The sequence below is a fragment of the Mustela putorius genome, unplaced genomic scaffold, assembly GCF_011764305.1.
Source record: "Mustela putorius furo isolate JIRA1106 unplaced genomic scaffold, ASM1176430v1.1 tig00003853_pilon_pilon_pilon, whole genome shotgun sequence".
Classification (NCBI taxonomy): Eukaryota; Metazoa; Chordata; class Mammalia; order Carnivora; family Mustelidae; genus Mustela; species Mustela putorius.
The window spans coordinates 55,594,527-55,882,884 of NW_025422005.1; the positions used below are offsets into that span (position 1 = coordinate 55,594,527).

At 41.8% G+C, this 288,358-nt stretch overlaps 2 protein-coding genes and 1 long non-coding RNA gene across 5 annotated transcripts; all 3 read right to left on the bottom strand.

Annotated features, from left to right (window-relative positions):
- Nucleotides 1–21,860: 21,860 nt before the first annotated feature.
- Nucleotides 21,861–24,292, bottom strand: DIRAS3 (DIRAS family GTPase 3). 2 transcript variants are annotated; one of them, XM_004762989.3, is made up of 2 exons: nucleotides 24,117–24,292; nucleotides 21,861–23,019 (listed from the first exon to the last, which is right to left on the bottom strand). In XM_004762989.3, the coding sequence occupies exon 2, from the start codon at nucleotides 22,956–22,958 to the stop codon at nucleotides 22,281–22,283; it is 678 nt and encodes a 225-aa protein (XP_004763046.1). In that variant the 5' UTR covers nucleotides 22,959–23,019; nucleotides 24,117–24,292; the 3' UTR covers nucleotides 21,861–22,280. The 2 variants fall into 2 exon arrangements, with proteins under 2 accessions (XP_004763046.1, XP_004763044.2); XM_004762987.3 differs by lacking the exon at nucleotides 24,117–24,292 and adding an exon at nucleotides 23,739–24,099.
- A 39,346-nt stretch (nucleotides 24,293–63,638) lies between these two features.
- WLS (Wnt ligand secretion mediator) lies at nucleotides 63,639–165,947 on the bottom strand. Its single transcript, XM_004762990.3, has 12 exons — nucleotides 165,549–165,947; nucleotides 122,081–122,353; nucleotides 97,388–97,512; nucleotides 91,489–91,650; nucleotides 90,347–90,483; nucleotides 87,686–87,854; nucleotides 86,232–86,329; nucleotides 85,845–85,908; nucleotides 83,785–83,928; nucleotides 82,481–82,564; nucleotides 74,861–75,014; nucleotides 63,639–64,595 (listed from the first exon to the last, which is right to left on the bottom strand). Exons 1-12 carry the CDS (start codon nucleotides 165,652–165,654, stop codon nucleotides 64,486–64,488), a joined length of 1,626 nt encoding a protein of 541 aa, XP_004763047.1. The 5' UTR covers nucleotides 165,655–165,947; the 3' UTR covers nucleotides 63,639–64,485.
- Nucleotides 165,948–180,984: 15,037 nt separating this feature from the next.
- LOC106006871 lies at nucleotides 180,985–184,929 on the bottom strand. 2 transcript variants are annotated; one of them, XR_001181191.2, is made up of 3 exons: nucleotides 184,886–184,929; nucleotides 184,618–184,751; nucleotides 180,985–181,221 (listed from the first exon to the last, which is right to left on the bottom strand). It is a non-coding gene; the product is annotated as an uncharacterized LOC106006871 (long non-coding RNA). The 2 variants fall into 2 exon arrangements; XR_006601596.1 differs by having other exon boundaries at nucleotides 184,618–184,912.
- Nucleotides 184,930–288,358: the final 103,429 nt, after the last annotated feature.

The window sequence follows — 288,358 nt, forward strand, 5'->3', positions numbered from 1 at the left end:
TTTAGCTAGCAAAAAAAAGACAGAGCTGGTTTTCAAGTCCACGTCATTCTCCAAATTGTAAATTATAACCAGTGTCTTTCTTTCCTTTGATAGATGATGGGCAAAATGATGCCCCTCCCCCCAATAAAGGTGTCCACAACCTAATCTCCAGAACTTGTGAATATGTCACAAGGTAAAAGAGATTTTGCACATACAGTTTAGGAAAAAAATCTCATGATGGATAGACTCTTTTTAGGATTACATGTATGGGCTTGATGTAACCACAAGAGTCCTCGTCAGAGTCAGATAATGAGATGTGACAATGGGAACAGAGCTTACAGAGAGAATGCCGTGAGCCAAAGAGTGCAGGTAGCCTCTACAGGCAGGCATAATTAAGGAAAGGATTCTCCTTTACAGCCTCCAGAAGAAATGCAGCTGTGCTGACACCTTGATCTTAGCCCTATAGACCCATTTCAAATGTCTGCCTTCTAGGAACATGGAATAAAAAATTTGTATTGTGTTAAAACTCTAAAGTTTCCAGTCATTTGTTCCAGCAGCAAAGGGAAACTAATAAAATGTCTCATTGTACTTCTTACTCTCTGATACCACTTTTTATCTTGTAGGATATAAATATATATAAATACATAAATATTCCAACAAAATTTTAACTCTTTTTTTTACTCCTCTATTCCTCCTATATTCTACCAAATCTTACCTTTTTTTCAGTGTCCATGTTATACTAGGCACTACCCTAGAAACTTTATACTCATTTTATTTTCCTACCACCTTGTTGTACACATAGGTAGTTTTCAATACAAAATGTGTGCTTCCCCTCTATTGTACAGAGAGTTGTTTCTAGAAATTGCTTGCTCGACCAGAGACTACATTTCTTTAAGTTTTCTTATCTGCAGGTGTAGCCTCATAATTCGATTTCACTAATAAAATCTGAGCAGACGTAGCATGGTTAGGAAACACACATCCCTTCTTCACTCTTCCTTTCTCCTCTGCAGAGCCCTGGAAAACTATGTGTTAATAATGAATGAGCCATAAAGTGGAAGAAGGCTTCGTCCCTTTTCATCATTGTAATCTTTTAAGAGCAAGAAATAGACTTCTATTTGTGTAATCTACTGAGACTTGGGGACTTATCTGTTATATGACCTAGTGTGATTTTAACCATACTCCAACCCTGTGAGTTGTATATTATTAACCTCATGCTTAATGGTAGTGAAGCTAGGGCTCACGATGATAAAATAACTTGACCGAGGTAACAAATCTGAAATTGGCAGAGGCAGAATTATGACTCCACAGACCACTGTATTTCCACAATACTACATAGTATCCTATATAAATTGCTGGTCAATTGTCTCTTGAACAAATCCTGTATTTAAAAAAAAAAAAACAAAGTTTCTGAATCACAGATTTCAGACCTAGAAAGCACTTTAAAGGTTATCTCCCCTAAATCTCTTACAGACCTTCAGAGATAAGAGAAAGGAGACCACCAGAGGCCAAGTGACTGGCCCATGTGATGAGACAGCCCATTCAAGAACTTTTTCATTACTCAAACATTCCTGTACGTCAGCTTGTGTTTTAGTTAAAACTGGTTTTCAAACATTTCTAGATAAAATTGCCCCTGACCATTAAGGCAGAGTCTTCTATTTACAATTTAAAAAAAAAAAAAAAAAAAAAGAAGAATTTAACTATATTAAAAACAAACCAGCCAACCTAAGGTTATTAACACACGCACATGCACACACACAACCCTTAATCTGTTCTCTCTCGTTCTGCTGAGACTAAATGATCTTCATGCTATAAAAATTAAAGTGGCAGAGCACCAAACAGATGGAGAGAGAAAAGAACGAGATGAGGATTCCACATCTTGGCAGTCTGCAAATATGTTCTACTACAGTAAACATATTTTTAGCAAACATAATGGCAACCCATATGCTGATCTCTCTCTAGAATTCTCTAGTTCGGCTCATTTGTTCTCTAAGTATAGCCGAACTTCTTTGCAATAAATAGCTATATCCCGCACTTTCTTAGCCTGGGAGTTTAAGAATGCCAGGGAACTGGGTAAAATTATAAACTACAATTACGATTTTGCACTGGATGAAATTTTTGTAGTGACAGCAGAGCACGGGCACTAGGATGGGCTATTCTGAGTTCTACTGACCTGATTTCTTAATTTAATGCTAAGTTAATTCTGAGACAGATTAATTTCCCCCCAAAGCTGTAATTTCTTTAACACTGACAGCTCTGGGACACGAAGATCTGGAAATAAGAATATGCAATGTGCCGTGAGATAACTGGAGATCCACCGCGTTTGTGATTCTCCCTGATAAATTTTTATTTCAACCCAGCATCTTGGCGTCAGCAATTTTCATACCCAAATGGAGCTTGAGGCATAGAACAAAAGGTCTCCTAAGTTTCTATTACCTGGGAATTAGCTTATGGCTGTAGCTGCATATTAAATAGGCTCTTCATTCCTTCACAGTTTTTCTGTTAAATTCATTTTCAAATTAAAAACTACCTTTTATAGGCGCCTGGGTGGCTCAGCGGGTTAAAGCCTCTGCCTTCGGCTCAGGTCACGACCCCGGGGTCCTGGAATCGAGCCCCACATCGGGCTCTCTGCTGGGCTGGGAGCCTGCTTCCCTCTCTCTCTGCCTACTTCTCTGCCTACTTGTGATCTCTCTCTCTGTCCAATAAATAAATAAAATCTAAAAATAAAATAAAAAGTACCTTTAAAAAATTTTCAGTTTTCTTGAGCAACATATAACACAAAATTCACTCACGTAAATTCAAGAATTTTGAGAGAATTTACTGAACTCTGTAACCATAACCAGAGTGGAATTTTAGAACATTTCCACCCCGAAAGGTTCTCTCCTACCCATTTTTGCTCCTGGCTCCCATTCTCGGTCCCAAACAAACAATAACTTACTGTTTCTTATAGATTTACCTTTTCAGGCCATCTTAGATAAACGGCATCTTACCATACATATGTGGTCTTCTGTGCCTGGACCTCCAAGTTCCCTTCAAAGCCACTCAGGTCGACCAACCAAAAGCGGGGCGCACGGCAGCCCCGGGATGGGAGGACGCCAGCGCGTGAAGCCCAGCCACGGCCTGGGCGTCAGGTCCTCGATTGCGGTCAGGGGCCTCCTGTACCAGATCCTTCCGCACAGCCTGGGAAACGAAACACCTAATTTTGATCCTTCCGCCGATTCGCCTACGGAAACCTTGTTAGGACTAACTTCTTTTACAAAGTCAAGTTAAACCATCTGAGCTCCGCCAGGACCACGGCTTTTAGAGGAGCAGAGCACAATAATTTAAAAACAATGTTTATTCTGGGCCCAGTGGACACTCCGCTAAGCATATCAAGGGTATTCTAAGAGGCAGGTGGCAGAGACTAGAAATTTGGGGGGTGCATCCATGCTGTGACTTGCATCAGATTTTCATTCCGTGTCATTCCTGAGTGGTGTTGTATTACCCGTGTGTACCACAGTGTGATTACCCATTCACCAACTGACATCTTGCTTATCCCTTCACCCTTTGATGAAGTTCAGAATTGTCTCCTCATTTGGGGCATTATGAATAGAGCTGCTGCTATAAACATTCATGTGGAAGCCTTTGTGTGAAAATGTTTCATTTCTTTTGGATATATACCTGGGAATGGGATTGCTGGGTCATGTGGTAAATTTATGTTTAACATCTGTTAAAAAATCATCCAACTGTTTTCCAGAGTGGCTCTGTCATTTTGAATTCCCACCGGCAATAAATGCTAGTTTCCCCACATCCTTCCCAGCATTTAGAGTTATTGCCTTTTTTTTTTTTTTAAGCTATTTTAGAATTTTGGTTGGGGTATAGTGATATCTCATTGTGAGTTTTCTTTTTAAGATTCATGTATTTATTTTAGAGAGGGAGAGAGTGTGTGAGCAAGAGCGGGGAGTGGAGGAGCAGAGGGAGAGAATCCCTGGGGCCTCCACATGGGACTCCATCCCAGGACCCATGATGGGACTCCATCATGACCTGAGCTGAAACCAAGAATTGGGTGCCTAGCTGACTGGGCCACTCAGGCACCCCAATCTCATTGTGGTTTTAATTTGTATTTCCCCAATAGTTAATATGCTGAACATCTTTTCATGTGATTATTTGCCATCTGTAAATCTTCTCTGATAAATGTTTGTTCATATCTTTGGTCCACTAATTATTTTTTAAAATGTTGAGTTTTGAGAGTTCTGTATACATGCTTGATAAAAATACTTCATCCAATAGGTGATTTACAAATAATTTTCCTCCAGTCTGTATATGCCTCTTTATCTTTTTATAGAGTTGTTCACAAAGCCTGGGATGGGTTAAAGTGTGTATATAGTGGGAATTCTGCTTTGGGCTGAATGCAGCTGACACTGACTCTGTCTCCAACCTCGCATCTAGAGCCTGCTCTCAGAGCCTGCAGGAGTCCCAAACAAACCAACCACAAGGCTTGAATTCAAGTCCTCCTTTTTTTCCTCTGTGTGGCCCTGGAGCATAACAATTCTCAAATTTGGGACTAATCTACCCTCAAAGACAAACCAATTGCATGGATCCTAAGTTGCCAAGTTTCGTGAAAGAAAACTTAGAGAAAGAGAACATACATAGAGAAGGAGCCTGGGGAAATGGACCCTCTTTATTACTAGCTATGGTTTAGACCTAATCCCTCTCTGAAGCCTTGGTCCCCGATGAGCAGATCTGGGAAAATGTTGAAGACTCTCTTTGCCGTTTTAGCTTTAAGTCTAGACAGAAAATGCCTCGGCAGACAGATGAAGCCTCCCTTTCCCTAAGCCCCTTCATTGGTACCCTTGTGGTGTCTACTTGACCTTCCCAGGGCACAGACACCCCTCACTTAGCCTCGTAGGAGAAGAGCTATTTCCAAAGCCCAATACAGAAGGCAAAAGGGGAAAGGCTAAAGAGACCCCATGGTATTTGAACTCCAGGATTGTTATTGCTGTTGGAATCGTTTTCCTTATCACACCAGAAGCTCTGCCCTAGCCCTATGGCTTTATTTTCCATGGCCTGGATCCAAAATCTGATTTTCACTGTTCCAGAGAGGCGGAGCTGGGACGATGGAGGGGGGAGGCTGCCTTTCCCTTAGCGCTCCCTCACTGTGCTACTGAATCTGGATGCCTGCATTGATGGAGAAATTGAGTTTCATAAATCATCATGCAGTTCACACAGGCACTAACATCAGATAAACTGCCTGCCAGCCCAGCCGTGACAAATCACTGCTTGTTGCTAGGCTGCTCCTTGGAGCCCTGAGAGAAAGATTTCACGGTGCAGTAACAACCAGTTATGTGTCTCACTAGTGGCCAGAGCCGCGACTTTCACCTTTCAGTGCCTTCGCTCATTGCAGTCGCCTTTTTTTAGAGAGATCCCTCGATCCACCACCAGAACCAGCTCTGCCACTATCTGTGATGTCTCTCCTCCCTCAGCAGAAAGATCCTGAATTGCTCCCCTCACCTCGCCCTAACAGCCCTCTTCCCTTATCGTACCTCTAGCATGATTGTTTTTTTTTTTCCTTATTGGGCAATAAACCATGCGCAATGGGGGCCCTGGGGATATTTCTGATCAGGGCAGCAACCCAGTCAGATGTGTGCTTCAGTCAGATGAGCCCGGTGCTCATGGAGCAGGGAAGAGTTGGGGGAAAAACCCGAGGCCGGGACAAACACTGAAAGGTGGTTCTCGCAATGTGAGAAATAATGAGGTTGGAGCCAGCGTGGGGGTAGTCTGAACAGAGATTGTGGACTTTGATCCCAAAGTGTTGGTAGGTTTCACCTGAAAAAAAAATGTGGTTTAGTTCTCTTAATCAGCTGAATAGGGAAGGGATTGCTGTAGACAGATTGAATGAGATCAGGCGGGTCCAGCGCCTGGCACAGAGTAGGCACTCAGTAATTGTTGCCTCCTTTCCTCTCCCCTCCCCACACAGCCACCACAGTTCTGGATGGCCATGATGCTGGGAGAGTCCAGCAGGCGGAAGAGCGTTGTGGAAGCAGACCAGAGCAGAGGACTCATAAGTTACAGATGGAAAAGACTGACGTACATTGAAGCAGATGGAGGAATGGCCTTACTGCTCTTGCAGCCCAGTGGTATAATGGATCAGGTCGTCTGAGATTTCAAAGTTAACCATGGACAACAAGAGGCCAAGTTTCCACACTCACTAAAGAAGGTTGTTAAAACTCATGGAGCAAAGAATCTCTTGAAGACACGAGATTCATGATGCTCTTTTCACAAGGAAGTGGAACTAGAAAATTTATCATAACCAAAGGCGCTAAATGTATGCCATGTTTGGTGCCCTCCCTCCTTAGAACAGGGAGGAGAAGAGACACCAAGGGCAGTAGGGCAGTCAGGTGATCTCCTTAAGCACAACCCTGTTTTCTTTGTCCATGTAGCTTCCAGCCAAGAGAGGCCAGAATAAAGTCACCTTGATCATCAACAACTGTCTATGCTCTCAGAATCTTTGCTTCCTTATCACTTTATTTATTTATAAAGAATTATTTATTTGAGAAAGAGGGAGCATGCATGTGTGAGGGGGGAACAGGCAGGAGAGGGAGAGAAGTAGACTCCCTACTGAGCACAGAGCCTGAAGCAGGGCTTGATCTCACAACCCTGAGATCACAACCTGAACCAAAATCAGGAGTCCAACACTTACCTGACTGAGTCACGCTGGTGCCCCAAACCTTTGCTTTTTAAATTTAAAGCTTAGAAATAATCCTACTGTGATTATTCGCTACACAGGGTATTTGTTAAGTTTAAGTTAAGGGAAGGGGAACTATGATCTGATGTTATGTTATGTGTCCACTCTAAAGTCACCCATTAGTTATAGAAACTTCTTTTTAAAACACTAACTTGAGGGGCGCCTGGGTAGTTCAGTGGGTTAAGCCTTTGCCTTTGACTCAGGTCATAATCTCAGGGTCCTGGGATCGAGCCCCGCATTGGGCTCTCCGCTCAGCAGGAAGCCTGCGTCCTTTCTTTCTGCCTGCCTCTCTGTCTACTTATGATCTCTCTCTCTCTCTCTGTCGAATAAATAAATTTAAAATCTAAAAAAAAAAAAACCAACAACACTAACTTGAACAGTTGATTAAGCCTTATAGCAGCTTCCTGCTGCCCTTACACAAATCTACAACCTTGAGCATGACTTACAGCACTCAGCATGTTCGGGCCCTACTCATTTGCCAGATTCATCTTGTACCAGGCCTTCCTTCACTCTTTGTACTCTGGCTGCATTTGCCTTCTTTATAGTTCACCTGATACCATACTCTTCCAAGCAAGACCTTTGATCATACTGTTCTCCTGCCTCGAGGACTCTCAATCCTTACTATGGTTAAGTCTCATCCTTCTTTTACGGCTCAGCTTAAGTTAATATCAGTTACCAAATCACAGATATTAAGTGTCTACTATGTGCCAGGCACTGTTCTAGATGCTGAGGATCATTGTGAATTGAAAGGCAGAGCCCCTGATCCCATGGATCTCACATCCTAGTAGAGTGAACAAGCAAGATAAGTGCTGGTGGTGTTTATTGAGAACGCAATAAAAGGATCATGGGAAAGGGAACACCAGGCTTTCTTGAGGGTGGCGGTTGCATGGGAGAGGGCCATATGCCCTCTGAGATCACCTCTTAGGAAACGGAGTTGTGTGTGGCAGGGATGAGCTTTATAAACTCAGGAGAAAAAGGAAGGCATTAGTTCTAGGGCACAGTGATGGGACAGAGAAATAAACCATAATTCAGAGAGGAGGATGAGGCAGGCCATCTAGAGCATTATCAACCATGGGGGAGGGGCTCAGATATTAAGTATAAATGGAAGCCACTGGAGCATTTAAATTTACATTTAGATTTTAACAAGATGATGCAGGAGAATGGCTAGTAGAGGTGACAGAGCACACGGGAAAAGAACTTCCAGAGATTTCTCCAGGAGGCAAGATGGCAATAATGATACTTCCAATGGTGGAATTAGAGAGACTGGTGTATATTTTAGACTTGAAGCCTGTAGACCTTGTTCATTGATTGGATGGAGGGGTGAAGAAAACAGAGGAGGCAACACATAGAGTAAGGAAGGAATAACCCCAAGGATAAAATAATATTTCGGTGTCTGCCACACTAAGTTATGTTTTCACTGAAGATTTCCCTGATCCCCAGTTCTGGTTAGAGCTTTAAATTGTTTGCTCCTTGAGCAACACGCAGTTTTCCTTTGTAACACACCCAAAGTTAACCTTTGTCATTATTTGTTCAAAATAATTCCCTCACTAGACCCAAAGGGAAGAACCCACCTGTCTTTAGTCCTTTCTCTCCAGTGCTTTGCACAGTGCCTGGAACATAGTTGTAGTTTATCATATAATGTAATGTAGTGATACTAACAGTACTTAAGAGTAATTTCACTGTGCCAGATACAATTCTGAGCACTTCACATATATGTATCTAATCATTTGATTTTCACAACAATCTCCTGAACTTGATACTATTATCGTGATCATTTGACAGATACATAAACTGAGGCACAAGGAAAGTGAGTAAGTTTTCCTAAGGTCACTGAGCTAGCAAAGGCCAATAAATGCATCAAGTTATTTTACAAGCACTTTATTTTTTTTTATTTTTTTTTAAAGATTTTATTTATTTATTTGAGAGAGAGACAGTGAGAGAGAACATGAGCGAGGAGGTCAGAGGGAGAAGCAGACTCCCCATGGAGCTGGGAGCCCGATGTGGGACTCGATCCCGGGACTCCAGGATCATGACCTGAGCTGAAGGCAGTCGTCCAACCAACTGAGCCACCCAGGCGCCCGTCAAGCACTTTAATTTATACTGCAGTGAGGTATGATGCTTGGGTCCCATTTTCGGCTTGAGGCAAGCCAGCCAGACCTGTTTAAAGGGGTTGATATCAGGAAGCAGAGTCCACAGGATCGGATCTCCAGAGTCTCATTGAGAAGAGCTTTCTTATGGAGCCAGCACAGCACAGTGTTTTGAGAGCGCTCCCTTTGAGGCCAGGGCTGACTTGGTTGGAAAGGTATCTCTGCATCATACTGTGGGTGAGACCTAGGCCAAATTACTAAAACCTCTGTACCTCAGTTTCTTTATCTGTCAACTGTGGCACTATAAACAGTGCCTGTCCTCATCTGGACTGACTGTGATAAAACTCTGAGGAGCACTTAGAATGGCATAACTGTCACAGGAAGGAACTGTAGTTTGCGCAAAGGAAATGCCAAAAAGAGGGTCTTCCAAATTTTACTCCCCACCAAGAGGGCCCTTAGCTTGGATTTTTTTTTTTAAAGATTTTATTTATTTATTTGACAGAGATCACAAGCAGGCAGAGAGGCAGGCAGAGAGAGAGGAGGAAGCAGGCTCCCTGCTGAGCAGAGACACCCCCCCCTCCCATTCGGGGCTGGATCCCAGGACCCTGGGATTATGACCTGAGCCGAAGGCAGAGGCTTAACCCACTGAGCCACCCAGGCGCCCCCTTAGCTTGGATTAATGTGCTCCTCATGCATACTGTGCAGATAAGCAAACTGGGCCCGGCAATGACAATGAACACTCTAAGATAGGACAAAATCACAAGAGTCTCTTGGAGAGAGAGGAGACCTTCTGTATGCTAGAGGTTTAAAAAAAGTTGAGACATAATATCCAGAGCTGGAAAAACCAGGCATCTTTTGTGATTGAAAGAAAAATCTAAAAAGAAAGAAAGAAAGACCTAAAAAAAACTTCCCAATCATTTCTAAGACAATGTTCTAATTTTATGTGATTTGGGGATCAGAAAGAACAGGGATGGTGAAAGTGTTCACTTACTTTCTCATTTTATCCTCCCGCTAGTCAAAGAATCAGCCTGGGAAGTTTTGATTTTTCTTTTCCTTTTATTCCTTCTTCCAGTTCTCTGCTGGAAGTGCTAATGAAAAGTGAGTTGATCAGCTCCCAGCTCATCAGGAGAAGAGAGAGAAAAAGGACAAAAATTCAGGATCTTCAGGCCCCAAATAATCAGGATTGCTTATGCTGAAGCTGATTTAACACAAAGGTATCTGAAAAGTCAGGCCTTTTCCAGTTTCCTTAGTTTTCTCAAAGCTAAAGGCCTTGTGAGGCCATGAGCTTGATGACGTCTGCCCTCATTTCTACTCCCACAACATAAACAATTACTTATTTAATTCCCGGTCCACTACGCAAACCTGGTTTCAAGAAAAAGCTGTCCTGATCTGATACATAGTCCAAGTCAAAATATTTGAAATCCAATTTGATACTGTGGTCTGGCATCACTGACCTAATTCAAGGCTAGATGCTTACAAGCCGACGCAAAATGTGCAATCCACTGGTAGAACTTTTGCCCAGGGCTGGTCGACATGCAAATTGGTGCAGTCTTTCAACAAAGCAATTTAGAAATAGAGATCCAGAACATTAAGAATGATAATACCTCCTTAAGGCTGTAATTTCATTCTTAGGAATTGCACGCGCAGATCCTCAACAACGAGGACTAAGGTTAATGTGTGAAACGGTTCCCTATAGCACTATTTGCACCTACAAAAACAAGACAGGAACCAAAGAAAATATCCAACGATAGAAAATGACTTAAATTACATCATATTTTAATCAACCAAGTATGTGGTTGTTTAAAGAAATGTTTAAAAATCTGTATGTGGTGACGCCATCAGTTAAGCAGCTGCCTTTGGCTCAGGTGATGATCTCAGGGCGAGATGGGGCTTCACACTGGGCTCCCTGCTCAGCAGTGAGTCTGCTTCTCCCTCTCCCTTTACAGCATTTCCCTCTCCCTTTGCTGCTCCCCCTGCCTGTGCTCTCTCACTCACACTGTCTCTTTCTCTCAAATAAAGAAATAAAATCTTTAAAAACAAAAAAAGTTTGTGTGTGTTCACATATATACACACATATATATACATACAACTACATATATACATCTATACACACATATACATACATATATATCCTCATGAAATATGTTTTGCTTAGAAAAGACAGTTTTCATAGGAGATAGGTAATTTTGTGAGTACAAAATAGGTTAATTATTCTTATTTTAAATTAATAAACACACCTTTTAAGTTTTTCAATTTTTTAACTCAATACTGTAAATACCAAAAACTTTAAGGGATCCTCAATAATTTTTAGATTTGTAAAGAGGTCCCAACTCTTAAAAATGTGAGAACTACTGTTCTAGCCCAATGGAAGCACCTAGAGTTTCCCTCTCTCTTTCTCCTTCAAGCTTCTTTTTTTTTTTTTCTTAAAGATTTTATTTATTTATTTGACAGAGAGATCACTAGTAGGCAGAGAGGCAGGCAGAGACAGAGAGAGACAGAGAGGGAGAACCAGACTCCCTGCTGAGCAGAGAGCCTGATATGGGCCTCGCCAGGACCCTGAGATCACGACCTGAGCCGAAGGCAGAGGCTTAACGCACTGAGCCACCCAGGTGCCCCTCAAGCTTCTTTTTAATGACTCCAGCAGGAACACTTTTCCCCTGTCCTCCCCTTGCCTACCTAATACATTTGCATATTTCAGTACCCAGCAAGAGTTTTTCCGCCATGAGATACAGTCATAGATATAATCATAGAGTTTTTCCTGCCATGAGATATAATCAACAGAAAACATTCAAGAACCGAGATCACAGCACAACGTAGTAACACGATTAGGAATTACAGTGATGAATCTTGAGTATTCTGGGATTTGAGTACTTACATTAAATGTAATTAAGCAATATATTTAATTGTGTGCTGTGTACTCTAACTTTTAATAGCGGCTGTGTTGAACAGCAGCTCCCTGCATTTCTCAGTATTTAACAATTGGCTCTAGCACCTCAGAATTAACTGCTGAGCATTTGGAGGTTTCAGATGCTCAGCCCTTCTCCACTAGTAGCGGCTCTAACTCTCCAGGCTGAGGCCCCGGCGTTTGTAGTTTTACCAGGCCCCCGAGGTATCACCAAGCACAGAGAGGGTCATTTGGACATTCTTTCCTTCATTCAAGTACTCAGCCTACACGTACGAAGGTCTGCGTTGTGCCAGACCCTGCTGCAAGGTGCCTGGAAGATAATACCGAATGAAACAACACAAACCCTCTGCTCTCGAGGAGTTGAGATCCCAGGGGAGGAGATAGTACATAGACATGGAAGCAAAGGTTCTACGCTAGGCTTGTAGGCAGCAATACCTCTGTGAAGAAAACAAAACATAGTAAGGCTCAGAAAGTGACGCATAAAAGGCCTGAGCCAACAGCGAGCTCGGTGGGCCGCTGGTGGGTGGAGCATGTGAGAGAGAGGGGAAAGGGGGCGGGATCCAGAGGAGGGCGGGGCTGAGCAGGGAGGGCGCTGGGATTGCGGGGCGTGGCCACGAGGCTCTGCTTCCACCTTGCTCCTGCAAACCCGACCCTTACTGCAGACCCGGGGCTTAGTCTGCTGCCTTCTGAGTGCTTGGCTAATTGCCCCTCTTCTGACCAGACTTCATGCTCCGTTTAGAGCAGGGACGTAAGTCTGTTTTCCAGAGCCTGGCACAGCGTCTCATACATCATACAAACTTCATAAATATTTGTGCTAGAGTGAACGTAATAGCAACAAACCCGGCCTTATCTGGTTCAGCTCAGACCAGCCCAGATCCCTGGGACTGGAAAGCATAAGTGCCAAGAAGGCAGGCTTTGGCATCAGGTGGGTTTGGGTTTGAGTACGAGTCTAGGACACTTAAGTTAGCTAATCACTGTCCTAATCACGGTTTCCTTTCCTGGAGGAGTACTAGTATGCACTTCAGAATCACACGCAGTCCTGTTTTTGGTCCTGTGCTTAATGAAGTGTCCTGTCCATTTAATCCAAAAAGCTCCCCTGTCTCACATGGTCCTCTCATCCTGGGTTATTTTTCTTCATTGCATTTGTTGATGCCTGAGATTATATTAAATAATATCTACGTATTTGTTCTTTGTCCCCTTCCTCCATCCTTCACCTCACTAGAATGTATGTTCTTTGTGGGCAAGAGCTCAGTCTGTTGCACTCACTTCTGTATCTTCAGCACCTAAACAAATTCTTGGATCTAGTAGGCCCCACTAAATATTTGACAGAAGGATATATGGCTGGGGATGGGTGGGTAGATGAGGACGGAGGAAGACCCCAATATACATATTGGTTATTAATAACTTCATGTTATTTTTTTAAATAACTCCCTTCGGATTAGGGGCTCCATTGGTTGGCTCACTTTACTCCAGGATCTAGAACCTTCTTTCCATGGCTTCCTCGAGTTCCTGACCTGTCTTCATGTAGCAGTTCCAAGCCCCTTTGATCATACCGTCCTTTTCTACTATGCTCTGGGAGCAATGGAACAACTACACTTCCAAGCATATATTTAGTTTTTATTTCTGATCTGTACAGGAAAGTCAGTTTCTTATTCTGATTTAAGAATAAAATCCCACCTTCAGATTTGTTTGACTTGTGCTCTTCTTTGGGAAAGTGAACTTGGCAAGTAGAACACAGAGCTCTGCTCTTGATGATGGTGGTTAGGATCAGGACTTTTGGAATTGAGCACATCTGGGCTTGAATTTTAGTTCTGCCTCTTACAAGCTCTGTGACTTGGGAAGGTTTTTAACCTTTCCGAGCCACAACGACCTCTGTGAAATGTGACTTCCTTCATTAACATGTATTTATGCAGCACCTATCAAGTTCCAGGTACCATGCTAGACCTTAGGATACACCAGTAAATAAAAGCCACACATAACCTCATACTCATAATCTTAAACTCTAACCGCTTAGAAAATGATTTAAATATAATAATGAAAAGGGAAATGACAGGGTGTGGTGGGAACTTAAAATGGAGATATAACCCAGTCTTGACAATCAGGGAAGGTTTACCTGAGGCAGTAGAGTTAAACTGAGTTAGGCAAAGAAGAGATGTGAGTGAGTGGGTTGCAAGGAAGAGGAACAGTTTGAAGCCTGTTACTGAGCTATGGTTTAGGGCGAGAGGTGAAGATTCTGTTTTCATTAAGAGTTTTGGTGAGACTCTTGAAATAGCCATGCCATCTTGGGGATCAGGTGACAAAAAGACCCAAAGAGGCTCTCAGAAATTCTTGGTGGGAGTACCGGTGGTGAGTGTGGTATTACCAAAGAGGACAAGAGAAGGATTTTTTGTGTAAAATGTTTGTTCACGAGTTTCAGAGAATCAGAGGAGTAACTCATATCTCCAGGACAGCCATAATCTGGAGCAAAAGCTTCAGCATGCAAGTATTTGATAATGAACGGATCATGCAGAATATGATAATACTTTCATATCATTGAAATGAAAGCAATTTGCAAATATTAACTCATGTAGTATGTATAACAATATGAGAGTCTATTTTCTACTGCTGTGTAGCCAACTATCACAAACATAGCAGCTTAGAATAATACATATTTATAATTTCGCAGTTTCTGTGGGTCAGGAGTCTGGCACAGCATAACTGGATTCTCTACTCCGAGTCTTAACCAGCCTGCCGTCATGGGTCAGCTGGTCGTGTTCTCATTCGGAGAGTCATCCAGGGAAGAATCTATTTCTAAGGTCATTCAGGTTGTCGTCAGAATTCATCTCATATCGGTATCACTGTGGGCCCCAGGTTTTTGCTGGATGCTGGCTGGAGACTGCCCTCAGGTCCTACAAGATGTACAGGCCACACACAGCTTCTGGAGGCTACTCCCAGCTCCTAGCCATATGGGCTTCTCTGACATGACTCCTTACTTCACTGAGCTCACAAAAACTCTAGCCCCAGTCTGTCAAGATACAGTTCTTATCAAGTGTAGCATAATTATAAGAGTGACATTCCATTACATTTGTCATATTCTATTGGTTAGGAGCAAGTCACAGAGCCCTTTCTCTGGCCCCATTCAAGAAGAGGGATTCTACAGAACTATAAACATGATGAGATGGGAATCACTGGGGTTCACTGTAGGCATATGCATATGGACATAATGGAAGAGCTATTATTATCCTCATTTTGCTAATGAGGAAACAAAGATACTTGGTCAAATTCACATGATTAGTAAGCAAGAGAGACTGAGTTCAAATTCAGAAGGCCTCACCCCCAGAGTCCATGCTCTTGACCATGAGGTTCTGCCACAACCCCTAGTTGAAGGTCCAGTCTGGATTCCTCCTTTCATAAAATGTCAGTAATTTTGTTTTTACCATGGATTGTTGCCATCTTCCATCTTCAAACAATAATCCTAATAATCCTCATCTCTGTTACATTTACAGCTTTGAACACACTTCATATAGTCTAGTGATGTGAGGAGGTTACTTGTATGATCATTTCCCAGAAAAAGAAATTGGGATTTAGGAAGGACAAATTGCAACAGTTCTATGAAATAGAAGTGAAGAGCTTCTTCAATGAAGAGCTTCTTCTTCAATGAAGAGCGTCCATACTTTTTTATTCCCCTAGATGATAATGAAGACATCACAATATTTCTGAGTATTAAGGAACTTTCCTTAATACTTCCTTAAGGCTATTCTCTAGCCTGAGGTTTCTAACTGGTAGCTGGCAGGCCTGACAATTACAACCAAACAAAAATTTGTATGAACGATTTCTAATTGGTTGCCAATATTTAAGAATTGTTAGATTCCCAAGAAAAATTAGCAAAATTTTGTAACGCCAGATCTGCCTTTCCCAACAGAAGTGAGTAGAAGAAGCTTCCCTCCAGATTGGGCATAATCTTCCTCTAGGTCACCACATAGACTCCCTACCTGCTGACTGTGGACCTTGAGTCTGAGATCTTCACATTTTACAGACAAGAAAAACCTACAGCCCACAGACATATTTAGAGTCTGCCAGGTAAGCTAAGAATGGCAGAGCCTATACCGAAGTTAGCACCAGAAAGAGGGGCCCGGGTCAGTGGGACAGGAGGCATTTTCACTCAGGTGGGCATTTTCAAGCAACAGTTCCAAGCATGTGACCAGCGGCCTTGTCCCCAAATAGCCCAGCCCCACCACACTACTTAATTCCTATTTCAATTACATTGGGAACAAACATATTTCACAATGTTCAGCTCCAGGTTGCGTATAGAAGAAAACACACTGATAGAGGACCTCAATTATCAGTAATTTCTCTCTGAGTCCCGTTTTCCTCTCTCACTCTGTACTAATGACTACCTTTACAAAGAGGTTCCAGGGGCTTTCAGAGAAACGGGAGTAAACAGGATGTGCATTAATGTAGCAGGATAGTTACCTCCCATATCTGAGCATAGACCTTTCAGAAATAGAATTTTTTTAGATGTGCCTACATACATAATCTCCAGGAGTGCAGGGGCAATGCATGTTGGGTGGAAAGACTTTTGCATTAACCTTGGAGGAAAGGTCTAGGAGAGGTAGAAAGAGAAGGTAGCATCAGCCCACTTCAATGAAGCAGCTGAGGCCTTACTGTGTGTCAGGCTCTGTGCTGGGCTTTCATAGGTATTCCTTGATTTCATTCACACACCTCACAAGGCTGGGAGCAGCCAAAAAGCAAAAGAAGAAAGACACAGGGTTAAGCCCATATTTGTTCATTCTGGGTGACATATTGGGTCTTAGGGTGACCTCAGCATGGGACTTTAGGATACTTATTGAACGAATCCCAGCTTCCTCTGTTCCTTGTCTGTTAAAGGCCGTATGTTAGAAGCATAATACATTCGTAGTTATTTTCTCTCAATTAGACCTGGGGGTTCCTCGATGAAGTTACTTTAAAGTTGAATAAAATTGAAAGAGCACTGGGGTTGGTGTCAGAAAACTTGGTTTCTAGCCCCCACTCTGTTTTTTCCCGCTGGAACTCATGAAGAAATTACTTGAGTTTTTCCCCCCCCAATAATTAGAAACGTAATAGAAATACATGATAATCTAATTCACGCTACATTAAAGGTTACGGAATGAAAGTCATCATTATGGTCCTCAAAGCCAACGCCAATTATCAATTACTTCAATATCTCTCTGGAAAAATTTTCTATTATATATATAATCACACACTCATATACACACTAACCCTCAAATAGGAGAAAATTTAAAATAAATCTTGGAGATACTATGTATTGTCCCATATAAACCTCATTATTTTAATATAGCTGAACCATATTGAAAGTCATTTAGGCAATTTTCAGTCTTTCATTAATACTAGCAAAAGCTAATATTTATCGATTGCTTATAATATGCCGGACACTATTCTAAGTGCTTTATGTGTATTAATTCATTTATATCAATTCACCGTCATCTTGGGTATTATTATCACCCCCATTTGACATTTGAGGAAAACAATGCCTTGAGAACATCAGTGTTTCCTCCACAAACTGTAAGTGGCAGAAGTGAGATTCACACCCAAGTAGAAGGCACAATGCTGTGACATTCATCTTTGTCCACATAGTTTTATGCACATTTGTCAGACTCTCTGGCAAATGAGGACCCTTGAAAAAAGCAGCAGGGCAATCAAGTGCAGTTTTAAATTTTTTAAATTAGTGCATTTTTTTTTAAAAAAAGATTTTATTTATTTATTTGACAGAGAGAGAGATCACAAGTAGGCAGAGGCAGGCTCCCCACTGAGCAGAGAGCCCGATGTGGGGCTCGATCCCAGGACCCTGGGATCATGACCTGAGCCGAAGGTAGAGTTTTAACCCACTGAGCCACCCAGGTGCCCCTAAATTAGTGCATTTTAAGTGCATTTTTCCAAGGCCAATCTGATAGCAGGGTGGAGAGTGCACTCATTTTCATGGCACCAGCCACAGACTGCTGTGTATTTTTATCTTCTTCCCCATCTCCTGTGTTGGATCACGAGCTTCTTGAAGACAGGGACTCTGTACCCCAGGGCTCTTTGTAAATGATTACTAAAAAATAGGGAAGACTTCAGTGGGAGTGGCCTTTGGTATTTGGGCTAGATTCTGAAAGGTGAATAAAATTTTGGTAGGCAGAAAATGGAAGTAAAAACACCTTCCATGAAGAAAGAGCAAAGGAACAACTACTTAATATGCCTGCTGGGGCAGCAAATCATCCAGGCTGGTTGGGAAAAGGGTGTGTGGCTGAAATGTACTCAGAAAGGATACCAGGAAGGATATTTGGAGGGAGGCAGAAAGAGAATTCTAATGCTATTCAGAGTCTGTGAGATCCTTTCCAGGATACATTTATTCATCTGGAGGACAAAATGGATGACTTCCATGAATATACCACCATATCCCCATAATACTAGTGTTGAATAGTGAACTGTATTGGATCTCAGTTTACAAAATGGTATTATTCCCACATCAGGTTTCTTTCCTCCACTTTCCACTTCTTGGTGTCGTGGCTCGCAGGGTTGTCAGTATCTGTAGCCGGGAAAATATCATATCAATGCAGTGGGCATATTTTCAGTTTTCATTTATTTTAATCCTCACCAACTCACTGAATACACATTCTGACATGTTTATTTTTCAAGCTCTGAGCCCATGGGCCTGGGTTTATAAATGTAGCTGATAGATGTACTATTCAAATTAATTTATATGCAAACATACATCTCAGTGGATTTTGTTCCATTTCTGTTAATCTTGAATTTCATGAAGTTACTTAGACATCTGATGACACATATTATTTTATATACATGCTAACATTTTTCTATTTCGATTCTTGATTGTTGATCCTGGCTATGTATAGAAATTAGTTGTGACTAATGATGTACTATATGTTGGCTAACTGAATTTAAAAATTAAAAAAAAAAAAGAAATTAGTTCCAATAGCCACTCTGAATATATATCAGCACTGCCTACTCAGAAGATATGTAGCACATAAAGATGAGCTACAAATATAATTTTAAATATTTAAATTTAAATATTTAAAATATTTAAATATTAAATATAAATTTAAAAGATATTAAATATCATTTTAAAACATAGATTTCTTTTAGAAAGAGTAAGAGAGCGAGAACTCACTAGTGGGGATGCAGGGGGCAGAGACAGTCTTAAGCAGACTCCACGCTGAGCATGGAGGCTGATTTCAGGACCGTGAGATCTTGACCTGAGTCAAAACCAAGACCCGATGCTTAACTGACTCTGCCACCTAGAAACCCCTCTGGTAGTCACATTTAAGGAAGTAGAAAGAGGGGCGCCTGGATGGCTCAGTCAGTAAAACACATGATCCTTAGTCTCAGAGCTGTAAGTTCAAGCCACATTTTGGGTGTGGACATTGCTTAAAAATAAAAAATTAAAAAAAAAACTAGAAAGAAACATCAAATTAATTTAAATAATATATGTCACTTAACCCAACCTATCTAAAATACTATCATTTCAACATGTAATAAATTTAAAAATATATAAGCTTGTCTACATTGCTCCTTCTGTAGTTAAGTCCAGAGTCTATTTTATGCTTGCAATACATCTCAATTTGGACTAGCCAATAGTAAAGTGCAGACATCACATAAGGCCAGAGGCTATGATGTTGGATGGTGCAAAAATAGAAGCTATAGATTCTAGCTCCTTTGAATAAAACTGTTAGTGCAGAGAATGGTTAGAATGGTTTATATCCTCCGTGCTCCCATCCAAGCAGTAATATGTAAATTTTCTCACTTAGGACTTTTTGGGAGAGACGGAAGTGATCATCGTGTCCCAAACTTTTGATTATGGACACAGGCGCAGAGACTCAAGAAGGTGAGGGGGAGAAGTAGACCATTGGCTTGCTCTGTTCCACACCATGTCATCGGCCTTGCTGCTGGTGTTGATGCCAAACACCCGCTGACAGGGCACAGAGAGCAGGAACTCCCTGCTCAGCCCCACGGACATCCATCTTCCAGTGGGGAAAGGGTTGGGGGACCTGCTGCTCTAGGGTAGAGATTGACTCCCTGCACTGTCCTTGTGTCCAGCACCAGGAGGGGACATCAGGAAACTACCATCTGCCTCTGCAGGGCAGGGAGTAATGAGGTGGAAAACCAGATCTCCCCTGTGGGGGCGAGGGGAGAGCAGGGGTTTTGCTCATGTCATTTGATGTTTGGGTACATATCATCAAGAAGGTTTTCTATTATTAAACCAATCTTTTCCTGGTGCTTTGGCTAGGGAAAATATGCCCCATTTTGCTGTTTTTGATCTGTACCTTTTAGCAGCTCTGACCTGGAGGCATTCTGCATCGTCTTGACCTGGACGGACAATAAGAAATCCCGAATCACCATCATGCTGTTCCTCAAATCCCCAGGTTCCTAGGCAGTTCATTGCTTTCCACCTTTAAGTGTTTTCCTTTGTTCCTTTATTATGTTATGTCCAGAGTTATTTTAGTTGTAAGACGTAGTACCTGGGGGGGGGGAATAGAGGGACTACTCTATCTTTTCTGAAACCAGAAATCTCCTAACTGCTAAATATGAGCAAGGCTTTCTAATCCTCATCTTATTCAGCTTCTAAGAAATTTTTGCTATGATAGAGTACATTACATGCTTGTCTTTGAAACTCATTTCTCCAGTGAGCCACTGCACATTGTGAGTTTCCTCATTTGGTCACTTCTAAGTGTCCTTTGCAGTTTCCTCTAGGTCAGTAGCTTTCTAATGTGCTTGTGTTGCTCAGGATTCTGCCCTAAACCTATTTATCTTGCCTCACTTTCTCCCTGCACAGCCTTGCTACCAGCTCTATGCTGAAAACTCACAATCATTGTCTCCAGCCCCTGACCCCAGTCTAATTCCCACTGGAAAGCTCCACTTGGCTATCCTAACAACTGTGTTATCCAAAAATGCAACTTATTATCCTCTTGTACATGTGCAAATAGATCTTCCCCCAAATTTGCCTTGTATTTATGAGCACTTCTCAACAGTGTGCTTTTTCCCTAAGAATCAAGCTATAGGAAACTACTTTTAAAACACAAAAATTGGGGTGCCTGGGTGGGTACCATTGGTTAAGCATCTGACTCTTGGTGTCAGCTCAGGTCATGATTCCAGGACCCTGGGTTCAAACCCAGCATGGGGCTCCATGCTCAGCTTGGAGTCTGCTTGAGATTCTCTCTCTCTCCCTCTCCCCCTTACACTTGTGCTATCTTTCTCTCTAAAATAAAGCATTAAAAATTTTTAAAAACAAAAATTATTCAGTGATATTTGTCCAATAATAAATATTTCATGGCAAAAAAGTCACCAAATCAAGAAACTCCTTCCCCCAATTTAAAAAATCACACTCAAAAAGATATGTATAGGTAGGTATCCCCTTACTCAAAAAAGTATGTTCAAATATAAAATTAATCTTTTTTTAAAAAACTCCCTTAAGGAAGAATTTCTTGAATTTCACATTCCACCATTTCTTCCCTTACTTTCCATCCCCCTCCCCACTCCCCATATCCAGCATTTCTTGAGGGAAGACTTTGAGGCAGCCAAAGGCGAGGCTTGCTTTCCACCATCTCCAAGACAGCAAGAGAGAGAGCACCCTTTTCAGAGATGTCTGGAGTTCTTCCAGATGTCAGCCTAGGAATGGTTATGGATACAGACCAGCTCTGAATCGCAGGGACCCTTTAACTGCACCCCTGCCCGCACTGGCTAATTTCAGGAGGGAATGTGCCTCAAGTTCTTATTAGAAACCTCACCCAGATGTGGTTGAAATTTTAATGCAATGGGTATTTTTGTTGTTAACCAGTGAAAAAGACATTATAAAGCTGATTGCATGCAGGAAAAGCTTTATTTAAGTCACAAAAACTGCTACATGGAATACCCAAACATTTTTAAATGACTTTGAAAACAACTGGCACACATTTAGTAAGCAAGTTCCACTTTCCCCATTTTCTCTACCCCCACCCTCGATGCTCAGCTCTAGAATATCCATTTATTTATCTTGTTTAACATGTCTGTTTGAAATTCATCTGCCAGTTTTGGTGGCAAAACCACATTTTTAAAATATTTATTTATTTGACAGAGAGAGACAGTGAGAGGGGGAACACAAGCATGGGGAGTGGGAGAGGGAGAAGCAGGCTCCCCACTGAGCAGGGAGCCCAACATGGTGCTCCATCCCAAGGTGCTGGGATCATAACCTAGGCCCAAGGCAGACGCTTAAGGACTGAGCCACCCAGGCGTCCCCAAAACACATTTTTTAACAATTAAATACACAATGGCAATTTTTAGGACTTGGAATGTTTGTAAAATAACACACGATAATTAGAGCTCCGAGAAGAGCAGTGGCCTCTTTCAATTCCTTTCAAGCATTTCATTCTCTATTTCAAATATTAATCTCTAACGTCTATACAAGTAATCTTCAAATGCATAGCTCTCCTTTTTTTTTTTTTCCTGTCCTCCTTGGCACCTAGTTGTTACCCAAACCACAGCACAGAAGTCGTTCACACACGTAACACATTACACTGGGACCGCTCCGTGTTTTCCGCACACTTAAGGGAAGAAGTTCGCAATCCTAGGACCCCGGGGCTCACATGACGGTGCACTTGTTAAGCAGCTTCTCCGCGGTCTCGGGCATCAGGGATTTCTTCTGGGGATGGTGAAGGCAGGCGGCAGGCATCTTCTCCTGGTTTGGCAGCGTGTGAAATATCTCCTGCACACTGATATCCATCTCAGCGGAGGTCTCCAAGAAGGCACAATTCCACTCCAACGCGCAGGCGGCACTTACCATAGACTCCCAGCGGCTTTCTTGGCATTTGCTGTCCACCAAAACGATAGGGTATTCATGCAAGGTATTGTCTTTGACTTTGTAGATCAGCTTATAGAAAGGCTTCAGCTCCTCCACGGTTTGCTTCTTGTTGGCGGAGTAAACCAGGAAGACAGCAGGGCCCCTAGCAACGGCGAGGCGCTGCAGACCCGGGTAGCGGGGGCTGCCGGTGGCTTCCGTGCTATACAGCGCCCCGACGCCGTGGTTGGAGCTCAGCACATGGAGGTCGGTATCTGCGATGGTTGGCAGGTACGCATCGGGAAAGTTGACACGCACCCACCTCTGCACGGACACACTCTTGCCCACGCCAGCGGTGCCAAGCACAACGCAGCAGTCTTTGTTCTTGTTTTGGGGCATGAGGGCAGGGATGATAATCAGGGTGGGCAGAGGCCGCAGACGCCGAATTGGCCATTTCTTATAGCCAAAGCAACTATTGCCCATTACAGGAATTGGCGGGGAGAGGAGCGTGCAAGTTATTGTCCTCAACCAGGAGCAAAAGATTCTTAGGGAGAAAGAACAGAAGAGTGAGATGGGAGTTTGAACTTAGAAGGGTGTCCCCGTGTCTCCTTGTCTAGCCGCTCCCTGGGGATACTCTGGAGGGTCTAGGAACACTCCCCAAGCCCATCTCCCTCCCTCCTCTGAAGCAGAACCAGGCTCAGTGCCCATCCCAGGCGCCACAAAAGGCGGTGTGAGCAGGGAGGAGAGGCTGGCTCAGACTTTTTTCCTATGATGCCTTAGGCTTACTGCACCAGCACATCCGTTTTCTTTCACACCACACTACTCCGATCTAAACACAGAATGAGAAGCTGAAACGATGGGCAGCCCGCCAACCCGAGACAAAGTGGGGACTGGAGTCAGGTCCCCTTAACCCTGAGGGAGAAACCCAGCATTCCTTGGTAGCTGAAACCTATGCCCCTTGAGTGGGGAGATGTCTCGGGAAAGGCGGAGGCAGGACGTTTACGGGAGCACGGGCTGCGATACGAAGACTGGGGAAGACCAAAACGGTCTGCGCCAAGATGGACCCCATCACTGTCCTTTCATTGACTGTTGTCCTCATTAGGATACTAAAAATCATGCCCAAGGGTGGAGATTTATCACGTTAATTAGATGCGTTATGCATGAAGAAGGATAATAAGTGCGCAGGTGCTAATAAATTCCTGCTTCTATGTGCTTCGAGTCCCCCTTTTCCCATCTAAGTTTCTCTAAAAAATTCTCCCTGACCTCGCCCCAGCGAGTCAGCCTGAGGATTCTTCTCCTTGCGCCGTCTCCCTTGTGTTGGAGCAGAAGCCCCGGTAAAGCCTAGCCTCGAACCCCGCTGTCCACTTGTCAATTGCTGTTGCTTGGAGACACCCAAACACCCGGTTTAGTAATAATGGAGGTAAGGACAGAGTGTCCAGGGAGCCCACGGGGCCAGGATGCTCTCTGTTCCCGTGCCGTAAGACCGATTACCTACAGGGACTGTCCCCAGGACATCGAGGGACAGATAGCCACCTCCACAAAAACTAGGCCTCCCATTCTCACCCACAGCAGCCCAGATCGGTTTACCCACTACATCTCACTTTGGAGTGCCCCCTAATAAAAGCGGAAGACAGCTTTTACCTTTCTCCAAGGCAGGAACAAGTGCGCTAGCGGGCAAATTCACTGCTCCCTGAGTCAGCCTTAGCGATGGTGGCAACTGAGCGCGCGGCGGGCAAATTCACTGCTTTTGCAGTCTGCATTGGTGGGGGGGTGAGGGGAGGGTGGGCAGTGGCAACAGAAAGACCAATCACAGCCTCGGAAGCCAGTCAGAGGCTACCTGTGAGCTGCCAGAGGGTGGGGGGGGGCGGGGAACTGAGGGACCTGCGGGGATAGGCCTGGAGCGCCAGAGCCTGAGGGGGCAGGCTTGGCGGCTCTATTTGCACCTTCTACAGAGGAAGGACTTGAGGGGAGTGTGCCCAGTGTACCCCACGTGAGAGGAGCTGAACCCCCAGCCAGGGGGCAATGATGGGGAGGTCCTGGGTTCATAGACGCTGGCCATTCAGGTGTGTATGCTTCTAGAATTTGTACTTCTAGTTTGGTGCAGGCAACCTTCACTTCTGTGCCCTTTTGCGACTGTGGCGTTAGCCCTTCCCAAGCCCCGCTGCCTTCTCTTCTCTGCAGAAAGGCCAGTTAGAATTCTCCCCACCACTGGTGCCAGGCACTTCATAGAATCTGATCCACTTTCCTCAGTAAACATTTGTCCACCACAAAACGCGGTGTTTGTCCCTCCGGAAGTCTCAACTAACACAACTGTTAGAGACTTCAGAACCTGCTTCCTGCGAGGATTACCTGTGGTTTAGACGGGTTCTATGGAAGAAGGTTGAGGGATGGTCTCTAAACCCAGCAGCCTTAAGCAGCAGCCACATTCCTCACTACAAATGATACAGCAGGTTTCATCTGATCACCATCACAAAAGCTTTGTAAGCAAATCGAGTAGGAATGTGGGCAGCCTCTAGAAGTAGAGAACCAACAAGAAAATACGGACCTCAGTCCTACAACTGCTAACAGCTGGACTTTGCCCAGCAACCCAAAGGAACTTGAAAGCAGATTGTTCTCTGGAAACTGCACAGAAGACCACAGACCAGTCAACAACTTGATTTCATCCTTGATTAAGCAGAGACCATCCAAACTCCTCACCTTCAAGATTGTAGGTCCTGTGGTTGGGCGTTATTTTATGCCAGGAAGTTTGTAGTCACTTGGTACGCAAAGAAATTTGTAATTTGCTTTCAAATTTGTTTCTTGTTTGCCAAAGAAGGACTGATATAGCAGGTAAAATGACTTGTTCAAGGTTACAGAGCTCATGAATGATGGGTGTAGGCCTAACTTCAGGTCTTATTCTTTCTGGTCCTGTCATTGTATGTCATTAATATGATATGCTATTTCTGGTTCATTAGAAAAAAAAATTTCCATAGCTTTTTAATTTTTACCCAAAAGCACATTCATGTTGGAGAGATCTAGGCAGAAAATTTGACTTAGAATATTTATATTTTTTTTCTCTTCTTTTGAATATACCTTAATATGCCTTTGAGCTATGAGATCTTAGGGATATTACTTTTTTGCAGAATGGGAACTAATACTTATGAAAAACAATTATGGGGAGCATTCAAGGAGCTACTACACAAGACAATCCACAAATCCACAGTCTGAGCATTTTAACAATGGCTTTTGGAATTGTCACGATCTTTTTATTTAATCTTATCTAACCCTGGGATAGAGTCCCACATTGGCTCCCTGCTCAATGGGGAGTCTGCTTCTCCCACTCCTTCTGCTGTTCCCTGTGCTTGTGCTCTCTCTCTCTCTCTCAAATAAATAAATAAAATCTTTTAAAAAGGAAAAAAAAAAAAGACTAAAGGAAGATATGATAGTGGAGAATAACATGAAATTTTAGAAAGTAGAATCTTAGAATAGGTAAAAAACTGGGGTAAATATTATATCCGTGTCATGAGTTTTTACAATCATATTTATGACTGAAACATCTGATACTCAAGGTAATAATATTAAAAATTGGGGAAGGCAAAGGGACCTAAACAGAAGTAAGGTTTCCATACTTCACTTGAAGTGGTAAAATGTTGATACCAGCAGATTGTGATGTCACATATGTATATTGTAATACCTGGAACAACAATTTTTACCCAAAGAGATGTAATCAAATACTCTAAAAGAAAATTAAGATTGAATTCCGAAAAATATAACCCCCAGGAAGGTGGTTACACATTTATAAATCTACGTATATAATAAGGAGAAACAGGAAAAACAAAATGATAAAATGGCATACATCAGCTCAAATATATCAGAATTACCTTTCCATGTAAATGATGTAAATATACAAATTAAAAAAGCATATTGGCAGAGTAGATTAAAACAAGCAAACAAAAAGAAACACCAGCCAGTTACAAGGTGACTGAAGTCAGTTTCATCTCACTTCACATGTAATGACACAGGGAAGTTGAAAGTAAAAAGAGGGGAGTGCCTGTTGGCACTCCAATGGCTCTTCCAGTTAAGTGGCGGTCTTTGGCTCAGATCATGACCCTGCATCGGGCTCCCTGCTCAGTGAAGAGCCTGCTTCTCCCTCTCCCTCTGCTACTCCCCCTGCTTATGTTCTCTCTCACTCTTCTCTCAAATAAATAAAATCTTTTTTAAAAAATTAAAAGATGCTTTTGTATGGTAACTCAGGTTATATGGAAATCAAAATTAAAAACACAATTATTATTTACAAATGCTATGAGGAGAATGAAGTACTGTGTATGCACTTAACAAAACACATGAAGGATCTGAATACTGGAAATTACAAAATGCTAATAAATCAAATTAAATAGAAACATAATATGTTCATATATTAGAAGGTTCAACTTCGTAAAGATGTCAGTTCCCTCCAAACTGATCTATAGGAAATGCAGTTCTTACCAAAATCCCAGTAAGCTTTCTGCAGACACAGACAAACTTATTCTGAAATTTATATGGAATGGCATAGTATCTAGAATAGTTAGCACACTCTTGAAAAAGAGGGATAAAGTAAGAGGAATCACTCCTTGATATTAAGGGTTAAGATGCAGCTGCAGTAATTAAGACAGTATAATATTGGTAGAGAACAGACTAGAGAGCCCAGGAATAGTGGCACACAGATATGTCCAGCTGATTTTTGACAAAGGCACAAAGCAAATTGGTGCTAGATAAATTGGTCATCCACAGACAAAAACACACAAGCAAACAAAACAACTTGAACCTAAATCTCTTACCATACAAAATTGATTGAGGATAATGGAACTTATATATAACATGTAAAATTATAAAATTGTTAGGAAAAAAGGAAATCTTTGAGATATATCTTGATTGTGGTTACACATTTATAAATCTACGTATATAATAATATTCCATATAATTAAATACATACACAGATGAGTACAAGTAAAACAGGAAATCTGAGTAAGAGCAGTGGATTCTATCGATGTTAATATCCTGGTTGTAATACTGACTATAGTTTTGCAAGGTATTACCATTGAGGGAAACTGAGTAAAGTTACTCAGGATCTTTATTATTTCTTCTAACTGCATGTGAATCTTCAATTAGGTCAAAGTGAAAACAACATTAATTTTAAGAAGCACTCATAAAAAACAATAACGTAACTCTCATGGCTGCCAATTAAAGCTCAAAGTCTTTCGTTTCAGATTTCCAACTCCCTATAAACAGACCCCAAATTCTCTTTCAAATCGTACCTCCTGTGAGTCTTCTGTACACACTGGCTTAAAAAACTCCATATTCTTTGAAGTTCCTATGTCTCTTAGCTCATCCCCCAACCCAATCCCCTCCTCTACACACCCCAGTTCTACTCTTCTTCAAGGACCTCCAATTGGTGCTTCCAGCTGGAAGGAATCCCGCCTCCCTGAGATCCCACACACCTTTTCATCTTGTATTAAAGCTTTGTAAGTACTTGTTTCCTATTTTCCACAAAGCAAAGAGTTTTCTCTGACAGAGCAGAGATCCATTTAGCTCTAATTCCCTTACAGGTGCTAGTCAGAGCCAACAGGTAGTGCTCAGAGGCAAGCAGGATGGTACAGGTTAATGTAGATTCTGTCAGGAGGGGTACAAGAGCCAGGCTGACCACTCTCCAGTCTGGTGTTCACGACCTCTTTACAGTTTAGCCTTTAACTCTAACCTCCCTATCCTCCGTTGAGAACAGGGGAATCACAGAGCAAGTGCTGACACATTAACAAGTACCTTTGTCAGTACCTGGCAGAGTAGATACTCAGACAACGTAGTTGGAGTTTGGAAACCTGGTCTCTAGCTTCTGTCAGCTCAAATACTAGTTGAAGGGACTTTGACAATTTGTTTGCCTTTTACATCGTGTCTTCACCTATAAAATGGGGACCAAAGTAGCTGTGTTAGAAGTAAGATTAGTTGACTCTCGTGTGAAAGTTAAGCAAGATGTTGCTTCTAGAATGTGAATAAGCTAAGGTTCACTTGATTGTTTGTGATATGAGATAGGTATTACTCTAACAATTTCACATGGGTGATCTCATTTGTAAAGTGGAGACTATTTTCTCTCCATCTTACAAATGAGGAGACCAGGCATGGAGAGACGAACTAAGTGGTAGAGGCTGGGAAACCTGGCTCCCTTCAAGGCTTTTGCATTTCCCACCATGCTGCCTCTTTAGCAGAGAGAGGTAGTGATGTTTGGGACCCTCACAACTGTAATTTTAGAAGCTTGTTTTCTTTCATTTTCTTCTCAGGCTCCTCCCTTTTTAAGCTCTGTAGAAAACTGATGGCAGTTATGTTTCCCATCCTTCCCAAAAATCTTCACAATTTTGATTTCCAGGATCAAGTTTGCTCCAGAATCCCTTTTTATTCCACACAAGCATTTTCTTCCATTCCTGCCACTTCTGTTCCCAGCCTGACTGCTTTCTCCTACCACTCTGAGGCTACAAATAGCCCCTTGTTTACAGAGATATCATCTACTTCATAAAGGAAAGAGACCACCAGAAAACTCCACCAGCCCCTAGTCCACACATACCCTGGGTGATACTCTCTTTTCTTTACTCAGGGTTAATGCCTTCATCTGAGCTCTGGAGTGACTCTCAACCTGTGGTCCTGTATTAGACTATATTAGAATCAGCTGAGGTTCTTGTTAAAAATACCCAACCCACATCTACAGAATCAGACTCTATAGGTGAGACTGGGGTACAGGGCAGTTTACATTTTAACAGGCCCTTCAGGTAATTCTGATACAGACAAATCTCAGAACTACTCCTTTAGAAACTTAACTTGACCAATGTATTCCTTTATTAACCTTTCAATGTTCATTGTATCAGTAGCCATGATCCTTATTTCTGATATCAATAATTTGTGTCTTCTCTTTTTTTCTGATTAGCTAGGTGAGTGGTTTATTAATTTTATTAATCTTTTCAAAGAGCCAGTTTTTTCATTGATTTTTGTATGTTTCCCAGTTAATTTTGTTGTTTTCCACTCTAATTTTTTAAATTTCCTTTATTCTGCTTGATTTAGTTGGAAATTGCTCTTCTTTCTATAGTTTTCTAGAGTGAAAACTTAAATTATTGCTTTTAGATTTTTCTTTTTCTCTAAAATGGGCATTTTAATCTGTAAATTTCCTCTGTGAGCTCTGCTTTCTCTACATCCAGTAAAAGTGTGTTGTTAAATCTCCAAACATTTGGGAGGGTTTTTTTAAGAAATTATTCTGTTATTCATTTTTAGTTTAATTCCACTGTGGTCTGAGAACATACTTGTATGAGTTCTAGTCTTTTACATTTGTTCAAATTTGTTTTATGGCCCCAAATGTGATTGTGTTGGTAAATGTTCTACTTGAATTTGACCAAAAAAATGTTTATGTTGCTGTTGTTGGATGAAGTATTTCATAAATGTCAATTAGATCTAGTTGATATTGTGCTATTTAGTTCAACTACATTCTTACACATTTTCCGCCTACTGGATCTATCCATTACTGAAGAGATATTTAAGTTTCCAACTATAACAACGGATTTGTCTATTTCTACTTGTGGTTCATTTAGTTTTTGCCTCGTGTCTTTTGATGTTCTGTTATTAGGTACATACCTTTGGAAGACTGGTATGCTTTCTTGGAAAATTGACTTCTTTATCATTATGTAATTTCCCTCTTTATCCCTGATAATTTCACTATTTCTAAAGTCTAATTTGTCTGAGATTAATATAGCTATCCCAGCTTTCTTTTGATTAGTGCTATTTTATCTTCTTCCATCCCCTTAGTTTTAATTTGTTTCTTTACATTTGAAATTTTAAATGAAAATTTTTTTGTAAAAAATATATAGTTGGGTCTTTTTCTTATCTGCTCAGACACTCTTTGTCTTTTAATTAATGTATTTAGATCCTTCATATTTAACATGATTATTGATTTTTTTTTTGTTTTATATCTACCATGTTTGTAACTGCTCTCTACTCACTGTATTTGTTTCTGTTATTTGGTTTTTGTTTCCCCTTCTTTCTGCCTTTTCAGGTTTTAGCTGAACATTTTATATAATTCCATTTTCTCCCCTTTCTAAGCATATCAATTTACAATATGTATTTATAACCAATTTAAATCCACTTTCAGATAACACTGTACCATTTCACATTCAATGCAGGTACCTTATAGTACAGTATCCCCAATTCATAACTCCCATCCCTTACACCATTAATGTCATTCATTTCACTCACTTATGTGCTATCATCACCTAACAAATTGTTACTATTTACTATTACTACTTTGTACAATTATCTATTAGATCAATTAATAAGAAAAATAAAAGATTTTATCTTACCTTCATTTATTCCATCTTTAATGCTCTTTCATTCTTTATTTAAGTCTGAATTCTAGGAAAAGCTTTATAGAGAACATGCTGCCTAGAGAGAACCTTGAATGGAGAAGAAGGCATTGGGGAAAAGATATTTCAGAGAGAAGAATGATATCAAAAGGGCATGGAGCCAGGAAAGTATATATGAATGAAAGAATCATTGAATTGGAATTTATCCTAGAAATCATCTGTGGTTTAATTACCTCATTTCCTAGATGAGTAATTTACCCAAGATTACACAGCTAAAAGTTTGTAGAACTAAGACTCAAACACAGGAAGAATAACTTCAGCACCTCTTCTAACCACAGGAGGAGGTTAAAGATGTTCAAGATGGCCCAGGCCATCAGACACAGCCAGGACAAGGCCTGTCCCTGTCTTTCAGCCACTTCACCTTCATTCTCCCACTGGCGCACATTCTGAAACATAATTAATGTTCAGAAACACTATGGAGATTTTAAAGATGGAGTTAATATAGTCTTCTGAAGTCAAGGAAGGTAAAGTTCCATCGGAATCAGAAATTATATATTCTCAGGAGACAGAGAGGGTTTATAGAGTAGCACTAATTACAGCTTTGAATAAGCTGTCCACAGTCTTCTTAATGAAATAGCTGGAATCCTTCCTTGGAAACTTTCCTAGACAATCATGTCTGTGTAAGTGAATACTTACACTCTAGACCCAAGGGAAGGCACCAACCAACTGAAGCCTCCTTAAGGAAGGGGCGGTTGGGAGGAGAGTGTCAGACACCACAGTGGAATCAGCATAAGTGGGTCTTTCTTTTTTTTTCCTTCATTCCTTCCTCCCTTTCTTCCTCTATTTCTCCCTTTCTCTTCTTCCTTCTCTCTCCCTCCCACCCTCCTCCTTCCTTCCTTCCTTTATTTCTTCCTTTGTTTTCTTTCTTTCTTCTTAAGATGCTCACCCTGGAATATTACGTAGCAATTATAAATGTGTCATATATTCATATAACATTAAGAATGGATGTTTAAAACATAGTGCTTGATGAAAAAAGAAAATGGGATGAGATATATGGCACCTCATCATTTATATAAATTAAAGATATATGCCCACAAAACAGTATTATACATTTTTGTAGGAACACACATACAAGATACATAGTGAACACATAGAAAAGTTGCCTATGGAAGGTAAGGAAAGAGTGATCTATGCAGAATATATATGTAACTGTTACATAGTAACAGTTATTACTGTTACAGTTACATAATAATTGTATTACATAGTAACAGTAATTAAACACACATGATATATAAGGATATAACTTATATATCCTTATTACAAATGTATATAATATATATGATATTACATATATGATATATATATGATATATATATCATATATATGATCATATATAATATATGATATATAATTTATATATTCACATATAAGGCATATGTGTGTGTTACAACCCTGAACAATCATAAGATGCTTGAGGGTAACATCTGTAAATGATTCATTTTAGAAGCCTCATACTTCTTGGTATATAGTAGGTGAACAATGAATATTTCTCAACAGCTTCCTCTTCAGCTTGCCTGAAGTTCTGAACATGATCTGCCAGACAGAGCAAAGACCTTTCTTCCCAACACATCCCTTACCTTCACTCCCAGTTCTTTATTTTCACCACGGTGGTTTATTAAAGTGGCAAAAAAGAGCCACCTAGAGAGGAATAATTATTAAAAAATGAAAATAAATTTTTAAAAAAGAATGAAAATAATTACCCCATTAAAAACAAGAAGCACATTTTATGTCCTTTTCGAGTAACAATTCTGCTTTCCAGTGTATTTCCTTTTGATTGTTTCCATATGCCCAGTGTTTCTACTGAAAAATACTCAGTGGCTAAACAAAAGCGTTTTTTTTGTGTGTGAATCCATAAAGAGAAATCCATTTTCATTGCTTTGTGTCACTACAGCAAGGCTCTGGATGCTATTGTGGGACATAATGGCATATGCTCCTCATTTCACTGTTTGAAAGCAAAATCCTATTTCTGCCAGTAAAATTGAATTCTGCAAGTCTGATTTTTTTTTGAAGTTTTTTAAAAAAAAATTTCTAACAGTTCTAGATTTACCAAATTATTGCAAAGATGGTAAAGAGATATAACCCATATACTCCAAAGCCAGCTTCTCTATTATTAACATCTTACATTAGTATGGTACATTTGTCACAATTAATGAACCAATGCTGATACATAATTATGAATGCAAGTCCATCCTTTATTCAGATTTCTGCTGAGAGGACCTCAGTTTTTCTCTTAAGGCCTTCAACTGATTGCATAAGACTCATCCACATTATGAAGGGTTATCTACTTTCCTCAAAGTCTACTGATTTCACAGTAATCCCTTCTAAAAAGTGTTTTCATAGAATCATCTAGACTTGTGTTTGACCAAACAACTGGGTAACATGGCCTAGCCAAGTTGACACATAATATTAACCAGCACAGAGAGTATAGAGAGTTCCTATCTACCTCATAGACAGTTTCTCCTCATAAATATCTTACATTATTATGGTACATTTGTTACAATAAATGAACCAATACTGGTATGTTATTTTTAACCAAAGTCCATTCTTTATCCAGATGTCTTCATTTTCTTTTCTAGTGACTTTTGTCTCAGGATCCCATCCAGGTTACTTGTATTCAGTCATCATGTCTCCTTACCTTCCTCTTGGTTGTGACAGTTTCTCAGACTTTCCCTGTTTTCAGTGACCTTCAGGGTTTTAAAGATTCCTGATCAGATACTCTGTAGAATGTCCCTCAGTCAGGGCATATCTGATGTTTTTCTCATAATGAGACTGGGGTCATATTTGGAGAGGAAGAGCATAGACAGCTTTCCACACCAGCACTGTGAGGTAAAGTACTGTCATCTCTATGTTGCAGATGAAAACAACAGGCACAGAGAGTGACCTCAAAGAGGACAAGTAGTCTGAAGTCACACATCTCATAAGTGATGAAACCAGGACTGAAATGCATGCCTTCTGGCTCCAGACTCTGCTTGCAGCCACTGTGCTATACCAGCTCTGAAACTGCTGCGCACCTACTGGACCTTGTATTTCCAGATGACTCCCTGAAGCCTTCTTACTCAAACATATGGTCTTCCCGTTGCCTGTGGAACAGCACTCCAGCTCAGGATGCCCTGATCTGACATAGACAGAACTCCACAGTCAGGCTCAGTCTCCTCTCCCCCACCACTTCTTCCCACATTGGATGCCACAGCCAACCTAAACTTTTCACCCTTGCCCTTCCTCACATCTGTGAGCAGCTCTGTGCAGTGTGGGGTGCACGTCTGAAGAGTCAGAGCTGGGTTTGAATTCAGGTTCTGCAACTTATTGTTTCTAGAATAACCTTGAGCAAGTATATAATAACATCAACCTACTAGAATTTTCATGAGGATTCAAGGAAATAATGTATAGGAGTGTTTAACATAGTGCACATCTTATATAAGACACACTTCCATAGTAGGAAAAATGATTGATACGGGAAATTCCAGCATTTCCACTTTCAAAACATCTTGTAAACAGCCACTCATACCCAAAACTGGTCGACAACTCTTCTGCAGACCATGTATTCTGATTTAGGGTGTAGAAAATAGATAACCTATGTAGCCAGTGGAGAGCACAGGGAAGAGCATGCACAGGGGTCTCAAATAGTCAGCAGAATCTTCCAGAGGAAGCTGCATTAAATTCAGCCCTCAAAGCAAAATTGATTCATCCAGGTAGAAATAAGTGGGCAAGTTCCAGACAAATGCTCAAACACAAAAAGCACACAGTATTTTGTGGTGGTGATTTGTGTCTGGTTAATAGGCACCATCCAGGGGATCCGTGGGAGAGAGGTTAGAAAGGTTAGCTAAAGGAAAGATTATAAGGGTCTTGAAATTCAAGCAAGGGAATATGAGATTTCTCCCTGCCTCCTTGCCTTTCTCTTATACAACAACAAAAACAGCAACAGCAAAGACAAAACCCTTCAGAGCAGAACAGCCCAGTTACTAAGCTGTGCTCTCAGATTAAAAATTAAAACCGAAATCTCAGTATCCCACAGGTAGATGGGGGAGCTCGTGGCCACACAGAAGAGTTCTGGCAAGTGTGTTCCCCTTACAACAAAGCTCTCTGAGGGCTGCATTCACTTGGAATGAATCATGGCAACTTGCAGCTTTGTGTTGTTAGAGAAGTTTCCATTCCACTGTTGGCCAGTCAGTGCTCAAAGTGTTCTGCCCTCATGTAGTTTGATTAAGACAAGTGTCACCAGGACCAGAGAAGGTTTAGGTTGAGTATGAACCAGGAGGAACCTCACAGAGTGAACAGGGGTACATGGGAGCAGAAGGAGAGGGAGAGAATCTTAAGCAGGCTCCACACCCAGTACAGAGCCTGATGAGAGGTTCAATCCCACCACCCCAAGACCATGACCTGAGCCCAAATCCAGAGTTGGTTGCTTAACCAATGGAACCATCCAGGCACCCGAAGAAGCCTTCTTCTAAGGTGTTTGGTCTTTGTTCAATTACCCTCTTCAAAAGTTTTAGGCTATATTCGATGCATAGTTTTGTTTTGTTTTTTTAATACCATGAGTTCAACTTAATTCTTTACTAGTAATTATTAATCTTAGATAATTTCCCCCTTTTATTTCATTACTGTTGCTCATAAATTGTCACATCAACTATAACATTATTATAACTGATAGTGTAAACAAAACTCTCTGAGGTTGACCTGATTAGGGCAGTGCTGATTATTGAATTAAATTATTGATATGTATTTCACATAAAAATGAGTGTGCAAATCATAAGCATTTATCTCAATATAATCCATCACCATAGTCAACAGGACATTTCCAGTACCCCAAAAAAGTTGCAGTACATATATAAATGAAATATTACTCAGCCATCAAAAAAAATGAAATCTTGGGACTCCTGGGTGGCTCAGTTGGTTAAGCAGCTGCCTTCGGCTCAGGTCATGATCCCAGCGTCCTGGGATTGAGTCCCGCATCGGGCTCCTTGCTGAGCGGGGAGCCTGCTTCTCCCTCTGCCTCTGCCTCTGCCTGCCTCTCTATCTGCCTGTGCTCGCTCTCTCCCCCTCTCTCTCTCTGATAAATAAATAAAATCTTAAAAAAAAAAATGAAATCTTGCCATTTGCAATAATGTGGATGGAGCTAGAGTGTATTATGCTAAGTGAAAGAAATCAGCCAGAGAAAGACAAATACCATAGGATCTCATTTATATGGGGAATTTAAGAAACAAGACAGATGAACATAGGGGGAAGAAAGAAGGGAGGAAAAACAAACCCTAAGAGCTCTTTAAAGAGGGTTGATGGAGGTAGATGCGAGATAGGCTAGATGGGTGATGGGCATTCAGGAAGGCAGTTGGTATGATGAACACTGGGTATTGTATGTAAGTGATGAACCACTGAATTCTACTCCTGAAACTAATATTACACTGTATGTTAACTGACTAGAATTTAAATACAAATTTAGAAAGCAAAAAACCCCACAGACACAGAATCATAAATACAGAGAACTCGCAGTTGTCAGAAGGGCAGGGGTTGGGGGTGGTGGCGAAACAGATGAAGGGGATTAAAAGGCACAAACTTACTGTTGTAAAATAAATAAGTCACAGGGATGAAAAGTTCAGCACAGGGATTATAGTCGATAATACTGTAATAAAATTGTATGGTGCCAGTGGTAACTATAGTCATCACGGTGAGCATAGAATAATGTACAGAATTGTTGAATCGCTATGTTGTACTCCTGAAACTGACGTTGTACGTCAACTATGCTTCCATAAAAAAAAGAGTATGTATTTCATCCTGGTCATGTGTGTTTAGGCATGACTAGACGAGAGGCATAGTGAAGTTGGCAGATGGCTTGCTCCTACTTAACAATAAGTAAATTTGGATGTAAGAGATGTAAGACAATACTCAAATAACATTGACTGCTGACAGTTTTTCCTTATATTGCACATTTTGAGATAAAAGCTAAATGAGCATGTTTGTGTGCATATACAGGATGAATCATTAGGAACGTGACAGGAACGAATACAGACTGATACAGACGAATTGTACTGTTGACCCAAACACCGGAAACAGTGTCACTGATGATGGAATATTTTACAGGGATAGTCAATTCTTGGTCAAGTTCTGAAAATCATCCCTTGATTTACGTGGGAGTTACATTCCTGGAAAGTTCAGTATGTATTAGAACCGTGTACAACATCCTTTTAAAAATATGTAAAATGAAGGGCGCCTGGGTGGCTCAGTGGGTTAAGGCCTCTGCTTTCGGCTTGGGTCATGATCCCAGAGTTCTGGGATCGAGCCCCGCATCGGGCTCTCTGCTCAGCAGGGAGCCTGCTTTCCTTCCTCTCTCTCTGCCTGCCTCTCTGTCTACCTGTGATCTTTGTCTGTCAAATAAATTTTTAAAATAAATAAATAAATAAATAAAAATATGTAAAATGACAAACTGAGGGTTGCCGGGGGGAGCAGGGTAGGGAGAGGGTGGTGGGGTTATGGACATTGGGGAAGGTATGTGCTATGATGAGTGCTGTGAAGTGTGTAAACCTGGTGATTCACAGACTTGTACCCCCGGGGCTAATAATACATTGTAAGTTAATAAAAAATAAAAATTATAAAAATTTTTAAAAAGCAGGTAAAATGGAGTTAGGTGTTAGGTTCTGGTAACTGTGGAGATTTTTTTTTTTTTTAACCTATGTAAAATTTCAGTGGAGCCTATAAAATTTGTGTGTGGCTGTCTCCCTCCTTGTAGGACATCAGCAGATTTGTCCCTTGTCCAGTAAATCCCAATAGCACTCCCTAAATATGGTGACAACCAGTCACCCCACAGCCAACGAACTTTCCAATACTCCCCCACGGAGCTCTGCCATCTTTGTTGAGAACCTGCCTAGTTCCAGTTAAGATAGAGCTGCCTCGTTCATTCCCACTTTTCCAAATCTTTTGTGAGCACAGAGCTGGTGCTGGGGGATAGAGCAAGCCACTAAGGAGGATTCCACATTGTATCACTGAATCACTCTGTTTTTTGTTTTTTGTTTTTTAAATTTTCTTATCATCTTCCAAGAAGGTTGTTTTGGTAAATTAGGAACAGACATCTCCAGAGGGGGACTATCGGGTGGGATGAAGAGTCAGAGAGACCCAGGCAGGCAGGGTGAAGCTAGATGTGAACCCAGTACCTCAAACACATATTCCCGGGGCTCATACTTTTGCTAAAGGTGAGAAGGAACCTGGTTGTCATGAGGGACATTTGATCAGCTACAGAATTCCATGGTCTCTGAAATAAAAACAAGGTAAGAACATGGGAGTCTGGAGCTGGACTGCGCAGATTCAACTTGGCTTCATTCTTGCTAGCTTTGGGACCTTGAGTAAACCACCATGTGCTTCAATCCCCTTGCCTATAAGCAGGATAATAATAACAGCTGTGACAACAACCTACCGGAGAGGTCTATTAGAGGACTAGGTGTGTTGATGTACTAAGGGGCTTAAAGCAGTACATGGTAGGGCGCCTGGGTGTCTCAGTGGATTAAAGCCTCTTCCTTCAGCTCAGGTCATGATCCCAGGGTCCTGGGATCGAGCCCCACATCAGGCTCTCTGCTCAGCGGCGAGCCTGCTTCTCCCCTCTCTGCCTGCCTCCCTGCTTACTTGTGATCTCTCTCTGTCAAATAAATAAAATAAAATAAAAAGCAGTACATGGCAGCCAATTGTGTATATTATCTAAGCATTTGCCAAACAAATGAGCAAATCTTATTTGCCCAGAGGAAACACAGCTTTTCCTAGCCGTTTCTCTCACTGAATGATGTAGGATTGGATGACCCAGCTTGGGTGCTAAGGGGAAACTTGACCTCATTCATCCATTCCCACCTGCCTGGGCTATGGAGCAGGTAAACTATAGTTGGAGACCCGAAGGCTCATGGCCAAGTTCGCGTAGCTAAGTTAGTGGAGGATCCAGGTCTCTAGCTTGTGGCTGCTGTTCCTTCGAATATATCATGGCTAGAGCTGGCCTGGGGTGTAGAGAATTGACCTGTGATCTCTCTTATCCAGAGTGCCAGAGCTCCCCAATCCAGCCTTCTCCCAACTACCCTCTTCCTCCTCAAACTCCCCTCTCTCCCTAAGCACGGAGAGCAAAGAACAAAATAAATCAAGTGTGAGTGATCCATAAACTCTTAAGGAATAGACAAATTCAAAGTGGACTTCCTTTAAATAAATCTCTAACTTTGGGTAGGAGTAAGGACAGGTGAGGAGCAGGCAAAGGTTTTGGCAGGAATTTAGAAGTTAGCTATCTGGACTGGCTTTCTCCACTTTCTAGCTGAAACTTCACACCAAGTTCCTTAAGAATCTCCATGCCTTATTTGCCTCCTCTGTAACATGGGGTGGCTGTAAAGATTAAATGAGATAATACAAAGTACCCAGCGCCATGCCTGGTACTGAGTCAGGAGCTGATAAATGTTCATCCCCATTGCTGTGATTATTGGGGTTATTGGCGACCTGCCACAAGAGAGAGCTTTCCTTTACTCTCTGAAAAATTGAGGCCATATGTTATTCCACCCCAGAACAGTTTTATTTCCGTGTCTTCCTCCTCCACAAACCCAGTACTAAGTGGAGGGCAAGGGGGATGTCTAGAAAGAAAGAAGCTGAGTGCTAAGTTGCTCCAGGCCCCTGAGAAGCAGAACAAAGAAAAGCATGGACTCGGGATTGAATCCAATCCAACCACTTGCTGTAGCATGTTCTTGAGCGTGTTGCTTTCCTTCTCTGACCCTTAGACAAATATTCATTCAGTGTCCAGAACATAATACATGACAGGGCTTGCCATTATTAATGTTCTAAGTATGTAATAAAAGAAATTTGAAATATCGCGTAAGAAATCTAGAATGGCAGTGAACGAATCTTCCAATGGCGGCAGTTCGGAATGATTGGCAGACAAATGCTTTGCAAAGTACAGGCTTATAAACACACTCTCTCTTTTACCGGGAAAATTATAGAACTCTATTGAGTCATAGCAAGAAATATTAGTTACTTACTAAAATGTTTTTATACCCTTAAAGATTCAGGAACTCAAACTTGACATTGGAAAGATATGAAATGTCTTATTGCAGATTCTGATTTTCAAAGGGACTTGGACCTGTATGTGGGCAGTAGGGAGGGGATGGCAGTAATGCCTTCTTCGTGGCTTCTGGGACCAGCAGTCTCTTGGCTGCAGAGCTGTGGATGGCCAGACATCTGTTCTCGGGGAAGAAAGAAGAGGCAAAGAGGATTCACCATGAGCCAGATGTGTGGATTCCATATTCCACTCTACAGCCCCCTCCCTGTGTTAGGAAACCGTGTTCTTCCCTCCTACATTCTTGCCAGTCTACAAAACAGGAATTTCTGACCTCTTGAGGGCATTAGGAAGAAGCCTGTGTCCATGGCTCTACCTCTCCTTCACTTCCTCCAATGGGAGGCAATGACCTCTCCTCCCAGTGACCTTGCATGAGTCCTGAATGGTGGGCTCTCTTTTCAGGCTGGCTGCACACGGATTGGAGCCCTTTGTCACTGCTGCTGCTTTCCCATGGGAAAAACAGCTGAATCCCAGGCTAGGGTCCAGAGAACCAGGTCTCTTTCACTAGAATTCATGGGTTCAAGGCAGGTTTCCCAACCCCATGCATCTGAGCCATTGCCCCAAGTCTGCCCCCGTGGGGGTCCAGACCCAGAGTAGTGCCATTTGAAGGTCATCTGGTGGCAGGTACAGTTTGATGGCTCCAACATGACCACCAATAAAGCTGCTATACTCATCTTTGTTTGACTGTAAATAGGACAGATTTTAATTGGTCCAGAACCAGAAAAGTCCTACTGTTTACAAGAGCTGTAGGAGCCAGAAAAATGATACAGCTCAAGCCCCTTACTGTGTAGGCAGAAAGCTGAATCCTAATGCCCTCTGGCTGGCCTAGCCTCCCAGACTCCAGCAAGGTGCTGCCACATAATGAAGCGCATTGCCCGAGACTGTTCCATTGTTCCACTGCTTTCAGCACAGCCTGCGCCCTGTGGAGCTGGATGAGTGGCCCTCCATCAGACCTCACTGCGCCTCTGCTCTGTCCAGCAGACCCCTGGCCTCAAACTGTTCTCTGTCTGTTGCTTTCACTCCCTGGGAAATACCCAAGCCTTCCTCACCTTGGCACTGCTCAAACCCTTGTTCTCTGCTGGGAGCATCCCCCCACCACCAGGGTCTCGGGATAAGATCCTGGAAGCTGAATATTGGGCTCCTGCCCCATGCACAGTGCTCTTTGGCCCACACATGGGTGGCTACTCACTACGAGTGATGTATTTGGGCTTCTCTTCATATTGGACTCCACTAAACAGAACAATAATTTTAGCTCATCGTGTGATTCAGAGATGGTTGCTAGGGAAACCAATGGGACTAGGTTTAATTTGTAAATCCTGGAATTGCCCTAAGTTAGCACTCATTTGTGCTTTTGTTTCAGAAGGACTGGGGCTGAGCTGACTTGGAAGCAGGTGAGGAGGAGGAAATAATCATGAGTTGCCTTCCATTGCAATATGGTCACAGTCCTTACAAGGGGTTTTTTCCACTGCTTTGCCAAAAAGGCAAAGGGATTAGAGAGGAAACTACAGGGAATGCCATGGTGGGCTTCTAGCTAGAAAAACAAAATAGTGTGGTCCTTCCTACTCTTCTCAAGAATCAGATGGGCCTGGGGGCAGGAGAGGGAGGGCAGTGCCCTCACGAAAGGGAGAGATTAAAGGACTTGTTGTCGTTTTCAAATGGATTTGGAATGAAACCTTGCCATTTTTGCTATGACCTGGATAGAGCTAGAGGGTGTTATGCTAAGTGAAATAAGTCAGTCAGAGAAAGACAAATACCATATGATTTCACTTAATGTGGAATTTAAGAAACAAGACATGAACATAGGGAGAAAAAAAAAGAAAGAGAGAGGCAAACTAAGAAAGAGACTCTTGGGTATGATGAAGTTCTAGAACCTAGGTGAGGTTCGGTGGGCTGAGGTCTGGAGCCGATGACCAAGAAAGAATTCTTGAGACATCTTTGGTGCAAAATGGTGGTTTATTAAAGCACGGGGACAGGACCCGTGGCCAGGAAGAGAGGCTGCCCCGGGTTGTGAGGGATGGCAGGTTATGTACCCTGCGGTTGGGGGAAGGGGAGGGGAAGGGAGGTTTCAGTGGAACTTTCATATGCTAAAGAGGGCCTATAGGGTGCCAGGATATCGGAGGCCTATCGGAGGCCTTGCCTTTGTGGCTTGATCAATGTTGTCTTTAGGCCAGCCATTAACATCAAGATAGTTGGGAGATTTTTGGTGGGATGTCACAATCCTGCTATCAATCGTCTTTGTTAGTGAAATTTAGGTTTGGAAGAGATTTAACTATATTTACATTCCCCTCTAACTCAGCCTCCTTCAGTTTTGTTTATGGCAGGGAGGGAGACGTTAGGGCTTGAGGAACTGAGATATTTGCCTCTGGAAATTGTGCTATTGATAAGGTAACTTCTTTATAGATCTTCAGGACATTTGTAAACCAAGGGAGACTCCTGCCTTGCAGGATTGTGATCTCTGCAAGCTAACTGTTTATCGTTTGTGGCAGTCAGGGGTGACTGAGGAATGTCACACACATTACTGGGGAGGGGAGCGGGTGGAGAGGGGGTGCAAGGTGCCAGCTTTTGCTTCGTCCTCAGCCAGCTTCCTGCTCCCTCATCAGGTATAGAGAACAAACAAGGTTGCTGGAGGCGAAGGGGGTGGGGGGATGAGTATTAAGGAGGGCACTTGTGATGAGCACTGGATAGTGTATGTAAGGAAGGAATCACTTAAATTCTACACCTGAAACTAATATTACAGTGCACATTAACTAACTGGAATTTAAATAAAAATGTGAAATTTTAAAAATTAAGCATAAGTAAGTAAGTAAAGTTAATTCTGAATCCTAAGATCATAATTCAAAAGAGGCTGCTAACTCCACATTTGAAGAATCAAGCTGGGGCACCTGGGTGGCTCAGTCATTAGTCATCTGCCTTCAGCAGAAGGGGCCCTGGGATCGAGCCCACCTCAAGCTCCCTGCTCGGTGGGGAGCTTGCTTTTCCCTCTTCCTCTGCCCCTGCTAGTGTTCCCTCTCTCACACGCGTGCTCTCTCTCTCTTTCTGTCAAATAAATAAGTAAAAAAAAAAAAAAAACAAACAAACAAAGAAAAAAAAACTTTAAAAAAAAGAAGAAGAAGAATCATCAAATTATTTGGGAATTTTCATCATCAGGAAAAGACCCAGATTGTTCTACATGTAGGGTGTCAGATTTGGAAGAGACACTGGCATCATCTGTGCCAAACCTTTTCTTGATTTGTATCCATACTGGGAGGGTTGCCCACACCGTGCTCTTGGACATTTTCAGTGATGAAGGACTCTCTCCCAAGACAGTCAAATCTGTTTTAAAATAGCTGAGACAGTCCTCGAATCTGCCTTATCTTGAGTTAAAATGGGTTCCCTCCTTGATGCAGTTGGCTGGCTGAGTTCTGAGACTTGTTTACAAGCCTGAGACATCGTCACCCTCTGTCCTGTATGCCCATCACTGAGCAAGCCAGGCTGGCTTTCGGGCCCAGGATGTCCCAGCCAGTTGGACACGTCCACTTCAGGCAGAGGGGAGAAACAGTAGGGAAAAAAAATTCAATGTTCCTTGATACAGTGTGATGCAGTGTTTGATTGAGAACAAAGAGAATCACCTCCATCTCTGAGGATCCTGTGATGTTCACTGCATGTGTGTGATAAAAACCAAAATCAAAGTGCAGACCCTGTTGCCCGGGGGTAAATGTCAAATAAAACCTCTTCTTTCCACGGTATCCGGGTCAATGCAGGAGGACTCAGTGTTACAGATAGGGCCGGGTGTGTGAAGTCTGGGGTGGGGGGGTCACTGTGCCCTCCTTTGGAAACACCACAGTTCCATTAATCTGGCTGGACTTCACATTAGTTTATGGCTGGGGCCTCCTGCTGGTGACTCATGGTGGGCCCTGCGTAACCAGTGCAAACCCCTGAGTTGCTCTCTCATTTCTTGGTGCAACATCACAGGGCTCCCCACCTCGGCTCTATTGGTCTGTGGGGGTCCAGGACCCCTTCTAGCCCCTTGGCTTCTTCTGTTGTCAAGTTCAGCTCAGCTTCAGCATTTTAAAATTCACGATTGCAGGGAGTGCTTACTTCACCGTGGTGAAAACCAAAACCAAAATCAAAGTGCAATCCTATCTCTGGTTCTTTAGCACCTCTCCTGCTTTTTTCCCGCCCCCCCCCCCAAGATTTTAGTATTTATTTGACACAAAGAGAGTGAGCAAGAGAGAGAGACAGCAAGCACAAACGGGGAAAAGCAAGCTGTGGAGAAGCAGGCTCCCCTGCTGAGCAAGGAGCCTGATGTGGGACTCGACCTCAGGACCCTGGGATCATGACCTGAGCTGAAGGCAGATGCTTAACTCACTGAGCCACCCAGCTACCCTGCACCTCTCCTGGTTTTTAAGGCCCCAGGAGGTTACTGCCCATGAAAAATTGATCTTATCTGCATGGTCCATTTTTTTCAACTAGAATTTATCTAAATTAGCATGTTTAATGAAGGTAAATGTCTAACCTGCCCTTAATCAATGGCTCTCCTTTCTCTTTCTAATTTCTTGACAGAAAAGTTGGAGGAAAGGCAGGAGCTGAGGACTTCTCTGCTCTTTCTAGAATCTGTTGAAACATCATAGTTAATTTACCTGGTAATATACTGCCCTCAGGATTTGGAAAAAGACTTCCCACCTGAGCATCCATCCTTTGTTGAGGGCTTGTACACTGTCTAGTACTTCCGTATTTCATTGTTTGTTTTTTTTTTTTTTTTAAGATTTTATTTATTTATTTGACAGGGGGAGAGAGAAAGAGAAAGAGTATAAGCAGGGGAGTGGCAGGCAGAGGGAAAGGAAGAAGCAGGCTCCCCACCAGGCAGAGAGCCCAATGCGGCACTCCATCCCAGAACCCTGGGATCATGACCCAAGCCAGACAGACACGTTATCGACTGAGCCAGCCAGGCACCCCTGCACTTAATTGTTTTAACAAAGATTTCTAAGGTCTAATAGAATGGACACATTTGCTAAATTTTCATTCAGTTCAATTACTCTTGTGGAAAATCTAGTTTATCTGCCACAGAGCAATAACCAAGATTTGCCTCATTGTGGAGAAAGACTCCAAGAAGAACTAAATTGTCATGAGTGGCGACTTTGCAGATTACAAATGAGGAAGTCCAAATCCCAGTGGAAAAGGGATCCTAGTTTTCTCTCTGAATTCTACTCAAGATGTACTAGGAAACTAGCTGCCATGCAAAACTAGAAATCCAGAAAGGACATATTTCTTGGAATGTAGGCATGTGAGTAGCCTCAGCCTTAGAGCAAGGAGTCAGAAATGTTTGACCTAAGGAAACAGGAGTGGGAAGACAAGATTGAGTTATGAGTCTGCATCAATGACCTTAAGCTTAACACTGGTCACTACAGTCAAAGTTTTGTTAAAGGAAACCAAGTGCATGGCTCTGAAATTCTAGAATTCCTTGGTGCGAAGTTGTGTCTGGGAAGAATCCCAGATAAAAAAAACAAATGGTCACTCTCCTAGCAATGCTCTGCATTTAAAACATAGATACATCAATAATATATAGGTTCTTGAGTGGTTTATTAAAAGGCACTTAGAGCCATTCATAAAGAGCAATGGCTAGTGTAAGACAACATGCCCCAAGGGCCAGGAGAAGAGTCAGGAGAGAGTGCTCAGGCAAGATGTTGAAGCTGCACAGGCAGGGCTGGTGGGGGGACCCCAAGGGACCCCTGAAAGTGTGCCGGAAGTTGGCATCCACAGGGTTCCCAAGACTTGGTGTGACCTCTGCATCTTGACTGCACCAAGAGCCAGTGTGAAGGATAAAGACAGCATCTTTATCAGGGCGGGAGGTAAAGCCTCCCCCCCACCCAGTGGCCTCCAGCTCCGGGCTGTGACTTGATTTCTCCCAGGAGCCAAATTATTCCAAACTCTATTCCAGAAACTGGGTCAATCTAGGAAGTCACCAGCAGCTATTCAACAATGCCAGATTTTAGGGCAGAAGAGTTCCGTGTTTCTCAGGCATTAAATGCCTGAGGCCTCTACACACATGTAAACACATGCACGCGCAGGCGTGTGCACACACACACACACACACATGATGACAAACAAACAAGCCTTGCAAATGTCCTGGTATGCTCTGGGAGGGGGAACATTTAACCTTCATGGCAAACCTATAAGCAGGTACTAGTCTATTACCCATGTTTTACACAGGTGGAAATGAGACAAGTGCACAATCTACCCAATCAGAAGCACAGTGCTGAATGTGGCAGAACGGGGACTCAGATCCAGATCCACCTGACTCAAAGCCCAGGCTCCAAGGTGAACCTGAAGCAGAGGAAGGCATGTTCTGCACTTCTCCAGAAAGCCAGCTCTATGACCACCGCTGGCCTCCACACCTGGCTCTCTGGGAGATGAATGGAATTTTTGGTGGAAACAGCACTAAGGCCAAAGTGGTCCTGACAAGCCTCATAGCCTAAGTTCAAAGGAATTTTTTAAAAGATTTTATTTATTTATTTGACAGAGAGAGAAATCACAAGTAGGCAGAGAAGCAGGCAGAGAGAGGGGGGAAGCAGACTCCCTGCTGAGCAGAGAGCCCGATGCGGGGCTTGATCCCAGGACCCTGGGATCATGACCTGAGCCAAAGGCAGAGGTTTAATCCATTGAGCCACCGAGGTGCCCCTCAAAGAGATTTTTTAAAAAATCAATCTTGGAAATGGGTGTAATAATCCTTATATGTACATAACACCTGTCTACTTTCAAGCTGTTTGCCTTCCATCCTCTCACCTGGTCCCACTGATAGTTCTGTGTTATGGGTGAGGTAGGTCTCTTACAGGGGAAGAGTGGCTTCTCAAACCTCACATCCTATATTGGGACAGAGAAAACTCCTGATGGCTGGTTCCCAAATCATTTGAAAGGAGCATGTTCCCAGCTTACTGGAAAAGGAGATGGTCTTTATTTTTTTTATTCACTTATTTGACATTGAGAGAGAGAGAGAGAGAGAGAAGGAACACAAGCAGGGGGAGTGGGAGAGGGAGAAGAGGCTCCCCACTGAGCAGGGGGCCTGACATGGAACTCTATCCTAGGACCCTGGGATCGTGACCTAAGCCCAAGGCAGCCGCTTAACAACTGATCCACCCAGGTGCCCAGGAGCTAGTCTTTAAAGTAAAAACGACCTGGTTTTGAATCCTGGTTTTTGCACTTATTAGCTATGCAGCTTTGGTTAACTTACTTGGCTTCTCAGATTCTCAGATTTTTTGTCTTCTAAAAGGAGTCATTAATGGGGATAGTAACACTTACGTCCCAGGATGGTCTTGAAGACCAGATACGGTCATAGGGGACATTTAAAAATGTCCACCAGCCACATGCGGGGCACCTGGGTGGCTCAGTTGGTTAAATGATCAACTCTTGATGTCGGCTCAGGTCATGATATAATAAATAAATAGTCACATGGAATTAGTGGCTACCATATTGAACAGCTCAGGTCTATAGGCGTCTCTGGAGAAGGTAAAAACAGAAGCCAAAGAACTGAAAAATTAGGGAGAGATTTTCATATCATTGAAAAAATAAGCAAATCCAAGAGGCTGTGAATTCAGAGAAAAGCCAAAGGAATATAAAGAAAGGAAACTGGAATGTTTGAAGTTATTCAGACACCAGTTGGGAGATAGAGATGCTTGTGAAGATCAGATAATTTCAGTCTTGAGCATATATACCAAAACCCTCATGTTAGTAGAATCCAGTAGAATGAAAAGCATTCTGGCACCATAGAAGACTGTTTGTTGGAGTGCTTGCTGCATGACCAGTACAGCCTGATAAAACATACTTTTCATTTGATTTCTGGGCTTGCAGGAAAAGATAGAGGACTCTTCCACTCACAGCCTAGCTAAGCACTAAGTGGTAATTGTAGGTGAAATCACTTCACAGCAGTTAGCCCTGCTGGCAAATGCTGATGTTAAAACCACAGTCAGGGTGGCTCAGTTGGTTAAGCAGCTGCCTTCGGCTCAGGTCATGGTCCCGGTGTCATGGGATCAAGTCCCACAGGGGCTCTTTGCTTGGCGGGGAGCCTGCTTCTACCTCTGCCTCTGCCTGCCATTCTGTCTGCCTGTGCTCGCTCTCTCTCCCTCTCTCTCTGACAAATAAATAAATGAAATCTTAAAAACAAACAAACAAAAACACCACAGTCAAAAGCTAAGTAAGGGGGCAGACATATTAAGCCTGGGATGCTAGCAGGGGGTGAAAGTTTTTAATAGGTGGGTAGCACCCTCTGGCTCTGAGCAAGGGCAAATGCAAACCCTCTCTAGAGGAAATCACCCTCACTTTGGTTTCTTAGGATTTTCACTGATTAAGATCAGGAATACAAATATCAGTTCTCAGGAAAATGTAACCAAACACACAAGAAACCAAACCACTGTAAGGGAGAGGAAGAAGAAACAAAAAACAACCAGTTCGGAGCTTGAAGGACTTTAAGTAGTGGAATAATCACATGTCAATGCGAAGTAACGATTTTTAAATCCTTAAATAGAATGTAAACTCACCGAAATAAGGATCTAATGCCATCAAAAATGAAATGGGAAATTTCAAAGAGAATTAGATATAACTTTTATAAAATAAAATTATTATTATTTAAACAAAACCCAATAAATGGGTTAAACAGAAGAAGAGAGAATTAAGTGAAATGAAAATCAGAGTTGAAGAAATTAAACAGGGTACATCTGAGGGATAAACAGAAGATGGTAAGAAAGATTAATAAATAATGATCATAGGTTCCAGATAAAAATAGTAGATTGCACACATGTATCTAACTTATTCCCTTCCCCAAATCCAATAAAACTACAGTAAAGGGATTTTTAAAAAATGACATAAACACAAGGATGAGCAGAATATGAGAAAAGATAATACCAACAAACTTTTCGAAAATGAAAGGCTGATGAACAAGTGATAATAGACATTAGAACTAAGAAAGCCAAATCCTAAACTGATGGTGAGAAAAACGTTGAGTCAACCTGATTTCCTAGTAAAACAAACACAAGTATAGTTGAAAGAAGTATATAATAGAGAAAGTAGTATAATAAGAAGTAAAGATACAACAGAGAAAAACTACCAAAGCAAAAGTTCTTTGAGAAGACTAAAAAAATAGATTAATCTCTGCTAAGATTGAGAAGAAAAGAGAGAAGATATGAACATATATGAACAAAGGGGCATATCCACAGATAGGCAGAAGTTTTTCAAAGGTGGTAATAGAATACTCTAAAATATTTACACCTATACTTTCAAAGAAATGAAAAAATACTCTTGGAAAAATATTACTTATAAAAGTAACTGAAGAAGAAATAGAAAATCTAAACAGCCTTATAATTATGAAACAAATTGAAACAGTAGCCCAAAATCTTCTGTAAAGAAAATGTTCAGATAGTTTTACTGGCATATGATTATATCGTTTTAAAAAATATTTTATTTGTTTATTTGAGAGAGACAGACAGAGAGAGCGAGCATGAGCAGGGAGAGTGAAAGAGGCAGACTGACTCCCAGCTGAGCAGGAAGCCCAATGTGGGGCTCTATCCCGGGACCCTGGGATCATGACCTGAGTTGAAGGCAGATGCTCAACCAATTGAGCCACACAAGCGCCCCTTATTATATCATTAAACAGAAAAGCAAATGTCCAAGAAGAGCCAAGACATTTTGAAGACAAACAGGACAAAAGAACTTGCTTTTCTGAGCTCTGTTTCTAGAGATCACAGTGCATGAGTTTGAAGCCATGACTGGTTAGGATCCATGTTACCTCCCAAGGTCAGGGACAGGGTCCAGATATAGGCATAGGGATGAGGGATGCAGTCAAACGCTGGGGGTGCAGGGCACTGGTGCTGCCTCCCCACCAGGTCCTCTGCCTAGACCCCCTCCAAGAGTGAGAGAGGAGTTTCCCCTTCTCATTGTAAGCACAACCCTGGCAAGGAGCAGAGAGGGTTCAGCTAGTACTAGTCAGTGGGGTGAACAAAGCGGTGAATTACTACATAGGCTGCCAAAGTTGTGTGGGGGATGTGGGTCCAGCCCAGGGGTAAGTGAGGACACAGCAGGACCCTGTGGGACCTTGGAAGTCAGGGCCAGCCAGGAGCCCCACATATCTGCACTCACATGAACCAGTTCAAGACAAACGGCTACAGACCAAAGCCAGGGGCCTGACTGTTCTGTTTATCTTTTTTTTTTTTTTTTTTAAACATATAGTATATTATTTGTCCCAGGGATACAGGTCTATGAATCATCAGGCTTACACATTCCATAGCACTTACCAAAGCACATACCCTCCCCAATATCCATAACCCTGCAACCCTAACCCTATCCCCTCACCGCCCCCACCCCAGCAACCCTCAGTTTGTTTCCTGAGATTAAGAGTCTCTTATGGTTGGTCTCTCTCCCAATACCATCTTGTTTCATTTTTTTCTTCCCTACCCCCCAGGACCCCATGGCCCCCTGCCCTGCCTCTCACATTCCTCATATCAGAAAGATCATATGCCTGTTTATCTTTTCTTTGTTTAGCTGTTATGGACACTTGGGAACCATGGGTGAACTTGGATCAGTTGGTTCCACTATGTTCTGTGGTCTGAACTCAGAAACCCAGACAGAGAAAGAGTAAGGCTGAGGGAAGGAAGGACCCTCGTGGTGAGCCCGTGGAGCCGCCTGTCCCCAGACCCAGCTTGGGGGGAGACCCAGCCTCCTCTGGGTCTCTGGGGAGACCCAGCCTCCTCTCCCTAGCTCTGAGAGCCTGGACATGTTACTGTGCTCCAGTTCTCTCTTCTGTCAAGAGAGTGGTTGTTCTCATTTGGGGGTGATTCGACCCTTCGACCAAATGAAACAAGCAGAGGAAATTTCTGGTGGTCACAGTGACGGGGGAACAAGAATGCCAGTGGCGCCCTGAATGAGAAGCACTCGTTCTTATCACCCTTCAAGCCATCACATTTCTCTCTGCATATGTGATATTCACTGCCGCCAGCCACCCAGGAAACGGGGGGGGGGGGGGGGTGGGGGGTAGGTTGGGGTGGGCACAGTGTCAATGTGCACATCTCTGCCCAGCCCCTTGGGAAAATTGATTGCTGGTCCTAACTTCAGGATCCTGAGTGCCACAGATGCTCTGTTCTCATCTCTTTCCTGCTTGGAAGCTAAATCATTCTTGAAGTAAGAGGACCATTACAAACAATACAGACCACACTTGCTCCGTGCAGCCAACAGGCGAAGAAAACCGGTTTCCTCCAGTTCTCATTGCGATCTCGGAACAACTGTGCACCTGGGCTCTGTTGCCCTGTGAAAAGCTCAGCAGCGCCCTCCTTGGGACACACCGGGAATGCACTGGAGTGACTGCTCCAGGAAAATGCCTTACCTGGAGGACAAAACAGCTCTCGGCTGTGAGGAGCCAATCAGACCACCGCCAGCCCTGGGGGGTGCCTTAGTTAACAAAGAAGAGGGGGGCGGGTGTCAGTGCTCACCTGCCCCCTTAGCCCGGTGATTCTATGCAATGCTTGAGCTGCACAGTTCTATTTATTGGCCAGACCCTCTCATTCCCTGCCAGTCTGGTGACCCTTCGCTCAGGAACCTCTCTGTGACCGCCTTGTGGTTGCCTGAACCTAACAGCACATGCCTTACAAATTGTACTTCTAAAGTAGTGGATCCAGGTGTCCAGTCCCCGTGACCTGACATTGCAGATTCCAGTTTGCTCTCCCATTCACCACACCCGACTTTCTTCTAAGCATTCTACTTTAGTCTTTACCTCCCAAATAATGCTTCTGAAATTTCACGTTCACACGCTCTCACACCCATTCTCTGTGCTTCCCTGTTACCCAACTATTTGAAAGCTTGGCTCATTTTTGCTTCTCTGGGAAGATTTCTGGGATGGCCGCAGCATAAGAATCATGGAAAATATGCACTGTGTCTCCTTTTGGGCTTGGGCTATACAGCTCATAGGTTGATAGCCCTGCTCTCCAAGAAGATTATGATTTCCTGGAAGGTAAGAACTGAATTGGGTTAAGAACTGAATTTTATGTCCTGCAACTTTGCTGAAATCTTGTATCAGTTCTAGCAGTTTTTTGGTAGTTTCTTTAGGGCTTTCTACATAGAGTATCATGTCATCTTCAAAGAGTGAAACTTTGACTTCTTCTTTGCTGATTTGGATGCCTTTTATTTCCTTTTGTTGTCTGATTGCTGAGGTTAGGATTTCCAGTACCATGTTGGAAAAACAGTGGTAAGAGTTTACATCCCTGTTGTGTTCTTGACCTTAGGGGAAAAGAACTAACTACCCAATGACACAGCAATTGCACTACTAGGTATTTATCCAGTGGACACAAAAATAGTGATTAGAAGGGGAACACACATCCTAATGTTTCTGGCAGCAATGTCTGCAATTGCCAAAATATGGGAAGAGCCCAGATGTCCATCGACAGATGGATGGATCAAGAAAATATGGGATGTGTGTGGTGTGTGTGTGTGTGTGTGTGTACTACTCAGCCATCAAAAAGAATGAAATATTGCCATTTGCAATGGCGTGGATGAAACTAGAGAGTATTATGCTAAGCAAAATAATTCAGTCAGAAAAAGATAAATACCAAATAATTTCACTCATATGTAGAACTTAAGAAACAGAACAGATGAACAGTGGAAGGGAAGGAAAAATAAAATAAGATATAAACAGAGAGGCAAACCCTGAGAGAGTCTTAACTGTAGGGAACTGAGAGTTGCTGAAGGGGAGGTGGGTGAGGGGATGGGGTACGTGGGTGAAGGGCATTGAGGAGGGCATTTGATGGAATGAGCACTGGGTGTTACATGCAACTGAAGAATCACTAAATTCTACCTCTGAAACTAATAATACACTATATGCTAATTAACTTGAATTAAAAAAAAAAAAAGAATTGGGGGAGACTTGGCCCCTATGTTCACCTACTTAAGAAGCTCAATGAGCAGTTACCATGGTAACAAATAGCTTATCTTCCTGTTCACTCTGATCAAAACAGAGAGACAGATAGACTGTTGAAGAGCAAGAAAATTGGCTCCCTGCCTAGACTGGCAATGAGGGCATCAGGAGGAGGATGAGGCCAGATCCGTGAACCTGGTTTAGTAAGTTGCCCGTGAATTTGGCCTGGGATGCTTTGGCACCATCTGAAACAAAGTGCTTCCCTCTGGAGTTTCCAGGGCACCTCTAGCATGCACCCCTCAATGCTGGCACAGGAAGCAAGGAAGCACCTTCCCCGTGAGAGTTGGAGACCATCAGGGTTGAAGCTCTTCTTACAAGAAAAAACAGCCATGTCCTCATGTGGAAGCCTCACACATAAGTTGGCTGAGTCAGATTGACGAGGTTAAGAAAAAGGAGCTTTGGGTTTTCAAAATCTTTGATGAATTTGCAGCCATCATAGACCTTAAGGACTCAAATCTACCACAGCTCAGCAGAGTAGATGTTTCAGAAAATGCCAGGTAAAGGGTATCTTTGCTGAATGCCCCATTGCCATGCAATTATTGCACGGATGTTTACTGACTGCCTCTATGATCTAGGCGCAGTTCTAGATTCTAGACTTGCCGATAGGAATGAAACAGAATTCCCTGCCCTCACAAGCATGCACTCCAGCTCAATGTCCAGCCCACTTTTCACGGGCTCCAAGCCCTGCAGGAAACATTTGCACTGGGACAGGTGTGTCACAGGAGCTCCTGGGGAAGGGAACCCAGCAGATATACCTTTCAGAAGTACTCCTCAGATGTCATTGTTCAAAGTGTTGTCTGCGGGGGCACCTGGGTGGCTCAGTCGGTTAAGCGTCTGCCTTTGGCTCAGGTCATGATTCCAGGGTCCTGGGATGGAGCCCCTCATCAGGCTCCCTGCTCAGGTGATAGCCTGCTTCTCCCTCACCTTCTGCCACTCTCCCTGCTTGTACTCTCACTCACTCTCTCTTTCTGTGTCAAATAAATAAAGTCTTGAAACAATGGCAACAACAACAAAGTGCGGTCTGCAGACCAGCAGCGTCAGACCATCTGGGAGCATGATACGTGAGCAGAATCTCAGGCTCCTCCCAGGCCTTCTGAAGCAGAAACTGCTTTTCAGTACGGCATCTTAATGAGCTCTCCAGGTGAACCACGTGCTGGGGAAGGTTTGGAAATCAAACTATAGAACCCCAAGTCCCCCAAACCATCCCACAAACAGAAGAGAGCCGAACGGCCAAACAAGTTTGAGAAGAGGTGTACCTTGTCCCTCCCTTGCAGACTCAGCAAGCTGGCATGTGAAAGATGAGGATGTCCTCAGAAAAGACACTCGCTTAAAACACCAAAGCTCCTCAGACTTATTTGGTAGCCCGACGATGACTCAACAATGGTAAACATTCGATGGAACTAGTGTCCTGTGAAACGCACCTTGGGGAAAACCGTATGGCCCCCTGGCATGCACAGATTCACTTTGCTTTGTCTAAATAGTTCCAGATGGAATGAGCTGACAGGATGATAACAGGCAGTTTTGCCGAGACACAAATCTGAATCATGTCCACTGCCCAGTTGGGGCACTGAACAAAGGTCTCAGTTCTGGGGGGCAGGCTAGGGGGACGGAGGGGACCCAGAGATTATTCCTTCATATGGCTGAGTTGGTCCCTGCCCATGACTGAGTGAGTCTATGGCAATGCTCTTGGGGAAATAAAGACACCGAATCTCCATGAATACCGGCCACCACCGGAGAGAGAAGCCTTCACTCTGATTTAAATTGCTGGCTCACTTATTATGAGAAAATATACACAGGAAATGCTATATTCTAGAAGAAACATGCCATTTGGAGAAACCTGGGAGCCTAGATAGCATTTCTTGTCACTGAGGAAATTTGGGAAGGTCCAGAGCCATTCATAGTACACAAGTGTCCAGAATCCATGATGATGATCATGGTGACGATGGTGATAGCTAACACTTCCTGGTGGTTCCTTACATGCCAAGCACTGTCGTACTCATGTTTTCTGGACTCAATGCTGGGAGATGAGCAGCGTATGCATTTTATGCATGAGGGAACTGAGCAACAGGGCCAGGTCCTCATTTCAATTCCTTTTATGTGAATCATGACTTCTAAGATCTAAGTGCCAAGTGACTGGTGGAGAGACCCAAGCAGCCAGATGACGAAGTGGTGCCCGAGTCCCCCCATCCTTTCCTCTGGCTCCAGGAGCTGAGAGCCTTACCCAGAGCCCCAGCCCAAGGCAGGTGTGATTCAAATTTGTGCCTCAGCAGAATTGCCAGTTATGCTACAGGCGCATTCCTTCTGGAATAGTGTAAACCAACAAAGTTGAATCACCTTTGGGGAAAAGTCTCTCCTGTTCCGTTTAGAGGAGCCATTTCAGATGGGAGGCAGCACTGAGTTGGGCAGGTACAGACAGGTGTGGCCCCAATTGTGGGCCTGAGGCTGGGAGAGAATCTGCATTGCCCTCATGCTCCTGGGCGATGCTGATGTTGCTCTTCTGTCTTGAAAGACGGCACGGTGCTAGGCTGAAGGTAGAAGGAACCTGGGCTCTAGGCTCAGCACTGACCTCCAGCTGCTGTGTATCTTCTGGCAAGCCTCTTCACCTGGGCCACAGTCCCTTCTCTTTAATACGTGGAAAATGATATTGCCCACCCTCCCCTCCCCCACATAAGCTGCGGAGAGCCTCTCCTCTAGTGTGGGGGACAATGCTTGCCACCTCATGTTTGAACACTGTTCTCAAGAAGTCCTTTCCAGGCGCCCCAGACTCGTAACTGCTCCACACTGGTGATCTGCATCCCGTGAGAATTGGCCTAACCCCCCCGCCCCCCGCCTCAGGGACACACAGATCTGTCACCTCCAAATCACAGCAACAGAACCCTCGAGGTCAGACAAAACCCAGGTAGACATTTTCTCTGCCTCTTGGGAAGACACGTAGGGATCCCTGGGTCCTAGAGGTGAGTCACTCAGTTTATCATGCTTCCCTCATTTGGGGACATAGCATAGAGTGGTGGTAACAGAGTCATCCAGGCAGAGCCTTGTGTTGGCTATGTAACCCCAGGCAAGTGACTTAACCTCTCTGAGCTCAGTGTACTCATCTGTAAGTGCCGTGAGTGTCACTACCTATGCCATGGGGCTGCTGGAAGGGGCTGGCACATCAGTGTTTCTTTAAGGTTTCTCATTGTTGCTATAACCACGGTTATTTGGACATTGGTTACAAGAGAGGATTCTCGGGTATATACCGTAACAGTAAACTCTTAAAAATTGGCTTTTGGGGCACCTGGGTGGCTCAGTGGGTTAAGCCTCTGATTTCGGCTCAGGTCATGATCCCCGGGTCCTGGGATTGAGCCCCGCATCGGCTCTCTGCTGGACAGGGAGCCTGCTTCCTCCTCTCTCTCTGCCTGCCTCTCTGCATACTTGTGATCTCTGTCTGTCAAATGAATAAATAAAATCTTTAAAAAAAAAATTGGCTTTTAAAAATATGTTCTTCTTTCCTTATAAAATTAATATTTTGTCTGACATTAAGAACACTTGGTTTTTGAAATTAACAAATAGAAATCAAGGGCTTCTAAAAATTGTAGACCCCTGTGGCTTCTTTGACCTTCCCATCTGAGGGCCAGTGTCTGAGAGGGAGGAGGATGGGGGATACAGCTGGCAGGGCCCTGTTGTGAGTAGGCACTTGCTAGGCATTAATCTTCCCACACCTACACGGGGTGAGGGACTAGCTCGAGCCGTACGGTGGCAGAAATTGATGAGTGGCTGAGCCCGAGCCAAATGAGCAGAGCCGGTGTTTGCCATTTACTAATTCCCCATCTGTATAATATTGGGGTCAGGAAGGAGAGCATATCTACTAGAACATGACAGTAAACGGAATGTACGCAGTGGTTTAGAACAGGCTCTGGAGCCGGACTGATTTAAACAAGGCTCAGTTACTTCCCAGCTGTGTGACTTCAGGTGGTTTAGTCAACCTCTCTGTACAGCAATTTTCTCATCTGTAAAATGGGTAATAATCATACCTAACTCATAGGACTGATTTCAGGGTTGGGATGCCTGGGGGGCTCAGTGGGTTAAGCATCTGCGTTCAGAGCCAGTCTTGATCCCAGGGTCCTGGAATCAAGTCCTGCATTGGGCTCCTTGTTCAGTTGGGAGCCTGCTTTTCCCTCTGCCTGTCCCTCCCCCTGATTGTGCTCTCTCTCTCTCTGATAAATAAATAAATAAAATCTTTTAAAAAATAATTAAAGGGTTAAAATGAGTTGATAAATATCAGACTGATAAATATCAAATATCAATACTGCCTGTCCCCTACATAGCAAGGACTCTATAAATGTTAGGTATTATCATCATTGTTATCAAATAAATACTACGAAGGTAGGAATCCTTGTCTATTTTGGTCACTAGTCTGTTTTAGAACAGTGTCTGGTACTTAATAGGTGTTCCATAAATAAATCTTGGGTGAGTATTGTTCCAAGCAGATAAGCTGGTTTTTTGTAATGCAGACATTATTTATTTTGGCCAGCAGAGGGCGGCAAATAGCTATGTCCGATGCTAATTCTGGGCAATACTGGTTTACATGTTAATTTCCAAGGCTAATAGGGCTGCCCTTCTGGGTGGCTGGTGGGTTAACAAGTTACCATAGCACCTATATGAGTGGCCCCTACCCACTCACCTCTGTGTCAGTTGCAATGATTGGCAGAAATTCCAACTCACAACAAATTTTGTTTCATCAATTTTTTTCTCAGGGCCCCAATTTATTTTCAATTTCCTCCCCACTCCCTCCCTCTCTTCTTTTTCTTCTTTGTCCTTGTTCTGTTTCTCTCACACACCCTGCTCTGCATCAAGCTAGTACACGGTACACACTCCCAAATCTTATCCGTGCAGCTGCTGCCTGTCTTCCAAACTGTGACTCCTAGGGTGCATATCCTTACGCAGTATTCTTCTTCCCAAAATTTAGTATTACTAAATGTGGCGTAATAAACACTTGATCAAACTAGATCAAGCTAGGTCCAGAAAGGTATTGTAACTTGGCCAGGGACACAGTGCGCTTAGCTGTGAAGTAAGAGTACTGGCCAGGGTCTTCTAAACTATCCACCCCATTAGGTCTCCACTTGCTTGATGAAAGAGGAAAATTTTTAAATTAGAAAAAACACAGGTAACCCACTCCATTACCTTGCACAGCTAGTGCAGCATTTCCATTGGGTCAGCATATGAGGAACGTCAGCCAGGCATCTGGTGGGGAGATTTCCTGTGGTGGCTGCTCCTGGCTGTAGCTCAGTCAGTGTCCCTGAACTGGAGACAGTCTGCTTAACTGGGGGTGAAGGCCCTTGCACTGGGGCTCACCCCTCTGGAAAAGAGTTGCTAGGTACAGGAGCTACCTAACGTAGCTCAGAAGAGCAAGGAGAGGTGTGGGGCTGCTGGGTCAATAACTAATTGCGACCTATTTATACCAGTGCCCCCTCCCCGCAATGCCAGATAGCAATGCCCAGCGAATCTGGATCAGGTGCTCCTTATTACTATAGGACATCATTAGCACACAGCCACCTTTATGATTCTTAGAATCAGGGCTGGTGAGAGATTACCTAGTTCAAGGGACAGCAGGTTGGGGGGGGGTGCATGTGGGAGGGTGGTTTGGGTGCCCTGAGTGTCCCAGAGCAAAGTTACATGCAGAGCCAGGACCAGAATTCACTAAAAAGCACTAATTATCCTGGAGCACCTACACACTTCCCAGATTCCAAGGTCTAACTTTTGTCCCAAAAGAATTTGCTCAGCGGTCGTTGTCATCCTCCGTTTGGCCAGAAGAGGGCAGACACTTGCCATCAATGGAAGTGGAGAGCAGGAAGCTCTTTTGGAGGCTAGAATAACATCTCCCTAATAAGGTCATTCTGCTCTAATGAGAGTTGCAGCTCAAAACAGAAATTCCAGATGCTTCTCCTACAAATATGCTACTCAAAAGACAGGGAAGTTCAGGGACTGAAAATCTCTTCTTTGTTTCAACTTCATCACTTTACCTCTCCCAGACTCATTCTTTATTATGTGAAGTAGGATCTCCACTATGTGACTATCAAGAGGTGATTTTAGGAGGAAAATAGGTAAATTATAAAGTTCCTTATTATAAAACACACACAAAGAAAGAGAGGTCCACAGTAATGGGATGTGTGTGTGTGTGTGTGTGTGTGTGTGTGTAAGAAAGCTGAACAAAGGAGAGATGTCCAAGCTGTGGGAGGGTTTTCTGGTCTTGGAGGAATAGATTTGTACAGCCTCTGGCAATTGAAACCAACCCACTTTGCACTTGGAAAGGCCTTTGCTCCTTGCCTTTATATTTCAAACTGTGCTTATTTTAAAACTGTGTTTTACCTTTTAATCTGTGTGAGAAAAGTGAAATATCACTGGGATACTTGCAAAGTCCTATAATTACGTTGAAAAGTATTGCTGAATGTAAAGGAATGGTGATGCTCATTTTTAAAACTCTGTTTGAGTGGTTACATGGTCACAAGAAGCAAAAAAATAAGATGTGGGTATTTTTAAAAACCTGGTGCCATTTTCTTAGGATGTCGAGTCCCAGGAGAAGTATTCTTTTTACACTCATCTGTGCTCCTGGAGCAACACTGCAGTCTGAGTAACCCATTTTGGAACAGTGAGGAACCAGATTGCAGTTAACAAGAAGCAGTCACAAGGGAAGGGTCTGGAAACCAGGTAGGCAGGAGGGGTTTGGGAACTGAGATACAAACCTGGAGGGGAGCAGGCCTGAGTGGGAGAGGACCTGGGAGGGAATTCCTAAGAACAAGAAGGTCAAAGCCACAAAGGAAGGGCTGGTCTCAATACTGAACAGCATCTCAATAACCGAAGCCAAGAGCATTGCTCCCAACAGGACACTGGATGGTTCAAAGGGTGCCTAGAAGACCCTTCTGATGTCCAGAGAAAAGGCATCACTGAAGATAGTCTTGGAAACCAGTATCTCTACCCAGCCAAAGCAGTCACGTGTCAAAACGCGATGGGTGAGAGCAAGCTTGCAGAGGTCAGGATGGTTCTGGTAGCACCACAGGATGAACAGAGCTGGAAAGACAGGGACAAAGGTCTAGTTCCATGAATGTCAGACTGTACTGGCGACTTCAGCCAAGTCGGGGCCACTAACATATCCTGAAAGGAGCAAGGTTGGCTTGAATGAAAAAAAGGGTCCCAAAGACTGTATGTTTCCATTGCAGACTGAGATTAGGATTAGCCAACGTGTGTTCACTGGCTCACAACCCTCCCCAACTGAATTCCCACACTTTGCTAGGCACTCTGGAGGGAGCTATGTGTATTTTCTTTGGAGGTTCAAGGAAGCCTCAGGCTTCACTGTGGTTGAGACATTCTGTTTCTTCTGTGTTCCTCCTTTAGCCTCCATGATTACCCAATGACGGCAAAGGGCGAACGTGTCTGGGGTGACGGAGCCGCAGGAAGTGTGTGCCTGCTGCACTGTGAGATTACGTGGAAACGGCCATCTAGTGAGGTTCCCCAGTGTGACCGGCCAGCCTCCCACATCCGGATCATTTTGAAGGAGCTGATAAAGCATAGTTTATAGAACTGTCCAGGTGAGAATGAGACCCAAGACCAATCTCCACTCTGAATTTCTTCTGACCTTCTCAAAAGTAACTGCCAGGATGTGACTTCAGGGCTCCGTCAGCTCTGAGAGATGCTGAAGGACTCAGGCATGAGGGCTGTTGCCACGATCTACCTCAGCTCCGAGGAAGGATGAAACAACCTGGAGATCACGCGGGGGACCACTTACATGGTTACTACGGACAATTCCTTCCCAGAAGGGGAAGCTGTAGGAACACCTCGTGAATACCCAATGCAACTGAACCACATAAAACTGATATTGTTCTCTTTGAAATGGAAAGTGCATTTCATTTGCTTGTTGAATACGTTGATTTTTCTTTTTAAAAAAGCAGATAATTGGGAAGCTTTCTACTTCTTTTCTATCATATTCTTCAAAGCTACCTGAACAATTGAGGACAGCTTGTAGAACTGGTGATATACATGGCCAGTAATTTTTTCTCTCTAGATGAATGGTCCTTAATAAAGGCTACTTCTCACCTCTTGGAGAGTCTCTTGAACCTTCCATCGATCAAAAATGGTTGGGTTCAATGTGCACTCTTGAAACTGAGAACTCCAGCACTCATTTCATGTTTGTGGAGATGACAGAACACCCTGAGGGACTGGAGGAAACCTCTGTCCTTTGGACTTTGTTTCTCCTCTAACATCCATCCACTATTTCTCTCTCGTCTCTGGATGAAAGTATCCTTTCACTCATTCAAAACTAACCCATTAACTTGTGTTCTTGATCCCTAATCTCTGAATTTCCTTGGGGCTTATGTTACTTCACCATCATCTTCACCTCAGGGCTGGCATTCACTCTTCAGGTTTACAAACTCAGTCCTGTTCTCCCCTCAGACGACAAAACACAACCCCCCCCCTTTACTCTGGTTCCTACCTCTTCCCTTCCCAATAAGACCACCCATTAATTCTGCTCCAAGTCTGACTTCTGTCCTGTCACTTGAGAAGGCCATAGACTTCAAACCACCCAATCTAACAAATTTTACTCCTTAAATGCTGTCAAATCTCTCAGGCTTTCTAACTCCTTCCCGGGTGAATCTGGGCTCTTTCTTTGACTTTTTTCACAACTTTCATTTTTCTGGGTAATCTAACCTCATTTTCTCTCTCATGAGGCTGTGCCAGTTCACCACTCTTGCCAGCTACCTTCCCCGAAGCTTTGATGCTCTGCCCCAGCTGTACTTCTTATTCTGGATGATAAGGACTGCCAAACCTCCTACCCCCAGTGGTCTGTGTATTTACCTCTCACCTCTAATTGTTACCCTGTCGATTCTTCCAGAAGATGGCTTTGAAAACTCAGCCCAGCAAATCCAAGTTCATTGTCTTGCTCATTGTGGCAGATCTTTCCTGAGTGTTTACCCAACTCAAAATGGATTCTTCAGAAACTGACCCCAATCCACGGGGTGAGCCACTAGCAGCTGTTTGACTCAATTTCCTGAACCCGGTTGATTGGCAAAGGAACAGGTAGCTGCTTGAGGGTGAGCTGCTCACATACTCCCTCCTAGGTTTGAAATGAGACAGAGACGTGGACTGGTATAAATAGGTACAGCTTGAGGGGAAAGGTCCATGAATTCCTGGTGCTGGGGTCACTTAGAGTTGTCCCAGTTGCTAATCTTGCTGCTTAATTCCACTCTTCCATGAGCTACTCTAGGAAAGTTCTAGTGAAGTTCTTCTTTGCTCTAAGGTTGCTAGGCTTGACTTCTACTACTTACAGTCCTTTAAGTAACAGATGCACTGATACATCTCTAGGAACCGCGAATTCTGTCCCGGGCCTTACCATTCCCTCACCCAGCAAGGGCTTGCTTGTGATTTGACGCTGTGCTGGATTTTCATGAGGCTCACATTCAGAACTCTCAAACCATGTCAGTTTTATCTCCAAATAACTCCCATCCTCTCCATGTCCTCTACTGTCTCTTAGTTCTAGCCTTGGAAATCTCTTTGCTGAGCCCATCCGGCCTCTCCTTGATCCAGTGGTCATTCTGATCGTATCGCTTCTCCGCCTAACACCTTAGGTTCTGTCCTACAGCTCTTACCACAGCATTCAACACCCTTTTCATTGTGGCTCAAGGGACACGGGGCTCATCTGCTGTTTCCACTCCTCCCATGTGCCAGCCAGGCCTGAGGACAGGCCTCACTCAAACCTTCTCTGCTCTTTACTTCCCCTATGATTTTTGGACTGTGTTTCCTTTCTGCCCCGCAGCCTTGGTAAAATCTTACTTCTTCAAGGCCAACTTGAAGCCTTTCCTATCTCCTTAGGAGAAACTCTCCCTCCATCCTCTGGGACAGGAGTTCACTAGTCACATTTACATTCGTCCTCGCATCCCGATGGCAAGGCACAGGCTACATGGATTTCCTGGCACCACAGTGGCTGATCAGAAAAGATGTCGAATGTGTCTGATTGCATACATCACGTGTTTACCAGGATAGGAAAAGGCCCGGGAGAAGCGCCCAAGCCAAAGTGTGTGTGTCTTTCCGTCATGGCCGAGTGTGACTTTAGCCAAAATCAGGGACGAGAAAGGATGGAGGCTGCGGAGTGGGTAAATCCCATGGCGTGTGCCCCAGACCGGCAGGCCCGTGTGTGTGAGAAACACTCACAAAATGGTTTCTCGACTCCAGGAAGAGCACGTTTATATGGCGTAGAGCGTAAGAACATTTCCATATACTCTAACTCATTTAATTGGCAGGGCAACCCCGTGCTGTGATGAAAGGTTATGAATGCCAGTCTGTGGGTGAGAGAACAGCTAGGTCAGGAGGTTTCAACAAGGTCATCTTGTGAATGATGACAGGAAACCGTGCCTTGGAACGCCCGATCCGGTATCCTCTCTCTCTGCTGTGCCACGTGGCCTCTCAGATGACAGAGTTAAAATGCAATGAAACAGGCTACTTGGGAAGTGGGAATAAGGGGGTTGGGGTGCAGATGTCCGGCTGTACATCCTCTAACTTTTCTTCCTCACCCTTGGGGCCACACGTGTGAGTGCTTGTTGACAGCCTAGCACAGAAAGTATGACCCTATCTCCAGAAACTGATACCACCCCCCAAACACTCCGATTTGGTGGCAAAATATTTTAACTTTTCATAAAGCTGCTTCCCCAGCTGGTTCTCCCCCACCCCCAGACTCAGCAGGGAAAAGATCCCGCGGGCATGAGCGGTGGTGGAGGCGGAGGATGACGTGTGCGTATCCGTGAGGGCACATACATACAGGTTTATTTAAATGATCAGATCTACACTTTTGGAGGCTGTTGGAAGCATCTTATCAAAAGAAAACACATTTTAAGCAAGAGGTTAAAAAAGCTTTTCAGACCCAAAGGCCATTTAATACAATAAATCCTACTCGGGTAGTTTAGCAAACATTTTTTAAAACCCACATCCAACAGACTGGTTAGTACTGGATATACAGATTTGGTTTCAAAGCTGAAATGCCCCTGGCGTAATAGACCGTCTCATGAAATTCAGTTATTTTATATTATGCCATAAAAAATAGGGACACACATCTATTGACAACTTAAATATTAACTCAATAGGCTAGTTGGTGATATAAATAGAAAAAAAAAACCCCAACAGACAACAAGTGGTCACAGACTAGCTTTGAGAAGACTATGACAGCAGACTATCCTGGCCTGCAAAGATGTTAAAATCTATCTTAGAATCTAAAACAGGAAAGAGAGTCAAATATTCCACTCCATATAGACCCCATCTGGCCCAAACCATCCCCCAAGGAGAACACCCCCAACACATGAGGTTTACTAACCACCTGCTACAGATGTTACTATGTCACTAATTAACAATGATCACAGAAAATGTGTCATATCAGAGGCTTTGTTATCATACACAACGCATTAGTGGCCGCGGGAATTGTCCTCCGAGAGCTACAGTAGGAAGGCAAACTGACGAATGTCTCTGCCGCTGGTCCAGGAAACCACAGCCAGAAGCCTGGAGCTTTCCTCTGCGCCTGAGCTCTCTGGGGCACGCTCCCCGCTCTAGCTAGAGGGGCCCAGATGCGGGACCGTCCCAGCGGGATGCTGTAGCCTCTTACTCCTGGGCCTCCTTGCGGGTCAGCTTGTAGATCTCGGTGGGTCCGTCCACATGAGTGATGGTGGTGGTGAGCTGTAGTTCCTCCCCACTGTGGACACCCAGATCACCTGAAAGAGGTTTTTGGTGTGAGATGTGTGCGAGGAGGAAGAAGCTGGCATTCGCCGCCGTAACAGCAGCCCCAACACCAGCCCTCTTCCACATCCCGAGCTTCCAGAGACCCCCAGGGCACAAACACCTGGGCCAACGTGCACCCCCTTCACTCCGGCTCTGCGGTACTTTGGGAGCATTCCTGTCTCTCAGGGAGGAGATATTAATGATAGATGAGTCAGCATACTGCTTCTATCATGTGTAGTCATTATTAACATTTAATGAGAGCTTACTTTGTACCAGACGCCATTCTCCAGGCTTTATATGTAATCGTAGTTAATCCTCCCAAGAGCCACCCCAGGTGGGCGCTGGGATCCCAGCAGCTTTAGAGATGAGGAAACAGGGAGGGAAGTAAGGACACTGCCCCAGGTGGAGAGGCAGACACACAACAGAGCCGGAGAACTAGGCCAGGGAAGGAAAGTCTGACTCCGAGGCCACCGCAGGCTAAACCAGCACAACACGCCTCCCCAGGGATGGGGAGTGAGGCACGGACACACTGAGGAATTTACAAAGCAGCTACGCCACCCGCCACCCGAGGCAAACAAGACCTGCCTATATTTACTAACAGACTGGGTTTAGAAACGTTTAGGGGTTTTCTCCTCCTGGAAAAAAAAAAAGTCCTAGAAATGTGCTCAAAATTTTCTGCTGCCCCTGGAATTCTGTACACAACACCTGTGGTCTTGGACTCCTCATCAGGGACAGACATATTCCTCTGCTAAAACAGAATGATGTAGTCTTTTCTCCACTAGCAAGAAAAAATATGTTTCTGTAAATTAAAGCCCCCTACCCGCCATGAGGCAAACTAAATGAACATGCAACTGGCAAAGGGAAAATGGGAAACATCAGGACCTAACTGTTCTCAGACTGCGTCTGGTTGGGATGCTCAAGGACTTGCAGATTTGCAGAAAGAGGTGCTGGAGAATGAAAGGTCAGGGTTAGGTCTGTGATTTGTATATGTTCTATGTCTATTTTTATTATATGTTATATTTTATTTTATTACGATATATGCTTTTTATATATTTATAGCTTTATGTTTCCACTGTGTACACATATTTTCTAGGTCTAAAATTTGTCCCAGTTCAAAGCACAGAATTAAATAAATAAGTGCACTTTTCAATTGGGGTTGAAACTTAGAAGAAAGGTTCAGTCCTATGCTTACAGCTAATGTCCTGTCACTAGTCTAAGCACTGCTGGGCCTCAACACATCTGCAGGCCTCAGAACCCAGGAGTCACCCCACACCCTGGTCCCGCAGGCTGCGAAGCTGGTGCTCCTCACATGTGCCACGTGGTATTAGTTTTTCACTTAGACCCATTTCTCAGCAGCTGTGCGGCAGCATCAGTCTTAGTAAATGCTGGTCTGCGGCTTTCTACCTGAGAGACTCCCCTCTTTCAGCAGCTGGGTCATGAGCTGATGCAAAGGACTGCTAATGGTGGGTGTTCAGGGCTATTTGCCCAAGGGTCTGATCCACAGAACTGGGGGCAGAGCAAGTAATAAAGGGGCTCTCAGGCCAGCCTCCAGCACATCCAGCTTTATCTTCCCTTGAGCACAGAGACCAATGGGGTACAGAGCCTGCAGAAGCCTTCCGCAGAGCCCCCAGAGGCCACACTGAATGAACCATTACTTGTACAACAAGCAAGTTTTCCCAGGCCACCAGCTTGCATTCTCAGGGTTGCAACTTCTAGCCCACTCCTCAGTCTAAGCACAATGTGTAGGCCTCAAATTTCTGGGTCAAAGCTAGTTCTGGATTTGCATATCTGGGTGAGCCATCAAAACTTCAAAGCCACAGTCAGGAAGAGGATGTCTGCATGAGTCATTAAAATTCCAAAGACAGTCCTGACCACCCCAATAAAGCCATTAGCACCTCCAAGAGTTTACCTAAAGAATCTCTTTCACTGAGGACTATTTAAAAATAGACACTAGAATGTAATTCTACTCAGGTTTTGAACCCAAGATGCTAGTTCTTTAAGCTTAAAATGCGATTCTCATTAGCATGTCCTAAAAAATGTGTATGATCCTACATACCACTTGAACCAAATTACTTTAATAAGCACACAGAGAGGTCTTTCTCGTGTGCTGACACTGTTCTAAACACTCTACAAATACTAACATATTTAATCCTCATACTAGTGCTTTGACAGAATCGCTACCCTCATCATTTCCATTCTAGTGATGAGAAAACAGATGAGGCACAGAGAGGTTAAGTAACTTGCCCAAGGCCAGGCTGGGAAACTGAGGTGGGATTTAAACCAGACCAATAGGCTCAGGAACCCAGGTTGTCGAACCTTTAGGCTACACTGACTCTTTGTAAACAATCCAGTTCCTACCAGCCAGCAAGACTGCCTGCAGAAGAGGAATCCACATACAATGTGTCCGGTCACAAACATATACATGCATGATCTGGATGAGATGTGCAGCATGTTAACTCTGCTTCCGTGTTTGATGAAAGAGAATTTAACACACACAATATCAGCGTCTGGGTAGTAAAGAGAGCTGTTACTTATGAGTATTTACCCTGCACTAGGAGCAGGTCAGCAAGCCCTGTATTTCTTTGTAAGACAGGAAGACACTGAGGCTCAAATAGGCAATTAAGTTCTCTGATGTGAACCAGGTTGCTCCCAGCAGAGCTGGGATGAGGACCCAGACCAATGGGCCCCTGGCTGGACAAATCTATGATTCATTCATGTGTGGTTTGATTGTACCTTGAAGGCCAGCTCCCCCCACCCGCATCCCCCTTAGGGAGTGAATGTGGGAATACGGCAGTAACATGGCAGGAGTGGGAATCCCTCCATTTCTTTCCAAATTCCATCAACCCCTACTTCTGCCAAGGTCTTGCTCCATCTGTGACTCTCCCTCACTCTTGGCTCCTGCTACTCAGTACACAAACATGCTCCAAGTCTTTTCTAAGACAAAAGAAAAAAAAGAAAAAGAAAAAAGAAACAAAACAAAACAAAACCAAAAACCAAAAATCCACAACACCCTTTCCAAAAATGCATTATGTTTCTTGTTTAGGGAAGAAGGGAAGAATAAATGGGGAAAAAATTAAGAAAGGTAAAGACAAGAATTCTTCGGTTTGCAGTCAGTCTCTTTCCCTGCTTATGGTGTCAGCTGCTCTCAGCTAATTAACAAGGAGATGAGGGCTTGTTTCTGTCTAACGGTTGTGAAATGGGACTAATCTCTGGCATTGGATTGACTCACCGAGGACTATCAGTGGATCCCTATTTATGATACGGCATCTATAGGTAGGTAGCTGCTTGCTGCTTGATTCTAACTGGCTGGAACACGTCCCGGAGACACGGAAAGCTTTATAAACTATGCTATAATGAGACAGCAATTACCACAGCTCCCTAAGACTGGCCACATTTTAATGATGATCCCTTGTGTATCTGTGGCTACTGGAGTAAAGGAAAGAAAATGTGCTACGGATAACTCCAAGATTGTTTCACAGAATCTGGAGACCAGCAGTCTTAGAACATTATGGGGCTAACTAATTCTGTCTTCACAACCACCAAGGCGAATGAACACCGTGTTACCCAGACCTGGAAGCCAGAAAGCTCCGGCACCACGAGTTCATATTTCTTTAGGTCAGACTCAGTGCACACTGGAGCCAGGATTCCCAACCATCTATGTCTACCTCCAAAGCTGATGTTCTTTTTATAACACCCTTGACTTCATTCTTTCCTGTGGAATTTTCTCTAGTCCCATACTGACCTCCCTTCCTATTCACCTTCAAAACTAAGTTCAAACGGTAACTCTCTGGAATAGAGTCCAGCCTGGTTCGTGGCAGAATTAAAAAATACAAGGAGAGGAGAGTATTTGTAAAGCTAAACTATTTCCATGGACAGGACTACGGTTGACTCTAAGGTTATGTCCCTCCTACACTTTGGGTGTTGAAAATAAATTGGACCATAGGGGGCGCCGGGGTGGCTCAGGCTCTGCCTCGGGCTCAGGTGGTGATCCCAGGGTGGCAGGATGGAGTTCCCTCATTGGGCGCCTTGCTCAGTGGGAAGTCTGCTTCTTCCTCTCGCTTTACCCCTCCCACCCTGCTCCGGCTCTCTCTCTCACACACAAAAATATATATACCAGTTTTTAAAGTGGAGAGCAGGTTCTTAAAAATCTTCAAAAAACTTTTTTCAAAGAATATAAATAACCACTGCAGCTTCTGATAGGTACTAAGTGCTCATTATAGCATCCACAAAGACTCTCCTGGTACACACCAATCCAGGTCCTCCCTGCTCCACTGTGTGTGGGTGGTTTAGCCCAGTACAGCAGCCCTTGTGTTCCCCATGGAACCCTCAGCTGGAAAATAGGTGTGCCTCAGGATGGCTTGGTTTTTGTGACCCCTTCCAGGGGTTGGGGCACAGTGGCCTGGATCCAGCCACTTCTTAGTCACTTTCAGGCATTTAGGTGGTTTATACCAGGCATGGCGTGAGCCATTCCCCACCTACCTCCAAAGTACCTCTAGATACCAAGTACCAGGCAACTGCCAGAGGGTGGACACGATAAAACCTAGGCATTTTGAGTGAAATCTTAATGTTATGGGCTGAATTATATCCTTCCAAAATTCATTTGTTGAACTCCTATTTCCTAGTACCTCAGAATGTGACTATATGTGGAGACAGGGCCTTTAAAGAGGTATGGAATAAACATGAGGTCATAGGGAGGTCCCTAATCCAATAAGACCTATCTATGTCTTTATGTGAAAAGATTAGGGTACAGAGACACACAGACAAAAGACCATGTGAGGACACAGAGAGAAGATGACCATCTACAAGCCAAGAAAAGAACCATCAGAAGAAACCAGTCCTGCCGAAACTTTGATCTTGGACTTCCAATCTTTAGAACTGTGAAAAAATACATAGATTTCTGCTTTAAGTCTTTCATTCTGTGGTATCTGCAATAGCAGGCTTCCCAAACTGATAAATTTAGGAAGCAGAAAGTTCCTCCCAAGAAGGTGATTGAGGGTAGGGTAATAGTCATCCAAAGAGCTGGAAAAAATTATTTACTTTGCCAGGGAAAGGAAAGATCAGGTCACTGTAAGGACAGCAGCCCTGGGAGAGGCACGAGACGGGAAGTGCCCAGCTCCATTCAGCAGAGCAGAGGTGCTCGGCTGGTGATGGCTTGTTACAGGCTTCCCATCTTCATTAGGAAAAGGATATCGAGACCCACTTCAGAGTCTGAGTCCGGCCCTGGTGGTAAGACCACTTCCATCAATGCTCACAGACATCAAGAAGCCAGGCCAGCCATGGGTGGGTCATCTAACACGCAACCAGGGGAAAGGCCTCAATAAAAGGCAGCCACTGTCAAAGCCTCATGACTCAAACCAAACATTTATTGAGGCAACAAAAGCCAAAGCCACCTTTCCTGTGAAACAAGCAGCAGGAGACCTTAGAAGCCTCTGGCAGGAAAACTGACACAGCGTGGTAGCGAGCTACAAGACATAGGACCCGGGGTTGCTGCTGTGGCTTCCAGCAGAATGAGTGTGTCAGACAGAAGACATTCAGTGCGAATAGAAATAGAAAGCAACCAGTTGGCAATTAGAGCGTCTCCTGTACCCTTCGTCACAGTCATCTAGTCAGGAATTCCGTTTCTCAGTTTTTTTTCTAAAACCTTCTGACAAGAATTCTATAGACGAAAGAACACAGAAATGAAAGCTATTATTAAGAATTGTCTGACTTCATAAGCAGCTCCAACTTTTTTTCCACATGAATTGGTGGCTGAGGGCGATTGGACAGTTTGTTGAGTGTGGACAGTATCGATGCTGAGCCCCTGGGAGATGCCGTCTTCGCTCCGACCTAAGGTTAACATCAGCCTGCTGCAATTCGTGTCTGCCTGGGAAGACAACTAGAATGATTCACAAATTGTTCATGGGAACAGGTAAAAAGAACAACTTTAATGAGAAGGTAGCAGGAGCCGGGCAGAAAATGAGGTCTAAAATATCTTTGCTAAATTAAAACAAGTCGGGGCGCCTGCGTGGCTCCATTGGTTGAGAGACTGCCTTCAGCTTGGGTCGTGACCCTGGAGTCCCGGGATTGAGACCCACATCGGGGCCCCCCGCTCAGCGGAGAGTCTGCTTCTCCCTCTGACCTCTCCCCTCTCATACTCATTCTCTCTCTCTCAAATAAATAAATAAAATCTTTTTTAAGAAGTTGTATGTCTGTTTGTATATGTGTGTACACAAACACACAACAATATGTACACACACATACACAAATAAAATTATTATACTTAAAGATATGTGTGTGTGTGTGTGTGTGTGTATATATGTGTGTGTGTGTGTGTGAAATAACTGATGTGAGAACATTTCTGTCACCAACTATGATGAATCAACCAACTAGAAGTTGGAACCCAGAGCTCCATACCTTTGCAGCACCCATCAGCTGCTAAAAACACGAAAGTGTTCCGGCCTAGAGCTGTTCTGCCATGTCCCAAGTTTCAAGAGGCAGCCAAGGAAGCCTTGCCTCTCAGACCGGGCTACTAGCTCCATGAGAGCAGGGACTGTGTCTTGGTCCCTCCTTTGGGCTTCAGGTCACTCCATCTGATCAAACCTGATGCAGTGCTAAGTACTGAGGTACTCAGGGGTTCATTTCTAAGGGTCATTTTCCGATCCACACAGTAAAAGAGAAACACATGTATAAGAAAAAAAAAATGCTCTTTAGAAAGCCAACCTTTCTAGAACCTGCCATCGGCTTTGTTTCTCTCCGTCCATTCCTTGGCCAAAAGGGAGAGGCTAAAGTCTATGCTCTCTGCTTTCCTTTCCTTCCTACCCACTCCCTCCTGATAGTTCTCGGCATCTCCTCTCCACGTCCCAAAAAACCAATCCCTCTCAATGTTCCTTCTCTTTCTTTATCCCCTTTGGCTGCATCAGAAACCACCTGCCAAGTTCCTGGAAAGGAGCTTTTTCCAGAGGTCCATCTCACCAAGGCAAGAAGCACCACACACCTGGGATTCATTCTCCATAGCCAGAGATCTGAATTCTTGGCTCTGGACCTTAAAAGCCAAGGAGCGGGGGAGCCCCAGCCAACTTAAAAATAAAAAATTTCCACGAGAAAGGGAAAGGAGCATGGGAAGGCTGGGGGAGGAGAAGGGATGTCATCCAGAGATCCAGAGAATTTAAAAACACAGTGTAACTCCCGAGGAGTTCATTTTCTAGGTTTCCATAATACTCTGAACTAGCTCTTTCCAAGGAGCTTCAAAATCCTATAACTCCTGGGAGACACTGTGTGGGCTGGTGGTGGACGGAAGAGATGAGAAGTGAAGTAGGGCAGAGAAGGAACATGATTTGAGAACCCGACGTGGAAAAGCCCCTTCCAAAGGCACGAGGTCACAGCACCACGCGGGAATGGAAGGACACAACAACAAGCTGCCCGGGGGCTCTCGGGCTGCTGTGAAATCACAGCTGATCATGTTACCATCACAGAACTGTTAAGTTGTGTGGCTCGTGTTTATGATCGGAACAGGGTCCCAAAAGAGCCTGCCCATTTAACTGCTTGAAAATTTGTTTTTTCAACAAAGGCCCTATTGGCATTTTAGGCTGGACAATTCCCTACTCCAGGGGACTATTTTGCTCTTGGCAGGATACTTAGCATCCTTAGAATCTGTCCCCTAGATGCTAGTGGCACCCTGACAATCCCAAAACAAATAAACACAAATACTTTTGGCAAGGGATTTGGGGGATAGGACCTCCTGGTGAGAGCTAGCTTTTGAGCCTTCAGTGAAGCTACAGGTCAAGCCGCCTTCAGCCTCTCCCTGCCCCCAGCCCAAATCCGTGGGGAGGGCTATTCTCAATTGCAAAGTTTCTTTAAGCCTCAGAGGGTGGCTGTTGTGCAGAGTAAGAAGTCCCAATGGGAGCTGCCTAATACCTGGCTTGCAAATCAAGCATTTGGCCCAACAGGGTGACAGGCAGTCAGCCTACCTCTAAGGGGCTGGCCACAGCTCTGGCTTCCACGTGCCTAAAAGTGCTAGGATGGGCAAATTATAACCAGTGTTGGGAAATCCCTTACCTGGGACAGAATCACCCCCCTGAGCTGCCACTTTATCCTAAGGGATGCTCCTCTTTGCCAACGGGAAGAAAGAGAACCACAGACCTTCACGGTTCCAAGACTTTAAGAGATCACACAACTGGGAGAAGTGGTGCACAGAGGTTAAGTAGTATGCCAGAGTCACCGAACCCAAACCACCAGAATAGTTTACATAAAGCGCTCTAGTATGTGGTCCGTATTCAGTAACTATTACCCATTAGGAGTATCATTCCAACTTCCCAGGAAGTCCAGTGACTGCTTTATGGGGAATTTCCCTAGAAGGCAGGAATTTCATCTACTGGATTCCTGCTCAATACTCTCAAGTCGAGGTCATGCCCATGTGGTTTCTGTCAAAGTCCAACAGGATGACCATGAAATGAAATGAAGATTCTTGTTCACAAGCCCAGAACCCCTTTCTGCTGGCGTTCTGGAGGTCCACTATTTGAGAGGTTATGTGCCACCATTCCCCGTGCAGAGTGCGACCAGCCAAGGAGCAGGAAGGAAGACAGGCCTGAAGAACACTCTTACACAGAAGGGGCGAGTATGGTCTAGAGACAGATGGTGGCTGAGAAACAGCCCCATCCTCCACGGCCCCCACTTCCAACAGAGACGCCCTTCACTTCCCATACCATCACCGTCATCACCCCCTCCTTTTAACTCAGCTCTCAAGATCAACGGCCCACCTCTAAAATATAAAAACGAATCTAGAACGCTTATTTCTAAAGCATTAATTCAAACAACATTTTCAAAGCACTCTTAAGAACTTGTCCTTGCTCTTAAGGAGTCAGTGTTCCAACAGGAGAGAGAAGACACAGGCAAATTTACCTACTGCATTTATACAGCAAGTGTCATATGAAAAGGATAATCGTGTTTCCCCAGGCCTGTTTCTTAGAACACCATTTAAAAAAAAAAAGCACTGCCTGGAAAAGGGGTCCAGGGCCAAATAATTCAATAATTTTGGGGAATGCTATTACTCCCACCCATTTTAAAGCACCTATAGTAAAAATTAAGTCATTAAAGCATTAAGATGTCCTGCAGTAAAAACCTCATTAATCCAATTAAAAACCCAATGGTTCTCAAATTTGACTACTAAAACCCAGCAATATCCCAGGGCAACAACATTCTATTGAATATAGTTCTCTGGGCTCTAACTGGAGTGTTCTGGAATAGGTTTCAAGAAAGAAGCAGCATTTTGAATGAGCCCAGAAGGTTGGGAGGGTTTTATTAGACCCAAATGGACCCAGGATATGAATCCATTCATTCAACACACACTTGTGTTGAGTACTTCCTATGAGCAAGGCCCAGCCGTGGTCCCATAGCAGACATGCAGACCGAAAGCCCTGGACTTTGCTCCAAGGGAGTGAAGGGCACTGGTTCAGATTTGAGAAGGACCATCTAATACTTGGGGAAGAGCGAGAACATGGCAAGGGTAAAGCAGGTGTGAGAGAGAGAAGGCAAAGTAAGGGTGGGCCCCAACAGTGTAGGACTGAGCTGTCAGAGGGAAAGGAGCTATCAGATATGTTGGTTACCAGGCGACCCCACCCATTCCAAGTTAAGAGCATGGCCTGGAGCAGTGACTGTCATTTCCCTCTGCCACTGCTGGGAGAGACACCCCAGTCAAGCACTTCCCCTCTCTGGGCCTCCGTTTCATCATCTACAAAACAACCAGACTGGCTAGGTTCCCTAAGGTTCCTCATAGCATCAGTAGCATTTAAGGAGAAGAAGGCCATGGGGACGGGTGAATAGCTATTGGTGTGGACGCGTGTCAACAGCCTTGCACAAGATTGGGCAGGAAAAAAACGAAGCCAGCTCCGTCTTCAACTCTCAGAACCCAGTCCCGTTCCACCTGATAGCTTGAGACCATGCTTCTCAGATCAGAAGAATAAATACAGCATAATCTCCGAGAGTCAATTTTGCTCAGAAAATTGAGGGAAGCAATGTTAAGTTTTAAACTAAAACGGGCACCTCTTTCAGACTAGACTGCAATATTCTCCATGTTTGAAGATTTGAAAAAAGGCACAAGGACTTAAAGAAATATCTGCCCCGTGCTGGCTTTTTGTCTTATGGCTCCCCAGTACCCTAGGGGTACTCACTGACATTTAGAGGGCAAGTTTGACCAGGGAACCCAGAGCCTTTCCTAAGAGGATCTTGTAGAAACTGAAGCTGAATTATCCTGAATAAAGCTCTGCTAAAGAGACAAACTCACCATTGGATTGGTCTTCCCCATAGTTCTTATGGGAGGGTGCATATAAGAACATCAAAGCAAAGACATACAGGTTCCACATCCCATAAATGCCTGTGAAAAAGGCACTGTTCACTTGGACTGTGACGCCGCCCCACTTCCAATGGCCTTCCGTCACCTACGGAAAAAGAACAGTAACATTTAATTGGAACCAAGAAGAAACAACACGGAGACAGGAATCAACCCACACAAAAACCGAATGTCTTCTATATATGGTAAAAGTAAAGGGCCTTGTAGGACTCCTGTTTTACATTTTTAGGTTATTTATTTATTTATTTTTGAAAGAAAGAGAGAGAGAGAGTGAGGGAGCCTGAGTGGGAGAAGGGGCAGAGGGAGAAGGAGAAGTAGACTCCCTGCTGAGCAGGGAGCCCAGTGGATTCGGGGCTGGACCCCAGAACCCTGGGATCATGACCTGAGCCAAAGGCAAACATTTAACTGACTGAACTACTCAGGCACCCAGGCCTCTTTTTTTAATCTAAATCATACTAGTATGAATTTACATTCACTGAGGGTTTACTGCGTGTCAGATACAAAGTCAGTGGTTCTCCTGTTGGCTGCGTATCAGAATCACCCAGGGAGTAGCCCTTTCTTAAATAACAGTCCACGGTTATCCCTAATATATGGAAACAGTGTTTGAGTCTCACACTTATGCACAACTCTGACTCTTCCTCTGCGGTCTGTCTTCCCAGCTCGATGTAAACTCCCTGCAGGCAGAGACCACTTCTGACCTGTTTACTGCCATACCTTGGCGCCTGATCCCCACAGGGGCTCAGTGAAGACAGGCTCATTAAATAAGTGAGTAGCCTTAGTGGGGCAGTGCAGGGAAGCAGAAAAGACATGGGCCTGGAGTAAGAGATCAGGATTCAAATGCAGACTTTACCACTTACTCTGTTTCATGTAAGAGAAGATTAAGACTCTGAACTGCAGTTTCTTTTTTTTTAAAGATTTATTTATCAGAGAGAGAGGGGGAGAGAGCGAGCACAGGCAGACAGAATGGCAGGCAGAGGCAGAGGGAGAAGCAGGCTCCCTGCTGAGCAAGGAGCCTGATGTGGGACTTGATCCCAGGACGCTGGGATCATGACATGAGCCGAAGGCAGCTGCTTAACCAACTGAGCCACCCAGGCGTCCCATGAACTGCAATTTCTTTAAGTACAAAGTAGAGGAGCGCCTGGGTGGCGCAGTTGGTTAAGCATCTGCCTTCAGCTCAGGTCATGACACCGGAGTCCTGGAATCGAGTCCCACATCAGGCTCCCAGCTACCCAGGGAGTCTGCTTCTCCCTCTCTCTCAGCCCCTCTCCCTTGCTTGTGCTCTCTCTTTTGCTTACTTGCTCTTTCTCAATTAAATAACTAAGATCTTAAAAACGAAAAAACAAAAACAAAAAAACCCTACAAAACAAACTTGCAGGGTTACTGAGGAGAATTAAGTAAAAATGTTTCTAGAAATTTCCTAAGACAGCAGCGCCTGGGTGGCTCAGTGGGTTAAGCCTTTGGCCCAGGTCGTGATCTCAGGTCATGGGATCAAACCCCACATCAGGCTCTCTGCTCAGCGGGGAGCCTGCTTCCCCCCCCTCTCTCTGTCTGCTTCTCTGTCTACTTGTGATCTCTCTCTCTCTCTCTTTCTGTCAAAAAAAAAAAAAATTTTTTTAAAAAAATTTCCCAAGACAATGAACAAAAATCTATGTCTATAATGTCACTCTATGTAAGTCAATCATGAAGGTAATTATGAATCTTTCACAGCCTTTACAATTCTCCAGGAATGTTTTGAGGCTGCCTTTCTCTATGTTAATGACTTCGTAATTGTTTCGAGGGCTGTCTGATGACATAGGGATTACACTAAGAACTGTCAACAGAACTACTGAGCCTAGTGACTAAAAACTTGTGCCAGTTCTAAGATCAATGAAATGATTCTAACCACTTCTGCTTGCTGCAGGAAATCATAAATGGAGTAGAAGAATACTGGACAAATGTCCCTGTGAGAACTTAATGAGGCTGGGTTATATAAGCCATTTCTAGGAGCCCCCACTCCTAGGAGCTACAGTGTGAGCAGTAAGCTATATCTAAATGTTAATGACTTTGACAAGCAGGTGGATTTCACCTCCTATTCATGAGGCAATGGGTCTATATTCACCTGACACCTTCTTTATACCTCATGACCCACTGGGGCCCCAGGCATAATAAAGTTATAAGAGTAGTTGTTTCCTTTTGAAAGACCTGGAGTGTCCATTAATTAGGTTAACTAACTGTAGACTTACCAATTTTAGTTTGGCCTTGGTGATACATAATTTTTCATTTTTGTGATGCACAAACCACTAATCATGAATGCTTACTTATTTCTGGAAATAATTCACTTGATACAATGTGCTCAGGAATATTTTTGGCAAAGAAGAATTTCATAACCACTTCTGATTTTAGAACAATGTATAAGCATTCAAACTACTTAGAACGAACTTCTCAGAAACGTCTCCAAATGTCACTCTTCTTAAAAGAAGAGAATACTGTAATTTTATAAAAATTACAGTACTTAGGGCATACTTAAGATGATTTTAATGCATATAATGGAAGAGAAGAGGGAGTCTTAAGATAATTCCTGGAAACATATGTGCGTGCTGTCATAACAAAGGAACAGTTCTGTTTGACAGGACAGAGGGGAGGCCAGACTGGGTGAACTACAGGTAATGATGGAGTAAGGCAGCTCTAATTTTATTCTACTCTGTTAAGACAGCAGGCCCCTCAATAGGTCTCTCTCCTGCAAGAGACCCTACTTCCTATGACATAAGCTGGGAATCCTCAGTACCTTTTTGCTCAAAGTGATTCTTGTTGGGACTGGCATGACAGATCTAAGGAAACACCCACTGTACGCCTGGTTCACAAGGGTATTTGACAGATGGATGTTTGTTGAATGAATATGGATAAAAGTACAGGCATGTGTAGGAATGGAAGTAGAAAGGGAGGATAGAAACAGTCGTTGTTAGGAAATATCTGATGGCAAAGTAAAGAGAAACTACTGCATTCCACAGTAAAGTCAATTACCCATTGACTTACTTTTAAGTAAGTCAATGGGTAATAGGTACTATTTCACTTAAATATTACTCTCTAACACAGATATTAGCAAAACTAAGACTTTTTAAAATAACAAGGGTAATGACAGTTAAGATTTATTCAATGCTACTATGTCAGACACTACTGTAAGAATTTTACATGGAGGATATTATTTAGTCTTAATAGCGTCATTAGTTGGCAGGTAGCATTTCCACTCAACACAGGGGAAAACTGTGCCACAGTGAGGTATGTTATCTTGCCAAGATTGCTCAGTCAGAAAGTCGTGACTCTGACTCCGAAGGAAGATATTCTTAACCATTATGTAATAAAAGAGTAGGAATATTATACTTAAAAAAAAAAAAGATTTTATTTACTTATTTGACAGAGAGAGACACAGCGAGAGAGGGACCACAAGCAGGGGGAGTGGGAGAGGGAGAAGCAGGCTTCCTGCAGAACAGGGTGCCTGATGCGGGGCTCAATCCCAGGACCCTGGAATCAGGACCTAGGCCAAAGGCAGACGCTTAATGACTGAGCCGCCCAGGCGCTCCAAGAGTAGCAATATTAACCTAAAGAGTGGTGAGTCCGTTAAGTTAGCATATGGAGCAACTATTGTGGAAGACCAGACTTCCTTTGAAAATTCACTTAATTAACCATAATGCAAATTATTATTCAGTGTATATATATATATACCAGTTTGCAATTTCAAATCCATAGAGTAATACAGACCTAGTAATATAAGATATTCAAAACTGGATCTATATGCAAAATACAACTTTACAGTAGAACCGCTGAAATAAGATGCTCATACCATGAGGGGGACACAGGTGCTAAGATGGCCTGAGAAACTAGCAGATTCATGCCCCCTCTCAGGTTTGCTCTGAGACACCTGCACCTTGTTTAGTGTAAGGTTGCAGAATTACCATTACTATTTAATTTGTAATCCCTAAATGTATTATTTCCTGCTGAGGGCAAAGAGTTGAGTCTGCATAAATGAGCTGTATACAGAGTCACTCGACTGTGGGTGTGTGCCCGTCTCCTCTCAGTCCTGCCTGGAACCTCCTGTGTTCTGAGCATGTTCCCACCGACAGGAACCACACAGTAAGCAGTCTCAACAGAGCAGGCCTTGTGAACCCGAAATCTTATTAATGCCAAAGCACAGAGGTGACAGTCACCCCATTTTAACTTCCAGAGGAAAAAAACAGATAGCTCCAACCAAAAAAGAAAAAAAAAAAGAAAAGAAAAGAAAATCATCTTCCCTCTGCTTAAGTCTTATTTCGAACAGTTCCTGTTTTTCCTGATTTAACATTTGAACAATTTACTTTTGTGTGAAACCACCCAATTATACCCCTGGAGCCAAGTGAAGGTCAAATCCCTTTACACCCAGTAGTCTTGACAACCAACATTCCACTTAACAACAAGATTTCCAAATCCCAGACACAGGCTCTCTTACTGGAAACATTTCCTCTGTGAGTAACAGAATGAAGTGATCACACACACAAAAAAGAGCTGGGGACAGGCTCTCTGGGAGTTGGCTGCATGGGGCCTGACCTGAATGTCAGGCACCTGGGGGTCCCCTTAGTGGAGGTTGGTGACCTTCTCCCCTGCATTGCACTTCTGTTCCCTACTGCCCGCCACCTCTAAACGGAACGCCTCTTTCTTTTCCAGAAGGAAGGGGCTAAAATACCAGACTGTGATGTACCATCTCTCGGTTGCTAGGACTGAGGCCATTAAAATGGCAGGCATTAAAAGACTGCCCCACAGGACCCAGCTACAAAGCCTCAAGGTCACTGCATTCCACAGCTTCCTGTGGGCCCTTCATTCCTGGCCTCAGAGCTTCAATATCCTGGCGAGATCCCCTCGCATTATATTTCATGGGGCTTAAATGCAAGCTCTCTCAGCAAGCCCGAGAGCATAATGGGAGTTTTAATACATTCCTTTTACCTAAGGCTGGGATCTATTTCAAAAAGTTACCCAATAGGTTTTCTTTCAGGTGAGCTCATTGCTGAGACATTCCAAAATGACATTAAAAAATAAATCCTCTGATGACTATATTAGTACAGTACCTGGGACATGGAGAGTTATGCTTGAAAACGTCTTAGATATCTATAAATAAACCTTAAAAAAATAACGCAGCAGGAGGAATGTGAGGAGCTAATGGAATCCAAAAGAGCTCGCTGCTACCCCCTTGGAGTTGAAATCCACCCTGGGCAGACTGTCGCTCCGGCAGATATAAAAAGCCAGCCACAGGCTGGAGCCATGTTAGAAAATACTGGGGCAACGGAATATTAATCTTTTTCTCCAAAGAAAAGCCACAAACTCTGTTCCTTGGAAGACTTGCTTGAAAATGGTGCACTGTATAACACAGACAAGGCTAAATTCGAGCAACATGTGTGGACTGCCTTCAAGATCAGCCCGCTGTCCCTTCCTGACTTCAGGTGGAGGGGACTCTTGGCAGAGCCAGGTGAGTGAGCAGCATGGGGCAGCGGGAGCGTGGTGGCAGCTTTCTGAGGTGGCAGAGACACGTGTTAAGACCCAAAGTGCCCTTTGTTTCTGCCTTCCTAAGAAACTGCCTCGGGATTGCCCTTCATTCCTCAGCCCAGCTGACTAGAAGCTTCTGTTTCTCCAAGGAGTGTGTCCTGCTCTCTCAGATTCACTGAGTGTCCCTGTGTGTTACCGAGGCCCTGGAGGACTGGACACTTGGGTCACGTGAAGGAATCAGCCAAAGGGTAAGTCAGCCCTCAGACACCCTTGTTGGAGCCCCGGCTGGGTGAATAAAAAACTCATTCAGAATCTGAAATATGCTACTGCACTTGGAGTGGCGACTGAAGTTCCCTCGGTTTCATGAACAGTCTGATACAAACACGGCACTGGTGTAGGTCATAGCAGATGTGGTAAGCAGAAATATCGAAGACAGATATGGACTATTTGTTTTATTTGTTTTCCACACCCATTTCAGCCTTCAACAGCAACACTCACACTGCCCAGTGGGCAGAGCCCAACATGGCTCTAGGGGCTCCTAACATGGTCAGAAGCACCCTGGGGTGTCCCTGCAACAAGTTTAAGGGGTCCATGAACTGGAAGGAGAAAAACTGTATCTTCATTTTCACCATTCTCTAACTGAAAGTTACCATTTCTTGCAATTATGAATGTAGAAAACAAAGTCCTGTTAAAATGAACACTAGCATTACCTGTAATTTTGTTACCAACAGAAATCATGACATTTTCATAACAATTACAATTATAGATATATATATCTGTAACATCGGCAACATGGATAATTTCAAATATCTTTGAAATCCAAAGTATCATCTTTTACTCATTTAAAAACATTCAAAGAAGAGGCCCATAGCCTCCAGCAGGTTGCCTTGGGGTCTATGGCACAAAAAAGCACCGGAGTCCCTCCACTAGAAGGAAATGAGCCAGCACAATGAGACAAGTCGGTCCTATGCAACTCCACTTATGCAACTAACATTCTCAGTTTGGGCCACCTATGCAATTAACATTCTCAGCTTGGGCCAAAAACAGGGATGACAGAACAGTTGGAAAAAAAAAAAAAAAGAAAAGAAAAGTCAAAAGGACTGGGTTCTGGTGCCTAACTTACTGAATGGCCTTTGGCACAACATTCACCCTTTTTGTCATTCCCAAGAACACAACTATTCTGGCCCACGATGTGCCAGGCACTCTGCAAAATTACTTTGCAGGCATTACTTCCCAAGGTCCTTCCAGCCACCTGGCCCTTCCAGCCACCTTTTGTCGTGGTACTATTCCATGCATTCTACTGATAAGAAAATTCAACCTTAGAACTGTTAAGGAATCTATCCACCACCCCACCCAGCTGGAAAACAGCACCAATGGGAAAATGTCCCTAAGGCCATTTGGTTTTATAGCTAGCAACTGAGCTAACAACCCCTACCACTGTACTGACCCACAGGATTTTTGTGATGCTCAAGTGAATGGCAGGTAGTTTGTCTGTCAGATTTAAACAAGGTTTTCCACTTTCCAAAGCCAGTTACCAACACTTTAAAATTATTACCACTACTGAGGTTTTCAAGTATAGCAAAGTTTTGAGTTTTAGAAATACCCCGCAGAAAGATAAGATTCTATCAAGGGGACTTCTGAGTTGTAGTTCATGTTTAAGTGGCAAAATAATTATCAGAATGGCTGATGGACTGTAAGAGCATCTACGTTAATGCCAGATAAAGATCGAGTCCAACTAATACTTGCTTGTTGGTGTTCTGCTATAGGGCTTAAAAACTGCATTCCCTTAAGTAAATGAAGTAAGTGCCCTTCAATCTGGCTGCAGGCTTTTAATTTATGTAGCAACTTTCTTCCTCCTACAAGGTTGTACCGAAAGGGAAAATTCCATCCGCCTCTAGCCAGGTGGTTAAGTCCCAGAGTGGAGCAGCCTTAAAAAACATGGCTTGAGGAGCTGCCCAGCATTACAGCCTCTCTGCTCCTTTCTTAGCAGCTCTCTAGAACTTTCTGTGCAGAGTGGAGGCACCCCTCCAGGAACATTCTCACCCTGACCCTTCAGGGGCCACCTACCTGACTCACGATGAAGAAAATGACAGTCATAGCAGCGCAGGCCAAGGTTATCAGCATGAGGAACTTGAACCTGAAAATCAGCCCCTATTGGGAAAGAGAGAAAGAGCAGTTTACCACTCTCCCGGCTAGCACTAATCCTTTTCCCAAGATATAAATCTGTAAAAAAACAATTAAAAAAAATCTATAAAACAAAAGCCCTAAGAGGGACGAGTAAAATAATTTCACATACTAACATTTCTCCTGCAGAGGTGAAGGTGGCTGAAAACCTTACTGGGCCAAATATTTCTTATGTTCTTATCTCTCATGAAACAGTGATACCAGAGCCTGGGGAAATTATATTCACGGCACGTTGTGAGGCTGCTAATTTCCCTGCTAAGCTGGTTATGCTTCTCTGCAAGGGTTCAAAGTCACCAAATCCAAGTTTTCTGCGGTTGTAATAAAATTCTGCTCCAGTGAACAAAAAGAAATGTGCATATTAATCAACATGAAGTGGATTTGGTTGAATTTTCTCATGTGTCACTCTGGCTCTAGAGACAGGCAAAGCTTCAGAGAGTGCTCAAGGTTTCCTGAGTGCAGGATTTAAGAGAACCTGTGTTTCAGGGAGACACACCTCTTATTCCAGGGCTCTTAGCTGCAGATCCACTGCACATAAAAACCCTGAGTTCTGCAGTTTCTGTTTCTTTTCACAAGAGGAAATAGGCCCATGTCTCCAAGGACTCAGGCATGAGTCCAAGGGATCCTTGAAAAATTAAGAATGTGTTGCCTCCATTAGAGATCTGAGGATGTTGAGTGTTTTCCCTTGAACAAGGCACATAACCTTTCAACAGAGATTACTGATTTCTATCTGATCACATGTTGGATATTTTTGGGGAGATGTGCCCTCTTAAAGAGTCTAAAAATCAGATCATCTGGGCTGAAGCCCAGGCTCCGGCAAGGGAACCTTACCTAAAGCCTCACCCCGGCCAAAGCCCTGATTCCACCTTGTCAAATCTCCCATCTGGTATCACCCACATTCCATCCCAAAGCTGAAGAACCTGCTGAACAAGTTCACCCCTTCTGAGGACAGAAAGACAGAGAGACCACAGAAAACTCCAAGACAGACACAAGCCAGCTAGATGCTATCAGGTTTAGACTCTTATTTTGTCCAGAGACCCCGCATGACAGGAGACTCCCTCCATGTGTATCTGCAATAAAGGTGTCTCCTCTCCAGGTGTAGGTAAGTGTGTGGTATGCGTTTACACACCGAGCGGGAGCTCTCGAGTCTCGAGTCACCAGTTCCCACACGAGCCTGAAAGTTTGCTCACCTCGTAGTGGAGCCGCCGGACTTTGCTCATGGCCGGCAGGCTGGACTGCTTCCCGCTGATGTTCTGAAACACCTGAAACACCATGAAGCACAGAAACAGGAAGTAGAGGCAGAGGCAGATACCAGCCACAATGATGAAGGCCATCTGATGGTTTCCAGTAAAGGAAAGGGCAGGCTTGCTGATGACACAAACACCTCCCCTCAGTTCTGCTGGCAACGACACCCACGGTCTCCAAACAGGGGGATAAAATAGTAAAACCTGGCATTCTAATGCCAGCGATAGCAATTTTTGGACACAAAAGTACAAAAGAGCAGAATGTTCCAAGCTGCTTTCTGAGGTGAGTGAGAAGAGGAATGGTGCCTTGCTTATTAGAAATGCAGACTCCAGGGCCCACCAGAGACCTACTGGATCAGATGCCGCCTCTTAACAAGATTCTCAAGAGACTGGTACCAGGAGACATTCGAAAAGCACTCAAATAACAGGTGTTGGTTGCAAGTGACTGGTCAGGTAGAACGCTGCATTAAAATCACCAGAAGTTATAATACAGCCCAGGTTCCATGGCGGATCTATGGAATCCGATTTTCCAAGAGCAAGGAAACCATGTTTGAGAACCAGTGGGCTAGTGCTTGGATTTTTAGAAGGAGCCCGAGACACCCGGTCAGGGGGTTGATGATGTGGGGGTTGGGAGCAGCAGCTCAAGGGAGGCTGGGCATGGGATGGAAGGCCTTCCAGTAAAACCAGGGATGAAGTTCTGCCTGCAATTTTCTGTCACCACAAGAAAAATCTTGTCAAATGGAACAGAGAACAGAAGGACAGATGGCCAAGGTGGGAGATGAGGGTAGAAGCAGCATATACTTTGAAACTGATCCGGGCAACTCTGAGACCTATCTTGAAAGCCCAACTGGAGAAATCACCAAGGTTTGGAGAATGCTGAGCTGGCTTGGGAGGCAGGTGACCTGAATCTAAGTCCCTTCTGCTACAACTCCACCCCAAGTTGCGTATTTTAAGATACTTTAACAACTGTGAACTCGGCGTGTATATTTCATTCAATAACATATTAAATGCAGTTTCTCCTTCCTTCCTAAAGCCGAAAGCACCCTGGAATAAAGGGAATATAGTTTTTGCTACAGGCCCTGAGATTTTATTGGCCTCCCTGGACCTCCAACGTATGTGTACAATGAAATGACTGAAGCAGACTTAACACTGTAAGTACTCCCTGCACTGTGCAGCTCACATTTTTGGGAGGAAGGATGGGCGCTGGGGAGAGCTCAACTCTCTCATCTTCAAGGTAACGATACTACAGAATCAAACTGGCTCACAAAGGTCTTGTGATACTAAGAAGCCCACGTAAACATCATGGCCGGACAAAGCGCATTTACCAGCACATGACCCGATAGCATCCATCAAGAAAGAAGACAACTCCAGCCTCTCTCCCCACGACGGAGAGTCTTTTTCTCCCATAGGACTTAACATATTATTCAGGAAGATAAAATATTTACATCTAGCACCCTAAAGGGGAGAAGTGAAGACTGTGGCTTCTGCTTCATGAAGATAACTCAGACCGAATGTACACCAACCAGCCAAAAACCTTGGCTGCTGCTCTGGAACGAATCACCTTAGTCTCAGAAATGAACAGCCACAGCGTGGTATGCCCGCACACCATAGTCACCATAAGAAGTCTCACACACGGAAGGACCTCAGAGATAGGCTCTCCCCAGCAGCTCAGAGATGACCCTCTGTGGTTCACGCCAGTCATGCTTGAGTCTGCAGTAAACAAGTGTCTAAGAGATCATCTGGACAGGCTATGGTAAGACAAGCAACTGCGATCCCTAGCCCTGGGGATACGCTGTACCTTCCTCTTTCTGCCGGCTCTTACCGGGCTTAAAAGCAAGCATTAATTCCTCTTATTTGCCTTAATTGTGCCATTCTCATTGGTCTGAGGATCAAAGCTCTGGTTGGCACATATGGAGAACATCAGCAGGACTTAGACCATGATCTGGGGGGGAGGACCAGGCAGCTATGGGAAGAAATGAAACCCTGAAGCCACCAAGGAAGGATACGGCCAGCTCGGTTCCAACATCTGTAGTCCAGATACTGTAGAAGGGATTTGTGAGCTGTACCCCTCTGCAAAGAAAAACGAGATGGAAAGACAATTAATACAGAGGCAAAGGGGGATTTTCCTTTTCACACATCCTCTACTTCTCAGCCAGAAGGCGGGGAGTGTGTGGAGATTAAGAAAAGTTCACAGACTCAAAGAGAAACAGTTTGAAGCAAAGGACCAGCACAAATATTTCAGCCCAATCCTTATCCGAGGATGTGACCATGTCCAATGCTTCTGTCCCACAAGCTCCCGGCCACCCTTCCATTTTTTGACCTTTCCTCCCGAGGAGCTCGGGTGGACACGGGGATGCACCTCTCAGCCCAGGATCCCACAGCCACCTGCTCACCTCTCACACATGTCGAATATGAAGAGGCAGAAAGAGCCAACAGCAATTGGTCCGACTTGCTTCCAGTATCCTGCTATGTGATTCCGCTCGTGCTGGTCCTGCAGGAAACCAAAATGAAGAATGAAACTGGGGAGACCAAAGCAATTCTGGAGGTAAGTCAGTCATGGCGACAGTCCTTGCTGACCACCGGATGTATACCACGCATCATGCTAGACTCAAGGCATATGAGTAAGACCAAAATCTCCGTTCCAGAGGACCTCATTTTTTATCAGCCCATCCATAGGGGCTCTCACAGCCACTGGAACAGGATGCTATGGGAACACAAAAGAAAAGGCCTTGTACCCTCAGCAGTGGAAGTTCTCTGCTCTGCAAAATAACTCATTCCAAATTAAATTATGTCTTATCACTTGTGTTTGTTCAGGCGGGTGGATCTCCAGAGGACAAGGTAAAGACTACAAGGCATTAAAATACGTCAAGAGATGGATCAATCTCTCTCATGGTTGGGGAAAATAGATATATGTTCTCCCTCTCTCCATTAAAAGCAAGAGTGGTTCCTCTTGGTAGACACACAAAGATGCTAAGAGACAGAAAATGAAGGAATGTAGAGTGAAAACATGGGGAAAGGCAGAAGACAAATCTTAGCACCCAGGCTAGAGACCAGGTGTGAGAGTCCACACAAATCCCCTGTGGCTGGCTGTGCCACTGCTGGACCCAAGTCCACTGTACTCCTAGCCCTACTGTCAAGGGCTCATTCTCAGTGCATCACCACTGGAGGACCCCTCCCGCCTACCCCAGGTACCCCAGCCATCAGCAAACAACTCTCTCTCCTCTTACTGCTCTCCTAGAAGCGTTTCAAGTTTTCAGAAGCAATGATCAAACTCTAGGAGAGTTTAAAAGCAGTCCACTACTATGAAGCTGACTGCCCAACAGGACCAAGCTCCAGCTGGCATATCACCTGAGCCATGATGTTAGGACCCCACCATTCTTATTGGTATCCATACTACCTTCGATCCCTCTGTCTGGGCAAACTGAGATCAAGGAGGTCAGTGTTTCAGAGTAACAGGGGTTACTAGGCCACCTGGACAAACTGCCCCCTGGAAAAAGCCAGACCCACATTCTCTGGGGGTTACCTTGGTCCTGGGGACAAGCGGAGCTAAAGCCAAAGCAGAAGAAACAGTAATAGTCACTGACATTGCTGTGTTTACTTCCTGTGAAATACTCACATTATTTTGCTTAAATCTTCCAAAAACCCTATAAACTGGGCCTTTAAAATCCACTTTACAGATGAGAAACTGGAGATTCTGGGTCAGAAAGTCACTTGCCAGAGTCCACTTGGCTAGGTAATCAGTGGTGGAGTCAGAATTTGAACCGGCATTCTGACCCTGGAGCTCAGTCCTGCAACCACTGGTTTACCTTGTCTCAGCCCCGGTCTCTCCCCACTCAGGAGCTCTTACCATCATGTGCTCGCCACAGAAGATGATCCAGAAGGACAGCAGCATCGCGTAGAAGATACCCTGTCGGATGTCGCCGAACAGCAGCATCCAGGTCCAGTCAAACCCAATGGAAAACCATTCCACTGGGATATTGATAAAAGTCATGGAAATCCCAAGGGCAAAGATGACTCTGATCATGAGAAAACAGCAAGAAAACCACTTTATTCACCTAGGAGACAGATTTTCAAAAACCAAACCAAATGAAACCAAAACCGAAACCAAAACCCCAACCTAGTTTGGGGGAATTGAGATGCTACCTACTGAGACTGAAGTTGTATGATTAGTTTCTTAGCTCTCATAATGAGTTCCGACACTCAGATGCAAAATGCCTTATCTTGTTGTTGGCCCCACCGCATCATGAAGAAAGGCTATGTAAGCTTTTCTACAGAACTGAAGCTAACCTCCATAGTACCCTGTACTTTATTTTGGTACCTCAGATTAAGAGCTTCCTACAATGTTTTCCTCTCCTTTGCCTTCTTAAACAGAAGACTATTCTGAACATAATTATCCTCTTCTACCTATTCAGGTAATTATTAACCTGATCATTAAAAACACTCATTATTGTGATGATGATATCCTCCACAGCAACTAGGACTTGGATAAGCATGCTTGTTTCCATAAGAAATTACTCAAAACAACAAGAAATACAACTCTGTTTAGCTGCTTGCTTACTTTTCATTTTGCTTTTCCCCTACTGCCCTATTGTCACTGCTCTATCAAATATCATTAATTTTTTCACTGACTTACTCATACTTTGTCATACCTATGACATACAAGTGTTAATTAAGCAAGGATCACATGCCAGGCATTTTGTTAGGGCCATAGATAACTAAGTGAGGTAGTACTCTTCTACTCATGGAGACAGATTAGTGGCTAAGCCAAATGTAGTGTGTCAAGAGATGTGACAGAAGTGTGCACAGGCTGCCCTAGGGACTTCTAACCTTGACAGAGACAGAAATTGAGAGGACTTATGAGTCATGATTGGGGAGGTCGAGGGTACTGCAAGCGGAGGGAAAAGCCTGAATCGTTTGGGGATCTGCACATGGAGGAAATGACAGGACATGAGGAAATGACAGGCCATGACATCAGAGAAGTAAAAAAGGCTGAACTCATAAAGAAACTCACCTACCCCATTAGAGAACTTATCTTGAAAGGACTGAGGATCCAATAAGAAGTTTAAACAGTGGAGTGACATCATTCATTCATTCAACAAATTCATTCATTCAACAAATTATTGGGCTCCTACTATGTGCCAGTCACTATTCTAGATGCTGGGGATATAGCAGTAAAAAAAGTAGGCAAGGATCCTGCTGTAATGATGCTTGCATTCAGAACGGGTGAAAGGAGGAGTCTGGGAGGAAAGCCAACAAATAAACAGAGAATATAATGAAGAAAAATAAAGCAAGGTAAGAGAATGGAGAGAGAAGGGGTATTATTTTATATAAGGGAGATAGGAAGAAGGTTCTAAGGTAAGAGACATTATGGCTGGGCCTGAAGGAAATGAGGAATTGAGCCACAGAAATATCTAGGAAAGAGCATTTCAGATGAAGAGAACAGCAAGTGCAAAGGCCCTGAGGTGGGAGTATACCAGGCACTTTTGAGCACCATCAAGTGGTAGAGAGGATAGGAGATGAAATCAGAAGTGACAAGGGGCCAGATCATCAAGGGCTTTATAGGCCAGGGCAAAGGAAATGAAAAGCCAATGGAGAGCACTTGGAGCAGAAGAGTGACAAGGTCTGATTTACACTTGAACGGGAACACTGGCTGCTGTGATAATAGACTGTAGGAAGAAAAACAGTGGAAGCAAGAAGTTGAGAGGCTCAACTTCTCAAGAAGTTGACAGGCTATTTGCAATTCTCCAGGAAGAAATGAAAAATGATAGGGAGTTAGATTAGTGGGGTAGTGATGGATATGGCAAGATTTCCTAGTGGGTTGGATGAGGAGTCTGAAGAAGAGAGAGAAGTAAAGGATGACTCCTACTTTCTACTCTCTAACCTGAGCAGCTATTTCCTATGATGGGGATGCTGGGTGCTGGGGAGAGGAAAAAGTCTGAAGAGGGAAGAAATAAAATGCTGTCTTTGTATGCGTTACATTTTTGTGCAAGTGAAGATGTCAAACAAACAGCTGGAATTCTTGGGTTCAGGGTTGGGAGAGGCTGAGGTTGAGGCTATGAATTAAGAATCATCAGGTATAGATGATTAAGACCACGTATAGTGTGTTTGTATATTAATGAGAAAAATCCAGCAGAAAGGAAAAATCATTAATGTGGGAAAGAAAGGGCATGATGTATCTACGAGTGTTGTCCTTCTGGAGCTGAGAGGGTTGGCTTAGGAGCAAGACAGTTTGTTCACTGTGACAGAAAGGATTTGCCCCAGACCATGGGAATGAAGAGCAAAGACAGAAGAGTGAGCCAAAAATGTGAGAGTGCTTTAATCCCTAGGATTTAGTAATAATTTGCATGTGAAAGCTGAAGGGGGGGGGGATCCAGGATGGTTCACAGTCTAATCATCAGCCCAAGTAACACACTGACCACTTGAACTAGACCCCAGCAAAACCAGGACCATGACAGGCAGGATCAGGGATGCCAGTGTTCCTTAAGAGTGCTCTGAAATCAGCTCTTACTTTTCTAGAAGCACTGGGGGTCGGGACATCATAGTGATCCTCCTCCAATACCACACCATAATGATGAAGATGCTGGGCGTAAGGAAGGTCTTCATGGCAAACCACACCTTGGTGAAGCCTCCATTTTGATGGATTCCCTAGATAGAGACCAATCATAATTTTGAAGGTGAATATATCTTATTGTAATTTTCTATCAGCAAATGCATTTTGGGGAGAGGCGAAAGCAGATCTTTTCTGCCGAACTTTCAAGATCAGGAGTTTAGCAGTCATAGCATATACTCTCTTCACGTCCTCCCTAGCCCCTCCTCAGGCACTGTAGAAATCTAAATAAAAGGCCAAAAAATGGACTCTATACAACAGGAATCATTAAGAACATGATCAAAGATTCTTCTCTAAGGATTTTTATTGAAAAATTGAGATATTTTAAGATGCTCAAAACGTTGGTGTTGGTAAAATGTGTTAAGGTAAATATAGTGGAATGCTAAGCGGCACTGCAAAGTATATTTATATTAAACTCGCAATATACAATTAAATGAAAAGAAAAACAAGGAACAAAGAAGGCAGTTGAGTAAGGATCTTTTTTCTGGTAAGGATATATGTATCTATCTATATGGAAAAAACAATAAGGAGATATATCAAAACCTCAACAATGACTATTTCTCTAGATATTACAGGTCATTTTTATGTTCTATATGTTTACATGTGCTTCCTAATTTTCTACAATAAATATGTATTTTATATGTGACTTTCTTAAGATTAAAAAAAAAAAAAAACAAAAATCCTCTTGCTCCATGTTCTATCTTTTTGCCTGTTAAATCAAGTGGAAAGAACCTAAAACACCACTGTTCTCCTTAACATTTGTGCTTGAAAGACATGTAAAAAAAATTACTTCTATCTTGGTGCTATTATTATGCCATCATGACCATTATTTAAAAACCTTAAATTGGCATAATAATTGCATTACTTTCCATTTAAGCTGTCAGCCATCATAGGTATGTTTTCCATTTCTCAGGTGAAGCAATTGACACACGGAGACGCCAAGAGTGAGATAGAGTTTCCTTCCAATACACATGCCCACAGACCAATGTTCTGAGCCAGTGTTCTAATGCTCCATGCTGCCAGGATCCATTAGGTTCACTTACCACCAACTGAATATCCTTTATTTCCCCAATCCCGACGTTGATTTTCTTCTTCTCATTCACAGGCAGCCGGATGTTCAGAAGGTAGTACTTATGAGCTACAGACCCGATTTCCATGAAAGGAAGGACATCACATTCATAGTAACGGCCCTCATACTCTGGGGTCTGGAAGAAGAACAGAGAGTTTGTGACAGAATCGCTATTTCCAATAGACTATGTCTGAATTGTCTTACCTTTGGCTCATACCACTAATGCTAAAACGGATACCTTAGAGCTACAGATTATAGGGCACAATGGAGGCATGGTGTCCACCAGCTTCCCCTCACCGCCCCACCCAAAAAAACCCCAAACACATTTGAGGCAGAGCCAGAAATTTTATTTTTTTAAGATTTTATTTATTTATTTGACACACAGAGAGCACAAGCAGGGGGAGCAGCAGGCGGGGGGTGGAGGGAGAAGCTTCCCATGGAGCAGGGAGTCTGGTCTGGGGGTTCAATCCCAGCACCCTGGGATCTTGACCTGACCCAAAGGCAGATGTTTAACCAACTGAGTCACCCAGGTGCCCCTAGAACCAGAAATTTCAGATAAAAAAAAGAAACCCTGGCTATCTCTTAACACCTTTCTCAGTTCTTCAGTCCTCATTAAGTCTCACCTCAGACTAAGGTGTCCTCCCAGGACTGCAAGGGCTTTTTATTTGCAGCACATGCCTGGAGCCCTCAAAGGCAGGCTGTATGGACCGGTTAACTTCCGAAACATTCAGAAGAAAGCCCTTGCTGACGTTCATCACACTCTTAGATAATGGCTAATTATTTTCATGGTTTTGGCCTGAAGGAGAAGCTACAAAAAGGTAGAAAATATCTTCTTTTTATTGATTTGATAGAAAAAGAAGTCAAGGAACACTCAGAATTTGGGGAAGACAGAAGGGATAAAAGGTAATAATGAAATTAATTTATTAGAGATGCCCATGTGGGATTTTCTACCTAAGTGCCCAAGAGGTAAAATGGCAGAAGGGAGCAGAAATTTTAATTAAACCAAATTTAGCCCAGTTTCTAGAACACCTCTTGTACTTCCTGCCAAGGATTGAAAAGCTACCACCCAGAGCATGGTTGTAGGAGTTTAAAGAGTAGGGGTACAGGTTGCTTTTGGAAACTAAATTCTGCTCTGCCTCACCAGGACTCCTGGCTACATGTCTCTGGCAAGGGGTCAGAGTAGGGGAGTAAATATGGGCACATACAGGCATGAGCTTCAGCAGCCTGGGACTTTTTCCTGATAAAAGAGATGAGTGCCTGCCATCAATGTAGGGTTTATACGTCAGCTTCAATATTTGCTGGGTGCGCACCTCTTGATCCAGAGAAGTGAAAGACCTAATTTGCTGTTCCTAAGCTTATGTTCTCAGGAACAACATAATTTTTTTTTATATTTTCAGAATAAAGATTCCAGTTAAGAAATAAGAAGGAAGATAACAAGGAGTCCTCACTTGTGTACGAATGGTCTCTGACCCTTTTGTGATCTTGGGGATTCTTTATTGGACAGTCAGAACTCAGAGTGCAATAAACAGAATTTTGTATAGAGGCAAAGACAAAGTAGAGGTAGAGGAGGCTAACATCTAGATTTTGGGCTTCCATTCTTCCCTTCCTCAATCATAGCAGACATTACTAATCAATCATTATAGTTTTTCATCATCTAAGATTTGAGGGGCTCTTGCAGAACTACTAGTAGACTACATTTGGCTTATGAGATTTTAAAAATTCTTCTGTAGAGGGGCGCCTGGGTGGCTCAGTGGGTTAAGCCGCTGCCTTCGGCTCAGGTCATGATCTCAGGGTCCTGGGATCGAGTCCCGCATCGGGCTCTCTGCTCAGCAGGGAGCCTGCTTCCTCCTCTCTCTCTCTCTGCCTGCCTCTCTGCCTACTTGTGATCTCTGTCAAATAAATAAATAAAATCTTTAAAAATAAATAAATAAAAATTCTTCTGTAGAAAGCTTCCTGCTTCTTTTTTTTTGAATTTTTTAATTTTTTATTTTTTTTTAAGATTTTTAAAAAATTTTTGTTTGTCTTACAGACAGAGATCACAAGTAGGCAGAGAGGCAGGCAGAGAAAGGGGGAAGCAGGCGCCCCGCTGAGCAGACAGCTCGATGTGGTGCTTGATCCCAGAACCCCAAGATCATGACCCGAGCCAAAAGCAGAGGCTTAACCCACTGAGCCACCCAGGCACCCCAAAAGCTTCCTGTTTCTTTCCCAAACTTCAGCTGTGGACTAGACGATTCTTCCTCTGTAGATTCTTTCTCTTTCCTCTGCTCCTTTCATTTACAGTTACAGATCAGGATGAGTACTGTGGCTCTCCAAGAACTACTGACAACACATTAGAGGCTCTTATTTGGCTTCAGGTTAAGCTGCATTAAGAAAGTTGATTACCTCTGTGGTAACAGTATGAAAAAGACTTTCTGATATGTTTCCATTGAGGGTCTTCTTTTATTTCTACAAATTGAGATTTCTGAGAGGGAAGGGAACAAAACTTACTCAGTCTAATGCCACTGACTTGATAGTGTTTCTCACCCAAGTCCCACCGTAGTAGCAGTACTGGTTGGAGACATGGGTCTCTAACTCTGAGGGGAAAGAGGACCCTTGAGCACAGCAGGGAGAAGAGTGATGTTGTCTCAGACATGCCTAATGGCAGGCACAGTGCTGTGGTAAGGAAGGCACTGTACTCCATGCTCAGAGATTGCGATTCTAGCCCAGGTCTGGCCCCCTGCTGGGGGGAATGTCATTCACCTCATTCAGCCTCACTTTTTTTCCTAAGTAAAACAAGGTATCTGGGGTTCCTTCTAATTCCCCCATCCTGGTTCTCTGGGTGTCCTCTACTTCCCTGTCCTTACAGAGAGGGTTACACTACTACTCCATGAGACAAATTTACTGAAGTTGAACAAATCAGACATATCAGATTCTGGGATCATGGCCTGGCCTACCTGTCTTGGAGACAAATTCACTGTATCCTGTTGGGGGCTCTTCCTTATGCACCGAGGTTCTGCCAGCACTTAGGGCATTTAGGAAGAAAGACATTCCCCCCCTCCTTCCTTTCCCCCATCCCCCTCAGCACTCCCCCAACTCCAGCATGAGACTGGCTAATTAGGACAAATTACAGCAGGTGGCAACTTGACTTTTTTTTTTCTTTCGACTTCATAATCCACCAGGGACTAAAAAGCTTTAAAGCAATTTCTCATTTAATCTTCAGACTCAAGACTAAATTTCACTGCAATCAAAAAGCAGAGATTTGATGATTCATCTCCTTCACACTTTTCAAGGTTTAATATCTTTCTTGAAAGGGATCAACACATCCTAAAGATAATTAAGCAGCCATCATTAAGAAGCAGTTGCAGGCTTCTTAATGACCTCCCCCTCACTCTGTTTCTCAACACCCTCCGGTGTCTAAGGAAGGTGAGATAGGACTTTTCCCTTTTCCGAAGATGAAATTCCATATCCCAAGGCTTTATATCCTTTAACTTAGATATCCAACCAGTCTCACCTCTGAAAGATGCATTCAACTTGCAGTGACAGAAAGGTTTTAATTAATTTCCCCCGTTGCATGCAAAGATCTGAAAACGTCAGCTATTCCTCTCCTGCTACCTTCAGTTTCTCTCTACCATTCATTTTTTCCTGCAGATTACCCCCAAATGCCTATCCCAAACAATTCCAGATAGCTTTTGGCAGGGGGTGTGTGCTATAATTGACAGCCAGCAGAGGATCTAAGGCAATGATTGTTAAATTTTATCAAACATGGGCGCATGGGTGGCTCAGTCAGTTGAGCACCCAACTCTTGATTTCAGGTCAGGTCATGATCTCTGGGCTGGAAGATGGAGCCTGCATTGGGCTCCATGCTCACTGGGGAGTCTGTTGGCGGAGAGTCTCTCTCCCTCTGTCCCTCCCCCGGCTCAAGTGCATATGCATGTGCACACTCGCTCTCTCTAAAATAAATAAATAAACTTCAAATTTTATTGAACTTAAGGAGTTGAAATCCTATTAAAACAGATTCCTGGGTGCCTGGGTGGCTCAGTGGGTTAAAGCCTCTGCCTTCGGCTGGGGTCATGATCCCAGGGCCCTGGGATCAAGCTCCGCATGGGGCTCTCTGCTCAGCAGGGAGTCTGCTTTCTCCTCTCTCTCTCTCTGCCTGCCTCTCTGCCTACTTGTGATCTCTGTCTGTCAAATAAATAAATAAAATCTTTAAAAAACAAACAAACAAAACCACAGATTCCTTGGTCCTATGCCTTGAGATTTTGATTCAGAAGGTTTGGGGGTTGACCTGGGGAGTATGCAATTTCTACAAGCTCCCAGGTGATGCTGGCGCTGTTGGTCCTCAGACCACTAGGAAACCTGGGGAAAGGACAGTTAGTAAATAGCAGGTGACCCAGCAGGTCCTATGTATAGGGTGCATGGCTTGCCCACAAGAGTCCAGGTGGCCCACCTGGTTAACATCCCCTTTCATTCTCAAACACAACCCAGAGTGGGTATTAAATGATAAGGTCACCCTGCGGATGTTGATTATCTCACCTAATCCTTATGCAGAATCCCAAGGCAGGTATTATTATTCCATTTTGCAGATATGCAAATGAAGCTGGGACAGATTAACTACATTTACCAAAGGCCACGCATACAATCAGTGATACAGCCCAGAATTGGAGCTAAGTGTGTTTTGCTCCAAATCCATACTTTTACTTAATGTTAACACTGTGAACCTGCCCCTTCCCACCTTACTCCTCTTCGGGGTAGGATGGACAACTGGGGCACGGTACTCCGCAGCTTCAACATGCCACTCCTCCCATCCCACAGGGAATCCTGACTTTGCAGTGAGATGCAAAAGTGAGGCCAGGAGAGAAGAGGAACTGACCTGATCAATGGAGCAGGTACTACAAAGCTGTCCAAATCCTTTAAAAGGAACTGACTTGACAATACCAAGGGACAAATGACATAATCAAGAATGTGCTTCAGTGTACTTCACGTGCAAAAAATGAGACCATTTCTGTACCTGAAGGGACATCAGTCATCACCTTGCTCAGGGTGCTTCATGTCAACACCCCTGAGGGTTGTGGATAGCCAAGTGTAACAGTAACTATGGCTCCATTTCATCCTCACAGATATTTTCACAGGAACGGGAGTCAGAATCTAGGGAAGGCGTGTGTGTGAGGATAATACTTGCCCCCGAAAAGGGCCCCTGGCTCATTGTGACCTGGTCCTTATACCATCGAACCTTACTATCCTCTGAGGGCCACTGAGTCCACCTCTGCATTTTCACTGATGAGAAATCATAAAACTAAAGACCTTTGCCAAAAAGAAAATGTCTCCCTATTTTCAATGCAGGAGAGCAACCTCCCTCTCATGGATGGTTGAACGAATCCTTCTGAAAGAACCAGAGAAAGGAGAGCCTTAAAAATGGGTTGGAAGACCCAGGTCTCAAATGAAATTAGATTTCCTCCCTTAGGGCCTCTTTTTGTGTGTGGTGTTCACGGGGATTTTTAGTCTTTGTACCTGCACATTAACTGGCAACAACGAGATGCCTAAGAAACAGAGGAGAATATACAAGCATTGATCCAATATGATTCTCACACCTTAAAATAACTTAGCAACGTTGTTCAGACACTCTCAGCCCTTAAGCAGAGAACCAAGAGTTTATTTTTATGGAGGAATTTCAGAGAAACAACTATATCACTTCAAACAGATATTCTTCCTTCCTGGGCAAGGACCTAAAATCTCTGCTTTGCTCTTTCCTCTATTAAGACAAAGGATGATGACTAACCTTTGTGGGTCATGCATACTAAGAGTAAGGACTATATCTATGAACTGTAAAATAAATCTTCTCATGTACCTGGAACCCAAATAAAAACCCTATCAACTTAGACATCAAAGCATCCTACCTTGGGGGATGTGAAGGTACATTTCAGTTTCCGGGGCACTCGCTCATGGGCCATTTCAGTCCATTCAGCAAACATATCATCGCGGTAAGCCAGGGAAACATCCATGGAGACTTCTGCATTTTCTCCTGCAAAAGAAAGGATGCACAATTCTGAAACGGCATCTGGGAAGGTATTTTGGGAAGAGCTCAAAAATTCTCATAGGCTCTGCCATGGAAACCAACAAGACAAAAGAAACATATTAGTTCCTAACAAACTCCAAATCCAAGACTCCAAATCCAAGTCTCCAAATCCGAGAACTTAAAAGTCACTGGATAAATGCTGAAGCTGGATGCTTGGTCCCTTCCATTAGCACTCTGCCAAGGAGTCCAAGAGCTTCCATTTAAACACCTCCAGAGATGGGGTCTCACCGTCTCTGAAGCAGCTCAGATGGTCAGACTGTGACTCATGATCAGCACTTATCTTCCTGAGACTTGCAACACTGCTCCTAGGTCTGCCCATAAGAGTTCACGGAATGTGAGATCCTTTTTCCACAAACGTGCCTTATGTACTTGAAACCCATACTTTATCTGCTTGAGTCTTGTTTCCTTTCTGATAACAATTTTCCAACCACCCCTCAGAGACATGATTCAAGTACCTGTCTTCTGAACATACTCTATTCTCAAGACATCCTTCTTAAAATTTCTCCCCAGGAAGCTCTTGAATATGAGACCTGTTACTGCTCAAAAACTCAAGACCCCTCTGCAAATTGTGGGGAAAGTTAATGTATAAGATGAAGGGCTTTTCCAAAGTTAAAGACTTACACACAGATAAGAATCTAATAATTAGCACGTACCCGTGCAACTGAATATTCACATGTACTTCCATATCAGTAAGGACCATAAGTGGGTTTAACTCACCACGGAACTCACTAAGGGATTAGATTAATGAAAATCACATCTGTCCATTTTATCTGTTTTATACTGTGCCGAGCAAGTTCAACAACAGAAGACTCTTAATGGGGCAAAAGAAGCACAGATCACATTTCCAAAATGCCTGGAGAGCTAGCTCTCACTGAGGTTAGGAGATGGGGCTTGATTCTAAGCTCTGGAATCTGAGCATCTAACATATTACACGGGAAAAAGTTAGTAACTGCTGTCTGGAAAAATAGGACTTTCTAACCACTGGCCCAGTGTGACTTGAAGCCAGTTTGACAATGTGAACCCCAAGTTGTCTGAAATCCTGAAAGAGAAAGAAAGAATACAAGAAAGGAGGCACTTGAGGCCACCTGGATTGACATGAAACCGTCAATGAACATCAGTGCCCCGCTACTTTATTGGTAGTATTTAAATCCTCACACACACTGCATTGGCCATTCCTATTTTCCTCCTCTTCCTCCTGACATACCACAGAAAAAACAGTAAAGGAAAACAAAGGATATTAAATCACAAGGGGGAAAAAAATGGTAACAGCATGAGGAGACCAGAGAATGCAACCATCTTTTTAAAAATGAAAAATGGATGAGGTAGGTCTTCCAGACAGCCACAGAAAGGGGCACAGCCTAAACTACTACAGAAGGGATATTCTGGAAAGGTGAACCATTCTGTCCAATAGACATCCAAGGCACTCAAAATCTGAAACCACCCATGTTGCAGAAGACAGAAAACACCAGTGAGGCGTGGTGATGGTGACAGGGTAACTGGGTCGAAGTGTGTACACAAAGTCATTGGATCCTGGTATTGTCTACCTTTTCCCACTTCCACACAGTTTGAGGGGAGACTCTGGACTTGAGTACACCAGACAGTGCAGAGACTCAGCATGGAAAACAGGGAAAATACGAGTCTACACATAAGAAATGGCGGGACACTCAGCTTGACAGAAGCCTTGCTTTGAGTTTGTACGTCCACTTAGGTGGGGCCTAGGCTGCCTACAGCTGCTCCCCACTTGATGGCCTCAGCGGTCAACAGAATGAACCAGCCAGAGTTCTAATATCAGGCACCAAGCTATATCGTTTTCATTTCTAACCATGGCATGAGAAATTGGGACTTTCGGCTATGTTGAAAGAACTCTTCCAGAACCACAGGCCTCAAGAGTACAAATCTGAAAAGCTGTAAAAGAAGTGATCAGTCCTTGGAGCCCCAGAATTCAGAGCAGCACTGGCCTTGGATATGGACAGAAAGGGCCCTTCATCTGGGATCCACATTTTAAAGGGCTCTGCTCTCTGGTTCTCTTACAGCTACCTGCCTTGCAGGAAAAGAAACCCTCACGTGAAAGGGACATGTCCACCCAGAGCCTAATCCCTTACTCCTACTCTAAGAATATGCTCCAAGAACTCAGGACTGATCCCAGAATACCCTACCCAAACAGCCCTCAGCCTATTTTCCATGGCCTTGAAGGGCCGAGGGTCTTCCCCAGATCTGGCTTCCCAAGGTAAACTACACAACCATTTACACACCCGTGGGCTCAGAAGCGGTCAAAGGCCACTGTTAGTGGGATACAGTCAGCGACTGAGCAAGGAGGTGTGGGTGTCCACACACATAGCACTCAAAGCTCCTTTTTGTAGGGGATGGAGCCAGGGGTAGAAAGAAAAGGGGCCCACATTCCTTGGCCAGTCCCATCTTGGCTCAAAATTCCAAGGAGTCCAAGAATCCTAAATTCAAACCTGGCTTTCCAGTTCATTATGAAGGTAAAGTTGTTATGTTCAGATAATAGAACTTGGCTTAATGTTTTTGTTGGCCCGATTTATCACTTTTAAGTATTTAGACATACAACAGCTATGCTTTCACAGGCACCCTTGCCCTGGGCCCCACAAACATTAGGGACGAGCCTCATTCAGAACAGGTGCCTCACAGACAGGGAAGGTCAGGAAGACTCACTTCCTGGCCTGCTCCCAGTTTTAAGAGTTATTCCCATCTGTTGGGAATCCCTAAAGGAAAAACTGTCGTAAAATATGCCACTAAAAGCAAACAAATCTTAAACACTGCTTTCATGTATGATTACTCTGTATTTAGCCCGTATGACTTCCGTGCTTTTATTTAAATTACCTCACTTTATGTTCCCAACAAACTCTATGAAGTGGGCACCGATATTTCCTTTTGATTAGGGAGCGAGCTGAGGTTCTCAGATATTAAGTAATTTGCCTGAGGTCATATTGTTGTTGGTAACAGGAGGAAGACAACTATCTTGAAATCACCTTAAAAGACAACCATCTTTTTTACATATCTCACAGAAGACTGGCCACCTTGTGATGAAAACAGTCCATGAAACTAATCCCGAAAGATGAATATGTATGCTCTGTGTAGACCCCTTCTCCTTCAGGCTTCACACCCATCCTGTGGGAAAGAGGTTAGTAACTGGCAGACCTGGGACTTAAATCTGGGTCTGCATCACCCCAGAACCTCACTCCCTGCTACTTCCTTTGTTGTAGAAAACAGCAAACTTTCAAAAGAAAATTCACAGGGGCACCTGGCTGGCTTGGAAGGTAGAGCATGTGACTCTTGATCTCAGGCTCGAGCCCCACGTTGAATCAAGCACATTGTGTGCAATGGGCCACTCAATTCCAACCCAGCACCTTTCACAACTTCCTACCTGAGAGAGAGAAGCAATGCTCCTCCGAGGCCATGCACGTGGCTTGCTGTGTATCTGGAATTCTCTCATCTGAGCTTTGAGGTGAAGAGCTACACAGCACCATTTCAGAAAACTGACTGGAGAAGCGTGACGTGGTATGGCGTGATGTGGCGTGACAGAGCTGGAAGCCTAGGGCCAGCTGGGTTTATGTCAGGGTCCACCCCTGTATGTGTGATCAGGGACAGGCTGGGTCTGGATGGAGCAGTAAGCTCTGTTGAGCTTAGTTGAGGCAGCAGCTTGTAGCTCTAGCTCACAGCCATCATGAGGTGGTACAGGTCGGTCTCACCAGACCTTCTGCTCTTGTCAATAGAAGACAGAAATGCAGACTGCTTGAAATCTCTCTCGATTTCTAAATGTCAGTAATTAATTCACTAAAAACAGAAGCTAAGCTAAAACAAAAATGAAACAAAGTCTCTGTGCAGTTCAGCTAATAAAGTATCAGATGACCTGAGTCCTCCTGTGGAGGGGACCCTTTTCATAGAGCCTCCACATCACCATTCTTTTTTCTTTCCATTTCACCCTCAAGTAAAGTTCTTCCTAAGCTATCTATTATTGTTCATGAACTGTATCCCATGTTCCACCTAATCCTCACACACCATTACTTCCTGTGCAGTCTGGGGCAGGTAGAGAAGTCATTCCTAAGGTAGAGAAGTCAGGACTCGGAAAGCCCCACCCTAGTAACATCAGAATCGAGCTTCTAGAGCTTCATGAACTGCAGTCCTATGTCTTTTTGCCGTCTTTCACGGTGTACTTAAAAAACAGACACCTCAGGGAGAAGGACAGTTTCAAGTGACCCTCTCACCTCCCCTCACTGGACTTTGTGATATCATCGCATTCCACTTCTCCCCCAACCCCTCACCAGGATGGATGCTTAGGCTCCTTACCCTGCTGGAACAGAACTTGCCTCCTAGGATTCTGTGACTCTTAAGTGACCTCAGGAAAAACTGCTTAGAAGGCTGCAGAAAGCATGAAGGGCTGGCTATTGTTTTTATCATTTTACTAGGAAGTGAAAAGTCTTATGCCTACCTTTAATTCCAAATAGTTACCAGGTTTCAGGAACATGGAACTTCCCACTAGGAACCCCTATCCACCCTGGAACACAAAACTCAGAAACAGGAAAGTGTTGGGCAGAGGAACCCAGCAAAGCTGTGAAGTTAGCCACTGAATCATTTTCCCTTCTGCCTCCAATGGACTTGGAAATAAGGTTCAGTTTAATGAGTATGTTGCAGGTCGTAAAACATTATGACTCCCGGGATACTGTGTGGGCAATACTGCCCTCCCCCCCATACGCCCCCAGAAATAATGACAGTGAAGAATCCTATTTGCACTCCCTGGGAGAATGGTAGGAAGGCCAAAGCCACCTCTGGCACCTGGAGAACCCTCCCTATAAAACAAGGACACCGGCTATACCAGTTCCATGAGGTAAAGTGCTTAAGGTTATCAATATAGGGCATTTATGGATTTGGAACACACGAATTTTCTACACATATCCCAAACCAGCAGCTTTCCTATCGTACAGGCTGTCCAAGCTTTACATTTCTCATATGGCTCTGGAGACCCATTTCAGTTTGGTGGAAAATTCACTCAGAATACTGGGAAAGGAGGTATGGAAAGGCACTGTGGTTCTTCGCACTTATTTTCCTCCTGTTACAAAGGCTTTCCTCCAACATGAGGAAATCTGCACTCCAGGCTTTTCTTCGTGCAGACTTCGACTGCAGAGTGTCACTACAGGTGGAAAGATCCATGCCTTTCCGTATTGGGAAGCAGCAACCAATCCTATCTTTTGGAATCATGGAACCTTTTCAGTTAAACTGCCCTACCCTGCATAAGAAAAGCATTTGCCAGGGACGCCTGGGTGGCTCAGTTGGTTAAGCGGCTCCCTTCGGCTCGGGTTGTGATCCCAGGGTCCTGGGATCGAGTCCCACATCGGGCTCCTTGCTTGGCGGGGAGCCTGCTTCTCCCTCTGCCTCTGCCTGCCACTCTGTCTGCCTGTGCTTGCTCTCGCTTCTCTCTCTATGACAAATAAATAAATAAAATCTTTTAAAAAAAAAAAAAAAAGAAAAGCATTTGTAAGCCAGAAATGGTCAGGGAGACAAACAGGAAGACTCTCGGCACCCCAAGAAATCGAGGGCAGCTACTTCATGTTAAGAATGGACCCTGGTGGGGTGAAGCAATGAAAGATGAGGCCTCACTGAGGAAGTGATCAGGATGCTTCTCACTCACTTTCTGAAACGGGCATCTGCCAGCCAAGATAGGACAGTTTGTAGCCCCAAGAGATCTGTTTTGCAATGCTACCCTTACAACTTTCTGAATGAATGACCTTGAATAAGTCTCAGCTTCCATGTTGGCGAGATGGAAATAATAGGACCTACTTCCCAAGGCTGTTGACAGGACCATTTGGTACATAACCTTCCATCCAGCTTCAGGGTGGTTGGGTTGACCGATAAACTGGAAACCAAGGGGAGAAAGGGGAGGGCAGTTGCATTACGAAGAAATAAAGAATTATGGTCAGAAACTTTCAGGTTCCCTGAAAAACCTTGGTTTTCCTAGGCCCTTGCCCTGGGGGAAAAAAAAAAAATTAAAGAAATTTCAAAACATTCACTTGCATTCCCACATTCCATAGGGGAGCTGCTAGTCACCAAATATTGTTTGGGTAACCTCAGAAGGAGGCCGCACAGACGAGCCTCCTCCCAGCCTCCAGCAGACATATAATCTGGGGTTATTTATGCCAGCCTTCCTACCCCAATCAAAAACTCTCTGACCTGGCTTGTATTTTCTTGATGCTTTCAATTAAGGAAATAACAAAACCAACTCTGTCCTACATCCATGGTTAGGCCTGGCAAAAATGGACTCAGCTAATTACAAATTTGGCCCTGGCTGTTTTCTTAAGATGCCCCACAGGCCTGGGTGTGCACAGTTATAAAAATGAATGAGTACAATTATTTCGCAAAGCAGCCTAACAGTTTAGTTCACATTACCTCTCTCGTTTTTCTTCATCACGTCAAGCGTTTGCATTTGGGAGAATTATTTTCCACGTGTATGAAGACATGTTTCTAAGCATCATCAAAAACAGTCCCTTGCTGTATTGTGGCACACCATCTCCTAGTTGAAGTAGTAAGCCGTCTGAGATATGCAATGGGGGAAATGTTCCTCAAACCGGGCCCTTTGCAAAGTGACACCTTCTTGGAAAATATCCACTTATCCCTGTGGTACCCTATTATATTACTTTTAAAGGCTGTACATTAGAAAAGTAGCTGGGGACATCAACTGTTTTATAAACAAATGGCTCTGAAGTACCATAGGATATAAAAAAGACAGCCACTGGTGGTCACCAAGTTGTAGAGTAGCTCCCGCCTCTTCTCACTTGCCATGCTTGCCCTGAGAGGTCTCACCTGTGGCCGGGATGCCAGTCTCCTTCTGAAGTTTCGATTTCCCTCCTGGGTTTCAGCTCGGCATGCTCACTCCCTACTGGACGTCTCTACCTCGCTGGTTCAGAGAGCCAAACCACCTAAGCTGGCAAACTCTCTACTCATCAGGTCTTATAGATTTATTCCCCCCTCTCCCCTCACTGTTGTCCCCTCTCTTGCTCAAGGCCACTATCATCTCAGGCTTTAAATAACTCAACCAAATGCCCCTCTCCTGTCTGTTCCTCACACTGCAGCCAGGGAGATGATTTCTAAAATACTTTCAATGCCTTTACCTGGTCCTCCTTAAAATATTTAAAAGTTGAGACTCCTTAAATGCTCCCTGCCCCCCCCCCCCCAGTGAAAAGCAAGCAAGCAAACAAGCAACCAGGCTAATATCTGGTCCCTGGTTGGCATCCCAGGTTCATATCTTAGGAGTTCCCCTCTATTCCTGCCACCTAGGTGGTAGGTCACTTTGAGTGTAGCTCAGCACTCTGCCTCCAGCCTTGGAATACGGGTGAGAACTTGGGCTGTGGAGAGACACAGCCTGGAACTGTAGCTTACCTTGGCCACTTTGTGCCTTTTCTACCTAAATGAGGGTAAGGGTAATGTCCATTTCCTATGGTTGTGAGGATTAAATTAGATAAAGTGGGAACTGCTCACCACAGACCCACCATATAGTAAATAGTCAGCAAATGCTGACTGCTTTTTTTTTTTTTTAAAGATTTGGAGTGAGAGCAAGCACAGGCAGAGTGGCAGGCAGAGGCAGAGGGAGAAGCAGGCTCCCTGCCAAGCCAAGGAGCCTGATGTGGGACTCGATCCCAGGATGCTGGGATCATGACCTGAGCGGAAGGCAGCTGCTTAACCGACTGAGCCACCCAGGTGTCCCTGCTGACTGCTATTTTAAGACTGCTACTCAAGGTTACCCATGGTGGCTGCACTCAAGGTCTCTGCTAACACCCCAAATTTTAAAAAGGTGTCCTCTTTGAGAGGATGAATTAGCAAAAGTTTCCTTTTCCTCTGAGCTATAGACAGTACTCTGCATCCCCACTAATACCAGACTCCCGTTCATCTTCTAGAACTCCACAGATTCATTCCCGCCTTCCCTTAGTCACTAAAACTTGATGAAGTACCCCTCCTCTCACTCCCACAGTACCCTGCGCATTCAGCTCTGTAACATTTACCCGACTATGGTACAACAACCTCACTATTTCTCTCCCTACCCACCTCCCACTTAGACCGAGAGGTTCTCGAAAGCCAGGGACTATCTCAGTCTCACTCACAACTATTATCACCCGTGCCTTTGTACGATGGATATTCATGAAGCATCTGCCAAATTAACTTCATCCTTCTTTCTCCAAATCCTTCTACAACCCCAATTTTCTTCTGTTACTCCATCCCTTCTATACCCCTCATGCGTGCTCTATAGTTTGCTCTGCTTGGGTGGCATTCATTCCTTCTCCGATGCCTGCTGTCCTTTCCCCTACCCCCACACATGTACATACATGTGTGCACGTGCACACACATACCCCTCAGACGACATACCTCAAATTTGGCCCAATGGTCCCATCGGGGAACAATGTGCCTATTCCCCAGGACCGGATGGAAGGGGAGATTTTAAGGGATTTGATCCTGAGGGAGGTCCTGTCTCCTTTCCCCCTCTCTATATTATAATATGGGGTTGCACTAATATTCTGCTTGAGAGGGTTTACCGGGGCAAAGGAAACAAGAAGTAATCTCAGGGGCTAAAAATCAAAGAATTCTCTCAGTTTAAGGATTAAGCAAAGCAATAAAGGAGTTGGCGTCTGAGGTATATATCATGCCTGTCCAAGTCTGTAGGGGTAAGAGAATAGATGAGACTACTTGCAAGAGATTCCAGAGAAGAAAAATTGTACAGCATTCATTGAAATATAACATGTCATGTCTTCGGTAATCTACTCAAGCTTCCTTTGCCAGGTTGGAAAGCAAGCCCATGAGGATAAGGACCCAGAACAGCTGGTGTTGCCAAGATGAAATCAATATACCTCTGAAACCTCTGAGGCTTACGGCCCAACCAGTCCAGATCCTTCTTTCTTTCACCTAATATTTTTAATCCGCTCCTAGTCTCCATCAACCATGGGGATAACACAGACATACAAGGCAAAGTTTGCCCTTAATTATTCATGGAAAAGTAGGGAAGGCAGGCAAGAACACAAGTATAATCGCATGTGGTTAGTACAACATTCGAGTACATACGAAGTATACAGTCAGCACAAAGCTGTCAAGAGCGACAGCCAGTGGGGGCGGGGTGGTCAAAGGACACAGCACAGAATACATGATCTTTAGGATCGCCTCATCCATAAGAGATGAGGTTTTAACTGTGACTCACAGGATGAGTAAGAGTTCATTAGGTAAGGAAGAGAAAGAACTGCAGGCAGAGGGAGCTAGATGTATAAAAAGTCACAGAAGCATAAAAAGTGTCCTGGGGGCGCCTGGGTGGCTCAGTGGGTTAAAGCCTCTGCCTTCTGCTCAGGTCATGATGCCAGGGTCCTGGGATCGAGCCCCACATCGGGCTCTCTGCTCAGTGGGGAGCCTGCCTCCCCCCACCACCTGCTCTCTGCCTACTCATGATCTCTGTCTGTCAAATAAATAAATAAAATCTTTAAAAAAAAAAAAAAAGTGTCCTGAAAGCGGAGAAATGGAGAAATCAACTAATTCAATATGGCGGAGAACAGGAGAAATCATGTGTGAACAGGCAGGGCTGGAGAGCAGGAAGGGTGTGATGACAAAGGGAACAAGCTTGCTCTGAGCGCTGTTGCATCTTGTTTAGAGAGACGTTTAAGCAGCGAGACCTGGCAGCTGTGTGAAAGGCAGACTGGAATTTGGCAGGGGCAGTAGGGTAGAGAGATCTAGAGATCACTGAGGCCCACTGCACTTTCCACGTTCTCAGCATGCTTAAGATTACTTACTCTCCTAGAAACTATCATCAGAAGGGCCCTCCCTGTTTTCCAAGTAATTTGAAACTCAACAATGAACCAATCTTTGCCTAACAAAGCAGGGAAATCAGAACCATCCACGCTGGCAAGTGTTAAAACACAGAAAGCAAATATGGCAACGGGCTCTTTCCCATTTGACCAAAATCAACATAAATACAGAGAGAAAACATACTTGACAGCCAAGGGAGAAACACACAGTGAGCTTCTTTGCTTTCTCCCCAGGACGCCATCCATGCACAGAGCATTTAGAATAACTGATTTGATGGTTACAAAAATCTACCTGCCTCCCCCCCCCCCCTCTCCTTCCCCCTTCTCTCTGAAAGCAATTAGAGAAGAGAGCTTCATTCACACTGAATCTAAAAATAGATGATGGCAGAGTTCACGGACTGACAGCTGCATTCTCATACAGTAACCAGGAAAGGAAAGGGATGGCTAATTTAACTTAACAACTTCCAAAACAAACAGTGCAGAAGTAGTCCAGGATAAAGAGAAAACACGAAGGTCAGTTCTTCAAAGAGCTGGAAGAGGAATGGGGTCACTCTGTGGCAGTTTATTAGTCCTCCCCAAATCCTGATGAAATCAGCTAAGTATTTTGCCCAGATCTGCCCAGAGTCCCTCTGACCACAGCACTAACCGATGCAGCTGCTAAAGGAATCCAAGCAAGATCAGGCAGAAGGACCCCGACTTGCCCTCTTAACTTCTTCGTGCATCACATGGACACCCAAAAGCTAAGGAAATCACCTTATTTTCTAGATAAAATAAATGAGTGCATCTTCCCGGCCCCCACCACCATATCGAAATCACACTGCCTAGCCCCGGGCAGGGAACAAAAAAAAGTAACCCAGGAAATAAACCAGGATCCTTAAGAGAGAGAAATCAGGTGTCTAAAAGGAGTGACCATTTCTTTTCCTCTCCCAAGTCCTCAAGTGTTTTAGCTTCTCTCCTCATGCTGTCCTACCCAGGGAGGGGGTTATGGTTGGGCTTCAAAGAAACAAGGGAATGCTTGTGGGTGGGGAGCCCTGGCTCTCAGGGCTAAACATCGGAGCCCCAGCATTCCCGGGCCCCACTGCCTCCATCGCCCTGGTGACTAAGCTGTTTCAACAGCTGTGTTATTGCTGGAGTCAGGCCAGTGTTCCTCACACAGAGGATTTGTTTCTCGAGGCTTCTGTGGGGAATTCAGGATCTGGGGCATTCTTTGCAGCTCAGGTCCTACCCTTGATCAACTGGCAAGGGCCTTCCCTGGACTCCAGCTCCAGACAGCCATGGGACCACATTGGGCTGCCACCCAGCTATCCAAGTGACGGACAGCCTTGTAGCAACACAAAGAACAGCGAGAAGGCAATGTGTCAGAGAGAGAGAGAGAGAGAGAGAGAAAAATCAAAAACCACCCTTGGCTGAACCCCACAAGACCCCCACTGCCCCTCCCTCAATAAAAGGCACCTGCACTAACAGGCTGCTTTTCCTGCTGTTCTCCTCCTGCCATTTCCCTCAGTCTCTCCTTTGAAAAAACTTCTCTTTCCTTTCAGGTGTTGTTGGCAGCCCCTCTGCCTCCACAGGCTTGCCCCTGAGCAGGAAGTCCCAGGAGCTGGGCCCTCAGACCCTGGCTTCCCCATCTCTCATCACATCGCATACACTTATTTATGTTCCCATCACCTGGGAGGTAAGTGGAATCTGCTGACTTGTCCCCTCACTACCCCGATCTCTAGGTTCTTTGCTAAAAAAAAGTAAAGAAGTGGGCACTTCTTTACTAACTGTGCTGAGGGGTGGCCCGTATTTCCTGTGGGTGGGGCCAATTTTCATTTTTGTCCATTCTAGGCTGCACCGAAGGGCCTAATTACGCCACCCAAATCGATCATGCTATCTTTTCTGAAATTTCTTGAAGAGATCCTAGAAATGTCTAGTTTTCTTATAAAGAAAGTATTGTGCTTTTAAAAGAAATAAAAGAATGATCTTTAAAAGCTCCTATTTGTGAGTGCCTACCTTTTCACATACATCTGTGCCAGCCTGACATGGATGATCGGCCTCAGTCTCAACATGAGGAAACTGAGGCCCACGCTCGCCCACACTGCTAGTGCAGGAAAGAGGCAAAACGGGAACCCAGGGGTGCCTGATTCCACAGCTCAAGCTGTTTGCCATTATGTCACACGTTAGGTGGAGTTAGGAGACCAGTTTCTTGTTTTAGGTAAAGCCACTTATTAGCTGTACAATTTGAGTAAGTCATTTTATGTATCCTTTCATTAATTACCGAAGTTGGATCCACTAAAGTCCTTCTAGTTCTAACATTCCACAAATGCAGAAATCTTAACAAAGGACCAGCTGCAGAACTGGCTTATGCACTTGAGGCTTCGTGGCAAAAACAAAGAACAATAAAACAATCCCTGCCCTCAGGGCACTTGTAATGGCCTTAAGTGACAAGGGATAAAAACTTGAATCTGACTAATACACAAGTTAAACCATACCAAATACAAAAATACCAGAGTACTGGGCAGTACTTGAGAAAAACCCTGTCCTAACTGGAAAAAGACAATAGTACATTTCAACAATAGTGTTTCTCTCCCACCCACCTTCACCCCCCAAAATATCTTTGTGCTGCCAGCAGGAAAAGCCAGCTACCAGAAGGGATTCCGTCTCTTTCACGGCAAAGCTTTGTTTCTGACAAGTTTCGTAAAGGAAAAAGTAGGCTAGAACAAGCTTTTTATTTTCAACCCACCTTTTCTTCATTCCCATGAATGAGGAGGGGTTACAAATGAAGGCAGGCAGCCAGGGAGAAAAATAATACGGCTGGTGGTTCCTGACCTCTTGGATTCCTGCCGTCAGAGAAGCCCGAGAGGCAACATTTAATTGTGGAAAAACCAGCCTTGCTCTTCTCTTATCTTTTTCCTCTGTGACTTAAACCCACAATTACTGGCAACCCCTAGATTCCGAGTCACTCAGCTGGTGGTGGCAGCGATGGCTGTGTCTGTAGCTGAAAAGCAAAAGGGGAGTCAGATTTTTACCTGCCTCCGAAGGCAGCCTCGCGCGAACAGCCCTAACCCAGCTTTACGACTTCTCCCATTAAAAAGTTCACAGATGCCCTCCCGTCGGGAATACCACCATGCGAGAAGTCCAAATGGGAAAAAAAGAAATGCAGTTTCCAGCTGCTGTTATAATACAAAGAACAAGCTATGAGTCTCGAATCCTCAATTCCACATTTTATTTCAGCACTAGAGATGTGATTTTCAATTTCTTTTCTTAAGGATCAAACTCCAAATTCCCTTGCCTGGCCATCACTGCAACTCACCAACTGCCCCTTTCGTCTTTCAGCTTCTCTTTTCTCTCCAATACAGAATCCTTCTGCAGCCTAACGAATGGCCTCACTATCCTTCACACACCACCCGTTCTTTCACAGCATTTCAAGGTGGGAAACTAGGGATCTTAGTCCTGACTTTCTCATAGGCAAACCAGGTGACCCTGGAGAAGTCACTTCACTTCTGTAAATTTCAGTCTACAGAGTCTGCAGAGGTTGTGTTCCAGATACAATAGATTCTTCTATTCTCATCTTAAATTATTACCTTATTCCAAAACATTTCAATTTACATGTCAACATGTTTATAGTCAAATGTCATTAAACCATGCCTTGTGGGTGTATTCTCCTCAGGATGCTGAAAATTTTCCATGTCTTCTATTTTAGGGTGTTCTCCAATTGCTTAAGTGCTGATCAGTATGTGACTTGAAGCTCACATGGGGTCTCCCTAGATCATGAAGTTGAAATTCTTACCTTGAGACTCATAAACCTCTGAATCCCACAGATAACTTCGGGGATTCAGTTGAAGAAATACAAATAAAATATGTCTGAATGGGACCTTTGCACATTTCTCTCCCAAGCTCAAGGTCCTTGATCCAAAGTTAAAAACTACTGTCCTTCAGTAATCAAAGGCCTATGGCCAGCAACCATGCAGGTCCTTGTTTTGCACACTCAGCCCTGCTGTCCTTCTTGCTGGTCTTCTATGTTCTCTCCAGAACTCACTCCTCTCTGCTCAAGTCCAAGAATAACGATAACTCACCTTTACTGAGCATGTACCACATACCAAGCACGTAACTATGAAAAAGCCACATACGTATTATTCTAGTTTCATCCTTAAGACAATCATATAAGGACGGCACTACAAATTACCTCTATTTTATACATGAAGAAAATGAAGTACAAGGAATTTCATTAATTTAACCAAAAGTGTCATGAAATTTTTAAGTGTCAGATCAAGAATTTAGCCCAAAACACTCTCATTTCCTTGAACAAAATACAGCTACTCTTAGACATTTCTTTGCCCTCATATATTAGAAAGTCACAAATTCTAACATCTCCTGGAAGATTCCACCCTTCAAGACTCAATTAAAAAATTACCTTTCAGTGAGTTCATCATTTCCCCTTCTTTGTTCATGGAATGCTCTGGGCACTTAACACTGAACACACTGGTGTAATTTTTTCTTTCTCTCTGAACACATTAGTGTAATTTTTTTGTTTATTTCTCTCTGGACTAGACTGTGTGCTCCTAATTAATTATTATGAGTACATCTTGAGTATTTATACAGCCTGGGGCTATGTTAAGTATGGAGACAAAAAGATGAACAAGATACAGTCCCTGCTCTCAAAATGCAGTCTTGCAGGATCGAGAGAAGTAAACAAAGAAGGGCCAGGAGGTTTTTTTGAAACTGTAGTATAAAAGATAAGGACTTAAAGTACAAAAATGCCAGCATATAGTAGAAGCCCAATAAATGACCACTGAATGAATAAAGGAAGTTGGGAAGAGGGCCTCAGAAGCTGGCCTGTTGAATTAAAAGATCCACCTTCCCTTTATGAAAACTCTTTGAGGTTATTTATACACTGACTCACCTAAAAACTACTTCCTGTGTTGGTGTCTATGATACATTTTTTAATGTCAGCCTAAAAATATACTTCCAGTACACCAACCCTGTCTGCCTACCCAAGGACTAGAAATGAACACAAGGTAAACACATAACAAAAGAAAATTACTAGAAAACTCACTCCTGTCAACACTAAGCTCATCCACGCACAACGGGGCATCTTCTAAAATGGTTCCCACTTGAGGGTCCGTGACGTCACCTATTTACAAAGCTGAAGGGATGGATATTCAAATGGTTTTTATAAAGCCAAAGAATCTGAAGTGAGTCATGGACTCTCAGCAAAAGAGTTGGAGAGACAAGACCTCAGGGATCATCTGGTCTAATTTCCTACTCACAAGACAGAGACACTACATTGCAGGACAGATAAACTCAGGATAGCGTCAAGGTACAGGACTCCTGAGATCATTTTTGCTCATAACCCTTCTATTTCTCAGCTGTGAGACTCTAGACGAGTTATTTAACCTCTCTGGTCTTCAATTTCCTCTCTCCGCCAGGAAAACCTGGTAAGATGATCAGATGAAATATAAGTAAAGTTGTCTTAATCGGAGACGATTTGAATCCCGATTTTGCACAAGAGAAAATCTGATCGCTCTCCTTGGGTGAAGGGCCCATCCTAATCCAATCAGATGTGGCTGGGGTGCTGAGCTTGTGACCAGCGGCCCACTCAGCAGGCATGGTGGAAGCCCACAGTCTGAGGGAGGGCACATAGTCTGGTTCTGTGAGAATATGGTATGGAGCCAAAGCAAATGGCTGGCAACAAAGACAACCGTCAGCACCTCTGGTACAAGAGTACTTTGTAAAGAAAAGGTCACCCAACATAAAATTATCACCGTGAATCTCTCCACCCCAATGAGCTTTTGTTTGATAACTACCCGTGACAGGCTGCTCCATGCTTAAAAAGACAACTCCGACTATATGACAGGAACTTTTTTTTTTTTTTAAGAAGCTGAATTTAAATATTTTCAATCTTCCCCCAAACCTCCCCTTCTTTAGAAGATACAATCTTGCTTGTTAGGTTAGGCCTGGGCTTTCCTTATGGCCATAACATGAACAACAGGTAAGACAGGAAAGAGACATTCACTGGACAATTATTTTAGGAAATAACCTAGACCAGAAAAATTTAAAAGTCAGAACCTCCTCCCGCTTTAATACTACTACCTCTCCAACCAAATTAGCACTAATATACCAAAGCAAAGGAAGAACTGGAACCATTTTTAGCATCTGTGTGCCTACAATAGGTAGACATTAGGGAAAATTTTTTTTCGAATGTAGAGTCCCTGGCACTTTTGCAAGTTGAATTCAGCTTTAACAGAGGGTTTTCCTTCACCCATCCAACTTATTTTTGCTTTGGAAAGCATAATCCAGAAAACGGATTTTTCTTCATATTTTCTTACGTTAACCAAAATAAAGATAGGATTCTCAGTAAAATAACCCCACATTTTAGCTATGTGATGACTGAATGGCATTTAAATACTGACAGGAATACCCCAAGTTAGAAGAGGAGGAGGTAAAAAAAACCAACCCTGAAACCACCTCGTATATAGTGAGGGTGCCATCAAGGAATCTGCTGCTGCTAGCTGCTTGACTGTTCACACTCCTCATTGATGTCACCAGGATTTATTTTAGTAACCAGGATATACTTGTTATGGATGCAAAGAGAATCTCCTCGTTTATATTCCAAACTCAGAGCAGGAAATCAGACATGTGGGTGATCTGCAGCTGTGGCACTATAAACAGATTCTAGACTGCACTACATTCCCTGAACTACAGTTTGGGAGATTCAAAAGAGAAAAATAGAAAATACACTATTTTAGAAAGACCAGTGCCACTTCTGTCCAAGAAGACTTGGGTGCTGGTTGGGAGAAGGCTCACTGACCGGCACGCAGGTAGCGTCCTTGTGGCCACGTACCACCCACCTACCTACACGGTTAATGTACAACGAGGAGATCCTGCTTTGTCTTCGGCCAGCTCTGCTACGGTGGGTCAGTATCTCAGGGTGTAAGGTTTCTCCATCCAGGAAATGAAAGGATTAGCCCCTTTAACATTTTGGGATCAAGCAGTCGATTTGAAAACCTGACAAAAGCCACAAACCCTTTTACTCTAAAAATACATACAATAAATATGACTGAAATTTTATATAGAATCCCAGGGGGATTGCCTGGCCCTTGAAATCCACCCGTAAGCTTCCTGGTTGAAGATTACTAGACTAGCAGCACTCCAAACTTCCTGCCAGGGCTCAAAGTCTGCAATCACACAGGTGATATTTAATAACAGCAACTGCAAATTATTCAAACCATAAGTGAGTGGTTTGTTATGACTAGAGACTGACCCAATACGATCTCCTTCCCAATATTAAACCGACCTGAAAGCCAATGGATGACTGGAAGGGAGGAGGAAGAACAGGATATACTAAACTATAAACATCTGTTTAAAAAATCATGGCAAGGTTTTAGAGGAGCCCAACTCTGTTCCTAGGCTGTATTTCTTCACTTGGATATACATAACGTATGACAAAATCTTTGAGCCAGATAAAGAAGATTCAGAGAGTTTTATAGTGATGCTGTCGAAGTAATGAGTTCACCAATAATCACGCCCAAATGAAACAAAGCCAAAGGCTGCCATTTTCCTGCCAGTATAAACTTGCTCTCAATGGTTAATTCCAGGGTTGTTCCTAAAGAGCCCCTCGAAGGGAAAGGTAATCCATAAACAAAAGCAAACATACATGGTGTCCCTAATCTCCACTATCCTGGTTAATCGACAAAATACAGTCTTTTCCTGTGATTTTAGTTTTTTTCTAACCCAGGTCAGTAGGTAAGACTGATTCATATTAGAAAATTCTAGGTTCTCAACTGGGTTTGAAGGGGGCACATGACTCCGTAAGAAGAAAGCAGACTGGCCATACAAGCCTACCTCAAATATTAACAACCTCCCTATCTTTTACCTACCTCTGCAAACCCCACCACATTTAAATTTCCTGGATCTTTTTGTTGTATTTTGAGCTTTTTCAGTTTATCATCTTGGGGGAGGTGAGTGGAGAGGGCAGGGAGAAAATGAGAGGTCATTTCTGCTCATATTGACTCCGATTAAGGTAGATAAAGAAATTTAAAAGATAATTTCAAAAATATTGGTGACACCAGCTTGTAATTTAAACTGTCCAGGGTGCCTGGGTAGCTCAGTCATTAAGCTCCCTGCCGAGCAGGGAGCCTGCTTCTCCCTCTCCCACTCACCCTCCTTGTGTTCCTGTTTTCTCTGTGTCTCTCTCTGTCAAATAAATAAAATCTTTAAAACAAAACAAAACAAAACAAAACCCCTGTCCCATCAGGGGCAGATAGTACAGTCGGTTAAGCCTCTGACAGAGGCTTGGGTGGCAATCTCAGCGTCTTGAGATCAAGACCAGCAAAGCCCCATTTGAGGCTCCACACTGGGCATGGAGTCTACTTAGGACTCTGTCTCCTCCTCCCTCTGCCTCTCCCCCAGCCCCACCCCTGGCGCTCACACTCTCTCTCTCAAATAAATAAGTGAATCTTAAAGAAAAAAAAAAAAAAAAACTATCCAATCAGAAATGTTTCCTACAAACAGGGACTGTAACATGGTCATGATTCAGAGTAGGTCTCTTTTTTGAAAGGAACAGGAGAGAAGAATTAGATTTCTTCTTAGTAGTTGCTACAACGTATTTTGTTAAAAAGGACTATCTGATAAGGCATGGAAATCCAGCCACATGAGTACCATTTTACCAACGGCCTAGTTCCATCATTAGCCATCGGTAGTTTCATGGCATATAGAATCCTCTCCTGCATTAAGCTCTCTTTGTGGACTCTTCCCAAGAGGCATCTGAAAACATAGAATTAAGAACCAAGACTCCTGCTAATGGCCAAGAATACGTTCACAGACTTTCTTCCTTTGGTAAATTCACCCCTAATCATTTTAGATAACATGACTGTTTTTGTTTTTGTTTTTACAGTTAACAGACTATTCTTTTATTCTAATTGTCTTCATGTGATATAAAAATGGAAGAGCACAATTACTTGGTAAAAAGTTAGGCAGGACGCTCAGCTATGGAACTTGAGAACAGGGTAATATCATTCTAATTTTTTTTTTCTTTTTTACTAGAAATACATTTTACAGAAATGTTCTCAGTTTGAGAGAAGAAAAATCAGTTGTCAGTTTCAGAAATAATTCCATCATTTCATGTAGTCATTTGTAGTAATGAAACAAGCAAGTATGACTTAACACTCGATCCTAGCATACAGCACAGGGCTCAAGGCAAAACATAATGACTTCATTACCTAAGAACAGAATAGATGGGCCAGCTTTTCCTACCCCACAGCATTTTCCAGTATTTTTTCAGCCTAAGGAATTTTTAAGCTCCTTAAAATTCTAGATTTACTACTCAACACAGATCAATCCATCTTGAGGCTTTCTGCCAACGAATCGCAGTGCTTCTGTTTCAACAGCCTATAGATTTGAAAGCTGGGTAGAGACATGTCAAAAAAAAAAAAAAACCAACTTTCTTTGATCTCTGCACCCAGGTTCCTCAAAAGAAGCCCCATGGAGAGTCTGAGGGTATGCTAAGTATGTGACTTGCAGTTGTAATCAGTAGATTGACATTCCTTTTCATAAGAAGGCACCGTCTGAGCCAATCCAGGCCTGTCTTTCACAGATACGTACATAAATTGAGTGACCGATAATGCACTTTAAAAAGATTGAGGTACACCCACTTTACAGGGTATTTTCAAATAACAGAATTTGGTGTCACAGAAAAATCGAAGTCCATCACATAGATAAGCATTCATTTTTCCCAGTGATTAACCCTACACATCTAGATGCCAGATGTTTTGGTTGAGTTTTCCTCGACCTTTTTCAGGGTACTCATGCTCCCCTCCATTTCCTTTTTGTAGTGAAAACTGAAGTCCCACGTCCCTTACAACTTTACAGAAGCACCATGTTTGTGCCCTGACAAATAGTTTAATTCCTGACAAATAATTTAATTTAACTTTAACTAAAAGTTAGTGTTGACCCAATCACAGATTTTGACAGGCTGGTCTCCGAGGAATTTGTCATTGCTATTCACCAAAAGGTCAATTTTCCAAGCATCTCGAAGTCTAGATTCCCTTCAGTGGGCTTCCCTCCCCAGCTCCTGCAGGCTATGGTTTTAAAACTGTCACCACTTCAAAGTTCAAATGGCTACTTTCTATACTTATCAGTGAAAGACAATTGTAGGTTTTTCAATAAGTTTAGAAGGTGAAAAGTAGAGGTTCTATTTAAAATTGCTTTTTCAAATGAGGACTATGCTTTTTTGTTTGTTTGTTTGATTTTTTACGTAACTCACATGGAATATCTTGTCAATAATTAAATACAATATATACACTCTCTAACCAGTTTTATAAATTTCCCTCTAATTTATAAAGTTCCCTCTAATGTCACCATTTCCCCCCCCTAAAACTATTAATCTGATGAAATCTTGGAACCGATTAAGTAATGATAAGCTTTTATTTATTTATTTTTAAATATATTATTTATTTATTTTTAAATATTTTATTTATTTATTTGACAGACAGACGTCACAAGTAGGCAGAGAGGCAGGCAGAGAGAAAGGAGGAAGCAGGCTCCCCGCTGAGCAGAGAGCCCGATGCAGGGCACCCGAGCCGAAGGCAGAGGCTTTAATCCACTGAGCCACCCAGGCGCCCCTAGTAATGATAAGCTTTTAAAGAGTCAATGATTTCTACTTTCTGAGGTTTGTCAAGATCTAAAATGCTAGCTAAAACCTGTATCACCTTACATGGAAAAGTTTAAAAAGAATATATACATTTAACACCAAATGACTAAAAGTCACTTAAAATATATAGTTCTTAGGTTACCTTATCTGCTCAAAGACCCTTCAAAAGTAGGTGAACACTCTGGCCATATTTATATTTATATTTGTCTTGGAAATCTAATATTAATTTCATAATCCACATTGTTAAAATCCCTTCTCATTATTTGAAAACTGGAACTCATTTCATAGACTGCCTGAGAAAGTTCAAAGAAAAAATAGAATTGGTCCTGACTTTTTTTACAATTAAGGTAACACTATTACATCCGAATCTTTGATAAACAGGAAGTCATCCACACATCCGAGTATTTTGTTCACTACATCCCTGAGCCCTCTTCTCCTGTCCTACTTATTGCTGCCAGAAAAGCATCCAAACTAACTCACATGGAATATCTTGTCAATAATTAAATACAATATATACACTCTCTAACCAGCTTTATAAATTTCCCTCTAATTTATAAAGTTCCCTCTAATGTCACCATTTCCCCCCCTAAAACTATTAATCTGATGAAATCTTGGAACCGATTAAGTAATGATAAGCTTTTATTTATTTTTTTAAAATATTTTATTTATTTATTTGACAGACAGACGTCACAAGTAGGCAGAGAGGCAGGCAGAAGTGGACAAAAGTCTCACACATTCTTAACATAAGGATCAGAGGAAAACAGATCTATAGTGTCTTATAAATATTATAAAATTAAAAATCTCTCTCTCTCTTTCAGCAAAGACATACCATCACTAGTTTCATGGAGGCCTTCCTCAGTGTCCTTTAGCAAAGGTATAAAGAACAAATTTAAGGAAAAAAAATATTCCCACAAACCTAACACATAACCTTCTCATATTAAAGTTGACAGCTCCCACCCATGGCTACTGCCCCTAAACAGTATTTTATGACTTGGTTTTCTTGATGGTTCTATGGTATCAGTTACTTTACACATTCATTGAAGGAACTGTTAGTTGTCTATCTTAATTTTTCAGTGTGCCCCTATTAGGTATGGGCTTTCACATGGTAAGAAATTTAACAATTTGGGCGCCTGGGTGGCTCAGTGGGTTAAGCCTCTGCCTTCGGCTCAGGTCATGATCTCAGGGTCCTGGGATCGAGTCTCACATCGGGCTCTCTGCTCAACGGAGAGCCTGCTTCCCCCTCTCTCTCTGCCTGCTTCTCTGCCTACTTGTGTTTTCTCTCTCTCTGTGTCAAATAAATAAATAAAATCTTTAAAAAATATATTTGCTGGGAGGTAGAGGCATCTGAGTGGCTCAGTCAGTTGGGCATCTGCCTTCAGCTCAGGTCATGATCCTAGGGTCCTGGGATTGAGCTCCATGTTGGGCTCCCTGCTCAGTGGGGAGCCAGCTTCTACTTCTCCCTCTGCCCCTCTCTGCCCTCATGTGTACACAGGTGTGCTCTCTCTCAAATAAATAAATAAAATCTTTAAGAAATATATTTGCTGTGAAGTAATTTATTTGTTAAAATATGTAATAGGTTCTGACCACCAAATAAGATGTGTTGTGTGTGTGTTGGAGGTAGGAGTCCCCCCATATCCAACAATTCTCAGACACCAGCACAGTGTCCTACAACACAACTCCATTCTGACACTATCTACCTGGAGATGGATCTAATCCCCCAGGTTAAGGGCCGTCCCACAGAGCACCCTCCACATCAGACGCCAATCTCAAGCCCAGGGTGTTACCTGTATTTCTGACCAACTGGCTATAAACTGAGAGGTTTCTACAGGCCCCCATTCGGGTTTAAACTGCTAGAGCAGTTCAAAGAATTACCAATTGATGACAAAGGATATGAACCAACAGCCAGGTAAGAGATACATGGGACAAGGTCCCTAATGACATTTTCTTTCCTCAGAGTTTGGGGCCCGGCAGGGCGACACGAAGAAACATTCTGGTTTGCCAGCCTGGTAGCTCCCTGAACTCCATTCCTTTGGGCTTTTTATGGAGGTTTCATTACATACACACAACTGATTAAATCACTGGCTCCTGGTGACTGAATTGACCTCCAGCCCCTCTCCCCTCCCTGACAATCAGGAGTGGAACTGAAAGTGCCACCCTTATTTGTGGTTGGCTCCCCTGGCGACCAGCTCCCACACCCTTAGGTGCTTTCCAAAAGTTACCTCATTAACATAAGCCCAGTGGTGGTGGAAAGGGGCTTCTGAACAAGGCACCCATCTCACCTTTATGGCTTCTGATGTTTTTTCAGGAACTGAGGACGAGACCAAATATTATAACAAAACATGCTCCCATTGTTCTTATCACTCAGGAAATTCCAAGGGTTTTGGGAACCAAGAGCCGGGACCAAATATATATGAGAAGTATATTCTGGTGATCTGGATGACCAAATATATATTTCTTATAAATCACATTTTCAAAACATTGCCTATTCCCCCCATCATAGCACATACCTTTCTTTCTTTTCTGTTTCCCAACCACTGTCTTACCCAACTCCTTAAAAGGACATGTTTTGTTCAGTCTTGTATCCCCAGTATTTAGCATTTCAAGTAGGGTTGGGACATAATAAAGTTTGAATTAGTGAATGAATAAATGTGTTACACAACCAACAGAGACGACAATGGGCAAGAGAATGTGGACATGTGAAATACCACTGAATGCTTCCGGTTGTTGGGCAAATCTGGACCTTCCTCTCAGCCATTCCCTCTGTCTAGAATGCTCTTCTATTTATCCCCGCCCTCACCCCCAACTTCTCGTCAGGTTTTTACTCTTTAACATTCACTTTAAATATCTACTTGCTCAGCTCTATACACACACACACGCACGCGTGCGCGCGCACACACACACACACACACACTCATAAATTCACTCACGCACCAAGGCGGTCTTCCCTTGGTGTGTTCTAAAGTTCTAAAGTTTAAAGCTTTTTCTTTGTATTTCCACAGCCCCCTGCACAAACTTTGATTGCAACCCCTAGCCCATCATACTGGCATATCATTTATTTGCCCATCATTGCACTTGACGATAAGCCCCTTAAAGGATACTGTCTTCACCTGTATCCACATGTCTAGCCAAGAGCACAGTGCCAGGCAGTAGTAGACATGACAAAACAGTTTAAAATAATGGGTAAGAGACTGAATGAATGGAGAGAGTTCTCCATTCTGGAAATTATCTCAGATTATCTGTTGGTTCCCGATAAGATGTCTATCAAGCACGTATACTGGTAACTCCTACACAAAATAATTTTAACGATTATATATGGAGATTATTGCTGATACAGGAAAATTAGAATTAGAAAAAGTGCTTTAATCCAAGGACAGGCCCCAGGCAGAGAGGTCTCCAACATACTTTTTTCTCTTTCCATCTCACCCCTGATCCTGTGTCACTAAAAAATGTTTTTCTTCTCAACCTAAGGTTCTCTATACAGTTCTCAGATGCCATATATAATCACCTCCTCGTGAAATGTTTCTATGTCCCATACCCTCAGAATCTTGAACCGCAAAAAACAAAAACAAAATAAAACAAACAAACAAAAAACAACCCTGCTTTTATGCAAAAATGAGTGCTCATGGGCTGGCATTCCCATTTTGACAGAGATCTTTACTAAGACGATGGCTATTCTTAAAGCCTAGAGGGAAGAGACATTTTGAAACATGGAACCTTTCAGAAATCCTCAAATCACTCCACTGGGGTGAGCTCCGTCCTAACACTACAAAGGTGATGAAGCTTGGTGGTTAGGGCAAGGCTCTCAAGCCAGACTGCCTGGGTTTGAATCCCAGCCCTTCCGCTCTCTCACCTCTGACCTTGAACAACCTTTCAGAGGCCCAGGGCTTCTATCCCTAGGATGAGATAGTAAGACTCACCTCACTAAATTGCTAGGAATAGGAAACGGGTTAGTATAAGTAGGATATTCAGAAAAGGGCCTAGCGAGTAGTAAGTAGTCAGTAATTTTCTGTACTGTTACTGGAACTGACTCTCAAAGAACCAGAAGAGAGCGAGTATCCAAGGAAGGAAAGGAATGAGAAGGGAGAACACTTACTGATTTGATTGTTCAGCTTGAAAGCGATGTCCAGTTGCAGGATAAACAGCATGAACTGGAACCAAGGACTCATCTCCATGGAGGGAAGGGGGATGTGGACAGAAAACACAATGTCATTGGCTTCAATTTCTCTCGGGATTGCTTCCTCGATGTCTCGGATCTTGTCACATTGGTTGGGTCCCCAGGGCATTAGCCATTTTGTCTTGTGATGGTTTTTACGGACATCCACACACTTCACCGACATGTAGGACACTGCCGTCGTGGGGCCGGGGGCTGAAAAGAAAAGGATTTTCTGTTTTAGAAATATCATCCACCGAAGTGCTCATTTTGGGGCTAACATTTGCCTCCAATGTTCACACTGCCTTCTCTAATCGGATCAGTAATAGCTGGGGATCCCCCAAATCCAGGTGAGGACCCTTCAGTGACCTCCACAGGCATCATAAAGTATCTGCAAGAGTTTCCCCATTAGGTTTTCAATCACTGTCATTTTCATTGAAAGAATACCTTTGTAACCACTTTGGTTTAGTTACTTCCTTACTCCAAACAAATGTCACAAAAATCAACTGTGCTTCCTTTCCCACCTGCCTGAGGACTCTGGGACTTCACAGAGCACAGTGTCTGAAGTCAGAAGACCTGCGACTGAAGCCTGGTCGAACAACAGACTGTCAGTTCATCTTGGGTCAACTGGTGAGATCTCATCGTCTCAGGACCCTCATCTGAGAAACAAGATGGTTAGTCTCTAAGACTGGCCAAGACAGTTGGTTTCTAAGATTCTTCTTAGATCTAACACAGTATTTAATGGAGAGAAAGAACTACGTTGACCTTGGGCCCTCACTTAGTGTGGTCACTGTCAGGGGTGGGAACAGAAGCTGCTACACCGCAGAGGAATCCAATCCATGCATTTGATCTGTGCATTTCAAAAGCGATCATCACATTTGAACTATACAACATTAAAAAACACACACTTTTGTGATTATAAAACGGTTATAGGACTATAAAAGAAAATCTGCAAAATACAGAAATTTTCAAGTTCAAAACAACATTTACCCAAAATCCCACTAGAGGGAAGTAACCACTGTTGGAAAAATATCAAAATATTATCTTTTCTAGGAGCATATAATTAGATAAAAATTTACAAATGAATTACATTATAGAATTTTAAAATACATACTAATATTAATATATATTTCTGTAAGATAGGATCACACCATACAGAGTTTTAGAGCTTTTTCTTTTCATTCACGTAAAGAAGCAGAGTAGCACAATGGTGAGCCTCCCAGCTCTGGAGCCCACCTGCCTGGTATCACATCCTGGCTCCCTCATTCCTACTTCTGTCACCACTAACCCACACTAAGAAGGTTTTGCATGAATTATTAAACCTATCTATGTATTAATTTTATCATTTCTTAAATGGCAATAATAACATTATGTACCCTTGTGAGTCACTGTATACATTTAACAAGTGAACACAGAAAACACAAAACAGGGGCACCTGGGTGGCTCTGTAGGTTAAGCACCTGACCCTTGATTTCAGCTCAGGTTATGACTTCAGGGTCATCAATCGAGCTCAGTGTGGGGTTTTGCATTAGGCATGGAGCCTGCTTAAAATTCTCTCTCCCTCCTTCCCTGTACCCCACCACATCCCGTGCTCTCTCTAAAAAAAGTGCAAAATATTAGCTATTATATTTTCTGTATAATTAAAAATTTAACTAATGTTTGCAAAATAACCAGTCAATATAATGTATCAAATTTATTTTTTTTTAAAGATTTTATTTATTTATTTGACAGAGAGAAATTACAAGCACACTGAGAGGCAGGCAGAGAGAGAGAGAAGGAAGCAGGCTCCCTGCCGAGCAGAGAGCCCGATGCGGGACTCGATCCCAGGACCCTGAGATCATGACCTGAGCCGAAGGCAGCGGCTTAACCCACTGAGCCACCCAGGCGCCCCTAATGTATCAAATTTAATCTACCTAATCTAATCTCCCCCTTAGCTTGTAAAGTTTGTCTGTAAATAAGAATAATTCTTTCCCCAATATTTTTTGCTAGTAATTTATCTTAACTTTTCCATCTGTTGTCTAAATTTATTTACAGCATATATAAGTGTAGAGAAGTTCCAGATTTCATAGAATATCTCTTTACCTGGTGTGCCTGGGTGGCTCAGTCAGTTAAGTGTCTGACTTTGGTTCAGGTCATGATCTCAGGGTCCTGGGATCAGCCCTGGATCTGGCTCCATGTTTAGCAGGGAGTCCATTTCTCCCTTTACTCCTCCTGACTCACACCAGCCTGTGTGTGTGCTCTCGGTCTCTCTCTCAAATAAATAAATAAATAAAATCTCCGGGGTGCCTAGGTGGCTCAGATGGTTAAGCAGCTGCCTTCAGCTCAGATCATGATCTCAGGGTCCTGGGATGGAACCCTGCATCAGGCTCTCTGCTGAGGGGGAGTCTGCTTCTCCTTTTGCACACCCCTCCAACTCGTGTGCATGCACTCTTTCTCTCAAATAAATAAAAATAAAATCTTTTAAAAAAATAAATAAAAGGGGTGGGGGACTTAGATGGTTAAGCCTCTGCCTTTAGTTCAGTCATGATCCCAGCCTCCTGGAATTGAGCCCCATGTCAGGCTCCTGGCTCAGCAGGAAGTCTGCTTCTCCTTCTCCCCCTGCTCATTTCTATTGCTCTGTCTCGAATGAATAAATAAAATCTTAAAAAAATAATTAAATAAAAAAATGAACATCTTTAAAAAAAAGAATATCTCTTTAGCTTTATATTTTCCCCATGCTTCTGTGCTTAGACCTTCTTTATCTCCAAATTCAATAAACAGCCACTTTATTAATTTCAAGTAATTTTTGTACAATTACATGTTTTAAAATATTTAAATATTTGATACATCTGAAATTTGTTATGCAGTAAAAGATGAATTGAGGTCCCAAGTTTTATTTTTTCTAACTATTTAAATTATTATTTACTGAACAGACTCTCCTTTCTTGTTGACTTATGACATCACCTTTATCTTATGTATACCTACAGATGGCTTTGGTCAATCTGCTCTATTTTGTGTATTGGACTGTCTTTTCATGGCTCGATACAACATGGTTTTGAATCCTATAAGGTGATGGTTTGTATCACCTTACTTTGACAGTAAGTCCCCTCCCCCAATCCATTTCAAATTTATCCTTTTGCTGGGATTTTATTGAAATTACATTAAATCTACAAACAAATGTAGACAGAATTGGCATCCTTTTCCAATAATTTAGTTTTCCTATCCAAGAACAGTGACTGCTTCTCCATTAACTGGAGCCCACTTTTATATCTCTTTGAAAATTTCTGCAGCTTTCTTCATCTGGGTCCTGCTACTACAATATGCTTTTAAAACTATTTTTTTATTTATATGTTTATATTTATAAGATGTATCTCTGAAAATGATCAGAGAAAGGAAAACATTATAGGTTATGGTGGTTTAAATTTGTTTAATTTTGTGCATATGTTAACTGGCATACTGTGTTTTCCCACCTTTTAAGAGCAGAAATAATTTTTACATAATAGAGATCAGGTAACAACTAGAAAAATACACAAAGCAAGAGAAAAATCACTTAGGAGGCAAGAGTTTGGGGTGCCAGGGTGGCTCAGTCAGTAGAGCGAGGGTGTTTTAACTCTTGATCTCAAGGTTGTGAGTTCAAGCCCTGTGGCAGGTGTAGCGTTTTCTTAAAAAAATAAAATCTTAAAAAAAAAAAAAAAAAAGGAAGGCAAAAGTTTTTTGCCCTGCTTCTAATGCTCAAATACATGTTTTTTCTATCCCTTAATATCTGTCCTAATGGTAAATTTTTAGAAAAATGTTACATTTGCAGTAAGTTGTTGCAGTGTTGACACAAATGTACCAGAAAACACAGCACAACTAAACTCTAGCAGGAAGCCCTTCAGTGCACCACAGAATCACCACTAATCCATGCAAGGGAAGTTTTTCTTTAAAACTCAAAACTGTATCACAAAGACATTTTACACCTAATCCACCTAAAATCAAATATCTGGCTTATTAGAAATATGAATCAATTAAACTTTGGTTATCCTAACTCGGCCAAATAATGCCCTCCCAACATTAGAAAAACCAAATGGTACATTTAACTGAACCCTTTTTAATGTGGCTGAAGAAATAAACAGAGAGACAAAACTCATGAATTCTATTTTTGGCTAACATACTCAAACTGACTATTTGCTGCAGAAAATAGTTACATTTTAAAACTTCGATTCTTCTAAAATGAACCTAACCTTTTTTCATGTCTTTTCTTCCCCTCCCCACTTTTGAAAAACAAGTCTCTCCCTCCTTAGACCAAAATGAAAAATAACTAGCTGAGTTCCTCAGCTAAGCTCCAAAACCACATTCCAAACTTAATAACAGAGAAGCTGAACACTTTACGGGCACAAAGGCTGCATTTTTAATGGACACAGTGAACGCCTGCCTTTGTAGCAGCCTGAATTATTTTCATTCTTTCATTAGCTTAGTGTATCTTGCATAAAGAAAAAAATCCCAGGAATACTAATATTTTCATAAATCTCATGGCACTGAACTATGAGAAGCCTCAAGTGCATCTCAAGCTGTATTATGGGAATCACAAATATTTTTCCTCACTTGAATAAATTAGTCCTCTAGTCTCTAGTCTCAAAAACCTTTTGCATAACTTAAAAACCTGAAGACAATTCAACATTTCCAATTTTTCCAGTAGTACTCAAAAGGCAAAACACTTGTATTTTTTGAGAAATTAAATCAACATTCTGATACTCAAACATGGACAGTTAATGTTCTCCAAATAATATATTTACAACTAAAGACAACTTCTGACACCAGCTAAAAGTGAATTTCCAGATGTTTTGTTAAGTAGAAAGCCTATCAAAGTAAACTAAAAACAAAGCTTATAACTAGCAGAAAGTGTTTTCACTAGCTATACCCAAAATTTTAAGTACATGGATCACAAAACAGTCTAAAATTAAAAAAAAAAAAAAAAGTTGGATTTCTATCTTTAAAAAAATAAGAAGTGTGAAGGATTTTACTCTAAGAGGGAAGAATAAAATGGAAAATATTGAAATTATCTGCAACCTTTGAAGGCACCACAATCAACTAACTAATAGGTGTATGTGCCAAAGGCCCTACTTGGTCACTAGCATGGTTCTAGGGATTAATAGAGTTTGTATATTGAAGAAGGGACTGGATGGATTCAGGTCAACAAACTGAGTCATGTTTGCTCAGGTGAAAGCTAAAAATAACCACTCCTCAGTATTCCTAGGATAGTAATGCAATATCACCCAGCTGTCTCGGCACACATTTTAAGTGTCCCCTCTACCCATCCGCAGCATTTAATGGGGGGGGGGGGCAAAAGCTACTCAATACCAGTACAATTTAGTAGCCAAGCAATCTGGCCAAAAATGAATTCACCCAAGCACTGCGGATTGGTTAACTTATGGTAGGTTAAGAGAGCACGAAGACCATGCACAGAAGACACAAAACCATGAGCTATTCATTAAAAGCTCAGACCTGTTTTGAGTTCAGTTCTCTTCACTACATCAAACACGGGCCATTTCCCCCCTTCCTTATCTGTACTTCAACTGCCAGTATTTTCGGCCTCTGCCTCTCCCACTATAGCACACGAATTGTGAAATGTGATACTATAGGACATTTAATTTTAAAGGGATAAGAAATCAATAAGACTTCTAATTCAAGGTTGTGGGAAAACTGCCCAAACACATCTCGATGCCTCGTTGAAAATTCAGTGGCTCCTCAATGACATACATTACAGAGGTTCATAACCACACTCACCAAATAGGTCTTGGGTACCTACTATGCGCTCGGCACTGTTAGGTGCTATGGTGAATCCAACAGACATCAGCCATCCAGCCAGGTGGAATGTACAGATAATGGGGGAAACAGGCAATAATTCATAATTACAGTAAAAGGTCATTATAATTATGGATACTACATTTATCCTGACATTACCTGAGAAAGAGCAACAGAAAGATATTTGGGAGGTAAGAGACATGAATTCACTAGAATGAGGTAAAAGTTCCAGTCATCATTACAACATAACCTTGAGTAAAAATGTAAGTGAACAATGACTAAACCGGCCCTCCTTTTGGAACAATATTGACTCCAGTCAGCTTCCTGTTATAGCATCACAAATGGCTCTCCAGTTTACAAATTACCAGCTAGCCAACCACTACCGCTATCATGCTCAAAGTTGAGTCAACATCAAATCATTAGCCCCTACTCCCTCCAGAACCTGTAATTAAAGACTTGGACAGAGATACAAGACTTAGTTGCCTCCTAGAAAAGTTAAAATAAAATGAAAACAACATGCTGACATGACACACGGTCTCCGTTTAAGCCAACGCAGACTATTTCTTTCTTTGCTTTATTACAAGTAAAGAAGCTTCCTTTGGCAATTACCTAAGAGTATCACTATTATGTGGGCATTGTGCTAACTAAAGATAGAGACCAATGCCAGTCCCAGACCCCAAGCTGCTCACGGTCCAGTGTGGGAGGCGAGAAGTTGGCAGAGAAGTACCTCAGGTTTGTGCGGGACCCACGGGCTGTAACAGATGGCTGGGGTGGGCGTGGGGAGGGTTACTGCTCGGCAGGCCCAGGCTTAGCCTCCAAAGAGAGCAAGTGCCCAGGGGGAAAAGGGGGCCGCTGAGTGGGGACGACACAAAGAAGAGCAGGGGCCAGACCGCAGCCTATCTAGAGCATCACCGTGAATTCTGCAGATGTCCGAATTTGAGTATTAAAATTTATAAAGAGATCATTTGAGAGTTGAAAGTGCAGCACCACCTAATCAGTGCCATCGCTCTACTCGGTGCCTTGGCTTCTGCTCCCCATAGCCTCGGCTCCATTCTGCAAAGCAGTGGAAGGAAGAATAATAAAGAGATCCACCAGTAACAAAGAAATTGTATTTAGGGATACTCTTTCTTCCAAAATGCCTGTCTCTGTCATGGAGGCAGCCACAAGGCCAGACCTGAACTCTCTGGAAAGGAGGAGCCAGAAGGTGGTGGGGAAGGAATGGTGAGGCTCTGCCTCTTGTTGTGGCAACCAGGCCTCCCAGGAGCCTTTGAAGTCTTGATCACCAACACTAGAGGAGGAATGTCTTCCTGAAACAAGGATGATAATTTTTGTTAAAGATTTTATTATTTATTTGACAGAGAGGGACCACAAGCGGGGGGAGTGGCAGGCAGAGGGAGAGGGAGAAGCAGACTCCCCCCTGAGTCCATATCCACGTGTCTATGCCCATGTGGCAGGCTCCATCCAAAGGACCCTGGGATCGTGTCCTGAGCCGAAGGCAGACGCTTAACCGACTGAGCCACCTAGAGCCCCAACAAAGATGGTATTTAAAGATTAATCTTGTTTGGGCTACAAGGGGAAGGAATACGTAGCACAGAGGGGTTAAAATGGTAAGTCATATTTAAAACACTAACAATCAGAAACTCTCAATTTGACAAAGTCATGATTTGAAGTAAAAATAGTCAAATATTTTAGAAATGGTTGGGGTAAATTGGAAGGGGAGGTGAATCAGGAGAGACTCTGGACTCTGAAAAACAATCTGAGGGGTTTGAAGTGGCGGGGGGGTGGGAGGTCGGGGTACCAGGTGGTGGGTATTGTAGAGGGCATGGATTGCATGGAGCACTGGGTGTGGTGAAAAAATAATGATACTGTTATGCTGAAAATAAATAAATAAATAAATAAGAAATATTTCAGAGAATTTTACTTCCACCATAGCAATTAGCTAACAGATACGAAAACAAAACTATACACCCTGACCCAACAACATACAGACAATCGCTAACAGAAGTCCTTCCTCTAGTGACTCAAGAAGGAGGTTGCTCTAACTCCTGAAATTTAGTATCAGTTAAAAATCACCTGTTATGACTTCTATACCTGTAAAAATATCAATGCTTGATTTATCTGTTGTTGTTGTTTTTTTCCCACAATGTTATTCCTTTTCTACCTCATTCCTAAAAGATTCTGAGTTACTAGAAAGTACATATTGGATTTTATTTAACAAAAAAAAAGGATTTGAGCTGATTTAAAAGGACAGGATTACTATGGGGAGCAGAAGCCAAGGCACCGAGTAGAGTAATTGGGGTGGGGGTGGCAAGCAGGCACTAAGAATGACTTGGCTGAGGCCCACATCTACAAAAGGAGAGAACAAAGCTCTAGCTGGACAGTGTGAGCCCCCACAAGATTCACATGAGCTACAAAGTGAAAGGTAACTGAAAGCTACTTCTCATTTTGGGACATAGACAAAACTTCCACTGCCTCACAATGAGGGGGATTTCTAATTCATTAAAGACTACATACTCAAATCAGTTCTAAGCTTTTCCTTCTGAACATCTATGTTTGTCTTAATGAGAACTTATAGGAAAGGTATTGGGCATTCAGGCCCTTGCATTAACTCCAGGGTTTTGCTCAGGATATTTTGATGTGCCTCAGAAAGAGGAGGAGCCAAAGAAGGGAAAAGGAACACAGGTGGCAGAAACCTAGGAGACCAGATAAATTTCTGATATTTATACAATTATAGTTTTCATTCAAAGCCCCTCGCCCGGAGAGCACTTACTTAACATAAAAGAAACTTCAACTATATTTAGAAATTAGCTTTTAGGGTGCCTGGGTGGCTCAGTAGGTTAAGCAGCTGCCTTCGGCTCAGGTCATGATCTCAGGGTCCTGGGATCGAGTCCCGCATCAGGCTCTCTGCTCGGCAGGGAGCCTCCTTCCTCCTCTCTCTCTCTGCCTGCCTCTCTGCCTACTTGTGATCTTTGTCTGTCAAGTAAATAAATAAAATCTTTAAAAAAAAAAAAAAAGAAAGAAAGAAATTAGCTTTTAAATGTGTTCAGTTGAGTTCCCTCAAAGATTCTGCATCCCTTTCTCAAGCTTAAAGACCTCCTCCTTCATTTCATGTTAAAAGGAAACGTGTGGGATACACTGTACAAATGAAGTAGCCAGATCATGTTATCTGACCGAGCTATAAGGGGTCAGACCACTAGCCAATTCCTTGAGCCAATTCTGCTTACGCCCATCCAGGTCAGTTCCTAGAAAGATTTTCTTCATGTCTGCTATCGCAGGTATCCAAGTTGTAGAATGTCCCAGTATGATGACTGCTTCAAAATTTTTAGCTAAAGAAAGTGTAAATACTTGTGTGAAACTGACTTGGTGTTTCGGAATTAACTGACTCAGTCTGTTCATTCCTTTACTGAAATTGCTCCGAAGTTATAATGGTCAGACATTCACTCCATTTCTGCCACTGACTTTGAAGATGAAATTCCCCTATATTTCAACCATACCAATTAAATCTCACTAGATAATTAAGCAAAATATTATTTCACAATTCAATCTCAATTACTGGGGGGCTGCAAGTGAGTCTGCGGGGCCAAGACTGGAGAAATGATTTTCTGAATTATCCTAGCTATACCCTGGTGCATGTAATGGGGTATGCTGAGTGAAATGTAATTCATTCTTGCCAGCAATTTTCAGTAAGTAGTTAATTATGCTAACATCTGTTCTAGGAAAGCTAAATTTTTAAACACAGCAGAACATTCCTCTGCACTAAACTACTACCACCAAAACACACATACACACACACACACACACACCACATAGCTGCATCGAATGCAAAGTACTTTGTACTATACACACAAAAGTCAAGCCCTTATTTAAAAATAATTCCCTACAGCACAAACTCATGGATAAATGACACAGACATTTTGATGGCGAAGTTTCAGATATCATAGCAAACACTTGCGTAACTTGTTCTGATAAAAAAATACTGAAAAATAGTATATGTCTACATCTTAGGCTGACAAGGATTTTAAGTGCTTGGCCTGCAACCTCAATTGTTCTGGAGCCAAAGATGTAACAGCTTTGAAGAATAGAAGAATTACTCTATATTTGTCAGAATCTACGCGGCAAGAAAGCAGCACAACTTGGCTTCCATTACTTGCCTGGCTTGGATCCCGTGGAAATGAGGAGCGTTGGAATCAAGAGGAAAAAAATTAGAGTGCTTTGGGACAAAAAGCCAAACTCTTACATAGTATCTGAAATGCTGTGGTAAACATTAAATTACTTTAGGCTCAAGATCAGTGCTAGTTTTGGGTTTTTTTTTTTAATCTTTTTGAAAAAACAATAAAATGCAGAAAAAGAGCCCTCTAAAAAAGGGCACATAAAATCTACGAACCATGAGACGGGCTATTTGTGGAAAAATCCCAAATCCTGAATTCAGATTTAAAAACTGACCCTCTATTATGCTTAGCAAAATAAGTCAATCAGAGAAAGACAACTATCATATGATCTCCCTGATATGAGGAAGTGGACTTGCAACGTGGGGGATTTGGGGGGTTGGAAAAAAATAAATGAAACAAGATGGGATCAGGAGGGAGACAAACCATAAGAGACTCTTAATCTCACAAAACAAACTGAGGGTTGCGGGGGTGGGGGGGGTGTTATGGACACTGGGGAGGGTATGTGCTATGGTGAATGCTGTGAAGTGTGTAAACCTGGCAATTCACAGACCTGTACCCCTGGGGCTAATAATACATTATATGCTTATTAAAAAATTTAAAAAAATATTTAAAAAAGGAAAAAAATAAATAAAAATTGACCCTCACTTTTAACATCCAGCAACAAAGAGAGACTAAATTATGAAGCCTAACATACATACACTAAATCACTAGTTCTAACCTCTATCTCTGAAAAATGCCTGCAACTAGTGTTTCTCCATCACTCCAGAAATACTCAAAACAGTAAAGATTAAATGCACATGAAGTAAACACAAAAGACCTCCACAGAAAAACCAAATGGCTCATCTGTTGACGCTATTGCTCATCGCTCAGCAAACCAGTCATCTGGACTGAATTTCTGAGTTTGTGCCAGTGCTTCCAAATCAGCCACCTTTTGGCCAAAAGGCTGTGGAATGTAGCCAAGACCACCTATGGAAAGTGAATTATAGCATCTTATAATTTACTACCTTGACTATGATCTCATAAACCCAGCATGGAGGGTGAACCAGCTCTTGTGTGGGAAATCTCTCAGAGTTCAGGAGGCGGGGGGGGGTGTGTGTGTGTGTGTGTGTGTGTGTGTGTTTCCACACCCACTCTGGCAGAGCTGTAGGGTAGGGGTGACAAAAAGGTAAGCAACTGGCTCTACTTCATGAGCAAGTTTGCCACCAAACTTGTTTAAAATTTTGTTTTAAAATTTTAAGGTTAAGAGAGCCCCCAATAAACATTGTAGGAGAAACAGCTGCTTTGTTCTGAAGTACCTGTTAACACTCAATAAAATTTCACATATTTGCCATTTATAATTGATTATTTATAAATTACAGATATTCTACTTTTATCAATATTGTCAGTGTAATGAGCCCCACTGCACATAAGAAATTTGGTGGGTTTCATCCCATCAGTAAGTGGCAGAGCTAGGACTAAAACCATCATCTGACTTCAAATCTAGTGCTCCTTCCAATATGCCACACTGCCTCTCAGCTACTCGTTTATTATTAGCTCACCCTATTTATCAGCTCTCTCAAATTACCTGAGAGGTAATGTGTACGGCATGAGACGGATGAGAAAGACCTAGACGCTACCCAGCGCTGGACTGGGCCCCCCACCGAGGGAACCATCGAGATAGCTTATCTGGGAGACTCAGCTGGGGACAGACTGCCTCCACGAGTTCCTTAAAGGGATGGTAGAATAACAAGCTGCCAAAAATGCACTGAGCTCACTTGAAACTAATGGCTACTCTCCCATAATTCACTGGGGTTCAAATTCTGGGCTGGAATGTCAGCCTAAGGAAAATCCAACTCAGGAATACATGAGAGAGTTGCTGTGGATGAGTCTATGACACATTTTATAGGCAAGAATACAGTCAGACACTGGCTAACTTCAGAGAAACCTAACACAGAAGTCGCTGACAGTTCGGGTATGCAAACGACACAATCTGACTCAGGGAAGGGCAAGTTCCCATTCACAGAAACATTCAGGAAGTAACCAAATAGATAAAAGCCTGAACTTTATTTAGTTTTTTATTTTAGGTTTTCTCAGTGACACCAAAATGATAAAGTCTCCTATTCACACATGTGGGATATTAGAGAATGGAGACTATAGGAACCAATAAAAAGCTTCATGCAATTTACTGATTTATTTTTCTCTATTCTGACCATTTCAGAGAAACAGACAAAGCAATTAATGGAACAGAATATGGGGCATTCCGAAGGATTAAAATTTCAGTGCTGGACAGTACAAGCTGAGTCTAAGTGTCAAGCAAGACTTGTTAACAGCTTTGTGTAGAATTTCACAAATGCCACAAAAAATCATATCCCCTTCCCTGAATATTTGAAGAAAATGTTAAGACCTTATCACTTCTGAATTCCCTAGAATTGGAGGCAAAGAGGTAGATTTAAAGAGCAAACTGCAATTTTAAAGGTCATACCCTTAGGAATTGTTGGTTTTAAAAAAAAAAAATTAAAATGACAAATTTAAGTAAAATCACTATGTAGCTGTTAAATTTAATGTTTTCATCAGGTCTAGGTTCCAGCTCAAGTGCTACCTCCTTCATTCAATTTGTTAAAACCCTAGAATGTGCCAGCATCTGAGCCCTTCACCAATTCCCCTTCCCTAACAAATGATCCTTACCTCCTCTGATGCCAAGATCACGTGGCCTACATCTTTATTAGAGCATTCCACTTTGCAAATACAGCTTCTGAACCCTACAGAATTATAAGCTCCTGAGAGGAGGGGCCACATCTTATTCTTCCTTATGGCACCAAGCATAGAGATTTGAACATGCACATCCTCCAAACCTGAATTAAAGAGTCTTTGTGTCCTAATAAACACATTAACATTGTATTATGCTGATTTAGGGGTGCATGACAGGCTCAGTTAGTACAGCGTCTGACTCTCGATCTCCAGGTTGCAAGTCTGAGCCCCACAGTGGGTTGTAGAGATTATTTAAAAATAAAATCTTTAGGGGCACCTGGGTGGCTCAGTTGGTTAAGTGGCTGTCTTCAGCCCAGGTCATGATCCTGGGGTCCTAGGATAGAGCCCCACATTGGGCTCCCTGGTTGGGGGAGAGCCTGCCTGCTGCTCTGCCTACTTGTGCTCTCTCTCATCTCTCTAATCAATAAATAAAATCTTAAAAAATAAATTAATTAAATAAATAAAAATCTTGTTGATTTACCTAACAAGCGTTTATCGAACACCTAAGAGGCATCATTTCAAAAACGTCACAGTGGATTAGATCCATGGCTTGCCTATATGAAAGTACAATTGAGACTGGCATTCAGAGAGAGAGTTTGGGAAGCTGCCAAGGCAATCTTCCATGATGTGAACCTCCCAGTGCTACACCTGTTCCCCAGCTAAGTCCACTTAGGGTGGTTCCTCCAGATGTGTCAACCTATATGTAAAATAAATACTGAATTTTGGAGATCAAAATGAACTTTTCCTGGAGTTGCCTTGGCTGACTCAGAAAGGCATGGGACTTTGGATCTCAGGGTCCTGTTGGGTATAAATACTACTAAACAAACAAACAAACAAACAAACAAAAACTAACAACAACAATAAAAACAAAATGAACTTTTCCTATCATTTCCTTTCCTAACATTCCTATGAAATACTATCATCCCAATCCACAGGAAAGAAAATAAATTTGCACATCAAAAGAATGTATATGAGGCAGACAATAGGCAAGCAAAAACATGGTAATTTCTGAAAAATTTCTCCCAAAGGGATTATAGCCACTATCAAAATTGTGGGAGCATGTTTAGGAAACTACTTTTGAGCATATTTTCTGGAAATTGAGGTTCTCAAAAGTAGGGCTTATAGCTATTTATCCCATTCGAGCACTGCCCTAAGGAGATCAAGGCCCGCATGCTAGAAAGAAAACAGGAGAGAAAATGAAATAAAATAATCACACCTTAGCCTTAAATGCATATAATTCACAGCTGCCTATTTGAAGATTATATGGCAAAATCTATGTTGTTAAGAAAACAGAGAGGGAAAATTCAGGTCATTTCATTAATATCCTCCAAACAAATACTACCACAGAGAAAACAAATACTCCCTTCTAAGGACATCAAATCCTACTCTTGAGGTCAAATCTACAAAACAGACTCAGACAGAAATTTGGGCAAAGGAACCTTCAGCTGGATGTATGGTCTATCTATCCAGCAGCTCTAAAGGCATTTCTCCCTCTGATCTAATGAATTATGTATGAAAGTTCCCAAAGAACCTGCAGTGAAAAGCAATGGAAGACCTGGCATGAAGAAACTGGAGCGCAGGGTGGGTACCAGAAGTCCTGAGATGACAGACAGAACTTCTGAATGGGGACAAGTAGATGCAATTGTGACAGAAAGGAAGTGCTATTTAGGAGGAAAAATTTGCAGACCTTCTCAATTCGATTCATGTGGGATGCAAGTAAAAATGAGAAGTCAAGGATGTTCCCGGGTTTCTTGCATGGGTAGCATATGGACAGCAGTGTCATCTGCTAGGGAGAGGAGTCAAAGGAAAATAAGTCCTATCACAGGCCAGACATGCAGAAACTGTATTGCTTGTTAAAGAAAGGAGCTCAGGGGCTGCCTGGGTGGCTCAGTGGGTTGAGCCTCTGCCTCCTGCTCAGGTCATGATCTCAGGGTCTCTCTGCTCAGTGGAGCCTGGTTCCTCCTCTCTTTCTGTCTGCCTCTCTGCCTACTTGTGACCTCTCTTTCTCTGTCAAATAAATAACTAAAAAATCTTTTAAAAAAATAAAGAAAGAAAGAAGGAAAGAAAACTCACTTAAAAAAAAAAAAAGGATCTCAGTTTGGAGGGGGGAAGGAGGGGCGGGTGGGGAGAGGTTACAGACAAAAGGTCAAATACTTGAACCATGAAGATATGGAAGAGGAATCAGATTTATTCTAGGTCCCAATGTTGCAAGCTCTAAGGAAGGAGATCTGAGATCAGTAAAATCTGATGATCCCAAGTTCACATAAGCAGTTGAAGACAATGAACTGCCCATGTTTGAGTGAATAGAGGAGCTCCTACTGGTATCACTTGGTGAGTGCAAAGTGGGCAGAGGACATCTGAGTACTGGATGGGAATGGAAAGAGCCTTTAGAGCTTTCTTCATCATTAACATTCTATGACCACCCTTCACACATATAGAGTTGCAATTCGGGGCCATGAATCCATCTTCTATTTCAGAACTACTACAGACTCGAGACTATTCCAGAACTACTACAGAATGAATTAATCCAAAGAACAGGACTGATGAGTTCCAGTGCTGGATATACTACCAACCAGGTAATCCATCAACACTGGGCCCCAGTTGGGTCCCAGTTCTCTCAACTGTGAAAGGCAGTTGTTTAACTGCTGGTCACTTCTAACTTAGAAATTCTGTGACTCTTGGGTGCCTAGGTGGTTCAGTCAGTTAAGAGTCTGCCTTTGGCTCAGGTCATGATCCCAGGATTCTGGGATGGAGTTCCGAGCTGGGCTCCCCACTCAGCAGGGAGTCTGCTTCTCCCTCTCCCTCTGTCCCTCCCCCCCACTCTTGTTCTCTCTATGTCTCTCAAAAAAATAAGTACAATCTTAAAAAAAAAAAAAATAGCCCATGACTCTTAAGGAAAAGTATATACTCTATGTTATGGTAAAAGTCATTCTTTTAAGATGAAAAAATAATCATTTTAAATTAAGGTCAATTTATATGCCAAGAGTGGAGGCCACCAAGCCTTGTCCATCTAGGCCCTTTTCCCCCTCATATTCCTTGTATCTTCACATCTGTTAGAGGAAAAGACCTTAATCCTCCTCCTTTGTTCTGCTGTTCTTAGGGTTCAGAAGGGGCTCTGGGTGTTTTCTATCTTCCAACAACTAGTGAGACCAACGAGCTCTTTTAGAAAGCAAGGGCAAGCTAGAGCCAACTATAAACTTTCATACTGATGTATTCAGCATGATGAAATGTATCCCCATAATGTAAACTAAGGTAGGTCCAATGCAATCATAATGAAATCATTTAAGGCATAAAAAAGCAAAACTCCATTCCAGCTTCCAGCCAATGGCCCATATACTCACAGTATAATACAACACAAAGACATTCCAATACAATGAAATAATTTGGAGCATGTCCAACCGCTATTTTTCAGGATGATAGAAATAAGCTCACCAGAGCTGAGTCTATTATTCAGAAGAAATGGAAGTCATGGCACACACTGCCCTAAACCAAAAGATCATTGACAAAATTTGCTAATGAGACATCAATTCATAACATTCAAATTTTCATTTAAACTGCTGGATTCTTAATATATTTCAAAATGTACCCAGATTACCTTTTACATATTTCATAGGAGAAAAATGATGATTACAGTGCAATAAGGGAATCGCTTTCACAGGAAGGGTTCTTTCTGTTACAGAAAAAAAAAAATTCTACAAAATCAGAAGGACAAAAAATTAAAAGCAAAAACTGTAGAGGCAAAAACAAAACAAAACAAAACAAAACACCAAACTTGGGATTCAAATACCAGTTCTGTTACTTACTAGCAATTTAGTCAGGGAACTTACATAGCTTTACCGGATGCCAGTTTCCCTGGAAGTAAAATTCCACTAAGTTCCCACCTCATCAGTTTCTTGTGAAGATAAAATAATGAATAGAAAGAGCCTCTTACAGCACCTTGCACATAGTGAGGCCTTAAATGTTAATTTGATGATAATGATGCTGCCAACAGATGGAGATGAATAATCTGGGGAGACGGCAACACACTCCTTTTTCTCTATGCTGTTAAGACAGTCTTCCCCTAAGGGGTGTGTTAACCAAGATTTAGGGAACAAGAAGGTCTGGATCCTGAGAAGTTAAGTCATTAAAGACAGAGGTTCTCCGTGTCTCTCAGTGAATAGCCCCAATAAGCAGGCATGATTCTAGAAGAATTTTAACTTGGATGTTTAAGATGTCATATCCCAGGGATATCCTAAGCAGCCTGTTATTTGAGGAAACACAGAATCAGCCTTTAGTTTTCTCCTCAGTGAAATGGAACTAAAACATCTTTTCTCCACAATTATTTTCACAAATGATAAAATGATGATAGCCAAAAGTATTAACATGGGTCTTCTGTACTCCTTCCCACCCCAAAAAACAGATACAAAGAATACTTTTTGTCTGTTCTGTTGAGTGCCCTCACCTATCCTCCTCCCCACACAACCCCCATGAAAGTTCAGCTGTTGCAAGATGAACTCTCTGCGTTTTCATGATACACAGTCGAGAAAGGGGCCAGTAGAGAAGATACGCTTAGGTTGGGGGAACAGTTCTATCAGAGGAGGTCTGTGAGAGATTCTGGAAGAGGTTAGAAGCACCGAATGGAGAGGAAGGGAAAGAGGGATTTCTAGAAATACTGCTACAGATTATATGTCTTCTTCACCATGTTTTGGCTGCATATATAAAGAACTGAAATTATTAAATTATTTTAAATTCAATTTTGGTTGATTGCCCATTTCTGTGACAGAATCACTTCTTTAAAACTGGACCAATTAGATGAGTCATGTCTTTAGTAGGGACAACATAAAAAAATAAGCCAACAGGCACAAAAACCTCATATAAACCTTTGGCAGGATTTCTTTAGTTAGCACATGACATTAGGAAGTTGGAAAGGATTGATATCTCAGGCACATTAGGATTATGGGGCTAGACTATATGGGGTTAGAGCTACAGCTATACCAGGTCATCATCTTATGTCAATATTTTGTCCAAAGTCTAGGCTCCTTACCATCCGAGAGCTACACCTGCCAATTCCTTCTTAATATTCCTGGATGACCTGCCCTGCTCCTTTTATCCCAGGGCTTCTCAACCTAGGCTCTACTGACATTTGGGGCTGGATAACTGGGGGCCATCGTGTACAATGTAGGATGCTAGTACCTCGTCCCACTAGTTGTTAGTAGCATCTTCCCTCCTCCCCCATCAAGTTGTAAAAACCCAAAATATCTCCAGTTATTGCCAAATATCCCCTTGCGGGCAAAACTGCTCCTAGTTAAGAACCCCTGTTTTATCCCAACCACCCAGGCTTAGAAGATATACTTCTACCCCACAAGCCATTCTGTGAAACTCCCTTTTCAGAGTTTACGACTATAGGGATTCCAAGTTCTCAACAGTCCATGACTGTAAAGTTGCCTGCACTTGATGGACTTCCTATATCAAGCTGTCCTCTACAAATTATAAATGATTGTAACAGCTACCATTTGTTGGAGATTTCATAAGTGCCAGGCACTGGGCTAGGGGATTTAAGTTGATTGATTTTTATTCTTATACAGAAGTGGTAGATATTGTCTCCACGTAGAGAGGAGTAAAATGAGGCTCTGAGATGTAAATAACTCATCCAAGGTCATAGTCAGTAAGTGGTTGAACTTGGGTTTGAACATAACTTCATCTGAGCCTACAGTCTCTCTTTGACTCACGCTACACTAATGTCTCCTAATGAGAAAACCCAATGCAGAGAGATACTTGGGAAATGCATTTGGTGTAAGTTACAGGAGTTAAAAATGGTGAGGCCAGAGCACAGACGGTCACAGAACCCATGGTTTTCTGCAATAAGCTGACCACTAGCAATATAAATGCTTTTGTTCTAAGGGCATTACCATGTTGATTTTTAAATTATGGATTTTCTACTGCAAACAGGAAAATGGTGGTTTCCTCTAAGTAGAAACAACAAGCAGCAGCTAGTTGCCATAGTAGCAGAGATAAAGTTAATCATTTTTTTAAAAGATTTTATTTATTTATTTGACAGAGAGAAATCACAAGTAGGCAGAGAGGCAGAGAGAGAGAGAGGAGGAAGTAGGTTCCCTGCTGAGCAGAGAGCTTGATGCGGGACTCGATCCCAGGACCCCAAGATCATGACCTGAGCCGAAGGCAGCGGCTTAACCCACTGAGCCACCCAGGCACCCCGAGATAAAGTTAATCTTGACTAGGAATACAATCTCCAGAGAGGGACAGCAAGTATGGTAAGGAGTCAAAATCAGACAAGAAGTGTTTTTCACCTGGAATACAGAAAGTCAACGGACAGAAATGATAATCATTTTCAATTATTTGAAAGGCCGCCATCTAACAGAAGGGAAGCACATGTTCTAGATTATTTCAAAAGGAAAATCCAGGATTTTTAAGTGGAAATTACGATGTGATAATGGAAGCCAGTTTTCCACTAAATGATAAGAAAGAACATTTAACCATCATAGTGTTTCAACTGGACTGAAAAATTAAACAAGCTGTCCAGAGAACAACTAATTCATCACTGGAATGGGAAGGTGATGGCAGGGAGGTCGTGCCTTTTGGGAGACCCCAGGGTGGGTGAGGCTGGACTAGATAGACTCTCAGGCACCTTACAAAACAAGAATCTGCTTCTCTGAAAAACTGGGAAATAGTCAATTCCTGTTGAAAACAGAAAATGGCGGGTAGGGGCACTGGATGTTTCCACTGGGCAGAAGCACCAACTGTAGCTCATCACCATAACAGGAGAGGTAAACTCCAGTCATGCCTGGGAAGAAAATATTTAGGTGAGACAATATATAAGAGGGAAGGCTCTGGGGGGGATTTTTTCCTTCTGCTCTAAACAGATGACCCAGAGATAGGGCACTAGGGTTAAGAAAGAAGATAAAAAATCAAGTCACTCTTTCCTCTGTCTTGCAATCCCTAAAACACTGATGTCGCTTCCTTGGAATTTACAGCTACCTCTCACTATTTTGGCTTCAAAAGTCTATTAAAAGAAAAAAGACAAACACACAGCTAGGGCATAGCTAGAGCAGTAGTTGATTAGCTCTCTTGTAAATACTAATATTGCCTTTGGTTTCATGACCCTTGATTCACCTTCAACCAAGAATTTGTTATAAAACATCTTACCACTAAAGTCAGGAATGGAGAGGACAGGGCTAACCTCAAACTTTCCTCTAAGAAAATCAACCACATTGTAAATTTGCAGGACTTGTCTTGGAAAATTAAATTATTACAAAGGCACACAGCTTCCCTTATAAAAGGGAGGTGCTGAAAGCATAACAGGTTTTCAAAAAAAAAAAACTATACTGATTCATCTTTCCATATTAAATATGAATAATATGTAAGAGAATTTTCCCTATCTCTTCATCTCCAGGGCACTCAAAGCATTTACAGTCTCATTATTTTACACAATGCTGGTTAAATGGGTAGCAAAGATTACTATCCTCCTTTGATTTCTAAGAAAGCAACTACAGAAAGATTAAACAAGTAAGTTGCCCAAGGTTGCTCAGTAATTGAGATACTTGAAGTTTTCCATTCAGTGATTGTTTTAGGAACTTAGTTTTAGGTTGAAGTTTTAGGAACTTAGTACCATAAAGTGATCGAAGTAAGCTCACCTGAGCCCCCATGTTTACCTATCTCTTCCCCATGTCTCACACACACCTGAAATTTTTATCATCTAAGCACAAAGTTGCCACCATGTAGATCTCAGAACAAGCATATCCTACCAGACCAGTGCCACCACCACAGAACACCTGACTTGGTTTTCCAATCAGAACCAACCCACTCCTTTATCAAGTGAAGTTGATTTTGCCTGGCTATGTCTGGGAAATTTTTAACCCCTCAATTAGCCATTAACAATTGGTTTAACTCAGACGAGACAGAGGACAAAATAATAGTGGCTGAAAAAAATGCCTCCTCCATTCTGATTACAAAGGAGGCATGATTAACGAAGTTTCCTTTGTGTCTAAGCTCCATTCTGAAAGCCAGAGAAAGAGCTTTCCACTCGCTTTGTTGACTGCTGAGTCTTTTCCTACTTGTCTCATCACCCACACAATCTGTTCATAGCCCAGAGACACAATCCAGCCAGTCTGTGGAGAGTTCCTAAAACATTCATGTCGTGAAAGCAGACAGGATGAACAGGACCTCATCTCAACAAAGAATGATGGGACATTCAGCAAAAGAGTTCACAAAGGAAAATACCAACCGAAGGTCCTGGGCTGAATGGATTTGCCCACAATGTCCAACATAATGCCCGTCCTTATGGGTATTTGTAAACCTTCTGGTCAATTTACAACCACCTCCAGGTTTTGTCCCCTAAACGCATTGCTTTTAGAATAAAGGGTTTAAAAAAAAATACAATTAACTAGTTAAGGAAGTCCAAATCACTGCTTTATTAAGGATTCTCCTGTCTCTAAGACCTTTAAACATAAAAACAAAAGTGAGACAAAGGTTTCCGTTACCAACTCAACCAACTCAGCAGTTGAGATAATGTATATAAAACACTTAGCATATTGCCAGGCACACAGTAAATGTTCATTTAATACTATCTAACATTTTATAATATATTTTGTTTCTTTAATAATATTCTTGAATATGTCCTGCCTATCTACTCAGCTAAAACAGTGCTGATTTTTCTTCGGTGCACTACAAAAGGTAAGTGCCATCTACACCATTATCTCCATCTTCTTATACATCATCACCATAGATCCTATTGCTCTATGGTAGGTTATGATTGGGATACTAAAAGCAAACCTAATCTCATAGCCGGCAAGTGGTCAATTCCCAAATTCATTCATTTCATATCCAGTGCTTTCTTTCCCTAACACCATAGATGAGCAGATGAGCAAGTCTTGTGCCTCTTTACATTACTCAGAACTCAGTAAAGTAATAAATGTACCTTAATCACCATCTAAACAAATTTATTAAGGATTTTCTAATAAAAATAAAAGAAATGGATGGAAAGCCCAACATATTTGGCTTTGAGAAAGACATGCCTCTGTTTTTATTTACCAAGGAAAGCATTACTAGGTCCCCTTAGCAAATAATAAAAGCAAGAAGCAACATGGGGATTGAAAGATACGTCTAGGGAGGCAAAGGGAGCTAGAGTCAGATCTCTTGATATTCTGCTCATGGCTTTTTCTATTAACCTCATTTTTAATTCAGTGCCTTAAATGAGGTGAGTCTTGTCAAAGATTATGTACACCAAGTTGTGCTTCAAATGACCACTCCATGCTTTAAAGGCCCAGGTCAAACTAGTTCTTCAAAAACAAAAAACAAAAAAAAACCTTTTTATCTGATCTAAAAAATGCTCAGAACGCACTTTATTTCACCCAACGTTGACCTTAATGACAAACTGTCTAATGTTATTGATCCTGTCTCTCCAATCAAATTTAAGTTGGTCCAAGGCAAGAACCACGTGTGCACTTCCGTCTGTAGCCCATCACTAACCCAGTTCAGGGATTATAGTCACATGTGCTGCCTCATTCTTTGTTCTGCTTCACAGACTCTAGGATGTCCTAAAGAAACGTCAAGTTATTATAACATCTACTCAAGTTTCCCAACCATCCCCAGAAATACTGCTCTGCTTGGGCGGTCATTAAAACTTCTCCTCTGCCTTCAAGAACCTCATTTTAGCTGCTGGGACATCCTGTTGCCATCCATTTCACACAGACATCCAGCTCAGCAGGAGGATGTGTTGCAATGAGCTTCACTTCAAAGTAAGCAGCCTGGTCAAGCTCCAGGAATTGTCACTAATGATCTTCACCAGCTACATGATGCTCCAACAGTGGTACAATACACACACACACACACACACCCATCATTTCAACCACTACTCTAGTTGGAGGAGATACGTCTCACAGAGGTTGGGTCTATACCTGATTTTATCTTTTATTGCTACAGAAGACTTATTCCATGAAACCTGAGCAAACTCTCCAAACACACCTTCTGCAATATAGCAATGATCTCCATCAACCTATTCTTAAACCAAGATGTAGTAAGTGAATCAGTTTGGGGTCTTTTGGTTGCAAGAAAAATGAAAATATTCCTTAAATTTGCTTTAGCAAAAATCAAATGAATCAATCAATTAACAAGGTGAAGCTGAAAAATGTCCAGAGACAGAACAGTCTTTAGATAGAAGTTGTTTTGAGAAATCACATTATGTGAACAGATCTCACTTCTCTATAGTCACTGAATTCTACCTTATATTTTATTAGCTTCATTTTCAGACTTCATTAGAGGGTGAATTCAAGGCTCATATTATCTAGGTTCAAGTTCTAGGCTCATATCACAGTTCTAGGCTCATATTATCTGGGTTCAAGTTCAGCAAGAAAAAGAAAAGACATTTCTTTCTGGTGGCCTCCAACAAGCCTCAGAATTCACACTGAGTAGACTAATTTGAGCAATGCGTTCATTGTGGCTTGGTTACATGCCTATCACTGGAGATAGAGTCTCTTCAACCGCACAGATGGACAGTGGAGAGGGACTAATGCAACAGGGCAACTCGGGGTCCTGCTATCAATAGAATTAGGCTGAATCATCCTCCCCAATAAGTCTTCTCTCTTTCCCTAATCTCTAAGAACTAGTATTATAGGGATGGAAATAAGGGAACGAAAAAACCAAGTAAGTTGCAGAAGAATATAAATAGCCAGAAAGGAAAATAGATTTATCCTCACTAGTAATCAAAGACATATAAATGAACAGAAGATATTCTTGGCACAGGAGAAAACTTTTAAAAATAAAAACAATGCCCAGGACTGGCCGAGAGGCAGGAAGATGAACACGTCCAGACTTTTTTTTTTAAAGATTTTATTTATTTATTTATTTGGCAGAGAGAGAGAGAGAGATCACAAGTAGGCAGAGAGGCAGGCAGAGAGAGGGGGAAGCAGGCTCCCCACTGAGCAGAGAGCCCGCTGCGGGGCTCGATCCCAGGACCCTGAGATCATGACCTGCGTGGAAGGCAGAGGTTTAACCCACTGAGCCACCCAGGTGCTCCAGACTTAACCAATGGGTTCTGTGGTGGTTATTAATAAACTGAAAGGCAACTTGGTAGTCTCAATCAAAATCTTTAAAAATGAGCATGCCTTTTTCTTCTTATTTTTATTTATTTATTTTAGAGAGAGAGAGTGCCCATGCGTGAGAGCAGGGGGAGGCGCCAGGCAACAGGGAAAGAGAGAGGGAAGGTGACTCCCTGCTGAGCATGGAGCCAACCACACAGGGTTCCATCTCACAACACTGAGATCATGACCAGGCTGAAATCAAGAGTCAAGACACTTCAGTCAGCCACGCAGGTGCCTCATGAACATAACTTTTGACCTAATATAAATTCACAGAATGAAGTTCCTAAGGAAATGATTAAGGGCATGAACAAGAATTTAAATACAAGGAAGTTTTCCCCAGTATTGCGAAAATACAACCCCCAAAATGGAAATATCAACAGTGTCCAGCAATAGGAAATTGGGTAACTTAATTATGGTACATCCATTCTATAGGATATCATACCAACATCAAAAATGGCCTTTTGGGGTACCTGGGTGGCTCAGTGGGTTAAAGCCTCTGCCTTCGGCCCAGGTCATGATCCCAGGGTCCTGGGATCGAGCCCCACATCGGGCTCTCTGCTCAGCAGGGAGCCTGCTTCCTCCTCTCTTTCTCTGCCTGCCTCTCTGCCTACTTGTAATCTCTGTCAAATAAAATAAATAAAATATTTTTAAAAAAAAGGCCTTTTGAGGACTCTATACTGGCATGACATAAATAACAGAGGAAGGCACACCAGGGTGTTAATGCAGCAAGTGACCAAGCCACAATCCCATTCACTGGCTAAACATACTAAATTAGTTTCACTCTCAACTAGGTGCTCCCTAGCTCTTTCTTAAGATTTACCACAGGGTTCTAAAGACCCAGATTCTGCTGAGGAAAGAAAGATCAAAACATCTGGATACTCTCAGGAGGCTGAAATTTGTTGATCCTTCAAAGAGATATTCCTTACATACTCAACAATTGTTTATGGGAATATATGAGTGTTACAACAGGTAGAGGTGAAGAAAATAGACCCCTGATGGCACTGACTTTTCCTGAAGACAGCTTAAAAAGTAATGTTTGGTTAACATACAGTGACTTCTATGACAAATCATTCTCTGTATTTAAAAAAAAAAAAAAGCTTTTTTTCCCCAGTCTTCATTGTATCATATAGCAATTAAAACTTCAAATTCCCAGAGTAATTCCACCCAAACAAATCTCACCAAGTCAAACTTACACAAACAAAACCCACCCCAAACACAGCTATTCTCCCTCTCAGTTTCCGTAACGTTGAAACGTGAATATCTTTGGTGAAACTATCTTAGAGTGCTATTACTAACACCAAATGAGAGGGTTTCTAGAAATTGCTTTGAAGGATAAAAGCACTACAGAAATGTGAGGTAGTAAGAGTATGAATTCATCACCTAAATTTAACATAGACTCAACAAAGCCCCCAGGAGTCCATGCCAAGCCTCTGGCTCTCCCACCATCTCTACATTCTTTTCCCGTAGTCATTTCTATGAGCCAGACATTGGCCTGCAAAACTTCCTGCAACAAAAGGACAAGGCTGTCTTTACTTTCAAACTGACCAGGAGGATCATAAAAATATAGTGTTTCTAGCTGTTGAAACTGAGGTATTAAATAATGGTGGGAAATGCCAAAGATATTTCAAAAAACAGACAGTCACACCTGGTATAGATGGGAGCCTGAAGTGGAAAAGGAAAGCAGTCTGAACAAGTAGATGGATTAATGGCTTTCATATTCTCTCATTCAAGCCATGGCCAATTAAAAATCTCTAAAGATAGAAGCTTCCGAGACTGAGAGTTCTTTTAGAATTAGCACACAGTCCTAGGATGAGCAGTATCTTAGTAGAACTCCAAATATCTTCCCAAAGGAAATCACTCCTTTAAAAAAAAAACAAACAAACAAACAAACAAATTGTGTCTTGGTAGTGCTGTGCCTTTATACTACAGACTTACATAGTGTTTCTTCTACAGTCTCTTTCCCATTTTAAAGAATGGTAAAAGTTTAAATAAAGCATGGATGGGTCAATAATAAGTACACTGAAGTTCTTAAATGCCCTTCTTTTTAAACCTCTACCCCAATTACATCCCTCCCTTGAGGATATTTACAATCTTCTATGACACATGCTCTGTACCTTCTCGGTTCAAGGAAAACACACCTACAGCATTTCAAATTAACTACTGACCCTTACTCTCACACTATAAACAAACCCTTTTCAAAATCTCAATTGCATTGTGTCCACATTGATTAAAGCTTGAAGCCTGGTGACCTCATGTGGTGTTAACTTCTCCCATGCACCAACAGCATTCTGCCTTTCTACTCAATTACCCCCTTTGGTGCCAGAGGATCGCTACCCAATGAACATACACAATGGACTTCTGCTTCATTACACTAATCAACAGCAGGATAGAAATAAGCAGAAGAGGAATAAACAAGCTAATTTATCATGAGGACAGAGCAAGCTTTCACCAGTCTCGCCATGGAAAACTTCAGTGGTTAACAGGAATATCAATGGTCTGGGGGTGATGTTTATGATCTTACAGATTATAGACGGAGCCAACACAGAACCTCCGTGATTAAAGAATCTTGCCGAATAGCAGGTGTGAACAAAACCCATCCATGCCTTCGAACTCGGGTCCGATGTAAAATCTACTTCATAATTATTTTGAGAAGTACAACCCAGGGCTTTAGATAATGTGGACCGACACCCTGGTAATTTGCCCCCAGTGTTCGACCTAACTGTGGGGCCTCTCTTATTCATCTTTGACGCGGTGGTCAGGAGGGACCCAGCCTCTTTGTGAGAAGGATCTGGATGCCCCCCCTCCTTCATTAGGCATGGCAAGGGCACAGCGGCTGATTGAATTAACAACTTCGGAGGGCTTCCGTCCCAGTTCCCAGACATTAGCACCATCATCCAGAACAAATTAAAAGTCTCACAGCAATTAAGCAGATTTTGAAAATGAATTTCCCATGGTTCAATGGTTCAACAAGCAATCTTGAGTTAAGTATTTGAGGAAAGTTTAGAAGGAGGAGAGGAGGAGCTGACTGCTGGATTTCCAAAGTAAACATTCAACTGGTGAAGGCATCAACAATAAACCTTTCAGCCTCCGCTAACTAGGCTTTTCCACTTTTTTATATAAAATTAGAAATATTCAGGGCACGTGGGTGGCTCAGTGGGGTAAAGCTTCTGTCTTCGGCTCAGGTCATGATCCTAGGGTCCTGGGATCGAGCCCCGCATCGGGCTCTCTGCTCAGCGGGAGCCTGCTTACCCCTCTCTCTCTGCCTATCTCTCTGCCTATTTGTGATCTCTCTCTCTCTATCAAATAAATAAATAAAATCTTCTTAAAAAAAAAAAAAGAAATATTCAGTCACAAAGAGAAAGAAAAAAATTAACATGGATTTGTATTAAAATGGTAGATCTCAGGAGGATTTTTCCTTGTTTTTAATGCCTTTAACATCACTGTATTTTTGTTCAAACACATAAAAATTAGTAGGGAATGAAAATGTCTGATCCTAATCTCTAGATTTTAAATGTATACGAGGCAACCTCAACCTAACTCTAGAAGCATCTACATCTCTCTGAACCAGTATGGCCAGGTTCACAGCAGGCGAAAAATTTGGGTGAGCTTCCCCAAAGGACTCTAAGTGAATTAGCCCCAGGAACTCCCTCCTGGGTTAAAAGAATAACACGAACAAAAAAACAGCACCTCGCATATTCTAAGTGCTTATTATTTATTTGCCAGGCACTGTACACATTCTCTTCTCATTTAATGTCTTCACTTGTGTCATTTAATCTTCATAGAAATGTCATGAGATGAACATTACTGCTCCCATTTTACCTATTTGAGAGACAAGGAAACTCAGGCCCTAAAATGAGGTCATTTACTTGGGGTCACAAAACCAGCAAGTGGTAGGGCCGGGATGTGCCTCCAGTTCTTCTATCCCTACAGTTCCTGCTTACATTTAGAAGAGCAAAGTCCCACGGCCAGGGTGGTTTTACCCAGTCTTTAGAGTGCTGGGTGGGACCATAGCACACACATACACCAAAAAAGAAGTGTCATTATTTTAGAGGGAGAGAGTACAGGATGACATGACGACCCAGCTGAGGAGGGACCCCTGCCACCTTTCTTTCAAGACCCTACATTCTCCCAACACCAGAGCCTCCTTGTCTCCTTACTTCAGGCTGGCTCTGCGCCCCTCTCCCCTCATTCCCCTGCCCCTTCTAGCTAAGAGACATCCAGGTCTAGCTTCCGAGTAGCTCTCTCCTTGGCTTTCACTCCCTACCCTCCCAGTTTACCTCTGCTTCCTAAACCTCTCCTCCCATCTCCACCTGCTCCACTCCAAAGTCCACAGGCCCAAGCTCTTCTCCCTCAGGCACACGCGGAGCACAGCACACACATTTCCATACCCTTCAGGAACCTGGAAGACTAGGTGCAGGAATTCATTCCCACACACCAGTCCTCAGGCTGAACACAATGGAATGTAGAGGTGGTTATCTGAATGTGTTAGGCTTTCTTGTCAAGGGCAGTTACGAAATCGGACATCATAAATAGATCACCCATCTCTTTGAAGAGCTGCAGGCGCGTCAGTGACATTCTTAGGAGGGAAACTCTGAAAGATGCATTTCCCATCTTCAAGAGCTTTTAGAAAATTAAAGAAACTGTGGTCTTCTTCAAGAAGCCCCTAAAACCAGCCTTCACGGAACAGAAGAAACACATTGACTTCTTAAAGACAATAGAGCACAAAATTGCCATTATCATTCAACGTTCTCATTGGACTATTCAAAGTTTGAAAAATACAGAGAGCAGTGTGGTCCTTCCTCCCAGCAAACTTTATCAACCAAGCAGTCAGTCAGTTCTCTGCCCTTATGACCAAGTGAAGACCAGATATGTAGATCAGACTTAACAGTAATCAGCGTAACCATAGGCATGGATAATGAAACACTCCACTAGTGGTCAGGACACTTCCTTCCAATCTTACTGCCTTGCTGTGACTCCTCTAGGCCTTAGTCTCCAAATGTAACAGGAGAAAGTCCCTTCCCCAAAATCCAAAAATTATACACTTCTCTATATCAAAGCATGTAAACAGTGAAGGTAGCACAATATTTTAAATTCAAGCAAATAATAAGAAACCCCTCCTCGTTTAACTATAGAAGAATAGCTTGGAATACAATGTCACAAGTTTTGGGGCAGATCTTAATGTTGAAACATTTTAGCTATCTCCGTAATAAGACCAAACGCAAAATGCTCCTTCCTTCCTTCCTCTTTCTTTCTCTCTTCGTCCTTCCTTTCTCTCTCTGTCTCATTCTTTCTTCTTTAAGTACTTCTGGGCAGCTCTGCTACACTGCACTGTGGTAAGCACTCAAGATAAAGACAAGCAAATTAGAGCGTTCCTTACTCTCACGTAGCTTACAGTCTTACAGAGATTGTATTTTCATTTTTATTTTTTGTTTATAATTTTTATAATATAGCATTATGATTGTAGCTCATGTCTCAGAAGTAGTTAATATTTTATAAGAAAAAGATCATCACTTTTCTCCTAAAAGTATGACTTTCAAAGGTCTTTGTCATTTACGTTATATCTGGAAGCAAAAAATTTCCCAATGGATGGGTGACTTCAATTTTATAATTTAAAACAGAACAACTGGGATTCATTTTGCAGCAAGCACTGATGGAACGAATATACCTCGTGCACGTATTGAGTGGTATCTATTTAAAAGTCTCGCTACCTGGGCTTATCCATGCTATAAAGAGCTGTGAAAACTGGCCCAGCATTTTAAAAGACAAAATTTAGGATTCAAATTAAACCTTGGTGAAAACTATCACTAACTGCCTCAAAAAGTGAATCACTCTAATTCAACAAATGGGTAAATGACATGCTTCCTAAATTGCTGGCTAGCATGGATTGTGCCTAATGGAAGGCTATCAAGCAGGGCTTCTGGGTTTCTAATTTTATATACACTAAGAAGCAGAAATATCCTGCCATGAGCCTAACCAAACAGAGGATGACTCAAAAGAGAGAAAGAGAGAGAAAAGAAAGAGACAAAGAGAGGCGGACAAAAGAACAAACGTTGAGTAGTTAATGAGCAACAACTTGTATCAGGGAAATAGCTAACATATATGGATGGATCTAATGCACAGATACAGCTAAGTTAAGTTCATTAAACTCTACAGGGGCGCCTGGGTGGCGCAGTGGGTTAAAGCCTCTGCCTTCGGCTCGGGTCATGATCCCAGAGTCCTGGGATGGAGCCCTGCATGGTGCTCTCTGCTTAGCAGGGAGCCTGCTTCCTTCTCTCTCTCTCTCTCTCTCTCTCCCTGCCTCTCTGCCTACTTGTGATCTCTGTCTGCCATATAAATACATAAAATCTTAAAAAAAAAAAAAAACAACCTACAAACTCCCTATGAAGGGGAAGTTTTATTTTAAAGAAACTTTACACCTAGTCTCGGGCTTGAACTCACAATCCTGAGAGCAAGAGTTACATGCTCTACCAATGGAGCCAGCCAGGGGCCCCAGGAGAAATTTTTAGATGTGGAAACTGAGGCTCACAGCATGGAAATGGCTTGTCTAAGTGACAAAGCAAATCTGCTAACAAACCAGATCATACCCATAGCTCAGCCATAAAAAGACGTGCCATCAGTTAGAAATCTGATCACTCAAAAGGGATGGATCAGTACATTCACCAAAAACAGAAACATCATAAGGAAAACCCTGAACCAACACCTTCCTTATAGAGTGACTATTTCCCAGGAATCCCATAACAAGCCCAAGTCATCAAAGGCAGTTTTCAAAATTACTACAGCAGTTCTGCTCAGCCAGGAGACTTACTCTAACATGAGACAGAGGACTTCCCCGGATGGAGCTCCCAAGTCCTGACAAAGAAATATTATCGTCTCAAATATATGCTTATGTTGATTTTGTTCAAATCCCAAATGCATTGCTCATCCTTCTCCCAAACTCTATTTTCTCTCTTTACCCCCACACCGCTTTTTTTTTTTTTTTAACAGGTGGGTGACTTAGGGAGGAGGAAAATGGGAAGATTCTTCTGATACCTATAAAAAAAGAAACATGCTAATTGGAAGGTGACCTTAAGTGTTTTTAGTTTAAAAATCTTGTATCTACAAATTACTCTATTTCTTTCATCAACCGTTACCGAGAAATATCACGTTCTCATAGTGGAAAAGCTCTTTTCTGTTTCAGTTTGTTTAGAGAACGGTGCTGGAGATTTAAACCAGTTCTCTCAGGGACCTGCAAACTTTGTAAAATAAAGAGGAAGGGTGACTAAAAGGATGCCCAAGGTCCCGGGGTTTCCTGTCTCAGCTGAGCCCCACCCCACCCCCCACTTATATTTCTGAAGAAGCTGATCCTTTCTAAGCTTATAGGGGTGTGTTCTATACATGACAGCCAGGCCCCATGGTTCAGTCTTTTCACAGCCTCAGTAAAAATCTTATCTACAACTTCCCTTACCCAGGCATGCTGGGGCTCAAGTTGGAGCCCATTTCACACAAGCCAGAACTGGCTCAACAGAACAGAGGAAAGAATGTGAGGGGACGTGTCTTTTCCACATTTAAGGCATTCCATTCTCAGGGCAAGTTACAACATAAATGAGAGCAGATAAAATCTATAAAAACCCAGAATAAAAAGAACAGGGCCTCAGAAGGACTTGATTTGCCTTGAGAAAGGGCTGGATTTAATAAAATTTGGAACCCAGGTTTTGGCGGTGATCACCTAAAGACAAGCATGTTAAACAGAGACTTGAAAGTCGAGATTTGAGACAAGAATATATGATGGGGAAAGGACAGTCTCTTCAATAAATGGGAAAACTGGACAGCTACATGCAAAAGAACGAAATTAGATTACTATCTTACACCATGCACAAAAGTGAACTCAAAATGGATTAAAGACTTGAATGTAAGACCTAAAACCATAAGAAGAAAACATAGTTGACGGACTCCCTGACATTGGTCTTGGCGAAGATTTTTTGGATCTGACTTCAAAGGCAAGGGCAACAAAAGCAAAAATAAATAAGCAGGGCTACATAAGACTAAAAAGCTTCTGTGCAACAAGTGAAACCATCAACAAAATGAAAAGAAAATCTACTGAGTGGAGAAAATATTTGCAAAACAGATAGCCCAAAAGAGGCTAATACTCAAAATACATAAAGAACTTCACGTGCCTGGCTGGCTCAGTCAGCAGAGCATTAAAGCATGCAACTCTTGATCTCAAAGTCATGAGTTTGAGCCCATGTTGGGTTCAGAGACTACTTTAGAAAGCTAAACAAACAAACAAAACAAAAACCTCACATAGCCCATTAACAACAACAACAAAAACAAATAATCTAATTTAAAAATGGGCTGAGAATCTGAATAGACATTTTTCCAAAGAAGACCTACAGATGGCTAACAGACACAGGAAAAGATATTCAACATTACTAATCACCATGGAAATGCAAATCAAAACCACAGTGAGATGTCACCTCACCCCTGTTAGAATGGCTAGTATCAAAAAGACAAGAAATAACAAGTGTTGGCAAAAATGTGAAGTAAAAGGAACCCTGGTGTACGGCTGGAATGTAAGTTAGTGCAACTACTATGGAAACAGTGCCTATGAACGTTCCTCAGAATATTAAAAATAGAATGACCATATGATTCAGCAATTCCACTTTTGAGCATTTATCCAAAGAAAATGAAAATGCTAATTCAAAATATATATATATATATGCATCCCCATGGTCACTGCAGCATTATTTACAATAGACAAGCTATGGAAATATCTTAAGAGTCCAATGACAGATGTGTGGATAAAAAAGATGGTGTATATGTGTATATGGTGCATATATACAATGGAATACTACTGAGCCGTAAGAGTGTGAGGTCTTACCATTTGCAACAAAGATGGACCATGAATATATTACACTAAGTGAAATAAATCAAAGACAAGTACCATACAATTTCACTTATATCTAAATCTAAAAAAAAAAAATAAATGAACAAACAAAACAAAACTAAGAGAGAGAAACAAAACAAAACAGAGAACAGATTGGTAGTGAACAGAGAGGAACACGGTCTGGGGTTAGGCAAAATTGGCAAAGGATGTCAAGACGTACAAACTTCCAGTTATAAAGTAAATAATGCCTAGGGATATAATTAGTTTACAGCACGGTGACTATAGTCAATAATATTATATTGCACATTTGAAAGCTGTTGAAAGACTAAATCTTAAAAATTCTCCTCATTAAAAAAAAAACTACTTTGTAACTCTGTAAGGTGACAGATGGTAACTAGACCTATTGTGGTGATCATTTCACAGGATATACAAATATCAAATCACTATGCTATACACCTGAAACTAATGTGATATGTTAATTAGACCTCAATAAAAAAGTCCTTATTCATTCCCACTAAATCAGAGGATGCAGAAAAAATAGTGCTTTGTGACTCTGCTTACTTTCAACAAAAAGGCAGAGGAGGCAGAATTTACAATATAATGCTTATACCTCTGGAATTACAAGAATATGCATGGCAGTCAAAATGGCATGGAGCTCTCAACATTTTAAGCTCTGTTTTGGCAATTTGAATTCATTGCTTGCAATTACCTTCAGAGTAAAGAGGTGGCAGAGATAAAGAATGAGCAATTTTGTTGTCTCTTTTGTATGCAAAACAGACCAAAAAAATATAGGGCATGTCACTTCCCCCAGACTCACTATGACTTCAGAATTATGCTTGCTACCAGACATTCCCTGAAAGCAGAAAAGTTAGTCACAGAATTTTAGACAAGGAAGCCTAAGACTGATTAAGTCCCAACTAAACACAAGGATAGTAATTTGGTTGGATTAGTAAGGACCATAGTTGTGGGGTTTTTTGTTTGTTTGTTTGTTTTTATTGAAGTTTTAAATTTACATCTTCTCAAGCAGGAGGAAGGACATGTACCACACTCAGCAGGTAATCGAGGAGGATTTAGTTGTTGTTTTAAAATGCTGTGGTGTTCTCTGAAATCCAAATAGAAGAGCTTAACACTGTATGTAATTCCACTGCTAAAAATATTAAGTATACAGGGCACCTGGGTGGTTCAGTCAGTTAAGCGTCTGCCTTCGGCTCAGGTCATGCCCCCAGAGTCCTAGGATCGAGCCCCACATCAGGCTCCCCGCTCAGGGGCGAGTCTGCTTCTCCCTCTGCCCCTCTCCCCCACTTGTGCACACTCTTGTGCTGTCTCACAAAAATCAATAAATAAAATCTTAAAGAATATTAAGTATACAAAGGCACTCATGGCAAGTGAGAAGACCCATAGCTTTAGAGCAGACAGTTGTCATACTGGCCTATAATGTAAGGAGGCCACCAAGGGGGGCTTATTGAGATGTGAAATGACTCGCCTCTGTCTGGGAGACTCCAAAATCCTGGGCGTTCTTCCTTTGTCCTCATGTTACCTACTATACTCCAACATCTCTCGACTGCCAGTGAATTTTGGTAACAGATCATCTCAACTGTTGTAGACTTAGAAAATGGCATACCCAAGCTCCATTAAAATTGTGTATAAAGCAGGGGTGCCTGGCTGCCTTAGTGGTTGGGGGTGGGGGAAGCATGTGACTCTTGACCTCAGGGTTGTGAGTTTAAGCCCCATATTGAGTACAGAAATTACTTAATATATTTTTTTAATTGTGTATAAAGCAAAAGTAATGAACAGATGTCAAATATAAGCATGAGGAATTCTCCCGGGTATGAACTGTGCATGCTTTAGGACAATGATTTAGACTTGCATTCTTATTTACTAAAAACTGTTAACAATATTAACATCTACCATTTGGGGAAGGCTCATTATGAGACATTTGGCGATAACATGGCAATTAATGTTAGAAAGCAGGATAAATCTCTCTGTGCACTCTCAAACCGAAATCAGATATATTTTGGATGATTCCCACACCTCCTGAATCTGGAGGTATTTGACAAAGTGGTAGTAATTCAAGGAAGACAAAGAATAGAAAATGCCTGGGTGACTCAGTCTGTTAAGCATCCCCCTCCAGCTCAGGTCATTATCTTGGGGTCCTGAGTTGAGCCCCATACCAGGCTCCCTGCTCAGTCGGGAGTCTGCTTCTCCCTCTGTGCTCTCTCATTCTCACTCTTGCTCTCTCTCAAATAAATAAATAGAAAGTTTAAAAAAAAAAAAACAACAGAAAATAAACAATGTCATAGTTAAGTTGCCCCAGATCTAGAAAGACAAAGGAACAGAATTTTTAAAAGTAGGAGAGATGGATATGGTGTTAAGCAGATGGCTTTAGTGTAAAGTCCTCTGGGAATCTCATCATTGGTGGGCCAGGTTCAGTGAGACGGCCCAATGAGTGCCATGTCTTGGAGAGGGTGGTCCCTCACTGTCCTCATCCATGATGTAGGAGGGCTCTGTCCCACATCACAGTCGAGGGGGAAGCCAAGAAGCTCTTGTGACTTGAGATCACTGAGACCACAGGCAGTCTGCAGAGCCCACGCCTGGTCTCCCTACACCGTGTGATGCTGCCTTGAGATCAGGAGCTCTCTCTTTGGCAGGGGCTCAGCCAGGACTAAGGGAGCAGTTAACGGGCCTCCCGGTCTCATGAGCTTAGTTGGCCTTATGAATCTGGGCTTTGCAAAAAAACTGAGCCAATCATTTACAGATACATTACTTTCTTTCTAACGAAAAATCATAACGCCTTGCCAAAACAAATGTCATAACTTGGCCTCTTCTTTCAATTACCTCTGCTCTCTTGGAAATGTCTATTTGTGGATCAAGCCTCTGAGTTAACCCAGGGAATTAAGGAATTTAAGAAGGCCCTATAATTCCTTGGGGCTAGTGAAGAAAGAACACCTCTTTACTGGAAATATTAAGAGAATGGAATAGGAAGGAAAAAGAGGGAGCAGAAAATTGCCCTTGAAGGCCCAGAATTTTAAAAAGCACAGGGATGGAAATACTAGTTCAATTTGGAGGAAGTGGATGGTATCAGTTTTAGATGGTATAGGTTTTAGAAGTCCAAGTACACACTATGTCCCAAAGAGATAGCCTCCTAGGTCTATAGAGGGCTTTCTTGGGCTCTCTTTCTTGGGGCTTTCTTCCCCACACCCACATTCCCCTCTCCTGTATTCAATAGCATATGCAGGATCCATTCTGTATGCTAAATTCAAAAGGCATTCAGGGCATTCAGAAGTTTGGTTGTTTTGACACATTTTCAATGACAGCTCAGTTCCTCTTTGCTGTGTGCAAGAATTTCTTTTTGGAGGGAGCGGGGAGTTATTTTCTCAGGTCTGGCCCTCTCCGGCATGGTCTGCAAGCACTGGTCAACATGGACAATAGCTGCTGTATTCAAAACTGGGATCATCTGGGGTGCCTGGGTGGCTCAGTGGGTTAAGCCTCTGCCTTCAGCTCAGGTCATGGTCCCAGGGTCCTGGGATCGAGCCCCGCATCGGGCTCTCTGCTCAGCAGGGAGCCTGCTTCCCCTCCCCCTCTACCTGCCTTTCTGCCTACTTGTGATCTCTCTCTCTCTCTCTCTTTCTCTCTGTTAAAGAAAAAAAAAAAAAAAAAAAAAAAAAAAAAAAAAACAACCAAAACTGGGATCATCTGTTAAGGAAGTAATAGGGCAATGATTAGTACCCATGCAGTGATCGGAGTATGTGGTTTGGGAAAGAGGTAGAAACAGAAAAGGAGAAGACTAAGCTTCTATCTTTTACAGAATCTGTGTAGAATCAATTTTATCACACTCAACACCTTGTTTCCTATAGAAACTGAGGGAACAACAGGAGAGTGGCATTAGACATAAGAACATGACTTAGAATTTGGTCAAGGATCATGCGGCTTGAGCGCCTGCCCTCTCATCTACTGTCTCTGTCCCCTCTGGAAAGTTCCTTAAATAAGCATCTGATGCATCTGAGATCTGGAGAAGGCACCTGCTTCTCTAGGTCATTAAGACAGTTCTGAATCAGTACATGTAAAATACTTTCCAAAGCCACTCAATAAATCCTCACGAAGCAACAAATCATAATTAACCAAATCCCTCACTACTGGTCTGAGGACAATCTGATTATTGCTTTTGCTCCCCTATAAAATTTAATGAGAGGAGGAACATGGTAGAAGCAGGGGAGAAGAGGTGGTAGTAAAAAGCAAAGAGTTGAACCTAAGTATTTTTGTATTCTAAAACACAAGTTGCTCTTTTCTGGTGTTTAGCAATCCTTTTAAGTTAGCCCTATTATGAAAATGGGAATTGCAACACATTTCATCATCAAGTTTGAAATCAACAATGCCTCAAGCTCCCCTTCACCCCCATCCTCCTCCCCATTCAGAATCTTCTCTCAGAAATGTCCACATTGGGCACATTTGTCTATTCTATTACGCCACCCTTACTACCCCTCAGAGAAGACACAAGACATAAGTGAAACAGACATATCAATCCACGTCTTGATGGTCCCTGTCTCCCATCATTTCTTAAGAGTCTCTATCAAAATTGAGAGCTGTCAATCCCTGAATAGACAAAGTCTATCAGCATTTTTTCCACAGAACAAAATGTACCTATTCGTGGAATCAGCATGAAAGTCTCTTCTTTGAGATGCTCTCATTATTAGGTATGGGTGTGTATACAAACAGAAATTTCCTTTGGAGAAGAGAATTGTCAACTTCAAGTAAAAGTTTCTTCTTTCCATTGCTCTACCCTGCCAATCCACACCCTCTATAAGCCTCTCCAAGGGGTTGATTCCTTTTCTTCCTTTGGAGAAGTCCTGATGTATGTAACTGCAAAAATACGTTAAAACACTAACTTGAGAAAATAAAATCGAGTAATCTTCCTTAAAGTAGAACTCAAATGCTTTTATGGATAATGAACTTAGCTGCTCAGCCAACTAAATGATTCAGACCATTATAGGAACGAGTTTGAACCTGTAAGAAATTGGTCAGATGGGCATATGCAGACTTCTCAAAAGGTGTCCTCAAAAGGTGCCTTGGCCAGGCACTGCTGTTATGTAAAGTTCAACTCCATTTATCATCGTACTGGATTTTTTTCCTCCCATTTGATGGGTTACCTAATGATTAAAATGAGAAAGCAGCTCCATTTATAGTGTTACTCATCCTCTCCTTCTGGATTTAAACCACATTTATTCAATCTTAAAAGTCAAGGCTTTGGGAGATGGGGGCAGGATAACCTGATGGTTGAGGACTGTGGCTCTGATGTCAGATGGACTGGAGTCCACTCAGAACTTTGACCCTAACTGGCTGGATAATCTTGAATCACTGGGTAATCTCAGTTTACTTACACGCAAAACAGGTACAGTGCTACCAATCTGGTAAGGCTTTGCATGGATTAAATTGGGAAAGGTCTGGCATATTTAACTAACATGCTAAACATTTGCTACATTATTTTAGTAGTACATTTATTTCAAAATTAAATATTAATACAATTATTTGACAGTATAATTAACAGGGCTTCTCATTTCACATGTTCTCAGTAAATAAGTGAGAATTATCTTGATGCTAGACACTTCATCATAGGAAATCTTTTACTGGTGAACTTGGATTAAGAAGCACTCTTTTCAACCTCTGGCTCTCCTAGGTTACTCAGGCTTCAAGTCCCCTCTTTCCTAACTCCCAGCTGGCACTGCAACCCTATCCTGGGCACATAGCAGGCTCTAATCAATATTCCGCATGCTAGGTAGGTAATACATACGAGCTCTAAGCCAAGGACATTCATACAATCTCAAATTCTAAGTCTCCATAGAAACACCTTTACGAGGGAGATAAGGTAAGAATCTTTCTTCAGTCTATATGAATTTTTTAAAAAATTTAAAGGCCAAGTTATTGCAAAATGTCAACTAGCTAGGAAAGGCTTAGAGTCTAGATCTGAATCCAGGCAGAAGATCTAAAAACCTTACAAAGCCATACATGACATGATTATCTCAAGGAAATGATTCTCACTTTGAATGAGGAAAAGGCAAAGTTCCAATAGAAGGCTTGACAGACTGTACAGAAAGATTAGCTGAAAGCATGATTAGAAATTATTACAATAATTTTGTTGCAATAACCAAGTAATTAATTTTTTAAGTCAATAACGTAATTTCCACTAAATTTCCCACCTTTTTACAGAAGAATTTTTGAGATTGCACAGTACTCCTACAAACCACGTTAGATACTCCAGTTGTTTAACAAAGAGAAAAAAAATGACATGGTTTAGTCAGGTGTGAAATTCTGCAAAAGGAGAATAAAATACGGGGGGGGGGGGAGTGGAATATATCAACCAAAAGCCAACTAATTAGTTCTTTTGAGATTCTCACCAGCTACCCAAACACTGTAGGATTACAGGCATTACATTATCAATACATGCTGAAATATAATATATACCACAATAAGCTTAAAATCTAACGTACTGAGAAGTAAACCTTTACATACTCTGCATAATTCTAATTTTACTTAATTTCTTAAAATCGTGCAGCTTCCAAATAAACAATAGTAGCAGAAACAAAAATTCACATAAATGGACCACAATCAAGGTTATCAGTAGTTCCCATTTAAATAATAACAGCACAATAATATGGACTATATAACTGAAAAGCAGTAAATAAGTCCATGTAAAAATTGAGAAAACTGATTTTATATGTTTCTATATGTGTGTGTGTGAGTGTGTGTATAAAATATTCTCAGCATTAAAAATCAAAGAAGGTTACTCATGGTAAGCTTTTGAAAGAACACAACCCTCTCTCAAGATATTTATTCAGAGTTTTAAGTTTGGAATAGTCTCATTTACGGTATGCTTAAAACAATGCAATCATTTTTTATTCATTCACTTCTGATCTTCATACTTTTCACAGTTTTAGAACAGGTGGGAACAGTGACCTGCTTTTTCAACCATTATATCCCCCAGACATGACTAATTTGAAGCTGAGCAAATTGCACATAATGGACCAGGGATTCAAGTTCATGATTCTTAGTAGGTTGCACTCTTGTTTCAGGGCACATGATCTCCTTCCCCGCCCCTCTTTTACCACCCCTGTAGCTGCTGCTCCCTAAATTAAATTACCAAACATGAAGTCAAAGGGAAATTATTTTTTTACATTTTCTGCAGGCTTCTTTTTAAGGAGGATAAAGATTAGGCTACATCTTTAAAATATTTTCTCTTCCTTTAAGGGTTCTTAAATGTTTAAATATATTCTAAATACTAAAGAAGCCAGCCACTTAAGAACCCTTCTCAACACATAAGAAAACAATCAGATGCATGATTTTATAATGGTTCAAAGTTTTTACAGAGGCATGGCATAGTTCAGTGAATTTTTGAATACCCCAAATTCTACCATATAAGATACTGCTTTCTAGAGTCTTTTTACAAAATATCATTAAAGGTCTGCAGACTAGAGACATCGACACAAGAAAAACTAACAACCAAAACAAGCAGAAAACAAGAAAAAAAAACTTGGTTCTAAGAAGGCCACTATGATAGGGAAATATTTAAGCTGGCTACATGAAAAACCAATCCCTCCTATTTGCTTTTTATCTAATGTTTAAATTTTCCCCATCAATTCTAGAAGGCTCCAACCAAATACCAGTCTAATCATCATCTAAAACTCTACAATGAGGAAAATGAAACTTGTTGGTTAACTGATTGCCTGGTCAATTTGGAGTGCGTGGTTTGTCATGATTGTTTGGGAGGGGTGGTTGGTAGCTGTGTTTTGTATATATGTGTATGGGCTACTTATACTCTTACAATCAGGAGCTTTGCCATTACAGGTTCTCCTCTTCCTAGGTTGCCATGTTTTCTTCAATGGGTGGGGGATAACAGAGATCAAAAAGAAGCGTACCAAAAAAAAAAAAAAAGTAACATACTATGACCAATTCAAAGCGAAGATTTCATTTTCTCACTCAGCCTCTGCAGGTGCACTGAAAAGACACCTGATTGCCCCCAACCCCACACCTGACTTCACACTTATCAGGGGAATCGAGCAGTAAAGGTGTTCTCTTCTCACTGGAAAGAGTGGACGAGGACGTTTCTGAACTTGACTTCAACTTTCCAGCCTACAAACTGCTTCTTCAACTATTGATTCCACTCCTATACTTTCGTGAAGTTTCACTCTTTGCTCAGTTTCACCTACTTTTCATTTTAGGGAAGTCTGGTGGAAAAACATCCCACTTACCTTTTGTTGGTATCTCCCCCCCATATTTGGGTCTTGTACCGTACCCAAGTTCCTAGATTTAACAGAAAAATCAAACAAACAACAAACAAAAAACAAAACACCTCTAAATGGTTGAGATAAAGGCTAAGTCACTATTCAGTGTTTAAAGTGAACTGGATCTGATCTTTATAGTCTTCTGGCAAGTGGCCAGAGTGGGGGGACACAGCCTTGGCGATTGGGGAAGGAAGAGAGCTAAGCAGTCAACTTACACAATTTCCCCCAAGAAGTGTTACATGTAGATTTTTTTTTCAAGGAAGTTGGAACTAAAGCAGTTTACCTACTGAGAAGAATCTAGTTATAGGAAATATCACAAACTTTTTGAGATGGTTATCACGTACCGTCACCAGACAAAAATCTCTGGGAAAAACAACCTTTGGCACCACTTGCTCCAGACAACCCCCTTTGAACATACAACTGCTGTGATCCTACGGCAACTCTAATATCCAGCAGCTACACACCAGTGATCTTGCACCTTTTTCCACAGTACCAAGATGCTAGAAATTATATTAGTTCAAGAAGTGCCCTAAGAAACCTACAACAGTGGATAATGGGCTCTTCAAGGCTAGGAGATCAGCTTCTTAGGAAAAGAAAAAGAAACACACACCAACAAACACCAGGGAACTATGTGTAATGGTTCGCTGCTTGTGCAAAACCTCAAAGAGGATGAAGGTCAGACAGGGATAATAGGCCAATTTAATTCTGAAAGCACAAGGTGCAAGAAATTTTAATTATGGTCTGCCACTGAAATCACACAAGATCCAATGGCATCTAACTGCAACTGCTCATCGAGGGAGACAAGAGGTGTAATTGTAACCGCTGCATAATCACTGTGAGGGCACAGGGAAGGCTGCCTTCAGGTCTCAGCAGAGAATGTATTAGGAGCCTAGAAAAATCCAATACAGGGAAACATGGAGATTGCACGTAGCCAAACAGGAGCTCCTAACAGGAAAGCCAAACCCCGTTGTGTGTGTGTGTGTGTGTGTGTGTGTGTGTGTGCGCGCGCGCGCGCGCGCGCGCGTGTTTATGTGTTTGAGTGGTGAGCGTTCCAGGAATAAAAGATTAAGCTGTGTGGCCCAAATTGAGAATATGAGCATGGAAAACTCTGAACCCCTTTCTACTTTGTAGATACATACACAGAGAGAAAGGCATGATCTCCTTCAGAAATTTCTGCCTCGGTGAAGCTTCACCCACTCTCCTTTGTTTAAAACAATTAGCTTGGATGTTAACAGTGATTTACAGAACCAGACTCCCTTTAATTTGTTCCCATCAAACCCAAGTCTGGAGACGACACGCCACACACAGGGCTCGAGGTGCCCAAGCCTGTGCAGCTCTCACGCCCGCGCCGCGCGGACTCTCGCAAAGGGACAGGCAGAGAAAACCCCTCCGTGGACTCTCCACTCCGCAAAGTTTCACCGATCCGCGAAGAAAGCAAAAGCACCCATCCGCGCCCGTCGCGAAGTTGGCGCTGAAGTTTGTGCCGGGATGTCCTAAATCTCGAGGGGTAAGGGAACGCGAGTGTGCGGCCAGGCTAGAGGATGGATGGAGACGGAGAGACAGCAAGCAGGAGTTTTTACGAGTGGAAGATCCGTGAGACCATCTTTTTCACCCGGAAGCCTGTTTGGCTCCCAGAGGTCCCGGAGGTGCTCGCCGGGAGAGGCGCCGTCGCCGTCGGGGGCCGGGGAGCTGTCACCTGCGGGGAGCCGCTCTGCTAGGCGCCCGGGGACGACCCGGGGAGGGGGGCGCTTCAGAATCACCGACTCCCCGGGTTCTGAGAGGTGGGGGAGGGGAGACTCGCAAGAGGGCAGGGGGCCAAGAGCAACACCTTTCGCATACGCTTTTCCCCTCCTGCCTCTCCAACTACCCGCAGCGCCAGCCAAGGACTTTCTCCCACCGCACCCTACCGCATCCCGCCTCCGGGCCCACCTCTCAGACCCGTCCGCGGCCGCGACGGGCGGGTGGGGGGTGCGGCAAGGCAAGGAAGCAGCCGGCGGGAAGGTCGGGACCCTAAACGCAAACTCTCACCCCCTAGCCGAGACGACCAAATGCGTTTATACCGGCAATGATCACAGCCCCGTAGCCGGGCTCCCGGGTTAGCGCCGGGCGCAATTCCCTGACTCTTCTGTTGTTCCCAATAAAGTCGATTACGTTGCCCTCCGGGAGCTGATTGGGAGGGAACGGAGAGGAAAAGGGGGGAACGCGGGAAAATGCGGGGGGAGCAGCAATCAACTTTGCAACCCAGCGCTTCCTCGCGCGATCCGTCGCCATGCTTAAGATTCCCACCCCCGCCACCCCCCTCCTTCCTTTCAAGTGGATACTGAAACTAGGCCAAAACTTTTTCCCCTCCTTTTCTCTTAGCCACTAGACTGGATTGTGCCCCACGGAGCCCCATGGAGCTCTGCTTTCTTAAGCACAATAGCCGGACTAATTAGATCATAGAAGCAAGGCAGTGATACTGTAACAAGTAGCCCGAGAGGCAAAGAGGGAAGGGGCCCGAAAAGACAGAAAGGGGGAAAAGTTTGCAGCTCTCGCACTTACCAATCAAGCCTCCCACCAGAAAGGCGATGATTTGGAACACGAGCAGAATCCCACCAACAATGCACAGCTTCTTGGTGCTCATGTTTTCTATAATTGCCCCAGCCATTTTTGCGCCCCCTTTTTTCTTTCCTCCTTGAAATGTTTTAGGGTGTGCTTTTTGCCCTCTCTCCTCTCACGCTCCCTCCTCCCTCGCCTCCTTTCTGGGCGCTGCAAAACTTCAGGGGTGTGGGAGCGCGGCGAGGATGGGACCGGGACGCAAGGCGCCCGCACGGATTCCCCAGGCGCAGCCGGCTCGGGCTCCCCCAATGCCCGGAGCTGTGATTGTGGCCGCTCCGCCGCCTGTGGACGCTTAAAGGAGCAGGGAAGCGGATCACATGACGCCGCCTCCCTCCCTCCCTTTCTTCCTCCCTCCCTCTCGCGCTTCCTCCCTCCCTCCCTCCCTCCCTCTCTTCCTCTCCCCGTTGCCCGCCAGTGCTGGGCTTCGAGCTCCGGAGGGTGCCGGCGTCCCGCTCTAGGGTCTGGCTGGCGGTCTGTCCCGCCCGGGGCTGGTGTCGTGTGGGGGTTGATGTTGTTGTTAAGTGCGTTCCTCCCACCCCGCCTCTCACACGTTTCCTTTTCTGGTGCGAGATTTAAATCACCCACGGACAGCTTTGCAGACCTTTAACTTCTGCGTTGACTTTAGGAAATGGGCCCCACCCGAAACTGCTAGAACTCTCTTTAGGAAAGAGGAGGAGAATTTTTTAAAGGGACCCAAAGATGCTTAAGTCAAAGCACAGAGATGCAGACTGAAGTCTTCCGCTTCCTTTGACCTGATCCCAGCCTCAGTTATTTAGCATACACCCAGCTAAATCCCTCAACTGCACCCGAGAAGCAGCCCTGTGCTCCAGCCAAATCAGACCACTGTTCATTACCACATTATCCCCCATCGCATGGGTTTCCAGAGCCTTGACCCTGGCTCTTTAAAAAAAAAAATTATATATATATATATATATATATATATATATATATATATATATATTCACATACACACACACACATATATATAACTCCATCTGAGTTTTAAACTTCATTTAAAAACCACGTTGTCTAAAGAACCTTTCTAATTTTCCAAATCGCCCCCATGCAATATTTCCTTGAACCCAACCCCTCCAACTCCGGTGTTTACATTCTTAGCTCCTATTGTGAGGACTTGTGTATACACGTTTGTCTCCACCACAAAGCTGTAAACTCCTGGGGGATAGGGACCCAGTTTTATTCATCTCTGTACCCATCCTCCCCAACACCCCCTGGTTCCTAACAAAATTCTAGTGGGTCCTCCCTAAACTTTTGTGGAATGAATAAATAAATAAATAAATGTGAAAGCAAGCCCGCATTTTGCATTTCAAAAGCCTGAAAGAGACCTTATTTGATTTAGATGGTACACATATTCAGTCGCAGTGTTTGTTGTCTCTTTGTGAGGGTACTTTCTATTTAAACTTTTCTAGGAGAAAAGGAGGGTGGGACTCTTAAGAGAGTCCTGCTCTATCAAGCCTAAGTTCCTGGGCCTGGTTTTTCCATGTTTCATAAACTGGTCATTTGACCAGCACAACTCTAGTTGCCCAAATAGACCCTTGGTTTGGTCACACACACACACACACACACACACACCCCAAACAAGGTTTGCCACCCTTTACACACCTGGTTTCTTGCCCCTCTCCTCTATCTATACCCTCTTCATGCCAAGAGAATACCACAAGTCCCCTATCCTCTGCTATATTGCTGAACATATTGCCCCTATGGAAGATGCCATGCAGATTACCCTTAACGAAAGTATTCATTTCTAGTCTCCAACTAGACACTCTTCAAGGCCAGTGCCAAACTTTATATATATATATAATATATATAATTTTCATATATATATATATATATGAAAATTCATCTCCATAAAATCCATCTTAAGTATTCTAGGGATATAGTTGATATTTATCCATTATTTCCTTCAACACTTTAACCAGCAGGGCTCACATATGGAGCCCTTAACCTGTTCCAGGCTTTTTGTTCTAAGTCCTTGAGGAGACCAGGATGTGAAGACAGCTGACCATCCTGGAGGAGCCCCAGTCTGGCTGCTATTCACAGAATAGTGATTAACAACCTTTATTTGAAGAACACCAGATCAGATGGAAGAAGCAGACGGAATTGCTGTCAACACTAGTGGTGGTCAGAAGTGTTTGGTACCCAAACACAGATAGACCAGTGTGGGTCATTTGCCTTCCTTCTTTACATTTTCAGAAGCCTACATCATTTTTGCTTCCCTTGAGAGGAGTAGGTTCCAGGGCATCAAAAAAGATGTAGGAATGCCCTTCTTACGTCTGTTACTAGTTAGCTCCACATTCTGAGTTCTTATCTCAGCAACTTCCACACATTTGAATAATAATGATGCCTTTCGGTTAGAATTTCTTTTTACTACCAAAGAATTTTTTTAAATTAAGGTTGATAAGATTCAATATCAAGATTTACTGCCCATTTCGTACTATGGTTCACTATTTCAGAAGAAAGAAATGGGCAGCCCCTGGATGGCTCAGTCAGTTAAGCATCTGCCTTCAGCTCAGGGCATGATTTCAGGTTCTTGGGATCAGATAGGCCAAGTAGGGCTCAGCCAGGAGTCTGCATCTCCCTCCCCACTGCTCATGTATGCTCTCTCTCTCTCAAATAAATAATGAATAAAATCTTAAAAAAAAAAAAAAAAGAAAGAAAGAAAGAGAGAAAGAAATGGTAGTTCTATGCACTTCAAATGTGAATTGGATCCACAAAAATGTGTTAAGTAGTCCCCACCACCCCCATCCATGGTTTAGTTTTCTGTGGTTTCACTTAAACTCCAGTCAACTGAGATCCGACAGTCTGAAAGCAGGGGATTCTCCTGACCTATTGCCAGAAGGTCAATGAGTAGCCTAATGCCATGACACAATGCCTTTGCCATTTACCTCACTTCATTTCATCATGTAGGCATTTTATCTTCTCATCATCACAAGAAGCCAGAGAACAGTACAATAAGATATTTTGAGAGAGAGAGAGAACATTCTCATAGCTTTAATTGCACTATATTGTTATAATTATTCTCTTATTAGTTATTATTGTTAATCTCTTACTGTACCTAACTTTATCATAGGTATACATATGGAAAAAACACCGTGTGTATAGGGTTTGGTATTATCTGAGATTTCAGGCATCCATTGTGGGTCTTAGAACATACATCTCACGGATAAGGAGGACTACTGTATTTATTGAACATTAGTGAGCTAGCTCCTCAACTCATTTTTCTGTCAACTGTTAGAACATCCTTGTACTCCCTCAGCTTCCAAATGCTTCTCTTCAGAGTAACTCGCCTCACTTATTTGGTTCCAGTTTCCCCCTCTGGAAATGAAAGGCTTGGAATAAAATACTGGTTATCTACCAAGATGGTCAACCCTTTTTTTTTTTAAAGGGCACTTAATTTAAAGGAGATATATATAACTTCTTTGAGAGAGAAAGAGGAAGAGAAAGAACTAGTGCATGGGGGAAGGGCAGAGAAGAAAGAGAGAATCTTAAGCAGCTCCACGGGGCTCAACACAGGGCTCCTTGTGGGGCTCCCCATGCGGCTCAAGGTGGGACTTACCACGGGGCTCCATGCAGGGCTCTATCTCACAACCCTGAGATCATGACCTGAGCTGAAATCAAGAGTCAGGCGCTTAACCAACTGAACCACCCAGGAGGCCCTTAAAAAGAGGTATTTCTAATTCTCAACTTGTATGCAATTATCAATACTGCCAAACCACATGTGGGACCCTTTCAATATTCATTACTATGAAATGCTTTAAAGAAAATTTTAATTTCTATTCTCTCTTTTTAAAAATTAAAAGTGACTGGTAGATCCTTAGTTCCCAAGGGAATAACACAGACAAGTAGAAAAGAGCGTGAGTTGGTTGTCCAGGTTTGGCATGGAGCTTGGACCCCAGCTCTGCCCCTTGCTTGGTATGTGTCATTGTGAGCCACTCCAGGCACCCAGCACTCTGAAGCTCAGCTTTCTCATCTGTGAAATGGAGGTAATGATAGTACTTGCTTCATGGTAATCTCACAAGAGATGATGATAATGATAATTATATTTAAGAATCCTTAAGGGAAATCAATAACCTTGCATTAAAAACTAATAAAACTGATAATTAATTTGTTCTTCCTCAGCTCTAAAATTCTATCATGTTATAATTATTTCTTGAAGTATATTTTAGGAGCAGTCTTTGTGATTAACTATTTGCAAGGGTGCTAGTAAGGCCAACATCTGTTATGGGACTCTGAGCAACACTCAGTGAACTTGAAACCTAGAAACATTCTCTTCTAAAAAATGCTTCTGATCATCAATAGAGCACTTGTCACGGGTCCTTAGATTGTCCCAGAGACTAGATAATCCAAGAGTGTAATCCAACTCTTCCAAGAGCATTTGATCATTCCAACTGCATTTCTTTAGACTTCAAGTTGGAGAGCCTGATTTAGCCCTCGTTTTATTTAAAGGGTTTGTCTTATGGAAGATCATATTAATATTCAATGCGTATTTATGGAATGGGTGAAGGAATAGATGGACGGATAAATGAATAAGTAAAGGTAAATTAACTGCAACCAGCTCCCCCTGCCAACCCAATTTCTATATAGCATATACTGACTAAATGCCTATCTGGTATATATACGCTGGTCTGTTGTGTGCACATATATCTATAGATGTGCTATATTGTCACCCTGGTTTGCAAGCTACTTAAAAACAAGGAAAGTGTGACCTAAGCCTCTTCCTCTCTCAGAACCCCAGCACTGTACCTTGCACAGAGGGGGGCCCAGTTTCTAGAATTGAGAAAGCCCACCCTGGAAGCCAAGGGCAGCATTCCATTATTGTCACTGAAATAAATGTAATGCAGAGATCTAAAAGAATTGCATATACCTCCTCAAACACCTAATTTACTTCCTAGAGGGACCTAACAGGAGTAATAATCCCACTCTCAGTTTTCTCATTCTCCTAAGTAGCTTTTACCCATAAATGGCATCCTGGGGCTCTTCTGTTGTTGATATTTTCTTATAGTCAGTGCCTGTGAATGTGAGCAGGCACTTTGGGTTCATACTCTATTATTCAGTGGCACTTTTCACTCAGTAGACATACATGAATATAGAAATTCACAGCTTCCTTTAAAATCCTTTTCTTTTCCTTTTTTCATAACCATCCTTCCCTTCTTTCTCTCTGAGCCCCATTGTCTCATTTTGTGTGTAAATACAAGAGCTTTTCTAGCACCACCTTTCACACACCACCCTTAGGTAGGAACTATGCAGAACCCACTGCTTAAAATATCAGTACTTGAACCTGATCTTTTTTGATGACATTGTTTAATGAATACCCCACCACTCCCTCCCTTTCTACACATCAGCATCCACGTGTGGGTCTCCTTTACCCCTTTTCTTGGACACTCCACATATATTTCAGACATGAGGCTTATTCAGTCACAGCTTTAAATCTTACTACTCATGTAAATAAACAAGACAATTACATGTTGAGGCTTACTTTACTAATTCTTAAAAAAAAAAAAAGATTACAATAGCAGTTTCATAGATCATGGCAAGCATTAAACAAATGTTACAAAGCACCTGGCTTACTTTTCTCACTTATTTAAAAAAAAGAAAAAAAGATGCTGGGGCGCCTGGGTGACTCAGTGGCTTAACTGTCTGCCTTCGGCTCCGATCATGAACTCAGGGTCCTGGGTTGGAACCCCACATTGCTCTCCCTGCTCAGCGGGGAGTCTGCCTCTTCCTCTCCCTCTGCCCCTCCCCTCACGTGTGCTCTCTCTCTCTCGAATAAATAAAATCTTTTTAAAAAAGTTTTTAAAATTTAAAAACATCTTTTTAAAAGATGCTAATAGGAACTTCATAGGTCGTGGCGAGCCCTAAACAAATGTTACAAAGCACCTAGCACAGAGCCTGACACAGAGTGGGCACTGAACGAATATTTTACATGTTATAAAGGAGGAGGTTTCTGTTCCCAAATAGAGAGAGAGAGAGAGAGAAAGAGAGAAGAACTATAAAAACCCCTAATTATTGTCTCTTATGAAATTGCTTTTTGAACCCAGACAACTTGGAAGGGGCAGATAAAAAACTTTATAGGTTTCCAGAGGCCTCTGGTGGGAGGCAGCTGACAACCTAAAGTAGCCAGCCAGGCCCCTGGTGTTTCCCAGGCTTGAAAGAGGCTGCTGCAGAGGGCTGGATGCTCTAGTGTTTCAACCTCCAAGATCACATGTGCTTGATTCCTGCAGCTGAGGCAGGGAAAGTTTTTTTTTTTCCCTTTGCCAGTCTCCTCAGTGTAAGCTTTATGGGGTCTGTGCTGACTGCTTCTGCTCCCACCCCTTGCCTTCATGACTGTGCTCCCTCCCCATTTCACCATGGACTTAGTCATGCTCACCAGCGCCTCTCCATCTGCTTTTTCCCCTGGAGAATGGCAGTGGGAGGAGAGTCTGAACAGGCCAAGACACACCTCTTTGGGCAATGACCCGGTGATGCGTAGAGGGCATGGAGCGCAATGGCACAGAGTTGGATGCAAATTTTCTTAAATGAATGGATGGTTATGGTCCCTGGCTATCTAAAGGTCCAAGAAGGCCCCCCCACAGATGGCCAATGGCAGGAAGGAGGACTCAGACTTAACCTCAGCCCACGCACTCTGTTAAATGTATATGTTATCACTATTAATCCACATAACAATCCTTTGAGGTAGGTACTACTTTTATCATTTTATTTTATTGGGGTTTTTTTTTTTTTTAAGATTTATTTGTGAGAGAGAGAGAGAGAGAGCAAGCGTATAGGGGGAAGAAGCAGAGGGATGAGGAAAGCGAATCCCGAGCCAACACCACACTAAGTGCAGAGCCCCACACAGGGCTCTATCCCACAACCCTGAGTTGATGACTCCAGCAGAAACCAAGAGTCCAGTGCTAACTGACTGCATTACCCAGGGACCCCTATTTTTATCATTTTTAAAAGAGGAAAGCTGGTTCAGAGAATATTCCCTTGACCACACTGCTACTACACTGGGAAGCTGAGATTCTGAGGTAGCTGCAACACACCATACGTTCTTACAATCACTAGATAGGTGTTGAGCTCCATGAATGCCAGAGAGTGATCTAGATGCTGGGGAAGAGCAGTGGGCCTGACAGAGGCCCTGCCCTCATGCAGTCTAATGAGAAAGCCCACTTCAGAACTTTGCTTCTTATGTCCCTTATATCAGCTATGCCCTTTCAACTCACCAACAGAAAGAAACCTACAGGGGGGTGGAAGTGAGGAGAAATCGAGTCCTTGGTGTGCAGACGCGCCCCACTCCATGTTTCCCTCAGGAGACTATTCATTCGAAAACCCCCTTTCCTGCCAGTTCTGAGACAGTTTTTTACTGTTCCTTTGTTCATACATTCAGCTCTGTTTTCTTCCTCATCACTTCACTCCCACTCGGATCAAACTCCCTCCAATTAAGCCCTTAAATCTTTGCAATTCATTCTTTGGTAGTATTGCCATTAAGGCTTTTCCAAGCTGAAGATCAATTTTCAAGTCAAATGACTCATGAAAGTAATTAAGCATAATTTCAGTGTTTTGAGGACATTCTTCAAGAATACATGCGAGCAAAAGACATTCGTGTTAGCAGAAGATTCAGTGTACAAATTAGTTGTGGCCTTGCTAACCTGCAAATTGATTCCTAACGTACTTTTATTTGGTTCTTTATTTTGTTGTCATGCTGTGAATCCCTAATAAAGACCCTCTTTACCAAAGATTTCAAGTCACTTAATCAATGTTACTCATCTTCGTGTAAAAATTTATGAGGGTAAAAATTCCCAATTTCTGAAATATGTTCTTACCTAGCTAAGAAACCTGAAGCCTGAATGACTTGACGATGTTTTCTTTCATTTCTTTCATAAATATTTATTACATGTTTCCCATATGCCAGGTATGTGGCAAGTGCTAGGATACAAATACCAAAAAAGAGAGATATGCTCTTGTTCTTACAAAATTTATCATCTTGTGTCTGTAAAAGCGTGATGCAGTAGCTTTATTGGTCAAGACAGTAAGTCCTGAAGAGTCACTGGTGTGAGAGGCATGGGAGAGCCCTCAGATGGAGAAAAGGAAAGGACAGGAGGTGCTCTCTCTGGCTTGAAGAGCAAGGTTCTCCCCATTCTGGAGTCAGCACCATGCGGCAGGGAGGAGCATGGGTTCGGGAGCCATACAACCTGGGTTCTGAGTCCTGGCTTTGGCACTTACCAGGTGTGTGCCTAGGCTAGTTAGGGTAATTTTTGTCATTCTGTGGCCTCATCTGTAAAATGGGAATAATAATAATAATAACCTCCCCCAGGGCAACTGGCTGATTCAGTTGGTAGAGCATGCAACTCTTGATCTCAGGGTCATGAGTTCAAGCCCCATACTGGGTGTGGAGCTTATTTGAAAAATGTAAAAATAAATAGAAAAAAATAAAATTAAATACTCTCTCCATATATGATTGCTATAAAGATTAAATGGAATCATTTGTGTCAAGTATTTAAAGCAGGGCCTGAAACATAAATGCAATGTGTTTGCTTTATAAAAAAAAGTATGTTTTCCCCTCTTCTGCCACTCCCATGATGCTAAGTTCCCCCAACCTCAGTTTCCTGTAATCCTGTTGACAACTCTCTCTCATCGAACAACCCTGCTGTCAGTTGGAAAGACTAGGATAGTAAGCCTCCAGGACTGCCTGATGAAACTATCTTTCAAGTATTACACATACTTTGAGATACTTTTTTATTCTCTTGCATCATAAGCAGATACAGTATCTACCTTGGGTGAATGCTCATACAACTGTATCTGTTATGTCCCTTTACACATGCTACCCCACTTGTCTTATCTACCTCAATAGATCACAAAATTTTTTTAAAAGATTTTATTTATTTATTTGAAAGAGAGAGAGAGAGAGAGCACAAAGGGAGAAGCAGACTCCCCCCAGGCAGGGAGCCTGACACAGGGCTCAATCCCAGGACCCTGAGATCTCGACCTGAGCCAAAGGTAGCTCAACTGACTGAGTTACCCAGGAACCCCAGATCACAAAATTTTTAAGAAAAAAAAGACTTTTTATTTAATTTAATTCTAGTACAATCCTAGGCTTTGTAGCAATTCTCTCAGAGCTTTGCTACTTCCAGATTTTTGTCTCTTCACCTCCTTCTCACAACAGATGTTCTATTTTACTGAGGAAGTCAGGAGAAGGAGCCATCAGGTATAAACTCTCAGCCTACAGACTGATGAATATTTTCCTATGCCTGATCTTCAAGGAAACAATGAACCACCTTTCTTCTTGGGCAAAGCATCCACCATTACTTAAGTACCCCACCTGTACTTAATGCTTAGACCTATTTTAGAGAGCTGCCCAGCCTAACAGTTAGGAACATAGGCTTTGTTTAATGAGTTAGCACATGAAAAGTACTTACTAGGTAAAGTACTCAGCACATGGTACACGCTCAATAAATATTAGCTTCTATTATGAATTCTCTTGCAAGACCTTCTATGACTTGCTTCTTTAATGATCTTCTTTCATATCTTTCCTCAATCTTCCAAATCTTCTCCACCCTAAAAAATATCCTTCTGAACCCCACATTCTCCTTAATTTATGATCTTCACTGGCTTCTTTCCTTTCATTGTAAATCAAACTTCTGAAAAGAACAGTTCATGTTTGCTGGCTTTATAATCTCATTTTCCATCCCCTCCGTGACCCCCTGCAGACAATTTAGGTTCCAGACCCAACACTCCATTGACTTTGCTCTGACAAAGATCACCAGCAACCTCTTTGGTGTCCATTCTACTTCACATCTCTGCAATTTAACACTCGTCTTTCTGAATAAAACCTCTCCTCACCTCTTCAGCTTCAATAACTGCTCTCTCAGCTCTCCTACTTCTCTAACGTCTCCTTCTCTCTCTCCTTGGCTGTTTCTTCTGCCCACTCCCTGAATGTTAATATTCCTAACTATTCTCTCCTTAACCTCACCTCTTTCCACAGAGTCTGAGAGCAAACATGTATCTTCAGCTCTGACCCTTTGCCCAACATTTAGACTCACAAAGTGAATCACTTCCTAGCTGTCTCTGCCTAGACACACTACATGCACATCCAAATCAACCAGATGTCTTCCCTACCTTAGTTAATGGCCCAGCTTTCCAAACAGTCACCCAAGTTACATATCTCAAAGCCACCCTTGATTCATTACCCATACATCCAGTAAGTTATCCAGATCAGATTCTACCTCTCTTATACATGAGCTAGCCTCTCCTCCCCATCCTGCCCACCTCTCCGCAAGTCCAGAGCCTCATCATCTTTCCAACTTGGACTACTGAAGACCTTCCCTACCAAATCTACAATCTCTTGTTTCTTACAGATAATCCAGTCTGCATACAGTTCCCAAAGTGTACTCATTATAAAATACATATCTGTATAAAATACAGATCTGTTTTCCTCACTTACTGAATATAACTCCGCAATATCTTCTCATTGCCTACAAATAAAGTCCATATCTAGTAAAATCTTGCTGAGTACTCCTAGATCTAGCTACTTTTGATTATTTCTTATTCCCAGACTCAACCAAGACATTTCTTTGTATATTATTGTGTATAATTCACAGTCTAGCTCATGTCTTTTCCTTATAACATAATCACTGAGATAGACCAATTGCCCCTAAGGTGGTGTCACCAAGCTCTTTTCTGGTATTCTTTGGTATTCTGGATATTTGGTATTCTGGATTCTCTGGTATTCTTCTTCTTTTATAACCTATTTCAAAGTACTGGCTATCCAGAGACCCAAATAGAAACCGAGAAATCATCTTAGACTTCTTTTTTATAAATGTAATCAACAGATACTGAAAATATCATCTGACAAGCCATATAAATAATACATTATCATAGTAATAACAAACACTTATATTTACAATGTAATGAGCACTGTTTGAAATGGGATGGATGGATAGATAGACTATTTAAGTGTATAATACTTAGAACTAAAATAGTAAAATAAAAGTACGTACCTCAAAAGATTTTGGTGAGGATTAAAGTCTTAAGGGTACTCTTGTATATATCGAGTTGGAACAATTTATCCTCACTGTAGTTGAGATACATACTATGATTCCATTTTAGACACTGAGGAAACTGGGTTAGATAGGATTAGTAATTTACCTAAGATCACACAGCTAATAAACACTGGACCTGGGCTTTGCATCCTATCAGTGTAGTACCAAAGTCCATGCACTTAACAGTTACTCTCTTCTGCCTTTGGTTCAAACAGCAGAGTAACATCCTTCAGGTTTTCTACATATCAGGTGCTGCTCTAAACATATTACATGTATTATTTCTATCAATCCTCACAACACCTTCTATGAGGAAAGTGCTATTTTTCTTCTTGATTTCCTATGCAAATAAACTTGGCTTAAAGAAAGTAAAAAAAAAAAAAAATTCAAACTGTAAACCCAGAAAAATCTGGAAGTGAATACTCACTTCAAAGAAAGTATGCATTTACTCTTCTAAAAGCCTTGTTTCAACACTCCTTGGCATTTTAGATTTCTCAGATCATTAACAACATGTAATATTCCAATAAAAAAGTGAGGATCTCTTTACTCATTTAACCTTCTGTCCACTCAGCAAATCTTTACTGAATACCTATGTTATGCAAGACACTAAATACTTCAAAAAGACGTTTCTTCTTTCAAGAAAAGAAAAATCTAGAAAACAGAAAAGGACGTTAAAGCCAACAAATACAATGACAGGTAGGATTGCAGAGAGGTTAAGAGAATAGATTCAAAACTAGACAGACTTCATTTGAAGTATAATTTTGCCACTTACTTCCTATGTGACTTTAGGAAATTCATTTAAACTATTTGTGCTTTATTCTTTTTCATAGTACCTCCATCATATGATCACTGTCAATTTTTAATGTACATAGAGAAATCTGATCCATGCTTCAAACAAAGTAACACTTAGGGCAGCAAGAGTGGATAGAAGTAGTTGTCAGTGGTATTGCCACATAAGGGTACACTGTCGGAAAGCTTGAAAAAGAGAGACTGATTTTTTTATATTGGAGAAAAGGGAGTTCAGATAAGTTTTTAAAGAAAAACATAACTCTAGATGAGTTTTTAGAAGATTAGTAAGTATTCTCCAGGTAGACAAAAAGGAAAATATATATGGGCAAAGTTAAAAGCAAGGAAGAGTAACTTCTAAAGTTGATAAACCTGGTTGAAGAGGTGGTTATGTCCGTGTGTCTTCAGCATGTTGCTTTAGAGACCTACGGCCTTGGGAGATAGGAACATAGCAAGGGTGGAGAAGTGATGTCCTTATTATGATTATAGATCTTTCAAAGCTATCATTTGAAACCATGTTTATTACTAGATGGAGAATAATAACACCTTGTCCTGTGTTTGTATAGCACCAATTCTGTACAATTTTAAGATAATATCTCAGTAATCTTCACAACCTTGGAGGTCTGTCCAATTATAATTATCACCATTTTTCATATGGGAAAGCAAAAGTACAAGGAGAGGAAGGTAGAAATCCAGGGTTTCAGCTCACCAAAGTGTCCAAAATAACAAGATCTTACTAATTTCACACCCTCCCGCCATTTCTATCCTTGTTATGGAAACATAGAGCAAAAGTGTGTAGTTTGAAAAGGCTAGGATGGGGTTAAAAAACAATCAGAAATAGTGATGAGCCATGTAGAAAATGTTGGGGGGGGGGGCAGCTGGGTGGCTCAGTGGGTTAAAGCTTCTGCCTTCGGCTCAGGCCATGATCCCAGGGTCCTGGGATTGAGCCCCACATCGGGCTCTCTTATACGCAGGGAGCCTGCTTCCTCTTCTCTCTCTGTCTGTCTCTCTGCCTACTTGTTTTGGATTCCTGTGCATGTAACTTACATGCAGTAAACGACACAAATCATACATATATACATTGGGGAATTTATGCAAATGAATACTATCTTTGTTTGCTACAGATGCCATCACAAAATAGACAGAACAGACTGAATAGCTTAAGCAACAGAAATTTCTCACAGTTCTGGAGGCTGGAAGTACAACATTAAAGTGCTGGCAGGTTGGATTCCTTTGAGGCGTCTCGCCTGGCCTCTGCCTTACTGCCCCTTCACATGGTCTTTGTTTTATGTACTTAGTGTCTCCTCCTGTTCATACAAGGACAGCCATCATATTGGATTAGTACCCCTTCCTAATGGTCTCTTTTAACTTAACCCTTTAAAGACTTTATCTATATATACAGTTACATTCTGAGGAACTGGGGGTTTGGACTTCAATATGAAATTGGGTGGAGGAGATAATTCAGTCATAGCAAACACATATATAAGATAAAAAAACACCCAAGATATAGAACATTTCTATCACTTCAGAATGATTCTCAGCTCTTCCTAGTAATCCTCTAGTGTTCATAATAATTAATCCCTTTTCATATTAATCACCACTGGTGTTTTTTCCTGTTTTTGAACTTTGGTATTTATATTCTTTTTGACTGCTGTTTCCCACCCACCCCTGAGCCAGCAACATAATGTCTGTGAGATTCATCCATGTTATAGCATGTAGTGTTATTTATTTTATTTTATTGTGTAAATAAATTACAATTTTATGATATTTGAGTAGATTCCAGTTTTTGGCTGTTGTGAATAAAGCTGCTGGAAGGATTCTTGTATGTCTTTTGGTGGACTTAATCATTCCTTTCTGTTAGGTATATATGCAAAAATGGAATTGCTAGGCTATAGATTTACTGGTGTATTTAATGTTCATAGATGCTGTGGAATAATTTTCCAAAGTAGGTATGACAATATGCACTCACACTAGCAATGCAAGTTTCAGTTATCCCACAATGTCATCAACACTTGGCATAATCAGTCTTTTAAATTTTAACCATTCTGGTGGGGATGTATAAGTATATTTTTTTTTTTTAAGATTCTATTTATTTATTTGACAGACAGAGATCACAAGCAGGCAGAGAGGGGTGGGGTAGGATCCCTGCTGAGCAGAGAGCCCAATGGGGGCCTGATCCCATGGCCCCAAGATCACAACCTGAGTGGAAGGCAAAGGCTTTAACCCACTGAGCCACCCAGGTGCCCCATGTATAATTATCTCACTGGAGTTTTAATTTGTATTTCCCTAAAGACTAATGCTATTGACTTCTGGTCCTTTGACATTCTTTTCTGCGAAATGTCTGTCCAAGTCTTTTTTCCATTTTTAAATTGGTTGATTTATATATTTTAAACACAGATCCTTCTTCAGAATTTATATAGCAGAAATCATCTCTTGGACTGCAGTTTATCTTTTCTCTTCTTTTAATGGCATCTTTTCATAAACAGACGTTTTTAGTGTTAAGTCCAATAAATCAGTCTTTCCCTTTATGGTTTTGTTGATGCTCACTTAAGAAATCTTTTCTTACCCAATGTCTTGAAGAAATTCTCCTGCTTTCATCTAGAAGCTTGATTGTTTTACTTTCATATAGAAGAGTATGTTTCATCTCAAATAATTTTTTCCATATGTATATCCAATTGAGCCAGCATCATTTCTTTTCCACTATATTGAAGTAACCAGTATGTAGCAAATTAGGTGGCCATGTTTGTGCAGGTGTTCTGGGATCTCTATTCTATTCCATTTGTCTATTTACTCAACCTATGGTAACATCAGCTTTACACAAAGCCTTGAAATACAGTAAGTCTCCCAGGTTTGTCCTTCTTCAAAATTGTTTTGACTTTTCGAAGTCCCTTGAATTTCAAGTAAATTTTAGAATTATTTTGTCTAAATTTCTACAAAAGAAATTGCTGGGTTTTAATTAGGATTACACTGAATTTATTTGATCAAGAAATGACATATTCATATATTAAACTTTCTAAGAAATGAACATAGGATTTCTTCTATTGATTTGGATCTTCTTCAGATTCTTTCAGTCATATTTTGTAATTTTTAGGAAACAGGTCTCACATTTCTTTTGTTAGATTTCTTTCTAAATATTTGGATTTGGGGTGTTATTATAAATGATAATTTAAAATTTTTTATTTTCTAGTTTGGTACTGATTATATATGTATATATATATAATTTAAAAATTAATTTACTATAATTTATTTATAGATTCTTTTCCTTTTTTTACAGGAGCAAGCATGGCATATGTATAATGACAATTTTACTTCTTCCCTTCCAAACTGTATAGCTTTTATTTTTTCTTGCCTTATTGTAATGGCTAATTCCAGTGCAATGCTGAACTGAAAAGTCACCCCTATTATTTGATATTTGTTTTGGAAATGTTAGCCAAAGCAATTAAATAAGAGAATTAAAATGAGGCAAGAAGGAAATAAACTTATAATTATTTGTAATTGATATAATTATAAACCCTAAAAATATGAACAATTCAAATAAAAATTATGTCAAGACAAAAGAATTCATTAAAGTAATCACAAATTTAATATAAAAGTAAGGTCAATTATTTACTTTAGGATAACGATTCTCTCTCAGAAACAGAATGGAATGAAGTGTCTCATTCACAATTAGTATGAAAAGTTGAAATTTGGGGTGGTTCCGTTGGTTAAGCATCCAACTCTTGATCTCAGCTCAGGTTTTAATCACAGGGTTGTGAGTTCAAGCGCTGTGTTGGGCTCCATGCTGGGTGTGGAGCCTGCTTTAAAAGAAAAAAAAAGTTGAAATTAGAATGAATAAGAAAGCACAGAAATTTTAAATTCCTCAGAGGTACATTAAAAAAAGTTAAATAGAGGGGCACTTGGGTTGTTCAGTGGATTAAGCCTCTGCCTTCAGCTGATTTCAGGGTCCTTGGATTAAGAGCCGCATTGGGCTCTCCGCTCAGCAGGGAGCCTGGTTCCCCCTCTCTCTCTGCCTGCTGCTCTACTTGGGATCTCTCTCTGTCAAATAAATAAATAAAATCTTTGGGAAAAAAAGTTAAAAAGATGTAAAAACATCCTTAATTTGGGTATAAGACTCAATATTTTAAAAGACGTCAGTTATCTTTGAATCAATAAGAAATATGAGCAAGACTTTTGGGGTTTTCTTGAAATTTGATCTAAACAATAATAAAATTCATATAAGAAAAATACACATAAGAAAAAATACTAGGGGCACCTGGGTGGCTCAGTGGGTTAAAGCCTCTACCTTCGGCTCAGGTCATGATCAGGTCCAGGGATTGAGCCCCGCATTAGGGCTCTCCGATCGGCGGGGAGCCTACTTCCTCCTCTCTTTCTGCCTACATGTGACCTCTCTCTCTCTCTCTCTTTCTCTGTCAAATAAATAAAAAGTATCTTAAAAAAAAAAAAAAAAGAAAAAATTCTAAAAGAGAAGAATCATGAGGGAAATAATAGATAATGTATTTAAAATTGTGTTTTCCTGATCTTGGGTGAGACAAACAGATCAATGAAACAAATGAGAAAATCCATAAGTCATCCTAATTATCAGAATTTAATAAATGATAAAAGTTGCACTTTAGTAAATGAGGCAATATGAATTATTGAATAATCAATGCTAGTAAAATTGGCCAAATGCTTAAAGAACATAAAGCTAAATTTTCCTCTTTATCTTCTATACTAAAATGTGAAAAACAAACACATAAAATATTTAGAAGAAAACATGGAATATTAGTTCATAAATAATTTTGGCATGAGAAAGGCCTTTCTGAGTATTTTCAAAGATATCAAGCTATACAGGAAAAGTTTAGACCCCAAATTATATCTTAATATTTTAAATTTTTATCAATTTTAAAACTCTATACAGCAAAAAAGGGCAAAAGTAAAGACAAAAACAGATTGAAAAAAATTTTTGCCATACGTATGACAAACTTTTTTTAAAAAGATTTTATTTATTTGAGAGAGAGATACAGAGAGAGCATGAGTGGGAGAAGTGTTAGAGGGAGAATAAGTAGACTCCCCACCAAGCAGGGACCCCTGCTCCAAGCTTTATCTTAGGTCCCCGAGATCCTGACCTGAGCTGAAGTCAGACACTTAAACAACTGAGCCACCCGGGTGCCCCAAACTATCTTTAATATACAAAAATTCTCACAAATAAGTAAATAAAAGATAAATAACTCAATGGGAAAAATGGGCGTAGGGGTTCATGGAAAAAATATTTTAGATGATTAACATAAGAAAAGATATTCAGCCATATTAATATTTTAAAGTATACAAATTAAAATAAGGATAGTCATTTTTTTCAGTAAAATTAAAAATTAAAAGATTAGGTAGGTCCAAGGCTATAGAGAAATAGGTATTTCTATATATTGTTGATAGTACAAATTATTACAAACCTTTTTTTAAAACATTTTATTTATTTATTTATTTGACACAGAGAGAGAGATCACAAGTAGGCAGAGAAGCAGGCAAAGAGAGAGGGGGAAGGAGGCTCCCCGCTGAGCAGAGAGTCGGATGCGGGGCTCGATCCCAAGACCTTGGGATCATGACCTGAGCTGAAGGCAGAGGCTTCAACCCACCGAGCCAACCAGGCACCCCAATCATTACAAGCCTTTTATAGAAAATTTATCAATATCTTTCCAAATTACCTATGAGCATACCCTTTGATGTCCATCTTGAAATTTATCTTTCTCATATACCTGCAGAAGTTGTCAGATATATGTATAGGAATTCCAGTTTTGTTATGGTATTGCTTTTAATAGTGTTATTATGTCTCCCCAATAGTGAATTGTGACTCCCCAAACTGATCTGTTGAAGCTCTGAATCCCAGAGTATGACTGTATTCAGAAATAGGGCTTTCAAAGAGGTGGCTAAATTGAGATGCCGCTGTTTTAATCTTATCTGACAGATGTCCAGATAAGAAGAGATTGGAACACAAAGGAAAGACCACAGGAAGATAGAGTGAGAGAACAGCCACCCACAACCAAAGGAGAGAAATCCCTGAAGAAATTAACACTGTGAACACCTTGATTTTGGGTTTCTGGCCCCAGTATTGTGGGAAAATGAATTTCTGTTGTTTAAGCCAATCAGTCTATGGTATTATGTTATGGCAACCCTAGGAAACTAATACAAATAGAAAAAGTGAAATATTTTAAATGGCTACAAAAAGAAGAAAATGTTACCAGTGATTATCCCCAGAAACTAGGACAACAGAACAGAGAGGATAGAAGGCAGGGAAATTTTGTTTTACTTTGTACCTTTCTATTTTGTTAATTTTTAAAATATCAAACCTATATTATTATTGTAATAAAATAGTTAATTTTTTAAAGCAATGGGAAATTTGTGCCAACTTTGTATGTGTGTATCTGTCAGTTTTTGAAGTCCCAAAATATCATCAAGACATTTCTGAGAGCATAAAATTTTCTCTTGCGTTACTTATTTTTGATTTACTATTTTTTCATGATCTAGCTTCAAAAATAAGTAAAATTCATTTTGATTCTTGTCTGGTTCAGTTGAAAATAATTCAGCAGTATCGTTTTCTATTATTTTTCTTTCATAAATGTTTGGATTTATTTAATCTTTTCCCAAAACTTGAGAAACCACAATTTTGTGCATACAAGAATTGCTTTGGGGTATTTAGGAAAATCCCTCAGCTTAAAGTTGACTTCTTTATTTTTCAAGAAGACATCAACCAACCTACTGTAACATGAAACAAGTAATAACCATGCAGTTATAATAGGCCTCTCTTTTAATTACAATCTAGGCAAGAAGGGTTAGGGATAAGTATATAGTAGACAGCACTATTATTGGGCAATATTCCACTTTAAACACAAGTCCACAGCCCTACTTCATATCTCCTTAGAAACATGATTCTCAGATAATGAAGGAAATAGAAAAACATGGTATACTCACTAATTATTATTTGGCCTTTAGTATAACTCTAATGCCAACATTTCTGTTATGGAAGTCTAAGGAAACGTCTCATTTTGGTAAAAAACAAAACAAAACAATACATGGTAGTAAATGCATTAGTTAAGCAATGGAGAATGTAAAGTTTAATTAACACACCTGGAATTGTTCAGATGTTCTTCAAGCAGAGAGATAACAGAGTAGGAGTGGATAAAATGTTCTAACTGAATGGTAGGAATGTCCCTGGGGCTTACCTCCTTAAGCCTTCTCACAGTTGGCTTGCATGGGTCCACAGGCTTCAGGGACATTATAATCCAACTGAATGAGTATTTTTTATTTTTTATATTTTCTGATGTGCCTCCTATGGGTCTGGAGCTTCTATTAGGTCCTGTGAAGGGCATAAAAGAAGTAGATTAAAATCTGAAACAGCTAGGTGCTGTGGAGAACATTAGAAATCAGGCACCAGCAGTTGCTTTTGCCCCCACTGAGCACAGAGGAGGGAGGCCACCCCTACTGCAGCACCTCGTCTCGGGAATAGTCATTGCAAAGTGAAAGGACAACGGAGGAAATACCACGTGACTTGTTGGAAATTTCACAAACTTCTATCTTAAAGGCTCATGTTTAGGCTACATTAATTACTTAATGTGTAACTTACTCATTTGGTCATTCATTGTGTTCAACAAATATTTACTTGGTGCCCATTACAGGCCAGGCATTATGCCAGATGCTTGGAATATGATCTATCACATGGTTTTCCTGACTTTCAGGAGCACACAGATAAATGGCATTGGCAAAAAGTAAAGTAGTGACTAGGTTTTTCAAATCTTGAAATACAGCTGGGGAAGTTCTAGAGTCATGTGCAAATAGGGAATTTTTTAAAACCACAATGGGTTTTGGTTTATTATTGAGAATCTGTGAGCTTCTCTGTGTTCAGAAAAATGTTTAGCACAAGGTTAAGAGAAAGGAGACGAGAATGAGAACATTCTGGATTTGAGTCAATTCAACAGCTTCTTAGGCAGGTAATGATTAAAGTTGTAGAGTGTCTCTCCAGATTCTTTACCTGAGGAGAGCAAACTGAGGATGACAAAAGTGCCTAGCTTGCAGAGCCACTATGAGGATTAAATTAGCTGTAAATGTGAAGTTTAACAGTGCCTGGCTTATGCACTATGTTACATTTATATTGGTGTATTTCAGATTTAAAGAAAATTACTGGCTTTATTTATTTATTTATTTTTAAAGATTTTACTTATTTATTTGACGAAGAGAGAGAGCACAAGCAGGGGGAGTGGTGGGCAGAGAGAGAAGCAGACTCCCCGCTGAGCAAGGAGCCATGCCTGCTGGACCCCAGGAATCCTGACCTGAGCCAAAGGCAGACGCTTTACCATCTGAGCCACCTAGGCACCCAATTACTGGCTTTACACATTCAAAAAGAAAGTTGTAAAATAATGGATTAAAATTAATAAGGTATTTCATTTAAAGAAATATTACTGGCTTTAACATTCAAAAAGAAAACTGTAAAATGAATGAATTTAAATTAATAAATGTTTAGGCATTGGCACAATCTAGAATTACATCATTAAACTAATTGCAATGCAATTTCATTCTCATACTCAAGAGGGGATAGAGATGCATTTTAACGTTTGGCATAATCTGGGGAAAAGCTTCCTATAGTTAAGTTTCCAAGTATCATAAAGATTATAAAATATCCCTGAGCACAGGAAAAAAGACCATTATCAGGCACTATGCCAAGTGCTTTGCCTACACTGCTGATCCACAATGTCTTAACTTGAATGTGAAATCCAAAAAGTTCTGAAAACCAAACTATCATGAGGTTATTTAAAATTTGTGTTTATCCCACTTAATGTGAATGTATTTATATATTTTACTGAAGACAGGGCATCATATATAATAGAATTGAGTATGTACAGGAACAATTTACTTCGTCCTGAAAAATATCTAACTTTGGACTTAGACATATGACTTGCTTTGAGAACATGACTGGAGGTGATGGGGCAGGGGTGGAGGGGTGCTTTATGTGTGCTTGTGAGATCTGAGTTTGGTTTGTCTCTAGCCTTCCTAGAATTTACCATGAGAAAGGCTGCCTCAAGAAATTGCTGATCCAAGGAGAGTGAGAAGAAATGCAGAACAGCCTCCTGCAATAGCAATCTGGATCTGACATAGCCAATCCTAGCTGAGCCCAGACGACCTGTGGCCTGAAGCACCCATCCCTGTGGATCCACAGACCTGTAAGTAAGAAAAACATGATCGCTTTTGTAAGTCAATGAGTTTCAGGGTGTTTTTTGAATGTGGAAGTATTGAAGCAAGAGCTGACTAACACAATGTATTTGATTTTGGAGTCCTACTCCAGACTCTTGTTACAGGAGTTGTATAATTTACAGTATGTATACCATATTTCCTATTTGAACACGTTCTCTACATTTGGAAACACATTTGGTCTTAGGGTTTGGAATAAGAAATAATTTTGCATTTTGTATAATCATTATAGCGTGCCAATGAGATATTCCCATTTTATAGATGAGGAAATGAGTCTCAGATGGGTCATATAACTTGTTAAAGGTTTTACAACTAGTAATTGGCAGAGCCAAGAGTTGATTCAGAATTCTGACACAGATCTGTGTTCTAAAACATCAGGCCAGTCTGCTTTTCATAGATGGTACTAATATCTAGTTAAGATATGCCACACACACAATGATTTATTTTTTTAAAGATTTTATTTATATCACAAGTAGGCAGAGATATCACAAGTAGGCAGAAAGGCAGGCAGAGAGATTGGAGGAAGCAGGCTCCCTGCTGAGCAGAGAGCCCGATGAGGGGCTCAATCCCAGGACTCTAGGATCATGACCTGAGCCGAAGGCACACTCTTAACCCACTGAGCCACCCAGGCGCCCCTACACACAATGATTTTATGCAGTTTCATCTATGACTTTTACTGTTAAAAGATTTCTAGCCTCAATTCTTAGGGAAAAACTCATAAACATTTTGCATGTGCTAAGAAACTCGATAGAAGACGCTTTTCCCCTAAGAGACTGAAATATTAGGAGGGATGCTAGTTTGAAATAATCATGTTAATGGTGGAAATTAATTAAATTCCTCAGAGCTAGCATATCTCAACTGTTCCTTGTCTAATGTTGCTGTAACTGACTGTTAATATTCAGAGTTCACAATAAATGACTCATCTCTACCATGAAGGGAAATTTTGATTTCAGTCTTATTGACTGATTTCATAAATTAAATTGCGGAAGATTGTCATATTTTCTTTTGAGGATTTTCATTGACTAGCAGAGTTCCTCTGACTAATGTTAGTCATTAGTCAAATTTATTTTTTTTAATTATCTGGCTGATAAATATCAAAATATTGAAATAATAAATTGTATTAATTGCAATTAATTGCATTAATGGTTGTATTAGTGTCAGAAATTTGAAACTTCACTTTTTCTAAGGAAATTTGCCTAATTGTTTGCTTCATTTCCTGGTCAGAATCAGTTACCCAATTCTTCTTCTTCTTTTTTTTTTTTTTAAATTTTATTTATTTATTTGACAGATAGAGATCACAAGTAGATGGAGAGGCAGGCAAAGAGAGAGAGGAGGAAGCAGGCTCCCTTTTGAGCAGAGAGTCTGATGTGGGGCTCGATCCCAGGAACCTGGGAACATGACCTGAGCTGAAGGCAGAGGCTTTAACCCACTGAGACACCCAGGTGCCCCTACCCAATTCTTCTTTAGGTGGAACTAAAGTTCATAAAATGAGTATAACAAAATTAAACCAAATTATGAATTTTAGCTTTCATGAGAAGTGACTTGGGCTCCTTCTAATTTGGCTCTTACTACATACGAGAAATATTCAATTTTATGACACTTACAGCATAAGAGACTTACTGCATAAGAAAAATATTCAATTTTATGACAGTAGGCTGACTTCAGAATTATGGTATCTTGCCAACACAGATTTCATCAAAAATTACAAGATTAATTGAATTAAACCATAAAGGACAACAGTAAAATGAACAACTCAATTTTTACATCTCAAATTCCTTTGGAAATTTGCAACGCAATGGAATCAACATTTTAGTACACAAATTAGCATTTTAGTAATAAAAATAACTTTATAATATTTTATTTTTCTAATTAAAAAATTCTAATTTTAGTAGTATATGTAAGTCAAATTTTTTTTTTTTAGATTTTTTAAAATTATTATTTATTTGACAGAGAGAGATCACAAGTAGGCAGAGAGGCAGGCAGAGAGAGAGAGAGAGAGGAGGAAGCAGGCTCCCTGCTGAGCAGAGAGCCTGATGCGGGACTGGATCCCACGACCCTGAGATCATGATCTGAGCTGAAGGCAGCAGCTTAACCCACTGAGCCACCCAGGCGCCCAAAAAATTTTTTGAAGATCACCCATAATCTCATATCTAAAACATAACAAGTAAATATTTTAGTACCTATGAAAGTATCAATAGGAGAATAACTCTAGAATAATAATAATAATATATAATATTATATATAATAATATGTAATATAAAAACTAGAATAATTCTAGTTTAAAATAAACTAGAATTTTATTCTTCATTTATTTAAGCTATACCTAGACTTGTAAGATACAGTGGCTTAAATAGTTTATTGTTTTGATTCAGTCATGACACAAATAATTGAGTTCTCTGAATTTGTTTTCCTTGTAACTTGGTTTCTACATATCTATATATCTCATTTCTATATGTATAAATGACAGAGAAGTAATTTCTGGATTAACTAATTCCCCATGCTGTCTTGGTGTCCTATAAATAGAAGACAAATTATTGGAGGCCAGGAAATAGGCAGAGTTTCTGATTTTGGTTGAAAAAGCTGGGAAATCTTAGTTTTATTAGTTGCTAGCTTAAAATGTTTCAACGACAACAATAACAACAACAAACCTAATGTATCAATTCACAAATAGCTTTTTTTAAATACTTAGGAATCAATATATACATAGCATCTCTGTTTTGAGCTTTTCAAATCTGAACAGAAAATGTAGATTTAGTAATACCTCTGAAGGAATAAAAACGTTTAAGTGTGTGTATTCTTGGGAAGACCAATATGCCACCTATGTCTGGGGTTAGTAATTAATGACACCCACTGGTTTTATTTGTTCGGTTTCTTTGCAGGGAGGGGAGCAGTGGAGGAGGTTCATTCATTTGTTTGCTTATTTTGTAAGTGATCCCAAATCATGACTAAAAGCAACAAAACTCAGGCACCTGGGTGGCTCAGTCAGTTGGGTGTCTGCCTTCGGCTCGGGTCATGATCCCAGGGTTCTGGGATCGAGTCCCACATCGGGCTTCCTACCTAGCGGGGACCCTGCTTCTCATCTCCCCTTGCTCCTGTTCTCTCTTTCTCTCTGTCAAATACATAAATAAAATCTTTTTAAAATAAATAAATAAATACAAATAAATAAAAGTACAAAACTCAAGGGCAAGTCTATGCAGTTGAGTTAGCTTGTAAATGATACTTGTTTGGGGAGTTGAAAAATAGATCTGCCTTTGATTTAAAACTCTTGACTGAAATGAAATGAGGATGCTATAAGTTGACCCTACTCTCCCCAAAAGCAAATTGGTTTTCGAACTGACATGTGCTCTTTAAACACAAAACTCACTATTGCCACTGGTACAGGTACTGACCAATTAGAAGAGAGGCCAGCCTCAAACCACCACCCTTAGGCTGAATTAATGGTCCCTGCCAACTGTTAGCTCTACCTGTTAGGCTTCCTCAATCCATTTCTTTTCGTCCAGAAAATCTTCATAAAACTTCAGAACTAAAAACAAAATTAACAGAAGTTGTAATAAAAACAACAACAACAACAAAAATAGGACTAGTTCCTCTGAGATCAAAAATAATATTATGGGGCACCAGGGTGGCTTAGATCAGTTAAGCTGTCTGCCTTTGGTGCAGGTCATGATCCCAGAGTCCTGCTCAGTAGGGAGACTGCTTCTCCCTCTTCCTGCCCTCTACCCCCTTCCCCGACACTGCTCATGCTCTCAAATAAATAAAATAAAATCTTTTTAAAATAAAAGAATAATATAGAATTATTGCCTACTCATTAAGAAGAATCCTGTTATTGATGCTAAAAATATCCAGGGCACTTTAAGTCTATAATCTGAGGCTTACTAAATCCCTAAAGGACAAGGAAATGTTACGTTTTGGTCTAATATTTTTTTGTTATGTCCTCATTTCTCAATATCTTCTTATAAATCACAATTTATGAGTCTGCAGGGCCCTGAAGCTTCTCCACAAAGGCTTATAAGACAGTAGTGTTCACACACAGCTTCTTACTAATTTCCTTAACCTTGTGAGATTGTCCCCAGTCACCACAAAGAAATTAAGGCTCAGAGAGCCAAATGACTTGTTATAAGGCACATGTACGTAAATGATGGTGCACCGTGGACTCCACTTTTCAGCACACACTGTCTCATAGAGAGGCACTGTGAACTGGGAATACCGAGAAACTCCTGGGGCCATCATTTCTGCATGGTTAAGAAATTACACAGAAAACTCATGCGCCTCCACACCCCACGCCCTTCATATTTTCCATCTAGTATACCTGACTGTGGAAGTCAGTCTTCTGGGAGGAAATAAGGCAGTATCCTTAGGAATATATTGGCTTGAGTGTGGGGAATTTGGTGGTGGAGGTGGAAGAACGAATTGGTGCTGAGCAGCCAGTCCCGGTGTTGGCAAGATGACATGGATAGATGAACACTATTTATCCAGTGCTGCCTGGCCTCTCGTGCCCCCGAAGTTTCCCAACCAAAGAGCCATCTCAATTTGAAGTGGCTGAGAATGGTTCTGCGGATCTACTTGCCATTCCTTGTCCTACTAAAAAATATTGTTGGGAATACTATCACTTTGGAAATAGACAAAAGAACCTTTGAAAATCTCTATAAGAAGATCTGCATGTTAACAGTGGTTATTCTTGGGAAGAGGAATACAACAACTTTTGTAGTATTTAAATTTTTATGATGGCATTACTATGCATCAAAGAACACAACTAAATACTTTAAAATCTAAATAAGCTCTATCAACTGTGCAGTGGGGAAAAAATCAGTTCTCTTTGCCTTTTCTTATGAAAACTCTCATTGGTGTCTATACTATTACTTTCCTCTTCATAAATTTATGTAAAAAAGACAAGATAATATTAACAGTTTACCATTCAAAGTCATCAACGGACACCAATTTGTGTCCTGGCTCCCTCTATCATTTGCCACATGACCTTAAGCAAATCATTCAACTTCTCTAGACCTTGGTTTCCTATGATACAGGTTGACTAAATAATGCCTACAGGTTTTCCTTAATCCTTGATAGATTAGATCACTATTTCTTATGTGTGGCATAGTTTCTAGTAGTCCCTTGGTATCCATTTTCTTTGCTCTGTTCTAGAACTCCCAGCTACAAAAGATATTCCTCAACCTTCCTTGTAGTCAATGCGACATGAGTAGAAGTGAAGTTTGCAACCTCTGGTTTGTACCTTTAGAAGCAAAAAGCATGTCTTTCCCCTGAATCTTGCCCCTTTTCTGCTTACTCAGATGCCGACAGAAGATATGTATTAGCAATTCATCTTCAACCAAGAGGAGAGAATACCATCAAAAATGACAGAGAGAGAAAGAACTTGAAGCTTTAACACTAAGAAGCTGCCTTATTATCCCTTGTTAGGATGTTTTATGAGAGAGTAATACACTTCCATCTTGTTTAAAATGCTTTTGATAAGTTGAGCATTTGTTTTGGCAGTTAAAGTTGGAATTTGGAATGCAAGGGAAAACTAGGTTTACTCTACTCTGCCCAACTGATGTTTCAATTTGCCTTTCTTTAATTCCTTAGTTTAACCGTGTCTACTTTTTTTAGTGGCACAGATTCTCTGTGGATTTAAACAAGCATGTGGTCCCATAGCCGGAAATCACAATCATAAACTCTAAGTATATCCTGTTCTGACTGAGATCGCTTGTTCTTACTGTTGGTTGGTGGCCATGTAATTATTCATGTACATGTTTTATCAGACACATAGGATTGAGAGTAAAGGACTTGTATCTTGTTCATCTTTTTATCCCCTATAGCATTCTGCACAGATCCTAGCATATTGCAGATTTTCAATGAGTAAGTACATGGTTAATGCTCTTGTGAGAGAGATGGTGTATCTAGTTAAGTAGAGTAAGAACCCTGATATCTGGCTATCACTAGGGCTGAGGCCACCTAAATAGTCAACGAGGGTGGTGGCTGCAGCATTTAGTTCAGTGATGGGCATATGACAGGGCCAGGTCAATCAGAATCTTATTACAAGATTTTCACTTAAAGTGTGGGCAAAGAAAACTTTCATTCTGTTGGGCTTATAGCTTAGAGCTACCAGCAAACAGTTTGCTCCCAGAAGAGGAGAGCCTTCCTGGGAACAGAGTCCACCTAGTAGAATAGAGCTCACTCGGAAGGAGAGGCCAAATCAGGATGACATTGTCTTTGCCTCCGGATTCAGCTGTATCAATGAATTTTTCCTTTCTTCTTCTTCTTTTTTTAAAAATTTCTTTTATTTTATTTCTTTGACAGAGAAAGACACAGCAAGAGAGGGAACACAAGAGGGGCGGGGGCCAGAAGAGGGAGAAACAGGCTTTCTACTGAGCAGGGAGCCTGACAAGGGCAGTTGATCCCAGGATCCTGAGATCATGACCTGAGCCGAAGGCAAATGCTTAACAACTCAGCCATCCAGTGCCCCTCCATGAATTTTTCAATTAAATGAGTCAATGCATTACTCTTTTTGTTTAGTACAGTTTCAGTTCATCCTGGCTAATAAAAAACACATGGATTCTAGTGCTAGTTTATTAGTCTTGGGGAATCATTTTACCTCTGAATAGTGAGAGTTGGATTTGATTTCTAAAGTGCTTTCGAGATATACTTTCCATCATTCTTTCTTTGTATGTATATGAATCAGTTAGGATAATGGTAGTTGCTCTAGCAGTTAGACACTAGCAAAACAGGTATCTGATTGACAGGTGGCTCTCTATCAAGTGAAGATCTAGGGCTTCTTTCATCTTGTGGTTCTGCTGTCTTCAACCTGTGGCCTCCCAGGTCACCATGTTTATTGTCACTAAGCCAAGGGAGTAGAAAAGAAAACAAAGATGGTTTATGCTATGGAGTGGTAGAAAGTTATTGAATAGGTCTACAATTAGCACATATCAGTTTTGTTCACACTCTATTAGCTGAAATGTGATACCATTTCATTACAAACAAGGCTAGAAAATGTTCCGGAAGAAAAAAAAATAGATCTGGTGAATAACTACTCAGTTTCTGCCCTGACACATGCTTCATAGCTGTGTTCTGTACCTCTGATTTAAGTAGGTTAACTATATGTGCTCATTCTCATATCCCAGCAATGGGTCCTGTTGGCCCTGAAAGGGAATATAATTAAGAGAACTCATTGGGTCTAGCCATTAACAAGTAGAACAAACAGGGGTGCCTGTCTGGCTCAGTTGGTAGAACATGTGACTCCTGATCCCAGCGTCATGAATTCAAGTTCCATATTGAGCACAGAGCCTACTTAATTAAACAACAACAACAACAAGGGACGCCTGCATGGCTCTGTCATTAAGTGTCTGCCTAGGGCTCGGGTCATGACTCCAACATCCTAGGATCTTGTCTCACATCAGGCCCCCTGATCAGTGGGGAGTCTGCTTCTCCCTCTCCAGCTTCCCCTGCTTGTGTTCCCTCTCTCACTATCTCTCTCTGTCAAATAAATAAGTAAAATCTTAAAAAAAAAAAAAAGTTGAATAAACAAAAGTTTATTTGGTTATAGAAAATACTGAAAGAAGTTCCTTAGGTTTGATTGCACTTCTAGGCTTGGTTCCTGTGCCGAGTTAAGAGAGGGATGCTTGGACTTTCAGGCTGTTTACATTTGAAGGGGGGAACAGGGAAATATTGGACATCACAACTCTGGTGAGCAGCTGCACATTTAAAGGGTATTGATCCTTGGCTACATTAGGTGGAGCTGGGCAGGGGTGAATATTCAAATGCTGCTCTCCTCCACACTACTACAAGCATGCCTTTTTGTGGCTTCCTTGCGGGTTTCATGCCTCTCACCCAGGCAGTGTGGAGTCTAGAGAAGTGACCTTCTGTCTCCAGACATGGTTTATACTTCCTTGAAATGACAAATTCATCTTATTTGGTAACTTTCAACTTGTTTAAGGATTATTTTCCACTATGGTGAAACAAACCAGAACCCAAATTTAAAAGAAAGATTTTTACCTGATGTGAAGTATTTAAAAAGTTCTATACAGAAATGCCTGACCTTGACCACCCAGCTCCTCTTTTCTCATTTCACTGTCTTTATCTTATGCATTACCATATTTATGCTTCCATTTGAGTCTCTGTGGCTTAAGGCAGCATTTGATTTTTTCCTTACCTCCCTTTCCTGCATAAGGTTTCTTTCATACTTCTCTAGGCTATGTGATTCTGAGTTAACACCTTCTGTATAACATTCCTTTCCAGACACAACCCAAACTCTCATCTTGGAGGGCAGCTCCTGCTCAGATCCCCAATATTACTGGGGCAAGCGTCACACACATTCTATGATGCTCTATCAGCTTTTATCACTTATCCATTTTGATAGTATTTGCATTTTTGTCTGCCCGTCACACTACACTCCCAGCGACTTCTGGTAACGGAGTCCTACATAGGAGTCATCAAATGACCAAAAAAGCTTTATAGTCACAATGGACTTCAATTTAAATCACTTTTTATCCTCCGCCGGAGACATGTTAACAAAGAGATAAAAAAAGATGTTATTTCTTAATATCTCAAGCAGTCGTATGTTTTTTGCATTTTAAAAGAAAAGCACAGGGGCGCCTGGGTGGCTCAGTGGGTTAATGCCTCTGCCTTCAGCTCGGGTCGTGATCTCGGGGTCCTGGGATCGAGCCCCGCATCGGGCTCTCTGCTCAGCGGGGAGCCTGCTTCCCCCCACCCCCGCCTGCCTCTCTGCTTCCTTGTGATTTGTCTGTCAAATAAATGAATAATAAAAAAAAAAAAAGCACAAGTGCGATATATATTACAGTGTTTGTTTTGCTAGAGAAAGGTCTACGATGTTCTATGTGCACACTGTGACTTCATGGCAAAGGAGCCTCAAGTAGTTTCCCCTCACCCCTACAAAAAATATACATAAAGTTGACAACATTTTCAATGAGTGAAATCATTCTTGTTCCCTGGGTACTATTGATTGAACAAGGCAAATCTGAATGGGCTTGATGTGAGGGAGGCCAAGGGACCTGACCTGACAGGACTTGGCAATATCACTGTCCAACAAAGGCACATGGAGAGAGGGAGATGAGGAACCCAGACTATATTCCAAAAAACATTGTCTGGATTAGAAGCAACAGTGACTTTACAGCTCTCCAGTCACACCTCCATGTTAATTTCATTACCTAAAATACTTAGAACAGATTCTCATTACCCAAAGCAATCTGCAACGGACTATCCATTGCAATCTTTAAAAGCTTTACTAATACAACTAACATTCCCTACTTCTTCCTAAGAAATAACACATACACATATATAAAAATATTACATAATTATTTTATATGAAAAAAATTCAAAGGACATATATAAAGGAAAATATATGATAGTATTACCTAGACGTAGTTATATATCCTTGGGTTACCCAGGATGGTCCTGGTTTACACCTATTATCTTGGCATAATTGTTAACGATGCCACTTTCAATCTCAGAGGTCACTGTGACTAGATTAGATGCAAAAGGAATCTTGGATAAGATACAGGATAATTAAATGTTTTATGTAATTTTCTTTGCTGGAAGTTTCTAAAACTAACAGTCAACAGAAGGGTCTGAGAAAATTTGTCACATTCAGAAAGCTGGACAATGAATTATGTTTCTGGTGCTGTCAGAAACACATAAATTTCAAAATAGGTACTGGGTAAACGGACAGAGGGATATAAATTCATGTTAAATAGGTCAAGAAGTTTCTAGTTTATGCTTTGGTTATCTTCATATTTGGCCTAATGTCTTTCTTAGTTACATTCTTTGTTTTTGTTTACATTTGTTTTCTCAAAACACAGGCAGGTATCAGGCTCTACTTGGTCCTTTAAAACAGTCTCTAAGTTCCCACATGCCTGTCATATTCCCAGCACCCCCAGGAACAAGTCACAGAGGGCATTCAGGCAAGGCATACCAGGGCTTGAAAACTGAAAATGGAAGGCTTTCAGTGCCCCTTGACTTCTGAGCCAATAACTTTTTGCTAAAGCTGTCTTCCTTGGTTTCAGAGTAATTTCTAGCTCATATATCCTACTTCCTGGGGCTTCATTTCTTCCTATTGCTTAATATAAGCTCCCGCCTTCTTAGTTTTTGTGGTACAGACGGCTAAGTGGCCCCCAATATCCATTCTCTCTTTTCCTGCGGTGAAAGCACGTTGCCCTGTGTTCCACACTTTGTGGTTAGTAATGTGGATGCTGTCTAGAGAGCAAGCATATTTACCAGCCCCCTGGAAGCCAGGTGTTGCCATCTTACTGTCTTTCATTTTTTTTTTTTTAAGATTTTATTTATTTATTTGACAGAGAGAAATCACAAGTAGATGGAGAGGCAGGCAGAGAGAGAGAGAGGGAAGCAGGCTCCCTGCTGAACAGAGAGCCCGATGCAGGACTCGATCCCAGGACCCTGAGATCATGACCTGAGCTGAAGGCAGCGGCTTAACCCACTGAACCACCCAGGCGTCCCCTGTCTTTCATTTTTTAATGTAAGCAGAAGGTGTGTATATTATTTCCACATTGTTTGCTTAAAGGAAACTCCTTGCCCCGGACTTTCTTTTCCCTTCCTGAGAACAGGAAACAAGATGTGCCAGTTACCCAGCTTTGACCACGCAGATAATGACAGTGCCCCAGGGCTCTGCTACCCAAAGCATGGTCTTGGCAGCATCAGCAGCACCTGGATGCTTTTCATTTCTTTGTATTATTTTTCGAGTTTATTTATTTTAGTATCTCCACACAACATGGGGCTCAAGCTCATGACTCTGAGATCCAGAGTCACAGGTGCTTCCAACTGAGCCAGCTGGGTTCCTGTTACCTGGATGCTTTTTAGAAATACAGAATCTGGGGCCCCATTCTAGACCCACCAAACCAGACTCTACAGTTTAGCAAGATCCTCAGGCGATTTCAATGCACATGAACATTTGAGAAGTACTGCTTTAGGGGATGATGGAGCAACAGGATGGAAGGAATCTATGTCTCAATTATTTCATTAGAGCACAGATGTCCTCCAGCCTGATCTGCCTACCTGTAGACCATTCTGAGAGTGGATACAATTGTATCTTAGTTAAGCCATTGAATTTGGGGGTCCCCTTTTGACCTCTATCATAACTTACATGGTTTTTATTCCTTGTGATGGAAAATCTCCTTTTTAAACCTCTGCCAAAGTCTTATGGAGAAAAAGATAAGAAATGGTATTTCCTTTCCGAATATTCTGGAGTACTGGCTCCACCCCTTAGGAGAATATCTAAATTTAACTCAATCTATGTTGATTTATCTAGGACTGGGAGAGTGGGGAGTGCTCTTACCCCATCCTCCTGGGTATCACTGTGCATATTGCAATGATCATTTTTGGTCTCCTTGAGGATGCTGAGTTAAGAAGCTCAATATAAATATTAAATGAACTGAATACACAATGTCTCCGGAGATGGCTTCATCATTTTTTTTTTTCCAGAAGACCCAAATCTTAACTAGCAGAATTAATCAAATAGACCACATTCATTTTAAAGTACATTAGGGCATGCATGCTCTCATTTTAATATATAGACTCTCAGACACTATTTAATTTAACAACCACCATTTCTCCTTACTTCTTCCTTTCTGTCTCTGGTTTGGTAAATGTGTTCTCTAGACTAGCGATTCCCCTTTTTTAATCCAACAAATATTTACTTAATGCCTCTGAAGTGCTAAGCATTATATTAAACACTAGAGAAACAGCAGTGAATTGGATACAACAGATCTGGCCATGTATAGCTTACATTCTAATTGGGCCAAAGACCAATGAACAAGTAATTACACAGCTGAAGAATGTTAAAAAGTGGAAAGTACTTAAAATATTTGCGATAATATTCATTGACTCAATACAAGGAGAAATAAATTAATCATTAACACCTTCCCTCCATGCCTCTTTGGAGATAAAGAGTACTATTCCTTTATCTTTCCCTCTCCTGTCTCCCTCATTGCTTTGGGTTCATACTGGCCTTTGGGCCTGTGCAAGAGAAGCTGGATAATTAACCAGCTAAAAATAAGGGCTTACATGCACACGGAAAATGACTGGAAAGGAAATTGGCAAAAGGAAATAGTTGTGGCTTATTTCATTCTTTTCCTTCATTAAAATATTGATTGTACAGTACATTAAAACTGGGACCAAAAAAGGCATGTTTGTGTGTGTGTGTGTGTGTGTTAATCTTTATCACTTTATAAGGGAAGTGATGTTTTATTTCCTGTGTAGTACCAATATCTCACTGGGGTCTACTGGGACACACTACTGTCCTTTTCCTTCCTCTTGCCTAATACAAACAAGCCACTGTGACATCCAATTTCGGGTATTTGGTCTATAGAGGGCCCAGCTTTCCGTTTCTGTATTACCAAACAAGTGATTTGCCTACCTTGTATTCACATCTGGTAGTCTTCTCTGAGGGCATCAACCCAAGATTGAGGCCTTTTCTACATTACTGATCTTCCTTGAAAATCCATGGATAGTAGATAGGTCAGAGAGTGGAGTGGGAATTGATAAAATAGAGAGGCAGTTGCTCAGGACAGGAGAGAAAATCTGACACAAACAGAACTACCACTATGGCACAGCTCTTTCTGAGGCTAGAGTTCTGCCTAGGGAACTGTTGATCAATGCAGAATAAGGAACATCCCTCAAATTAGTGGTTTAATATAAACAATGACCATGTTTTTGCCTGTGATTCTATGATTTGGGCAGGTCTTGGTGGCAATAGCTTATCACTGCTCCGTATGGTTTCAGCTGGGGTGGCTTACCTGGACTGGAAGGGCTCAGCTAGTTTCACTCACACGTATGAGGCTCCAGCTGGGATGGCTGGAATGGCCAGGGATGGCTAGACTAAATTCTCTCCATATGGCTTCTCTGTGCAGCAGGGCAGAGGAACTCCTTTACATGGTGTCTCAGGGCTCCTAAGAGAGTGAGAACACAAGTTTCAATGTGCCATGAAACTTGGTGCAGTGTTATTTCTGTTCCATTCTCTTGGTCAAAGCAAGTCACAAGGCTTTCCCAGATTTAAGGGAAAGAAAAATAGACTATCTCTAGATGAGAGATCCAGCAGATGTGTGGGTCTAGGAGAGGTTGTTGGTGGCCATGCTTGCATATCATCTACCACATAGTATAAGTCGTCCTCAGTAAGACCCACTGAAAACCCACTGAACATCTACAACCATCATGAAGATTACAGTGCAGAGGGAAGATTCATGCCACCAACTGTGTGTAGGTAGAAGCATGAAGTTACCCTACTTGTCTTTAAGGTTATGCTTATGACTACTACAACTAAAAGGCCTAAAATGTGTTAACCTTGGGATGCCTGGGTGGCTCTGTTTGTTAAGTGTCTGCCTTTGGCTCAGGTCATGATCCCCGGGTTCTGGGATAGTGTCCCACATTGATCTGCTTCTCCCTCTGCCTGCTACTCCCCCTGCTTGATGAGCTCACTCTCACTCTCTCACACAAATAAATAAATAAAATCTTTTTAAAAATAAAATAAAATGTGTTAACCTTAAGAAGTTAATATCACATGAAATCATCCAATATTCACATCAACCAGTGAGGTTGGTACCATTTCTTTACTTACAAATGAAAAAAACTGAGGCTTTTTTCTTTGTCATATCTTCTTATTTAACATATATTTTCTTAGCACTTATATACATTTAGATATTTCTTTATTCAGTTTATTGGATTTCTTTTGGTTCATTTTTTGTATTCTTTTAAGCTGTCACGTGAGGTGGATATATAAATAAATAGTTTGCTACATAAATATGTTGCTATTTATTTATCTTAAGCCAGGTTCAGGGGGCATCTGGGTGGCTCAGTTGGTTAAGTGTCAGATTCTTGATTTCAGCTCAGGTCATGATCTCAAAGTCATGGGATCCAGCCCTGTGTTGGGCCAGCATTGGGCTTCATACTCAGCAGGGAATCTGCTTGAGATTCTCTCTCTCCCTCTCCCCCTGTGCCCTGTCATGCTCTCCCTTTTCCTCTAAAAAACAGAACAAAACAAAAAAATAAACCAGGTTCAGCTTTAGTGACTTGATCAATACTGTATGCTTAATTCAAGACAGAACCTAACACAGTACTTTTCTGGACCCAAGAGCTAAAATAAAAAATCCTAAGTGTATTCTTTATTTTAGATGTTCTTAAACTCCTGGGTCACACAAGGCTCACATGATTATTAAACACAGATAAAACTGAACATACTAAAGAATTTTATAAAGTAGTATCTTATCTCAACTTTAGTTTACTTGAATTACGTTCAGTAAATATGTATTAAGTGATTACTTGGTACAAGGATCTATGTGCTTGGAGCACATCAGTAAACAAAACACATTTTTGCTTATGAAGAACTTAATTTCTAAAAATGGCATCTTGTAAATAGACATAAGAAATAAGTCGATTGTGCAGCTCCTGGATGGCTCAGTCAGTTAAGCATCTGCCTTCCACTTGGGTCATGATCCTGGGGTCCTGGTACTCAGTCCCGCATTTGGCTCCCTGCTCAGCAGGGAGTCTGCTTCTGCCTCTGCCTCTCCCCAACTCCCGGCTTGTGCTTTCTCTCTCTCTCTTGCTCACTTTCTCTCTCTCTCAAATAAATAAAATCTTTATTTAAAAAAATAAATTTCATTGTGCAAAAAAAGAATTTGTGAATGCATTTGGGCAGGAGATTGAGTAGGAGCTTATAATGATGATTGTACAGCATCATTTTTTTTTTATTATTATTTTCATCAAAGGAAATTGAACTTTGGCATTCATTCCCAGGAACCTACATGAGCTTTACCCCCTGGCAATCTCTCTCTCAGCCTTGCACTCCTCTGGGCATTTGAATCATAGCAATGATTTTTTACACAGATTCACAATTCTAATCTAAAGATTTCTACATGTCTCCTACCACCTTTCTGTCCTTTCAGGCAGACTCTGAGAAGAGACTCTCAGCATTTCATGATGACCTTTCATTTATTCTTACCCTTCAAAGTTGAATGCAGATTTGGGTTGAAGTTCAATAAATATCCCTTTGAGGATATAGATCTGCCATTTAGGGGATATCTTTTATCATCTCACAGTCTTATTTATCACTTTTTTGGTTACTGCTTTTCCACTTGTTATAAAATTAGAAGGACAAATGCAAAAAAATATTCACATAACAGAACAAATTGTTGCCATCCTGGCAAGAGATGCCGCCATTTGAGAGTCCAAATTCTTGCTTGGTAGGTGATGTGTAGAAGTCTAAAATTAGCTTAGAACTGTCATTTTAGGAGTGTCAATGTGTAGTGTATGCAATTTCATACACTGAAAAAATACAAATATGAAAATTTGAGAACCACATTCATATATGAACAATTCATGATCCCAGAGTTCTTATGATTCAGCTAAGAAGGTCAGACAGATACTGTAAAATGAGAGGTCACAATGCGGGGCAGCATAGGACAAAAGGCAAAGAAATTATATGAGGACTAATGGATGGGGCAGGAAACAGGATATTTTGATGCAGATGATGTACTACGTGCTTGAAAACATTATATCATCTAATCCTCCCTACAACAGTTTTCTTGATTAGAAAATGTTGAATGAAACACAAGAGCCATAAGAAATGATGATAAGAGAGAAATAAATCAGTTTGTCTAACTTTAAAGCTCAAATAATTAACATTTGAATGTATCAACAATTCAAAATGCTCTGACTTCAACTCAATTGAATGTTTTCCAGGTCTTTCTAGCTTTTTCATAAGGCTTCAAAAATACCACAAAGGAATGTACTTGGAATTAGAAACACCTGAGTTTGAACCCCAAATTCCACCATTTCCTAGCACTTCCAGCAAGTCATTTTTCCTATTTTTAAATAGAAAGGATGATACCACATATGCTGCCTACGGGCTTAACGAGACACCTTGGTGAATGGATCGTGCGAGGTGCCTGGTAGAGAGAAGGTTCTGACTAAATGAGTACAAGTTGAACCTGGCATGATTGTTATTCCCATTCCATCTGAGTCTGGAAACAATAGAAGAAAATGAACAGTTATCCCAGTCTGGTTCTTACATGTTCACAGGCTCAAGAAGGAGCTTGAAATAGTTTTCTAAATGAGGTTTGGGAATTCTTTGTGGATTTTAATTACCCATCCTATTGCTGGACCTCATTAGCAGACGTAATTGAAAACTGACTCCGTATAATAAGGACAACTGGAATCTCCAGCTCTGAGGCAGTTACTTTGGGGTTACTCATTCCCCATTCTCTCAGAACATACCAGCAGCCCTCCCTCAAACACACCACCTTGGAAACTGGGGAGAAACAACTAAAATTCTTCCATTGCCCTGGTTCCTGTGATTTCAGCCTAGGTAGGAGATTTTGTTTCATACCATATTTTTGTAACATGCAGATAAGCAGTGGCAATAAAAAAAGGACTTTCAGGGGCACGTGGGTGGCTCAGCTGGTTACGTGTCTGGCTCTTGATTTCTGCCCGGGTCACGATCTCTGTGTTGTGAGATGGAGCACCATGTTGGGCTCTCTCCACACCCCTCCTTTAAAAAAAAAAAAAAATCCCTTAGAGAAATCCTTGACATTGGCTTCCTTACTCAGAACATGTATTCTTAATGGAGGATGTTACCAATACAATGGTCTGTGTCACTTCACAGTGCATACATAGATAAAGAGTATATCTGTGGTATTAAGTTTAGGGGGAGGGACCATTGTGGGGGTCTAAAATGGCCCTTTATGGAAGTTGATAATGAAAAAAAAAAAAAGGTTCAGAAACACTGCCTTAGAGAAAACAAAATTCTCCCGCTCAGATTTTGATTCCAGGAAGAAAACAGGACACAGAGCCATTCTTCGTGCTGCGTTCTATGACGGCAATTTCAGTGGGTCCAGTCCATCAAGACAGTGGTTAAAGAGAAGGACTCTGAAGAGAAGCCACTTGGTTTGAAGCCCTGGTCAACCATATACAGTAGTGTGATCTTGAGCCAGTTAACTCACCTTTCTGTACCCTCACTTTTTGGTTTCATTTGTGAAATGACTATTATGATACCTGACATGTAAGGTTGTTGTGGGGGATGTAGGATCCAGCATGTGTGTGTGTGTGTGTGTATGTTAAAAAGATTTATTTATTTTAGAGAGAGAAAGAGAAGGGGTAGGGCAGAGTGAGAGGGAGAAAAATCTTCAGGCAGACTCCCCACTGAGCACAGAGTCAGATCCCAGGACCCTGAGATCATGACCTGAGCTGAAATCAAGAGTAGGACGCTTAACCTACTGATCCCCCCTGGTGCCCCAACCCCAGCCTATATTTTGAAAAAAGAGTTAGCGGAAGTCACTCCTGCCTTCATGAAAGAGTTCTGGTGTCCTTTAATCCACATCCTCTAGGTGACCAAATCCAGGCAACATCCTCTTTTTTTAACTTTGAGAATTTTTTTGAAAAATATAGAATATATATAGAATATAGAAAAAACATATTTTTCCACAACCTGAAAAGTTAACTTATGTTAGCATTTTGTCATATTTTCTTTAGTCTTCTTTATGCATAAAAATGTTCAATTACATAAAGAATATATATGTTTATTTATTTATATTTATATTTAAATACACATGTTTCGTCTGGTCCTACATTGTGAAGCAAACTTTTTTAAAAGTGCCTACTGCCTGCCAGGCATAATTTCCTTACAGATTTTCTTTCTGAATGGGTAGCCTGAGAGACTTAGATATCTTGCAAAGCATAGTCTTCTACGCAGATAAGATGAATGTCCGTTGCTCACCTTAAGACCCAAATGACATTTTCTTCATTAACTGAAACCGTGTTTCTTGTGCACCTACTGCATCGGAGATGTTTTTAAACTGGAAGAACTGTAGCATCCGGTCCAGAAGTCAGCATTTCAAAATGAAAATCCGGGTAACTGTGAGACAGATAGGAGCCATGGGAACAAGCCTCGCACGAAAAACATTACGCACCTGAAGGGGTTTCGGTTGGCTGCTGTTGTTAAACCACTTCTCTTCCAGAGCAGAACCAAGATGCGGCCGGGGTGGGACCCTGTAGACCACCTGGACTTAAAACAGAGGATTCCCCGCCCCCGGCTCCAAAAGTCACCAATGAGCTGCCTGAGCTGCCTATTGATATTGACCAATCAGGACTAGGCCCTTCAGGACGAGAACCAATCAGGACAAAGTATTTTTTTCCTTCCCAGGTTAGCCTATTGTACGGAGTGGGAACCTGAGCGGGAGCTTTCTCTCCATAAGCCAGACTTCCCTGCTGTTGTGGGAGGCCGCCAGAACTATTTTGTTATCGCTGTGTCTCCCTTCACCTCCAGCTCTAACCCCAGTCAAGCTTTGCCTGTGCCTTTAATTTTTGGATCCAGTCTGATTTCTATTGTCCTTGGACCCAAGAATCCACTCAGGTAAGGGCTGGAGTGGGTAAAATCAGTCTCCTAGCTTGAGGTCGCATCCAGATGTTTCTGACAAATGCTGATGAATAACCCACTTCCCCTATGAATGACGAATCCGATGGTGACGTTTGCAGATGACGCAGTCCTTTTGTCTCAGAGTGTAGATCTCTGCAAAGGAAGATGTGAGGCCCTTGTTTAGGAACCACTCTGGTTTGCACGTGGGCCAAGAGACCTGGCAGTGGGGAGTTCTGTAGTCGGCAAAATGGCTAGGAAGCAAAGGAGGCAGAGTCTTGAGTCCTGAGGGAGACAGCCCTTGGAAGCTTTTGTTGCTTGGGTTCCTCAGGCAAGAGGCCGTGATCCGAAGGACTGGAATCTTCTGTAGATGGCAGAGGGCCTGCCTGTCCTGTCTTCAGCTGTGGTTATCTACTCCGTCAGCAGAGCCAAGGAGACAATTTGTTTAGATAACAGAGGTTTGCAAGATAATGGCCATTGCTCCTGGGGGTATGTCTTAGATCTTGGAATTGGCTAGGAGGAGGAAACAATGTGTAGTGCTTTTGCAGAGGCCTGGAAAACAGAGCTATGGAGTGCATCATGTGGTTTTCATTATGGCCTGAATGTTTTTTCTTTCTTTCTCTCTCCTTACTTTAAAAGCAAAAATAAATATTTTAAATGTTTTGGTATAATCCACTAAACTGTAAGGACTGATATTAATAATGATAATAGCTTGCCATCTATCATGTATGAAGTACTTCTCAAGGCCACGCTCAGGGTAAGGCCACTCTCACAACAGCACCAAGAATCGTGAGGAGGTATCTCCATGCTACAAGTGAGACCATTTCACTAACTCCAATCATGCAGACATTTTCTGAGATTTTCTCGTGCCAGGTCCTGTGCCCATGTCTTAGAATCTACAGTCTACCACAGCTAACATGGGGGACTGCTGTAACTGGGAGTCATTCTTATTTTGCTTACTGGGAATTGGTGGGGGAGATGAGAGGAAATGCTACAACATAATACTGGCTTTTCAGCACATGTCAAGGAAAAAAAAAAGTTCTCATTAAGTTTGTTTCTATTTCCAGATGAATTCCTGGGGTGGGGAGGGATGGGAAGGAGGATATATGAAGCTAAATGTATTTGTAGAACCTGCAGAGAAAAAACTCCCCACTTAGTGCTTTTTTCTTTTTTTTTCTACCACTCTTTGCTGGGTAAGTTTCCTAGTGCTTGGTGCTAGCCTCATAGAACAGTGCCTGCCAAGCATTTACTTGTCTGTCTCCAACATATATAGAGCAATTGTAGTCAGAGGTAGAGAATATTTTATTTATCTTTTTTCTTCCCAGTACTTGGGGCATTTTAAAGATTTTATTTATTTGAGGGGGGGGGGGAAGGGCTGAGGGAGAGAGAGAGAGAGAGAGAGAAAGAGCGGACACAGGGGAAGGGGTGGAGGGAGAGGACAAGAGAGAATTCCAAGCAGACTCCACTCTGAGCAAGGAGCCCTGGAGCCCTGTGAGGGGCTTGATCCCATGACCCAAGATCATGACTGGAGTGGAAATCAAGCGTCAGATGCTCATCGGGCTGAGGCATCAAGGCACACTCTAGGCACTTTAAAAAAACTCATTTAATTTCATTAAAATGGACAGATGAATGAATGAATGGATACATGGATTTCTCTAGCATGATTCACCTGCACACATGAACATGGACTCACAGGTTCATATAGAGGACAAAATCACACACATTCATATATATTCCCAGAGGAAAAACGGACACTCTTGTCATTACTGAAAGCCTCGCTTTGGTGGTGCAACCATCTTGTATGGTCACCTCTTCCATCCCTTCTCTCCCAAGCCCAGCTGTACCAGCTCCTCTCCTTCCACCATCACCACCATTCCAGCACCCTCTCAGCTGACCCAGGAGACACTAAGCTTACTGACAAACTAATCTAACAGTATGTCCAGAACAAGGCCATGGCAATTTCCTGAAAGTCCTGACATTTTGACTCTGTATGGCCTTGGAAGGGATTTTACCCATCATTTTTTGCCTATTAGGAGAAACTGTTATTTGGGGGAATTTTCAAGTGGGTAGGAGAGAGGGTGGCAGGCTCCTTAAAGAGAGCATCAGTTGGATCCAGATGTGAAGACTGCTGAGTTTCCTTGGTGTTCAGGTGTGTGTTCAGGTAGGTGCAGGGGATCAGAGGAACTAAATTTACAGCATATCTTTGATGCCCTAGACTCTCTACCAGATGCTTAAATAAGATGGCTCTTCTAATTATTGGGAAAATGTAAGTTTCCACATAGGTTCTAGACTTCTCCTTCTGTAAATGAGGTAGCTAAGGCTGAGAATGGAAAGGGACATGTCCAAAGCTAATAGTTAAGAACGGACCACCTTGGGAATTATTCAGATTCATCATGCTGGGGCCATTAGGTAAGTTTTCGTTCTACGTGATATCCGTTATACACAAAATACTGTCCTTAGTATTACTGGTCATCCAAAGAGAGGGAAGATCTAGTGTTTGCCTTTAAAACACATATATTAGAATATTAAATATGAGGGAGTAAGGCAAATGCACATATCATTATGATATCTGCAGAAATGCTCTAAAAGAATTAGTAAATCCCTTGAAAAGTTAAAAGGAGTGAACATGTCCTAATGAAGGAAAAATGTAGCATTTGAGCTGGGCCTTAAGAGTGAGTGTTATTTCCCTAAGAAGAAATGGTGCTAGGAGGGTAGATAAAGTTTCTTCTACCTTCTTATATTCTGTAGCTGGGAGGCCTACGAATTAAACTGACAAAAGACAGATTAGCATAAGAAAAGACAGATTTTTATTTATATACATAATTATGGGTGCTTATAGAAAAAATGTGACCCCAATCCAATAAGCCTTTTTATGGCTTAACCATAGATTTAAAACGTGTCCCCCAAAGGGTACAGAAGATGCATCTGCCGTGGTCCAAAGTCACCCCAAAAGAGAAAAGAGAAAGAAAGACCCTTATTGTCTCAGACACTCTCTGAGCTAGCAAGGCCATGGGGAAAGATAGATCCCCTGAGAGCTGGCAGTGGTCAGGAGAGCACCTGCTATGAATCAGGTAAAAAGATTAGTTTGTAAAGAAAGGGGAGTGGTACTGATCACCTGTTTTGGTGTCTTAATAAGATTTCAGATATAGAAAAAGATATAAACATTTCTGTTTAGTTGATTATAGATTTCTGGGGCCCTCAGCTTTATGGTTGGCTGCCTGTGCAGGCCCAATAATCTGTACCCCCTGGCAGGTGCAAACTCAAAGAAAATTCTCTCACTGAATCCAAGCCAAGCTCTTAGGACACAAAATGAGACAAATAGGACTACTGCCTATCCATGGTAGGGAAAATGTATATAATTAAGAATAGACAAAACTGAGAGCACCCAAGGGTTACAGTACCCCCAAATTAGTTCCTTCATGTGTTTGCTCCTGCCAACCTAAATTTAGAAAGAAAAGACAAAAAGAAAGTCTTTACACTCCTATTCAACTGGACTCCAAGCAGAAATCCAGGAGATAGCCTAAAAAAGAAACTTACCATTGGCAGGTTCATCAGTGTTCTTGTGGTCTCATCATCAATCTCTGGAACAAGTGGGGGATACCCAGCCATCCTATCCTTGTTGCCAGACTGTCAGAGAAGAAAAGATTTTCCTCTATCCTCTTAGGTTTAGTAATGGGGTACGCAAATTAAACTAACAAAAGACAGATTAGCAAGAGAAAAGACAGGTTCTTATTCACATATGTACACTGTACAGGGGAGTTCACTAAAAAATGTGACTCAGGGAGGTGGTTAAGATTTGGGGCTTGTGTGCTATCTTAACAAGGGAAGATGGGGGAAGACATTTATTGAAAAACAAATGACTTTTAGGAAAGATAAGTGGACTCATGTGAGAATAGTTAAGAGATAGGACAGTTTTGTGGAAAGATGTGTTTGGATGTGGTGCTGATTTCTGTTCACCAGTGATTAAGAGTCTAGCTTTCCTGGTTGGTCCTCAGGAGGAGAGAGGGTTTATGAATATTGAGTTTTCTTGAGTTCTTTTAGAGGCTCTGGTTTCAGGCAGATAAGGGTGTTAAGGAAAAGGTCCTTCTCAAATGCCTTCAGCTCAACATAATTTTTATGCCACAGTGAAGTATTCTAGGCTCCTTCAGTGTAAAGAAAGGCGATAATATCTTAATGCTTATTATTGCTTTATGAAAACTATGCTGTGGATAATCTCACCTTAAATTAAGCAGGATGTTTTCACAGGACACTTTTGGCTCCCTGTCATTTTGAGAACTGAAAAGCCCACCAGTGAGCTTATAACTTCTTCTTCTGTTCATCATCTTCACCGTCATCATCTTGCTCATTCTCTAAGCCTGGCTTAGTGAACTGAGTGTGGGGAATAGGCATAAAGTCACCACTAGGTTTGCAGACGACGACTAGCACATTACTTGATTTTTATTTATTTTTAATTTTTAAAAAAGATTTTACTTTTTAATCTCTACCCCCAACATGGGGCTTGAACTCACCACCCCAAGATCAAGAGTTGCACACTTTACTGACTGAGCCAGCTATGTGCCCCTGTCTTCCAGAGATACTGACCTAAATGGAACATGCCCAAGCAGAATAATAAGACCATTTAAAATAAAGTTCTTAGAGAGATGAATCTAAGGTTTATAATCTGGATAGGTTTTATAAAATACAGATAGGTGGTTGGATATAGGAATGACATAATGACCTGGGTTCTCGTATCCAGGAGCTATGGTCCTGGCTTGCAGATCTCAGGCTCTAGTGTGGAATGACGAATTTTCTGAAAAGAAACACAGGTTTAGACCTAACTATTGGAAATGAGGGCAGAAATACATCAAAAGGGACCCCTGGAGTGAGAAGCATTAAAAATAAATTTTTTCTGAAACTATATGAATCTTGGATTTTGATATGTTCTGCAACTGACACCCAATGAGTCCTTAAGGTAGGAAGATAGTATGTTTTTCCCCCTTAAATGTCTTAGACTAATTTGGGAAAAAGAAAAAGATATAATTATTACATGATCAACATTTTTAGATTTAATAAACTCCAAATAACCTAGCCTAGTAAATGTTCTTAAACCTATTGCTTCAAAAAAGAATAATAACCATTATAAATATGATTATTGATATTTTCTTGACTTCTGAAACATCTTTTCATGGATATTTTAATTGAAAACAGTAGTATACACTTAGTATATTCATGGATGACTTTTAAATTGGCAAGTCTCAAGAAATAGGCCAGGGCTTGGAAACAGGTTTTACAAACCTTTTTACCTGATGACAGTATTTAAACATGAATTTGTAACACAAACCCTGACCTGTAATAGTGCAAAGAGAAGTAAGCAATGAAAATATTTTAAAATGAAGTAACTATTAAAAAATTAAATAAATGAAATAAAAATACACAGTAGGACCACTAAAAATACACAGCTAGACCCTAAGGAGACTTTGTGGCAATTTGAAGAACACCCCCTTTCTTTAGGATGTGCATAGCAGGGCCACAGAGCATACACCATAGCAACAGAAGCATGGGCTGGATTTTAGACTCCGTACCTTTTCTGCTGGGTGTTCTTGTATGTTGCATAACCTGCCCAACATGGTGTGTCCAACCTGCAGCAGAATAACATGAGAATATACTGCCATGGGTTGCCTGGGTGGCTCAGTCAGTTAAGCGTCTGCCTTCAGCTCAGGTCATGATCCTGAGGTCCTGGGACTGAGCCCTGCATTGGGCTCCCTGCTCAGTGGCCAGACTGCTTCTCCCTCTCCCTCTGTCCCGCCACCCCTGCTCATGCTCTCTTTCTCTCTGTACTTTCTCAAATAAATATAATATTTGAAAAAAATACACTGCTGTTTGTGTACATATACACACGTGTGCGTGCACACACACACAAACACTCTCATATATAGACTATCTAAAAAGATACACAAGGAATGAGTAACATGATATGCCTCTGGAGAGGAGGACTGGTGAGGAGGTAGGAAGCAGACATGTTTCCTCAAATATTCTTTGGTGCTTTCTGAATTGTATAATTATTGTATGTATGTATTATTTACTAAAAATATAATAATTTTAAAGGAGCTTTTATATTGAGGTAAGGAATAAAGCAAATACACAAAGGAATCTTAAAAAACACAGTGTATGGGATAATGAGTGGGTTGTGGCCATCCAGAGAAGAGTGACCACCTCTGTTTGGGAGGATCAAGAAAGGGAAATAGTACTGATCACCTGTTTTTGGGGTCTCAATAAGATTTCAGTTACTGGACAGTGGGAAAACTGAAGGAGGCATTTCAAGGGGAAGAGAGAATGGTAAGAGCAAAAACCAAATATTAGCAAAGGGACTCATCTCCTGGAGAACTTAGTAGGCCAGGTTGTAGTATAGTGGGTCTGTGCAGAAAGGGGTGGTAGATAAAGTTGGCACGAGTCTGGAATCATGTGGAAGACTTTGGTTTCTAGGCTGAGGCATATAACATTTGCATAACAGACAAATGAAAGGGGAATTTTTTAAAAAGTGCTTATTGATTAGCAAATGTTGGTAATATTATGTCTGTCACTTGAGGTTGTATTCTTTAAAGAAACTTTTCCAAATTTTCTATGCTTAGTAGAAATCTAATGGTTATTTATTAAATTACTATTGAATTTAAACTACTAGGACTTAAATTTTTTTTTTTTAAAGATCTTATTAATTTTTTTGACAGGGAAATCACAAGTAGGCAGAGAGGCAGGCAGAGAGAGAAGGGGGGAACAGGATCCCCGCTGAGCAGAGAGCCTGATGGGGGGCTCAATCCCAGGACCCTGAGATCATGACCCCAACCGAAGGCAGAGGCTTAACCCACTGAGCCACCCAGGCATCCCAGAACTTAAGTTTTAATCTTATCTCTGCTAAGTAAGAAACTGCAGTATAACAATAAATAAGATCAAGAAAGGAAAGGGGGGGGGAACCCCAATAATGATCCAAAAGACCAAAATCAGAAAACATGATTCTCTAGAGGTCAGGTTTTGAGCAAGTTTGAGGCAAATAAAAATAGAACTCCAACTCTGAGATTATTACTTTCTGTGTTGTTGGAGTTTCTCTCTCTTTTTAAACCTTTAAACATATTGATTTAAAATTTTAAATGCTTTTTATAGGTTACATCCAGAAAAATGAACTGTAGATATCATATACAAATTCTGGAGGAATAGAAAATGTATTTAAATTAAAATAAGAAGCTTAAATTGGATAGATGTGAATGAAATGCTTCATGGAAGGTATCCATAGAAACCACTTAAAATAAAGAGAAATGTTAATTCTCTTTGTAAATTGAGCTCCCAGAATCAAAATGAGAGTAAGCATTTAGTATAGGTATGAATACACTCTGGCCTTATCTACATGAAACACACTAATTGACAATTATATTTCTTTGCCATGGTCTCAGCTGATAGTCACAATTTATGCTTACCCAATTGATGGGATATGCTGTAAAATAGCTAAGATATATTAGCCTAACTTGTCGATTTAATCAACTGTGTGATCAGAGAAACATGGCTTTAAGTGTCCCAACCTTTCAGCAGTTTTTTGACCAGATAAGAAATAAAACTTAAGCGTTTTAGAGTAATTATATAAGCAATGTGGGAATGCCGTTAAAAGTAATTTGTAAAAGAACAAATTTTCCTATACAAACTTCCCAAGCAAAATCTCCATTTTCTACCTTCTTATTTTAGGCCTGTGCACTAGCAGTCATGTGTTACATTGTTGCAATCCCAATGTTTGTAATTCAATGTTTTTTCTCTGTTATATATGTGTATGTATAATGTAAATATACACATATGTATATATATATATATATATATATATATATATATATATAGTGTGTGTGTGTGTGTGTGTGTGTGTATGTAAACCTTTTCTGGTTACTATATCTCTTCTGAATTTGTTAATTTTCCCTTGTCACAATCAGAAATGATGTCCCTGCATTGAGGATCATTTGAGAAATGCTAACTATTTATTATTAGTAAATATAATAATTGATTATTGCTAACTGTGTGGCTTTTTCTTACTCCTCCCCATTATAGGTAGTTTTTTTTTTTTTAAGATTTTATTTATTTATTTGACAGACAGAGATCACAAGTAGGCAGAGAGGCAGGAAGAGAGAGAGGAGGAAGCAGGCTCCCAGCTGAACAGAGAGCCTGATGCGGGGCTTAACCCACCCAGGCGCCCCCATTATAGGCAGTTTTATAAGGAACTACTTTTTACATTTTTTAAAAAAAAATGTAAACGACTCAGTCATTAAACCTCTGCCTTTGGCTCAGGTCATTATCCCAGGGTCCTGGGATGGAAGCCCACATTGGACTTCCTGCTCTACAGGAAGCCTGTTTCTCCCTCTCCCATTCCCCCTGCTTGAATTCCCTTTCTCGCTGTGTCTCTCTCTGTCAAATAAATAAATAAAATCTTAAAAAAAAAAAAGATTTTATTTATTTATTTGAGAGGGAGAGAGAGGTCATGGGTAGGGGGATGAGCAGAGGGAAAGGAAGAAGCAAACTTCCTGCTAAGCAAGGAGCCCTGAGAGACACAGGGCTGACAGATCCCAGGACCCCGAGATTATCTGAGCTGAAGTGTAACGCTTAACTGAGTGAGACACTCAGGCACCCATACTTTATTATTTTTTTTTAAGAGTTATTTACTTATTTATTACACAGTGAGAGTAGGGGTGAGGGAGAGAATCTTCCAGCAGACACATCACTCCACATGGAGCTCAATGCAGCTAGATCTCAGGACCTGTGAGATCATGACCCATGAGATCCTGACCTGAGCCAAAATCAATAGTAGGATGCTCAGCCAACTGAGCCACCCAAGTGCCCTGTGAACTACTTTTGACTTCACTCACTTCATATTCCAGCTGATGTACTCTAGACCTGCTGTCTGTAATGGTCTCAGATATTCTCAAATATTTTGGCCACAGGACATCTTTACACTCCTAAGAATTATGGAAGAGGGGAACCTGGATGGCTCCGTTAAGCTACTGCCTTTGGCTCAGGTCATGATTCCAGGATCCTGGGATTGAGCCCCATGTTGGGCTCCTTGCTCAGTGGGGAGTCTGCTTCTCTCTTCCCTCTAGATGCTACTCTGCCTGCTTGTGCTTTCTCTCTCTCAAATTAAAAAAAAAAAAAAGGAATTATTGAGGACCCAAAGATCTTTTGTTTATGTGCGTTATATCTACCAGTGTTTACTGCATTAGAAGTTAAATTGAGACCTTTAAAATATTTATTTTAAAATAACAATGGCACATTCATTAATGTTAACACAAGTAACTTAATTTTTATGAAAAGTGACTATATTTTCCCAAATAAAAGAATTTAGTGAGTAGAGTAGTATCATTTAACATTTTGCAAATCTCTTTAATATTTGGGTCAATGGCTGACAGCTGGATTCTCATGTTTCCTTCTGCATTCTATCTGTTGGAGTATCTCACGTCACCACAGCCTCTGGAAACTTAGGGAAAAAGGCATGAACATCTTAGGATTATAATGAAAGTAGTTTTGACCTGAAGGGATATTGGTTATCCCCAGGGAATTTAGCCACACTTTGAAAACCTACTGGTGCAGACCCTGGCAAATATGCAAAAATTATTACATGGTTAGTAGCCCTGGAAGACACTTCCCAGAGAAAGGTCTTAATTTCTTTTGCTGTTCAAAGAAGTTGCTAACTGTGGTTATATATTTTCAAGTTCTCTTCCTATTTTCTTTTTTCTCCACATCAGTAGATACACACTGAGTGCTGGTGAATTAGGTTTCAAATTTAATAGTCATTAATATTAACTGTCTTAATTAGAATTGAAGGGTTTGAGAGCTGGAAACGCCGAAAGGAGAACTCAAAATATCATCTGCTCAAACATGAAATAGGGACTTCTGGTTGTATGCAGAAGACTTTTGGGTGAGGTAACTTGAGGTAGGACACAGCTAAGATGTTAAGTGACATTGAGTAAGGTAGTGAGAAAATTGTTTCCTGTTTCATTCTCTTCCCACGTGGTTACATTGGAGAGAAAGTCTCAGTGTGTACTTGTCAGAATGTCTTGGCTATACCTTAACTTGCAGTGTCTTTGACTAACTTGTGTATTTTCCAATTTAACATAAGTTTAGCCTAAGTCTTAGAGCCTTAGGCTGGCAAGAGTGTCTCACTAGAATTTAATGCTATTATTTTTAATCATCTTATTTTTATTATTACCATTGATTTAAAAGAAGTCATTTTGGTTTTTAAGTTTACTTCATTTAAAAATATTTAGTTTTTAGAAGTACATTGATTTAAGGAAGAATAGTTACTAAATAATGATGTGAGTGGTATGAGTAATAAGGTGAGTGATTGAGGTTTAGAAAAAAAAAACTGACTTAATTCGATTTTCTTTTCTTTTCTTTTAAAGATTTTATTTATTTATTTGACAGACAGAGATCACAAGTAGGCAGAGAGGCAGGCAGAGAGAGAGAGGGGAGGAAGCAGGCTCCCCAAGGAGGAGAGAGCCTGATGTGGAGCTCGATCCCAGGACCCCGGGATCATGACCTGAGCTGAAGGCAAAGGCTTTAATCCACTGAGCCACCCAGGTGCCCCCTTAATTTGATTTTCAATTGACAGGTAGTGAAATCAAGGCATAGAGAAAATGGTCTCGATGGAGCTGGCCACAGTCACACTCTGGCCTCTTTACTCTTCATCAAGGGCTCTTTCTACTACAGTGTAACGAGTGCTCATGTCTAACATGTAACATATTAGCCTTCCAGCCTGCCCCTGAAGCCAGACAAATCCAGGGTAAAACCCCTTCGCCATCCCAGGCTGGCTCTGCAATCTTGGGCAGAAAGCTCAGCTTCTAAGTGCTGGGTCTCTTCACTTATGAAGTCGACATAATTCCTATTTCACCTTCCTATTTTGCCAATATTAAATGAGATAATATTTGAAATGATTTGAAATGGCTCCTGGCAACTCAGGAGACAGAGCTATTTTTACTAGCTGAAGTTACTCTTAGTGAACTGTGGAGCATTTGGAGCAAAAGAATCTTCTTAGCCAGGGCTTGGCTCCAGTGTGTGTGAACTGCATCTGCCACTTGGATCCTTAATTAATTAAAGGCTGGAAATCACTTCATTTCTCTGGAGGAGACTAACATGTCTATGGTTGCAGGGAATGAAGGTACAAAGTGTTAACTGGAAAATTGTGTAACCAAGGGTTAAAATAGCCTTGAAGCAAAAGCAGAAGAGTTCTGGCCTCTGGGCTTGTGAAGCAAAGCCAAGTGCCTTTGCCTTTGTGAGCAGGGGAATGCTTCTGGTGAGCCTTGTTTGTTGTGGAAACTGACATGATCAAAGTGGAAAGAATTAAAACAATCCATCAGAATAATAGTCAAGGCTGTATATGGACTCCCCAGACTGGAGACTTGAACCTAAACGTTCCCGCGGAGGACAGACAAACCAGCTGACAGCAAACAGCTGGAAAGGAAGAGAGAGTGTCTCTCTAGGCAGACGTGTGCAGCTGGGCAATAAGGACCCTGGGTGGGAAAATAGAGGAGAGTTCAGATTCGGAGAGATGAAATAGTGAGATGGAATGCGGACCTTGTGTTCTTGAGGGATCCTTGGAATGCCTAGCCTGTGGTGTTCAGGTTATCAGTTTGTGGAGTGGAGTGAAGCAGACACTTTCAGTATTAAAGCATTTGGGGGTGGGAAAAGTGCTAATTGTGATGGAGATTCTGTGCCAATGGCACGGCTCTTAGTGTTCAAGGCATTATGTCATGCTTCTCCCCCGAGCAATCTCCAAAGGTTGAAAACTTCTCATTATGATTAAGTAGAATTAAGAGTCCCTAAGTGGCTGGCATGATTTGGGATTATTTGCTCACTTAGTCCTTTATCCCAGGATGCGGATTAGTTAAACTCTTTGATATTCTATCAAGTATGAAATGACCTTGGAGCCCCAACTGCAACTGAGTTAGGATGCCTAAGCAAGGCATCCAAATAATCAGAAGACAGAAGGGTGGGGTAGGATCTTAAAGAAGCCCAGTCCTACTTACATATTTCAGGGATGGGGAAACTAAGGCTGGAGAGAGGCAACAACTTGCTCAAAATTACCCAGAGTCTGGGAGCCTGGGGGGGCTCAGCCGTTAAGCGTTTGGCTTCAGTCATGGTCCCAGGGTCTTGGCACTGAGTCCCCATCGGGGATCCCTGCTCAGCCTGCTGCTCCCTCTCCTTGTAGCTTGTGTTCTCTCTCCCTGTCTCTGTCTCTGGCTCTCAAATAAATAAATAAAATCTTAAACAAACAAACAAACCAAACTATATTACACAGAGGCTTCTGCTTTTCAGGCTAAGGGTTTGCCTGTTGCTATGTCAAGGAAGCCCCAGAAAATAGACCGTTGGCTTAGAATGATGGCCACAAGAAATAGTGGCACATCGTAGGCACATGTAATTTGCAATACTGAAAGGTTATCACTCTGTTGTTATTTTCGAAAATAAGAATGATCTCACTCTTTGTTTGGGCTTTTCTTGGTATATATTGGCTTATCTTTTGATCTCTGTCCCTCCCAGGGCACGTTTTACCGGAACTGTCCTGGATAGCAGCAGGTAGATGCAGAATGAGGTTTTTACATAGGTCATTAACACACCCAATACTGGGGCCAATGAGATAATTTAATAATTTAATAATACCTTCTATTGGCCCTTTACAAATCACAAAGCACTTTTTAATCTCTTCTTTTATTAATCCCTACATAGTCTTTGTATGCGTAAACTAGGGAGGCAGAACAGTTATTACCACCATCCATCTTCTGGATGCGCAAAGTGAGAGACCAGCCACTTCCTTCGGGTCACAAGGCTCTAGAGCCACTGAATGGGGCCCAGCTGGCTGGGGGGCTTTAGCCTCCCAAGACTGTCAGGTTCAGCCCCTTTCCCGGTGAATACATGCTCTGACTCCTGGATTCCCCAGGGCACATTCTCTGGGCTCTTGATCTGATGGAAGTTTCAGGAAATTCTTTTCGTGGAATTTGCGATTCTTTCTTTCTTTCTTTCTTTCTTCCTTCCTTCCTTCCTTCCTTCCTTTCTTTTCTTTCTTTCTTTCTTTCTTTTTTTAGCGGTGAGGTTAAAAGAAGGGGAGAGAAATACTTAGGTGGAGCTGGGGCGGGGGGGGGGGGAGGAGGAGGGTTGAGGGTGTGGGAGGGTGGGGACGGCAGCCTGGAAATCTTGCATTTAAAAAGATAAGAACTGGTGGGCACCTGGGTGGCTCAGGGGGTTAAGCCTCTGCTGTCAGCTCAGGTCATGATCTCAGGGTCCTGGGATCAAGTCCCACATCGGGCTCTCTGCTCGGCAGGGAGCATGCTTCCTCCTCTCTCTCTCTCTCTCTGCCTGCCTCTCTGCCTACTTATGATCTCTGTCAAATTAAAAAAAAAAAAAGGATAACAACTGGGAAAGGGTTTGAGTCTGCGGACTTCAGAGGTGAGATCCCAGAAGACACTGCTCCTTGTCCTTTCTAAGGGCTCCCAGCAAGGACTTACTTGAGGAAAAAGTTTGGCGTTTGCATTTCTTGTTACCTGCCTTGCTGGAGCACCCTGAGGAGTTTGGGCTCGCTCTGCTTCCAGGCCCTGGGCCCCATTTGGCAGGAAGGTGGGGGAGAGCCTGCAGGCCTCCTGCCGAGCAGCCTGGGGATGGGAGGGGAAAGTCGGCCAGGCATCAAAGCAGTGAGGGAAACCCTGGGGGGTTATTGGGCTGCCTCTCTCCTCTCAGCCAAGGTTTTGCCCAACTCATTTCCTGCCAGGCCCTAACCCAGGTACCACCCCTTTCCCACCCTTCTTCCAGATCCACTCCTGCTCTAACGTCGCTAAAGCAGGGAACACTGAAAAAGCTAGGCTCTCCGGGTTTCCGTTTGTCTTTGGAAGCCACTTCTGGAGCAAGAATTGGGGCCCACAAATGTGGCCCCTCTGGTATGACCCCCACCCCCACCCCCCAACTCTAGTTGAGTTACCAAATGAGGCCAATTCATTCTCTGGAATGTAGCAGCCCAGGCAATGATGATTGATACTGACAGGGAAGCTTTCATGTAGCAATATCCCCGGCCACCGGCTGTGAGGCAAAGAGAAAGAACTCTCTGGAATTCACAACATTCCCCCTCCAATTAATCCCCAGCCACCCCGCTGTGTGTGAATGGGTTGTGCTGGGGATTCGTAGCTCTGATGCGGGGGATTTGCTGATTCCTTTGAGCCCCCTGAGGAGAGGTGATATGGAGAGCAAATAATCAGCATGCAGCTTGGAGGCGAGGTAATGAATTGGCTCAGCTGGGCCTGGCTTCACTATTTGTACACTTTTAGGCACCTCGGAAACTGGGTTTGCAGACAAAAACCTGTGCTGAGGGGCCCTCAACCCCCGACCTTTTGTGGGCCTGGATCGCTGCCGCCTCTCCTGCTAGCTTAAGATTGGAGTCTTGTCTCAGAAAGGAGGAGCCAGAGGTAAAGCGGCCTTTGCCCCAAAGCTAACCGTCCTGGCCCCCTGGTCCTGCCTGTCACACACTCGCCCCGTTCAGGCCCAGAGTTGTACTGTGTGTGTGCATTCGGCTGAGTTTTCAGTCCAAGTCCACTGCCTTTCGGAATGCAATTCACTTTTCATTCATAGCTCGAGGCTCCCCTCTGGGTCGCCTTCCCCACCGGCAAGATTGAGCTGTGGCTTCTCTGTGTTTTCAAAGCATGGTGACAGGTCAACGTGTGAGGGGTCCATCTCTTTCTACTTCAGTGCCTCCCAGAGTGCTCAAAAATAATAATAGTGGCTGACTAAAAACAATAACTAGCATTCATTGAGCACCTACGAGGTGGCGGGCACTTAGGGTTTATATACATGATCACATCGCATCTCACAGTGATGCCTGATGTAGGTGCCATTTTCTGCTTTATTTTACAGATAGGACAAAGAGGCTTAGGAATTCCGAACCAGCACGGGGTCCCAGACTGGAAGTGGTAACTGGTAAGTAGGTGGGGTCAGATTCCGACAAAGGTCTGTCCCTCCTTACCCCCTTAGGTTCCCACAACCCCTCGCTTTTGTTTGGGCTCTCACTGCTTCTCACCAGGAGCACCTGCCCGCTTCCAACCTTGGGGACCTTCCACCCCCTCCACATTGCAGCCAGGAGGATCTGTCTCGGAGATACCCCAGCAGGTCATCCCTCCCTTCTTAAATTCTTTCAAGTTTCCCCCACAGCACCTAGAAGAAAGTTCAAATGCTTAGCACACAAGCTTAGCACACAAACCCCTTTATGCTCTGGCACCTGGAAAGAATTAAATACAGATTGAGGTGATAATCCTAATAACCCCTTGGAGGAGTCCGCTGGGTGGGGCTGTGAAGGGAATGTGGGTCTCTTTTTTCTTAGACTCTGGAGTCTCCTCTGGGCCTGCCTCCTGGAGGCAGTTTCCAGTCTGACCCTGTCCTCATCTTGTCATTCTTGGCAGTTGTCACTATGTACTTGCCCTCCTGGGTCCCTCATCCTTCATTCAGGATGGAAGGTATAGGGTACAGATTTTATTTCTGGTTCCACAGTCTCTGAAGGATATTCAAGATGAACACTTTCATTAAAAACAATCTTTTTTGGGAACACTTTCATTTTTAAGGATTTTTGTTGCCAGGAACCACAGGGCACTGGACAAAAACTGTGACAATGTCCCTCTCTATTTGATGCTCATTGTTAACCAGTCTGTGTTTTCATATCTTGCATGCCAAGAAGTTGCGTTTGGTACCTGAAATTTGGGTTTTCCTTGGTCAGCTGACAAATGAGCCACTCAGGCTCTCCCATAGGTCCTGCCTGCCAGGCCCTGGGGTTGGGGGGTTAGCATCTTTGTTTTCATAGCAGTGCTATACATTTGATTAAGGGTTTCATCATAACCTGTCCTTATTTTATAAAAACATATGTAAAACTGAAATAGTTGACACTGTATGAACCAGTACGTACTGGGATGCTGTTATACGTGAGGAGGGGTCAGGTTAGCAAACAGGACAGTTAAGGTCCCTGCATTATGTGGTTCATGTTGGGAGGACGGAGAAAGATCATGGACACACAGATAAATATGCAAGATTGTGGTTAGCAGCAGAAAGAAATAAAACAGGGCGATGTGATGGAGAAGTGGTAGGGCTTCTTTAGATTAGTTAGAAGATGGGCTTTCCAAGCAGGTGATATGTGAGCTGTGGCTGAACACTAAGAAGGATCTATCCCTGCAAATAATAGAAAGTAAAGCATTCCAGGCAAGTACTAAAGACCTGAGGTGGGGAGAAGCTGGTCTTCTTTGAATGCACAATAAAGAGGCTGGAAGAGACGAAGTATGTCAAAGGAGCAGGCAGTGGGTGGGAGGTTAGGTAAGAGATGTGAGCCAACAGATTTTCAAAATCTTGTAGGTCAATGGCTTTAAACTCTTTAAATGTGACATACAGGAAATACATTTTATATTGCATTCCACTACACACACACACACACACACACACATCTGAAAGAGAAGTTTCATGAAATAATATTTATACTTATTATCTACAATAAACTGATATTTTCTGTTTTATTTTATTTTAAAATGCTCATCCTTTCCTGGACATTGGTTTCACAGCTTAGTAAATGGCTTGGTTTGAAAAGTTCTGTTGTAGACCATACTAAGGAGTTTGGACCTTATTCTTGGTATAATTGGAAGCTTCTGGAAAATTGTAAGCAGGAGAGTAATGTGGTCTGATTTACATTTTTAAAACCTCACTTTGTTGTGTGGAGAACAAATTGTATGAAGGTGGGTGAAAGCAAGCAGCAGGGAGACCAGCTAGGAAGCTATCACAGTTCTTCTAGAGGTGAAGTTTTGGTGGTTAGACTAGTGTGGTAACAGAAGAGACTGAGAAAAGTGGATGAAAGTTATAAAATTCAGAAGTAAAGCCAACACTGGATGTGTGTGGAATTGGAGAACAGAGAGGAGGCAAAGATAATGCCAATTGTTGATTGTTTTCAGCAATGTGTGGTATAGTCATTTACTGAGATGAAAACTTGGGGAATGATCACATTTTGAGGAATGAGAACGTTGCATTGAATATTTCAAGTTTAGGATTCTTACTACACCTCTTATTGGAGGTGCTGGGTGGGGAATTGGAAATACCAGTAAGGGGGCTTTGGTGAAATATCAGGGTTGGCGATAAAGCTTTAAGAGGCGAGGGCACATGGATATGATTTAAAGCCATGGGTCTACAGGTATTTACCTAGAGAGACTGTGTGGCTAGAGGGTTAGGCTCACTTTCTGGACCATGGCAACACTAATAGGACGAGCCGAGGAGGAGTCCTTCCATTCTGAAAGTGATGTTTCCTATAACAAAATGGAATGTGAAAAATCATTAGATATACTGAAGGTCTCAGGTAGTCATCCATTGGACTTAAGGAGGACCACTGTACATAAATTATAGAAGAAAAATGAAATCTGAGAATGTATGTGAAATGCCACTAGAAGATCTTCTAAAGTGTCTTAGGGGGCTTCCTCATACATTTAATTTTCTGAACATCTCTCACATTATTTGCATGATTTCTTGTTGAACTTTTTACTCCTACAACTTTACTGTGCTTTTTAAGGAATTCTTTACAAAAGTAGAAGATGGTCTGTATCCTAGACCTTATTCTTTGACTTTACTTAAAACAATGCTCTTAATGTCTCACATCTATGTAGATATTCTAGCTGAAGAGCTTTATATTCTCATTCAGTCTAACTTTATTTCTGGGGCTGGAACACCTCTATTTTCAACCTTTCTTGGCAAGGAGTCACCATCCTTTGTCTTCCATCATCCCCTCTCTTCCTGTCAGATATGGTGTCAGGATCACTTAATTGTATAAGACGTTCTAAGAAAAAGAAGATTCTTCCATCCCTCTGTCTCCTTTTTCCCTCCTTTCCTCCTTCCCTCCCGTCTTTCTTCCTTCCTTTTTTTTTCTTTCTCTTTTTATCAAGAGCAGTGATTTTCAAACTTCAAATGAAATCTTCATTAAGTTAAAGCTGTAGATAGAAAATGAATAATGGAATAATGGTCCCTTCATCTCAGCAGCAACTTGATGAAATCCTGCGGTCCCTCAAAGCATTACTGATATGGATTCATTTCCTCTTTGAGGAGTCTTCAGGTAAGAGAAATCTCGAATGTCTATAAGCCAGTTGTTTACCTAGAGGAGATAAATAAAGATGATTTCCTGTGATAGCATCACTGATAACATTTTGCCCTAGAGGAATAGTGGAGATCCAGAGAGCTTACAGGGATTGCCTCTTGAAGAGAATCATATTTCATTAGTTGACCAGAAAATATGGTATACCCAAGGATCTAAATAATTTAATAAAAATACATCAGTGTGATTTTTTTCTAAGGTCATAAAATATAGTTTAAATGATATGTACTTCAGAATCTGAAAACTTCAGTTCGATCTCTGCTTTACCTCTCACCAGCTATAAGCCTGGCATAAGAGCAAATAATGAAAGGTCTCTGAGCTCCAGGTTCTTCATCTATTAGTTGGACAAGGAAACTTCCTCATAGATTTGTTGCAGAGGTTAAGTAAAAAAATAACATGCGGAGCACCTAGTACTTGGCAGTCTTGTCATATAGTAGGCTCTTAACATAAGATGGATAGTTATTATGATTATATTGTTGCCTACTTTGGGTGACAAAGATGAAGGCCTGGGTCAGGTATGACCTCCAGCCCTGTAAATGCTGATGAGAGGTCTGGCTGATACTGAAATGGAGCATGACATGCGTTTAAGGGCTAAGTGAAATGGATTTTGTAATATATGATCATACTTTGGATGACTTATCAGAAACTCAAGTCTGATATATACCTAAGGAAATGAAAAAGCCAAAACTTTCTGGCTCCTGGCCTAACGGCCTGGACTCTTTTGAGTCAATATAGTGTGTCCTCTTTGTTCTTATTTAATAGAAGTTAGGTCCTGACCACAGCTCATTTCTACATTACTTCATTGCTGGGATGGCTCCCTGAGTTTTCAGAACAGCAGACAAGAGAAGATAAACATAACCGAGACATCATGTTTATGAAAATGGGAATCTGCATAATTAAAATTGAGGTTCATTTATTCATTCTTTCATTCACATCATAAAATTTTTTTAAGATTTATTTGTTTGTCTTAGAGAGAGAGAGAGACAGAGCAGGAGTGGTGTGGAGGGTGTGGGCAGAGAGAGAGAGATCTCAAGCAGACTCTGTGCTGAACATGGGACATGACTCAGAGCTTGATCTTATGACCCCGAGATCATGATCTGAGCCAAAACCAAGAGTCCAGAGCTCAGCTGACTGAGCCACGTGGGTATCCTCACTCCATAAACATTTACTGAACTTTGTATACTGAGAACACATAGGTACAGACACTATATCATAAAAGTGATGAGACAGACAAAACCCTAGCCTTATGGGGGGGTCAGACAATAAATAAATACATAAATAAAAAAGATAATTACAGGTTGTGGTAATTGTGATGAGGAAAGTAAGCACAGTGCTGTGATAGAGACTAAGAGTTGGAGAGGGCTTCCCATAGGAGGTGGGGTTCAAGATGAGACCAAAAAGGCAGTCATGTGAAGAGTCAAAAGAGAAGCTCTCCCAACAGAGGCAACAGCAAGGGTGGTTGAAGGGGAAAGAGCTGGAAAAGTTTTAAGAACTTCTAAAAAGCCAGCATGACTGGAGTATCATGAAGAAAAAGGGGAAGGAAGGCAGGAGACAGATCACACAAGCCTTTAAGGTCTTTACTAAAGATTTTCTACGTCTATGGGAAGTCAGTGAGGGCTTTGAAATAAGGGAGTGACGTAAGCTGGTTTTCATTTTCAAAAAAAACAAAAAAACAAAACAAAACAAAAACCCCCAAAACAAAAAACAAAGAACCACCTCTGTAAAGAGGGCTGATGGGAGAGGGGCAAGAGTGGGTACAGTGGGACAGCAATGAGGGGACACAGATGAAAATGAATGGTGGCTTAAAACAGAGAGGACTAGATAATTTCAGGATACGTTTTGGAGGCAGAGCAAAAGCACTTGCTGATAGTGAGAGAAAGGAAAAAATATCATGGTTTCTAGCTATAGCAACTGTCCGGTGGTTTTGTTATTTTCAGGGAAAGGGAAGACTGTGATACGATCAGCTTAGGGGCTGCGTGAAGAGGGACTCACATGTTAAGTTTGAGATGTCAGTGAGACCGGCAGGCAGATATGCCAGAAAGTCATTGGATGTGGAAGAAAAGTCGAGAGCTCAGAGGAGCTGCTAAGCTGGAGTTAGAAGTTTAACGATCTTTGGAAATTAATTTATGTTTGAATCCAAGGGGATGAGTAAAGTCATATAGGGAGAGGAAGAATTTTAAAGTGCCCAGGATCTGCCTTTGGGGACTCCAAAATTAAGATGACTGTAGAAGAAAAGGAATTAGGAGAGGAAACTAAAAACCCATGGCCTTGAGATAGGGGGATCATCATAAGTGATGACTATAGGGGCTCCTGAGTGGCTCAGTCAGTTAAGTGTTTGCCTTCAGCTCAGGTCATGATCCTAGGATTCTGGGATCGAGCCCCATGTCAGGCTCCCAGCTCAGCAGAGAGTCTGCTTCTCTTTCTCCTGCTCCCCCTGATTGTGCTTTCTCTCTCTCTCTGTCAAATAAGTAAAATCTTTAAAAGAAAATTAAAAAAAAAATAATAATGAGTGATGACTATAGGAGGAAAAAAACTCTTGGAGAGGTTAAATGTGGTAAGAGTGAAGTAGTCTACTGTGTCAGAATCCATGTGTAACTGCAAACTTCTCTGTGTGATACTCAGTAGCACCCCTGGAGCAAGATTGATCTTGGCTAAATCTCTTACAAGTGTCAGGCAATTTATTTAATCTTTTTCTCTTTTTTTTGTGAAGTCAATATAGAAACTTTATTATTTTTAAATTTCAGCTTTATTGAGGTATAGTTGAGTTATTTAAGCTTTCTGTATTCTCATTTATAAAATTTGGCAATATATGCATTTCATAGACATTTGTAAACAGTGAGTAAGATAATTTATATAAACCATTCAAGAATATTAGGTACACAGTGTTCAATAAATGGTGGCTAACATTAGCATTTTGTTTAGAAACCAGAAGATCTACATTCTAGAGATTTGGGTGCAGATCGTGCATCTAACTGTGGTTTCCTTGGGCAGTAATAATTATCTGAATTTCAGTTTCCTTACTAGTAAAAAGGAGATAAGAGTTTCTGTCCTGCCTTCTTTCCTCATACGGCTATCAGAAGGATTCAGTGGTGTAGTGAATATGAGAAGGGAAGGGTCTATAAGCCACCCAGTGCTAAGGAGATATGAGGAATTTCTCTCTCTCCAATAGAATTAATTTCTTTCTTTCTTTGTTTTTATTTTTTTTTTGTTTCTTTGTTTTTGTTTTTTGTTTTTGGGGTCTTTTTGGACAGAGAGAGGCACAGCCAGAGAGGGAACACAAGCAGTGGGAGTGGAAAAGGGAGAAGCAGGCTTCCCAGTGAGCAGGGAGCCTGGTGTGGGGCTACATCCCAGAACCCTGGGATTATGACCTGAACCGAAGGCAGATGCTTAGCGACTGAGCCACCCAGGCGACCCATGTCCAGTAGAATTTCTACTGGGCAAGTACAAAGCCATAATCACTCTGATATTCCTTTGACAGAAGCAGCATGTTCCTGCCTCAGGGCCTTTGCACTTGATGGTTTCTTCTGCCTGAAACATTCTTCACTTATGTATCTATCTGCATAGGCTCACTCCTCATTCCTTCAGGTCCACTCAATGTTCAGCTTATCAGGCCCCTTTCTAGACTAGCTTCTTTAGATTAGCACACCCCCACTCAGCACCCCAATCCTCCACTTAATTTATCCTCTGACACTGTCACCATTGTACATGTTTCATGTTTTGTCATTATCTGGTTCCATTCAGCAGAATATAAATTCTACAAGGAAAGAGAATTGTTGGTTCTTGCAATCCTTTATTTCTAATATCTGGTATATATCAGGCACGGAATAAATGTTTGCTGAATGAACGAATACATGAATCAAAACCTAATGACTCAGCGAAGGAGCAAAGACACTAGGAGTTTAAAAAAACATGGAGATAACTCTTAATTCTGTCGTTCTCTATCCAGGAGCCTTTAGGCACTCTATCAGTTTCTATTTATCTGGCCTTTTATGTGGGGATGCCTGACTGCCTCCCTTAGAGGGTTGCAAGGATTAGAGGAGACATGGAATTTACCAGAAATCAGGGCAAGAGAACTAACATTTATTGAGCATCCTCTATGGGCAGGACCATTTGCATAAAACCATTCTCCTATTACTCTTGTAAGGCAGCTATCATTTTTCCAGTTTAACTGGGATCAATCTGAGGCTCAGGGAGTTGTTACCCACACAGTAAAGGGCAGGGTTAGGGTTTTCAGCCAGCGTCCCTCACACCCTTTTCACCACGGGCCACCTTCACGTGTCCATGGTCACTTTCAGGATGGCGTCAGGAGCCAAAGGGGGCAGCCAGAGCTGCACACTGAGTTGTCACCAAATCTTGACAGAAGGACAACAATGTGAAGGAAGAGCTTTTGGCCAGGAAAACTTGTCTCCTTGTTGTGGTTAAATCTTGCAAAGGTGAGTATGCCTGGCTCTCCTCTGAGAGCTGTGGTCAGCTGCAGGATCAGTCACAGCTTCCTCAGTCTCTGCCTGACTGGGGGTCCGGACTGGTCTCAGAGCTGCTCTGGAGTGTTTGGTAGCTCCTTTCACCTGGGCTCTTTAGAGGACGTGGGGTCTACCATTTATTTAGTAAAGAAATGCGCTCCACTTGGCAGGCTCCCTTTGTGTGTCGCAAAATGGAGAGTGAAGGGCCAGGTCAAAGCGAAACCCTGGTTTTCTTCTTTCGAAGCTCGTTCTGGCCCTTTCTAAAGCATGCTGTGATGGCTACCCAAGGCTCCGGGAATTTCATTTTTAGCTCTTCTACATCCTACATACATTCTCAGTGAATGATGTCTTCTCCCCTTCAGGGTTTCTGGGCCATGTGCATCCAGGTGAGTCACCTGTCTCAGAGGAATGTTGCTGATGCTGACAGAAAGCTCCACGAATGTGGATCCTTGTCTCACTAGTCTTATTTTCCTTTTGGTTGTACTGGTGGGCAAAAGCACTTTTTGAACATAATAAATTTCTTGAACAAGCAGGGTTTCCCATTTGTTTCTCAGCTTAGGCGGGGAGGCAAGTCTGGTCACATAAATAGGTTTCTTAGAACAACAGTTCTCACACTTCACGTGTTCCTGATATTTTTACTGGTAAGACTTGAAAGGATTAAAAGATTCATTCAACAACAGTAAACAAGTCAGCAGTCATTACCCATCAATTTGAACTACAGAGAATAGTGTTGTCTCACATTTTAATTTTTTTTTTTCAATATTCCCTTGATTTCCCAGCACTGCTGTTGCTGTTTGATAGAAAATTTGACTATCCCAACTGTTCTTTCTTATGTACACAGAAGACAATGCTTGCAAGTGTTCCAGTAAATACTTCTTTCTTTGGTAGCTGCTTGAATCTGTGATACAAAACTTTCTAGTTCATAGCAAGTTTTGCTCTGACTACACCATGGTACACAAACCACTGAACACAATGCTTAATTGGTAGGCATTGCTGAAGAGAATATCCTTAGTGATCGCCCAACTGTTTTGGGCATGTTGATAAAGAATTAGTTACACATCCAGATTGTTTTTGGATACATAGGTGTTCTGAGTCACACTATTGGTAAACCACCGATCTGGACAAATGCAGTCCAAGATTCTGACTTTCTCTGCTCTCTTTTATTTTCCTCTTTTACAAATAACTATATTTAACTTCTGTTTTTGCCAAAATAGTTGGAATATTACCACCCTTCCTTTTCTCTGAGTCAAATAAGGTCACAAAACAGCAATTAAAAACAACTCTGGGATGCCTGGGTGGCTCCATAGGTTAAGCTTCTGACTCTTGATCTCAGCTCAGATCTTGATCTCAGGGCTATAAGCTCAAGCCCCACATTATTTCAAGCCCCACATACTTAAAAAAAAAAAAATACAAAACACAACTCTGGTTCTCAATAAAAGAATACAGTTTAGAGAAATTCCATTAGCAAAAAAAAAAAAAAAGGAGTTTGATTTTCATCCTCTTGGTAATTGGATGGTGTTGGTCTGAACTCCTATTACTTCCTCTCTAAAACAGAGATACATGTGAAGATTGGGTAAGATAATATACGGAGTATATGTGGCACAGTGCTTAGTCAGTATTTATTTCCTTTTCTCTGTAGCCTTCTCCTCTTCTGGGGACCTCTGTGTGTCTGCTGGTGCTGCTGTCTGAAGAACTTGGGTGAGGTCTGAAGGATGGAGGAGTTGGAATTGACAGCCAAGAAGGATAAAGAGATAGGGATAGTGGGGGAAGAGCCAATAAAAAAGGTGTAATAGCAAGCTGGTCATATGTGATATCAGGTCAGTCTCTTACCTAATCTCATGAGACATTCTGAGACACCACAAGCACAGTTGCTTCTTAAGTCAGTCCTTCCAGGGGAGAAAAGAAGGAGAATTTATATCTATTAGCTCCCATTTCTCATTGGTCAAATGTTCGTTCTCTAGAACATTAATTCTTTAATGCTCCTGGGCTGTGCATATGTGGTACCTAGGAGGTCGCATGTCATTGCATCCCTCAGCATCACCTAGAATGGGAGGCAAAATGTGCAGCGTGGACCTGTATAAGATGCTCTTAGGTTGTGCTTGCATTAGATTAGTCAGAGTCCAACCAGAGTTTGTCAAGATACTGGTTATTGGTGCCATTAACAGTGTGGCATTGCCAGCAGCATGTGAGGTCAGGAGAATCTGAAGCAACCATAAGAGATATATGATACAGTCCACCCCCTTGCCCTGTTCACGTCAACCCATGTGCTCCTATGGTATCTGGCTACCACGTTCCAATAATCTCTCTCTCTCTCTCTCTTTTTTTTTTTTTAATTTTTGGTGAGAACAGCATGTTGTCAGCTTCAGTTGATTCCAAGGGTATAATAAATATCATCTCCCTTCTTCACCATCTGTTCTAGAATTCCCTCACCTTCAGTTGCTTGCCTGCTGGAATGGCATGGCTCCTCATCTCTGAGGGTGTGGATCCATAGTTGCCTGGCCTTTGTCAAACTGTGGTTGCTACAATTGATTATCCGCTCGGCATAAAACCACCAAGAGATCCTGTAGTGAATTCCTGAGCTCCTGACACATCCTTTTCAACCCCTATTGTATAGTAGTAATTCTGGATTCCTCATGATAATGGAGATCAGTTACCCTTGATGAGACACTCACTCCTTTCTTGCAGACTGACATCATTACTAGATTTCTATTTCAGTGAGACAAAATCACTACCCCTTTCATGGGGTAGAAGTGGCCCATTGTAATTGTCTGCTGTCTGCGTTTTGGTTGCCTCAAGGGATGGTGTCATAATGACAGCTCAGATTTGGTCTCTGCTCCTGGGAAACTGGATATTTACCATGGCATCTTGATGAGAGGATGTCCATACTGTTAGGCCCATCCATCTATATCCGTCTTGAAAGGAAATCCATGCTGTTAGGCCCATTCAGTGTCTTTCTTCCTACCATGTGGCCATCTGTTGATTGGCCCATTTCATGAGTCTTGAGGTTGCCACGGAGTCTTGAGACGCAAACTTTGACATGTATAGGAAGTCATTCTGTTCCCCTAATTGTTAAGATCTTTCTCTGCAGCAAAGACCGTAATGAGCATTACGGTGAGACACAAAGATCTGCACACTTCGTGCTCACTTCCACAGATTCATACATCTTCCCCAGAACTACTCATCCTAAGTCTTCCAGTGTTGTCCGTTCAAGGCCCATTGACAGCTAGCCAAGTCATGCAACCACTTACCAGCTACATCTCCCTCCCTTAGAATTTGATGACCAAGTGAACTGCTAGCAACTCTGCCCCCTGGGAGTATTTCTCTTCACTGTTGTCCTCTAAAAATACCCCTGCGTGGACTTGTAATGACAGTTGTCCATTCTCAGCAGCAGCCGCAGCAGCATATTATACCAACCCATCCGTGAACCAAGCCCAGATTCTTTCCTCTTCTGACAATTGGTTGTAGGGAATCTCCCTATGAGGTATAGGTTTGAGGTTTAGGAGAGATAGTGATACAATAAGGATAGGGGAGGGGGAGTTTAAGCTACTTGTTTATGCAATTAACTTGTGCCTAGTTGGCCCAATTACTTGGGCCCAGTCCCTCATGTACCATTTCCGTAGATTATGTTGCACCTGGCTTGAACTTATAACACAGTGGATCAAACAATATCCAGCATATGGTGGGCAGCTCTGGTCACAGAGTCCTTGATATCAGCATTTAGTCCCTCCTCGGGTCTGGTAGAAGGCCAGATATTGATTTTCAAACAGAAAGTCATTCTCCACTGTGTAAGGCATGACTGTACCCTCAAGTTCTAGGAGATTATGTAGCAACTCTCTTACCGGGGCTTGCCTGTTCCTCTACCCAGCCTCCTCACTGGCCACTGCTACCTTCCATTTACAGCCAGAGTGGGAGGGCAAGTGGGTCGCAGCCTCAACCTACTGCAAACCCCTCTCTTGCTTTGGGTCCTCTGTGAAGCTGGCAGCCTTCTGAGTCACCTTATAAGTGGGAGGGAACGGTGTTCCCCATTATCTCATGCTTCTCCAGAACCTAATGAGGCCACCTTAGTGGTTGGAGGCGCAACTCTTTCTTAATGAGAGGAGAGGCAAGATACAACACTTGTGCTTATCTTAGAGCTATGCTGTCCAGTAGAGTAGCAGCTAACCCTGTGTGGCTTTTTAATGTAAATGAATTAAAGTTAAAAAAAACAAAAACAAAAAAACCCCCAAACATTCAGTTTCCCGCTTTCTCTGGCTGCATGTGGTCGATGGCTATTCTATGGGACATACAGACATGGAGACATGACTGTGATGGCAAGGTCTGTCCGACAGCACTGCCTTTGAGGCTGTGTCTCTACGTGGCAGGTGAAGATTTGGACACAGGCCTATATAACGTTAAAGGCCATGCTTTAATACTCTGGCAAGTTGCAGACGTTCTGCACCTAAGCAGGTGCTTCCCTGCTGTTGTGTTCAAGGGCGACATGAGCTCTCCAATTAGATTTTTGTGCAGTGAAATTTTGGTTCACGCAAAATTCTCTTTGCGGGGTGCCTGGGTGGCTCAGTGGGTTAAAGCCTCTGCCTTCGGCTCAGGTCATGATCCCAGGGTCCTGGGATCGAACCCCGCATCGGGCTTTCTGCTCAGCAGGGGAGCCTGCTTCCCCCTCTCTCTCTGCCTGCCTCTCTGCCTGCTTGTAATCTCTGTCTGTCAAATAAATAAGTAAAATATTTAAAAAAATTTTTTTCTTTGCATTTCAATAAACGAAAAAGGCATTTGTTTTATCTAAAGGCCGGGTCTGCTGTGGCAGCTCCTCGTATTTCACTTCGGTTTGTGGGCAACGGCCAACTCAGAAAGCAGTTTTGTTTTCAAAGTAAGTTCTCATACAGCTCAGAAGTATTACGCATTTCTACAGCAATAGGGCTGACTAGAATTCTGTGGCAGACAGCAGAATCTGTCTGAATGCTGCGGTTCTGCATTTCCATCTGCGCTCCATGAAAGGCAAGGATCATTGTCCCCACAGAATGCAGCTAAATGGCAGCTGGAGCCTGAATGGACAGGAAAAACACTCTCTTCCCTCTAATAACACCACTTATGGCAGACAGGCGAAGTTCTCTTCTGAATGTGGTAAAGAGATGCTGTTATGATAAGAGTAATTATTATACATTAGTTAAAACCCCATTGAGGGAGCGTTATATTGCTGCTATTTTAGGAGAGGTTTGCTAACCTTCCAAGTTGTAGGGAGAGATTAATTAGTGTCAATGGAAGGATCTCCGAGATAAAAACAAATTAAGCCTCCTCTTCCAGCCTTGCCTGGGTGTCCTTGAGTTGCCGCTTCCTTTGTGACAGAGATAGTATTTGGTCTGATCTATTCTGGTTGGAGAGAAAAGAAGGGGACACACATTTGCTGAAGGGAATCTGATGTGGCAGACATCATGATACGTACTTTAAAAGAAGAAGGCACCTTTGAACTAGGATTTCCCATTGTTCCCACCCAGCCCACTGGAGAATATTGCTAAATTGAGGCATTTGTGCCCTAGGACTGTGTTTGCGACATAAATTGAATCATCTATTTTGGGAGGCCCCTCCCAGGCCATTCCAGATGATTTACTTCTGTTTCATTCCAATGGGCCAAAGAAAACGGGGGGTTAGAAAAAAAATACACTTTAGTTGTTTTCTTCTTTTAAGTTCTTCTGTGAATGCTGAAGACAATTGCTTTGGGATTGCTGGCTTAGAGGACAGTTTTAAAATACGGCCGGTCCAATACCTACCTGAAGTAAGTGTAATTCATTTTTATCCCTTGTCTAGTTACTTTGGCTATAATATCTCATCATCCCTTTCATCAAATATTTTGTTCTTGTAGCACAGATTTTCTGAGACAAACTTCATTTCATGTAGTGCAACTATTGCCAGGCAAGGCAAATCACTACATATGTACTTACATGCATTTTGGTTTTTTTAATCTTTGTGAGATTTGTTAGGTAAATAATCTCATGGCCTGTACCTAATTCTAGTTTCAGAAAAGTTATGCACCTATCACCCAAATCTTGACCTATTCTGTGGTTTTCAGTTGGTTTTACTAACTGTGTAACTTTAGGCCAATTATGTAGTCTCTCTGAGACTGAAAAAAAAGAAAAAAGAGAAAAAAAGAGAGAGAGAGATGATAAGAGTCACCTGGTGAGGGTTCCGCTGAGAATCAAATTTGATCCTTTGAGGATCAATTGAGATGATACATAAAAGCATTTGTGACTTCCCTTTCAGAGAAAGATTTGGATAACAGGGACCAGATTTACCCTCCTGGCTGGAACAAGTCAAAACCGGCTAAAATATACGAGGCAATAGTTTTTAAGACACTGGGTGACAGGCAACAAAAGACAGTAATTCTTGAAATGGGAAACAAATGAGATGAGCCTGCAACTGTCCCAGCTTCCTGCCTTTAAACAGTTTCCAGGCAGTGAAGCATGGAGACAAAGTTCCTTTCAGAACAAAGAATATTACACGAATAATAAATGTCACTTCATAATGATAAAGGGGTCATTCCATCAAGAGTACATAACAATCCTAAACACACATGCACCTAAGGACAGAGCTTCAAAATATGTGAGGCAAACACTGACAACTGCAAGGAGAAATAGATCAATCTACAGACAGCTTTATTAAACAGCTTTCAGTTTTGCCTGGGATAAAACATTTGTCAATAATGTGACAGATTAGAAAAGTCAACATGTTTTGCAAGCAATGTTATAGAAAATAACAAATGAAAATGCAAATGAAAAACAGCTCAGTTGCATTTGGGAGCGAGGAGGTTTGGATCTGGGAGCATTAGGAAACTGTGAAGGGGCTGGATGGGGAGCAGCAGGTGCTTTCTATGGGGAGGTACCTGCTGAGTGTGCCGCAGAGTGCTGGCATATGAGGACGATTGTTTGTGAGATGGCAGGGTGAGGTGTTACGGTAGTATCCTCAGACTTTCTGTTTTGTGGGGTTGGTTTCCTTCAAATTTGAACCAGATGCTCACTATAACCCTGGATAAACTTTAGATAAAAATCTGAAAGGATGATGTATTGGTCAGAATAAGCTACTGCCCAAAATTCAGTGGTTTAACATAATAAATATTATTTTTCCTTTCACGTGACAATGCAATAGCATTCTGCCCAATATAGTCACTCAGGAATAGACTTCTTTTGTCTTGGGTCTGTGTTCCTTCTCTACCTTCCAGATTCTATTTATAGATTTTATTTATTTATTATTTATTTGACAGACAGAGATCACAAGTAGGCAGAGAGGCAGGCAGAGAGAGGGAGGGGGAAGCAGGCTCCCCACTGAGCAGAGAGTCCGATGCAGGGCTCCATCCCAGGACCCTGGGATCGTGACCTGAGCCGAAGGCAGAGGCTTTAACCCTCTGAGCCACCCAGGCGCCCCTCCAGATTCTATTTAGCTAGTAGATGGGGAAGGAAGACCAGGAATGCATGAAGGAGGCATATATATATATATATATATATATATATATATATATATATATATATATGGTTTAAAGTGGTTATATATATTAAATCCATATATTTAATAAGTTTGATTTTATTTACTTAATAAACTTGATTTACTTGAATTTACTTAATAAACTTTTTAAAAAAGATTTTATTTGGGCATATGTGCCAGAGCAGGGTGTGGGGCAGTGGGGGAGAGAGAGAGAGAGGGACAAATAGACTCTAACGACAGAGTCTGAACTGGGGCTCCATTCCATGATCCTGAGATCCTGACTCCAGCTGAAATCAAGAGTCAGATGCTGAACCAACAGAGCCACCCAGGCACCTCAAGGAGGCACGCCAAGGTAGCTTCACATCCCAATGGTAGATAGTCAGGCACATGGACATGACCTCAACTAACTGCAGGATGTTCCTACTACATGCCCAGAAGAAAAGCAGAGCCCTGGTATTTGTAAACACCAGCAATCTCTATATCAGATGTCCTATTCCATCTATTTATTGATGCTCTGAGGACAACATTACTTTGTTGGACACAAATCCTAATTCCCAATTTATTTTCTAAGTGAATTCAGTAGTTTTTATTATAGTAAATGCTCATGGAAAAAATTTGAACTGGAGTCAAACGTGAATATTTTCTAACATCATTGGATGGAAATAAAACATTATACAAGGGTATAAAAAGGCTTAATACATCATTACATTTCAGAATGTTAGAAGAGAGCAAGAGTCTTAAAAATCATCTAATTCAATCTTCTATTTTTGCAGCTAAGTAAATTGAGACCAAGAGAAGCTAAATGATGTGTCCAAGTCTACATAAACAAGAAGCAAGAGAGCTGGGGTCAAAACCCAATTGGTGTGGCCCTCATGCTTTAAATTACCAACAGGAATTTAACACAAGATAAAAAGTCTCCGTGTTATACTTTCATAAGGCACAGTAAACACTTTTGAATTTAGTAAGTCTTTAGATGACATAGTCTCATAAAGGAAGCTCACGTTTATCTTTGGTAGACATTTTGCTATTTCGATTAATGGGATGAGAAGCACCTGCTGCCCATGGTTGAATGAATCGAGTTGTTCTAGTGGTCCGAGTAGGTCTTCTTTAGGAAATAGTTGACCAATTTTCTTGGTTTTCATCATTATAAATTCAGATTAAGTCAGAAATCTGACTTTGAGTTTAGGATAATTACATTGTCCAGTTCTACACATAGACTTACTCTCCAATAAGTGTTTTCTTCCTTAATCTGATCCAAGTGCTCTCATTTCCCCCTTCTTCATCATTTGTATACACTGCAATACCTCACTTACTGGGATCTGACACTGGATTCCACATGAATGGATTTTTCAGACAAGTGAGGTTTATCCACATTACTAAAACCTAATTATTTTGCATGGAAATCTTTCTGGACTGTGTCATGTACTTATCTATCACCTTAAAAAAAAAAAAAAAAGCTTTGATGTCTTGCTTTTAATGTAGAACTAGGTAATCAAGAGCAGGGGTCTGAAGCCCTATAGCTTTAGTTTAAGACCTGACTCTGACTCTTAAGATATATGACCTGAGCCATGTTACTTCATTTCTCCATGTCTGAGTATCCTTATTGGTAAAGTGAGAATAATATTAGGACATTCATCTTAAAGTGGTTGTACAGATGAAAAATTGATACATGGAAGACACTTAACCAGTGTCTGCTGTTTAATATGCACTAAGTACGTAGTAGCTCAAGGCATCACAGCCTATACTGTGGAGGGGGGAGAGGAAGGGCAGGAATTAATTACTGGAAAATATAAATACATTTTTTAACCTATGATAAGTTATAGGAAGGGAAAGTGCTAAGCTAAGTGCTATTAGAGTGTTAACAGGGGAACCAGATTTAGCCTGGCATTGTATTATAGAACTCTTTACATTTTCGTTTTTCCCACTGATGTATGAATTTTTTGAAAGCAAGAAGCATGTCTTAATCTTCCTTATGTAACTGTCAGTAAGCACAGAATCTGGTGCATAGCAGGGGCTCGAGACTACTTTGGAAGGAGAGATTAAAGGGAGGAAAGAAAGAAAAATCATGATTCTACAGGTATCACTATAAGAATATAGAGATGTTGGAGGCAAGTATTCCCCAGCGGGTAGAGAATTATGCTCCCCGGTGAACCCCACCCGCAGAGGTGTAGCACCTGCAGCGTGAGGGTCACCATCCCAGTGATTCCGGCCGTCTGCAGCTTAATGAGGATGTATCCATTTATGCAGTAAGGCTTATTCACTTTGTTCAAAGCAATCCCTCAGGTCTTCCCGGAGGACTGGTTTGCTTATTTTAAACAGGATTCTTAGAGTACTGCTGACATGCTTGATAATCAGGGAGTCTTGGTTGGGGGCGGTGCTTATCTTGGGGAAAGGCAGTGAGCTACGTTTGAAGGCAGGCTTTCCTCCTCTCTTGAGAGTTGAGCTGTTGGAAAATAGGCTGCCTTCAGTCTTGCCTGGAATCAAGGGTAAAGGAGAAATACAGGGATTCAGTATCAAAGGGGCTCTGCCATTTTCCCAGCCTGGAGGTGAATTGATTCCACGGATCACCTGTTAAGAGTGAGCCATAGCGGAGAGGAGAGAGGAGCAGGTGGCCAGACTTGCCCCAGGTCACGTAGTGGCCAAGCTTGAAGACCTCAGACCTATATGCTCCCAGTCTCTGACCCTACACCAAACAAATGGGTTTTTGAACAAATGAAATAACTTTTAAAAATCTATAAATAAGGATGCCTGGGTGGCTCAGTTGGTTAAGCATCTGTCTTCAGCTCAGGTCGTGATCCCAGACTCCTGAGATCGAGTCCCATATTGGGCTGCTTCTTTCTCGGCCTGCTACTCCCCCCTGCTCTCTCTCTCTCTATGACAGATACATGAAATCTTAAAAAACACCAACCCTATAAATAAATAAAAAGAGAGAAGAGAGACTGAATTGTGTGAACCCCCAATTTTAAATTGTGTTAGCCTGGATGAAAAGTGCAAAGTATCGAAAAATGACAGTAATACCAGCAAATACTTATATGTTACTTATTATTTGTCGGGCATCATTCTGAGTTTTATATGTATAAGTTTTTTAATTTCTATAACAACCCCATGACCTGGGTTCTATTATTATCCCTATTTTACAGATGAGAAAACTGAGGCATAAGAGGTTAAGCAACTTGCTCCAGGTCCCATGTGTTGTAGGCTGAGGAATTAGGATAAAGCTTTAGTTAAAGGAACACAGGGTCATTATTAAACACCTACTATGTGCCAGGTGCTTTCCGTCTTTGTCAGGGTACACTTCTCTGTCCCTTTAAAATGGCCTCATTCTTGCCATGGTAGGGACAGATCTTTCAATGTCATTATAAATTAAGTTATGCTGAGGAGACAGTCAGGGTCAGCAAGAGAGGCTTGTTTCATTTCTGGAGGTCCGCTTGGAAGGTGCCTGGAATAGAGCCTATCCCAGGTTCAGCCACAAGGAACAGACAGTACCCATGGCTAGGACCCAGAGAAGAGGCTAGAAGAAAAAAAGGAAATAAAGAGGAAATAGAGATCACAAATTCTCTGTGGACTAAAAGACAGCATGTTAGGAATAGTAGCAAAACCATTTGTAGCATCCTCTGGATTCCAAGTGTGTTTGTGATCCAGCTACAAGAAAACCAGGCTCTTTCTGGTAATGGTCGATATCTGCATGCCTTCTCAGGTGCTGTAGAGCTGAAAGGCAAAACCTCATCGTGTCCAAATGTCAAAGTTGCCTGCTGAGCTAAATAGTTTATTCCCATTTATAGAACTAAGTAGGCTGAGATCTTGATGGCTTACCTGATATCAGACAGCTGTCTAAGGCAGAGAGGGCCTGAGACCCAGGTCTACAGTTTTAAAATGGAATCATATTCCCATACTCCAGATGCTGGTTAACTCTCCAGCCCAGCCAAGAAAGCCTTCCCCTTTCCTTGTAAGTTAGCTGAGGAGGGATACTAGTTGTATATAAGTTCTGGATCCGTCTGCCACTCAGACCCTCCTCCCAGTGGCTCAGGCCCCGACACTGCCCAGAGTCAGTAAAACCAAGGCCAGGTTGGGAAGTCTGAGGAGCCTAAATGATGGGGCTGTGCCAGGCTATGTCAGCGGAGGAACGCAGGGGTGTCCGTGGGCTCCCAGGGGCCCTTTTCACTACCTGTGTGCTGAGTAACAGACTATCAATAACATCTTGAAACAGAGAGCATCAAACAGCCCACCAACCCGGATGGCCAGAACAGAGAGCATTAGCACATTTCCCTCTTCTAGGAATAAAAGAACCGCAACTGTGTCCTTGAATCTGTTAAACAATGTTAACTAGAGGGAGGGGTCAGGAGAGAGGTCCCTGTGGTGGTTTATGGGCAGGAGATGAGAGAAACCACACAGCTCATTTGCCCGGCACTAATGGATCTGAAGTGAGGAGCCTTGATGCCAAGGGGACTGCTGTCTTGAGATGAGAAGAACTGAGAACAAGGGAAGTCCATTAGTGTCATGTTTGTATTTCTCCTCCTCCGAAGCTGGATTCCAGGCGCTCTGGGAGAAAAGACCAACAATTCCCATCCTCAATAGTTTTGCCTATTAGTGTCAAATTATCCCAGGAGGGAGGAGGAAAAGAAAAAAACGCCAGCAGTGTAAACAGAAAATTTGGAAGCTCACTAGAAAGCCTTTCTCCCCTGCCCAGGCCTTAGTAGTTGCACGTCTTTGTAAAAGGATTCCTTGGTAACTGGGGCAGGGACTTGTTCCTTTCCCCTCTCCCCTGGACAGGTTCTCTGCAAGAGATGGCCTCGCCTGCATAGGGCGTGAAGCCAATGCCACTACTTAAGTTGAGCTGTCATGAATTTCACCCAAACAAAATGGTTTTGATCTATAGAAATCAAGAATAAAGAAGTAAAATAGAAATATCTGATATTTGTAAGCACTTACTTTGGGTTTGGTATGGTTTTAAGTGCTTTACCAATTCTAACCTGTTTCACTTTTGGAGTGGTGCTGCGAAGGAGAAACCGTTCTCATCTCCTTTTTCAATCAAGAACACAGAGACACAGTAGGAGTAAGTGTTTCATCATCTATTACCTCTTAACAAACTACTCCCGCACGTAGTGGCCTAGAACAACAATTTGTGACTATTATCTTATGCTTCTTTAGGTCATGGATTCGGACAGAGCAGAGCAGAGTCAGCTTGTTCTATTCTAGGAACTCTAAACCCCACTGTTGGCGGGTGGGGGGCGGGAGGGCGGCGCTACTCAGGTATCGCTCTCTCTGCCTGGTCTCGCCACATGGCCAGCTTGAGTTTCCTCATAGCATGGTGGACTAAGGGTAGTCGCATTTCTTGCATGGTGCCCCAGGACTCTGAGAGCATGCATTTTAAGAGACGTGGGCTGAAGCTGCAAGTGTCCTTATGATATAGCCTTAGAACCCCCTGAATGTGACTTTACCACGGGCAAGTTGTTAAGACCAGCCAAGATTCAAGGAGAAGGGGCTAGGAGGGGCAGCAAGGATTTAGAATCATTTAAAATTTGCTGCAGAAAGTAATCAATCAAGTCCTATAGCCACTAAATTGGAAGATAGCATTTTAATTCAGACACTCATCCACTACACCAAATTTAGTAATCTGGAAATTGAATTTATGTATCATTAAGACAAATCCAGCAGATGATGGCTATTCTGACATTCATTTATAATTTAGTTGTTTGGAATACAGATTATATTGTCTTCTAAAGATACAATGTTTCTGTTTCTCCCTCTTCCTTAGACATTTTGTTGAACACCAGCTTTGTGCCAGGCACTGTCCTAGGTGTTAGGTATACAAAACAAACTATTGTCCATACTTTTAAGACTCTTGTGGATTAACATGTACTTAATTACTGTCAGTGGAATTAGCATTGCATGATAGGAACTAATGTGGAAACTGAAGAAGAAACATCTAATTCTACCTTAGGGTTCTGGGAAGGCTTTCCAAAGGAGATGAGATTGGATTGTAGCTTGGAGGAGTAAGAGGAGCATGCCAGGTATTATAAACCAAATGTTTGTGTCTCCCTAAATCCATATGTTAAAGCCCTAACTCACAATGTGGCTTTTGGAGGTACTTGGAGGTAGGGCTTTTCCCAAAGTAAGGGAGGCTAGGTAACATCCTAAGAGTGGATTCTTGATCTGAGGTCTGACAGGATTAGTGTCCCTATGAGAAGAGACACCAGAAAGCTCAGTCCCTTTCCCCCTTCCACCCCATGCACCCAGGAAAGACCATGTGAGGACATAATGAGAAGGTGGCCTTATATAAGCCATGAAGAGAGTCCTCATCAGAAACTGAATTGGCCAGAACTTTGTCTTGGACTTCCCAAAACTGTGAAAGAATACATTTGTGTTAAGTCATTTAGTCTATGGAACTTTGTTACGGCAGACACAAGCTAAAAAGAGAAGGAAGAGGGGCGCCTGGGCGGCTCAGTGGGTTAAGCCGCTGCCTTCGCCTCAGGTCATGATCTCGGAGTCCTGGGGTCAAGCCCCGCATCGGGCTCTCTGCTCAGGGGGGAGCCTGCTTCCTCCTCTCTCTCTGCCTCTCTCTCTGCCTGCCTCTTTGCCTGCTTGTGATCTCTGTCAAGTAAATAAATAAAATCTTAAAAAAAAAAAAAAAACAAAAAAAGAGAAGGAAGAGTATTTCAAGGAGAAGCAACAGCATATTTAAGTGAAAGGAGACTTAAAAGAGCATGGCATATTTAGAGAACAGTAGTTCCCCAGGTCTGAAGTATTTTGGGGGAAGCAGTGGGAAATAGACTAGAGAGAGATACCAAATTCTGGGGGCTTTGACCTCCATAAATTGCCAAATTAACCAGTCTTGGGGCTGTCTGATCTCTGGCTTTCTCTGTAAGTGAGGTAAGATTCCATATTCTTTTAATCATTGTGATATAAATTTTCTGTTCTTTGTATTTCAAGGCATTGAAGAATCATCTAGGGTGAATCTTGGCTTCATGTTATAAGAATCCCAGAATACTCATGATTTAAACAATATAGAATTGGAAGTATCTCTTGATACAAATGTACCCGTGCTGGCAGTCCAGGGGTAGGCATACCTTCCACAGTGACAAAGGCCTGGCATCTATCATGTTGTTACCCCACTCTCATTAGATGACTTTGGGATCGTGTTATAAGAACCAGCTATCATGTCTACATTCCAACCAGGAAGACAGAAGGAAACAGATCACATATCTTCCCTTTTTATGGAAACCACATTTGACACTTCTTGTCTGCTGCTGGTCAGAAATTAATCACATGGGAGTACGTATGTGAAAGCTCAAAAGCTTGTCCTTGCTTCAGGAAGTTATGCTTCCAGATAAGATTTACAGGTTAACTAAAGAAGAGTAGAGATAGTGAAGAACACTTACCAGGCTTTCCCATGTAAAGACTTCCTCTGACTCTTCTGATGTAAATGCAGTGGTAGGAAGGGTGGTGAGGGAAAGGGCAAATGAATTCCCAGAGGGGATTTTGTGGGTAACTGTGGGTAATTCTGGTGCAATCAAACTTTTGCCATGGTTTCTGACATGCAGATCAGTTTCCTGCTGGAACAAAATGTATTCTCTTCCAGTGTTTCTACGACTGCTTTCCTGGAGCCTTACAGGATTTTCAGGTAGCTATCTTTATAGATAAGGAAGAGAGATAAAATAGAATATTTTTATTAGTGGGATAGATGTTCTTGTTATTTCGTAGTATTTCACAGTCTGTGAAATGCTTCCAGTTCATAGAGCCCACTTGGACAGAAAAACATAAAAGCCATATTTAAGAGTCGTTCTGGTTTAAAGAGGAGGAATTCTGGCTTTGACTTCCTCAGCTGCTGGGGTTTAGACTGTGATACTCAGGTAGAACACACCAAGTTCAGGTACTTGTAATGGATCCTAGAGAGCTCCTTACTCAGCGCTGGAAGGAGATGATTCAAGGACTGAATTTATACACAAGGCTGAGAGCCTATACACTGTACAAAAGCAGTACACTAAGATCATTTATTAGCAACAAGAATATGTGCTTATCAATGCAGTTCTGACTGTCACTTTCTGTTCTCCTTCCCCCTGAGGAACTGATGAACATCCTTAAATAGGATGTTACATCTAAGTTACAGAACTTACATTCCTGGGGCTGCCATTTAAAAAAAAAAAAAAAAAAAGTACCATAAAGCACATGGCTTAAGCAACAGAAATTTAGGGTAGAAGTTTGAAATCAAGGAGTTGGAAGGGTTAGTTCTTCCTGGGGGATGTGAGGGAGAATCTGTTCCAGGTCTCTCCCCTAGCCTCTGGGTGTTTGCCAGCCATCTTTGGCTGGTAGAAGGCATTCCCTCTGTGTCTTCACATCATCTTCCTTCTATGTGTGCCTGTCTCTGTGTCCAAACGTCCCCTTTTTATAAGGACATCCATTGTATTGGGTCATATAAGCATGCCCTCATGACCTTATGCTAACTTGATTACTTCTCTGAAGTAAAAATAAGGTCACATTCTTAGGTACCATGGGACTGGGAGTTAGTTCCAACCACCTTTCTGTGGGGGAACACAATTCCGTTCATAGCAGGTTGGTGTTGTTGAGATTAGCTTTGATGTTGATACAGTTTAGATTTATCTTCTTCTAGCTTTCTCTGATTTTCCTCTGGTGCCCCACACTCTTAGTTCCCAAGTTACTCTGTGCATATTTGTTAGGGCACTTAGTAGTAATTACTTATGATATTACTCAGAATACACATCGCGTATCAAATTTTATTATCAGTATTGCTAAGGAGACTAGATCCTCCCAAGCCAGCTGCAAAATGCTGGCTGCCTGCCTTTGTGCTGTGGAAATGGTTGCAACGTGTTTCATCTTTGTTTCCCTCATGTCATCTCTACCCTCTGGGGGCCAAGTTTATATATGGTATTTGCCTCCTCTGTTCTCTCCCATCCTCCTACATATATGTTAACTATTTTTTTCTTTTCTTTATTTGCTGCAACGAAGGGAAGCTTTTAGTGAGAAAAATTATTTTCTGGCCGGAATCTAACCTCTTTATCCCCTAAGCCATGGCACCTTCTGGAACACCATTAAATATCCCCTCAGAGCACTCAGGGCACAGTTTCTGGTTACTGCTTTCTTTCTCATAACACAGTATACTCTTATGTGCCTGCCTTATTTTGGAATAGTCAGGGATGTTTCCTGCCACTTACAGTATCCCTTGGACTATCCACAGCCCCTTAATCAGAAGAGTAGTGCTTGGCTGTTCTTTGAGCAAAAGTAGCCACTGATTGGACCTTCATGGGTTTCTTTGGAGATAACTCTTTTCTTGGAGGCCATAATGACTTGCCAACTCACCCAGACTGGTTCACTTTAGGATTCCTTATATATTATACAGTGAGCACTAACCAGACAGGTGGAGAGCAACAGATGCAGTGAGAAAGAATTTGAAGGACTTGTCTGGTCCTCAGAGGGGTCTCAAGTCCTGACAGCTTCTTGTTCCTATTTCACTCAACATAAATCCCGAATATAAACTTTTTCTCTTTTTAAACCAAAAAACTTTTGTCCATTCTCCCTCCCTCCCTCTCTTTCTCCCTTTTCTCCCTCTATCCTTTGCTATTAATTTGTTCCCCACAATAATCTCTTGAAGCTCAGAGACTTTAAGAAATTTGTCCAACACTGCACAGCAATTAAATGTTAGAGCTGGGACTTAAACCTGATTGTTCAGTGGCAAATGCCCTATGTTTCTACTTTAAAGTACGGTATGTAGCTGTTAGTGTGAATGTGCTTAGAAGCAAGGCACAAGGCTGTCATCAGGTGCTAGAAGAATGCGACGGTGCTGGACATGGCATAACAATAGCAATTACCAAGGGGCTCCCTTCCTGTTTCTCTCATTAATTTTATTGTATCTTCAGAGCAAATCTGTGGAGTAGAGGCACGATGGGCAACTTTATCTTCAGTTTTAAATGCAGAAATTGAGCTTCTAGGAGTTAATTGACTTGAGGAAGACCACAGAATCAGGAAATAGTAGCAGCAGAGATTAGGACTTTTTACCTTTTTAAAATTTTGTTTTTTAATTTTTTAAAGTAGGCTCCATGCCCAGCCCATGGGCTTGAACTCAAGACCCTGAGATTAAGAGTCGCATGCTCTACGGACTGAGCCAGCAAGGTGCCCCAGGACTGCCTTTTTAATAACCAGCCCTGTGAGGGGCATATTTAATAAGTGTTTTTAAGAAAGAAGAACATAAGGGAAGGAAGGAAGAGAAGAGAAGAAGGGAGCATCTCTTTTCATAATTTCAAGCTACGGTCAATAAATGTTATGAGCAAAGACCCAGCTCTTATTATCATTCCTTCAACCTAGACACCACCCAGGCCATGCTTAACTTAACAGTCCCCAAGCTTATTTCTTGTAAGCTCCGTGTTGGGGATACCTAAGGCCTCAATAATTCCGTACTCAGTGAGTCATCCTCTCCTCCATCTGTTTATGTAACAAGTCTAACCACAGCCATTGTTGCTGATTACATGCTGGAAATGACCTAACAATGTTGTATTTAATGATCTCCAATCATTTCCATCTGGTCCGTGGGTGGCTGCATAGTCATTATTCATCAATGAAACTTTGCAAACACAAACACATATGTATGTATATAATAAAACCTCAATAATTTGCACTAATTGGAGGGAAGGCCTATCTGAATTAACAAAAAGTAAGAAATGCTGTTTTATTACTTTCAAGCTCATGATGTAATTAACCACCTAATGAGAATGTGGCATGGTGGAAAGAGCACTGTAATGGGAGTTTTGTGAACTGGATGTTGTTAAGGAGAGAGAGGAGATGAACAGAGCAGATATGTGGGCTAGGTCAGATCAGTGCAACCCTGGAGCTCGGTGGCCACATCTTACCATCTTGGCCTTTAGATCTGTAGGTTTAAAAATGTGAAATTGTTGATATTGCTAGAAATAATCCTTTTAGAGAGGCTAGGAGACACATTCCACACAATAAGTAAATGAATCACGCTAAACAAATTATATATGACCTAGACGTAAAACTAAATGGTAACTTGTTAGTTTTGTTTGAAAGCTGTCTTTCAGGTGGACTGAATATATATGTTGGTACATTGTCTCTCACATGGGAAGGTCCTCATGATAATCCAGTGCTGACTCAGCTTGTGTTCTGTTACAAGTATTAGAAACTACAATTAAAAATAGGTGACATGAATGGGTGGTGGTGGTGAGGGGTTGGTGGTTTTTAAGGTTGGAAATCCAAAGCGGAATGAGATGTGGAGTTTGACTTAGGCATTCAGCCATTTTATCTAGTTCTGGTTTTGGTTGTTGTGCCTGTGTGTGTAAGTGTGTGTACATGCTCATGTGCCTTACCTCTACCTCCCACAGTGCCATATTCATTCTAATGCTGGTTCCTCTTCTGGTAGCCAAATGGATGCATTGGCTTTACATCTGCATACCTCATGTCCCTCAGTGGAGTGGGTCTGAGGAGGGTGAGGGAAGAAGATAGAGGGAGAGAAGGGGAGAAGAAAGGAGAGGAGAGAGGAGGGCAGGGGAGGAGAGGGGAGAAGGGAAAAGAGGGGAGAGCTAGAGTTTGAGAAGGCAAGGATATTGTCCTAACATATATTACTCTCCAGTGTTAGGAAGCACAGAATCAGAGAACAAAGCCTTCCTGGGTGAAAGTAATAGCCAATATCATCCAGCTCATGGCATCCCCTTTCTTGGACAGAGCTGGAGGCAGTGTGGCCAATTTACTTTTTCTACTTCCCATATATCTCCCTTTCCATTGTCATCTTTCTTTAGGAAGATTAAAATAAAATTCATGGACGCCTGGGTGGCTCAGTGGGTTGAGCCACTGCCTTCGGCTCAGGTCATGATCTCAGGGTCCTGGGATCGAGTCCCGCATCCGGCTCTCTGCTCAGCAGGGAGCCTGCTTCCTCCTCTCTCTCTCTCTCTCTCTGCCTGCCTCTCTGCCTACTTGTAATCTCTGTCAAATAAAATAAATAAAATCTTTAAAAATATATTAAAAACAATAAAATTCATTAAGCCACAGCTCTTTTCCTACCATCAGTTTACACCTTCCTGAGACTTTATCTCAATTATTTTGCCTAGACTGAAAATATCCATGCTTATTAGGCTCTTAGGATGGTTGACTTGTTCTAGGTTTGTGTAGGTTCCAACAGGCCCCCTAGTTAGAGAGGATACTAGTAACAAGTTTGGCGGGGGGTGGGAGACATTAAAACATTAAGACACTTAATAATCTTTTAATGTGTGGCAGCCACTGAAATGTGTTCTTAACGTAGCATACATTTATTTCTTCATGTAATCCACAGAAAATATTCGTCCCATTTAGAAAGGTTAAAGTTCTGACCCAGTAACCAACAGCTCTGAAATGTGGAGCCATTTCTTCCGCCATGGCCTCTGGTTCTCAGAGAAGTAGAGGTTTTAGCTCTAGCTCTGCTGTTATCTGTGCGTGTGGCCTTGGTTTCTTCACCTGTGAAATGACAGGAGAGGATTGGATGATCTTCAAGATAGTGTCTAGTTTTAAGATGTTCTACATTACGTATGGAACTATGGTCTTACATAGTCTGCTTTACCTAATAAGTAAACAAATGCAGTAGTAACTACAATGTGTAATGTGAAAATAAACATGGCAAAGGGACTTGAAAACTCTTTATTCCTTCTTATCAGCTAGATAATACTCTTAAAAATATCCTAAAAAGCCACAGGGGGAGCTCCAGGCCCACTATGATGGAATGTGGGTACCCGAATCAGGATTTGACTTACCCTGGGGATATGCAGGATTTTCCCTCATTAAGGGAAGAGCATCTTGGGGCACCTGGCTGCCTCAGTTGGTACAGCACGCAACTCTTGCTCTCGGGATAAATTCAAGCCTCATGCTGGATGTAGAGATTGCTTAAAAATAAAATCTTAAAAAAAAATAGTGTCTTCTCTTTCTTTAATGCCTTTTAGATCTTTCATGGATGAAAGATATTTATTAATATAAATCTTAATATTTATATTAATATAAATATAAAAGATCATTTATATATATCAATACAAATACATGTATTTGTATATATATATATATATATATGTATATATATATATATATATCTGGAAAACAAAGAAACAGGTGTGAATATTCTCAATAAGAAGGAGACTGGGCAAATTCACCTAGGGGGGATTAGATTTATACTTGTGTGTGCAATGGTTGTTACTCTGTTTCTTTTCCTACTATCTACTTCCTCAGTGTCTTCTGAGTCTTCCTCTCCAGGGTGCAAACAGAAGATAATTCAAATATATTCAGGGAAGTTTAAAAAACGCTACTTACATATGTGAACCAATTGGTTTAATTATGAAAATGGTGCTTGATTTGCCTTCTGTGATCAGCCTTCTCTGCTACACAACTGTTAAAGTAGTGCAATGAGCCTCAAAACTTGGAGTCAGGTTGGGGGTGGAGGGAATCTGGTCTGCCACTTGTCAGTTGTGTGACCTTTCTTCTCAGATATTTCTGTTGTTTGTTTTCTATCATACAGGTCTTTTTCTTATCCTTAATTTCTCATCATGCTTTTGCTTTCCTCCACCATCTTGAACATATGGAGTGTATTTATAGAAGCCGTCTTAACATCATTGTTTATTATTTGTATAATCTGTGGTATTTCTATGTCTGTTTTTATTGACTGATATTACCCCCTAGGTTTCGGGTCATATTTTCCTGGTTCTTTGAATGCCTGTTAATTTTTTGTTGGGTGGAAGACATTGTGAATTTTATGCTGCTGGGTGCAGACTTTTTTTTTTTTTCAATCCTTTGAATATTTTTTAGGCTTTTTTTTTTGTGGGAGTACAGTTGAGTTACTTGGAAACAAGTAACTTTTTTGTTGCTTTTAATTTTTCCTAGGCAGGTCCAGAACAGCTTTGAGTGGAGGGCTGATGCAGCCCTCCTACTAAAATGATATTTTTTGAGTAGGCAAATACTAGGAGCTCTTTTCATTGGCTGCAAGGAACAGAAAATATTCTCAACCCTCAGTAGGCTGAGGGAGGTGTTCCTCTCTGATCATTCTCTCCCTGGGCCTACAGTTTCTCTACATCTACATGCTGATTAGTACTCAGCTAAAGATGCAAGGGAACTCCTCTGCATCTCTCTGGAGTTCCTTCTGAGCAGCGCTCTCTCCTCCAGTTCCCTGACTTGGAAATTTTAGCTGCTTTGGCCTCCTGGAACTCCATGCTCTGTGTCCTCAAACCACTGGGTTCTTCTGGGCCTCTCTTCCCTTCTGTATAGTCTGGAAACTCTGCAGATAGTAAGCTGGGGCATCCTAGGACATACCTTCTGGTTTACCTTCTTGTTGGCGTCACTGCCCTGCTCCGCCGGTTGCTGAGCATCTGAAAACCAGTGTTCCATAGATGGTGTTCAGTTTTTTAGTTCTTTGAGGTGGACAGGTAAATCTAGTCTTGCCATGGCTGGAAGCAAGTCTACGTCTTCTGCTTCATGAACCATAATCCCACTGCTTACCAGCTGTGTGGACCTCATCGAGTTACCTAACCTCCCAATTCCTCAATTCCCTCAGCCATAAAGTGGAAATTACAGTGATCACAGGGTATAGTGTGGTTGTGAGAGTTAAGTGAAATAATTCATATGGTGTTCTTAGTATACTGCTCAGCACGTAGCAATTACAGTTGGTCCTTGAATAAAATGGTTTTGGACTGGGCAGGTCCACTTGTATATGGATTTCTTTATTTCTTTCTTTCTTTTTTAAGATTTTATTTATTTATTTGAAAGACAGAGATCACAAGTAGGCAGAGAGGCGGACAGAGAGAGAGGAAGGGAAGCAGGCTCCCCGCCGAGCAGAGAGCCTGATGTGGGACTTGATCCGAGGACGCTGGGATCATGACCCGAGCAGAAGGCAGAGGTCCTAACCCACTAAGCTATGCAGGCACCCCCTAATGGATTTCTTTTTAAATAAATAGACATATAGTGCTATAAATGTATTTTCTCATCTTTATGATTTTCCTAATGACATTTTCTTTTGTCCAGCTTACTTTATTGAAAGAATATAGTGTTAATATATGTAACATACAGAATATGTGTTAATTGACTGTTAATGTAATAGGTTAATGTTATAGGCTTCAAGTCAACACGAGGCTATTACTGTTATGTTTTTGGGGAGTCTCAAAAGTTATATGTGGATTTTCAACCTCACAGAAGGTTGACCCTAACTCCTGTGTTATTTATTCATGGGTCAACTGTAGCTATAAAATTCTAGCAATGATGATGATAAAGATGCTCAGAATACATCTGTTTAAGCTCAACTCCAGACCACAAGTTTCCGTACACTGCAAGTTTCATGTCTATAAAATGTCCAGGATCTATTTTTACTGCTGAGTCTGATCTGGGATTTATAAGGTTCTCTCTGCTCTTCAGAATACCCCTTGGCAAACTATGGCCCATGGACCAAATCTGGCCATCTGCCTGCTTTTGTAAATAAAGTTTCATTGGAACACAGCCACATCCATTTGTTTCTGTACTGCCTGTGGCCGTTCTCAGGCTACAGTGCCAGCATCGAGCCATGGTCGAGATTGCATGGCCCACAAAGCCCAAAATATTTACTATCTTATAGAAAGTTTGCCAACCCCTGTCTAGAGGCTGGGTCAGACAAATCCAAAAACCGTTAGCAGATTCCTGCTCTTTCAATCTCCATCTCTGGGGCTAATAACAAATGAAAACCCTTCTGGGGTTTCTAGTGGTGGCTGACTTTTACCAAAAAAATGAAAGTATGTATATAAATCTCCATCTCTGGCTCAGAAGAATGGGAGTAAAGAAAGAGGCTGCATAGATCAGGTCATACAAGGGGCTTCTCTGGAAGAGCTTGGAGTTCATGAGGTTTATCCTAAACCAGGCCTTCTGTGGGCTTTCACTCACCTTGCCTGCTGCTCCTTCTCCATGGCAGATCCCTACTTGTTGCTCCTAGCCACGAATTTCTGGAGGTCTGGGAATACTGAACTGTCAAAGCCCAAGGAAAAGGGCCCTGTAAAATTTGAGAAATGATGTGCGCTTATACCTTTTGCTTTGTTTCATTAAGAATATTTGTTATTCAATAAAAGAAAGGACATTTAATCCCTAATGACAGTTCCCATATAGAGTAAATTTAGCTTTATGAAAAACTCATGGGAATGTTATTTTTCTCTTTGCACTGTTGATCAGCTACCATTTGGCCAGAGACAGATGCTTGGGAATCATGTCAATGTGTTTCCTCTAGCCCCTGGTCTGCTGCTCTGAGGTTCCAGACCCATGAGTTCAGCCTCTGGCTCTATGTTTCCCGCACCCCTTAGTTTCAGGGCCTCCTGTATCACCCTCCTGTGCCACTGTCTTCCATCAGCGATACTTATTATACTAGTATCTGTTTTCTTCACTACTTCACGAAGAGTAACTTGATCACTGTCACAGGCCCAGTAGCTTCCACACGGCTTAAGTAGTTATTGAATTGATTTCATTTTAATTTGGGACTCACTTTCCTTTGGAAACTTTCTCATTAAATGCTGTCTAGTCAGGTAGCTGTGGCCTTCCTGCTCTATTACACCCCTTCACCTCCTGATTGAGCTCAGAGACTGTTCCCTGACCCATCCCTGTGGTGAAGGAGAGTTGAACAAGGGGGAATTCGGGGGGGGGGGCATGTATCAAAAATGCCCACTGCATATGGGAAATTTCTTTGAAGTCTCAGGATTTAGCTTGAAAATTTATCTGAATGTTATTTCTATTCAGATATAATAATATATCAATTTGCTTAGTAGAATATTTTTTTAAGTTACTTAACATGAAAAGATGCATCTTTAAGAAGATGCAAATCAATGCGTTAGGTAAATGCACCAATCACAATGAGATACTACTTCACACCATTAGGATGGCTGTTACAAAAACAACAGGGGCTCCTGAGTGGCTCAGTCTGTTGGGTGGGTGTCAGCCTTCAGCTCAGGTCGTGACCCTGGGGTCCTGGGATCAAGCCCTGCACCAGGCTCATTACTTAGAAGGGAGCCTGCTTCTCTCTCTGCCTACTGCTCCCCCTGCTTGTGCTCTCTCTCTCTCTCTCTGTCAGATAAATAAAATATTAAAAACAACAGCAATAAAATGATAGGGTATAAAATGAAAAAGCCACTGTGGAAAATAGTATGACAGTTCCTCAAACAATTAAATGTAGAATTACCATATGACCTAGCAATTCCTCTTCTGGATATATAACAGAAAGAACCAGAAGCAGGGACTTGAACAGATATTTGCATACAAGTGTTCTCATCATTCACAATAGCCATAAAGTGGAAGCAATCCAAACATCCACTGATGAATAAATGGATAAACAAACTATGATCTATCTATACAGTGGAATGGTAGCCTTAAAAAGGAGGGACATTGTGATATATGCTACAACATGAATGAACTCTGATTATGCTAAGTGAAGGAAGGAGTCAGCCAGACATAAAAAGGCAAATATTGTATGATTTTGCTTGGATGAGGTGTCTAGAATAGTCAAGTTCATAGAGACAAAGTAGAATTGTAGTTTTTAGGGGCAGGGTCAGGGGGGAGTGGGTGTTTTGATGTAATGGGTATACAGACTTTCCGTTTGGAATGATATGGAGGGTCTGGAGATGGACAGCGGTGGGTGGTTGGACACAGTGGGAATGTACATAATCTTATAGAACTATACATTTAAAATTGGCTATAATGGTTGATTTTATATGTATTTTTACCACACACACACAAAAAGACAAGTGACAACAGTAATAAAAGTTCATTTTAGAAAGTTGAGAAATGACAGGGGGTAGACACTGGATGTAAATACTAAGAGTATCATATATGTTGATTTTATCCTTTTTCTGAGTGGGTACACATTTTTAATGACTGTGGAACCATGCTGTTTTGTATTTTTATAATCAGGGATGAGAATTAACGTTATCGAATCCCTATATGTGTTACTTTCCTTACTCTATTTAATTTCATTCTCACAAAAACACTGGAAAATAAAAGGTTTTGTATCTCCATTATGTAGGTAAGGAAATTGAGAAAACTTTCCTAGGTTTGGATAAAGGGCAAGAACAGGATTTGACACAAGTCTGTGTGTTCACAAAGTCCCTATTCTTTGCAGGATTCTGTATGGCCTATAGCCCAGAGAGACAGGACAAGGATTTCAGAGACCTGGTTTATGCTCAGTTTACAAAGGGGGAAACGGAGGACTGGAGAAATTAAAGTGTGACTTTACAGATCCAAATCCCACATTTTCTCAAGTATTTCATGAGGCATGAGATGTGGTTTCTGAGGGAGGCAGCATCAGACCCTTCAGACAGTGCCTTGGAGTTTGCCTGGGTCACCTGTAGCTCTTCACAAGAGCATCTGTCATGCAGTCAGTGGGCTGGAGATGTCATTGGTTTTTGGAATGCTGGTTGCTCTTCCAGTCTTGAGGCAAATCAAAGCGTCTCAGTTGCAGAAAAACACTGGAGACTTTTGCTTTCCCTTCTCCTTTTATAGCCTGATAAGACTCCATTTCAAAGACTCGGCTGCAGCCAGGCTGGAATGTTCTGTTTGTTTTGGTCCTGAGTCCTGGAGGCAAGTCCTTCCTGGAGATGGAGGCGGAGCTAGGGAGTGGCCAAGCAACCATGTGGCAATCCTGCCGGCTAGTGGCGACACAAAGTATGGGCCCAAGCTGAGGATACTGCAGCCTGGGGACTAACTACCGGGGAGACTCGGAGTCAGAGGGCATGGGCTTTACCACCTTGATTTACACATGATGGGAGGGCAGGGTGCCTAGAAAGGAGAAGTGATGTGTCCAAGGTGTTGACAGAATTGGGATTGGAATTGGGATTCCCAGCTTGCCTGAGACATTTATTAAGTGTGTTTGGCAACGATGACAAACAGGCTACAGTGTGCAACATATTTTCTGTTTCTCACAGCACTTCTCCAAAGAAGGTATTTTTTTATGCCTATTTTATTGATCATAAACTTAGGCCAGAGAGGTGACTTGTTCAAGGCTATTTGGTAGAGAAATTAAGGTCCGTTAACAATAACTTGGGTTTGCTGAGGCCAAACTCATAATACATTATGTGGGTGCAAATTATTTTAGTCCCTGTTACAGTTTCTTTCAAATACTAGATAGAAAATAAGTGTTTTGGGGCGCCTGGGTGGCTCAGTGGGTTAAGCCTCTGCCTTCGGCTCAGGTCATGATCTCAGGGTCCTGGGATCAAGCCCTGCATCAGGCTCTCTGCTCGGCGGGGAGCCTGCTTCCTCCTCTCTCTCTGCTTGCCTCTCTGCCTACCGGTGATCTCTGTCTGTCAAATAAATAAATAAAATCTTAAAAAAAAAAAAAGAAAATAAGTTTTTTTTTTTTTTTTTTTTTTTTAAATAAACACATACAGAAAAAGAACAACTATTTCTTTGGCCCTAGCTAAAACCAGTGTAAGGTATAAGTTAACAAAACAACAACAACAACAAAAGCAGTCATGGAGGAAGTGGTCTTGAGGCTGGATCTTAAGAACTGATAGGCTTTCAGAAGGCAAGTGATCTGATAATAAAAGCCTTCTGGGAAGAGTGAACTGCATGAGAAAAAGGATGAGGACAGTTTGGGAAACAGCAAATAATCCATTTTTGGCTAGAATTAGAAGGTAAGTCTGTAATTTGGGGAACCATGAGGTATATGAGCAAGTTTGGGACCTGATTACAAAGGGCTTGGAAGGGGAATTTGGCTTTTTTCTTTGAGCAAGTCAAAGTAAAGGAAAGTTTTGGTGAATAGGAGCATGGCACAAGTGAGGCTACACTTCAGGAAGATCTTTTTGATGGCTGCATATGGGGCAGATAATAAAGGGGCATAATCCAGAAGGAGAAGCAATAGGAAAGGAAGGGATAGGCAATATGTCCTATGTAGAAGGGTGCTGAGAGGTGTGCGTGTCTTGGGAGAGAGAGGGCCGGGGCATGGCTAGCCTGTTGGTTACAGAATAATAAAAATAGCAAAGTTTTTTTTTTTTTTTTTTTAATATGGCTTATGGGCATATATAAAATTGACAAAAATGTCAGCTGCCTGTATAAAATTATTATTTAAAAAAATTTAGATGTGGGAATGCTGTTGGAAATTTGGGGGAAAATTAGCTGCCCCCCATGCCCACCCCAAGCTACACTTTAGCCCTGCTACTTACTGCTATTGATCACCTACAGTGGAGGTCAGTCTTTGGACTGCTTTAATCTTCTTTCTTTAGAGCTGTGATCCAATATAGTTTTCTGGGATTTGACCAACTCTGGTTCTTGAAGCTTAGGGTTGGTTACAGGGGGGTGAGGAGAGATTCTGGAGTTTCTTGGGGATACTAATTTATGGGAAAGTAATATACTGACTGTACAGATCTTGGACAGTGTCAGGGGTGAGGTGGAGATCTCTATACATAGAATTCTATGTGCCAAAGCTGGGCACTTGCAAAATCTCCTTCTTGTAATCTTCATTAAAGCTTTACAGAGTTATTCTTATCCTCCTGCTTAAAGATGAGGAAACCAAGACTCAAAACGGGAGAGGTTAATTTTCCTGATAGCACCACTACGTGGAAGGGCTGAGATTGAACTCAAGTCTGGTGCGCTCCAAATCAGGTACCCTTTCTGCTCTGAGAGATAGGGCACTAGGGCGGGGGGGGGGGGGAGGAGATGAAGATAAATCCAGTTTTTAAAAATTGAATAAGATTAAAAGAACAGGAGCAAAGCAGGAGGATGAATTGGTTTGTTGAAGAAGAACTCAGTTTGGGACATGTTGGTCTCCAGTGCATATGGGTATCAAGTGCATAGTTGCTCATACGACAATGGGATTTGGAGGGTGTGGTGTGAGAGGTAGATCTGGGAGTTATCCAAGGAGATAGGCAGGGCCTAGAACAATCCTTCTCAATCTTTCGGTGGATCCAAAGATACTCCATATCCTTCTGTCGATCTATCTGGTCAACAACTTGGAAGAGTCCATTTGTGTTCATTGTGCAATTGACACGGTGAAAAGTAAGCCGCCTTTCCCTGGCTTTGGTCCAGCCAGAGTTAAAGAGTATGTCCATTTTAATTCATAAAGATTGTGCGAGGTATATAAGCAGTGGGATGCGGATGAGAGAAGGAGAGAATGAATTTCTAATTTATTTGCCTAGGGAGAGTGACTTTAAAGATGTGCCCCCCAAAGAACTGATATCTACTAGTAGTGTCCCCATCTCTATGCAGAGGTAATCTAGCACTACCAAAGTAAGGCATATTTTTTCTAGAGATTTCTCAGGCATTTAAAAACATAAAAGGTATATGCCCTTACCATTCCCCACTCCATGAATGTTGTTCTGTCCCCTGCTTTTGTCTCATAGCCGTTTCTTTTGGAGGTTTTTTTCACATCTGCACAACTAGAACCACTTCCTTATTTTTAGGGACTACATAGTGTTTCAGTGTTCACTGTATATACCATAATTTAATAAGAAAACTATGTATCTGGTACAATTATTACTGCAGTGGATATTCTTAAATTGGCACCTAACCCCACTGTAAGTTGAGGAAGATCTGTAATTACAGTCTATCTGTAATTGTATTCTAAGTGAATACCATGCTCTAGCAGAAGGGAAGTAAGGAAAGGGCTAGAAAGGAAAGGAAGAGGAGAAGAAGAAGAAGGAGAAAGGGAAGGAAGGAGTTCAAGTTCATGAATGGACCCAGTATTTGATTATATACCTGTAGTCGTGGGCAGGGTAGGGTGTGGATAGGTGTGTGTGTCGGGGTCATGGAGTTAGAATTGGATAAATTCTGAACTCTTCTTAGTGGTCTCATTTATTGTGGTAGTATTGGAGAAGAAATTCTGAAATTATTTTAGATGTATTATTAGACTCAACAATTGAATAAATAAGATATTGGGAACTAAGAATCTCTTCATGGAAGAAGGGACATACAAATGTGGAATATGGAGAAGCAAAAAACACTTATAGGTATGAATTATAATTGGAAGTGTCAATGCAGACCCTTGATTTCTAAAAAAAAGAAATTGTATATGTATGTGCATCTCTATATGCATGTGTATTTTTAATAAATTTATGTATATATGCATATTTGTATGCACGTGAATGCATAGGCTTCCTAGCTCTGGTTGGAAAGCCAGGAAGCAAAGGCATACGTATTATTTAAATCTTGATTTCTTTTTTTACTCCCTAAGATTTTACTCATTTATTGAAGAGAAAGCACAAGCAGGGGGAATGGCAAGCAGAGGGAGAAGGAGAAGCAGGTTCCCCATTGAGCAGGAAGCCAGAGGTGAGGTTCTGTCTCAGGACCCTGGGATCAAAGGGCAGACTCTTAACCAACCGAGCCACCCAGACACCAGAAATCTAGATTTCTAATACCATTGCCTACCAAAAGCAAGCGGAGCTCCTTAGCAAAATGACTGATTGCAGAATTGGAGCAGAGCAGGTGCAAGGTGAACCCGGAACATCTTGTTACACCAGATAGTAAGGGAACTCTACAAAAAAAGATACAAGAATGCAGGAGCTAGGTTTGAAGGGCTCCTACTGGCTAAATCTGGGACAATTTAAACAACAAAATAATCAAGTACAGTAATGAATTCTAAACTAGTGAAAAGCATAGAAATTCATGAGTCCATACTGATGACAGAAAAATGGGGGAGAAAGAGGGCTCTTACTTATAGTAGAATGCAAGGACTGACTGTTCTATGGTGAGAAAATCATAAATTTTACAGTCATTGTAGTGAAGATTGAATTAGGCAAGCATCATCAACAGATGCTAAATCTAGAGGAAGATTTTGCTTGGGAGCATGATATTTACATTTTTTTAAGTGTCTTCTTACAGACTTCTTAGTAGTCATGAGGAGGAATTTAAAAAGCAGTAAGTACAGAGCAGAGAAGTCAGACAGTACCTTGACCGGGTATCCAAAGTATTTCCAGTGAGGGACAGACAAAAGTTATTGGGCTCCAATTATGAGACCCTCGGAAGGACATAACATAACCTATGCATATGCTGCCTGAGACCAAATTGATTCACACACATGGATGCATCAGACAATCCTAAAATGCGAAAAGAAAAGGGAAGTAGGACTCTATTCTGCAAAAATGTTAATGTCTTGAAAAACAATGACAGACTGTGAAACTATTCCAGACTAACAGGCTGAGGAGACATAACTAAATACAGCAATTGACTGTGGACTGGATCCTTGATTGGAAGGGGAAATGCTGTAAAGGACATGAGTAGGTCAGCTGATAATATTGGAATTTGGACAGAATATATAATTGATTTCTGGATACACTATCCCTATTTCTTAGGAAATACACACTGAATTATTTCAGGGTAAAGAATCATGATGTAGAGGTGCCTGAGTGGCTCAGTCATTAGGCGTCTGCTTTCGGCTCAGGTCATGATCCTCCGGTCCTGGGATGGAGCCCCACATTGGGCTCCCTGCTTGTGGGAAACCTGCTTCTCTGTTTCCCACTCTCCCTGCTGTGTTCCCTCTCTCATTGTGTCTCTCTCTGTCAAATAAATAAATAAATAAAATCTAAAAAAACCCCAATCATGTGCAACCATGTGTAACAGAGGAAAATGTTAGCAATGGGCAGATGTGGATAACGAATATATGGGTATTGATTTGTACTATTTTTATTTTTGCAACTTTTTATAAACTTGAAATTACTTCCAAGTAAAAAGTCAGTTTATAAATGGCATATTTTACAAAAGTGTTAAAAATATCAGAAGAGAATCTAGAACAAGTATTATCTAACAGGTGGGACAAACGGATGGATGCAAATTATTATGGCAGTTAGACAAAGCCTCCTATACAAAATTTGCTTGATTTATTAAGTAGACAAATGGGAAACAAGCTTGTGGTATTGTGCAATAGTCACTTAAAGACACAGCCTAACTGTCTTCTTGTCATCGTCCATCTGTTTCTAATGCCACAGGAAGAGTTATAAATATTTCAAAATGAATCAACTTGAAAAAAAACCCCACAATTCAAAAGTTCTCATTCTTAGAACCAAATAACACTGTGTATCCAATCCGTTATAATGTGGCATTTATTTGGCAAAGAGAAATAAGATTAATTCAGAGAAACAACAAAACTAATTTCTTAGCAAGTCTAATGGAATCTGCTTTCAACTAAGAAGTACCTAAGAAATTCACAACTAGCTGTCTTATTAAACAGGAAGTGTAATTAATATTTACTGTCACAGGATGAATGTTCTCCAGCTGCTGTTAGCGTGGGCATTGTGTCTTTGGCATAGTACCCTTTCCCCCTTTCAGTTGTGTGTTGTTTATTTTGAGCACTTTCATCATGTCGGACACCTGTTGTGTGCTTCTCACCTGTCTCTGATGCCTATGGCCGCTTAGTCCAGCCCCAGGCACTGAGCACCCAGCTGTGCAGGAACTAGGTAGGGCCAGTTCCACAGAATGATCTAACATCATTCTGTCTTCTGCCCTTTCTGTGCATCTCTCACTTCTCTGGTCACCGACATGAGACAGTGAAAACATGCTCAGTGTCCACAAACATGCAACTCAGACATACAGAAGGTATTAATACCCCACAGGGTGAGACTTTGACAATGAAAGATCGAGCCCGTCTACATAGACAGTTCTATGAAGCAGCCTCTCTATAGGACCTTTTGGCGGAAAGTCCCATAAGATCTAGGAATCAGTTGTGTTTAATAGCAAGAGGAGACCTGCGCAGAAATGCCTTTGCTTGGATTGGCTCTCATTTTTTTCCCCCCTGCCTCTTCCTTTTCCCTCATTCTTGCTCCCTGGGACTGCATTCTGTGATAGAGTGGCAGCACGTAAGCTTTGCCTCAAGGTCTGCTTTCTGGCAAACCCGGGTTATTAGTTGCTCAATGAATATTGAAAAGTATGGGAAAATCAGAAGTCCTTGGTTTGTATTTTTATTTTGAGGCTTAGCACCCTCTAGTGGAAACTATTTTTCATTTTCAATCATACTGAGACAGCCCCCAAAAGGGTTTTTTTTTTTGTGTGTGTGTGTGTGTGTGTGTGTGTGTGTGTGTGTGTGTTTGTATGTGTGTACCATTTAGCATTTCCAGATAGAAATGAGTCTGGCTGATACCACAGGAAATAAAGAAGCTGCCCTTCCTCTTGCCTTTGTCTATTTCAGGTGCCAGAGTCCTTACATACTTCTGTTGCTATCTAGAGGAGTACTTATAAAATGGAAAAATTTTTATACTTATATATAAGGAGTACTTATAAAATGGAAAAGTAAGACTGATTGAACCCATATTATGTAATGTGATTTAAATATAAATAGGAAAAAAATCAACTCTGCTTAGGTCACAGCAAGATATCTGATGGACCTTCCAGAGATTCTTCATTTAAAAAATGGAGTTTATTGGATGTATCTTATGTTGCTTTTGCCCCACACAGTCTGTGTTCTGTATCAAGCCAGTTGTTACTGCAAGTCTTGACCTCTGCCAGTGCTCAGAGCTGATTTTAAGTACCCCTTGTTTATCAGTTTAGGTTTTCTTAAATGTTCACCACATCCTGCCCATTGTTAGTCTTCAAAAGTCATGTTCACCTGTAAGAGATAAATAGTTATCTTTTGTTTTCACTGCCTATGTCCACTATCTTTTTTTTTGTGTGGCAAAAGTGCCCGATTTTGTTTGGGGATATATAACCCTCCTCCACTTTCCACCATGAACTTCTTCTTGAAGACGACTTAGCAGGTTCCGATGAGCATATGTCACCATTTTAGCAGTAGTGATTGGTTCAGGGTTGGTCTATGCCTAAATTAAGACCATAAAGGATAAAGATATTTGATGTTGAAGGTTTTTGTTCATCTTTTTGGAAAGAGAATTTCGTGTTGCACCGAAAGAGGTCTTGTGATGATGTGCACTTGAACCTCCCAAGAACCACCATGCAAAGATTGAAATGTAGCCAATCCAGAGGAAGCAGAATTAAGAGATGGATCCTCATGTTACCAGTGAATTCTTAAATGAGGCCACTGGTGAACCCAGCCTTACTTACAGATTTTACAATTACATGAGCCACTTTCTCTTCTTTGTTTAAGTTAGATCGACTTGAGCTTTTTCATCTCTCTCAACTAAAGATTCCTAATTGGTAAACAGTTTAATACTGATCTCAAGGTCTTGCCCTTCAACTTGATTCCCTTTTGTTATTCATGATTTTAGTGAATGCCGTTATCATTCATCTAGCGGGGCCAGCTAGAAAGCTATGAGTCATCTTGACACATTTTTTTCTTTCTTCAGCTCCGTATCTGGTCCACCAGTAAGTTTTGGATATTTTGCCCTGTAAATATTTCTCCAATCCATCTACTTTTCTTTGTCCAAGATAGCCTCATTGTTCACCTAAGCTGCTAAAACAAAACAAAACAAAACGAAATAAAACAACGCAAAACAAAATGGAACAAATAAAACCTCTTAAATATCTCTGGCTACCCCATGCTTCCTCCAGTCTGTTCTCCATTCTTCATCCACAGGGATTTTTTTGATCTTATCATCCCCTTCCCATCCCAGTCTTCTGATTAAAATACTACTGTCCCTCTCAGGATAATGAAACTTAAATGAGAAGGTCTGTCTCACCTAGCGATCTAGTCTAACCTCAAACCCCTATCTCAGTCACTCAGAGCCCCTGTCTGTGTTGATTGTTCCGCCTGTCTGTGCTTCCCTCCCATTTTCAGGTCTTAACTTTGAGCTATTTCTTCAAATAAACCTTCCCTGGCCTCTTCAGTTAGGGTCAATAGTGCTGTTATAGCCTCTCGTATCACTGTGTGCTTGATTTGAGGTCTATCTTGAATTAGGGATGATTTCTTTTTCTTGTTCACATTTAAAATTTTCTAACAAGAGTGAAATGCTAAGACAGAAACCAGTAGAAAAAAAATTATATACATCCTTTTGTCAACTATTCAAAAGCAATGTGCAGACTATACTTAGACTATTGCTTACAGTGCCATTTGTCAGAAAGTGGTCCTGATCCCAGAGCAGGTGTTCATAGGACAGGTATGTGGTTGAATGGTGAGAGGAGACAGTGAGCGAGAGGAAGTGAATGGGTCAAAGGATATATGTAGAGCAGATGGACCAGGTCTCCTAGTTCTTTTTTGAAACTGGCTGCATGAAAAGAAGTTGTGACTGGTCTTACTACCCTGTTTGGAGCAGAATCTTTATAGTTTCACTCTCATGTCCAAGTTTGAAGCCTAATCCATCATCATATATTAGATTTCATAGATCTTGTGGCAGCTAATGGTGTATGTTGCTCTGTCTTTCTTGATGTGAGAATATGCTGCAAAGAAAATAGTTAGCTGACAGTCCCAGATACTATACCTTTGGGATCCATTGGTGTGTCCCTGTCAAGGAGGCTACATACACTTTGGACTGCTCCAAGCCAATAACAACATGGCAGAAGTGCTATAGCTGGGCCATTCCTGCCTACCACTCACATGATAAGTTCTTTAGTGAGTTTAATCTAGGCATTTTGGAGTGGATACAGGGAGAGCCAAGAAAGTCAAGTAAAACTGATGTCTTAAGTGGCTGTCACATACATCTTGCAAATCAGTTATAGTGCCCACTTTATTGTTATGAGGATTAAATAAGATAATACATATAGTGTGTTTAGAATGGTGCCCGGGCACAGTAAACAATCAGTAATATTAACTATTATTTTGCATGGATGAAAAATTTAGCTAAAAATAAAAACATTTTTATTACATAAAATAAAAATCTTACAATGCATATTTCTTCTTTTCCAACAAAAATGAGAATTTGTAAGACGCACCCATTTTGTTCAGAATGGTAAAACAAAGCATTATGTTGTATGTATAATAGCAAAAACATGAAATTCTGATTTACTGGGAAATCTTTGTTCATTTGTAGCTGGAGATGTGATAAAATGACATGTATGACCTTTTATAATAGCAGGGGTAGAATCCAAAGGAGAGGGCACAGTGGTAAGCCTCCTTCAGTATATCTGCTTTCTTCTATTAAATTAAATTAAATCAAATTAAATTAATTTTTTAGAGAGAGAGAGGGAGTGGGTAGAAGCAGAGGGATAATTGTAAACAGGTTTCACACTCAGTGCAGAACCTGATGTGGGGCTCGATCTCACGACTCTGAGATCATGACCTGAGCTGAAATCAGGAGCCTGTCACTTAACTGACTGAGCCACCCAGGTGCCCCAATGCCATCTGAATGCCATCTGCTTTCTAATGCTGTACTTCTTTGGGATTTCTTCTCAGCCTGTACATGAAGGTATCTCTCACTCAGAAGTGAATGACTTTCTTTGTGCAAAGAGAAAGTGTTTGCCACATGCAGTGCCTTCTGAAAGAGTTATTTTCACTGTGTCTGTTAAGATCCGTATGGCCGTGTGTACTCTGTGTAGCAGTCTGTTGCCTTAACCACTAGGCCGCTTTGTCCACCACAAGTATGTGTTTTGGATTGGGCTACTGGGACTCACTGGGTTGTATTTCCCAGGCTTTAATAGTATCACTGTGCTCATGTGCTAGAGCACTTTGTTCCTCAATTATCATATTGATGTGAGTTTAAAAATGAGTGATCATTAAAATATTTTAGTGTAGTTTCATTTCTTGAATGCTGCCAACATTTGTACTTCTAGATAAGGGGTTAGCAAATTGTGACCCACCAGCTATTTTTGTAAGTAAAGTTTTATTGGAACACAGCCATGCTGATTTGTGCATTGTCGATGGCTGTTTTTGCATTTCACTGGCAAAAGGTTGGCAGTTGCATTACAAACCGTATGACCCTCAAGCATAAAACATTTACTGTCTGGACCTGTTCAGAAAAAGCTTGCCCTCTGTGTTCTTCCATGTAATTATTTCTGCAGAAGGATATTTGCAACTAGGACATATAAGATGAATTTCTCACACTTTCTCTTAGGGGCAGATCTTTGGCTACTTCTCACAAGGAGGGAGGGAGGGTATAATTGTTTTCTAGAATGTTTTAGGTGGGTTATATGAGCAGGCAGAATGTAGGACAATTAATGCTGCTGCCAGAAAACCTATCATTCCCATGTCCAGTGGCCCTACTCCAGGTTTATCCTTAAGCATGTGGCCTTTAGGACGCAGGTCCCCACTTCTTTGGGGATTACATTAATATAACTCTATTGATCTGAATGAGAAGGGAGAGAGGGATGGTTAGATTTTCCCTTTCATCTGTATTTTGCCATAGATTGGCAGTCTTTCCTCTCAGCTTTGGAACTCAGCAATTACCCATACTCTTTTAATATTAATAATCTGCCTAGCAGGGGGCAGCTTTTGAAGTCACCTGAATTTTGCAGTTGATATAGCTCATATTCCCTTCAGAGTTACCCCACCAATTGATTGATTATGGCAGACTATCTCCTTCATGTGTCTTATCTTCTACTTCATAGTTTCTTTTTGTCTCTCTGAGCAGTGGTTTGTAAATTTTTGTTTTAATCTCTTATCTTCCAGTTCACTAAATCTCTCCACCACTGAGTCTAATCTGCTGCTTTCTGATTTTGATTTTTTTTCTATTTCTAGAGTGTATATAGTTCTATTTTAAATCTCATTGGCCAGTTCTTTTTTTTTTTTTTTTAAAGATTTTATTTATTTATTTGACAGAGAGAAATCACAAGTAGATGGAGGGGCAGGCAGAGAGAGAGAGGGAAGCAGGCTCCCTGCTGAGCAGAGAGCCCGATGCGGGACTCGATCCCAGGACTCTGAGATCATGACCCGAGCCGAAGGCAGTGGCTTAACCCACTGAGCCACCCAGGCGCCCCCATTGGCCCGTTCTAATAGTCTCTTGTGTCTTTGCAATATTTTCAATGCTCATTTGTAAACGTATTTAATATTTTGATTATTTTAACACCTAGTGTTTATTGTCTTACTCTATTTATTCTGCCTGCTAACTTTTTTTTTTTTTAAGATTTTATTTATTTACTTGACAGATAGAGATCACAAGTAGGCAGAGAGACAGGCAGAGAGAGAGAGAGAGGAAGTAGGCTCCCTGCTGAGCAGAGAGCCCGATGTGGGGATCGATCCCAGGACCCTGGGATCATAACCCGAGCTGAAGGCAGAGGTTTAACCCACTGAGCCACCCAGGAACCCTGAGTTTAGTATAATTTCTAGTTCAAATTATTGAACAACTATTAGGTGCCCCTGCCTGCTAACTTTTATTCAACATAGTTTGTTTCCTTCTTGGTTCAATAATTTTTTAAAAAAAGATTTTATTTATTTATTTGACAGGCAGAGATCACAAGTAGGCAGAGAGGCAGGTAGAGAGAGAGGGGGAAGCAGGCTCCCTGCTGAGCAGAGAGCGGGATGTGGGACTTGATGCCAGGACCCTTAGATCATGACCTGAGCAAAGGCAGAAGCTTAACCCACTGAGCCACCCTGGTGCCCCTGGTTCAATAATATTTTATTGTGAACTTATATATCTTAGAATTATATCTCTGGGAATTTTCTTTGAGTCTGTGCCTAAAATTAATTTCTCTAGAGTAGATTTAATTTTCCTGCCAGGTTTCTGAGAACACTATCAACCGAGGGTCAAATTACCATTGGCTTGGGGTTTTAAGATACAAGGGTGATGTAGATTTTGGCTCTTAAACCATGAGAATGTAGATTTTGTAAGAAATTCCCAGGAGAGACATTTCTTTTTACATTAAGCTAAGGCTGAGAAAGGCACGTGTCACTGTGAGTCTTTCTATAGGGAGAGGTTGTTTCTAGTTCACTAATTGAGATTGAGCTTTGGTGGCCTTGACTTTATGGAAGGGTCTCTGAGTCAACCTCCCACTGTACTTGGGCTTCTGACTGTGTCTCCTGCATGCTGACAGAAGCCTGTTAAAATTTAGATTTTTAGGCGACCAGGAATCAGCAAGTACCTCCAAGGAAAAGGTTGGCTCTTGCACCAACTTAATTTTTTGTGCGTTATTGGACTCCTTTGAGTAATTCGTTCCTTCCTAACAGCTTACTAACACATTCAAAATTTTGTAGCATTAAGATTTTTTTCTTAGCATTTTCTGGTGTGTTGAATGAAAACACTCATATAGCCATATTGCCAGAAATGTCCATTCATTTAAAAAGACTCTTTTTATCTATTCTTGTATGCTTATGTCTTCCATCCCCATATTTCTTGCATTTCCCCTTATTCCTCATGTTTCTCATTCTCATCTTCATTCAAGTTCAAGTCATCTACACCTTATGTTTGGACTATTGGAAGGGCCTCCAGTATGGACCTCCTTACTCATTTTCTAGTTTATGCTGCATGTGACAGCCATAAGTTTACTTGGATAAATGAAACTTAAAATAGTAAGCAATGGCATTTTGTATCAGCATCTTGGAAAAAAAAACAGAAAACATCAGCAATCCAGGGAAAGGATACATTGTTACAGGTTTCCTGTAAGTAAATAAACACACATGACAATCAGATGATCAAAGCAGGTCCAAGAGACTGTCTCTGGGATCAAAGAGAAGGAGAGAGCAAAGCTGACTAGATAGAGGAATGGGATGCTGAATGGTTTTACAGAAAATGTGGTCCCTCAATCAAGTCTTGAATTTGTTACTATCCAGAAGAAAAGAGGTTAAGAGAAAGTATTCTGGGAATAGAAACAATATGTGCAGACGCCACTGCCTGTGGCTTGTCTGTAGATGAGAAAGCTGAATCAGAAATAAAACAGAGGACATCTCAGTGGTAGAAGAGGTAGCTGGAATTTGGATTGCTGTTGTGCAGAAATGTGTAACGAGACACCTCTCCAGTTCTTTCCTGTATTTTATCATGGCTCACCAACCCAGTAGGTTGGCAGGGAAGTGGTCTTATGTTCTAGACTGCTTGAAGTTGCTTTAGCTCTAATCCATGCCATATCTGAGATTTAAATTTTCTCCACGGCATCTTTCCAAATGGGTTTGGAGTCTCTTCTTTAATGTTTCTATGAGCAGATTGTGTGTGTGGGTGGGGGTGGTTGTTTAGACCAGACTCAGGAGTCAGACTGCTTGCATTCAAATCCTAGCTCACTGTGTGGTAGACCCTGGCCAGACCTGCTCAAATGGGCACTCTGGCCAAGCAAGAACCGAACTCAACCAAATAATTAGATAACAATGGCTCAACCAAAAATTATGAAGCTGGAGTCTTGACACAAAGGTCTAAATGATGTGGCTCCCTCCAGCCTAAAAAGGAATAAAGGGCAAGTGCAGTATTGTAGGTTCTTCTAGCCTGGAAGATCTAGGTAGCTTGCTGAAATGACCTTACTTTCGGCATGGTTCCTTCAGAAAAAATGTCACTAGAGAGCTTTATCTCCTTCCCAACCTGCTGTTATGTGTATTCTTATTGTTATTATTATTTTACATTGCTTAGAAAAACTAACCTGATCTCATTCAAAGTTCTTAGTTTTGCCAGTCTGAATCCAGACAAACTATGATTTTGCTCATCTGTGAAAGGGGACTGATTTAAGGATTAAATGAGATAATGGTAGCAAAGTCCTTGACAGGGCCTGCCTCACAGGAAGTAGGAGTGAAAGTTGGTATTATTACCAAGTCATTGTCTCAGATAGTTACCTGTTCTGTTGGTGCACTGCTTTCTTACCCTGAAGCAGAGGGTCATACCTACACACTCTGCCTCTTGGTTTTCATCCCAAACTTAGGTAGAATCAGCCAAATACTTCCTTCTTGGCTATTCTCTTTTCATGTTAAAATCATTTAGCTAATGTACCCCATCTTAGCTCAGGGCCCTCTATCTTTCCATCTGATTACACCAAAAATCTTAGCGTCATATCGACTCCTCTCTTTTTCTGATATCTGAGGCTTAATCTGTTGCATCTCCCTCCTGCACCTTATCCAAACTACTGTAATGTCTCTCCTGGCTTATTGCAGTAGCCTACTGATTGGTCTCCCTATTTCTGTCCTTATCCCCATTTAACTTCTACTCAATGCAGCAACCAAAATAATCTGATAAAATAAAAATTGGTCCAATCTGCTACTCCTTTCTTCAGACCCTTAAATAACTTTCCATCTCATTCAGAGTAAATGACAAAGTTCTGTTAATATGAGCTAGGAGGCCTTATATAATTTTTTAAAAAGATTTTATTTATTTATTTGAGAGAGAGAGCATGAGAAGGGGGAGGGTCAGAGGGAGAAGCAGACTCCCCGTCGAGCAGCAAGCCTGATATGGGACTCGATTCTAGGACTCCAGGATCACGACCTGAGCCACCCAGGTGTCCCAAGAGGCCCTGTATAATTTGAATGCTTTTATCTCTTATCTCATTGTCTCCTACTCTCCTTCCTCACCCCTGTATACACTGATTTCCCCAAATTGGTAATTTGCGCCATGGTGTTTTCTGAGCCCAAATGCATGAATTTACATTATCTATATACAAATATCTTTTGTGGTTGTGGCTTTTCTTTTCTTTCCTCAATTATTATTATTATTATTTTTTAAAGTAGGCTCCACACCCAGTGTGGGGCTTAAACTCATGACCCTGAGATCAAGAGTCACATGCTCTACTGACTGAGCCAGCCGGGTACCCCTAGATGTGGTTTTTCAACATCATCTCAAATTTTGGTGCTCTCATCTGACTAATGACCATTGCAAGGGCATGTTGTGTTTACATTTGATCAATATGTCAGTTATGTCCTCACTCATGTGAGCCATAATAAAAATTTTGAGTAAATCAGATCAGAGAACAAAGACCTTTCACTCACCACTAGAGGCATTTATTTATTTAAATTTAAAATTTTTATTTAAGTTCAATTTAGTTAACATATAGTGTATTATTTGTTTCAGGGATAGAATTTAGTGATTCATCAGTTGCAGGTAACACTCAGGTCTCATTCCATCAAATGCCCTCCTTAATGTCCATCACCCACTTAACCTCATTCCTCCACTCCCCTCCCTCCCAGCAATGCTCAGTTTGTTCCCTATAGTTAAGAGTCTCTTATGGTTTGCCTCTCTCCCTGTTTTTATCTTATTTTATTTTTCCTTCCCTGCCCCTATGTTCATCTTCCTAAGTTCTACATATGAATGAAATCATATGGTATTTGTCTTTTTCTGACTGACTTATTTTGCTTAGCAAGGTACTCTCTAGTTTCATCCACGTCATTGCAGAAGGCAAGATGTCATTCTTTTTGGTGGCTGAATGATATTTCATTCTATATACCATGAGAGGCTTTTAGATGACATTACCAAGATTACTCATCCCGTTGCAAATACATGTATCTCTTCATCTTATATTTCTCAAACTTGTTCCCTTAGCAAGATGAGGAGATGCAAAAAAGGTAAATGTATTTCTGAAGACCAAGTGGCTTATAAGCACGAGATGTGAATCTAGACTGTTGGTCCAAGGTCTTTCCAAATATTGAGTAATACTTTTAGTGTTTTTGTATTTTCTACCACACCAAACACAGTATGTTACAAGTCCTCAATAAACATGTGTTTATTGTTGGTTAATATACCTTGCCTTGGCCTTGATGGAGAGTAAGTCCTTCATTGAGACCCGTGGCTTTCAACTGGGGGCAATTTTGCCTCCAGAGGACATTTCCCAATATTTGGAGATAATTTTTGACTGTCACGAATGGGAAATGCTACTAGCATCTACTGGGTAGAGGTCAGAGATACTGCTAAACATCCTACAGTACACAGAACAGCCTCCTACAACAAAGAATTATCTGGTACAAAATGTGCTGAAATTCAGAAACCCTGATTTAGAACATAGCTTATTGATTTATAAGCAGTTAAGATAAGGTCTAAAAGTGCACTGAAGCAAGCTGATTATTTTTTCTCTCTGGTGTCCTTGTTAATGGACCCAGCTTTTAAATAAAACAAAAGAGCACTTGAGCTGGAAAAAAAAAAAAAATACACGGATAAAACCTTGCAGCCCAGCTCCTTTTAGTACCTGAGGTCTTTGTACTTGTACTGAGAGGTGATAACCAAGCAGCCGCCACCCTTCTCAGCTGGAATAAAGAAAGTTGTACTCATTACATATTCATGTTTGCAATGGCATTCTTCGCTTAAGAGATTCAGGGCACATCATTAATTAAAGCAATGAATTCCCCAGAAACAACACTAATTAAATCTCAAAATCAAAACAGAATAAAAAGGCAGACCTCATTTTTCCATCCCATCTGAGCAACCGAGAAAAACCATACAGTTTCACGAGGCTGAGTGGAGAATGGTGGTAGGATTTATCATGAAGGCAGACCAGCCACCTTCACTTAACACTTTCTCTCCTTTCTTGCTGCTGGTTCCAAATGTGAGCCATAGGCAGAGCTGACAAAAACCAAATAGCTGGTTGGTAGTGGGAGGACCAGCATTTATATGGTTTTTATCTTCCCTGAAGAAGCAGTGGGATTCTGGACCAGCAGGGGAGTCAGAGATCTGCTCTGTTAACTTAGACCATCTTGGCCCTCTGCTTTCCTACTCCATATCTGATATTTGGACCACCTCATTGTTTAACTCCTACATATTTACTGATTGCTTTCATGTCTCTATTTCTCATTCTCGGAACTGCTGAATGCTCTGCATGCCTTGTCTTTTTAAAATTCTTCAACAGCCTTATATACCCTTATTCACATTTTCTAGATGATGAAATTAGGGTTTAGAGAAACAATTTGTCCATGATCACCTGTACAGTTAAGTGTAAAACCTTTCTTTTTTCCCCTCTTCTTTCTCAATTCCATTGTTTGGTTTCGCTTCCCACTGTTTCTCATCTGGGTCGTTGTCCCAGTTTCCTAAACTAGACTCCCTGGTCTTGCTTTCTTGCTTGCCATCCTCCACTCCACAGTCAGAATGATCTTTCTAAAGTGCAGATCCTAATGGGGTGCCTGGGTGGCTCAGTGGGTTGAGCGTCCTGCTCTTGATTTCGGCTCAGTTAGGATCTCTGGGTTGTGAGATCAAGCCCCACGTTGAGCCCTGTGTCAGGCTATGTGCACTCAACACAGAGTCTGCTTGGGATTCCTTCTCTCCTTCTCCCTACCCCTACTTGTGCTCTTATACTCTTTCTCTAAATAAATAGATTCTTTTTAAAAAATTTTATTTATTTATTTGACAGAGAGAGAGAGATCACAAATAGGCAGGGGGGTGGGTGGGGGGAAGCAGGCTCCCTTCTTGGCAGGGCTCGATCCCAGGACCCTGAGATCGTGACCCGATCCGAAGGCAGAGGCTTAACCCTCTGTACCACCCAGGCGTCCCTAAATAAATAAATTCTTAAGCAGACATGATAAGGACCACTACCTGCTATTAGCCTAACTAAATTATTTATGGTTCCCTAAATTAATCAGATTCAATGTCTTTGTACATGTTGTTTATCTGATAGTTTCCTTAAAAATCCAGCTGAAAAGATAAGCGATGTTGGGTAAAAAGGTAGTCTTACCCTTCTTTAAATAGAGACCATGCTACTTGCTTTATTAACATCTGTTCAAACAAAAAGAGAAAGGTAAACTTTCTGAGTAATCCCAACATGTTTGTAAAATAATTTCCCATCAACAATATTAAAAGCTTGCTTAGTTGTGTTGATTTCATTAGGCCTGACCATCTTACCATTGGACAATGATGAAGTTCATCACTTTTCTCTTTTCCTTGTATCTGAAAGGCCAAAAATGTAATTTTAAAGGGTATGTGCTGTGGTGAGTGCTGTGAAGTGTGTAAACCTGGTGATTCACAGACCTGTACCTCTGGCGATAAAAATATTTTATGTTTATAAAAAAATAAAAAATTAAAAAAAAATAAATAAAAAGAAAAAAAAGTGTTCTGCAGGCACCCCAAGCATAGTTCACTGATCTTCTTTACCCTGAAAGTTGGACCCAGGTGCGGGGCACACATGTCCATGGGTGCTCCAGTTGGCTCCTTTCTCAGTCCCTTTATACTGTGACTCATTTGGTCCAATCTTAAAGGAGGTGCTGCGTTCAGGGAAGGACAATCCTGGATCTGTTTTACTTGCTTTTCTAGAAGGACATAAATGGGCCTGGAGATTATATCCAACGACAACTCGTGAGAATCCCTGGCTACCTCCTGTAGCACCCAGGAACTTTTCCCTATGTATGCCTTTCTGTCTCTACACTCTTTCTCAATCTCCTCCCACTCTTCCTCTCTGCCCACCTGCTCCATGATTGTGCAGCTGTCTCTGCTCTCCTCCAGATAACCACCCAGTCAGCTTTTGTATTTTCTACACCTCCCACATTCCGGGGACTCCATTACATGAAATCTAAGTGTGAGTCTAGCGATACCATGACAGCAAAGGGAGAGCAGACCAAGTGGGCAAAATCAGGTCACTTATACTTCACTAATTTAGCCCCATCAAAAGTACTTTTTTTTTTTTTTTTTGTAGGATAGGGTCCATACTTCTATTTGTAATTATAATTTAGGTGGTGCAAGGAACCTTAGGGTCAGATGATCTACTTTTAAAATTCTGTAGGTGAGGAAACAACAGAAGCCGAATAGATGTGTCTTGGTCTGGTCACACCGTTTGTGAAAGCCATGGTTAAGCCAGACCTTCTGAGTCGGCGTCAGGATATCTTCTAGTGTTCTGTGCTGTTTCAACTCCTCACTTAGTGCTAAGCACATGCCTCTTGTGACGTATGAATGAGGTGAATGTGAGAACAAACTAAAAGAGGTGTGATTTAGTTATTACACTTAAAGTCAAGGATCCGTCTCCCAACCACACCACGACTGAGGAAGAATCAGAGGGAGTAGCAAAATAAGGTCTGTCTGCCAGCCTGCTTATGCTGTTCTAGTTATATTTTGTTACAGATTACCTGGGGGTCTAGGATTCTATTTCAGCAATATAATGAACTTTTAAGGGGCACCTGGGTGGCTCAGTGGGTTAAAGCCTCTGCCTTCGGCTCAGGTCATGATCTCAGGGTCCTGGGATCGAGCCCCGAATCGGGCTCTCTGCTTGGCGGGGAGCCTGCTTCTTCCCTCTTTTCCTGCCTGCCTCTCTGCCTACTTGTGATCTCTCTCTCTCTCTCTCTCTCTCATAAATAAAAAATATTAAAAAAAATGAAGGTGAGCACATCTTACCCCACCCCAAATGGCTTTTTAAATTTTCTATTGACTATGCTTTAATTGTAATAAAAATAGTAACAAGAATACTAATAGCTACCATTACAGGTTGCATTCTATGTGCCAAGCCTCCCACTAAATACTTACATTCTTTCACTTAGTTTAATCTTCAGAATAACTATGAGATGCCTGTGTGTATGTGTGTGTGGGTGTGTGTGTGTGTACTCTACAGATTAGGAAACCAAGGTTCAGAGGACAAGATAGTTTATTGTCACTCCTTAAGCGTCAGAGTCAAAGTGTAAACCCAAGTCTTCTGATCTCCAAGAACCTATGGTTTTATTCGCTGCCATATAAGTCAGAAGGTGACAGCTCCTACCTCATTCTCCATTGTCCTATACAAGGCTCATTCTTTCATTCAAGAAACTTTTGAATGAAAGTTCTTCATTCAAGAACCAGTTCTTGAGTACCAGTTCTGTGCACTGGTACCAGTGATAGGAATACAAAGTTGAACAAAATACTTTTCTGCCTTCAAGGAGACTATACTCCAGTGGGGAAAACAGATAATGGCAAATCAAGGATTGTGTAGTAAGAGAATGTTTTCCTAGAGGCATAAATGTGATACCTGGGGCACCATAGGGGACATCACACCCAGCCGGAGTGGGGATGGTCAGGGAATGCTTGCAGGACAGCAGGGCATTGAAGTTGACTGTTTAAGCAGGAACAGATGTCAGTCAGAGGAACCGTGCGTGTGGGGAGGTGAAAGATGATGAACTCAAGGGACGGTGAGTAATTCAGGTAGACTAGAGGGAAGGGGCCATGTGGATGGGAGGGAGGCTGTCTGGGGCCAGGTTCTTCAGGGCGTCTGGGCCACGTTGAGTGGTCTGGAATTGATCCTCTGTGCTGTGGGAAGCCACTGCTGGATTTTTATCAGTGTAATGACATAGTCAGAGATGGTTTGGGGCAGGCACTTGTATTGGATGGGATGTGGATGATGGAAAGGCAAGGTGGGGCACTGGGTGGGGCCATGAGAGATGGTGGGCAGGGGTGCTGGAGTGGGAGCAGCTGTAATCCAGACACAGAAAGAGAAGAGCAGATCGGAAAATGGAAAGGAGCAAACAGGTGCCCGAGATTTGAAGCACATCTTCGGCTGCCCCAGGTGTGTGTGTGTGATGGGGAGGGATGTGCGGAGGGGGTCGCACTAGATGTCAGAAGTTGTTTGTTCTGTTGGCATTTGACCTGCCCCTTGCTTAGTGTCCCTGTGCTGCATATGCTGGCTGCTGGAAAGAAGGAAAAAGGCCAAATGTGAGATGAATCACAAAGAACTATGACCAAGAAAGAGACAACCAAGGGACTAGAGGGAGGACAAGAAGGAAGAGGTGTCATCTCTTTCTTTTCACCTTAACACCTTGTAACCTCCTTCCCTCTGCCTTGTCTCTTATTCTTTCTGCCTCTGGGACTTCACACACAGTGCACCATGGCTAAAGGTCTTAGGACGGCATAGAGCTAAACACGACACACAACGGAAACTATAGCACCAATTAACTCTAGAATATGGTCCTTGCTAAGCTGGGACCTTTCCTAGAAGAACTGCTTCATGGCTCAAACACACTGTGTGGGGGGAGGGCTGAATTCAGGGGAACTCAGTTTTCCTTCTACAATATTCCTTGAAAAAGCCTAAGAACTGCTTAAGAAGATTATCTATGTTTCCCCATTGATAGGTTGCTCTGAGTTTGAACCCAGGCCTGTAAAGTTGCTGTGATGCTAATGACCTTTTGTTTATAATAGATCTAAAAGAAGATTCTCCAATTATGCAATCCTCATTGCCAGAAAGCTTTCGGGTGGCCTTGTGAGCAAAATGAAAAAAAAAATAGCACGTAAATTCACATCCATTTTCGAATGTAAATGGCCATTTTATTAAAAATGGAGTCTATAACAGGGTAATCATAATTTAAATTAATGAGTCCTCAAATAATACTTATTATTGCCAATTATTTTTTCATATAATATAAAATCTCTGGGTTCATAAATAACATTCTTTCCCTATTCAGGAAAAGCCGTGCTCAGCAATGTGTTATTCATGACTTAATTATTCTATAGATGCTTCATTCATATGCATGCAGATATATCTGGCAGCATTGCATTTTAATGAAGATGCTGAAAGGCAGCAGGCTATAATTTTTAACAGAGAATTCTGTCAGGATTGAACAATAGCAGCTCCTGGAAAGGACTAGGAAATAGCAGAGCCCAGAAAGAAAATTAAAAACGCATTTAAATATTTTAATTATAATCTTCATTAGTGAAATTTTGAAATCCTTTTGCATATCCAGAGCTTCTGTGTTTAGGAGCTATTTTTGCTGGAGGAGAGTAATTCTGAGGAAGGGGAGTATTTTCAGGATTGCCTGGGTTGAGGTACAGGCCCTCCCTAGGGAACACAGGAATAGGACCTTCTACTCCTGTGCCCTCCATCTTCCTAGCCTGACTTCTTTTTATTGAAGTAGTGGGTTCAAAATGACTAGTTAGGTCAGCCTCACAAGGTACAATGAGAGTAAGAAGGGGTAAGGGGGAAGATTCATTTCAGGGTTTTATTTTTGTGGGTTTATTTATTTTTTTCTTGTATGTGTGTGCTGCATACACACGTATGAGGTGTAGGATTTTAGTACTGGCTGGACGACCTCAGATGTCTGTCCCTTGACACTCCAGAAAGCTCAGGCTGACTAGAAGCAATAAAGACCTATTTTGACTATAGAGATTGTCATAGTTCTGTTATAGCTTCTCTCTTTCTTATCTTCCCAGAGATGGAGAACTTTCAGAGAAATGCTAGAATGGTCAGAAGCACATGGAATCAGCTAAGTAAATTGTGAAACAGGCCATAATACTTGTTCTGTTATAGAATAAAAGCCAAATAGAAATGTATCTCTACTGTCTTTAGGGATTTGAGGGGAGCTATGACTATGCAAGTGCCAGGATATTGGGGCATTTAGGAAGGTGTGCCTTTTTCTGGAAGGATGAGGAATAAGCAGTTCATGCACTACCCTGGGTTTTCTCGTGCTCAGTTGAAACTGCTCTTATTTTGTTCACCAGTGTTCTTTGTGTCATCAAACCCAGCGTATGCTTTACTGTGTTCCTCTAAATCTCCCTCTCAGTAGAATTGAACACAGATGGCAACTTCCTTTCTTTCTTCAAACATGCTTCTCTCATGACTCTCGAGACGCCATACACATGTGCCTTTCAGACTTCTTGTCTTTTCCTTCCTTGCTTTTTAATTTTTAAATGTTGACCTTCCTCTGACAAATAGAATTTTAATTTTTTACGTACCTGAATTTTCAGTCTTTTCCTGTAAGGAATTCCTTAACCCAGATTCATGAAGTACTTCTAAAACGTTATATAAATGTTTAAAGATTTCTATTTGTCATATTTTTAGCAGAGATCCAGTTTTTTTTCTCCTTTATGTATGATCATTTGTCTTAGAATTACTCATTAAATAGACCCCCCTTCACAAATGATCTGAAAAGTTATCTCTATCGTATATCAAAATTTATAAAATTTTATTCAAAATTTATAAAAATGTATTAGTTACATGACAAGTTACCTCAAATGTTGTGATTTAAAACAACACCATTTATTATCTCACCACTCTGTTGATCAGAATCCAGTTCAGCCAGGTTTTCTTAAATGTTGAAGCTGAAACTAAGGTGTTGGCTGGACTGGGCTCTTATCTGTGGAATAATTTGCCTTCAAGCTTACTCAAGTAGTTGGCAGAATTCAGTTCCTTGTGGCTACAGTACTGATATCCCCAGTTCTCTGACCATGAACCTGGAAGTACTCTTAGCAGCTCAAGGCCACTTAAAAACATTCCTTGGCATGTGGTCCCCTCCATCTTCAAAGCCAGCAATTGCATGTCAGATTCTCCTTGTGTTTCCAGTCTCTGAGTTCTTCTTCTCCCACCAGCCAGAGAAAATTCTCTGTTTTTAAGGGGCTCATTTGATTAGATTAGGTTTACTCAGATAATCTCCATTTTCCCACATAATACAACATAATCATATAAGAAGAATATTTTCTCATATTTGACCGCAGTCAAGGGGGAGAATATGATATAAGGATAAGGATCATTGGAAGTCATACTTGGAATTTTGCCTACTGCAATCTGTGGGCTTTCTGACTTTTATCATAGGCTTATTCTTACCAAGTTCTGTTAAGAATCCCTGTGATGGGGGCGCCTGGGTGGCTCAGTCGGTTGGGTGTCCAACTCTTGATTTTGGCAGAGGTCGTTATCTTGGGGTCATGGGATTGAGCCCATGTCTGTGATTTTCTCTCTCTTCTCCCTCTGCACCCCTGCCCTCACATTCTCTTTTTCTCTCAAAAGAAAAGAAAAAAAGAGAATCCTCTGATATTTTAATGAAATTCCATTGGATCTATAAAGCTTTCTTTTTGATATTAATTTTTTATTTAAAGACATTGTATCTCTCATTAATAATTTTGCCCATAAATTTTGCATATCTTTTCATTTTTCATGTGTCGTAATGAAATGTTACAATGACCTCTGACCCAAAGAAAAATTTTTGACTTGAGATAGGACTTCTGGAATGATTGAGTAAGGAGATAGGCCAGTTGTCTCCCCAAAAAGCAAATACAAAACCAGACAAATCTTTCAAAAACAACCATTTTACATTTTGAAAATTGACCAAAGGCATCCATGTGAGAGGTAATTATTCAAGAAAAACCCTAAGCAGCAGTGAGAATGGTGGGAGTCTGTGGCATTTTATCCTGGGGCTTCTGCCATTCCACATTCCAGCTCTGCTGTTCAGTAATTTTTTACCAGGACACGGCAGGCTGTGAGGACTGGCAGCCTCTTTACCAGAGGGGATTGGTTTGCTTTGGAGTGGAGCACAGATACCCAAGGATATTGTCATAAATGATAGGCAACTCTAGAAATGATAGCAAACAATTTAAGAAGGCCAATATTGCAGCTAGCCTGCGGTCACAATTCTGCTTGGGTAAGCAGACTGACAGACCAGTCAGAAAAATTCAAAGGGAAATCCACAGATTGAGATAGTGATAGCGGGCCTTGATACTCCTTCACCAACCCCTGGTGATTTGGAAGACTGTATGTATATGCTCCCAGCTGTCCTCACACTGAGGAAAGATCAGACAAGGCTCTGGCTATCTCTTTGCCTCTGATGAATGTGAAGCCTTGCATATGCAGAAGGAGGAAGCTTCCTGAACTTTGGGAACACTCCTTAAATACACACATCTCGGTTGGCAAAGACTGGGAGCCTTACAAGATGTTTATATAAAACCTCTGATCAGTTGTTGGCTGACCAGGAAGCTCTGCTGACCCCTACGGAGCCAGGCTTAAAAATAAAACAAAAATAAGTTTTACAAAAAACCCGAGCAGACATCGGTTGCTGCATGCTGCTGGGAAGAAGACAGACTCTACAGAGTTAATCCAGGCAAGTCATTAAACAAAAAAATTCAGCAACAACTACCACCCCTGGAGAGCATACAAATCCAGAGTTGCTGTAATATACTATGTAAAAATTTCCAATTTAAAAAATTATATGCCAAAAAAAAAGAGAGAAAAAAAACAAAAAATCTAAACCCAGGAAAGTATGACCATACACAGGAAGAAAAATGAAGCGGTTCAGGGCGTGCCACCCCAAAAGATACCATCTTGGCATATTGATTATTTTCAGTTTAATTTGAAAACAGCAGGTGCAGGAAAGGCACTCTGATTCCCCCTTTTCCTCCTGACAGCAAAAGTTAAAACGACCACAGGAGAGCTGCCCTCCGTATGCCATGAGGAAAGAAACCACCTCATCACCAGAAATGAGAGTCAGGGTCAAGAGAATTCTGTACAAACTAGCCTTGTTAAAATAATTCTTCTTTTAGTGTCCTTACTTATTTTACTTCTCTGCAATTGCCATTCTTGTTCAACTCAGTATATAAGCATTTAAGTTTTGCCACTTCTTCGGGTCTTCATTTCCTTATAAGGTGCTCATGTCATGTAAGCTAACATTAAAGTGTATGCTTTCTTCCTGTTAATGGGTTGTATGTAAATTTAATTCTCAGGCCCAACCAGAAACCCTAAGAGGGTAGAGGAAAAAGCTTTTGCCTCCCGGGCAGTTTCTGGAGGTGAGGGTGGATTGTACTGGCTGGGAAACTGCTCACTCCGGGGCCAGGCTACCCCAGACCAAGCCTGGGACACTGACCCAGTCAACAGTAGGTTCTTATGCTCCCAGATCTCTGCTTGTAGGTTCTGGTCAGATGAGAGTGAAAGAGTCTCCCCTTGTCTTTTTCTCTTTCCAAGTTCGGATCGTCAGGGGAAACATTTGTGTAAGCTAGTTCTAGGGGTCTAACACCTCTCATACTGTCTGAGTGCTCTTGTTTTTGATGGCTCCCCTTCCTCCCAGAGATGGTCATTGTTTTCCTTTGTTTCTGTCTTCGGTCTCCCTTGTCATAAAGTGGAGAATCAGGGTAAAACGCAGGCATAGATCCCATAAGCCTGTTGTCTGAGCTGGTGAGTTTACACTTCTCGCCGGGTCAGCATCCTGTTCAGAAAAACTTGGCTGTAGGTCACAAATTAAAAACCCAACAACAATGGGCTGAGATTCTCCTTTCCCCTTGTTTCCCGTCCTGAATCTTAGTTTGTGACTACGGAGACTCTTTTCTCTGGTCTCTGCCAGCAGTGGGGCACAGGTGTTGCCTCTGCATCAAATGGCCAGTCAAGAGGCTGCGGACTGACAAGAAGTGACAGGAAGCATTCTTTGTTTAACCAAGCCAGTGCTCAGGGCAGTTGCTCTTAACAAAAGGCCCCAGTCCCTAAAGGGCCTTTATCATCTCAACCTTTATTGTCTTATTAGTGTGGTACAAGCCCCATCCAAGTATTGAGAACCCTGTGTCACAAGTGAGGGGGTCTGGGACGGAAGCAATTTTCACATTCTTGTGGGACATTGGAGACACCATTTTCACAAACACGGTTCTTACTCCTTGTGACAAGGAAGATCTTAGCTTTCTTAGAGTCACTCTGGAAGTGAACTTTTTGGATCCTGGGGGCTACATTTTACATTCATGCCTGGAAAGTGACCTTTGGGTCTTTCTGTAAAAAGGGATATCGGATTGAGTCACTATGGAAACAAATGTAACCTTGAAGATCTCACTTGTCAATGGGCTGATAATGGATCCTTTGAACTAGAAAAACGTATATTTGAAAAAATTTGAGATAGCTCTCATACTAAACAAATGTCTTATCAGAATTTATGGGAAGATCAAATTAAAAAGAGGACACAAAGGTTTGTAGCTACTAGCCTTATCAGACTTAAAATTTAAGGGGCGGCTGGGTAGCTCAGTTACTTAGGTATCTGACTCTTAATTTTGGCTCAGTCATGTGATTGAGCCCTTATCAGTCTCATTGCTGAGCACAGAGCCTGCTTGTGATTCTCTCTCTCCCCCTCTGTCCTTCCCTACAGCTCATGCACTCTGTCGTTAAATAAATAAAAACAAAAAAAGTTAAAATCCACACTCACAATAAATCTTCCTTCTCCACCCATCTATACTCCCTATGCCCCCAACTTCTTGTCCCTGAACCTTCAGATGATCTACTGAATCTCTGAGCCCCACCCTCATACACCCCTTCTTAAAATCTGACCTTTTCTCCTTAGCAAATTCTATTAACTCTCAAAACTCCTTCAGTTTGCCCTCAAAATCTCTTAAACCTCTAGCCGCTTGCATTAACTTGCTTTTCCCTACAAGATTTACAGAGAGCACTCTGGCCTAATCTCCAGGCCTGGAATATATAGGTTATTTGTATAAATACCAACGGCCAGAAAATAAATTTGCCATATTTTATACCTCCTCCTACTTCCAGAGGCCCAGGAATCAAACTCAGTCAACCCTAGGCCTTCCTATGCAGTGCACAACCCTGTGAGTATATATCCTAGACCCCCACTACAAAGAATTCATTTACCCTAGATAGCAGCAGATCTTTTAAATTCCCAAGAAAGCTGTTTTGCCTCTCCTTCTTGAAGATGCTACCAAATTTAGAGAGGAGTTAGAAAGATTAGTGGCCTTTCACAGCTCCACTCATAGGGAACTTGGCTGGCTATTTGGGAATATTCTTCCTACCTATGGTTATATGGTAGTTATCAGACAAGCTAGATGCCTTGGGAAGAAAATCACCCCCAAGAGAGGAAACACACGACCAGAACTTCTCCCAGACTCTTCTGCAAGTGATACTCAGCCAGGCCAACATTCAGGCCCTGGGGGTGGGGTAAGAGAGACGTTTCCCCCTAAGGTAATTGGTTTAAGGTTACATTATACACTCAAAAGGAAAGGGAACATCCTAAGACCTTTGTAATACACTTTATACAAATCTTACATTAAACCCAGAAGTCCCAGAATATAGAAATCTTTTAGTTTCTGCCTTGGTCTCTCTCATATAAAGAGACAAATCCAAAATAGTGTCTCTGTCTGGGTAGGCCAGTCTCTCAGTATCGTTATTGATACAGTTACACAATTGTTGGAAAGTAGCTTGCAGGGAAACAAGACAAAAAGAAATTAAAATCAGTGGTCCTTCCTGTACATATTGAGTCTTGACAGGAACAAAAATGATGACTCAAGAGTAACTCAGTGTCCACTTGTTTTTCTCACCAACCACAGAGCCTTCCCTGTTGCTTCAGACTTGTGCAGATACTGTAAAAAAAACCTTGGAAGAACAATTTTCCTGAACTTAAATGAAAGGAAGCTCAAACAGTTTCCCTAAGCACCAGCATCCTCAGAAGGTGTATTTTTCTCTTCCTGTAGGATGATACTCCATCAATTGATGGGATCAGCTCATTCTTAGTCACACCGCAGAACCTCCTATTCAACTTAAAATAGAGGATTGGAAACTGGACTTCTTACCTGACACCTGGGATTACTGCTGTCACCTCTGATTGGATTCAGGCTGCTAGAGTCTCTGGACTGTGTATTCCATTACCCATATCTTAGACCACCCCAATATTCTTAGTGCCTCTTAACACTCTTCCTGTCTGTCTTATTTCTGAATCCTCATCAGCGATCTTTTAGGTAGAGATTTGATAACTTTTAAAAAAAAAATTTATTAATTCGACACAGAGAGATCACAAGTAGGTAGAGCAGCAGGTGGGGGCGGGTGGGGGGAGGCAGGCTGCCCGTTGAGCAGAGAGCCTGATGTGGGGCTCCATCTCAGAACCCTGGGATCATGACCTGAGCTGAAGGCAGAGGCTTAACCCACTGAGCCCCCCAGGTGCCCCTTGATATGTAACTTTTTAAAAAATTCACTTATTTGAGAGAGAAAAAAAAAGAGCAAGTGAACACACAAGCAGGTGAAGTGGCAGAGGGAGAGGGAAAAGCAGGCTCCTTACTGAGTCCAGAGCCCTATGGGGGGTTCAATCCCAGGACCCTGGGATCATGACCTGAGCGGAAGGCTCAGATGCTTAACTGATGGAGTCCCACAGGAGGCCTTGGTATGTAATTTTAATGCCACCACAAGAAAGGCTTTTTTATTTCCCCGCCTTCAGACGAAACTTCAGGCTTGCTACTTTCCTTAATGAAAACCCATCTCAATTTAAAATCCTCTGAAGAGAATCCTACTTTAAAATGTGTCCCAACTACTCTCCGGGCCTCACATGCAAATGAGGTTGCATTGCACTGAGTGAGTGCAGAGCCTGTGCACATTTGCCTAGAAAAAGAACAAACTTTTCCCACCAGTAGCCCAGTACCCTCCTTAGGAGACACCGAATTAGGAATTGAACATATAATAGTCTCTTTGAGAGCAGGGTGTGCTTACCTTTACTTCTTACATGGTAACATCTTAATCTTGCCAGTAAGAAAAGGAGGGGGATTTTATTCAAATGGGAATGAAATCGAAATTGATCAATTTGTACAAGATCTAAGAGCATAAACTCCTTTATAGTATCTCGCCACCTGTTGTTCTAATCCAGCTAGCATTCTTACCTCCATTCCTGCTGACTCAGCCTGGTTTACAGTAATTGATGTCTGCTAAGCTTTCTTTTCAGTTCCATCGCATTCTTGCGATTTCTCTTTGCATTTATTTTCAGAGGGCGACAGTTGACCTGGAGACTCACATCCCTCAGGGATATTTTGAGTCTCCCTCAATATTTTCCCATGTCCTTAAAGCCAACTTAGATTCTGTAGCCTTTACCTGGGGCTCTACACTTGTTCAGTATATTGATGAGCTTTTACTCTGTAACTAAACTGCACAGAATCTTCTTACTGACTCCCTCATTCTCCTAAAGGCAGGCACTGACGGAAAGCAGCCAGAAAGCCTCCCAGAGTCTAAACTTTAATGGGTACAAACAACTGTGACCTACTTAGGACATGAACTCTCTCAGGGGACTCAAAAAGCTCACTCCAAAATGACATGAGTCAATTTTGTCCATCCCTCTCCTTCAAACTACACACATCTCCAAGGGCAGCTGGCTATTGCCACCAATGGATTCTTAACTTCACTGCTTTTGCTAAATCCCTGTGCATATGCTCGCCCTCCATGTTACCTCAGAGCCCATTTCCTGGCCCCCAAAGTCATTAACTTCCTTTGAAGCCCAAAAGGCTTCATTGTCACACTCCCAGCTCTCAACTTACCTCATTTTGACAAACCTTTTTACCGATACTGCCGATAAACGGATTTTTGCAGAACAACATTTTACCTCTCAGATAAGTCCTAAAGCGTATTTCCCATCTTAGTTGGACCCAGGAGCAGCAGGCATGGCACACATGTGCCTGTGTGTGGCGGCTGTGGTAGCTGTGGCAGCTGCCCTCATTGCCAAGGCCAGTACTCTCACATTAGGCTCCCCTCTTGGCCTCTAGGCTCCCCAGGCTGTGTCTGCTCTCTGACAAGTACATAAGACAGCATCTCCCTACGTGGCCCCTGACGGTGTATGAACAAGCCTCTGTTAACAGTCCTTCCATCATCTTACATCGTTGTAACACTTTAAATCTGGCTGTTCTTCTGTTGCTTCCTGACGATTCCAGGTGATTGCCTTTCAACTATGGAATTGGTCCCAAAGTCACCAGAAAACTTCTTAGATACCCCTTAAACAACCCAGACTTACTTCCATTTTGCGATGGCTCTTGTAAATGACATTTCTGGGAAGACGTAATAACTGGCTATGCCTTAGGTTCCCCACATGAAACATGGGGAATATTCTTTGCCTACTGTAAAATCAGCCTGAATTGCTAACCTTACAGATCTTACAAAAGCCTGCATGCTGATGAAAGGAAAAACTGCCTCTATTTACACTGACTACAGACATGTGTTTTGCTTTGTTTTTAAGGTTTTGGTTTTTTGAGAGAGAGAAAGAGAGTGGGATGGAGAGAAAGAGAGAGAGTCTGAAGCAGACATGCTTTTTGAGTCAACTATACTATCGGCATGATCTAGAAATCTTCCAGATTGTTAACCTCTTGTCAGCACTCCTACTGCCAGTGGGCATATTCAGTCCTATTACAGAATACACACCTCCCTTCTAAAACTGTTCATATAAAGAAATGGATACCGTATCGCTGGGGAATGTATGGCTGACAAAGCTGTGAAGCATGTAGCCTAAATAGAACCCCTATCTTTTCACCACCCAATTTGTAAACTTGACTGATATTGACTATCAAATGTCCCCAAATCTGAAAAAGACAAATGAGTACAAAAGGGCGCCAAACAATTAGACAGATTATACATTGGGCTAAACGGACTTCTGTGGTCCCCTTTCTTTCGAACTTTTGCTTTGCATTTATCTCCCTTTAGATGGGGGATAGTCATGGAATTAAAAGATAATTGGTTCTGCTCTGGCATCCACAAAGTTTCTGACCAAATTATTGCCCAGTGTACTACTTGTAAACCTCATCAGATTTTTAGAAGAAACCAATGTGCTTCAGGAAGTCTTCCAGGGCCCACATTGCCTCTTGGGGTACTCCCAAATGGGTTTTATAAATTTGTTTCCAGCTATAGGCTACACGGCTACATAAGCTGTGCGGTACTTGTCTGTGTGTTTAGTGGATGGACTGAAATCTATGTAACTATATGTGCTGATGCCACAGAGTGGGAAAGAAATGAAAAACTGAGATTATTCCTTGTTTTGGCCTGTTATGGATTGAATCAGATCAAGGAACTCATTTGACAGCAGAAACAAGCCATTTGCTTGCAAAACCTTTGAGATACTCATTGAAATTCCATACCCTGTACTATCCTCAATCCTTGGAGCAAGTGGAACATAAAAATAAAGGCATAAAGAAGACTTTAGAAAAAGTCTGTCAGAAAATGGACTTAAACATCCTCTCTTGTCCTTATAAAAATCTAGAATAGTCCATATAGGGGACATGGCTTATCCCCTTTTAAAAGATAATGTTGGGTCACCCTATGCCTACTAGCATCTCTAAGCTTCCATTCCTAGATTGAGTGAACATTATGGGGACTGAGGTGAGCAATGTGATGTTAAGATTAGCTATATGCAAGAATTAACTAGTATTCTTGGGACAGATCATCAACAGGTAAAAAAGTCATGACATCCAAATAACAGATGAGTTTTACCCTCCCTTTCCAACAGGAGATTGGGTATACAACAAGGTTTTTTAAAAGATAGGACACACCGTCATCTCCCCGGGAAGGACCTTATTAAGAAGTATTGGTAACCACTTAGGCTGCCATAAAAATGACAGGAAAATCCTCCTGATTTGTGTACATATGTTGCACCAAACTAAACCCAGATCAGCATTCCCAAGACAACTGGAAGAGCATTCCTACAGGTGACCTTGAAACAAGGATTTCTAGGATTAATTCCCAAGTTTAAGAAGCATATGACATCACAGAGTAGATATCTTTCCCCAAGAACGGGATTAGCAAACTGTATTTCCACCTGTTTTCTACCCCCACTAAATCTTCTAATCCACAAAAATCCGAAATGAAACAAATTAAAATAATGCTGTTACTTTTAATGCAGCCTCCCATTTTTTTTTTTTTTTGCCATTTAATTAAAGACTAACTAAAGATTGCTTATCTCAGTGGTTCCTTTTCTCCCTCTGATCCTCCACTATGGCCTTTCTCTCAAAGTTTCTCCCTTGTGTTAACCCTTACTGTTTTCTCAACAGGTCAAACATAGATCTAACATTCCCTTATACTGGTTTTCCAAACACTGACCACTTTAACTAACTAGTTTGGTTATTCGTTGTATCAACATCTAGATCATGCAAAAGAACCTGAGCTGATTTTTGTTCTGCCAGTGTGAACCAGCTCTGGAAATGGATGTATGACAGGGTATGATTTCCACAACCAAGAAAATAATACTACTCTGTTTGGCATTCTGTTGTGTTGATGGGTCATGAAAGCCTCTGTAGGTTCTCAAGGATGGTTCTTTGCTCAGGTGAAGTCATTAGAAGGGAGTTTTCCCCTCTGTGTTGGAAACAGGAATGGTGGGGCACCTGGGTGGCTCAGTCATTTGAGTGTCTGAGTCTTGATTTTGGCTCAGATCATATTCTCAGGGTAATGAGATTGAACCATGTTGGACTCCCTGCTCAGCATGGTTTCCCTGGGATTTTCTCTCTCTTCCTCTTCCTTTGCTCCCTGCCTCCAGTCCCCACTAACATGGGCTATAAATAAATAAGTAAATAAATAATCTTAAAAAAAAAAAAGAAAACAGGAATGGTGCTGGATCCTTCCTAGGTGACATACCAAGGCAATATTACAATCAAGCTTTGGTTTAGTTTCACAGGTGACATCTTCAAAGATGTCTCACAAAGGTCATAGATGGCCTTGGCACCCACTCTTATGGTACAGACACTTGCCAAATCACTAGATATTAACAGCTTAGCTCATAAGCCACCCTTATATAATCTGGGGTAGCTCAGCTGCTCTTCTGATTAGGTTGCCCAATACAAAAGAATACATAAGTATAGACCAAAATTCTTGGAAAGGTAACACAATCACGCCTCATAACTGCCAAAGCCAAACTGTAGGTCTTCCATATCAGATGTTTTGCAACGTGTTATGCTCCCACAGGCTGATGTAAACATACACGGAAGATGGAGTTATGCAGATGCCAACATGACAGATGATGAAACGCACCAAACTCCAACCTGATGGGTCGAAAGTTCTACTCTGATCTTACTTGACAATGTAATGAAGGATTCAAAAATGGTCAGGACAATTTGGACTTGGATACCTGATGCTTCTATCACCATCTCTTCTTTTAAATGTGAGCCAAAACACAAACTTGGGCACCTTGTTCATAAAGTACTGCCCCATAAACATACTAAGTGTTCTGGGCACCGTGTCATAGAAAATCCACATGTATGTCATAATTCTATGTTCTTTTCATCACTGAGACCCCTTTTCCCAGGCTTTGAAAGCTCTGAGTTGGAAAAGGCGTATTGATTTTTTTAAAAAACCATTTTATTTATTTATTTTACAGAGAGAGAGCATAAGCAGGGAGAATGGCTGAGAGAGGGAGAAGGAGAAGCAGGCTCCCCACAGAGGAGGGATCCTGATGCTGGCTCCATCCCAGGACCCTGAGATCATGATTTGATGTGAAGGCAAACACTTAACCAACTGAGCCACCCAAACGCCCCAGCATATTGATTATTTTGAGTTAAAGGCACTTAAAAAACAGCCAGTGCAAGAAGGATGCTCTGATTTCCCCTTTTTCCTTCTTAAGGCAGAGGTTAAAATGACCGTGGGAGAACTGCCCAGCCTATGCCATGAGGAAAGAAACATCCTCATTGCCAGAAATGGGAGTCAGGCTCAGTGGATTCTGTACAAACCAACCTTGTTAAAATAACTCTTAATATTCCTTTGTTCTCCTCATTTATTTTAGTTGTTTTTCCATAATTGCCATCCTTTATTCAATGTAGTATATAAGCATTTAGGTTTTGCCGCTTCTTTGGGTTTTCATTTCCCTATGAAGTCTTCTGTGTCATATAAAACTAACATTAAATAAATTTATATTTCTTTTGTTAATGTGTGTTATATCAGTTTAATTCTCAGGCCCAGCTGGAGACTCTAAGAGAGTAGAGGTAAAATTTCTGCTTTTCCTACAAAAGCAATCAATAGAACCTTTCTCTGAGGGGGCCATATATTGGACTTAGCAGAGGAAGACTTCAAAGCAATTATTATGAACATATTTAAATAAAGGAACTAATATTTTAAAATATAAATAAAAATATAACAATTATTCATCAAGTAGAGAATGTCTAAAGAAATATAAATGAAGAAATTTGATTTGAAAAAGCAAGTAGAAATTCTGGAATTGTAAAGTATAATTAAGATGAAAAATTCACAAGAGGGGCTCAATTACAAATTTCAACTGGCAGAATAAAATGAGTCTGTGAAATTGAAGATACATTAAAAATTATAAGAAATTACAGAAAGAA

Bases quoted from the DNA above. Each gene is read 5' to 3' on its own strand.
- DIRAS3 (XM_004762989.3), bottom strand. From the start codon at position 22,958: ATGGGCAATAGTTGCTTTGGCTATAAGAAATGGCCAATTCGGCGTCTG.
- WLS (XM_004762990.3), bottom strand. From the start codon at position 165,654: ATGGCTGGGGCAATTATAGAAAACATGAGCACCAAGAAGCTGTGCATT. The intron at 91,651-97,387 runs GTAGGATGCTTT...TTCTTCTTCCAG, and splicing joins GTACCTTCACATCCCCCAAG to ACCCCAGAGTATGAGGGCCG. The intron at 86,330-87,685 runs GTAAGAGCTCCT...GGTTTCCTGCAG, and splicing joins TCTGTGGCGAGCACATGATG to GACCAGCACGAGCGGAATCA.